The sequence below is a fragment of the Mixophyes fleayi genome, chromosome 7 (assembly GCF_038048845.1).
Source record: "Mixophyes fleayi isolate aMixFle1 chromosome 7, aMixFle1.hap1, whole genome shotgun sequence".
In the NCBI taxonomy this organism is placed as follows: domain Eukaryota; kingdom Metazoa; phylum Chordata; class Amphibia; order Anura; family Limnodynastidae; genus Mixophyes; species Mixophyes fleayi.
Window position 1 is genome coordinate 93,588,320 of NC_134408.1, and position 232,294 is coordinate 93,820,613.

The 232,294-nt window shown below is 40.0% G+C and overlaps 4 protein-coding genes across 6 annotated transcripts; 1 reads left to right on the forward strand and 3 right to left on the reverse strand.

The window, feature by feature from the left end:
* Nucleotides 1-839: 839 nt before the first annotated feature.
* FLACC1 (flagellum associated containing coiled-coil domains 1) lies at nt 840-73,597 on the reverse strand. Of its 2 annotated transcripts, none has more exons than XM_075178593.1 (16): nt 73,449-73,597; nt 59,750-59,875; nt 33,086-33,163; nt 32,831-32,888; nt 31,132-31,265; nt 25,309-25,365; nt 22,550-22,643; nt 16,790-16,851; nt 16,211-16,308; nt 15,527-15,579; nt 14,343-14,442; nt 12,968-13,071; nt 6,180-6,242; nt 5,667-5,756; nt 3,240-3,349; nt 840-1,150 (listed from the first exon to the last, which is right to left on the reverse strand). In XM_075178593.1, the coding sequence occupies exons 2-16, from the start codon at nt 59,851-59,853 to the stop codon at nt 1,060-1,062; spliced, it is 1,296 nt and encodes a 431-aa protein (XP_075034694.1). In that variant the 5' UTR covers nt 59,854-59,875; nt 73,449-73,597; the 3' UTR covers nt 840-1,059. The 2 variants fall into 2 exon arrangements, with proteins under 2 accessions (XP_075034694.1, XP_075034693.1); XM_075178592.1 differs by lacking the exon at nt 73,449-73,597 and adding an exon at nt 66,355-66,445.
* A 22,401-nt stretch (nt 73,598-95,998) lies between these two features.
* Nucleotides 95,999-137,459, reverse strand: TRAK2 (trafficking kinesin protein 2). Its single transcript, XM_075180128.1, has 17 exons — nt 137,400-137,459; nt 123,684-123,955; nt 121,903-122,097; nt 117,232-117,294; nt 116,503-116,579; nt 115,975-116,091; nt 113,202-113,411; nt 108,151-108,229; nt 107,353-107,483; nt 106,276-106,350; nt 105,142-105,279; nt 104,974-105,053; nt 104,015-104,221; nt 102,863-103,152; nt 102,245-102,541; nt 101,823-101,922; nt 95,999-100,977 (listed from the first exon to the last, which is right to left on the reverse strand). The coding sequence occupies exons 2-17, from the start codon at nt 123,718-123,720 to the stop codon at nt 100,314-100,316; spliced, it is 2,760 nt and encodes a 919-aa protein (XP_075036229.1). The 5' UTR covers nt 123,721-123,955; nt 137,400-137,459; the 3' UTR covers nt 95,999-100,313.
* Nucleotides 137,460-137,816: 357 nt separating this feature from the next.
* STRADB (STE20 related adaptor beta) lies at nt 137,817-173,914 on the forward strand. 2 transcript variants are annotated; one of them, XM_075180129.1, is made up of 12 exons: nt 137,817-137,920; nt 138,601-138,660; nt 139,391-139,471; nt 141,385-141,487; nt 142,073-142,194; nt 142,783-142,891; nt 143,741-143,864; nt 143,940-144,108; nt 152,733-152,837; nt 162,282-162,526; nt 172,771-172,813; nt 173,044-173,914. In XM_075180129.1, the coding sequence occupies exons 2-12, from the start codon at nt 138,649-138,651 to the stop codon at nt 173,179-173,181; spliced, it is 1,251 nt and encodes a 416-aa protein (XP_075036230.1). In that variant the 5' UTR covers nt 137,817-137,920; nt 138,601-138,648; the 3' UTR covers nt 173,182-173,914. The 2 variants fall into 2 exon arrangements, with proteins under 2 accessions (XP_075036230.1, XP_075036231.1); XM_075180130.1 differs by lacking the exon at nt 137,817-137,920 and adding an exon at nt 137,969-138,040.
* A 16,040-nt stretch (nt 173,915-189,954) lies between these two features.
* On the reverse strand, nt 189,955-229,412 carry TMEM237 (transmembrane protein 237). The gene is made up of 13 exons (XM_075180135.1): nt 229,274-229,412; nt 219,683-219,714; nt 219,397-219,407; nt 219,196-219,252; nt 217,863-217,955; nt 215,636-215,756; nt 214,713-214,873; nt 204,968-205,091; nt 204,681-204,872; nt 204,520-204,593; nt 204,174-204,267; nt 202,291-202,412; nt 189,955-190,690 (listed from the first exon to the last, which is right to left on the reverse strand). The coding sequence occupies exons 1-13, from the start codon at nt 229,286-229,288 to the stop codon at nt 190,623-190,625; spliced, it is 1,164 nt and encodes a 387-aa protein (XP_075036236.1). The 5' UTR covers nt 229,289-229,412; the 3' UTR covers nt 189,955-190,622.
* Between the last annotated feature and the right edge of the window lie 2,882 nt (nt 229,413-232,294).

Genomic DNA, 232,294 nt, shown 5'->3' on the forward strand with positions numbered 1-232,294 from the left:
TGAATGTGTGAACTTGGTAATATTGCAGTACCAATGGGCTTATACTGCAGGATTGGTTGTGCAAATTTTGTTGTAATTAAAAAAAAATTTAATAAGTTTTTTGTATTTTTTTTAAATAACTTTTTTTTATTTTTTTAAACACTTGGGAATATAGGGGAAATAACTATGCCCTTAGAAGAACAGAGCACAGGACACAGCACCACTGGACTGAACAGGACACAGCACAGGACCCAGCAGCACCACTGACCTCAGAAGGACAGAGCACAGGACACAGCACCACTGGACTGAGCACAGCACAGCACAGAACTGAACAGCACAGCACAGCACGAGATATAGCAGGACAGAGGACCACCTAACACACCCTCCCTCTACCCTGATCAATGCCCGAGTGAAGATGGCGGCGACTAGCGGGGAATTTATAGGATCCGAGTATCGCGAGATCCGACAATGGGATTATGAGTCAGAGCCTCAGTTTCAGATTTGAATTTGGCGCCAATACCCGGATCTGTCTCGGATCCGACTCGGATCGGCAACGTTCAGGTGGGCTCGGATTTCATAAATCCGAATGCGCTCATCTCTAGTAACTAGTCCAACCTCTACAGTAATACAAGTGATGTGCTTAGATGCTCTATAAAATGTTGGCAGCTATGCATGTCACCTCGATGACAGTAGACCGGCCATCTACACTGATGATTAAGTGTGACTTGGAGAATGATACTCCTTATATTATGTAGCTTTCCTTTCAACAGTCTCTCTTTCAGTTTAAATATGATACAATAAATGAAAAAAACAAACAAAATACAGAATATTAATTATTTTATTTTATATAATAAGGTACATCAGACAATCTTTTTTTATTTGTTTTTTGGAGAAATATAGGGTCCATGATTAATCCAATGCCCTCAAAAGCCAAACTGATTTCTTTTTCCATTTGTCTGAAATACAAACACTACAATCAAGCTGTGGTTTGTATTTACAAGTTCTACACATTTACAAACTTTACTGAGCCACCTAGAAGTATAGTAGATGATGTGATGCATTCTGTGATACTACAGTTCTTTAGTATACACCATGTGCTTCCTCTGTAGTGCCAGGACTGTCTTTGTTTCTTTCACTGAAAAGCTGTTCACTTTTAGCAATAAGTTTTCTCCTATTCAAACAAGAAATATCATATGGAACAAAACAACATTAACAGGAATATATTATTTTAATAAGTATTTGTTTCAAGTACTACAAGGCTCACTTATAACTATTACTGACTTAATGAACATTGCGGAGCTCAGCTCCTAGCTTTAAAAAGCACATAGCTCCCTCGACCAGGTCCTCAAGTCTTAGATTATGTAATTAATAGACTAGAACAATCAAAACTGTCTTACTTCATCAGTACCACAGTATGCCATGCTATAATACTGTATCGTATTATGTTTCATTATAGAGAAAGTAACCGTGACATCACACATGAGTCCCTCCTCCCCCCCGCCCCGAGCCCCTTCCTAAATGTGGCACTAGCATACATCCAAACACTTTAAAAACATCTTGGCAGTTAGACAAATGCAAATTATCACATATACAGCTTTTATTACATATATGATAACAACACCATAGTAAAAGAAGCAATAATGGGGTGTGATATGTAATTTGTAAAATATTTTTATGAGGAAATTGACCTTTTTGAGCTTGTCTAGCTGTTTTCCATGCAGATCAATACGTCAGTGCTAAAATACTAGAAAATATATGGATTAGAAAAAGAATGTCTCTCTACTAGAATATTTTATAAATTGACATTACATTCAGAGAGCCATATATTTTATTCCCACTGAAATAAATAAAATAATTGTAACATTTAAAAGGGATCTACCGGTATATTATGTTCATTTTATTTAGCAGAAGTATATGGGTAAATTTCTGATATGAAAGGAACAGGGTGACTTTGTAAACAGTAACCTATTAGATCTGAATTTAAGTGGGTTTCTAGGAAAATTTTGCACAAAAAGTGCTAGGTTGCCATTTTTGCATGTCATATACAGTATATACTTTGTGCTGGTAAGGAACACCAGGGGTCTGTTTCTGTGAGCTGAGAGACAAAACTGTACTCTGCAAATCTAAGACCTATGTGCCACAATGGTATCAAGTTTACTGCAATTAACATGAATGCTGATAATTATTTTTTGATGTAGAAATCCCACAAGAGGAGTTTATGTGTCATCATTATATACTTAGCGACTGACTTTCTTTTTTTTCTCCAGTAGATAGTTTGTCTATGTGAAAAGGAATAAATAACATGTACATTGTGGAGATCTTTTATCTGCAAGCTCCTATTCGTGATTTTTAGTTATGCTAAGTGCCATGCAACCAGCATGGCAACCACAGTCGCATGACAAATTATGTAGTGAGCAGAGAGGCTTTGGAATGCTTTTCTTGTCATTTATAGCACAATCCAAACCTCCTACATCATATACATTCAGGGAGAGCTCTAACTTAAAGGTCAGGAGACCCTCACCTCAGGAATAAGCTTGAGTGCTGAAATGCATATGTGTTCCATCTGACAGACATAACTCTCCCACTCAGATAAAGTTTGTCAAGGGAAGACATTAAAAATCAGATTCATGTTAACCAGGTATAAAATTGCTGTTTAGCAAAAACAAGTAGGTGAGATTGCAGCTTTAATTATAGCTACTAGCGCAAGATAAAAATCCACTCATATATACCTCTATAATTAAAAAAAAATTGTGTGTAATTTTCAAACATATCTACTAAAAAAAAATCATACTTTGAAAAAAAGCCATTAGTAAAATAACGGAATTACAGTCAGCTAGCTGTTAAAGCAACATTTCTACTAATTGTACATTTTCAAATGATATTACACTATTTTGGGTGCACGTTGCCTGTTTATTTTGTTTCATGACTATATGTCCATTGACGTTGAGCTGTTGCTGCTGATGTTGTAATTCGAGACCTTACATATTGCCAGTTATCCTTGCTTTTTCATGTTGGCTTATTTTTTGTTAAATAAATAATTACAAAGTATATATATATATATATATATATATATATATATATATATATATATATATATGTATATATTATGCTTTTTGTCACACTACTGTATATATACACACTTATATATACACACATATAGTATATATTCATACTGTACATATACTCTATAGGGCAAAAAACAGGTAAGAAGAAAATGGATATGGTGATGCTATAGTTGAGTGCTTTTATTTATTTTTTACCTTAAATCTACATTCTCGATCATCAGAGACTGTATTCTGTTCTTGTATTTTGACTCCACTTTGCTGACGCTTTGGTCAAAACTTTTTTCTATTTTGTCAATTTGATTTTTCTTAAAATTAAACAAAGGCATATAAATTATCAATTTCAACTTTTAAACTAAAAGAAATCTGCTATTATACTATAATGATTTGCTGAAGATTTCATATGCTTTAAAGTTAGGACACGTTTTGGATCATGCATTTATATAGTGAAAGACACATGGGGCTAAATGTATCAAGCTGCAAGTTTTCGGCAAGTTGGAGATATTGCCTATAGCAACCAATCATTTTCTAGTTATCATTTATTTAATACATTATACAAAATGACAGCTAGAATCTGATTGGTTGCTATAGGCAACATCTCCACTTTTCAAACCCTGCAGAAACTTGCAGCTTGATACATTTACACCCTGGTGCCTACACCAGTGTATCCCAAACTTTTTCAGTTCAAGGCACCCTTAGGGTTTCCATAATTTTTTCAAATTCAAGGCACACCTAAGTCAAAATAATTACCAAGTAGTCCCCCGCCTTGCTTACCACTGGCCCTGGCCGAGGCACCCCTGTGAGATCGCCAAGACACACCAGGGAGCCTAGGCACACAGTTTGGGAACCACTGGCCTACACTCTCCATAATATATAACCATGTGACTTTCTACATGCAATATAATAAAAAATATTGAAATGAAATGCATTTTCTTTCATTATACAAGATTACCAGAAATGAAATAGCACATATATCACATGACTAGGATATGTGCATTTTAGGCTTATTGTATATCATATTGGGATATAATAGAGATTCCCGTGGCGCCAAAGTAACAAATAATATAGTATAGGTGCAGCAAAACCACTTTATTAGTACAAGTGGGTTAGAAGGTCCAGTATCACAAATAGCAAACAGTAGTACAAATGTAGAAGCAATCGGATACTGCTATTCAGCTGGATGGTGGCAGTAATCCTATAACAATGATATGTCAGATAGGTACATATGTGAACTCTGATAATAAAGAGTTCAATCGCCACAAATAATTTCCCTGAAGTCAAAATGTACAATGATGGATGCAGATATGCGTGTGGATTCTCAGTGACAAAATAACAGACTGTAGTTCAGTATGCAAAGTTAACAGGGTGCAAATATATACCTGTTGACTGGCACAGATCAGACATCAATGCTGGTGCCGATTGAAATTGATCAATATGTGGTCTCTAATAGTAAAGAGTTCAATCGTCACATATGATACAAATATACAGTATATTGGGCATCAATCTGTATAATAATAGAGATATGAGGTCCCAATTAGAAGGAGATCGGTGTTCACAGTCTATTAAACCGATATGCATTCTTCCATATGGGCCTCGTAAGTGTGCACGATGCAGTCCCTGGTAAGTTCAGATATCGCTGTAACCGACGAGCCTTTCCAAACTGTAGTTGGATGTAAAGTATGAATAATCATATGTTGTAGTACTGCACAAACAGTAGTGTCAGTGTGATAGTGAAGCAATCTTGCATCTGTTTGAAAAATCACTGAGTGTGATAACTGTGGGTATATCTTGCGTAGACTGACCCAAATGGTAGTAGCAAGGACATAGTGTGCTGCAGTGATGAAGTTATCGATAGACTCCAAATGGAGTAGTCTTTCACTTCTAATGGATGCCGGATGAGAGGGGACTTACCCGATCCCTGGTGAAGTGATAGACTCTCTCCTATCTTGAATGTCTCGTAGTGATGGGATACTCCCGGTGAGGCGATAGTGTGTCGGCGTAAGTGATGTCAAGCCGCGGCCGCAGCTGGGTGAACTTTCGATGTCGATCCGCGCATGCGGCTAAATGGAGAGAGTGTAATCTCCGCTCTGATGTGACAGCATGTGAAGTCAAAGGTATGACTGTGCTGGTATTCTACGCGTTTCGCCAATGATGGCTTCCTCAGGAATAGTTGTATATCATGTATAGATGTTTTTCTATTTTTTTAAAAAGCTGTGGCCTAGATTTTAGATTTAGTGAGTGTAACAACCTCTTCATAGGCAATAACCAGCATATACATGTACATTGGGACTTTCTTATATAAAAAAAAACAACCATATCAAGTTTTTTTCAATAAAATTTGAATACTACATTTTATTTTAACTTTTAGTTTTCTTGTTAGTTTAGCTGCTAGTAAGACTACTACAAAAATAAACATTTTAAAAATAGTTATAAATGAAGCTCTATTAATAATGGATAGAAGAGATGATTGGACTGAATAACAAATGTAATACAATTATTGTACTATCAATTATCAATTTATTTCAACTTAATTAAATGAAGACATTTTTGCCATGTATTGGTTGTTTATGCACAGTATTTCTGTATGTATTTCAGTACAATGCATTGTCCTTTCTTGTCACTCACCAACTTTCGAATCTCCAAATTTGCTTGTTGTACCTCCGTGTTAAGTGTAAGGATAGCTTCATTTTTGTCAGCAATCTCTGCCTGCAGATGCTGCAAGGAAATAATCAATGGTTTATTAATTAAACTTACCAATTTAAATGCAACATGTAACAATTTGTTTATTAAAAGCTAAAAGAAAATGATTATGTATCATTAAAGTACTATTTATAAACAGAATGCATATTGTGCATTAGGGTTTGGATATTTTTCCTAAAGGCTTTGCTACAAAGGGTGAATTAGTTTACGCTACAAAGCTTACTTGATTTCCTATATAGGTTTGTAACTTCTCTTTGTTTAAAAACCTGAGAAATCATTGTGAAATCATAAATAAAAAAAACCAGCAAAACAATATTTTCTTTAAAAAACTGAGCCGGTAATTAAACTTACGCTATGATTTAACTTTGGTGGATGGACTTGATAATGCAGACAATTTCCTGTTAGTATTAATGCTATAAGGAATATAAATGTAATTACCATCTTTAACATGTTCACCATCTTTGTTTCCTGTGTAGCTTCTTTGTATTTCTTCCAGGCTTCCTAAAATAAAGAAAAACATTGCAATGTGGTTTTACAAATTTAAATGAATTATTTAAGTGTTACATTGTAAAACTGTTGTGTAAAAATACGTTTTAGTATGTTGCAATAAGCACAATAATCAACAATAAATCAACATCTATAAATAATACTATTAATGAGACAAGAGGCCAACAATTCATATTTTATTCTCTTTTTTATTTTCTCTTTATTTCACCCTTTCACCCTTAGTATCACAAATCACAGCTTGTTTTTACAATTTTTTGCCTAAAATACTAAGTGGATACGATTATTTATGCATATCAATAAAGATTTTCATTTTTTTTAATACAGCTCTTGAGTGCCCTCTATGGGAATATACTTTTTCTTTTTTTGGTTGTACAGTGATGACACGACATTCAGAGGAGCACCGCCTATTGAATATAGTAGGAATTAGTGATTTATAACATAACAGTTATTACGGAAGGCTGTATTTATGGATGGATAAGTCTGGTGCTGATCCAAACATTGCAGAGAGCCTATTTCAAACACGGTGGGCAGGCGTTGATGCTCTGCATTGATAAACTTCCCATTAAAGCAAATGGCATGCTCAAAGTATGGGCATGAGCAGGGTGAGGAATCTGAATTAAGAAGAGGGATAAGCACGGCCTGAGACAGCTGAACTCTACAACTTTGACGTCATCCAAGGTTTGCATGGCTTTGTTTTCTATATTAACTGCTTCATTTCCATCCAAAAACAATTTTTTTCCATTTGGGGTGGACTCAAACTGAAAGCGGAGTTGCAAGAAAGATCTAAAAGGTTTGATCACACCAAACAATGAGCAAAAAGACAAAGTGCATGGGTAGGACAAAGAAGCAATGTATCTATCTTGTCAAAAGGGCCTTGTGTTTGGCCCATATTGTTGAATTTGATGGGAATCCTATACCTCCTAATAAAGATGACACATTTATTTCATACTAGCTTCAGCTTCTGAGCAAGCATACATTTCTTCTATGTGTTACTTGTTGTCTTTTTAGCTTTTAGTTTTAGGTGTAATTATCCTTCAAAATAAATAAAAAGTAAATATATTATTCAAAACTAAATCAGGGGCTGTGGAGCTGAGTACCAGACTAAATTAGAACCTATGTAATACATCATCCTTTCAATATTACCATAACCTTGGACATACTGACGGGGACAATTGCAAGTGACAATAAGTTCTATGTGAAGTCTCGGTCTCCTGCTCTAGTAACTACACTGAGAGTCCTACCAACTGCCTTTTCCTGGTTGTTTGAGGTCCTGCCTGGCTATGCCTCCACCTCCCCTAGTTCCTTCCTACCCTGGAGTTACTCACAGACCCGTAACGAGGACGGTGTGGGCGGTGTGACCGCCCAGGATGCAAAGCTAAGGGGGCGCAAGGGACGCCCGCAATTTACCCCAAGTCTGAAGTATTTTCCTAAAGATGATAAACCAAACATGCAGACAGCAACTGTACGGGTCCCATAAGTCAGCCGCAACCATAGAGGCTAGCGGCGCCAGATCCCTGCAGCTGATGTGGTCACGTGACCTAATCATGTCATGCTGCTTTCACTGCAGAAGAGCCGACATGTGCCATCATGGAGAGGTGAAGAGACACTATGGTAACCGTAAATAAACTACTGGGGGGAATGGAGAAGTAGGGAAGAGGCTGGGAAAAGTTAACAATTTATTGTTCCAAGGCAGGGGTGTGGAAAGTACACCTATAAAAATGAAAGAGTAGTAGCTAAGTGATAATCCGTCATTAAGTAAGAAAGTGTAATTTTAGTCAGTGATTTAGTAGTTAAACATTTGGCTGTCTTGGCATACGTATAGGATGGAATTTATGACTAGCATTATACGAAACACGGCGAAATCTTTTAACAGGGTCTGGGATCCCTGGATGTCTTACTTCCAATACCGCTCCCCCTTTAACTAATCATACCCCCTACCCAGGGCCGGTGCTAGGGTCCACGGCGCCCTAGGCATTTTTAAAAAAGCGCAAAAATCGCCGCCCTCCTCCCTCCTCTCCTTACCTTGTCTCACCACCGCCGCCTCTCTGCTCCGTCTCCTCCCCTCCACTCACTGACACTAGTAAGTGGAGGGGAGGAGACGGAGCAGAGAGGCGGCAGTGGTGACAAAATAGCCTCTTCCCCCCTCCCCGTGAATCTGATGCTGTGCGGCGGCCGTGACAGGTATGGTCAGCGGTTGCCGCACAGTTTTAAAGTATTTTATTATTCTGTAGCGCCCTCCAGAGCCCGGCGCCCTAGGCAAGTGCCTAACCTTGCCTAATGGGAGCGCCGGGCCTGCCCCTACCCTTATGTAACCCCTTCCCCTCCCAACTCATTGCCTCTGATTCAAGAGTGATCCCTCACGCACCTCCCCTTCTCCCCCTCCACCTATCATTTTCTCTTCCTCTTTTTCTTCCTTCTTCTTTTCTTTCCTTTCTTCTCTTTTAAATATAAAAATATACCGCAGCAGATAGATTAAAACGTGGCGCTCAAACACAGAATATGTGAGTAGAAATTAATAAATATCCAATATAGGAAAACACTTTCTTCATAAGATAAGGCAGCTTCCCTCCCAGATTACGGATGATACTCCGATAATAAATAAATCAATATATACACAGATAGGAGGATGAAATGGCGCCAATATAGGTAGTGTTAGCTGGTAACAATCACCCAGACAGTCAATAATTACTGATATGCAGAGTATGAATCTTAGCAAGCTGGTACAGTCATTATTCAACAGCTTCCAGATACTCCAACTATATACCGAAATGCAGACAGAGAAAAGCAAAAGATGTAGTTGCAAAGGCACCCGTGATGTACAGTAAATAATAGGTGGCAGCGTACCAAGTAGATATAAATAAACAGCTTATCTGTGTCAGAATAATCTGAACGTAGTCTCCAAACAGCCAAATGAGTCAGGAACCGATGTGTAAACTGCTTGTGAAGATATATTATATCTGGATCATCAACCACAGCAAATTTACTGCTTGCAAACTCCACTCAGCCAGGTACACAGCTGTTGCAGGTAAACAGGAGGTATGGAGAGATCCCAAGCAGCCAGTGCAGGGAAATGCAGAGGTAAATACCAGGTTCACAGATGATGCAGGTAAGCAGAATGTATGGAGAGATCCTAAGCAGCATAAACCCAGAAGCACAGCAGAAGGAAGTAACAACATCGCCCCCGATCAAATGCGGTACCAGAGAATAGGGTAAGCGCAGTTAGTTAGGTTTGAGGGCAAGACCTTTCTGAACGAATTCCAGTGAAACTTCAGAAATTTCGGCAGAAGGCTATAAACATTGTATTGTTCACTTGCACTATCCCATCCTATGTTTGATTAGTATTTACATGCCCATATTGCATCCATCTATTTTGCGCTCCTTCTCTTTTTTCAGTAGATAAATGTTAGTTTATCTCTTTATAGTCAAAGAGTTGCAAGATCAAAGGTACAGGGTGGGTGTAGGATGGTCAAACTAGCCGAGGTTTGAAACACACAGCATCACAGTAGTAACAGAATGCAGGAGCAAGGATAAATCCTATATTCTGGCACTGAGAAATGCTCAGAATTCTCTTTAAATAGAAGCATCAGCTTAAATATGGTGGACAGATAACATCAGTGGTCACCTGACCGCAAATTCTGGACATTGGTAAATAAATGGGAGGGACATGTGCCTATGCTGCCGAATCCTAATCTGGACCTTCTCTTCCTCTGACATGTGTCCACTCTGACTGAAAGTAAGTGAATTGTGCTTGAGAGTAAGCATAAGAGATTCATTAAAGTCTGAAAAGGTGATGAGATATCAATCTTCAGATCGTTGCATTTTGAGGTGAAAAATCTAAAACTTCCCTGGAATACTTATAACTAGAGAAAGGCAGACAGAATTCTTTCAGTAAAGTGCTGCTGGCCACACCCCCACATTAGGTTGGCCACACCCACTCAGCAAATGTCACTCCCACTTAGATGGGGGGCGCCGGTGCCCTGTCTCGCCCAGGGCACTAAAATATCTAGTTACAGCTCTGGTTACTCTTTTCCCCAATCTCTGGCCACTTCTGGACTGGCTTCTTGCAGGAATCCTGCTGCTCACTATCTCCTACAGGGACTATTGAGAATAAAAGTACGCAGTCATCAATGTCCTGCTTTCTAGTCTGCCTACCCTTGTCCTGTATCTGACTGTCACTGATGCAGCCCTGCCCTAATGTCGTTTTTGCAGTCTGCACAGTTGTCTATGCAGCAGTCTACATCCCTCGCAAAACCTAACCACATGAACTACTGCCTGAGCCTGACTTGTGTTTGGTACTCCCTTCTGTATGGGTCTGAGCTATGAACCAATCCCAATATTCTGGTGATACTACCACCCTGTACTTATGGTTCAGACTAGATACCATATACAGTAACCCATCTAACCAGTAACCCATCTAACCAAGCACATTTCTTTACCACCCCTGTTTAATATGTCATATATGATAGTGGCCACATCCCTCCTAGATCTGGATCTAGCAACTGGGCTTCTTGGAGTCTAAGCTTATCCTCCTCCCCAGAACTATCCCTCCCCCCAGGATGGTCTTGGCTAATCACCCTCAGAGGCTTGGAGATGGAAAAGATGGGCTGCTGAAACCCGGTTGCCATTGGCATGTAGGGGTGGATGTTCTTCCTCTGCCTGGGGCTCTCCTTTCCACTGGCATCTTTCCCAACAAAATAACTCCTGATGTCTTGCCCTAAATAATTTCTTAAAATCACCTCATTGAACATTCTCCCCCATAAGTCAAACTTCCACCAGATCGCTACAATGGCCCCAATGCAACTGGACTATTGGAATTTCTACCCATCACTAATTCTAACTTTAAAGTACTTGTGGGGGATAAATCTTCTGGCCTCCACAAACTCGGGCCGTACCAGGGTGATGGCTACCCCAGAGTCTCTGAGTCCTCTGGCTTTTCTGCCATCCATCCATACAGGTTGCAAGTGCTGGTAAAGGCATCCTCTTGTTGCTTACCTCATGCCAGCCACAACTTTGCAAGTGGTGCATACCCCCCTCGCCTCTGATGCATCAAGGAGGTAGTGTTTGTTTTTACAGAGGTTGCCCCTGCCAACAGCCCCCGTGGGTGGTGAATGATCTGATTGACCACCCTTTCTGGGACACTCCTAATGGAGATGCCCATCGTTGTCCACATCAATGGCACTGCTTATCCGGTCCTCGGTCGCCTTGAGCATTCACTCTGCTTCTTTTCTGTTTTTTCCTGGGACTGTTGCTTCCAATTGGCCACCAAATCCTTAAGGCTAGGTAAAATTTCACTCAGCCCTGTTTTTACCAACCCAAGCCCTTTTCTCTGGATCCACCAACCAAGGACTTGCTACAGCTCTTGGCGAAGCTGACCTTAGCTTTCACTACACACTGCTGTCTGGCCTGGGGTGAGGGTGGTCTGTATGGTAATTGTGATCTCAGGAAGCCTTACTGGCTGCTCTTGAAAGAGAAAGGCAAGGTCTGAGGGTTCCAGTAGCGTCTGCTCTTTGGGCAGTGAGGTGGTATAGTATCTTACCCTGGTATTCTTGGACCATTCCCCCACTACATCTGGGAAATTCTCCTGACTTTCCTTAAAAAAGTCCATCTCAGACTACTTTGCAAATGCCATGCTACTATCACTCCAGTCCAGTGGGATCCTCGTTTCATCACAGTTGTTATAGAGTCCTGCTCTCTCTAACCTGTTCTTGCAGTTTTAACTACCTGCTGCTGTTGTTGTAAGCTCAGTTGCTGCTTGCCACCTCCTGGAGATCACGTGGTGCTGACTGCACTACACTCTGTCTTGTTGGTTATACCTTTTGATGTTAATAAAGGTGTTCAGCGGTGTTAATGTGGATGTTAAGCCACAATGCTTTTGTTTCTAAAACAGGTTGCTGTTTATTAAAATTGATAACAATAGATGAATTCAGTTGCTTGTAGTACAGCAGGCAATCAACAGTTTATGCAATAACAGATGCAGGCTTGTTTGGTATTATGAAGTTATAGACTTATATATATAGACTGCAGGCACTTTCTATATGCTGCACGTCCATGCAGTATTTGTGGGCTGACAGACTCCTCTTCTATATTGCTATAGGAGCCTCCGGTCAACTACTCGATATGTTTGGAAACTTTATATTATGTGGGCACACAGCTCTCTATAGCTGTGACTGTTCTGTGCAATATACTGATGGAAGTGACAGCTTGAAAGCCGAACTTAGAGTTTTGTGGTTTTGGAGCATGCGCAGTAGCGCAAATCGGACATAGGTGTCCTGCCCCACTTCCGGTTTCCTCCTAGACCACCGGGTAATCAGGTAACCATAGCAACGGACAGGGAGACGGAGCAATGCACTCCTATATGTGAACAACTTTTTCTCCTCTGTTCTACACCTCCTCTTCCTCCTCCTCATATTATATTATGCGGAAGTGGCTGCACTGATCACATGATGCTGAGCTTCATCCGAGGCCCCAGCTCCGACTTATTTAATAGCAGTCAGAGCAGGGGTATAAATATCAAAGTAGCTAGGGAGCTTTAGTATGTCAAACTATTATTTTGGGTATGATCATGATCATTTTTTGACCTTTGGGTTCATGCCTCTGACCAATAACCTCAATGATCTATATTACTGTAGAGACTAAGGGTGTTTTTGCCTATGGCGGGGCTTTGCCTTATCCATCAAGGGATCACAACTAGTGGTGATCCCTTAATCAATATATCTTACTTCAGCTTGTGCCTTGTGACTCTGCTGGATCACGTCCTGTTCTTTCAAAGCTCTCCTCTGTATATCTTTTTTCTCCACCTCAAACATATCAAGCAGTGAATGTCCTATGAAGTAAAGTACTGTTATCTTTTATTTTCACTGTGAACATTGTAGTTAAATGGCTAAATGCTTATTTTTCAATTACAAGAATCTAAACATGTGCAACAAACTAAAACTGCTATATAAAATGAAAACATGTATATATATTTTTTTAATTTGTACTAAACCCAGAAACTTGGAGCATCCTTAAAAATGGCAGAAAGTTCGGATATCAAATTCCACACTCATTTGGTCATAAGATTGGCTAATGTGTGTACTGTATTATAAGCAATATGGCTGCTATAGCAATTCTTCATCAAATGTGCCTTAATTAGTGTGTGTTCTCGTTGCTACTTTAAATATGTAGTAACAGAAAGAAGCACCTGTTTCCGGAACAGAAATAGTAATAGAGATAAACCAGCAAAAGTGACCAGGTATTTGCCTGGTGTAAACCTATATTTAAAAATAAATAAAAGATTGTAAAATAGCAAACACGTGATTAGTATTTGTGGTAATGGGGTGTAGGTGGAAGAAAGTGTCAAAGTTACCACCATTTTACTTCATATGGACAAATATGGCAGAAAAATAAGTTTATCTAGCAGTTTACAGGCTTGGTAAAATATGAATAATGAATATCTAATGGTGGTGTGGGACAGTTTATATTCCTAATTACTATCCATTACTGTTTTGCTATACTTTTAGTTGATGACATGCAGTAACCCAGGCCGATACCCAGTGGTTAAAGTGAAATTTTAGGCACGTCAATATGTAAAATGTATTGAATGGAATTTGATAGTTTTACAATGAAGACAGAAGGAGAAGTGTGGTCTGGCATACCACCATATACCAGCCCACTTCCACCAATGTCGATACCCATAAACATGGTTACAATTTCACAATAAAGGAGACTGTGTTGTTATGCATCCACATTGTTCCAATTTTGTTTAACTTACACTTACATTAATACATCAAGGGGAAATAAATCTCTTTATAATATATATATCACTTCAAGTGTATAAAAACCATTAATTACAAATCATTTCAGAATTTTATTTTAGAAAATGACCGATTTTTATTTTTCGTCTGGATAATTGGTTGAAACCTGAAATTTTCAATGGTTAAGGCGAATAGTATATCAAACTGATTCATGAGGTTTGCTCATCTCTAATTGTATGCATTTCAGTAGGGGGGAAACATAGATATATAATAATTGTACAATTTGGAGACATGCACACACACTGTAAATAAATGATATTCAGTGCTAAGATATGGAAAGTATTGTTTAGCCAGATTTTACTTTGCTTTGACATTTCCATCAACTTCTGCTCTTCAAACGATTCCTTCCACCTGGCCTCTTTCTGCAGCCAAACTTCATTCATCTCTTCTAACAGGCCCTCCTACAGTAAAACATCAGCTTACTTTTTCTTTAAATTACTATGAATGTTAATAAAACACCAAGATACAGAAATCCTTATTTCACTGTATACTTATAAGTGATAGTTATTGACCTGATCAGAAGCTCCAGTGCTACCTCCATGCTGATGACACCCAAATCTTCCTCTCTTCTCCTGTCCTCTCCCCTTCCATCTTCAATAAGGTGTCCTGCTGCCTCTCTGCCATTTCCTCTTGGATGTCCCAACATTTCCTCAAACTCAATATGGCCAAATCTGAATTTATAATCCCCCCCTCTAGAAACTCCTCCCCTCCCACACTCTTCATCACTATTGGCTCTACCATCATCTCCCCTTCACCTGAAGTTCGATGCATGGGGGTCACCCTTAACTCCTCCCTCTCCTTCACCCCTCCCATACAATCCCTTGCCCAATCCTGCCGCTTCCGTGTCTGCAATATAGCCAGATCAGAAATGTTCTGTGTAACTATTTCAGTAAGTTAGAGTACTTACTAGCGCCTAAACATTTTTGTGTGTGCTTGTTTCAAAAAGTCTCCATTTTTTACATGTCGGGATTATAAAATTCTGCATTTTAATGTCACTGTAATTCTTGTCAGCATTTTTGTAGTCGCATTTTTGTACCCCATCCATATGAACGGCACTGCTGACCCTTTGTATATAATAATAATAATAATAATAATAATACTTTATAGTTGACCCAAATAAAAGGAAATATCTATCTATATCTAGATCCAAGAAGAACAGTAACCAACAGATTATCGGAATGAGAATGAACATGTATATGCCTACATGAATCAATATCTTCTGAGCAAAGTATCTCTCAGATATAAGGGCATTCTTTATTATTCAGCAAAAAGAGATCTTTAGAAAAATTATTTTAAAATAAGTAATGTTTCTTATGGGTGTGTTAGATGGGCATTTTGCAACACACTACATTCAATCCAGAACATAGCAGCATTCTGAAGCTCTTGTAGTGAGATAAGGATTTCAGTATCTAGGTGTTTTATTACCATTCATAGAAATTTAATTTGGATCAGCAGTTTTGAGATGAAATCAATAAGTAGATTTACCTGGTAGGTCTTAAAGGAACCTTTCAGAAAATCCAATTTCTTTTGCAGTTCCTCTGTATACACAAGGTGCGAAAGAAATGATTTTACAGTCAGAAACTGGCAATAGCCATTGTATTATAGCAATAGAGAAGTAAACTCATAATTCGATACAATATAAAATTGTGGGTGAGAACAATCTTACACATCTCTTACAAAGAACAGACAAATAGCCTATTAATATGCCTAAGTGATTTAAAAGAACCAATGAACAATAAATTAACCGTCATGAAACTGCTTCCCTAAGGTTTTCCAATGGTTTGCAGTCACGTCATAAAAACAGCACATTGATTACATTATTTAAAAGCAACTGTTGTTCTTACATTTAAACAGTAGTAACATGTAAAAAAAAAAGGTATAATAAATAGGAGCCTTAACAAGTCCTTAAGTTTCCTTTTGTACTGCACAGATATGTACCGTATGTTGCTGTTTTACTGTTAAAGATACATACACTTGTAGGTTCAGCCAAGTAGTCAAGCAAGAAATACAGTTATCAAACATATTATTTAAAATGAAGCTATAGTAACATTAAGATTTATTTCTAATTAACCCCCAACACAAAGTTGGTCCAAATGCCTTTCTGTAACTACCGTCATTCATTAAACCTTACAGTATTCTACTATGACATATACTTTTTGATAAGATTACCATATTTCTTCTCGGCCTCTTTATTCTCTTGTACAAGTTTAGCACTTTCCTCATGTTGAAGTACAAGGAGCTCAGCAGCATGTTTCTCCTGCAGAATCCTGGATAGACCACAATACTATTTACACAGATAGTAGTACATTGACTAGAATGTATACAACCGATATAGTGTAGTGATCATCTACACACGCTGCAGGCAGACATTTTATATTCTTACTCAATTTTAAGGAGAATGCAGTTTATCAATTCACTAGGATACTTCTGCAAAGTGATATTATTAAACGTGATAGGTTTAATAATAGTTTATCCCACAAAATGTCTGCTTCCAGTCTGTAAGTGATGGGTACATTTTAAAACGTTTCTGAAGCACTAGTAGAAAAATGAATGCTAGAAATTGGTTGGTCAGTAGTGACATCATCTTTTTCCAGTGGAATACTTTTCATAAATATTCTCTATTGAATCTACAGTTCTCACTACCCCACCTCCCCATTCCCATAGCATATTTAGAATAATATGTGAAAAAATGAGCATGAACTATATACACAATTCAAACATCACATATATAATACATAGAGCTTCTACCTGAGTTCTTCCTCCTTTTTTATTTGTAGTTCTTTAACTTTTTCCTCCAACTCATTGGTCATCTAAAAGAAAATATATATTTCTAAATAAATACTTAGTAGTTGAAACAAACCAAATACCACATCTCAGCTTGCAACTTCTAGTGAGCAAAAAGACAGTCAGCTCTATGAGAGTTGTACTTAATTTCAATTAAAGGTATACCTTTCTTTGCAGGTAACAGAACACATATGTTCCAACAGCATCAATGTCCTCTTATTTTCCTGAGCTGTGTAATACTGCAATTACCACATTGCACATACTACACTGAAATCACATGAGCAATTAAGAACACTAATTTGGAAAAAGGGGGGCTGAATAAAGAATAAGGGCAGGCAATGCTAACGTACTCTGCTGTTAGAGAGTGTGGGCAGAGCACTGATAGAGTTTCACACGAGTCCAATATCATCTCAGATGGCATTAAACATAAAATGTATGTCCTATGTAGGCATGCAACTATATATGCACACAGCACAGACATAAGTGCAAAGTACACATTTTGGGTATGGTGCTTATCATTTGGAAATGATCCAAAGCATTTCCTGTAAGCGTCTCACTCTGAACATTGTTAGCCATGAAATGGACATTTCTGCACCAGACTGTAGAAAATAAACTTTTAATTGTAATTTAATATAAATCTCATGGCTTAACCAATTACCATTTAGGTTTGTAGTGTACAGTACGTCAGGAAGATAATGTGTGAACTGAAAGACAGCATAAGGGCTATTACAGGCGGACAGTCGCTGCATCTGAATTGTTTTTTTAACACAAATACAAAGCATGCTACCATTTTATGTGTCCATACCCATTTAGGTTGCAGCATGGCTTTGGACATTGAAATATGTTACCACAATTAAAAAAGCCCATTGATTTTTATGGGAGAACATTATGCACATACCCACTTGGAGATCATTTAGCCAGCATTGTGCTGTACTTTTTACATCCATGTCAGTATCCCATTAATATCAAAGGAATTGTGCACTACAGCTTGAGTCATTAGGGATAGTAAAGCATAATAAAGGAGTAACTTTGCATCTGGACAAAACCATGTTGCATTGGAGGGGAGGAAAATTTAATATGTGGGGACCGATTTATAGTTGGGATAGGGCATGTCCTAGATCAACTTTCAATTTCAGTGTAATAATAAAACTATCAAGTATTTGTGTGCTACATGAGAAAACAGCCACTTAACTTATGTGCAATATAATAAACTAATTTTCACCTCTTGCATTGTAAGATGCTTTGTCCAGAAACAAGCTTTATTTTTATTTATTTTTTTGCTTTTCTCTCCTTAATGACTCAGGCCCTACATGTATAACCTCCATGGAAATGGATGAGCCATTGACACCGATTGAGCTCCTCAGCATTGCTAATTTTCTTTTTTCCACATATCAGAAGATTCAATTAATCTCTATTGATTTGTGACCAAAGCTGGGCATGCCCAGGAGTCCCCTTACTGCCACAAATTGTGAGGATTCACAACACTAATCCAGATAACATGTGTCCGAAAACAATTCTGTGAGGATTCACACAACTAGCTCCAGATGAAAGCGGTCAGAATCACGCTGACAGCAAAAAAAAAACCCTTCTCTCAATTCCTGTAATCAACATTCTGCTAAGAACAGTAATCTAGCTAGTCATCTCACCCGGACTACTACACAGCTTTCTTTGCTTTGCAATCAGCTCTTCAGTGAAATGGTCAAGTCAAGCAGAACAATTCATATCATCTGTTTGTGGCCCTTATAAAGTCAATCAGGTTTTCTAAACTTTTGCAGGAGCAAAGCTTCATTTTGGATTTCTTTGCTTGTGCTTTAAAGAAGACTTATTTTCTTTGACTATACAGCATAATTCTACCTTCTCCAATACTTCAACCCCCACTATTCTACCTTTTCCAAACCCTTGACTTTGGCTTTGTCCATCAATATTCTACCTTCTGCAATCCTTTCACTTCAGCTTGTACCTCTCGATTAGTCCTCTAAGGACTAAGACATTTGACCGGATAGGGTGTGTCTCTGATAGCTACCCCAACCAAGTGTTTATTCTTGGGCGCTACTAGCAGTAGTTGATTACAGGAATTGAGAGAAGGTGTTTGTAGCTTTCATTGTAAATAGATTCTGATAGCTGCCATCTGGACCTAGTATTTTGAGTCCTTACACAAATCACATTGCGGCTAGCATGGGTAACCATATGTGATTTGCTGAGTAACTAAGGGCAGTCTTAGTTGATTCCATTCACAATATTTTCATGGCAGTGTTTGTTTGATTTTTATTTCCCATGGATTACCAGAAGAAACCTTTCCTGTGGATTACAAGAAGAAGAGTTGCCAATTTAATAGGTTTACAATCAAAGCAGTAGGAAAAAAGGCAGTATGACATACCAACATATACCAGCCCACTACAACCCCTGAACCAGGGAATAGAAGTTAAAAATAAACTGTGTGGTACACTGCTGTCTGCTAGTAAAAAGCTGCTTTCTATATGTGTAAATAAAATACAGAGGCCTCAGTTATATACATTTGCAAATATATGATAAGCAACCCGTCACTTAATATTGCTTCTGCTAGTGGGTAGTCCTAACAATGAAAGTCCCTATATTGAGTCACATAACCGTGTGCTTTAAACTGAGAGCTAACTTACCAAGAGCTACCACCCCTCTCCCCAAAAAAAGTCTCCAAAATGGCATAGAAGAACCAACCTTCCTCAACTGCTACAGATCTCATACACACCTCACAGACAGTGATACACAAGATCTAAGCTGTTCAATCAATTAACAAGCAACGGCAGGAGCTAAAAAAGGGGGCTATCTAGAAATAAATCATACATTAACCCCCCCGGCACACTGCTGTCTAACCTGTGGACATGGAATCCCACTTTTTTTCTCTTTTTTTACACAATAATGCAATAAATATAAATTACAGAAAAAAGCATGTCACTAAGCTGACACGTCCTATTTAAGTCTATACAAATGTACTTTAGTGAACCTCTTTGCTAATAGATTGCTCTAAAGTACCTCAATTTCTTTAAAATTAGTGACATTTTAAATATATACTGTATGTGTGAATGTTATTCACAGTTCTTTTATAGAAGACTACTCGCATTGCAGGAGACTCGTGCTTTAAGAAAGATTGTGAAGCAGGAATAACATTATGACCTTGAGGTGAAAGAAGGATGGGTAAACTAAATTGGCCATTTCATCTTTATAGGCCATTAAACTTCATGTCACAAACAAATTACACCAAGGAGGAGAACATGAGAATTCTGAAGTATGGTACATATGCAAAATATAACTTTATTGCCATAATAAAATGACCATTAAATCCACATCCCTACATGACAAATTGCACAACTCATACAGTAACATATTTCTAGGAGACCAATAATTATGTACATTTACACTAACTGTGCAGTTATTGATGATTAAATTTAAGGCAGGGTACAGAGCATTTGCCCTTGTCATAAGTATTTACTCATATGATATTTTATTTATATTTTATTATCAAACAGGTATTGTTATAAGCTCCTTGCTTTTAATATTTAATGTATGACAAGTGAGGCTTTTAGGATGAACGCACTTAAAGTAGGGATGTGCACCGGCCACTTTTCGTGTTTTGGGTTTTGGGTTCTGATTACCTTCAGGTTTTGGGTTCTAATAGGTTTTGCCAAAACCCCCCCCCCCCTCAAGGTGTTGGGTTTTGGGTTTTGATTTTTTTTAAAAAGCATAAAAACTGCTAAAATCCAGATTTTTTGTTTTTTTTCACTCCTACGCTATTATTAACCTGAATAACATTAATTTCCACTCATTTCCAGTCTATTCTGAACACCTCACACCTTCCTCCTAATGCTTCAGCATTAGGAGGAAGAGGTTCTTGATCTTTCCCTACTTTATCCTCCAAATTTTTGTTCTCCATTATATGCAGCACAAGAGAGCGTACCCCTAAACCACACACACTCGGCAAAGGCTTTAAAAATTATATGCGGCACAGGAGAGTACCACTGGACTGGAGTTATATAGCAGTACCACTCGACTTATACGGCAGGATCAGTGGACTTAAACAGCAGTACCACTCGACTTATACGGCAGGATCAGTGGACTTATACAGCAGCACAGCACAGGACAGCACCACTGGATTTAAATGGCTGTACCACTGGACTGGACACAGGACAGCACCACTGGAATTATGGCAGCACCACCACTGGACTGAGCAGGACAAGGCACAGGACAGCACCACTGGACTGAGCAGGACAGAGCACAGGACACCACCACTGGACTGAGCAGGACAGAGCACAGGACACCACCACTGGACTGAGCAGGACAGAGCACAGGACAGCACCACTGGACTGAGCAGGACAGCACCACTGGACTGAGCAGGACAGAGCACAGGACACCACCACTGGACTGAGCAGGACAGAGCACAGGACAGCACCACTAATGAGCAGGACAGAGGACACCACTAACACACCCTCCCTCTTCCCTCTCCAATGCCCGAGTGAAGATGGCGGCGGCAAGCGGGGGAATAATATGAATCCGGATCTCGTGAGATCCGATGGCGGAATGATGAGGTTTTGTCTCGTTCTGAGTTTTGCGATCGGCGGGAATACCCGAACAGTGTTCGGATCGGCACTGTTCGGGGGTGTTCTGATTTGCCAAATCCGGAACCGCTCATCTCTAACTTAAAGGGCGACAGGGTTTGTAGTAAGCTGAACTCTTACCTGAAGGGGTTAACATAGGGTTGGGACCGACCAATGGTTGCTCCTGTGGGAGGGACCTTGATTGAATATAGCAGGATGTACTTCCTGGTCTGCTTCACTTTGCAGCACGAGATCCCACCCACCCACTCCTCATTTGGAGTTCTTATGTGTTAACGTTTGCGGTAGGAAGGCACTGCGTTCAGCGGCTGATTAGTGGGCGCACAGGTAGTTGGTCGCAGTTCACTGTCCTCTTAGAGGCACCAGTAACTCCTTTTGGTCCTTCGGTGAGGAGGGTCCCTGTCCGGCTCGGTGAGGGAGGGCAGCGTGAGTTTGAAAGGTGCAGTCACTCTGATGCCAACTCAGCACTAGTGGTGTATGGGATTTGTTTCCTTTGGTTTGTGGACTTACGGCGGTTTGCGCCAGTCCCCATGTGATAGTGTATCAGCTTGAGAGCTGCTTCGCAGTGCCCTTTCTCCGCCACCATAGTTTAGTTTAATACAAGACCATTATAAAAGTTCTGGCAATTTTTAATAACTTATACATGTCTCCGTGTGTTTATTTGCATGCAAAGGTTTAGAGTTTAAGGTTGATGTGAAGTTTATGGTAACATACACGGTGAGCCCTTTATTTTTCCTCCCTGATGTGTTTGTGATATAACAGAGTTTTGATGGCCTATAAAAATTGTGTTCCCTTTCTCTCCTGACTGTTTGTTACTCATGCAACAAAGAAAACATTAAAACAATTGTGATCAAACTACCACTTATACAATACCTGCAGCAAATCCACTATCATCATACAGTACATATATATATATGAGACATGGGAAGATAATTATCAACACCACCTAAACCGTAACTCTTACAAACATCTGACTGACCTCATTTTGATAGTGTGCAGAATCAAAAGCAAATACATTCAGGAAATTACAATATTTTATTTCAACTCTTTATCTGGCCTGTTAAGAGCTATAAATTATGTCTATATTAGGCCATTATGTAAGAAGGCGAGAAAGTAAGAGGCAATGCAGTTCACTCACTCTTCTCTGTGTTTCCTGGTGTTCTGATGCCTCTTGCTTTAGCAGTGCAGTTAGTTTAGCAATTTGTTCATGCAAATCTTCCACAATATATTCTCTGCAAGAAGTAAAATTATTCATGAAATCAGGAAAGTCTGAATGATCGTGTTATTACTTGTTTTGTGACACACCTATGATAAAATATTTTAGTAAATAAAAATTGCAATCACATTTAACAATCAATGCCACTCTTGGTTATTCAACAGCACGGATAGTGTAAGTATTGCATGTTATCTTTATTATTTTGGCTACAACTATTTTGGCGGGTCAGTTTTAGTGTTATCGCTGTTAATTAGAATGAGTAAGCTCGTTACAAGACATCAAGGTAAGTATTTACAAATGTGTACGTCAATGCCTTAGTAACAAATTTCTGGAGAATTATACTTATCTTAATGAGCAGAAAGAATCCTATAAAATATCAAAAGTGGCACAACACGTGGTTATTGGCCTTGTACTTTGAAAGAAAACAATTTGGCTTCCAAATGATAACAACCTTTTAATTATTAACTATATTAATAAATTATCAGTAAATTCTACTGTTGCATACAACTGATGGTAAAAAAAAAAGTCACAATATTATCTCCTGAGCCACAATTGCTTCTGCCTTATAAATCTAGATAAATCTAGATAGCATTGGTAATCTTATAAAAGTACTGCAACTTTTGTGTTTAACAGAAGAAGCATTTAAAAAAGCATCACTAAAATGTATAAATTAAAGTCATACTTTGCCAACTCTCCCGAAATGTCAGGGAGAGTCCCTGAAATAGGGGTGATCTCCCTCACTCCCTGAAGAGTCTGGCATTCTCCCTGATGCTGAGCCAGTACAAGACGTGGTTGGCTTCGCCATCTGTGGCATGATGACACAGTTCAGAAATTGTGTCCTATGTCCATGTATTGATGCCTATGAAGGTGGCCATTTTCATGGAGACCAATATTTAATCAAAGACAGACAGGTAAGACAACATGACTTCAGTAATGGAGACAGAAATGTAAAAGACACTTCAGTCTCTAGAGATTCATTAGCTGCTTTTCTTTAACGCATAGTTGCCTACTCTCCTGGAATGTCCAGGAAACTCCCGCATTTCTGGGAGACCTCCCAGGCTCCCGGGAGAGCAGGGCAACCTCCCGGTTCTTGCCCCCGCAATAGATAAGTGGCGGGGGAGGGGGACTGAATGACGCAAATATTGCGTCATCTTTGCCAATCGCATCAATGATCATCATCATTTATTTATATAGCGCCAACATATTCCATAGCGCTTTACAATTGGGGACAAACATAATAAACGAATAAACAAACTGGGTAAAACAGACAAATAGGTGAGAAGGCCCTGCTCGCAAGCTTACAATCTATTGGACAATGCGACTGGTCAAGCCCCTTTTCCGCACACCTATCTGCCCTGTGATCTCCCTGAAACCAACAAGGAACAGTTGGCAAGTATGATTAAAGTGTTTTTACAAAATATAACAAATGAGCAGTAAGTTGTTTGTCCATTCTAAAAAAAATGTATTGTGGTAGTTGCATGCTAGGTGGCATCATTTTGCAACCTGTTCATGCCCTGGAATTTAGAATCCACTCTAATAGGGTTGAAATGGTGAATGAACAAACCTAGCAACAGTTCAGTAGAGGTCCCAGTGTGAAGCCATTGTGTGTCCTTTAAGAGCTAACAGAGGAACAGTTGGAAACAAACAAGAGTTCTGTCCCAAGAGAACTGCATTTTGTCAGACAGAAGCTCAGGAGAGTCCTATATTGCAGAGAGTAGTTGCAAACCTGGGACAAGTTGAAAACAGACTGGTGGTCTGTTCACCGATAGTAGTGTGTTCCAGACAGGAACTCAAGCAGTCTAGTTAAGGCTAATTTATCTTTAAGGCTAATTTATCTTTAATTTATGCAAGTGATAAATCTAATTTACAACAACTAATACCTTGGATGTTCTGGCCTTTAAGTGTAGTAACAGGAATATGCAGACAAAACCAAGGAGTGGTACGCAACAATACTACCAATTATTGTTTAATAAATGCTGTTTTGTAAACGTAAAAGCAAAAATGAAGCAAATGTTTTAAAACTGATGAAAGAAAAATCTGTATAAATATTTTGTGAACTGTGTTATCTTAATGTTGTGGTGCAGAAATGCTCAAAAGGTGTTCAATCACAGCTGAAATGGACTTTTTAAAAATGTAGTAGAAGCAGCATACTGAAGAGTTGTGTGTGGTGCAGAAACATTTGCAAAGGAAAAGTGATTTTGTAAATAACCATAATTTTGTAGCGCCACTCCTGCTGGAAACAGTAAAGCTGTTTTCTTTGTTGAGAATTCTTATGAAGATAAAGTTAAGCTACAGATAAAGCAATAAAAAAAATGCCTGTGCATACTGTGTTCAGTCCAATGTAAAGTTTGTGCTACAATAAGAATGTTGAACTTTACACTTGTTCAGTTGGAGATAGGCCATAAAGTGAGGTAATGCCCTGATTGGTTTTTAGGTGTATTCTGTTATTTTGTTGAGCATTTGCTGACAATTAAGCTAATTTAGGATCAACCTCTTCATTACCCGGTGAAGACCCATGTTATGCATCTAAACACTAGCCACTGACCAAAAGGCTGCTTGTTACCATGGCTACCTGAGTTTATTCTTGTCACCGTATGTACAGTCAACTATCTCAATATTCATTTCTGACTTCATCTTCAATTTTTTTTTCTTAATTTCATCATATACTGTTCTTTTCCTACCTTATCAGTGATTTTTCATTCATCTTTTGCTTCTGTAAACTTTCTTGTTTAACATGCCTGTAAGAGTCATAAGGAGAGTTTGGAATACTTGTGTGTTTTTCACCCATGTGTTTCTCTGCATGTTGATCATGTTAGAAATCAGAGACAAAGTACCAGTATGCATTTTTTGAGGTGCATTCAAATTATGCAAATAAAAGTGGTGCTTAATTAAAGTCACACAATACTGATTCTTAAATGGACAGTTAAAGGCAAGCAAAGAATTATCATTTGAAAACCATCACCTGGTTACCAAACTAGATTAAAACATACAATTAAAAGCATACATTCTTGAAAACAAGACATTCTTTGTTGCTAAAATCTGAACAATTAAATATGCAATCAATTAAAATCATGATATAGAAAAATTGACAATAACAGATGTTTTAAATGACAATACACTATTCAAACAATATGGGCCTGAGTCATTAAGGAGAGTAAGGCAAACAAAGGAGTAAATGTTCTCCTGGACAAACCATGTCACAATGCAAGGGGTGCAAATTAGTTTATTATTTTGCACATAAGTTAAATACTGGCTGTTTATTCATCTAACACACAAATACTTGATAGCTTTATTTTTACACTGAAATTTAAAGTTGATTTAGGACATGTCCTATCCCAACGGTAATTCTGTCTTCACATTTTAAATTTACCTCCCCCTCCAATCCAACATGGTTTAGCCCAGGTGCAAAGTTACTCCTTTTTTATGCTTTTCTCGCCTTAATGACTCAAGTACATAGTGTGTCTTTAAAATAGACAATAATGCCATAGGGGTCTATTTATTAAAGGGAGAAAAACTCTTCGCATTATACATCAATGGGGTGTTTACCTGAGTGAAACCTGATTGTTTGAAAGCAAGCCAGCTGATGGAATAAATAGTGCTTCTTGGGCTCAACACACATTTCCAAACTGTAAATTTAGGATAATGAAGAACCAAGAAGATTGGGAGCAATAAAATATAGTTAACTGGCTTAACTTGGGTACTTTCGGATTTATTTTGTTACAATATATGTGTGTCTTTTGCATCTGTTTATTATTGTTTGGGTGTTCTTTTTATACGAGAAGTAGAGATTTAGGAAGATTCTACCTCTAGTGATCAATGCATTATATCACATAAGCACACTCACATATATTTACTGATACACCGTTACCTTTATTTTAACAAATATACTTTTTATACCACACTATGTAAGGCACTCCTGTTATCCTTTGTGACTTTTTCTAGAAACTGCACTTAAAAACAGGTGCAATTATATGTATTTACATATATTTGTATTGTATATTCACAGTTGGGATTGTTCAGAAAGAAGTGCCACAAGCCTTGTCCCTCCCTATATATATAGCTTTACAAAAGGCATAGAGACCAAATGAAATCTCTTTTTCCAATTGTGAGCAAAACCTGCACATTTGAAATGCACATTTGTGTGCCTGATCCATATTAGGCACATCCTCTTCAGCTCAACTCCTCTCATTTGCAAACTTTTTCACCTACGCAGAAGCCACTTTGGCCAGCATATCCATACAGATTTTTGGAACACTGTGCAAAATAGTCCAAAAGTGGGCTCTGTTAGGTGTTCATCTGTTGCACATTATGCAGGTCAGATGTGTCTCCCTCTGAGTGCTGATTGTAGGGCCACACTTTATAAGTTCTCACCTGTCCTGCAGTCATTGCCAGTGATAGCGTTACACGTTAGCCTTCTGGGTCCTGAATCTGTGTTCTTTGTGCTTCTGACCCTGTATCAGTAGTTTCTGACTCTATATTCAATTGTTTCCTGGTTTCTGATATCTGGAATTGCATCTTATAGTCTGCTGGTTCCTGGCTCTGTGTTCACTTGTCTACTGGATGCTGATATCTGGCTTTGAATCTGCACTTGACTTTATTCATATAGCTCTACACAGTATCCACATGCACGGACTGCAGTAATTATCATTTGATCACTCTGTGGGGCTTCGCATTGATAACACTGATCACTGGACTCTGTTATAGTCCTGCATTAACTTATAGAGTGTGACAATCTGCACCAGCATTACCTCAGAGACTACATGTAATATTCTTGCATTGCCTTATAGATTGTGAGAATCTGCACCAACATTGCTTCTGAGACCCCTTGTTATATTACTGTATTGCCTCAGGGACCATGTTATATTCTTGCATTACTTCAGAGACTGTGTTATATTTCCTACACTACATTAAAAACTGTGAGATCTGCACCAGCATTGCTTTAGAGATGGTATTATATTCCAGCATTGTCTTTTGAATCTGGCTCTTTCCTGCATTACCTCAGAACAGGGGCGGATTGGCCATGGAACGTAGCGGTAAAAACCCCGGGAGGCCGACAGCCTCAGGAGGCCGATTAGTGTCTTTTTAGGGGTTTATTAAAAAAAAAAAAAAAAATTATGTGTAGCGCGCCCGAACGGCGGGGGAGGGGGAAAGGCAGTGTTGTACTAGGTAGCTGGCCCCTCCTCCGGGACCAGCCACCTACCTTAATGTGGCCGAGGAAAATGGTCTCTCCCCTCTCCCCCCTCTGTGGCTGCTGCAGTCTCCTACACAGGTCACATGGGACGTGTCACATGACAGCTGCCGTCCCATGTGTGCAGTGAGGGGGAGTCTTCAGAAGGAGCCAGGTAAGTGTATATGTCTGCTAAAGTGTATGTGTGTGTGTGTGTGTCTCTCTGCTATAAAGTGTGTGTGTGTGTGTGTGTGTGTGTGTGTGTGTGTGTGTCTCTGCTAAAGTGTATGTGTCTCTCTCTCTGCTATAAAGTGTGTGTCTCTCTCTCTGCTATAAAGTGTATGTGTGTGAGGGGGGCTACTAAAGAGTATGTAGGAGAGGAGAGAGGCTGCTAAAGGGTGTTTAGGATAGGAGTGGGGGCTACTAAAGAGTATGTAGGAGAGGAGAGGGGCTGCTAAAGGGTGTTTAGGATAGGAGTGGGGGCTGCTACAGGGTATGTAGGATAGGAGGGGGGCTGCTAAAGGGTGTTTAGGATAGGAGTGGAGGTTGCTACAGGGTATGTAGGAGAGGAGGGGGGCTACTAAAGGATGTATAGGATAGGAGTGGAGGCTGCTACAGGGTATGTAGGAGAGGAGGGGGGCTACTAAAGGATATATAGGATAGGAGTGGAGGCTTCTACAGGGTATGTAGGAGAGGAGGGGGGCTACTAAAGGATGTATAGGATAGGAGTGGAGGCTGCTACACGGTATGTAGGATAGGAGGGGGCTACTAAAGGGTATGTAGGATAGGAGTGGGGGCTGCTAAAGGTTGGATTGGGAGGGTCTTAATATATTGTGTGATAAGAGGGAAGGGAGGGGGCTGCCTTAATAGTTCATGGGTGGGAGATAGGGTATTAATTTAATGGTGGAGTTTATGTTGGGGCTAATTATTTAATGGGTGCTAATATTTGTGGGTTGATGGTGGGGCAATTAAATTTATTGGTGGGATAATTTCATTTAATGCTGGGCCTATTAAATTAATATGGAGTGAAGGGACCTTTAATTTAATGCTGGGATGGTTTGGGGCTATTAATTGAATGTGGGGCTGAGTTTGGGAAGGAGAGATATTTATTATTTAAATGTGAATATTAATTATGTAATGCCGTGATGTTTTTGGAAAATGGTTATATTAAATGTAAATGCTATTAATTTATTGCTGGGGCTGTTTGGAGGGAGGGAAATAGGCCTAATTATTAAATGTGGGTGCTATTAATTAAATGCCAGGGATGGTTGGAGTTTTCTAAATTTCATGTACCCATTTTTTTTTCCATGTAGGGCCGCCAACATTCCAGGATCCAGACAAGCAGCAACTGATCCAACAGCCACAGGTGGTGACAGTGACAAGAACAGGTAGGAGAGAGGAGGACAGTCTGCCAACTGTCCTGAATCTGGTGAGACAGTCCAGAATGTCGGTGACCGTCTCGCTTAGGATTTGGTCCTACTGAAAGGACAGTTGGGAGGTATGCCCCGCTTCACACTGTACTACTTGTGAAGGCAGAGCTGCGTGTACCTAACAGTAGTGCACACAGTTTTGCCTGTTTATTTGTCATATATGATAACCCCCCTGTCTTAAGTACCCCGGGGCCCCCGGAGCCTTATTCCAGCTCTAGCGATACTTTAGTGGTTCTCGCCTTGATTCCATTGCCTCCTTCTACCTTGCATTGGTCCCATTCTCAGATCACTTTGCTTAACATATGGCCAGCCCCCATTGCACTGACAATATCATTAATCCTGCCTCCTTTAAACTTACTATATCACCAGCAAACCCTTGGAATAGCTCTCCCCTTCACTTATGCCATTGTCTGCCAACCCTCCCTGCACTGTTATTAAATCAAACCACCACCAATCACTGAGCACATTTAGGGCTCATACATAATTGTTACCAAAGAAGTGTTTTCTTGCAGATGCTTGAAGTATTTTACTTTTCTGGTGATCACACTTGATAGCCGTTTATTATAAGGATTATTTTTGATGCATTGTTTGAAACACACAGTACACATTTTTAAATATTAAAGAGAGATTTGACTGGTAGTTACAGCTCATGATGTCAGGGAAAGATGCAACAGTGCGGTGAGGTGCTCATATGCTGCAGACTGATCAAATAGGATTCTGCCAACATGTTTCATAATAGTTAAACTTATTAAACAAAGTCAGATATGTTTCTATGAAGGGAATTTTGGAAGGATGTGTTAGTAGGCAACTAAAAGAAGTTTGAGCACAGAGGTATAAATCAGTCTCAGATAATGTAAAAGATTTCATGTATTTTTATAGCACAGGACTAGCAGCTTTTTCCCTGCTTTGCTTTAGAAATGACCTACTGTGTCTTAAGTCATCACATCTAGGTTTTCCTAAATGTTACTACAACCGAATTCCAGTAGTTTTAAATCCCGCCTACTTTTGTGTTGGCCCCACCCACAGTTGATTTGGACCCGCCCACATGAGGCCACTTCAAGAATTTTTTCCAGGGCCACTTTAAGTTCCCAATCCGCCCCTGCCTCAGAACCTTTGTTATTGCCTATATACTTCTTGATTACTGCCAAATCCAGTTTTCTAGAGCTTTGTCCATCACTCTATCCAGTTTACTGCAATAAACTCCTTATTGTTTTTACTATAGCATCACCTCTGATTTCCTAACAGGCACGATCATAGATAAATCTTAAAATGTTTATGGGTTTATAATAAATGGATCCTTGTCAATGCTAGGTATACCAGCTTTACCATACATTGCACCCATTTTGCAACTATTTAACTGTAAGACCTACTGTGAATAACCCGAAACATTGTTCAAGTCTAAGGGAACTTACATAGAATTTACCTACATATGCAAGCTGAAATATACATATGCTGATTTCATTTACCTACATCTTTGTTTCAGATTCAGCTATACATAGGTGACTATTTTGGCAAGAAGCTAGGGCATTAGCAAAGCCATAGAAACCTGTGTATTTGGTAGGGGCCCAGCAGCATAAAGGAACCGGAGGAGAACTTGTGAATTAATATATAAATTTTTTGGGTCGCAAATGGGATTGGCAAATTCTGAACAAAATGTATATGCACTTCAGAAAACCCCCCTCTGCTTGGAAATAATGTATTAGTGTAACTATGTTTGAGCTGGATCATATGTCATATCTGGGTGTATTTAGCAAATAGGAAAGTGGAAACTTGGAGGGTTGAGGCACACTTTCCAACATTATGGGGCACTGTTATTTTTAGTTACCTCTATGACCTGAATGGTTTGGCATCTCAAGTTTCTGCAAAGCTTATTATACTGAAGATGTTTCCCCATTCTTTCACATTACCTTGGTGTATGAGGCAGCTTTGCACCTTCCGATGGCTTAACACTGTCAAAACCTTGCTCCTCCAGTCGGACTTCAATACAGTCTTTGGATCGCTTTATACTGTAACCAGGTGATATGACCAGGAACTTCTCCATCTAGAAAAATGGATCAGAAATGTGTAAATTACAGGACAACCCTTAAATAAAAACTTTTATTAGAAATAAAATTAGAAATAAAATTAAATATAGTAAATTTTACTATTACGTAATATTTGCAGAAATGCTCAGTAGTCCATATTTTACAATTGAAAACATGATATAGAACAGGCCTGGCCAACTGTGGCCCTGCAGGTGTTGTGAAACTACAAGCCATAGCATACCTTACCAGCTATCATCTGGCTATCTACTGGCAAAGCATGCTGGGACTTGTAGTTTGGAGAGTCACATGTTATCCAGGCCTGATAAAGAGAGATCATTGTTTCAATGTATATTTGTATTACTTTTTTTTTTTTTTTTTTAAATGAATAGAAATGTATGTATAGTTTGGTGTATCAGGATGATTCAAGATCCAAAGATGTACATTTTTGGTGCCAACTTCACCAATGCTTCCATTGGTTGAATTATAATGAAAAGGTCATCAGTAGCATAGCAAAGGTAGCAACAAGGCCCAAATCCTGCTGGAACCACTTTAATTTTATAGATTCAGGGCTAGAATATCTGTGGATAAGATTTTTGTTGTGACCATTTCTGCTTTTCTCCATTTATACAAATAAATTGCAGTCTATATTAACAAAAAAGAGTTTGAATAGAAACCATCAATGTCTTAAATTACCTTTAAGGTGTTCTGTGAAAATATATTTTATGTTAAACATTTCTGCACAGTATTATTTCAGTTAAAAAGACTTATGCTGGCAACATATACTGCGATAATATTGGTCATCTGGTCCAATATCATAGTGTGTGGCCTCAAAATAACCTTGAATAGATTGGATTATTTTCGGGTATGCTGGTAAATCCAGTTGCTGACAGTTTTCTGCCTGTGTGATCCTATCACTTAGACCAAGTGGCTGGATTGGCCTATGTATGGCCAGTTTTAGCTATTTTCACTAAATGTATTACAATACTTCCAGTGAAGCAGGTCTGGACTAAAAGGATATCATGTAAAATAGTATATTTTTGCCAGTGCAGGATGTTATAGCTACTCAAAAAGTAAGTAGGGGAGTAGAGAGTAGGGAAAGTTCTCCAAACTGCTGCAGGCTACAAATGTGAATTAATCAATTGTTGCTTGTATTGAGAAATGCTGGCAGGATTTATATGACCAATCAAAGGGCCAGGATTTTAAATCTGGGTCTTTAATAATATATTGCAAAGAGCAACAGTAAACCATATCTACCAGATAACAGGTTTTAGCAGTCTAGTGTAGCCAGACAGGTTAAGCAGTTATCCTTTTGGTTACTGTGGATTAAAGTATGTGGTTGCTGTTTGTACAATTTTATTATTGAGCTCCTTGTGTTGGCTACAAGAAATGTTAGACATTCAAGACATTCAAAAACCATTAATACTGTAATGAATCCATCATATAAAGAATATTAAGGATAGAATAGTATAGATAAATCTATCATTACATTAAATGCCTCCATAAGAGAACTTGTGAGTATTACAGATAGAGCTATATGACCGTTCTGCTAGTGCTGAGTAGGTGTAATCACAATCACACTAACTTCGGTGGATCCTCTGCTTGTTGTTCTTGATTCAGAAAGTCTTTGAGATGTCCACCTTCTACACAAAGAAACAATGATAGTATAAGTTTACAAGATGAAAAACAAACAGGAAAAATAAACATAGTGGATGTAGTAATTAAATAAAAGGAAACATAATTATAAATGTTAACTGTTTACCACCAAATGTAATCCTCTTATCAAATGAAGTAGAAACAGAACAGGTAATAAATGGAAGTGGTAAACCAGGTGACATACTTGGCACAGGAAGATGGTGTGGCAGACAATAGATCTCTTTCCTTTACTGCTTTAAGAGACCCAGGAAATGGAGATGTCCTTAAAAAACAAAAAGATAGGTTTCAGACGATGAGAATTAAAAAATTGGACTCAAATACTGGAGGGGCCAGCTTTTAAATACACTGCATAACAAGTATGATATATTCATACATGGGCTAGTGTAGGAAAATGTGAATATTAACATTTTCAACTTAGTCAAACATTTTGACAAGCAAGATTTTAGAGAGACAATATTCCTTTTTAAAGACATGATAAAAGTGGGTTGCCCCTCAGAAATATTGCTTATCATAATGTCTCCAGAAATAAAATTACAAAATAAGTTTGCACATCATAAGGCTGTGCTGCATTAATTCTAACCATTATATATAGCCCTAACACTAGCCCTGTTTCAAAAATTATCTCAAGCTTTAACCATAAGCCTGACATTGGCCCTAAATCAGGACTAAAACCTTCCTGTAAATCTAACTCAAACTCTAACACTAACAGTCCTAACAGAGCCCTGATCTTGCATTTCCAAACTCAAATTCTGTATTAAACTCTCACAAGGGATATTTTATTCAAGTAGAATCAAAATAACGCTTTTCTTTTTTTTCTGTGTGCTGCTTTATTGAGAAAACTTGACAACAATTTGGGCACACTAATGTGATCTTCAGATGGGGCTATCTAATGTCATACAGTTGCCTCAATCTTGGTAGTCATTTGTTACCTCCATTTATAATTATTTATTTTATTTTTATTTTTTTTACATAGATTTTTTCTTTGGGGGGCTTACAATATGTATTGGTATCAATGATGTATGATGTTCTAAAAGTGACACTCCTCTTTGCCTTTAAGTTTGGACTTTGTCACTAACTGAGAGTCTTCTTGGCATTTCTTAACAGTGTAATGGGTATGATTCAGAGGAATCTTACACATAATAACCACACATGTCATGCCCACCACAGGCGCACCACAGGCGCACAGATCGTTGCAGATAGAAGTGCAAAATGAAATAACATATAATATATAGTACTTCCAAACATTAGATTCTGAATGAAAAGATTGGACAGTAGTTCACAATCTTTTCATAATAGATAGTCTATAAGAGTCATTCATAATAATTCCCACTTCTGTGGAACTTTCAAAAGTTTGTGATCTTTCAATAATTGGTAACTCCTGAAATCCAGTAATGGTTAATGAAGTAAAAAGATCACTCTCACGGTTAAAGCCAAATCTTTTAGTCTCTCAGCCACAAGGTAATTTCATAACATACAAAACAAACAGAGAAGATGGATATGGATATTACATGCTGAGTTCTACATGAAGCTCTGGTAGGAGTGCATTTTCTCTCTTAATGAGGATTTTTTGTTTATTGATATGAAGGAGAGTAGATGGTTCCTATATAGGGAACTATTTTATGATGTTTTAATAAAGTGTTGGAGTTTAATCTGCTAAAGTAATACACCTACACACAAGTTCATATAAAAGAGTTTAGATTTGAAAGTAAGAATTTGGATGAAAAAACATCATCTCTGAATAATTCTCTAGCTTTCCTAAACATGCAAATTACAATATATTAGTTTGTTTTTATAATGTATATCATTGACGTAAAAAAAAAGAAAATTAAATGCGTTGCTTACTATTCCAAAATTGATACATAGAGTACATACAACCTCCACACAGGTAAAGGGTATATGAGTCAGGAATCAAACTCATGACTCCATTCGTGGGAGGTGGATTAACTAATCACTAAGGTAACATTCAGTTGGAAATATAAATACATTCTATATACTACAGCGCGAAACTCAACAATACAGCATGTGTGCAACAGATGTAAGAGCTACACAATAGTACTCTTCCTTATTACCCACAAATACAAATATATGCCAGTTAAGATCGGCACGGGTACCTTAGTGGTAGCTCTTCTGGCTCACAGCACTGGCGTCAGGACTTCGAATACCAAGCATGGCCGTAGCATCTGTGTGCAGCTTGTGGCCCTTATTTATTAATGAAAGGAACATGAGGAACTTTGACTAAAACAGCCTATGTTTTGCTTTTGCAAGGGCTAGTATTAGGATAGTATTTACCTAATAAGAAAAGTAATGGTTTGCTTTCATGTAACACACACTTGTTAGCTTGATTTTTACTCTGTCATTCAAACGTGATCTGCTACTCGCTCAACCACAATGATAATCTGTCCTCAGATTTTAGATGTATCTCCCCCTCCAATGCCACTTTCTTAGGCCAAGGTGCATTTTTTATTTATTACTATGTTTTACTTTCCAAAAGGATGATGCCCCACAGGTCACATTCACATTATTATGTGCATGCTGACATCTATGACTATGAATGGCGGTAGACTCAGAGGGGGTTGGCTTGATTTTGAGGGGACTTTCTTAGACTAAACTGTAACATTGTCTTGAAACCTTGTTTTTTCTCCATGTACGGCTTGTATGTGTTATGTTATGTGCTCAGCTTTACCAAAACTCTATGCAGACCACAGTCGAGCTGCATGGTGGTTTAGTCGCTTGCACTACTGCATTACAGTACGGAGTCATGAGTTCAATTCCCAACCATTCCCTTATATGTGTGGACTTTGTATGTTCTCTTCCATGTTTGTGTGGGTTTACTCTGATATTCTAAGTTGATGTACGCAATGCTCTTTTTCTAATTTTAATTGGGCTAAAGTATTAATTTGGTTGGCTATTTGGCATATATCTTCCTTAATGATTCACGCCCCCAGAGCACCTTATATGTATGATATTACTACGAATGACCTACCTTTTGAAGGTTGAGTGTTGTGAAATGCAATTAGCATCTGCCAACCATAATTGTTTTCTTCATCTCCTGCTTGTATGCCTTATCTGTGTGTGTTCTCCCCATGTTAGTGTGGATTTCCTTGCAAATTCCAAAGACATACTAGTAGCGTCATTTGCTGCTAACAAATTGTTCCCAGTCTGTCTGTGTTACGGCTTTTACATTGTAAGGTGTTTTGGGACAGATTACCTTCTCTGTTCAGTGAGGCAGAATTAGTGGTGCTATATACATGTGGAAATGATAATGTAGTATTAGCAAAACTATATACCTTAAATGTTGTTCGTTTTTAATTTAAATCTCCATTCTTCATTGTCTTAATCCCCACATGTTGTGCAATTGTAATATCTTAATAAAGACACACACCAATTAATCTCTTTGATTATAATATATTATTTTGAACATGTTGGGGGAAAAAAATCTAGAATTGTAAAAAAAAACAAAAACGGATTTTTCTCTCATATTTGCAGATTTTGCGCCCGTGTCTGGCTGTTATTTCGGCCAAAGAAGGGGATTCGCGAGGCCAGATTGACCTGGATTCTGGAGCTGTAAAAATAAATAAAAAAAAAAGGTCTACCGATTTTTCAAAACACACAGGAGTTAGCAGACACGTGTACTGTAACTTTACTTTCACATTACACCAATGTGTAATGGGATGCAAAATACATTTCGAGCCCTCCCTCTTGGACTTTGTCATAGGAGGACCTTCCCCTCTCCCCTCCCCCGCCCCCCTAGCTGTGCTTTGAGCTCACTGAGTTACTGTGCTTATTGTTTACTGTACTGTGCTGTCTCACCTCGTATTGTAATTTTGTTTGTCCCTGTACGGCGATACGGACACCTAGTGGCGCCCTATAAATAAAAATTAATAATAATAAAAGAGGGCGAAGGCTTTTTGGTTGCAAAATCTGTAGTGGCCAGGGAAGGGGGAGGGGGGAAAGAGTTTTGTTTTTTTTCAAAACAACTTAGTAGGGCCATCATGATGGAAACCTGTGACATTTATAAGTATGTATAATTTAATTGGCCATGTGTGAAATCAGGGATTTAGTACCACTACAATGAGCGGATAAATGGGTGAAAATGATGTAAAGATTTTAATGTCAATACTTACCATCAACCAATGCCTCCACTATCTCCTCCTCCTCCTTCTCAGGCTGTTGGTCCGCTGCTTCCTCCTCCTCCTCCGGCTGCTGGGCCGCTGCCTGCTCCTCTGGCTGTTGGGCCGCTGCCTCCTCCTCCTCATCAGGCTGACAGGAGTTGAACATATAGCCCATACTGTCAGAAGAGGCGACAGATTCACAAAACTTTGTTTTTGTGAATCAACTTGGATTTTTAATTTATCTACTCTCAGCCCTATGGGTTTGAATGAGGCACTAGATCACCATTGTCTTAACTGATTTATGCTGATTGAAATGTAGCATTTTAATTATATTATCTGTAATATGTCAGCTGTCATTATATAGACCAGATAGTCCCCCTCTTTTCTTCGCCTCTCCCTTCTCTCTTGTGTTTCTAGCTTTTAGTATGGGAATAATGTTAACCATATAAATATATGATGTTATTACTCAATAATTCAAGAGTTTTGAATTAAATTTATCTCTCTATATATTTACATAATTTCTTCACCTATTTTCTCAATTTTTACATTTTTATAATATTATTTTTTATTGTAACAATTATTCTATATATGTATATATGTTTAATTTAAATTTAATTTAAATTTTTTGTGGGTTTACATTTATTCTATATGTGATTGTTTTTGTTATTATTCAATGTATTATTGATTTATACTATTGTTTTTGTGCGATACTTGTTAATTACCTATATTGGATTGATTGATACCAACACCTGTGTCTGCTAAGTCGGGCATGTTGAAATAGAGGCTCTACTGGGACTGACCATTAAGCTTTGAGAAAGTGTTGAGACCAACACGAAACACGTCAGCGGTCAGTTACGGAACATAGCATGAGATGCTTTTTAGTTGCTGTTTTATCTGTATACTCCTAAGGGGACCCTTTTAGAAGGAACGCTTGTTACTATTTACTCTGCTGCCAAAGAGACAACCTTTGAAGGCGCACACCTCCTGCGAGTGCAGGATAATTAATTCAGTGTTGTAGCATGCTCGGGTCTGTTGCCAGAATTTAGCTTCAGTGGCTCCACTCCCTCCGGAGGGTTCTAAATCTCCATTCTGGTACCGTTAAGATTTGTACTCTGCACATTATCTGGGAATAGCAAGTGAACGAAATTTCACACTTGCAAACATGACGGAGCTTTAACCATTTGAATTCGGAATCTGCTGCCAGGCTGTTTATATCTACTATCTGAGCTTATAAAACAACTGAACTTTGCAATGTTTTGTCGCATTTATGATATAATTACCTGAAATACCCTCTGATTAGTGGAGTCAAGTGCTATTCAATATATGATTGGTCACGATTAATCTATGGAGCTGGACTAATATACAAGGAGATTATTCTGATTTAGCAGCTTATTGAATATTTGTCTAGATGCACAAATTGCTTTTTATGTTTGTAATTAAAAGTACAGTCTTTATTTGTAATCATCTTTTGCAATATCTATATGGGTGTTATTTTAATTAAGGCAATATCAATTTTAATCCATCCGCCTGAATCGCGTCATTTTGGCCCCCGCCCCCACAAGAAAAATGATGTTTTGTCGCGGGGGCGGGGCCAAAATGACGCAATTCACCAAGAATTGCCTCATTTTGCCAAGGGATTTGAGGGATGCGGGAGAAATGCCATCTCTCCCAGGAGTCCGGGAGACGGACCCGAATTTCAGGAGTCTCCCAGACTTTCCGGGAGAGTTGGCAAGTATGTTTTAATCACTTTTCACAGTGCAGTCTCCCTTTTGAGTACCTGTGTGTAAAATGTCTGCCTATCATTCAACCTATCTTCTAGCAAGGTGGGTATAGATGGAGCGATGATACGAGTACTCCGTGCTTAGCAATTAGGAGGAGACATGTACTCGCAATACAATGTGTATTTAGTAGCAGCTGTGCTCTCCAGCTCTTTTTGAATGTTTTTGGGCAGACACATTTGTTTGTTGTACACTTGGAAGACATTAGTGCAGTACTATTTGATATGTCTTAAGAGATATTATGTAGCTGGTTGGTAATAGGAAACTAAATGCTTATACATCAAGCAATGTAAGTGTAATTTGTCACTTTACATGAGTCATGTATTCCTGGATATGCTGGTGAAAAGTGTCACATTTAGAGCTACATTCTGCTAATGGGTTTTACACACAAAACCCAGGAGTAAGCACACTACAGCATTGTTGGCTTGAATCTTTGAAATGTCTTTAATGAATATCGTTTGACCCCCCCCCCCCCCCCCAAAAAAAAAAATGATATCCACAGTAATATCAATAATCCTTATGACTCTCCTTTGCACTCTCTTTAGTTTCTTTGCCCTTTTATTTGAAATATTATATTTGGATTTTTGGTGCTCCGGCCCAGGATTTGGATATTGGTGAGTACTCTGTGCCATAAACAATGCAGACGAAGTAGCAATAGGAATGGAATCCGTGCACTTTTCTTTAAATTTATCAGGTCCTCAGAAGGGGATTGAGGGCCGTTACTGATGGATGAGAATTGAATAGCACTATTTGCAATTACATATACCTGTATGGATAATGTTTGAATACTTTTTTGCTTGAATTTTGTACTCATGCTGTTTATGTTATTCTCTCCTTTCCTATTTGGTGATGTTGCATTTGCCAATATATAAGTTTTGATTTTTCAAACTATCTGGGGGTGGATTATAATGTAAGGTAGTTCAAAATGGTTTTTTTGTACTGCTTGTAAAAAGGTAAATCTCTGACTTTTGAAAATCCACTTTTGGACACATTACAGGTCTATAATTCAAATGCATAAGCATTTATATACTAATGTTCATGTACTTGCAAACTATGTAGGAGCCTGAGGAATGCATTGTTTTTCCTAAGCATGCAATAAATTAGATTTAGGTGGGGGGAGATTAAGCAATGTAAATGTTTGACATTTGTTGTTGTTTTATAATTGTTTCAAATCTCTTTATATTATAGTAAAAATGTCTGATGCTGGCCAAAGCACTCAAGGGATAAGAACCAGGCGGCAATATAATCTTAGCGGGCGTGAATTAAAAATCTTTGTGTCAATGACCATTGATAAATTTCATTCGCACACCAGGCGTATGTCGACCTTAGAAACAAGCCGCCATTGGGAAGAAATCACTCAACAAGTGTATACCTACCCTATATAGTCTACTGTTTGTACTGTGTACGGCGCTGCGAAAATCTTGTGGCGCCTAACAAATAAATGATAATAATAATAATAATAACAAGTGAACGCCATCGCTCCTTGTCTGCGGATGCCCAATGAAGTAAAGAAGCAGTAAAATTAATAGGTTATCAAAAACCCCCAAAAAATTTAAACTACTCTAAACATAGTACAAAACTGACGACTGTTACCTTGACACATATTTTACCAGTGTAAATAATTTGTATTTGAATGCCAGATTTGTACCTAGGAAATGTGCATTGTAGTGTCAAAGAATAGTTGTACAAATTTACATATTACTTTCAGACAATTATCCACCCAGGACAAGGAACACACATTTAGCAGTGTGTGTGGGTGTGTTTTTTGTGTGTAAATTGCAACATAACAATGTTAAGTTCCCTGGTTTTTAATAAAAATGTATTTAAAGTAATATATTTATGTCTTTTGTACAGCTGGGCTGACTATAAACAATATTTTTTTAAAAAAAAGAATAGAGGCAAGGAGGCACGCTGAGGAACGGGTGGTGGCAAGGAGTGAGCAAGCATCGCCATTTTAGAGGAGTCTCTGGTCGAGTTGATACTTGCAGCGACCCACCCTTAACACGGCTGTTATCTCCTCTAGGTACATTTGGACTATATACTATTGATGTCTGTTAATGTTTGTGTTTTGTTTAGGAACACGTTGCACCTCTATCAATATGCACATCATACTGACTCTAATTTCATTAATGATTCTCAAATGTGTTAATCTTTTGTTACAATATAACCCTAAACCTAAAATCAGAATCATCTTAATGGATGCATCACTATTGACATTAATTGAATGTTTTTATTTTTCAATTTAAACCTAAACATTTTCTTTTAAATTTTTTTACTGAGCTGGTGGAGGAGCACGAAAGTCAGGCTGCAAACCCAGACGTACACCAAGTGGAGGCGGCTGCCCATTATGTTGAGTCTCCTCGGAGGGAGCATACAAAACTCTTGAGGCAGCTGACACTTTCGCACATAAGCCAACACTTTGAAGCTGCCACTCAGTCCACGTTTGTAATATGTCCAATACCCTCACCCGTCTAGAGAACAAATTTGACAAACACATGACCACTTTAATTCAACCCTCACCTTCTTGTCTCAAATCGTCATCATTCAGGAAACTTCACAACGTCCTCCACTAAATGTCATTCCTTCACCGACTCCTCAGCTCACTAATCCTGATAATTCACCACTTTCTATTTCTCTGCCTCCTTCCCCTTCTCATCCTTCCGCACAGCCCTCGGAACACCCCGCAGACAGAGCCGTAACTAGGGTGGTGCGGGCAGTGCCGTCGCCCCGGGCGCAAGCCCAAGAGGGCGCAGCAGCCGCCCGCTACCTTCCCCTCCCCGCCGGCATAGTAAAAAAAAAATAATGTGCGGCAGTGTTAATAAAGAAAAAAAAAAAAAAAAAAGAAAAAAAAAGGGTCACCTGATCTCGCGGCGGCTCCCTTTCTTTAGTACTTTAAAATCTGTAATCCCCATTGCTGACTGATGTCCCTTACCCAGTGGCATGACTTGGCAGACACATACACTATTAACAGTCACCCGTCTGCCTTAACGGCCATCATCTGACACAGTACTTTGTCAGAAGAAATGATAATAAAATATTGGTGTGGCATCAGAACAGCTGATTTAATTCCTCCTCACAACAGGACTTGTATGTTATCTGTGCCGAGTGCTGCATACCTCAGATTCCTCCGGCACAGCTCTTATCTATCAGACAGTAGCTGAGAGCAAGGGGGAGCTCGGGAGCAAGTAACGAGGAAGGCAGCGGAGTGTCTGACCTCCTAAAGGTAGGGACCTTTCACCTTAGAGCTTACTTCCCATGTCCAGATGCTGGTATCTTTCTGCATTGCGTCCTAGTCTCTTTTTAATGCATTATATCATTTGACACATTATAGTTTTGAAGTGGAACAAAGTCTAAAATATAATATTGATTTGTTAGAATAATTGCCAATTGTATTGTCTTGCATTCTTTGTATCTTAGAATAGCAGTTTAAACTGCCAGTAAAATGTATTATGTTTGCCTTATTGCCTTACTTTTGTTCATATTTTAGTTTGTCTTTTACAAATAGTCCAGGCTAGCATTTCCATTATCTTATACATTTCTGCACAATCAGTGTTTTTACATGTATGAATACATGCCTCTAACTTGGGGGTTAATTGCTCTATCACACACATCAGCAAATTTCCAACACCAAGGTGAGAGTAGCAATAACAAGTACTGACAAATATACACATGTAAGGTTGAACGCAAGAGTTGTCAAACCTTGTATACAACTTCTCCAGACCTCTATATATGTGTCCAAATATTCTATAACCCATAGCAACCAGTGTTTTCCTTTCACTTTGTGAACTTTCCTAGACAGTTATATAATCTGATTTATATGGATTACAGCCCATATACTTAATTTTCTTTAATAATGCCTGATTGCAAATACATACGAGACTGTCATAACCACTGCCTGTAGTTGGAGCAAGAGATACGGCAGAAAAACAAGTAATTTTGAGATGCACAGAGCTTGATTTAGACGTGGATGGGTGCACTTGAGTTTTACACCCCTTCCCCACCCCTTCTACAGGCTTTTACTTACCCGCAGTGGAACGTATCTTCCACTGACAGGAAGTTTGGCATTTGGAACGCAAACTTGCGTTCCAAATGCCGAACTTCCTGTTGGTGAAACGCACATGCGTTCCACTGCGGGTAAGTGAATGAAAGATCTCTCTCTCTCTCTCTCTCTCTCTCTCTCTCTCTTTATCTCTCTCTCTCTCTCTCTTTTTTTTCTTTAAGGTACCTTAAATGCCACATGCTGCAACCCCTAAAAGAAACTGTCTATTAAGTCACTCAGGCAACAACAGTTACAAAGTACTTTTGTTGTACTACATAAATGCCGGGCATTACAAAGAGTGAACACATAAAAAAAAAAAGTGGATGCGTTACCCATAGCAACAAGATTATAGCTATTTTCTAACACGTACTAAATAAATGATAGTTATAATCTGAGGGGAGGTGTTTCTCTCTCTCTCTCGTAAATTAATGACACTTAATGGAACAAACACCTTCTTTAGGAATATTTAATAAATGCTAGTTATTTAAATTAGATTTTATTGTTCTCTATTGCCCAAAGCACCTTTTTACATATCGCAGTGTTTTGAGGGGCAAGGAAGACAAACGGTTGTTAAGTTATTTGAATCTCACCACTGTATGTGTGTGTGTGTGTGTGTATATATATATATATATATATATATATATATACACACATCATGCATTTGCAAATATGTGTAACAGAATTATTTCAGTAAAGTGTTAGCCACACCCCCCACTTTAAGTTGGCCACACCCACGTGGCAAATGCCACTCCCACTTAGATGGGGGGCGCCGGTGCCCTGTCTCGCCCAGGGCACTAAAATGTCTAGTTACGGCACTGCCCGCAGATTCCCCTGCCTACCCCCCTGCCCCTTCGTCACGCTGTCGGTCACAGCCTGCTGACCAAGACAGTTGTGATGGTTCCTCAGAGCCCTCAACATCACGAGTGACTAGAAGTCAAACTCATGTTTCCGCATCAAAAACGGGAAAGAAAAACGTAAAAAAAGGGATTTTTTTTATTTTTATTTTAGGTTTTTGGTTTATTTTTTAAATTTTAAAAATTGATATTGTCTAATGTGAATAAAATTAGATGTTGATTTGAAAATGTATGTTTGTAGTTTATCTATAAATTATTCAGCCATGAAAAAAGGTAAGATATTGTTGTTTGTGAGTACACTGTAAAATCTGTACAGTGACTCAACATAACTTAAAACATTAATATCCAAACCTCAACATTACTGTTTACTATACAAATGGCCCAGCCATGTGTTTCCAAAGTCAAAATCAAATTATGATTGTTGTCAAATTGTTGGTGAGTGTAAACAAACACATACACAAGCATCTCCCCCCCAAAAAAAATAATAAACAAAAGAAATCCAAGTTACATTCTAAATGCAAATCACTAATTAAGTGGTTTCAAATTGAGGCACAGGGACAAGTGTGCAATGTAAGAGTACACTTGAACTGTGAAAAGTGATAAGCATGGATGCGTAATTGTTGCATTTCTTACAAAATAAAGATACATTTAGAGCTGTATGTTCTTTATTGCGGGGTCCATAAATATGTGTGTACCCAGGGCCGGTGCTAGGGTCCACGGCATTTTTAAAAAAGCGGCGCTCCCCCCCCCCCTCCCGCGCAAAAATCGCCGCCTCTCTGCTCTGTCTCCTCCCCTCCACTCACTGACACTAGTAAGTGGAGGTGCGGAGATGGAGTAGAGAGACGGCGGTGGTGACAAAATAGCCTCTTCCCCCCTCCCCGTGCATCTGAATGCTGTGCGGCGGCCGTGACAGGTATGGTCAGCGGTCGCCGCACAGTTTTAAAGTCTTTTAGTATTCTGTGGTGCCCTCCAGAGCCCGGCGCCCTAGGCAAGTGCCTAACCTTGCCTAATGGGAGCGCCGGGCCTGTGTGTACCTCACAATGTAAAACAAGGTTTTATTGACCTGGGGTCTGTGTTGTATGTACAGGATTTTTTTTTGTTGTGTCCTTATGTGGTTAATTAAAGAAAGAAATGATTGATTATGCAGTTTCGGCAAAACATGTTGCATTGGAGAGCACTTTAAATTTACTATGTGATGTGCAAATACTTTAAACATGTCATGCATCGTGAAAAAAAAGCATACTGTAATTTATAAACAAAAGAGAGTATGCATTTGCTCCACTTGCAGTGCAGCATGGTTTGATTTTTGAATTTACTTGGAGTAGTTTAGTTTTTATTTAAAAAAGTTAGTTAATCCAGGGAAGATTTTGAGTAGGGTTAGGGCTTGTCCTAGTATAACTTAACCTATCATAGTTAGGTGCTTTGGGTGGCCTATGTGTTTTTGCTTTTTTTAATATTTAATTTTTAAATAACTTTTTGTATTCACCCTTGCTTTGTGACATGGTTATTCAAAGTTTCACATTGTCAGCTTGCTAGTGCTTTCCTCTCCTTTACAACTCAGTCCCTCTAGGTCACAGCATGGCCATGCAGCCAGGTCATATTCCTGACCTATTAGTACTAGTACTACTTAGGTAAAACCTGGCCATACTTGGTCCTACACTGCACCAGTGTGAAGTTTCATTATTTCATTATTTTTCCACACACACACACTGCTTAGTGAAGGAAGATATGGTAAAATGCACATGGTTGTAAAGCCCTATGTGTAGGTGAGGTGGAGGTTTCCAATCTCCATAGGGAATGTATTGCAGTGGGGAGTACTCAGGGCTTGTTTGCCATTCTGGAGGGTGGACACTATGCTGGGTGAGGACACTTAAATTGTTGTATGATAGTGTAATAATGTATAAACAATTTGTAAGTTGCTTCCAAACTAAAATTTGAAACATTGAAGGTGGGTTTGGTATTCCAATGGTAATATGTGGGCCAAAACGACTATGTACAAACAAAGTTTCAGCTGGTGCTTGCAGATATTACCATCCAGATTCTGCATTGGGTGTAATGCAATGATATTTAACTGGTCAATCTATATGTTAAATTCTAATAAGATCCATTTACACTACTGTCAAAATTATGCTATATAAAGCTGTGTTTATTTTCATTCAGCATGTCCTAATAAACTGGTCTTGTAATCCAGTTTAAACGGTAACACTGTATATTCTGGCTGGTAAAATCCTTTCCACTCTTAAATACAAATTAATCAAAGACATACAAGGTACACCCAATACAAGCAGACCAGACAATAATGGCCATTAACCACGTGGATAATTATATATAATAAGAATTAAATATGTGTAAGTGCAGTTTGGTTGTGCTATCATGTGGTTTACCGTGACAATATTCACCAAAATGCTAAGGATACCTGTAACACAGACTTTTTTACACCAAAATACAGTTAAACATATGACTGCAAGTGGTGACAGATAACGATGTGTCTCCCGCCACCATTTAGTATGTTTTGAATTGTGTATATATGTGTGGCATGAATGGAACATTGTCTGAGCGTGCACATAATTGCAGATGTTGAGAATTAGCAAATAATTTTATGAAGCAGGTGAACTTCCAAAATGGTGGATAGTGTCAGCGCTTTACTGGTGGGGTCAACTGGACTGGGAGCAGATCTGGGTGTGAGGAATAAAGCAGAGGGCGGTCTTGCATATGACACCAAGATTTGGAACTTGATTGTGTAGTTTGTGTTTTAGGTTGGCCTGTGCACAAATTTGTTAGCAAAGTGCTGATTGTAACAGGACTTTCAATATTTAAATGTGGTTTTAACATTTCCTGACCTAGGGAGCGTTCTACTATTTAATGATCCTACTTTGTCCACATTTACAGAGGTCAGGTGAAGATAGATAGATTTGACTAATATCAGCTGAAATGTGGGAGAAGAGACAAATCCACCTAACGCATGGCTCAAGAGAAGAGGGGTTAAATACTAACATCAAAAATATACCTACTACAAGTTAAATTTGGACCACTAAATATAGTGTGAGTTAAGAGGTGTATGTTGGTCAGGGCAAACCAATAAAAGATGTGTAAGAGAGATAGTAAGTCTAAATGTGTCCTAAAGGACAATGGAGTTAATGGTGTGTATGAGAATAGGATGTACAGCAGTGTACTAAGCATCAGAGAGATAATTATGAATGATTACTGAGACTACTGCCTCCAATTTTTATTGTATATGATACATTAGTAAACAATTAAATCACAATACATAGAAACTAAGACAGTCCTATTTGATCTTTCAGTCCTTGGGTGATGACCAAACAATAATGGCTAATTGAAGAAAAACATATCAGGGTTGTTTGATTTTCAAGGTAGTTCTACGTATGATAATCCAGGATTCTAAACTGTCTTACATCTTTTGCTGTTGGGAATAAAAAAAAAAATGAGTGCAGAGATTACTTAAAGTCATGTATTTTCTTTACCCATTTGTGCAGAAGAAGGTGCCCAGTGTAAAATAACATGTAAAGTCTGGGGTTATGCTCTACACAGTAGTATTCAGAATAGTGGCTGGTGGCTTCCATGTGTTTTTTTTATTTTTTTGTGTTGACCGTGGTGGATTTTCAAAAAAATTTAAATTTGCGTCATCATGTTTTAAACCCGTGGATTGCCTAATGTTGGCTAGGTGGAGAGACCAATCAACGTCTGAATCCTACAGATTTAGAAAACGCCACTTGAATGCTGAACCTACACCTTTAAATATGATTAAATCTTAAATGTAAACAAACAATAGATACTTACATTCTTAAAATGGTTCCTACTCCATAGCCACCTCAGACTCCAAGTGTCAGTGCTCCGGGCCCTTCTCCCTGCCAGCACCTTCCTGGTGGTGCATACGGGTCATAGCTAGTTCTTTGACTAATGTTGCATGGTTCTCATTTACATCAAAACACTCTCAATATGTTTAAAATTTGGCATTTCTAACACTGTCATCATTATGTTTGGTAAAAAGTGATAAATAACTTGTCAAACATGCCATTACCATTGCCTGACAATAAAAATCGGAGATTTAATCAATTGATATTATTAACCCAGCATATGGGTCATGAAAGAAGATTTGCAAGCTAGGCCTGAGCTTTTAAACATCAGGCCGTTCTTTGGTAAACATTCAACATTAGTGACATCATAGCTTGAAAAAAACTGTAAGTTATTTGGTTTGTTTTTGGGCCAAAGTGCTTGTAATAAATAACTAAACTAAGGAGAGACTGCCAAACAAATATACACTCCGGATAGCAATATTGTGAAACACCACACACAGAGCTATGATATCGCATACTTTACTCGGCCCATACATCAGTGCACCACCAGACCAGTCCAGGTATCTGAAATGTGCTTTTAGTAGGCCAACGGCCAGTTCAATGACCAATCTGGTGGCTGTATGAGCCGAGTTGTATGCTACCTCACGCTCTGTGTGTGGGCTCAACATCAGAGTGAGGAGCCAAAGGCGTAAGGGATAAGCGTTATCTCCTATGTAGGGTGAGAAGAAAGAGAGAAGAACCACAGGTTAATACACTCTTAGACTAACAAATGACCACCCTCCAAATGCTAGCATAGAAATATGTAACAAGTACATTATAATAAAGGCACATTGGCAAGCAAGTCTGGAATATTTGCAACAAGCAATAATACATTATTGTTTACTAAACACATTGGCCAACCCACAAACCATAGGTTGCAAAAGGCTTTTTACAATGTGCTTTCTACGTGATATTGGAGAGATGTCATGGGCAAGATGTAACTTACATGTAAAGAATACTTAAAAAATAACCCCCTCTTTAACAATGTAACCTACAAACATATTATATAACAATTTGCAAAGACACTAATTTATTCAAAACTGGACTTAGTCATATAGTCTTCTAGAGTTTGATAAATTTACATTGAGGTTCCAAATTGTCATTTACAGTCCAACATGTAACCTTAGATGTGATTTATCTGTTTACTAAATCATGCTACATTAACCGGAGATTTTACAAAACATGTTGAAACAAACCAACCAAATGTTTTGTAAAATTTGACAATGATGGAACATGCACTATATGACCCAATGTTGAAACATAACATCCGAGGACAAATATCACATTCAGAGTGCAGTCACTTTGAAATTAATGATTGTGAAATTTAAAATAGCAATACATTTAGTAAATACATTAAACTAATTACCAAGAAGCCACGCGTCTCCCTGTGGCCTTGCACCCCCTTGCCTCTCTTGCAATCTGTGCCACATCCCTGATTGAATAAATGCAAAGGACTTATGGTTACTACCACCTCATTTGGCAACCAGGTCTCGAATCTGGCTGGACGGGTCACACATGTGTCCCATCTATTGCCCCTATGACGCGCAGGAAGCCGGCGGCTTAATGGGCACAAAGAACTTCTCATCGATATATAAACGGAGAGATCCGTGACAGAAATGCCGGGAGTACAACCTTCAGCACATGACTGAAGGTGGAATCCCGCGACCCCCACTGTGGTCTGGAATGACCCAGTCGCACAGAAATGCAGTACCGCCAACAGTTTGGTCAAAGGCAAAACTGCTGTCGGGATGTGGCGCTTTGGCTCCAGGTCACTTTGCACAATGCGCAGGGTGTCCAAGATAACATGAGGAGTAAGCCAATAGCGATGGACAACCTCAGCATCTGACATCCCAAAGAGGCTGACACATAGCCTGAAGATACACTCCCTAGGATGGCGATGTTGTACCAGTTGCTCGTTAGGACGGTGTGGAGGATGATGCTCCTCGAGAAACAGATTCTCATCCAACTCCAGAATCTCCTGTATGTGTTACAAAATGATGAATTTAAAATCAAACAAAATAATTAGCTGAGGCCTTTACAGTTTGGTATTTCCTATATGGACAAAATCACGCATCATATTGAGGCTTCTTTTATTAAAGAACAGTCAGAAATAAGAGGGGAAAACTTAAAAAAAACTAAAAAAAAACTTGAGTCAATACTCAGACAGCAGTCAAAGTGCCAAACCACCACATCAGAAACATCACCATAAAAATACAGAAAGGAGAAACACAACAGACAGAAAAGTAGGTGGGAGTGGATACTTACCACATAGGAAATCCAAAAGTGGAGCCTTGAAAATGAAAACCAAATAATTCCACTGCGGGTGTCAATACAAAAATAAAATCTGCAAATCTGGTTGGGGGTCCAGGTTAGAAATAGAGACAAGAAAAGGGACTAAAAAAACCTACAGTAAATACTTAGACCGCAGTCAAAGTGACAAGACACAGTGAAAGAAGACTGTCAATCCCAAATAATTTACAATACTTTACTCCCACGACCCAAAACATACAAAAAGTTCTAAATCTAAACACATTACATTGATAAGTAGAGATGAGTATTGTTCTAATCGTCCCAATAATGGTTAGAAAATCATTTAACAGTTTGTTAACGATATTGGCACAAATACCTCTAGCCGATCACACTATAGTACGCCTAAACTCCCAACCAACAACAAGTGCAGCAAATGGTGTTTTAAACTGATGCATAATTAAAGAAGAGTCTGCAGGTGTACACATTGCCGCGGATCAAATGACAACAGATGCAGTTCCCTTGTATGTTTGAAAAGTACCAAACTGATAGCTTTTATTCAGATTACTAAGAATGAAGTTGTAGTAAGTGTCTGTGTTCATTTGTGTTGTATTTATGGTAACAATAATTAGGTGTTCCTTGGGGCATATTCAATTGTTGGTGAAAACGCCCAAAATTTTGCGGCACGCACTATTACCATCATTACGGTAATAGAGCGCATAAATACCGTTATTACGGTAGTTTTTTGCTGGATTTCAGCTCGCGACTCAGGGAGCTGCAAGCCAAAATCTGAGTAAAATTACCGTAATAACCTCTGCGGAAAAAGTAAACAATTGAATATGTCCACTTATGTGAAATGTTGTCTCACTTGCAGACATGTTTTTTTTTTGTCTCGGTATAGTCTATATAGTGTATGTAAATTTAAATCTGGCTGTTGCCATAGTGGTTAGGCATTAAACCTGTCAACATTAGGGTACTGAGTTTGAATACAGAGTCATGCCTGTATCTGTGTGGACGTTGTATATCCCCATGTTTCAGTGAGTTTACTTGAATGTGTCACTTAGAGAAGAGTGCGCTATGTTTTGGTGACAGCTATGTCTACAAAGTGTTGTACCGTGTATGTATATTTATGATTGAGAATTATTAGCCGTTGATTTCGCTAACACAATGTGTGTGCATTTTTTAATTGTTTATCCTTAAACCTTCATGTTGTCAATTAGTGCCTGTGTTGTGTAGTATGACTTTTCAGAGCAGTATTACCTTGCTTTATGGCTTTTGTACTCACATGTTATTATTTTACCTAATAGAACACGGCGGTTGTCATTCAAGGTTTTTGTGGATTCGAATGTATGTAATGCTTAATCTGCACTTTGGGTTAGTGGTTAGACAATGCACTTTTCATAAGTGGGTTCATGAGTTCGATTCCTGACCCATTTTGTGGAATGTGTGAAATTGCATGTTGAAATTTGTGTGCAGCTACAACACAGAAACTTGATTCCAAAGAAATCGCAAATATCCACAGAGAAAAGCAAAAATCACCTAAGTGGCCAATAAAAATAAAATTAGACAAAAATTGACTAACATTTTTAAGTCCAATTATAATTAATATTATTAATATTACTATATTATACATGATTGATTTTCCCTAGTAAATTATTTAAACTGTACATGTACCACGAATTTAGGGCTATAATATTTCATTGTATAATGAATAACAATAATAAATATAAATAAATAAAAGTAAAAATGTTTGTTATGAGAGAAGTTCATGCTCAGCTTTTCCTTCTAGCCTATAGAATGCACATATTGTTTCCACGTTGGCTTAGTGGTTAGACAATCCATATTTGCATATCCTCCCCATGTTTGTGTGGATTTCCTATGTGTTCCTTATGCATGAGTACGCTTGGTTTAAGCTCGCACAATTTATCCGAAACATGTTAACAAGTTAAGCCGCTATGCTTTCATATTATTAGCTGTTTTTTAACAAATATCAACAACTAACTGTTACATTGAAATTTAATACACTTGTGGTTGTAATAAAAAAAGAACTATACATTGTTCAATGTTTGATATAAATATAAAGTAAATATAAACTAAAAACATTCTTTGGGAGTGAAGTGTATTAAGATGTGCTTTACTTACTTAAAAATGACCTCGAGCTTCCATAAGTTTAATCAGGACGTTAAGATCAAACTCTGAGCATTTCTTCTTAACTATCCGATGGATCCGGAGGTAAACACCTACTCTTCTTAAGTCAGTACAAATAACGCCTACTCTTCTTAAGTCAGTACGTATCTTCGCCCATTCCCCTCCTATTCCCAACCCTTTTTTTCTTAGGTGTTTTGAGAACTTCTTAAGTGCAGTTAAGAAGGATTTTCATCTTAACTTAAGAAATTCTTAGCTTACGCAACAGATCTTCCTTCTTAAGTTTCTTTCTGGGCATGTGCAGAGAAGATTTTCGCAAGATTTGCAAAAAACAGCAGATAAGATCGCCAATGAATCAGGCCCTATGTTCTGATATCAGCAGTTGATGGGGAGTGCTGGTCCATTATTGCCATTTGGAGGCTATTGGGGTATGCTTTTGGTAAGTTAGCTCTCAATTTAAAAACACAAGAATGTATGACCCACTATATAGAAACGCTCATTGCTTAGAGTTAAGACCACCCTATTAGCATTTGTCAATGTGTGTAACTGAAAATTTTATGTACAAGTAGAAAAACAGTTCTTTTAATGACTCACAGCAGTCTTGCTGGGGGGGGTTTCTCTCTGTTATTTCCTTGCTGTATAATCCCCACCCTTTCAAGCACCTGCTGTGAACCTACAAAGTGATTGAGCACCTGCCATTTCTGTATTTGAAAACCCATTGAACTATGAAAGAGTGGGTCCATATTTCTGCATATTGTGAAATCCTGTTCCATACTGGTGTTAATATATTGACAGCCATTGTGGTATTCTTTGATTTGTCCTTCCTTCTTTAAGTCTGAATGCCTGAAAGGACTGTTTGGATGTAGTAGAAATATTCTGTCTGGTGCACTGTCTTCCTAGCCTATAACCTCCCACATCATTGAAGTGTTGACAAGACGAGGAAGAGTAGAGGTATTTTGGCCTTTAATTCTGTGGCAAGCGATTAGATTTACCCACAGATGACTTCTGTATTATAGTGTCTTATTTGTTAGCAAAGCCTTAAAATAGAAGATTAGTCAGACTATTTTTTTATTGAGCATCTGCTACCCAAGGGTGTAAGCAAAGAGCTCTCCTAGCCACTGCTACTGATGCCATCAACCTTGCTGAAATACCAATGGTGTCCAAAGGTGCTTCAGACAAAACTTTTATGCCTTAACACTTGTATTACTCTTTCTTGGACTTCTGTATAAAGTGTCTTCCTACAGTGTAAGCACCCTGGCTACTGAGGCCATGACTCAATGTGACCCCAGATGAAATGTGAAGATTTTTTAAACAACACTCCATCTTTCTATCCATGGGATCCCTTAGAGGATGATACTGAAATCCAAAGAATAGCAGAGGACCTAGGACTGAGCCTTGCGGTACTTCAACTGATAAAAGAAGCGGAGCAGAGTTGGATCCAGAGAAATTAACACTGAAAGAGCAATTAGATAGGTAGGTTGAGAACCAGGATAGGACAGGGCCTTCAAGACCTAGGGATTGTAGCGTTTCTATGAGGACAGTGTGGTCAACAGTGTCAAAATGCAGCAGAGAGATCTAGGAGAATTAGAAGAGAGCAATGGTTTTTATTTTTTGCTGTGATCAAATCATTGACAACTTTGGTCAGCGCAGTCTCTGTGGAGTGTTGAGAGCAAAACCCTGACTCAAGAGGATCCAATAGGTTGTCTGCTGTAAGAAAGTGTGTGAGGCGAGTGTAGGCAACTCTCTCGAGAAGATTGGAGGGGCACGGAAGCTGAGAGATAGGTCGGTAATTTGAGAGAGAGTTTGGGTCAGAATTTTGTTTTTTTAAAATGGGAGTAATCACTGCATGCTTGACTAGTGATGGAAAAATACCAGTAGAAAGAGATAGATTACAGATTTTAGTTAGAGGGGGAATGAGCACAGGAGACAGGGACCTACTAATTTGTGAGGGAATGGGATCAAGAGGACAGGAGGTAGAGTAGGAAGATGATAAAAGAGTAGAAACTTCTTCTTCATTTGTGGGATCAAATAAAGAGACAGTGTTAGAGGGTGCTACAAAGGAATTGAGCTGATTGCTTGTCGAGGGAAATGATACCATTTCAAGTCTGATCTTATCTATTTTGTCCTTGAAATAGGAAGCAAGATCCAGGGCATGAATGGTAGTTGGAGGATTTGGGGCGGGAGAATTCAGAAGAGATTTAAATGTGTTAAAAAGGCGTTTGGGGTTAGAAGCCTGAGCATAGATGAGAGATTGGAAGTATGTTTGTTTTGCAGTGTCCAGGGCAATTCTATAGGAGCGGTAGATACCAGTATATGTGATGAAATCATTAGAGGTGCAAGATTTACGCCAGTGACATTCTGCTTTACGCGAAAGTTTTTGTAGAGTTCGTGTTACTTTAGTGTACCACGGTTGGCAACGAAGTCTACGTGGAGTATGTAGTGTCGCTGGAGCCACGTGATCAAGGGCAGTTGCTAGGGTTTGGTGAAAATGGGGTACTGCCCAATCAGGGGAGGAGAATGTAGAAATTGGGGAGAGAAGGTGTTGGAGAGAGGTGGAAAACTGTTGAAGATCAATACCAATCTACTTTGGAAACAAGCTCATCTTCTGTGCTTCTGAACGGATACATGCATGTTAATCTCTTTCAGTTAGACTTTTCCACCTGTGCCGATTAATTATGAGTAAGTTCTTCTACAACTTGATGAACCAGGAAAAATTTACCCTTCTCACTGCGATCTTCAACAAGGTATTAATAAACCTCAATGGCAGTTGTTTATTCATCCATAACCATAGAAGTGTTTGAGCAAAATCTACACATTATCTAGATTAAACATCCTAGGTGTGTCTTTCATCTCCCCAGATTCATTACTAGAGGAATCTTCTAAATCTCCTGATGATCCCACTCTGACTGAAAACATCTATCTTCAAAATCCATACTTGTCTGAGACCTTACTATCTTTATATCTTTGTTTTGCACACAGATGCTCCTGTTGATAAAAAAAAAACTCCTTCATCAAAGCTATAAGTTCCTTAAACTGCTTATGGGGCTAATTTATTCCCTTGGTTTGAAAACTATGGTAGATATTGTACAAAAGACCCTTATAGATTCAGTCGTTAAAGGTCTATCACAGGCTCTACAAACTCTATGTTGCTGTATTCTGCTCTCCTCATTTCCGTGCACTCTACAAGATTACTAAAAGGATAGGATATTACTAAGCAATGAAACACTCCTTACTTAGGGGCTTATCTAGAGTGATTGCTCTTGAGCGGTTTTGTGTTAGATTCAGGCTACATCCTATTCCACACATCTGGCTGCTGTACAGTCACAGTGAAGGTAGTAATCCTCTTTCCTCCCTAAAAGCAGTTCCAAAACCTTATCCTTGCCTGGTCTTCCATTTTGGATCTATGAAGAGGCACTCCTGTGCAAACTGCCAACGTCAGCTAACTGGTGCATGATTTTAATTACACAGCGGATCTGCTCCCTGGTGTAGCAGAATGGTGTTCCCAGTCTAGTCGTCTCCTTACACCACTGATGGTGTGCCGCTGGGAACACAACGTAGGTAAGCCAGAGAACTACAGACAGGGCCGGATTAAGGAGGGGGCACAGGGTGCAAGTGCCCCGGGCCCCCCTCTCTCAGGGGGCCCCCCGGACCAGGTGTGGTTTGCTGCCCCCAAATGTCTGAATACAGGGGCAGCACAGGGTTCCGAGTTTAAGTGCTCTGTCGGCACTATCAGCACAGATATGCTTTTGCTTTTTTTTTTTGCATTCAGGGCTTCCGTACCTGCCGTGTAGATGACAGTGTGAGGAGGAGCAGAGAAGAGCTGCCCTGCCTGTCAGGCATAAGGTAAGGTAAGATCTGGGGGGGGGATTGAATGTGTTTGTGAGAATGAGTACAGTATATTGTGTGTGTGTGTAGGCAGTGTATATATATATATATATATATATATATATATATATATATATATATTCTGTGTGTGTGTGTGGGCAGTGTATATATATATATATATATTTATATATTCTGTGTGTGTGTGTGTGTGTGTGTGTGTGTGTGTGTGTGTAGGCCTATTTATATTTATATATTCTGTGTGTGTGTGTGTGTGTAGGCAGTGTATATTTATATATTCTGTGTGTGTGTGTGTGTAGGCAGTGTATATATATATATTTATATATTCTGTGTGTGTGTAGGCAGTGTATATATATATTTATATATTCTGTGTGTGTGTGTGTGTGTGTGTGTGTAGGCAGTGTATATATATATTTATATACTCTGTGTGTGTGTGTAGGCAGTGTATATATGTATTTATATATTCTGTGTGTGTAGGCAGTATATATATATATATTTATATATTGTCTGTGTGTGTGTGTAGGCAGTGGATATATATATATATATATATATATATATATATATATATATATACTTATATATTCTGTGTGTGTAGGTAGTGTGTGTGTGTGTGTATATATATATATATATATATATATATATATATATATATATTTTGTGTGTGTGTGTGTGTGTGTGTGGGCAGTGTATATATATTGTTTGTGTGTGGGCAGTGTATAAACTATAGTATGTGAGTGTGCGTTGGGGCAGTATGTTAATATATGTAAGGGAAGGGGGGGGTCTTAATATAATGTGGGAGGTAGGCTATTTAATGGTGGAGTGCAGGTGGGGGCTAATTATTTAATGAGTGCTATTTTATTTGTGGGGTGATGGTGGGGCAATTTAATTTAATATTGGGTCCTGTTAATTTAAGATGAGGTGGTTTGGGGCTATTAATTGAATATGGGACTGATTTTGGGGAGGAGGGCTATTATTTATTAATTGTAGTTGTAAATATGAATTATTTAATGCCGGTGATAGTTGTGGGAAATGGTTATATTAAACTTAAATGCTATTTAATTTATTGTCAGGCTGTTTGGTGGGGAGGGAAATCAGTTTATTTATTAAATGTGTGCACTATTAATTTAATGTCAGGGCTGCTTGGGGAAAATAGTTCTATTATTAAATTCGAATAGTATTAACTTTATTTAATCTTAAATTTGCGGCTAGTTGCAGGGAGGGAGGCCTAATTATTAAAGGGGGTGCTATTTATTTATTAACAGGTACCTTTTTACCTTTTTTTTTTCAAAATAGGGCCCTGACATCCCAGAATCTACACGAGCAGCAACTGAGCTTAAGACACCAGCAGCCGCAGGTGGTGAAAGTGAGAAGAGCAGGTAGGAGAGAGCAGGACCATCTTCCAACTGACCTCAATATGGTGGAACAGTCCAGAATGTGGGTGACTGTCTCACTTAGTCAGGATTTGGTCTGACTACAAGGACAGTTGGGAGGTATGTCCTACTTCACACTGTAATGCTGTGATAGCAGAGCTGCGTGCAACTAACAGTAGTGCACACAGCAGTGCCTGTTTATTTTTCTAAAATGAAGACCATATTACACAATAGGGGGCCCCCCTGTCTTAAGTGCCCCGGGCCCCCCAGAACCTTAATCCAGCTCTGACTACAGACACTACATACACTACCAGATCTGCCAAGCTAGAGGCAGTAAAAAATGCAGGGGAAGAGGACGAGTGCTATTCTATACTGTCTGGGGTGTCTTTAGTTAACCTGTCTCTACCTAAACTAGAAAGGAACTTAAACATTGTAATGACTGCCATGAAGGACTGAAGAAGAAAACAGATTTAAAGAAGAACTATCAATTTACATTTGTAATTTATTGAGTAAAATTAAATATAACAGAGGATTAAGTAGAAATATGTGCATAGTTTTGACTAATTTTAGCATTGTATTCGGATTTCTCTTTCTAGAGAGCTTCATGCAATTTGTGCACATCCTTTTATGCACAAACCACAAAAACCAAACAGGTCCTGTATTTATTTCATGCCTGCAGGAGGTAAGCTTTACTTTAAGAAGCAAAACGAAGAAATCACTTGCCCTACAGCCTTTGAAGTTACACAAAGCAAACATTTTAGACGTTGATCTTGGGGTGGAGGGTTAGGAATGTATTAATTCTAATGGCTAAAAAAGTTAAGCCATAAAAAATGATTGAAAATATTAAATGTGGATTTGGCATTTATCCTCTTTATTTGTGCTGTTCGTCATGAATCTTTGTGATATCAACACTGTGTAAAATTGGCAAAACCTCGGGACCTTCAGGTGCTAGTTGCCCTGCATATTCTCTTTTTCAAGGCATGCTTTGTTGACCATTCATGAAGCAAATTTTAAATGCTTAAAATGAAGACAGAGTTTGAGGTTTATGGTGATCTTCCTTATTCCTTTTGGTTTGATGATTCAAAGTTTGTTTGAATAACGAATCTTTGCATTTATTCACACTGCACATGCTGAGAAAGTGAACATACGCAACTGCGGCTGTTCAGAACTTTTTGCCACTTACGACTCCTTATGCCTGAAGAGATGTGATGGGGGAATGAAGAGATGCCCTAACGTAGGCAACAAGGGAGTGTTCGATCAATTGCATTTAGATCCAGATTGACAGTTAGTAGCAGATACATCCAGGGCCGGTGCTAGGGTCCATGGCGCCCTAGGCATTTTGAAAAAAATCGTCGCCGCCCCCCCCTCCCGGCGCCCTCCAGAGCCCGGCGCCCTAGGCAAGTGCCTATCCTTGCCTAATGGGAGCGCCGAGCCTGGATACATCAGAAAAAGAGGTTTTAATTACGTGTGGTATGGGGCAGAGGATGATGATGATGATGATGATGATGAAGAACACATGAATTAGTGAATTTCTTGTAATTACAGGTCTGCTAATGATTCGCAGACGCTTGTTGAGGCATGGCCATAGATTATGATTTGCCGAACATGTTGTAGAAAAGATTTTTTTTAATTTGTGCATATGTTCTGCTGTATTAGCTAGTTAATTAAGTTTAAATGATGCTTCATAGCAATTACGTTCATAACATACAAAATAAAAAGTTTTTTTACATGTTCGCAAATTAGATGTAAGTGTTTGAGAAGTGTGTCTGTTGTGCAGCTACTCATTCAGGATTGGATGCATGTTCAGCACAAATATATATTCACTTACTTGCAACATTTCATATGCAAGTCAGGCTTACAGTAGCTTTCCACTCTGAATCAGGCCTTTTATGTTTTGTTTCTTTATGTTGAGAAAACAAATTTGGCCAAGCATAATTACACTAGAAAGTCGATTTTCTTATAAGCAGGGTGTACTCACACCAAGGAACACCCCAATCCTCCTTTGAGGAGCAACATGTTGTATGCCTACAGTGGTTGCCATGTTCATGTGCTAAGCCATGTGCTATCTAAACAGGTACAATGGAGCAAAAAATAGGGACATGTTGTCACAAAGAAAATGCACTTCACATGTGAATGTTTAAAAACCACCCTTATTGTACCTTCATCTTGAAGTATTCCTTGCTTTTAAATTAGACAGAAGCCTTCAGGCTACAGGCTTCAGTGGCGCACACAGGGGGGGTTTCTGAGTCTCCAGAAACCACCCCCCTGCGCTAACTAAGTGGCCGCCATAGCGGCACTATCCTATACAGCACCGCCGCGGACGCTTCTTTGACAGCGCCGCGGCTGCTGTATAGGACAGCGCTTGGGGGGGTTGGGGGGGGTCAGCGAGGGGGGGGGGGGGGAACCCCCCCTGACAATCCTGCGTGCACCCCTGGGTTGTGTAATAAGTGTAGTAAGTTGTGTAATACCCAAATATAATCATTTTAGAACTACGGTCAATATTAAAAGCAAGGTGGCCCAAAGCAAAACACAGTACATTTTTGAAAATATTCATCATACTGTAAAAAATTGATTTTGTAGAATAAGCAAAAGTATGACATTTTTACCTTGGTCTGTTCTTGTTCCTGCAATGTATTTCCATTGGGTAGCTTCTATTCCGAGACCCCAAAGCTGCACAACAGGTGCAAGATAATCCTGTATAGCTGGCCATGAAAGAGTCCTATTGGCTTTACCTGCATCAGGAATCAGAAAAGGTGTGAACCCTCCTTGCACACTTGGAAGGAAATGTGTAAACTAAAAACCAGAGATTAGATGAGTAGTGCAATTTGCAAGAGTATTCCTAGGTTTTATATAAACATACCAATCATCTTTCCGACTTTTGTATAAAAAAAAACCTGTTTCTCTTAACTTAAAAATTGTATATATTTTGGGTCTTATGTATGTAAAAATCCTCCATTTATCCTAAATGTATTATATATATATATATATATATATATATATATATATATATATATATATTATACCAACATGCATATTCTGATGTTGCTATGCTCCTTGTTGCAGTGTTTAGTTAGTATTGGTATGCAAAACACTGCTACAGACAAATTACTGATGTGCCATTTGATATGGTGGAATGTATGAATATGTGTATGCATTTTGTTGAAAACAGCACAATAAACTCGAGAATACAATAATGCTATAAAGTGAAAAATGAATATGAAGTTTGTCATTTAAAAGGGTTCCTATTTCATAAGGTTAATAATCTACCTGCAGTGTGTTTAAACACAAGCAACATATCATCTGAAATAAACATTGCCATTTATTTATTATTTGCTATACACAGAAATACTCACCTGTGAAGTAGCTCTACACACATCTTATTTTGCAGTACGGAAGAATTGTGAAACTCTGGTTTGTTTGCCTGGTTGTTGGGATTTCAAAAATCACTTGAGCAAATCAGGTTTACACCGTGACCATGGAAATAATAAGGCCTCATCTCACTGGTCACATTGTTACACACAACAGAGATTGTTGTAGCCTGCATTTAACCTTTTCTCTGCCAGAGGGTGTGGCAGTGCCATTCTGGCATAATTGTGAACTAAACTTAAATTATCAACTCATTTTATATTATCATAGAAGATGAAAAGCTGTTTCACAGCTACTAGCTCATTTTGATCTGAAATTTACCATCTAAAATATTTTACTGTCTGGTATATGGATTCTAGGGTTGACAAGTTGTAAAAGTCCAGTTTTTGAAATAAAGGTAACAGATAAACAAGAACAGTAGCAATCAGGGGCTGGCTGGCAAATTTTACTCCAGGGAGCGAGAATCGATTCAGCAGCCAATTAGGAACTTTTTAAAGGAAAACAAATGCAGGTGGCCCAATGACCCAGCCAAAAGTAGTCCATTATAGGACTGACCCAGGGGCAGATGCTCCCCTGCCCCCCAGCCCAGCCAGCCACTGACAACAAACATTTTACGACATAAATATAAAAAGATTATTGGTTAAACATTAAAAAATGTTCAGCTAATGTACTGTATTTTGTATGCAGGGGCAGACTGGGCTGGGGGGCAAGAGGGCATATGCCCCTCAGGCCGGTCCCATAGTGTGCTAACTTAGGCTGGGTCACCTGCATTTTTTAAAATAGGCTGCTGAGTCAAGTCTAGCCTCCTGGGCTAAAATTTGCCAGCCCTCCCCTGTTTGTATGTGTGCTTTACCAGGATTGCATGCTTACATTGACAGACGAGTGCATGCATATAATAGAGATGGCAGTAGATATCATTGTCAGGATACTGGTTGTATTGCTGGCTCCTTTGCAATCTCACATACCAGCCGAACATATACCGCACAACTGTTACGATTTGTGGCCCACAAAAAGAGGTGGGGCTTAAAGGAAATATGGGTGGGATTTTAACTAAATATGTCCATTTGTGGGCGGAGTTTGGGCAGATTGGGATGGGGCTTATTTTGTACCGCTTTCGTTATTCTAACTGTTGGGAGATATGCAAACACAAAATCACTTAAGCAAGTATCTCGATAAAGGCAACACATACTTTTTTATTGTACACACATACACACAAAGCACTGAAAATCACTTTTGTGACAATGTACTGAGGGTTCTATATTATAAAGCCAGCAGGTCCTCACATTGCCCCATTAATACCGGCAATGTGACTGTCGCCATTTTAAGTGACAACAATCACAGAGCCGGTATTTTCTCCTGTCGCCACTTATAGCACACCTTTCGGATATGTTCTCTATCATTTTTTGGGTAAGTCTGTATTTCCTTAATCTCGGAATTGTATGTATCGGCCTGTTAGTGTCGCTCTAATTGTTGTTGTAATTTTCTTATTTGCAATTTAGTACCCCACCCCATTGTACATGGATCTATATACACACAGTGACATTATACAGGGGTCTATATCAGGGGAGTGCAAGACTCGACTCAGCAGCCTACTAGGAACATTTTAAAGGAAAAGAAATGCAGGTGGCCCAGTGACCCAACCCAAGGTAGCCCACTATGGGACCGGTCTGCGGGGCAGATACGCTCCTGCCCCCCAGCCCATGGTCTGTAAACACACAGTGACACTGTACAGAGGTCAGATAAAATTACGCTGTACAGGGATAGAATGAGAAACACATGTTAAGAATAAATTGTATACAGGACCTAATTTGTTCTGGAAACAGTAGCATAGTCCCAGCACTTCTTTTGACACCAGGGTCTTCAGTTAACACTCCATAGAGACTGCACAAGGTTGTCAATGATTTGATCACTACTAAATCTAAAGGTCATTACTCCCTTCTAATTCTCTGGATCTCTCACACTGTTGACCAATCTCTCCTCATACAAATGCTACAATCCCTAGGTCTTCAGGACACTGTCGTATTCTGGTTCTCATTCTATCTAATTGCCCTTTCAATGTTGGTTTCTCTGGATCCATTTATCAGTTGGCATACCACAGGACTCAGTCCTAGGTCCTCTGTTCTTCTATATTTATACCATTACTCTTGAAAAATTAATAAGCTCCTTTGGATTCAGTACCGTCTCTATGTGGATGATACCCAATTATATGTATCCTCTCCGGATGTCTCGCTATCTGTGTTAGCCTGCATTACTGACTGTTTTTCTGTCATTTCATCTTTGATGTCCTCTCGACAATTCAAACTTAATCTTTCAAAAACAGAGATAATAATATTCTTATAAACCAACAGAAGTTACCTACCTGACAATTCTATTTCTGTTGACCACACGACAATAAATTCTACCCCACAAGCTTCCTGTCTAGGTGTGATCCTTGACCCTAAACTATACTTTGTTTCCCACATCCAATCTATATCTACATCCTGTTACATACATCTAAAAAACATTTCCATAATACAAACATCGCCCACTAGATGCTAAAAAAAACTTTAATTCATGAACTCATCATATCCCACATTGACTATTGCAATGCCAACCTTACTGGTCTTCAGGCTCTCATCCCTACAATCTATTTTGCTTGTACAGGTTAGATTGATTTTCCTTGCAAATTGTTTTTCCAATGCTGATCTGCTCTGCCAGTCTCACCATTGGTTGCTGGTTTATTATCAAATGCAATTTAAATCTGCTCACATACAAAGCTATCAAAAAAACTGCAACAGCTTATGTCTCTTCACTAGTCTCAAAATATCTCTAAACTCGATGCCTCCTTCCTGCACAAGATCTGTGTCTCTACTCCAAATTCATTACCTGCTCCCTTTCACAAATACAGGACTTTTATCGGGCTGCACCCACTTTGTAGAATACCCTTCCTTGCACAATAAGACTTTCCAATAGTCTTCAAACCTTCAAGAGTTCTCTGAAAGCCCAGCCCCAGGCAGGCTTATAAAATTATACAACCACCCTGTTAACCTACCTAAGGTACTCTATAACCACCCTTTACACAGTTCACACAAAATAACAATACTCTTACTTCCTGATTAGCACTCACCAGTGTCAGGCTCATTTCCTCATTTGTGTATTTGTGTAGGGAGACAGGAGGGCTAGGCTTTGCTTGTCTACACTTTGCAGATCCAAGGCAGATGAAGGTTTGGCCCTCCTGAATCTTAGATTGTACTACTATGCGGCCCAGTTTACACACTTGATTAGTTTGGTGGCTTTGACCGTGTTCCTAGCTGAGGTGGCAGGGTCCTCTATGTCTGTGTCTCTGTCAACACTAGAGGTTTTGCTGGTGGGTAAATGTTCACAGCCAGATGCCCCAATTATTAGACAAACTGTTGAAATTTGACGTCTTGCGCATAATATACTTGGGGGTCAGGGGCATGATCCCTCAACGCCACTATGGTATAATCCTTCCTTCCCTGAACTCTGTAAATTACAAGGTTATAATATATGAAGAACATATGGGATTACTACTGTAGTGCTGTTGTACGATAATGGATGTTTAAATAGCTTTGCACACTTGGAAGGAATTGTGTAAGCAAGGGATCCCTACCTCTGCTTTTTATAGCTACCTCCATTTAGAGCATGCCCTTGACTCCCAGTTTCCCTCCTCTTCCCCTTTGCTCCAACACTCTCCACTAAAAAGCCTGTTGTCCACAGTGAATACTTGGCAAACTATTTCTGTTTTATACTCTAACCTCAACTTTTCAGTGGCCCCGCACAATTTAGATACACTTAGGTCTAGCTGGGAGTTGGACTTGGGGCCTTTTACTGATGAGGACTGTCTCCACATCCTTAAAAGTCTTCGTAGTACCATGTCCTGCTTCCGCTACCAACAAATTCACCTGATTAGTCTTCATAGGGACTACCACACCCCACTTGGTTTATTCCATATGGTTTGGGGGAGTAATTACTTTTGCCCGAAATGGAATTGTCCTGGAAGCAGTTTTTGGCATCTGCTGTGGGATTGCCTGGTAGTTCATAATTTCTGTTCAGAGGTCTGGGACTGTGTTTTTAATACTGTTAATACTACCCCTCTCTGGATGCTAAATAGTGTTTGCACAGTATCTCCATAGAGGACATTACTGACAAATTTACCTCTATCTATAGCTTTAATTTAATGACCGCGGCCAAGGTGGTAATTGCTCGGTCTTGGCTTGCTCTTGATGCACCAGAATTTCATAAGTGGAGGGCGCTGGTTAATGTCACTGTATAACATGAACGCTATATGTACACATGTGAAAGTGAAAACTTTATACCACAAAATCTTGTCCAGATGGTACCGTTCCAGGTACAGAGCATGTCTGGAGGATTTAGTGGCCTTTGACTAGAATCATTCTAATGTATTGGAGGATGGGTGGCTTCCTGGTTGGCTCGTTATTTGCACCCTATTGTTCTTTGTAGCTCCCTAGCTGTCACCTCTATGCAGCATATCGCTTATGCATTTTTTTATTGCTCCAATTAATGTTTTTACACATTGTTTATTTTTTTGTGGTGAGTTAATTTTCTTCTCTTTTGCTTAACATACTTATTCATAATGATACCATATTTGCTAGATTTTGCCTGTGTGTCAATTTAAATTTTGAGCCGTCGCATTCTGTTTTAGTAAGGGCTATTGCCATGGCTGTGGTGGTCTTCATGATATCGTTATGCTCTGTTTTTCCTGTTTTGTTTTTCTTTTCTTTTTGTTTTGAACAAAATCCCAATAAAAATTTTATCTGATTTGTAAAAAAAAGTGAATACTAGTACTACTTGGACATGCGACTAAAGCATCTCTGGAGAAAATGGAGAAAACCACCTGAGAGAAAGATTGAGCAGATCGAACTTGTAGCCCCGTTCCACACACCCTGACCCCAGACATCGGTGGTAGACTGAAACCACCGATCCCTGAACAAGAGAAGACGGGCTCCCACGACTGGCGACAGCGGAGGAGCAAAATGCTTCTCATGCGGACTGCATGTCTGCAGGTTTCTTTGTCAGACGTCGAGCAGGCCAGGCCTGGCGCCCACGCTGCAAACCACCCCTGGGGGTGGATGACTGGCCCCTAGAAGATTGGCCCGAGTAATATTGACCCCGAAATCTTCCTAAGGACCGAAAGGATCGGAATCTGGACATTCTTTGTTTGGGAGCATTAACAGGGAGAAAAGTGCTCTTTCCTTCTGTTGCTTGACTGATAATGGAGTCAAGCTGAGGTCCAAACAAAACACCCCCAGAAAAAGGTATGTCTCAAGAGAGGATGCAAGTCCCTTTACTCAGGATGGTTCTACAGACTCCGCTGGGGTAGAAACAGTCAAACCCTGACTTAGCGAACCAGAACCCATGTCAATCGCTACAGTGGAAGCGAAATTAGAAGATGGAGCGGCCACAGTCTGTGACCGCACTAACTGAGCAAGTTCAGCCACCGTATTGTAAAAAGACTAAGCCCAGGCAGGTTCTGCCGTATCTGAACTAGCAGCTGCTGTTTCACACAGTATGCTCTCTGAAGACTGACAGGCTGCGCACAGAGCCTGCGCGCCTGATTGTCCAGATGGTAAATTAATGTTACAGGCAGCACTGGTGAAATTCAACATAGATGTAACACCAGCTTTACCACGCATGGAATTTCCCTTAGCTAACATGTTAACAGATGGGACAAAATACCCACAAAACAGTGTAATAAACAGTGAACAAAACACAGTATAGAGGACAAGCAGCACACAAATCTGAACAGAAAGTGAGTCTACAATACAGCCAAATAGCCCCACAGAGTAAAAGACAAAACCCAGGAAAACAACCCCCAACCCTTTACCTTACAGGACTCAGCACAGAAAAGGGGGAGAAGCTGGAGCAATAATATGGCTGCTTATTTTGGTGTCTGCACACAAAGGAGTGAGAGACCACCAAGGAGGAAGTGCAATAGAGGAAACACCTCTCCCCAAGTGTCCAGCACTGGATTGGCAAGTGTCCAACAGGACAACCCCCTCAACCAATCCAGTGCCTAGCAGGGCTCATTATCTTAGTGACCCTAGCCTGACCCAGTCGCCTAAGCTAAAAATAGATTATTATTTTTTAAATGACTGCTCCTAGTAAGAAGCAGCCTGAATTAGGGGACATACTGTGTTTTACTACCTCCCCCTCCCTCTCCCAGCACTGTGCAGATGCAGTCTTGTAATACACTCTTAAACAGATATGATGTGATGCAGGATTAACACACTGCACTACTGTGCATGTACTTGTGGCAGTCTCCTCTAATATTTATTGTGGGCACAGTAGGGAGACTCTGGTCACTCTTTAGAGGGCTTTTGGGGTCTTTATATTATTGTGCCACGCAGCTAACTCTGCTGCGACTTGTCCCCTCACTATCTAAAAAGTAAGTGCGGTGCGAAAAGCCGAACTTCCGGTTTCAGAGGTCTGGGCATGTGCAGTAATGCAAATAAGGACATTGGAGTCCTGCCCCACTTCCTGTTTCCTCCTAGACCACTGGGTAAAGTAGGGTTTCTATGGAAACTAATAGGAGACGGAGCGAAAGCGCTCCTGCACACCAACAAAACTTACTCAACAGAATAGGTAGGATACACCCAGTCACCAGGTCCCACTCAAATATCACAGGAGAGGAACATAAGATCAAGGGAAAAATAACCACTGAGGTTATCTATTTGGCAGCTCCCATGAACTGGTTTTGGAGGGAATCTGAAATGGAGACTGTTTTCACCTGATTGGCTGAGAGAAATCATGTGACCGAATCCAAGATGGCCACACCCAAACTCCATACTTGCCAACTCTCCCGGAATATCCGTGAGACTCCCGAATTCCGGGTCGGTCTCCTGGACTCCCGGGAGAGCAGGCAATTCTCCCGATTCCTAGCCAGCTCTACAAGTTAAACAGAGGGGGCAGCCCTTAGTGGCGCCGTGTACACGTCATTGTGGCTCTGCCCTCTATTTTCATTTATTAAAAAGTGATGATGGCTTTGGGGGCGGGGCTAACAACGTGATTCTTCAAGCCCCGCCCCCACCCACCCACCTACCTCCCAGAACACAAGTTGCCAATGTTGGCAACTATGCCATACTCTGATTCTGGAGGGATCTCTGGAGTGGAGACAGACTGGACAGCATCTTGGAGAGAGGTCTCAAACCAGCAGAGTCTGAGGATCGCAAGCGAAGAGGTAAGTGACAGAACCTGAGAGCCTGGTGTGTGACAAAAATTACATTTCACTCTCCCATTGGGAATTCGCTATTACAGCTTTCTTATCAATACCACCAATATGTATTTATAACGATATTAACCCAAAATTAGGGTATATTGAAATGATCGGCATTTGTAATAATCAGAATGTGGGGGACATCGGTGTGAAAGAATCATCTCTTTAAATCAATAATTATGTTGCAATAATGACACCATACAAATATGCTGCATATTTAAGTTTTTTTTAATTAATATTAATATTTAATAATATTATTATCCAATCACTGAATATCATCAGGATCCCCATATCACCAGCCCCCTATGATTCACATTGACACACTATGAAAGCTAAATATACTGTTTTTTATCTTACCTTATCCCCCACTGGATTTATAAGTATATATGCTGAAAAACAACTGCCTATTGATTATTAACAAATTACTATACTGAACTATTGTTTTTCTCAATGTACTTATTCTCTCCTCTCCACCCTCTACCTGTCCTCTTGATCCCATCCCCTCCCACCTCCTTCGCTCTCTCTCTCCTACTGCCTGCTCTTACCTCGCTCACCTCTTCAACCTATCCTCAGGCGTTGTCCCATCCTCATTCAAACACGCTCTTATCTCCCCTATCCTCAAGAAACCCAATCTTGACCCCACCTCTCTTGCTAACTACCGCCCTATCTCTCTTCTCCCTTATGCCTCCAAATTACTTGAGCGGATTGTCTGCAGCCGCCCCACCAGACACCTCTCTGACAACTCCCTCCTTGACCCTCTCCAATCCGGCTACCGCCCCCTCCACTCCACCGAAACAGCCCTGGCTAAAGTTACTAATGATCTCCTATCAGCCAAATCCAAGGGTCACTACTCCATACTCATCCTCCTCGACCTCTCCGCAGCCTTCGACACCGTGGACCACCCCCTCCTGCTGCATACTCTTCTCTCTCTCGGCCTCTCTGGCCCTGTTCATGCCTGGTTCACCTCATACCTTGCTAACCGCTCCTTCTCTGTATCCACGTCTGGTTCTTCCTCTACCCCCTCCCCTCTCCCTGTTGGAGTCCCTCAGGGCTCTGTTCTTGGCCCTTTACTCTTTTCGCTCTATACTTCCTCCCTTGGAGCTCTCATCTCTTCGTTCAGTCTTCAGTATCACCTATATGCTGATGATATTCAACTCTACATGTCTTCTCCTGATCTTTCCTCCTCCCTCCTCTCTCGTGTAACTGACTGCCTCTCAGCCATCTCCTCCTGGATGTCTTCACGCTTTCTTAAAATTAACATCTCCAAAACTGAACTCATTGTCTTTCCCCCACCCAGACTCCCTTTCCACCATGACCTCTCTATAATTGTTAACAACTCCACTATCTCCTCTGTCACCCAACTCCGCTGCCTAGGAGTCACTCTTGACTCCTCTCTCTCTTTTGCCCCCCACATTCAATCCCTTGCCCAAGCCTGTCGCTTCCAACTCCGTAACATTGCCCGCATCCATCCTTTCCACTCTCAAGATGCCACCAAAACTGTCATCCATACTCTCATCATCTCCCGCCTCGACTACTGCAACCTCCTCCTTACTGGCCTCCCCTGCTTCCACCTCGCCCCCCTCCGCTCTATACTCAATGCGGCTGCGAGACTCATCTTCCTCTCACGCCGCTCCTCCTCTGCCTCCCCTCTCTGTCTTGCCCTACACTGGCTCCCCTTCCCCTACAGAATCCTTTTCAAACTCCTTACCACCACTTACAAGGCTCTCTCCCAGTCTACTGCCCCTTATATCTCTAACCGCCTCTCCATTCACACTCCTGCCCGCTCCCTGCGCTCAGCCTCTCCTCCACTCTGATTACCTCTTCCCACTCTAGAGTACAAGACTTCTCCCGAGCTGCCCCCCTTCACTGGAACGACCTCCCTCGCTCCATCCATCTCTCACCCAATCTGTGCTCCTTCAAGCGGGCTCTTAAAACTCACCTGTTCCTTAAGGCCTAACAACCATCCACTTAACCTCTCACCCTTCTGTTTCTCCCCTGGCTCCTTTTTACTCTCCCCTTTGCTTCACTGGCTCCCTCTTGTGCCTGATTTTGTCTACCCTCCCTTAGGATGTAAGCTCGTATGAGCATGGCCCCTCTCCCCTCCTGTCTCCACACCTGTTCTTCCGCTCCGTCTTTACAGTATTTGCCTGTATGGAGTTTCTGAAGTTCTGGTACTTTGTGTTTATTGTTCTGTATTGTTCTACCCTGTATAGTCTACTGTTTGTACCATGTACGGGCTACGGATACCTTGTGGCGCCTAACAAATAAACGATAATAATAATAATAATAATACTAGAATTAGCTGTTTTAATAATATTATTAATACCCACTAAGTGGAAATTAGGAATCTGATATGCCTCTTCATTATACTAACTAAAACCTGTCTCCACCTACTAGCCAATCAAGTTCAGTTGCAATTGTTACCTACACTATATATGCTGATAAGGATGGTCAGCATGTATACACTTATCCCTGAGGAAGCCCTCATTACCTTTATGGATGAAACGTGTTAGTCTAAAGGACTATACCATCCAAATTACCCACCATTTACTATTTGTTATGACCACCACAGCATGAGAAACTTGGGTGAACGATCTAAACACCAGCTCCGCTTGACAGAGTAAAGGAACATTATAGGCAGTAGATTGCAGCCAGAAAGGAACTAAATCAGTCAATGCACCAGCTAGCAAGTACTCCCAAGCACCTCATCACTCCACTCCAGCACAACAGTGAACGCTGCCCTCTGCATCTTAGGGGAGGCAAGAAAGCAGTACAAAAAACGTGTAAACAACAGGAGAAGAACACTGTTGCTCTAGGACAGTGTTGGCTAACCTGTGACACTCCAGGTGTTGTGAAGCTACAAGTATCAGCATACCATTCCAGCAATATGCTGCTATATATTGGCAAAGCATTGTTGTTTTTTACAACATCTAGAGCAGTGCCGTAATTAGAAATTTTGGTGCCCTTGGCGAGACAGGGCACCGGCGACCCCCATCTAAGGAAGGAGGGAGGGAGGGAGGGAGAGAGTTTTTTTCACTAACAAGACTGACATTTGCACATACGTTCCACTGCGGGACTTAAGGGTTGAACCTTCAAAGTCTTGTAAGTGAATGTCTCTCTCTCTCTTGGAGGCAGGTATGGAGGTAGGTAGCGGGCGGCTGTTGCGCCCCCTTGGCCTTGCGCCCTGGGCGACGGCACCGTCCACACCACCCTCGTTACGGCACTGATCTGGAGTGTCACAGGTTAGCAAACACTGCTCTAGGAGAACTGCACTGTTACTCAAACATGAGTTTAACACCCTCTGACTTTTTAAAAGTAAACTGGGAACTATTTTATTGAAATGTAGTGTAAATACCTTTCCCTACTATTAAGGATTGAAACCAAACAGTGACATTATTTCTTCCATCGGATTTATATACTACTGGACTGAACACTATATGCATCGGTGTTATCAGGATAATCTATAATAGACTATTTGATGTCACTATTGTTTAGGACTATCTTTTTATGAGATTTTGAACTATTTATACCATATTACCATTCCCTGAGATATTCTGTTCATGATGATTTTTATGAGAACTCTATCATCAATATATGCTACAGCTCTGAATCCCCTAGTCTTCAAACTTTCAAGCGTTCTCTGAAAACGCACCTCTTCAGACAAGCTTATAATATTCCTCTACTAACCTCTTAATCTCCCTAGGTCACCCTATTACCACCCTCTACACACCTAACACAAGACAACAAGCCTCTGACCAACATAGTTGTGTGACTGAGCATACAGCCCACTAAATACTTTGTAACCTTTGCATTCTAGCTGGACAAATATTCAATATAATGTAGCACTTACCCTTGTGTATCAAACCATTGCCCCATAGATTGTAACCTTGCGAGCAAGGCCCTCTTACCTATCTTGATGTATGTATTACCCAGTATTGTTTTATTACTGTTTGTTCACAATTGTAAATCGCTACTGAATCTGCTGGCGCTATTTAATATGCAATGATGATTATGTCTACGCAGCATCATGGTTTATGTTCATATTGATGTTTATATGCATAAGATGTTTATGCATTCATGTTCTGGCTGGAACTACTGATTGTGTATATATTTATTTGAAAATTGCCTTTTGATTATTAAAATGTACTTTATTTTACAACTTAAGGGGGAATCCAATCGGCCGCGTTACTGCCGGAAATAACGTGGCCTGCCCACTATTACCGTTAATATGGTAATAGTGTAGATTCTTACCATTAGTACGGTTATGTTTAACGCTGATTTGTGCTCATGGCTCAGGGTGCCTCGAGCAGAAATCCGGGTTAAAATTGCTGTATTAAAAGTAAGGGTGTGCACCGGGCACTTTTGGGGTTTTGGGTTTTGGGTTCTGATTAGCTTGAGGTTTTGAGTTCTGATTTGTTTTGCCAAAACACCCCACGAAAGGTTTTGGTTCTGATTTTGGGTTCCGATTTATTTTTAAAAAAGCATAAAAAGTGCTAAAATCCAGTTTTTGGTTTTTTTTCACTCCTACGCTATTATTAACCTCAATAACATTCCATAGCAATCATTTCCACTAATTTCCAGTCTATTCAGAACACCTCACACCTCACAATATTGTTTTTAGTCCAAAACGTTGCACCGAGGTAGCTGGATGTCTAAGCTAAGCGACACAAGTGGGCAGCACTAACACGTGGCCCATCGTAGGTGGCTGTGTAGGCTTGAATGGCCTTTTTCTGCTCCTCCATCCTCTGCAGCATATAGAGGGTGGAGTTCTAGCGCGTCACTACCTCTTGTTTTTGTTGATGACAGGGCATTTTCATTCTTTTTTTATTTGGCAGGAACAGTGAACGTAGTTTAATATCTGATACAAAGCTTTCTGGACTGCGTAGTGGAGTTGCCCCGGTACCCAATTTGGTACCGGGGCCACAATAACTCCTTCAAATTGTCTGAATTCCACTGCACAGATGGCGGACACCGGATGCACTCTAACACCAACATAGCTGTTAAGGCCGCAGTTATCCGCTTTGCCATAGGATGACTACTGTCGTACTTCGTGCTCATGGCAAACGACTGTTGGACGGTCACATAATGCCAAAAAAAGAGTTGCAAAATGGAATTGTCCTTGGGCCCTCCCACCCACCCTTATGTTGTTGAAATAGGACATGCGCACTTTAACAAACCAATCATTTCAGCGAAAGGGCCTACCAAACTGTGGCTGAAATGATTGGTTTGTTTGGACCCCCACAAAACGAGCTGGCAAAGAAAAAAAAAGGTGCAAGATGGACATGTCTATTTGGATGGTGTCAGCAAAATAATCCTCCACCATTTTTTTTCCACCAATTTCCTTTTTGTGGTAATTTTAGTGAACTTTGGGTTTTTGGATTTTACATGCCCTCTACTAGGAGATTGGGCATCAGCCTTGGCAGACGACGTTGCTGGCATTTCATCGTCTATGTCATGAATAGTGGCGGCAGCTTCAGCATTAGGAGGAAGTAGGTCTTGATCTTTCCCTACTTTATCCTCCAAATTTTTGTACTCCATTATATGCAGCACAAGAGAGCGTACCCCTAAACCACACACACTTTGGGACTGCAGAAACAGTGAACGTAGTAATATACCGTATTTCCCCAAGTATAAGACGCACCTTTTTCCCCCAAATTTTGGGTCTAAAAAAAAGGTGCGTCTTATACACTGCAAGCGCTACTAACCTTAATGAAGAAGTCGGCACCTGGTGTGAGAGAGGAGTCCCCGCTAATAGGAACAGCGTGTCCCCGCTGGTTGCTTCACACAGCTTGTCAGCATGTCCGTGCTGCCTGTTTTACACAGCGTGCCCCCGCTGGCTGCCTCACACAGCTTGTCAGCATGTCCGTGCTGCCTGTTTTACACAGCGTGCCCCCGCTGGCTGCTTCACACAGCTTGCCAGCATGTCCGTGCTGCCTGTTTTACACAGCGTGCCCCCGCTGGCTGCCTCACACAGCTTGTCAGCATGTCCGTGCTGCCTGTTTTACACAGCGTGCCCCCGCTGGCTGCCTCACACAGCTTGTCAGCATGTCCGTGCTGCCTGTTTTACACAGCGTGTCCCCGCTGGTTGCTTCACACAGCTTGTCAGCATGTCCGTGCTGCCTGTTTTACACAGCTTGTCCCCGCTGGCTGCTTCACACAGCTTGTCAGCATGTCCGTGCTGCCTGTTTTACACAGCGTGCCCCCGCTGGCTGCCTCACACAGCTTGTCAGCATGTCCGTGCTGCCTGTTTTACACAGCGTGCTCCCGCTGGCTGCCTCACACAGCTTGTCAGCATGTCCGTGCTGCCTGTTTTACACAGCGTGCCCCCGCTGGCTGCCTCACACAGCTTGTCAGCATGTCCGTGCTGCCTGTTTTACACAGCGTGCTCCCGCTGGCTGCCTCACACAGCTTGTCAGCATGTCCGTGCTGCCTGTTTTACACAGCGTGCCCCCGTGTGAGAGAGAAGTCCCCGCTAATAGGAACAGCGTGTCCCCGCTGGTTGCTTCACACAGCTTTTCAGCATGTCCGTGCTGCCTGTTTTACACAGCGTGCCCCCGCTGGCTGCCTCACACAGCTTGTCAGCATGTCCGTGCTGCCTGTTTTACACAGCGTGCCCCCGCTGGTTGCTTCACACAGCTTGTCAGCATGTCCGTGCTGCCTGTTTTACACAGCGCGCCCCCGCTGGCTGCCTCACACAGCTTCTCAGCATGTCCGTGCTGCCTGTTTTACACAGCGTGCCCCCGCTGGCTGCCTCACACAGCTTGTCAGCATGTCCGTGCTGCCTGTTTTACACAGCGTGCCCCCGCTGGCTGCCTCACACAGCTTGTCAGCATGTCCGTGCTGCCTGTTTTACACAGCGTGCCCCCGCTGGCTGCCTCACACAGCTTGTCAGCATGTCCGTGCTGCCTGTTTTACACAGCGTGCCCCCGTGTGAGAGAGAAGTCCCCGCTAATAGGAACAGCGTGCCCCCGCTGGCTGCCTCACACAGCTTGTCAGCATGTCCGTGCTGCCTGTTTTACACAGCTTGTCCCCGCTGGCTGCTTCACACAGCTTGTCAGCATGTCCGTGCTGCCTGTTTTACACAGCGTGCCCCCGTGTGAGAGAGAAGTCCCCGCTAATAGGAACAGCGTGTCCCCGCTGGTTGCTTCACACAGCTTTTCAGCATGTCCGTGCTGCCTGTTTTACACAGCGTGCCCCCGCTGGCTGCCTCACACAGCTTGTCAGCATGTCCGTGCTGCCTGTTTTACACAGCGTGCCCCCGCTGGCTGCTTCACACAGCTTGTCAGCATGTCCGTGCTGCCTGTTTTACACAGCGTGCCCCCGTGTGAGAGAGAAGTCCCCGCTAATAGGAACAGCGTGCCCCCGCTGGCTGCCTCACACAGCTTGTCAGCATGTCCGTGCTGCCTGTTTTACACAGCGTGCCCCCGCTGGCTGCTTCACACAGCTTGTCAGCATGTCCGTGCTGCCTGTTTTACACAGCTTGTCCCCGCTGGCTGCTTCACACAGCTTGTCAGCATGTCCGTGCTGCCTGTTTTACACAGCGTGCCCCCGTGTGAGAGAGAAGTCCCCGCTAATAGGAACAGCGTGTCCCCGCTGGTTGCTTCACACAGCTTTTCAGCATGTCCGTGCTGCCTGTTTTACACAGCGTGCCCCCGCTGGCTGCCTCACACAGCTTGTCAGCATGTCCGTGCTGCCTGTTTTACACAGCGTGCCCCCGCTGGCTGCCTCACACAGCTTGTCCCCGCTGGCTGCTTCACACAGCTTGTCCCCGCTGATTGGCAAAAGGACCTTAAGGTCCTTCAGGTGCCTCCCACAGTCTCGGAGCTGTCAGTCTTTATGTACCGTAATACATCTTTTTTTTTCATTTTGGGCCCCAAAATTAAGGTGCGTCTTATACAGGGGTGCGTCTTATACTTGTGGAAATACGGTAGATTGCAGTTCCTATTTTTTCGGACTGCAGAAACAGTGAACGTAGTAATCTAGATTGCAGTACCTATTTTTTGGGACTGCAATAATATATTGCTCTATAATATTTTTTATAATTTTTAAATTATTTTTTTATATTTTTTTAAAATTATTTATTTAATTTTTTTATTTTATTTAATTTTTTTAAGATTTTGGGATAATTATCAAATTACTATGGACTTAGCAGAAAAAAATACAGCACAAAAGCACCACTGGACTCAGCAGGACAGAGCACTGGCCAAAGTACTACTGGTCTCAGCAGGACAGAGCACCACTTGACTAAACTAATCAGCAGGACAGAGCACTGGCCAACGTACTACTGGACTCAGCAGGACAAAGCACCACTTTACTAAAATAATCAGCAGGACAGAGCACACTTTACTAAAATAATCAGCAGGACAGAGCACACTTTACTAAAATAATCAGCAGGACAGAGCACACGTTACTAAAATAATCAGCAGGACAGAGCACACTGTACTAAAATAATTAGCAGGACAGAGCACACTGTACTAAAATAATCAGCAGGACAGAGCACACTGTACTAAAATAATCAGCAGGACAGAGCACACTATACTAAAATAATCAGCAGGACAAAGCACACTTTACTAAAATAATCAGCAGGACAGAGCACACCGTACTAAAATAATCAGCAGGACAGAGCACACCGTACTAAAATAATCAGCAGGACAGAGCACACCGTACTAAAATAATCAGCAGGACAGAGCACACCGTACTAAAATAATCAGCAGGACAGAGCACATCGTACTAAAATAATCAGCAGGACAGAGCACACCGTACTAAAATAATCAGCAGGACAGAGCACACTGTACTAAAATAATCACCAGGACAGAGCACACTTTACTAAAATAATCAGCAGGACAGAGCACAGTATCACTATCTCTCACCAACCTCCCTCTACACTACCCACAGGGAGAATGAAGATGGCGGCCGCGAGCGGGGCATTTATGACATCCGAGTCTCGCGAGATCCGATGCGAGACTTGGATTTCATAGCCTCGGTTTGGATTAGTTTGGCGCCCGGAAGTTCCCGAACAGTGCTCGGATCCCGTCGGATCCGCACTGTTCGGGTAGGCTCGGATTTGCGGAATCCGAGCCTGCTCATCCTTAATTAAAAGTAATGGTGCATCTGCTGTCTTACCTTTGACAGTAACGCGGCCAATTGAATTCCCCCCTTAGAGTTTACATAAGAGGAATCTATACCCACATTATATATTTTGCTTTTTAATTATTTTAATATATACTAATAAAGTTTATTTTTGTGTGTGTTTATTTTCTCAGATCTATAACTGAGGGCAAAGTGATTAATTTAAGGGAAAGCTTCTTCTGTAGTCATTTACCCTATGTAGTCAATATTATAAGCCATATGTATAAGGTGTGCCTTCTATATATAATATTTTTTTCTCTTTTCTATTCATACTAAATTATAATACTACTGGAAGCAGCACTCTTATCTGGCAATAATAAGTATTGATACTGTATTGTGGATTAAGACATTGATATTATATTTGAATTTGGGTACAATTGTAATCTAAATTTAAAACAAAGGTTATATCAGAAATTTTCTAGTGTGGAGGTGTGAAGATACCGGGATTTCTGGCCCAATTCTACCCACTTCACTCTGGCTGGCCACCCAGGGGAGCCTTACTATGCCAGGGAAGCCTACCCCAGTACCTTCTAGGATACGTATAGTCACTGAGACAAATGCAGTTAGAAAGTAAAACAATACATTTATCGCAATAAAAACAATCACTAGAATAGTATATACACAATAAATAAATGCCAGGCAGGTTCACCACATTATCTGTCCCTTACACCACTAGCTTAAGGGGTTACAGTCACCTGGCTGTCCTGAATTGCAGAAAGCAAAGCCCATGGATCTCTCTCAGCTGCATATGTAGTCTCTAGTAACTAACGGCAACTCAATGCCAGGCCTTGCAACTTCCAGGAGTCAAATCACAGAATGACTATCATCTCCTCCACTGGAGTGGCTCCTTATATCTGTGCTCAAATTTCCAGTGTTTTCCCCTCCCTGGGCAAACCCCTGTCTCTCTCCTTATTTAAACATTCCTGGGTGCTGGAACAAGGGGTTGGAGATGAGCTGTTACTCCACAGAAGCTCCCCTGCGGTTTTGCAGACAGAATGTCTAAGGAAGTCCTGTGGAGGACAATTGGTACTAATTGGCCTTCCCCACCTCCAAATATCAGATAACAGTTAACCCCTCCTGAAATTAACCCCCTACTTTGTGATGTCACAGGGTCCCCAGCTGCTCCTTGCTTCCTTTAGAGAAAGAAGTGGAAGAATGAATGTAGCTACAGCCCCCCTCACCTGTATCCTGGAATCTCATCCTTACCCATAACTCACCTGGTTTCACTGCAATATCAACAATATACAATAAACTATATACATATTTACAATGGGCTACAATGTCCCCTTATCCCCATGTATTCAGACACTGTAGTTGTACTCTTTTGAGCTGGAAAACAAAAGCAAGGGCTATAAAAAGTACATGCTATAATCCATATTTTTTGGGAAATGAGGGATAGGCTGGTTAAGGTGTATCAAACCTATTTTGTCACAGGAGGGTAAAACAATTTCTTACAATCTTGCACTTCCTCTCCTGACATCTACATATTAAATGACAATGAAATGCAGTAAAAATAAAAAAACACAATGATTTGCCTTCTCAGCTAAGAAGGGTAAAAAAAATGACAAAAAAGTTGTTTATACAACATTGAATGAGTTGCCTAAGTTGTTGGGAGATGGTCACCTTCTCCAGCGCTTTTTGTACCTGTCTTTAGATCTGTGGGTGGTCCTGGATTGGTTTGTTGGTGTTCCTCTTAAGGGAAGTGATTTATCGGGTTCTCTGTTTTTGCTCTGTGGATAATTCCTAGAGGTAACTGTATCAAGCTGCGAGTTTCCGGTAGGTTTGAAAAGTGGAGATGCTGCCAATAGCAACCAATCAGATTCCAGCTATTAATTTATTGAATGTACTAAATAATAGCTAGAATCCAATTGGTTGTTATAGGCAACATCTCCATACTTCAAACTCACCGGAAACTCGCAGCTTGATACATTTACTCTACAGTGATTTTTCTTGTCGAAGAATCAGTTGTGAGAGGTGTTACAGAAAGCATTTGGTGTTTTGGATTCCCAATATGGTAGAAGTGGTGGTGTTTAAGTTATGTTCTCGTTTTAAATGTTTGCAGCTCTTATGGTTCTATAGCTCTTTTTCGTTTCGTTTGTAGCGCTTTTGACAACGTAAGCTCTTATGTTTTATTTAGCACTTGTTACCTTTAGTACAAAATTGTGTAAATATAGAAGATGTTTTAGACTTCAGGATAATCCGTTCCACCTGATTGGAGATAAAAGAACAATTTATGTCCAGGGGGATGTGTGGTGTGAATTAAATTATTAATATAAGCTACCTTACTAGTGGTGGTGGTCAGTTATGGGGTACAATCTATCCCGGTAAGGAGTATTAAAGTAATTTTATAGTTTTCAAATAAGCATTGCCCAATCAATTGTATGTGTTTCCAAAGCACAAAGTGATTTATTTTAGCAGATGTAAATAGTCAAAAAATCAATACATTATTATATTATGATACAGTACAGTACAGCCAATACCAAAAGATAAATACATACCGATGCTATCGCATGCGCACGCTGCGCACCCACGGGACCCGGTGGACAGTATATCTGTTAGAATACTGTGTCAGAGTTGACTGAGGGTCAGTGGTAGTGCAGCTATGATTATATACAGTACAGTGTTACACAGTGAACAATAAAGATGACGTAGATTGTTTCTATAGGTCCAGACGTTGGGTGGGTCCAGGTTAAACAGGTCATAGGCTGATTCAATCTAAGGAATCCAAAGGTGGGGGTCGTCTCTCCAGGGGGTCTGCTCCTTTCATAGCCAGCATCATACAAAGGATTATTCCCTAATATCAATAACTAAAGTATGCAATGTGCGATCTCTTCGCCGACTGCACCGGACAGCTGCTGATGAATAGGGGATCAATATGATATCAGGCATGACACCTTTCCTATAACCTAAACCTTTAATAACACTAAAATGTACATATAATCATATTATATAAACTAATAATAAACCAGATGCTATTTGCTCATAAATTACAGTGTTGTAATGCGAGTGTGTGTGTATTTTACCGTGCGATCGCACCACGCCACGTGTTACGTGGTGTACGGATCGCAATCGCACAGCTAAACAATATTAAACCAATATACTTTCGTTCATCCAATTATACAACTTCAACAGTCCACCCTTTGATAGTATAATAAACGATCACCTTAAAGATGTTATATGAAGGATCTCAGTACCACGTTTCATTGTTATGTAATACAAGTCCCCCTTGGTGTATGACGACGCTGTGTGTAGATCTAAACAAGTTATCATAAGAGAGATTCTTAATCCTCTAAACGACTTCTACTTTTACTATAGACCGTACATTTCTGGAGCTTGGAGATAACCTTTTGTATGTCCTTCAAGGGTGCAATAAAACACGTAATACATTATTTGGAAAGGTACAAGGTACAATAGAACATGTATCAGCTATACAGAATACTCTACTACAGTTCTTCAAGTTTAACAGGTTCATCTGTCCAACGCATGTCTTTAAGCTCAGAATACATTTAAACACTTCATGTTAATCAATAGCATCATCCTATGTCTATCAATAATGTCATATACAATCGCCTTTAGCTTGCGTTAATATACACTCTTCTAATAATGTCATCAGTTCTTTTCATCAACACTTGTGGGCGGGCTATTGTCTGTTCATTCTTCCCAGTCTCCCAATACTCAGATTTAACAGTGATCGGCTTGCAACGCATTGGGAGACTTCAGACTAGGGGACGTAGGTGTCGTACTTTTTCCCCTAGTGACCTCCCACCTATAGTTCGGGTACCTCAAGAATATTTAGTGGAAAGAGAACTAATCCTACTTGATATAATCACTGAGGCACGTGTGAGCACGCCCAGCACTTTGTTTGGTCTAAAACCTTACCCTCCCAAGAATGATAATCATTCTCAAGGATGCCTGCTCAAGTCCGAATATTACTGGACTGGCATCGCTGGGTGTACCTCTTTTTAACCATGGGGTCACCGTACTTATGGACGTAATGCTACTCAGACAATAGCCCCTCGCACTTCCTCCAAGCTTTCCAAATTTTCCTTTACCCCTGAATTGAATAGAGTAATTGGCTGGACCGATTATGCTACCAACTTCTCCTTCCTCCCCAATACTTCCTTATCATTACCTGAACCAGTCTCTGTCACCTGTCAATAATCAAAAGAATTAACCGTACTGAGAAGAGAAGGAAATGAGAGAACACAAAACAGGAAAAACTACAACTTCATGCTGGACAACAGTCTTAGCCTTTGGCTCAGGTGCTACTAACTGCATTCGAGGCCTTCCAGAACAGATTCATGAGTGCCCTTGGACCCTTCTCTGAGTGTTGGCTCCTCTGCAGTGGGTGAAATGGGCACCAGTGTGTCTCTGCTACCCTTGAAGTCGTGATGCTGGTAGCCTACACCTGGTACCTGTCTGTCAAATGACCTGAGCCTAAGAAATTACTGTTCCACAACTTACTCTCCCGATCCAACATCCTGACAGTTAGTGTGACTTTTCAGGAAACAGTGTTTTGGACGTTCTCGGTTGCTGTCTCACTATTTACCTTCTCTCAAGGTCTAACCTAGCCTCCCAGTTACAATCTCATCTCACGAGGGGTCAAGAACATTTCAAAAACTGACAGGTTAGGAGTCTGCCCAGGAGTGATCTTTTGGTAGCGGGAAAGGACTAGTGGCCGAAGCTTTCAGTCACTTCAATCAAGTTCCAACTCTTATTCTATTCAATTCGTTCTACCCAGTACCATTACTTTATGTTCACACTGGTTTATGGCTAATTGAAAGTATGTGATTTGTTACCACTACTCATACATTACACCTCTATTATCAATAACATGAAAACCCCTATCATCTATTATAACTCTAGGACTATCACATTGAATAACAAAAGCTTTGAGTATGACACAGTAATACATTAGACACATTTCAATATACCTTTACCCAGACATATTTCATTGGTACACCAGTGTATACCTGAGGATCCTGCATGGTTGTAATTGTTTTACCTGGAGGAAAACCCATCAGCAAGAGGGATATGGGATGGCTCTATTAGTCTACCTTGTCCATCTTTCCAGAGTCCGCCAGACTCCTCACCACATCTCTTCACCTTCCAGACAGTTTATTCCTCAGGTAACACAAATCTATATATATATTAACCAATATGTGTATGTGTGCCTGTTTGTGTGTGTGTTCACATTTTAAAACTAAAACAATACAACTAAAAACAAAACATAGATTTGTTAACTGTCACATAAAACCCTGCTGTCGATTTGACAGCTATGTTCGCCCTGGTGTGACAGCCATGTATGGTCGTGTGTGTAAGTGTGGACTTTACTAGCAGCTACTTCAGTTGGTAACTGTGTCACTGTATAAAGTCCTCTATGTAGTGTCCTAATCATGTGCTGGTTTTGCTATAAAACAATTTTTCAGTTAACTTCGCCCCCTAGACTAGAAAAATGCTGAAGACCAATGTATATCAATCGATTTTCCCTCTGCCAACTCACATGCCATTCTCAGTACTTCACATTCAGTTACTTGACTAAGTGTGAAAGGCAAAGGGGTCTATATCTATAACACTTTCTTCAAATATAACAGTATCCAGTACATGTCTGTCTAACAGTGAAAAATATAAAACACGAAAATTCTACATTTTCTAGGGTTTCACATTATGTCGTATCTTGTGGTAAAAATCCTACCCCAATGTTCTATACAGAGATGCATATCTGTATGCCTAACCTCCAGCAATCTCCTATCCACCCTTTGTGCATCCATATAAAGGCACATTTTTGTACAAGAGGCACGAATCACAAAAACAACAACAAAACAGATATGCAATCTATAAAACATGAATCGTATTTCCACAACAGAACCTTTCTGCTTAAAATCAGCAGTTTCTATACACATGAAAACAAAACCCCTGACTGTTTCTGTAACTCATGTCAATCTAGTGTGTGCATCTCTGAATTTGTCTTATGTAAAAAAATAAAAATATGTCTTAGCCCCATTGATGAGACTGTGTCTGATTTTATCTCTACCAGAGCAGAAAGAGAGAGAGAAAGCGAGAGAGAAAAAGAGAGAGAGATAGAAAAAGAAAGATAGAGATAGAGAGAGAAAAAGAAAGATAGAGGGGTACAAGCATTTGTGTAAAGAATGAGAAATAAGAAAGCAATGAATAATGGGAAAACAAAGATTTGAATACAAACATACATCTAGAAAGGGAGAGTTTACAGCAAAAATGACAGCTGGATTGGACTCTATGGGGAAATGGCTGAATTCATTCCACTGCTCCCCTTAGCTATTTGCTAACTATGACCCCTCCCCATACTTGACTAGGGGGTCTTAACCGTGCAATCCAGTGTCGTCCGTTATTTGTTCATTAAGAACTCTGTATCACATTGACTACATACCTTTTCAACGGACTTTCCTAACTTATGATAGAGAAATGTAAAATTTAACTGTTGATGACTCATCTGAGATACATAAAACGATATTTTGGAGCAAAGTGTGTACATACTTCATTGTTGGATAATGATTCTCAGCCAAACAAATTATCATGAGACACTGCAGCTTAAAACAAAGAGTGTTCCATTTGTCTATTGTTAATTAGTCTTTCAAGAGTAATTCTTCTATTTCTCTATCTCACCCCTTTTAAACACTAAGGGGTAAATGTATCATACCCCGGTTTTTTCAACTCGCCGGGAAACGGCGAGTTGACAGCTAAAATTTAAAGCGGCGCTGGCTTGTAAAGGCAGCGCTTGCCTTTACAAGCCAGCCCCGCTTTAAACTTTAGCTGTCAACTCGCCGTTTCCCGGCGAGTTGAAAAAACCGGGGTATGATACATATACCCCTAAGTCTATATATTTTTTGTGTACCCTTTATCTGTAAGAGGGAAACAAGATAGTTATCTCAAAACAGCAAACAAAACAAACATTTCCATTCTTTACCATCAGCCAGCGATTTAGGAAAACAAACATGTGACAACATAAAGCAAACAAACAAAATCAACAAAGATTACCTTTTAAATAAGTTTCTTTCTACATTTTGCACATTAATACTTACCACAGATTAACTATAGAGTCGGCTATATTTCTCCCCCAGAATATTAGTTGTTACAGAGTGTGCAATCAATTGTAGGGGAACCTCTCAGAGAAGTGTACGCCTCCTTTGTGAATGTCTATGTGATCTCCAACCCAGGTATCCATTCTTCTCTCTACACAGTTCCTACTCATGTGTCCCTTCTTACGGCAGTAGAAGCACGTCCCTGTCATGTCTGCACAATGTTTTGCTAGGTGTCCTATTTTATTGCATTGAAAACACTTCCTCAACTCATGTTGTTTCTCTTCCTTTTTACAATCTCTCCTAATGTGTCGTCCTTCTCTGCAATTGTAACTTCTCACTATTCTGGGTTTCCTGTTATGTGGGTTGTATGCTGGTGGTCGTATTTGCAGTCCCTCTAGTGCTGGGATACTTACCATCATTACCCTATCACTTAGTGTCTCTTTCTGTTTATTTATACTTTTATCATGTCCTATAACTGACTCCCTGAGAGCATTTACAGTGATTCCTTTCCAGTTTGGTAATGAAGTTTGCACCCTTCTTTTCAAGTTTTCCCTGAGGCCATCCATTAGAACTTTAACAGCAACCTCTCTGTAGGGTACACTATCTTTTATGTCTGATACCCCAGTATATTTGGCCATCGCTATTAGAGCCCTGCAAAAATAGTCTGTTGCATTTTCACTATCTTTTTGCTTGATAGTAAAAATTTTACTCCAGTCAACTATCACTGGAAAATATATGGCCAACCGTGTGATTATTTGTCTAATATTGTGCTGATTATCATCCTCGGTTAAGGATTCATCCTCCTCCAACATACAGTCATTAATGAACTTTTGTATATCAGTATTGAGGGGAAGACAGGTCTTTAATAATACTCGCCAATCGTTATTAGTTGGCTCGTACACATTACCATAATATCTAATAAACTTCTGACATTTGGTCAAATCTTTCCTAGGATCAGGGAAATCAGACAAAATTGAAAATGTTTCAGACCTAGTGCATGTATCATGCTTTGCTACATGTTTTAAAGGGAACATCACCATCTCTGTCCACTTTCCCATTGGGAACTGCTGTTGTGCAGACAGGATGTAAGTCTACCAAATCACTATAACTAGTTGCTGAAATTGCTGCTGCAGTACAATGGATGTCTCCCCCTGTGTTAACCTTTACATTATTCTCACTACTTTCAGCCGCTGCCCCTGCTGGTGGGATTGTTCCTTTTCTTTGTCCTGAAACATTACTTTTAACATTACTTAAAACAACATACAAGTTACTAGTTACAGTTTTTACATTTTTGGTATTGGCTGTACTATCCGCCCCGACTGAATTTGTCGGGGGCGTGTTTGCGCTCAGTTCGCCACGCTTTGCAATGCACACTTCCGGAATACTTGTTTCCGGTACGCTTACTTCCGCTGACCACGCGCTCCCGTGCCACGTGTACCCTTCTTGTTGCCACAATTTTAAACAGTCATCATGTTCAATTCTTGTTTTTGTTGATTTAATCAACCGCACTTTATCTCTAACATTATTTAACACCTCTGAGTCAAGACTACCTATGTTTGGGAAAGGTTTCACACACTCCCGGGTCATCTTGACCCATTTGTCGCAGTATGCCGTAGCATACGCACCGTATTTATTATACATAACATACTTTGCCGAACCAACCGGCCATTCATTAGGCAGCACAACATGAACTATCTCTAGCGTTTGCTTCGCATCCATTGTGAAAACAACCTATTTCTCAACGCTACACAAAAAGACTTTTACCTGTTCTCCTTTCAAACAGAACCTACTAGAGATTTTTTTAATTCGTGGACGTTTTCAACAGGCACGTCCCCTTAAAAATATCAATGCCTTTCCTAGTTTGAGTACTTTACCACTGTTAGCAACCGATATCAATCAAGAATATCAGTGGTTGCAGCGTATTTCCTCCCACATCTCCCAAGTCGCAATCACGGCTGCACTAAATCAACCATGCGGTCCGATCGCACCACTTACGGATACTAACTATCAGTAAGCTTTGCAATTAATATTTGGGAATGTCGCGAAAACCTGTTATTTTAGCTTCGAGTATGCCATGCATACTCTGTGGTGTCTCTTTATCACCTGCTCTTATTAGAACAGAACACCACTCACACAAAGGTTTCTTTATATCCTGCTCTGTTTCCAGAACAGAACCTTTATTGTCAGGTCACCTTTTTTACCATGCCCCGTCAGACACACCTGAACCAAAGCGCTATCAATTTTAAATAGTTCCACACTCCCCTCCCAATACTTAATCAAGGCCCTGCCACGCGGTCCAACCGCACTGCTCAGAGATACTAGTTATCTGTGAACATCGTGATTAGTATTAGGCACACGTGTAAAAACCTATAGTTGCCTATAGTTACCAGTATATTTTTGCCTTTATGTACTCATTCACATACACACACATAACCTTTGTTTTCTGTACAGAAAATAAATTTCCCAAACAATGGCACTATCTTTTCAGAATTTTACCAAGTGATTACACTATGCATAGATAACAGACTATGATCATGACTGTTTACACACGTGGCAACAATACCGGAAGTTCATACACGCTAAACAGGAAGCACACATATACTAGGCAATGCAGTATCCTTTAAAACGCAAAACGACAATAAAAAGAAACATTTTTCTTTCTTGTCCCTAGATTCAAATTAGCGTTCCTTCAGTCTATGCAACAACGGACATTCGGTTTCGCAACACAAAGTGAACCACAGGTCTTAAACACATTGCGTTCTTTCCTGTTATGCGACGCGTCCGTCAATCCACCCTTTGTTGAGGAACCGAATACCGTGAGCGTTGCATACCTGCCGATAACGTAACTCCTAAACTCATGAGCCCCCAAATTATTAAAGTAATTTTATCATTTTCAAATAAGCATTGCCCAATCAATTGTATGTGTTTCCAAAGCACAAAGTGATTTATTTTAGCAGATGTAAATAATCAACAATTCAATACATTATTATATTATGATACAGTACAGTACAGCCAATACCAAAAGATAAATACATACCGATGCTATCGCATGCTGCGCACCTACGGGACCCGGTGGACAGTATATCTGTTAGAATACTGTGTCAGAGTTGACTAAGGGTCAGTGGGAGTGCAGCTATGATTATATAAAGTACAGAGTTACACAGTGAACAATAGAGATGACGTAGATTGTTTCTATAGGTCCAGACGTTGGGTGGGTCCAGGTTAAACAGGTCATAGGCTGATTCAATCTAAGGAATCCAAAGGTGGGGGTCGTCTCTCCAGGGGGTCTGCTCCTTTCATAGCCAGCATCATACAAAGGATTATTCCCTAATATCAATAACTAAAGTATGCAATGTGCGATCTCTTCGCCGACTGCACCGGACAGCTGCTGATGAATAGGGGATCAATATGATATCAGGCATGACACCTTTCCTATAACCTAAACCTTTAATAACACTAAAATGTACATATAATCATATTATATAAACTAATAATAAACCAGATGCTATCTGCTCATAAATTACAGTGTAACGGAACCAATATCAATATGAATTATATAAATAACTAAAATGTTGTAATGCGAGTGTGTGCGTATTTTACCATGCGATCGCACCACGCCACGTGTTACGTGGCGTACGGATCGCAATCGCACGGCTAAACAATATTAAACCAATATACTTTCGTTCATCCAATTATACAACTTCGACAGGAGTGAGCAATATCTGTGGAAAACGCATGAATGTTTTTTTGTGGAAACTGGGTAGGGAATCTGTTGCCACGCATGTATGATCAGTTGGCCTCCGGCGAATGTGCCGAGGTCTAGAGTTGGGCAATGCAGTTGTTTTCATACAATATACCCATCTTAATTTGCTGGCTAGATAGCAACTAAGGCACAGACCTCAAAACATGTGTGTGTGGAAACACATGATAAGAATTCCCCAAACTATGTGGCTGTAGAATATACTTCCCAGCACAGGTGGTTAAATAGTAGAGAATCATTGTACTTAAAAATAAATATTTATTTTTAAAAAAGTAACTATACACTTTATATGCTTTCTGGTCTCTTGCCTTATAAGCAAAGGCTCACCCATTTCTCAGAGATGATTAAGTTATGTAATTTCTTAGTTTCAACAGGTGTTATTTACTAAAGTATAAATATGCAGTAACCTCCCCGAGAACAAATAGAAATTAATTTTGATTGATTTAGCACAGTGTGGACGACTTGACAAATTTAGAGCCAGATTATTTTTTTATCCATTTTATTATTATTTTATTATTTTTTATGGACAAATCTTACTGCGGTAGGGAAGTATCAGTGCACCATGAATAACATGGCATACTATAGGAATGAGTACATTCCTTATGCACACTCTTGGCACTTACGATGGTAAAACAATATGGTCAATCAACACAGATGAGATAAATATTATAGTTAACTCAAAATAAGAAACAAACCCCAAAAAACAAATTGGGACAGAGAGAGGAAAATCAAAGCACAGAAGACTATAGGAAAGAAACAGAAGAAAACTAAAATAGGACAACAATCATAAACGAGTCCAGCTGCCCAAACACTACCCTAAATAGCGTACATGAGATTAACACATTACTGTTCTAAAAGAAGAAAAAATAAAAGTTTGTTACATTGCAACAAACTGGGAAATTCCTAAATAAGAAAAAGTGAAACGGAGGAGATTACCTTGAAGTGTTGCCATGGTCCTCAAGCCTTTAATGATAAAAGATGATTTTTGGACTGTAAGATTAATTTTTCTGAATCCATTTGGGGGACACTGCTTACCATAGGGTATAGAGAGCGCTGTGCAGCGAGTAAGGGAGTTAAATAACAAAAAGCTTGTCTGGTCAGCTCCCTCCCCTCTATGCCCACTGTACGGAGACCCTTCAGTTTTTAACCAACAAAGCCCCAAGGATAGGACTAGAGTAACGATCAAACAAGACCCATACAATAGAAGTGTTACCCCCTGTCCCTCCTCGCCCTCCCCCCTTTCCCCACAAATGGATTTAGATAAATGGATTTTATGATGGGTACAAAAATCCTCTTTTCTCATTCATGCCATTTGGGGGATAATGCTAATCATGGGGACGCTCCAAAGCTGCCCCTAGGGGTGGGTACTCTCAGACACTGCTGTGTGCAAAACCATTTGGGCCAAACTGGTACCTTCAGAAACAAAGATGTGGAACCTGTAAAATCTGGTGAAATTATGGATGGAAGACTAGGTTGCTGCCCAACATAATTGTTCCACTGAGTCTCTTTTCAGCACACAGGAGGCGCTCACTGACCTCGCAGATTTGTAATGTCGTTAGGAACTGGAGATCACTCAGAGAAGTAAGCCTGAATGATAGTAGCCTAAATCCACTGTGCTACTTTGTTTCATTGCTGGCCATACTCTTTTGTATGCATCTTATAGGACAAGCAGACTATTAGTTTTACACAAGGAGCCTGAGTGGTCCACATAGACCCGTAAGGCCCTAACCACATCCTGTCAGAATAAAAGACAATAAAAGTTGATCTGTAAGATAGGGCAGCCAATTCAGACACTCCTCTTGTAGAAGATATGGCGAGCAAAAAGGATAACTTGCAGGTAAGATATTTGAAATCACTGATGATCTGATCATTCGGAAACCTCTCCACCCCCAATTAGATTGTAGATCCTCAGATCCAGGCTGTCATGATGAACCTTCTTGAAGGAGTGGAAGTGGCCTTCAATCAGGAACTCTCAAAAGCCGTTAATGACTTTAAGTCTGAAATTGCCTCCCTGGGCACATGCACCGATGCTCTTGAAACAAAAATGGATTATCTTTTTCGCTCACGAGTGACCCTCGACAAAGAGTTACATACAGAAGTTGACACCCTGAAGGAAAACAGGAAGACTTCGAATATCGCTCTTGACGCAATAACATTCCTATTTGGAATGTCCTGGAAGATGTTTCACCATCTGAGATTCAGTCCTTTCTTAAAAGGATTCTTCACTCAAGTGCTCCCGGGCCATTCAGACTCGGAATGCCTCCTGGACTGGGCCCACCAGGCCTTGAAGGCTAAACCTGTGGTAAATCAGTCGCCACCTGACTTAATTGTTCAATTCCACTATTACCGCACCGAGGAATGTTTCGTCAATATCAAATAAGAACATGGACATACAAGATCATTTCAAGATCTTGCCCCCTCTACTATCCAAAAAATGCAGAGCTCTCCAACCTGTCACAAGGATCCTACATCAGCACAGTAAATGCCACCGCTGGGGAATCCCTTTTCAACTCCAAATCTTCGCAGCCAACACCACTCACTATATTAACACTCTCACCAAGGTCAAGTGGTCTTGATCAAACTAGACATTCTTCCTGATTCTGCCCAATCCCATGATGGCTCTCCGAGGCCTGGACACACTGCTTCCCCAGCTTCTCACTGGTCCAGGACTTCCCGACGCCGAACCCAAGATACATCTCCCCCCTGAGATGCCTGCTGGTCTCACTCACCTTCTATCTTAATTTCACACAAATAGGTGTTCCAGCCGCAACTTCTATGTTGACGCCAGGGTGATGCCCCTGGCTTCCGGCTACAAGCCATTGTTGTCTTCAGACTTAAATAATTTTGCATTTTATAAATTTTCTTGTTATCCCACCTCATTTTCATAGCCGCTACATTGATGTTTATATATTTTACTTCATTGCAAAATAACCCCCTGCTCCTTATCCTCCCACACCCCGTCCCTCCTCGCCCTCTCCCACATTCCCCTGATTCCCTTGTCACCCCCTCCATGTTCTCTCCTCCTTCCATTCCAAATTTCGATGGCGTTTGAATGACTCCCTTCTGCTAAACACCACAACCCTCTCTGGTATCAAATTGACGATAACTGATTATTTTCAGAACAATGCTTCGCAGTAGGTAGCACCAGGTGCCAAATGGGAGGCCCACAAAACAACCATCCATGGTCAGTTAATTAGAGCAGCCTCACAAGCCAAACGGACGGCTGCCCTCAAAGTCTCCACCTTTGAGCAAACCATCTCCGGTCTTCTGGCCCAGCATAAGCAGTCCACCTACCCCACTCTACTATCGCAAATTGACTCCTTGAAGGGCCAATTTAACACATTATTGTCTCGGAGAGCGGCCTCCCTCCTCTAAAAACTTCAATAATGCTTTTATGAAGGCAGACAAGGAGGACTCTTCTCTCCCAAAAAGCTCAGAAAAAAGCGTGCCCAGGGTTTTATAGATAAGCTGTACAAAAGATCCTCCAACTCAATTACCTATGATCCCCTAGCTTAATGAATATCAGGGATTTTTATGCCTCTTTGTATAACCTTCCTGAGTCCCGGCCTCGGGGGGACCTCATGTCAGACACTTTGAAGTTGTACTTACCAAACACCCCACCCCCCAAACTCAATCAATCCCAACTCTCTTGACTAAATGAGATCATCGCCTTGGACAAAATACTGGTGGCTATGAAATCCCTGAAGACCTCCTCAGCCCACAATGTGCATGTACAATGTACATGGCCGCATACTTGCATTATCCCATTAACAGCAGCGGTAACAGATGTCATCAAGTCGCGGAGGCTTCTTAAATCATCGTGATTGCTTCCAGTCGGTTGCCATCGAGCCTCGTCGAGAAGGAGCCCTTAGGTGTGAAGATGTCGGGGTACGTGTTGTCGGAATAATCAGCATCATTATTCTTTGATCAATAAAATACAACAAGGAGCATTGGGCAAGACAATTTGACCAAATAATTCTTTGATCTTCCAATACAAAAAATAGCAATGAAAATATATTCTATATTACTTCCTATCTCTTTTGTTCTCCAAAACGGGATAATATAATTTATTATCCCGTTTTGGAGAACAAAAGAGATAGGAATATAGAATATATTTTCATTCCTATTTTTTTGTATTGGAAGATCAAAGAATTATTTGGTCATATTGTCTTGCCCAATGCGCCTTGTTGTATTTTATTGATCAAATTTATTTTTTATGTAGTGGCATTTATTATATACTTAGGCTGCAAACGGGAGGGAGCGCTGATTTTGGGATAACATTATTTAAAAAGCATCATTATTCTTACCCCACCTGGCCCAATATAGGGACTCTGTTTAGAGTTAGGACCACCTTATTAGCAGAAGCGCCGTGGAGTGGCGGGTAGCTTTCCATACATTTGCAAATGTGTGCAACTGAGACTTCTGCATTTTATGTACAAGTAGAAATGGCAGCTCTTTTGCTGGCTATAGCAGTTGTACATAAAGAAACGCCTGAAGGTCTGAACCGCAGGTAAAACAGCCAGTCTTCTTTGGAAGGAGATAGACAAACCTGAATTTCGAGGGAGGCCAATCTCACCCCCCTGTATAAGCAATCTTGTAAGAAGGATCAGAAGTGAGCCAGTCTAAAAGAAAATGTGGGAGCACTTTGCCTTTCAGACCAGCCTACTGTTAGACTGCTAGTGGTCAGATAACGAACCTGCAGAACGGACTGGCGGAGGTCTTCCCCTATAGCAGCCGCCTTTCCCGTAGAGCTAGACGCGCTCACAGGTACTCGGATGCCCCCAGGACTTAACTCCAATGTAGTGTAGGTTCGATATACTAACTGCAGTGCAGGCCTGGAGACAGTACAGATGGTAAGGGATGGTCAGACAAAAGCCAAGGCCAGGGTCACTTGCAGAGTAGAATAGTCAGAAAGCACGCCAAAGGGTCAGGGTCATGAGCAGATCAGCAGAATCCAAGGTAGAGGCCAAAAGGTCAGGGTCACAGGCAAGAAGGCAAAATCCAGTAAGCAGGCAAAAAGGTCACAACAGAAATCCAGCAGAAAATGAGAGCAGGTCAGCACAAGTACACAACTCAGACGCTATAACCGGCAGGGAGACTAAGCCCTCCCTGCTTTAACTACAAGGGACAGCCAATCAGCGCCTGATCTGGAGCACTCACCGCCACTGGTAATTACCCTACAGAATATACTTTAATTAGCCCACAGGCTAGTGTATGTGTTGCGCGCGCGCCCGGCTTCCTGCCTTGCCGGGACGCGGCACTGAAATGATTCCAGCGTCTGACCATTGCCTTGGCAGCGGTCGGGTCTTACCTGGAAATGATGTCCCGGTCGTCAAGGTGACGGTTGGGACGGTGGAGGAGCCTGGAAGCGAGTTGAGGCGGTTGTGAGTACCTCCGCGGCTCGTAACACCTACATACAACTTTCAGACTCTGGCCTCAAATGCAAGGCCAGCAATAAATGCTAAATAAAATCCGTACTCAACCAGATACAAATTCAGAGAGTACCGAGACACAATCTAAGCAAAGGAGTTCAGCATATTTTACATGTATAAAATAGGAGTACAGTGACACAGGTATGAAATAATCCAGTACTCAAAACAATAAGAATAAGAGTACAGTGACAACAATAAGAGCACAGTCTCCACCACACAATCAACCCTCACTTGAAAACTTTTCCTACATGCAGAGGAGTGACCAGGCACTGCAGAGGCAAGGGACACGTGAAAGAATGTCAGACTCCTCTGTACAGAAAAATCTTCAAGGGGGAGGTGCTACCTCCTGGGGCAGCAAGCAACTCCTCCTCCATTTCCAGCCACAAAATGGAGGCTCATTTCACTGTTAATAGTCCTGGTGGGGGCTATTACTACCATAGACCTACCAGCCAGGCTATTTCCCCTCCCCAGCTACCAGGGTTCCAACACTGTCTGCTCCTCTGACTTGCTTACAGTATCCGCTGTCTCTGTGGAGGGAGACTGCAGCCAGCGTCGTCGCAGCACCCTGGGGCTGCATGTCGCATTGTGATCCAATGCTACTCTGGTGCAGATCCTGGGTCCCTGATTGCTGTAACGCAGCTGACCAAGAGACCCTTCTCCAGGAGCCCATTGGTGCCATTCCTGCTCTCATCCGGCAGTGTTCTCCAAGGGAACTCCGGGGATGAGAGTGTAAGTACACATGATAAAAGAAAAAAGAAAAGAAAAAGTGCTCTCTACCATGGGCACTAAATAAACAAATGAAGGGTCCATACAGGGAGCATGGAGGGGAGGGAGCAGGCCAGACAAGCTGTTTTATAGTGCCTTACTTCCAGCACAGCACACATGCGCCATGGTAAACAATGTCCCCAAAATGGCATACCGGTAAATGAAAAATTGTGTTTATCAGAGGGCAGAAGAGTACCTTCTTCCATTCAGAATTTAAATCAGTTTTATTGTTTTGAAGATGACAAAAATCATAGGTTGTAGTCCTGATGTGACTAGAACAATAAGCAGACAATGCCAATATAAGTACAAGTATAAGGAAACCCAATGTAAAATTGGTTTAAATAAAAAAAGTAAGTCATAAGTAATAAATATGAACATAAAAAAACATGGAACTGAACATGTTTGACGGTTAGAACAACTTCCTGCTCTTTGTCCCATCAATCTGATCCTTGGACTGGGCCAAATGTAGGAAACTTGTGGCCCTCCAGCTGTTGAGACACTTTGGGATTCAATATTTAGGTCTTTAAAAAATGTATTGAAGTTATAAAAACTAGATAATAAAAAATGTAATTTAAGGCTCCTTGTTTAGCACACATACATTGTCATCCACTCTGTATCAAGAAAGCCCTAACCCAATCCCCTCCCCTCTACATCTCCAATCTCAACTCCATTGAGCCAACTTCGCTCTGCCAATGACAGCCACCTTTTCTCCAAACTCATTACCTCCTCACACTTTCACCTACAAGACCTCTCCTGTGCTACTTCCCTCTGCTGGAACTCAGTCCCTTTCCCCCAATCCAAGCAGGCTCTTATAAAACACATTTCTTCATCAAAACCAAATCAGTATTCCTCCCAACTCATCATCATCATTTTATATAGCGCCGCTGATTCCGCAGCGCTGTACAGAGAACTCATTCACATCAGTCCCTGCCCCATTGGAGCTTACAGTCTAAATTCCCTAACATACACACACACACACACACACACACACACACACACACACACACACACAGACACTAGGGTCAATTTTTTTTTTATTTTTTATTAATAGCAGCCAATTAACCTACCAGTATGTTTTTGGGGTGTGGGAGGAAACTCAGTCTACTCCCCTTGTCTCACCCATTTGTCTGCCCCTCCCACAAGCAGGGCCCTCTTCCATCGTGTCCTCCTTTCTCCACTATGGTTACCACCAGCATTGCAAGTGCCTTCCCTATTTTTCTCAATCAACGACTTCGATCCGGCTTGTTGCGTCAACTTTTTTGATTACAGGTTTTGCAAATGCAGTTTTACTCACTTTTATTTACCCCTCTTCTCATCTTTTAGGGAGAGGTTATCCCCTCCTACCTCCTCAGTGCTGGTGAAACTAATACTTGCCAAACTATTCTATTTTGTAGTGCTTTGCCTGCATTGTTATTTTCCTGTTTTTCTATGTTATGTCTTACTGTATACTCTCTGTACAGCGCTGCAGACCCCTTGTGGTGCCTTAAAAAAACAATAATAGTAATAATATCTAATCCAGACAAACAGATTTCATAATGACATCACTTAACATATCAGTCGTGGGTTTTTAGACAATACTGAATGGGATTTATTATTGTTCTTCTTATTACGTTAGGAGATTGCGCATACCAAAAAGTGACAAAGATAATATACTTCAAATTTGTACACAGTCTTTAAACAAACCCCACACCCCAGCCCCTTCCCGTATTCTGTTGCAGAATGTTTTCACAGGACACCAAAGTGTGATAGACTGACATATAGAATGGAAATAAAATGTTGACATCATGGTAATTGAAATCCTAAATGTTTACAAATGTAGTTATATAATTACTACCCATGTTAAAAGAATAAAAACATTCTCTACTGTAAATTAGAAGTACAATATAATGGAGTCACAATTATTCTATGACCTGTATAAAATCATTCAACCTGTGTTCTCTAGCTTTCATATGGTTAGATAACTCTGAATTCAGATATCCTTTGATTCCCTAATAAGGGGTGCACTACCATATAATATTAATAAATTAATTTAGTTAATAAACTAAAAGCCATTTGCTATGGTGTTGTAAAGACATGTTTGCTGTTTGTTTTAATAATCAACTCCACATCAGTTAAAAAGTACAAAGATCAAAAATGTTTATTGGTGAGAACAAAAAAAAACAAAACAAGGTAAACAATATATATATGCATACATACATATATGTACATGGGATTAAACACATTTTTAAAAACAAAATCAGTTCATCTGAATGATTCAAATGAATTGAAACAGGACTTGTGTGGGGTTGTTTTTTTTAAATAGATTTTCTGCAATGCTAGAACCTCTGACTGTTAGTTATTTTACAGATATACTGTGTGTATATATATATATATATATATTGAGAAGCAAAGGAATAAAGATGTTTACAAACTACAAAATCTACTGCGATAAAAATCTTAAAAACATCAGTAGGGTAATAATAGTTTTAAATCAACCGATGCATACCTGTAGCAAATACAGGTACATTGTTACAATGAAATGAAAGCTGCAAATTTTACAATACATGAAAGGACATAGCTGTCAAAATTAATTAAGTTAAAAAAAAAAAAAAAGCAGAAAAAAAAAAAAGCTTATAAATATATGTGCAGACGAGCCATGTCCTTAAAGAGAAAAGGGAAAAGGTAAATAAAGCCAGAGTATGGCTGAGTAAATCTAAGACATTTTAGTCTAATGTCACAACAAGGGCTTATTTACTTACATTGCATTTATGTGCAACATTTGTACAAAGCTACAGCAGCTAAGCAGTTCAGTGCTTCAATTGTCTATATCAGTGAGGGGCAACATGAAAGAGGTGGAGGGCCGCAAAAGGGCCACACAAGGGAAGGCGATAGACCACAGTACAGTCCATCCCCCCCTGGGTATGTCGTGTGACCTCTCTACAGGTGCCGGTAAAGTAATCTGCCCCTGTTCTGATGAGATCAAGAGCAGTCCGTTGGGGGTACCAGGTGAAGGCTCAGTGGGCTGCTAGCCACCTATTGCCCATCGCTGGTCTAACTTGCAAAAGAGAGATAAAAACAAATTTATTGTTGTGGCTCAGTGTAACTATTGCACCTAGAGGCATTGTTAGCAAATAATCCCTACAATGGTTTCTAGTGAATGTATAGGATGCATTCTCATGAACCAGCCCACAATATCTTCAAAGAACACTTTAATGATAGTGGCTTCAGCAGTATCATTGAGAAAATGAATTCAAAAGGGGGGTAATTGGAGTCAGTCCTAAAGAGAAGCAGTACCATTTTAGGTAATACTTGTTTTACATTGTGCCTAGATTATTAGGCAAGTGTACAAAAAAAATAATTAGCTTTTATATGTTCCCGCTGATCAGGAGAGGGGATAAAGAAAAGCGAGCCCATTATGCAAATATAATGTTAGCCCATATTCTGCATTATTATTTTATTCTGAGCTCACAAGGTGCAAGTGCAAAACACTGTTCTAGCTAATAGATAGTCTCCAAATATTCATAAAGAACTTTCTAACTTTCTTTTTTCTATGCTCTAGTCAAATCAGAGGGACCAATATTTTCTATACACTTACACTAGGAACAGCTATTGCCTAAATGTGACAGGTTCTCTTAAAAGAAGTACAAAAAATAAGGTAAACAAGTGGAACCATGGAGAGTTCAACCCAACCTACTCCATGGCCTTAACAAATAGACGAGAGGGACAAATCTTAAGGCCAAAGTTCTACACGAGCAGCTTAGACATATTATATTTATAAAGTAGGAGATCAATACTTCACAGTACATAGGGTGGTTTTATAGACTTTGGAGAAGGTTTCTTGAATGCGAGTCAAAGTACATGCCGACAAGTCAGTTATAATGTGCCACTGAAGCCCAAGGCTGGGCACACGCTGCAATACTTCAACCGTAATGGCCTCAAAATTTATGGGATCAGAAGACAATTGCTATCGGTCAGTGTGTGGTCATCTCCCACCCAAACATGCTCCAGCCACTCGGCTTTACGTCTGTAGCCAAATTGGACATTGATCAGTGGCCTGATGCTTTTATTTTTAGCCACAGTAACATCCCATTGGTGCAAGTATTGACTGAAAGGATAAAAAGCATGATCACATGCCACAAATATCCCAGGACTTGAACCTCCATGCAACCTGGTTAGAATACTCAAACAGTATTAGCCATTTGATTTTTACTCCTGCAAAAATATGTCTGAACAGCTCTGCACTGGCCATAACATTGGATGTAAATTTGGTGCTGTAACCTACCCCCCACAAATAAAAAAGACCATACTAAGCTGCTAAAAATATAAAAACATAATTTCATAACACTCACAATAAACATTAGTGCAAAATGCTTAGTTTGCAAAATAAAAGTTGGCACACAGGGTTTTGGCATTCCTTCCTAGACCCCAAAACAAATGGTGGTCGAAAACAAACAAACAAAAAAAACTGCACACATACAAGCGTAAAGTAAAGTAAACACATACTGAACCTTGGTCAGATAGCAAGAATGAAAAGATAGAGATAGGTAAGGAATTATTGCACAGGAATCTCTGAAATCAAATTCAACTATTTTTCAGGAGCCATTGAAAGTCTCTTAGAAGTTTAAGAGTTATTTGACAATTCCATAAGGACATATACCAGGGTAACCTGTTGCTAATGTAGTGGGTTTCTATTATACCCAATGATTAGTGATGATTCCCCACAATAAAAAGCATTTTATGATTATCTTGGACACCTATTAAAGAAAATATGGAAAACTATATCCACACAAAAGAAATCACTTGAGTATCCCCATCCTATATATAAAGTCATCTAGTGGTTATAAAGACAAAACAGGCTGGGCTGCACAGAACAAAACACACAAACAGAAACTAAAAATATATTGCATGAGTCTAATGCTGGGTTCGTTTAAACACAATACTGCGACAATTAATAATTTGCTAGTACATGAATAGTACAGTAAATTATTAGTTGTAGATTATCCATAAGCACGGCACTAAATAATGTTAATCGACTTGTTAATATTTACACTAATTGACACATTTGGAGTTTTGATATATTGCACAAAACTACTGATGCACTAGATTACAAATAGCACACCCTACTCTAAGGATAATTATACAAGGGAAGTAGTATTATATTGGAATATGGCCTTTTCATCAACAACAAAAAATCTTCCACTCCAGTTGCATTGCCTTATAGAGCAATGTCTTGCATTCAGAGAAATATTCATTTTGTTATCCTTCATCATCTATAAAACTTCAATCATACTTTCAAAGTTTGTGCTTTTTAGTTTTAAAAAGAAAAACAACCCCCCACCGCCCTCTTGCTCAGCAATAGATACAAAGAAGCTTAAATTATACTGCCCATCTTACACCTTCCTCAGTGCTAGAAGTGCTAATTTCTCCCCTTGTCTTCCATCTCTATTAGTGGTTTGATTAGAAGTCAGTGCTGTTGTTGATTAGTTATCGAGCTGGAGTATTTTGATGCTTTCAAGTTAAATTAAACAACGTTGGCCTAGTCACCCCACTGATAAAGATGTAAGAAACACTGATTTTCTTATCACCAAATATGCCCATTAAACCTTGTATGGTCAAGGTATATGATTTATATATTAAATTAAAAAGAAGTTGAAACTCCTCAAAACAACAAACGCATGCAGATCTCATTGTTTTCAAAAGTAAAATTACTGTATGTAAATTAAAGAAATGCCCACATTTTCATGATAACGAGTAGTAGGCCGGATGTTATGGACAGGTTTTTGATGCTAGTCTCTATTTTGTTAATATTTTTCTCTTTTTTCCTAATATAGCTTACATATCTTATTAAACTGGCGTAAAATGTCTTTCATTCATATAATACCGAATGCTATCTACTGTTCCACTTTTTGATCCTCAAAATGTCTAACACTTTATGTAACATTTTTAGCTTTTGGTTAAATGATCTCATGTGCCAATCTTCTAGACACATCTGTCTTGTGTGTGTCGACTTCTTAATAAAACACTAAAATTAGCTAAAAAAAAAAAAAAGCCATGGTAGTAAAACGGAGTCTATTTGAGGATCATTTTGCTTTCCAAGTTAACCCACAAATGACTTAACCATGACAAATATTCTTAGTGTGAGTGTGGTTTTATAAAGAAACCCCACTGAAGTCAAAAGTATTTCCCACTAACATTTCACATGTCTACATCTGGACATCCTTTTCTTTAGACTTTTAATAAAACTTTCAAAATCCTTTAACTGACTAGACTTCCTTTATTTATAGCTGTACCTTATTTATTTCATAACTTTCCATTTAGAAACCATTTCTTCTTCATCTCCTTCACAACCTGCTCAAACCATCAATAAACTTTCATGTACACAATATACTACAATTCCTTTAACGCACAAAGAACATTTAACCAAAGAAATTCATTTTTTTCTCTTGCTCAGTCTTCTTTTAAGCTACCCATTTTTGGAGAAGACGTGCAAGCTGGAGGTGCAAGTCCACCAATAATTGCAGGAAGACTCTGGTTCCTTCTTAGTCCACCCAAGAGACTGCTGTTTGTTGCCACAAACATAGACTCTTGTCGCCTTAACCCACTGCTTAGTGCTGGTTCATGCATTTGGTCCCTTGTGCCTGGTTGGTTGACAACTCTTGCGATTCCTAACCTCTTTAATCGATCCACCAAGTTCATCTTCAGTTGCCCTACATCAGTTTGGTTCCGTGCAGACTTTAAACCATACATTTCCTGAAGAAAGCTCTCAGCTGGCCTGGAAACTGCCAGGAAGTTTTCAGAGGAATTAGCTCTTGGTTCAAAGGTCAGAGGAGATGAACATGGAGAATGGGAAGGAGAATTGGGTGGAGTGGAAGGAAGAAGCAAGTTTTGTGGACGTGGTGGCTTCTTGAGAACAGGCTGGCTGTTGATCTTGGCAGAAATCCCTTGCTCCTGGAGGAGCTTGGCTAAGTTACTGGTGCTGTTCAAGTTAGACTCTGCTTCTTTTCCAAAATATTCTCCAACACTCAGCCGACAAGACATAGCAGGAGAACTCACCAATGTGCTGGTTGAACAAGTACTGCCACTTCCAAAGGATGATGGGGTGTACATTGAACTAGTGTTAAAAGAGACACAATAAATCATTAAATATATTGTCAACAAGCAAACAGAACAGACTACACACACTTAAATGGGAATGATAGATCCAGTTTAAAGATTAGTGGGTAGCACTTCTGCCTCACAGCACTGGGGTCATGGGTCCAATTCCTGCCTATGGCCTTATCTGTGTGGAGGTTGTATGTTCTCCCCATGTTTGCGTGGGTTTCCTCTGGGTTCTCCGCTTTCCTACCACACTCCAAAAACATACTAGTAGGTTAATAGGCTGCTATCGAATTGACGTGTGTGTGTGTGTTAGGGAATTTAGACTGTAAGCTCAATGCAGCAGGGACCAATGTGAATTAATTTTCTGTACAACGCAGCGAAATTAGTGGCTCTATATAAATAACTGGTGATGATGATGAAAGAATATCCTTTTACTCCATCAGAAGTTGAAGCTGGTAACAGTAGGTAGTGGTAACAGGAGGCCCCATATGTGTTTTATCCAGCCACAGAGGCTCTTAGAACTTCATAACGGGTAACTCACCACATCATCATATAGGAGATATTTATACATATGTATGAATGGACATGTCCTTCCCTTTTAAGTGCTAGGAAACTTTGTGTCCATTTCTTGGAAAATGTGTAAAATAAGCTCTATGGTAGAGGAGTCTTATTTTATGTTTCTGAATGTTCAAAGCAATGAATGAAATTGGACTTCAGTCTGCATAAAAACTCCAGCAGTAAATACTTTTTATGCTAACGTGGTTTTACTGTATTCCTAAATGGATCAACTGTATTTGATATATACATTGAGCTGGCAGCTAGAACGACAAAAATATCCTTAAACAGTTATAGCCGCACCTGGGGGTAACCTGAGTGATGTCAGAGGGATGTAGTATCCGGCAAGTGGTGAAGGTGAATGTTGAGCTTGTGCAGCAGAGGCACTTTCCTGGGTTTGTGGCTGCAATGCAAATCATCATATCATCATCTATACAGTATATAGTACAAATAAAATACATATTTAACAATGAAAGACAGATATTGTTAAACAAAAACGCCCTAACCAAAGAGAAAGGCAATCATTTTATAACAGATTTTCAACGCATGAAAGTTTATGGGTCTATGAAGGAAATGTGCTAGAGGTTAAGCCTACAGAAAAACAGGGAGAGGTAACACAGACCTAGTAACAACATTAACATGACATGGAGAAAGAATTTGAAAACAGCTCATAAACAAAAAAAAAATATCAAATAAAAATAGAGCAGATTGTTTCTTACACTAACCAGAGGTTGAGGCTGCTGACACAGTAACTGGTGGCAGGAATATACTTAAGGCTGCTTTTGGCACTTCCTCTTCATCTCTTTCCTGTACTTTAAATGTTATCCCTTCCTCATCATCATCATCATAATAATCTTCATCATCTTCATTTTCCTTTTCATCCTCTTCTAGATCACACAAGTGGTATTCAGCATCCTCAGGGAGAGGCTTAAAGCCTTTGGTCATCACGCCAGGACGGGGATCCAAAATGGTACCCAGGTTAGGTTGTGCTAGCTGCTGCCAGTGGTGAAGAGTCTGAGAACCTGAAAAGTTTATATAAGAGATTTACATATAATATGCAAGTCAATCATGCAAGGCCACTCATGTGTCATTATATGTATTAATAATTATTGATATTTCTCTCTTGCCTCCCTGCCAAACCCCACACTGGCTCTCTATTCCCTATAGAATGCAATTCAATCTCCTCAGCAGGAAAGCCCTCAACACACTGCACTGCATATTTTTGTGGCACCTTATAAATAATGATAATGTTTTACCACTACACACTCTAAATTTGAGTATAGTCCAAACAAAAAACAATTATTACACTATATACTGTACAACCAATGATCAGAAACACCCACCTTCTAGGGGCTTGACGATCTGCAGTTTCTCTGGTAAGAGACTGCGCAGGGAACTGGAGGTAGCAGAACAGTCTGTGAAATCTGAGATATGAGTTGCCATGGAGGTGACATTTCCCGTTGGAGTGTTGCAGCCACTGTGGTCTCCCTCATCCTCCAGCAGTTTCAGCTTCCTCTCACTCTCTTCCCTGAAAAATTGCTTCTCACTTAGGTAGTTCTGGTGCCGGAGATGCAGTCTGTGCAGTGCAGTCTCCAGATTATTGTCTCCTGGGATTTTTGACTTTAATTGGTCCCTGAATAAATAGTACATTTTTTAATGTCCATACTTTGCAAATGGAGCAATGAAGATGATTACAATTTGGCCTGGTTGTGCTCACTGCACTCAAATGTACTAAGGACAAGTTTAGGATCGTCTAGTCTATTTGTGCAACCACAAAGAAAATGTGGGATATACAAAAAAATCCCACTGAAAACTGTGGTAACAACTGCTCTAGCACTCGAGAAAGTAAAAGTAACCAAGTGGCAGCCCATGTGACGTATGTGGCTCCTGAAGTACTGTCACCTGTGGTCCTATGCCACAGGTCCTGTGGGGGAGTGATGGCACAAAATGAATAGCTCCGGCAACGTGGGTATATAGGGTACCACTGCTGTTATGTCAGCTGACAGCCCTGGCAATCTTCCATGTGTTTATGTTATACAGCATTTGTAACTTCACACGCTACAAGCGATCCCTATTGCTGATGATGCGTCTTTGGGAATGTGGCCTAAATGTATTCCACAGCCCTTTGGAGGGGCCAGCGGCCATATGTCAGCCCCACAAAGTCTGTCAGGTTGGCCTGCTACGTCCAATTTACATTTACTAAGATCAATTTTATGGATTTCAGTACTGTGGTTTTTGTTTACTTCTACTTATTTTTACTATTGGATCCACTGCACTACATAGAGCTCTGTGGGTGTGCAGCACTTTAGATTTTTAGGACCATTTAGGCCAATATTAGACCTAAATGGAGGTAAATCAAAGCATGTATAAATCCAAAAACACAGTCAATCCTTATTAGCATTTGTCAATCAAGCTGCCAAGTCTGTAGACTGCTAGACTTACTACCTTAATGTAGAAAAGGAGCAAGGCAGTTACTGACACTCTTTGAAACTTACTTAGAATCTTTTTTCCTCAAGCCTCCTTCAATGGACCAAACATCAGAATTCTTCTGCTCCGTCTTCTTAACAGATTGAAAAGGCAGTGCCGTCATCACCACTCCAGAGCGGTTAGAGCCAGGTATAGGCAGAGGAAGTGGAAAGGAAGATCTGGAGCAAAGTTCATTTGCCACCTTCACTGTATCAAACACCCGGTTTGGATGCCTCCTATATGGAAGATAAAAGAACAGATCATCATCATTTCCAAATCACCAACCAAACTTAATAAACAGTGGGGAAGAACACATTAAAGTCTCAAGTAAAACAGTTTCAAATACTCCAAACTCATTTATCCTATGCACACCAAGTACCCAAAACAGCGCTTAGTGGCACTGCAGTCAAATTACTGATAGCTTTCAAAGAGGGAAGAGAACATGCCATAGAAAAAGTAGCCTCATATGGGATCTGTTACATATATAACTGTCAATGTATTTTTGTATTGGATGGACTTATATGTTATATGTAGTAGCACTGTAAAGGTCCCACAATTTGTAGTTGGAACAAATGCATAGTTAGTTATAACTTCTGCTGCATGTCAGTCATGCATAATATATAAAGAAGCCCAAGTGGGTCTGCCAATACTTCAAGTGTTGCTATTCTGAAGCATCATCATAGAACTGTCCTAAGACTGGAGGGGAGGAGTTAAAGGGTAAAGAAATTATTATACACAAGAAGCCCAGGTTATCAACAGGAAATATAGGCAGAGAAAATTTTAATTTTGAGGACAATAAAACTCATCTCACAGATGTAAGTAACGGTAAAATGAATGTGTACTGCTGTACAGACCCAGGTGTAACCATATCATAATCACATTAGCTAGAACTAAAAATCGTATGAGATATTTACAGTAGAAAGTTGGCTTTTTGTGCCCGTCTGACTGAGGACTATTTCAGACACAGGTTAATTACAGAAGCTCTTACTTTCTTTCCACATTGCTTGAATCATCTTCTAAACTGATCTGTCTCCGCATGGTACCCTCAATCTCTGCTGCCAAGGAATCCTACATGAAAACAAACATGTATATTTTTCTCTGTTATTTTTCCTATCAATTTATTAATCTATTTCACATTTTTTCTTCTCTTTCTTACCACAGGGAACACACTGCATGACTGGGGCCTTCTAAGAAGTGCAGAAGGGCTTGCTTTACAACGCATCATTTTCAATTCATCCCGAGCCTCCTGCAGCATTCCCTGGCACTCTGCATTGCGATCTTGTAATTCATGCAGCTACACAAAAATTCATAAAATGTCTAAATAATTACTGCACATTAAATCACTGTTGCAAAGTACAGAATCAAAAAACTCTCAAACATAAAAATTAATTTTCTAATATATTGTTCTCAAATCTGCGAAGATGCAGTGAAGTTTCACAAAAATTAAATTTCATAGTATAAAAAAAACAGTTCTGGTGACAATCTATGCATTTCATTTAACCATTTCCATTCATTTTGCCAAATGGGGAATGGATTAGTGGAATATTCGCTCATCTTTACTCAAAATTAACACATATTTACCTCACAAAAAAAATCATTACAATTTATGGTTAAATAAAACAATATTTCAAAATATTTAATTTTTTTGCTTCAAATGTTTAATCGAAACATATGGACAAATGTTACTCAGAATACAGAAACTTAGTTGCCGCACATTTACTCTCGGCAGCATATCTGCTTCTGTGACACAGCAAAATCATAGGACACCCATTGTCTACACACACATTGGAGGCAGCAATTTTGTGGTATGAGCCAATAATAATAATAATATTATTATTATTATTAATAAGTCATATGTTTATTATTATTATTATTATTATTAAGAACTTGTGACATCATGGAGGCACTTCCTATTTCTATTGCATTGATAGGCTGAAAAATGGTTCAGCCCATAAGATGGCTGCTTCCACAGAATGTTGGCGACGGGTACACTTTACATATCCAATGGAACAGCGATACCAGCTTTACAAAATATATATATATATATATATATATATATATATATATATATATTATTTTCAATATAAAATGTAAAGTTATTGTAGACAATTCATTTACAGAATGCCATTCATTATTATAAAGTGAACATACACAAACAACACATATTTTCCCCACATACAGGGCTATGAGTGCTAAAGATGCATAAAATAACTAAGTAAATACTACATTTCTTGAATGGGACATAAAATTAAACACAAACCATACACAAAGCTGCTAAATGCCATCTTACCTCATTAGTCAGCTGTCTCTGAGCTTCCTTGGATGCCTGTAAATGAATTCTCAGCTCCTCCTTTTCTATTGCACTCTGTTCATAACAAGATATTTAGGAAATTAAATTTTTGTAGAATTTAAAAAATTAAATCAAATGTCGGACTGGTAGCTATGAGTTACATAAACTTTTTCCTGTGCATGTTTTCATAAATCTCCCCGATTTTGTTTAGTGCTCCTCACCTATTAATAACAAATTACACTTATTGAGATTCCCCTGTCCCAAAACATACACTCGCCAGTGACAACTTATACAGCTGACAGTGTGTAAAACCCACCCTCCTCCTTTTTAACCTAGATGAGTCATTGGTGGGGTAAGATTGAATCTGAAGGAAACTTTTTATGTGGTTTGCAGCAGAAAATTATATTATATATATTATACCACTGAATGACCACATCAGAGGAGTCATGCAGCCTCAGAGTTCCTCTATTCTCATTTAGAAACTGGAAGGGGGCAGGGATAGCACAAATACAGCAGACTTCAGCCAAAAATAGGAGGCAACACCAAGTAGTGAGGTGGGTATTTTGAAACAGAGGTTCATTAAATAAGGTTCATTAAATAAATAAAATAATGTAAGTTATTAAAGTTCCCTTGGAAGCTGGGTTACAGACAGGGGTAGGTTAAGCTGGGGGGCAACTGTCCCCTGGGCCGGTCCCATACTGTGCTACCTTGGGCTGGGTCACCATTATTTTTTTTTTCCATTAAATTAGGCTGCTGAGTCGAGTCTTGGCCCCCAGGCTAAAATTTGCCAGCCCTCCCCTGGTTACAGAGTACAAGAAGGAACAGGGCAGCGCATATTCCAGACTACATCAGAATTTTATAGTTCATCTATTTGGAATGTTACTAGTGAATAACCTTGTCCATTACCAACAACAAATCATATTCCACCTGATTATGACAATTTTCAAGTCAAAGCTATAAAACTTATTTTTTTACCTATTTTATTAAATATTTTAATCTAAACGGCTTATTGTATGTCCTCCTTCAACCTTTCTGAAAGCCACTCTGAGGAAAACACACAACAGTGCAGATACATACCTCCCTCAGTTTGTGTTGAAGGTCAACAATCTGTGTAAGGACAGTGGATATCTCCTCCTGATATCGTACAATCTCTTCAGACTTATTGGACAAGTCCTCTGTCAGTTTGCCGATCTGGACATTGGATTCCCCTGAGAGAAGATTTGATTCAATATTTAACATTGAATGTTTTAACCATGCACATAGGTTGCAGGCTGTCCCCACACAGTCATAACAGTGTGATTAACCAATGCTTAAATAATGAGGGAAAGAAGGCTACATCTCATGTTAAATTGTGGATATTTTATGTATATGGTTTTGTGTATTTGTCTTTAAATTGTGTGGATCATAGTGATGTCAATTTACTTGAATAGGACACCTGTGCTTTCCCTATTTATATGGTTTAAATGGGGATGGAGATATTATACGTTCCCTGAGTGGCCTGAGAAAAGAGCAACTCAAAACGCATAGAAGGGAACTTCAAGCATTATCCCATTTCACAGCTATAAAGTAATGTAGGGCCTTTTAAAGTAATGGACTTCTCATCCGAGCAGCTTGAATATTAGTGCTGGAGATATCCAGGCTCTTTGTGTTTTGTAGTGCTACATGTGCCATAGAAAATGCAGGAAGTGTGCATCACTAAGTAAAACAAAAACTTTACCAAATCTCCTTTTCCACAACTAGTTATCCACTAACCCCCCACCCATCATTGTGCAGAGCTCCATTGAAAAGGTTTAGCTAGGTGTCGCATTAAAAGGGCAGAGCAGAGCTCGAAATGGATAAGAACAAAAAGTAAGTGATTTTGTTTGCAAAACTTACGAATTTCCTTCACACAGTCGATGACAAGTTGTTGCTCTTTTTCTTCATAAGTTATTGTTTCTGTTTTCAAATGGGTGGCCTTAAGAAGAAAATAAATGTGAAATTATATAGATGCATAAGGTAAGTAAACAAGTGAAAAAAGGTTTAAAGCAAGGAAATCTAAACAAACAAAATGTTGTAAAAGTTAAGGTTGGCTCACTAGATTTCGCCTACAAGTACATTATTTTCTCATTAAAAGTAGATGTTTGCCCACAAATTAAATTTCACGCCACAAACCCTTCCCCCCGACTAGCAGATCTCTGTTCTTTGAAAAGCAAACACCACAGGTAATCAGAAGTTAAAGCACTGGCGGTAGTGGAGAGAATATAGTGTAATTGGGCCATGGGTAGCAAACTCCTGACGGTTAAATCATTTAAATGACTCCATAGGACCTAGTCCTAATCCCTACATACACCTTTAAAAAGTGTAGCTACAAATAGGGGCTATAAATTAAACAGTTAGCCTTATTCTTGCCTATATTGTATATATTGCCTCTTTCATCCTGAATTCACTTCCCCAGGTAGGTCATAGCCCCAGCTCAAAGACCTAATTATTGCAATGCAGTACAATGAATGGATGGGAATACCAACACTAGGACGATGAGGCTCTGAAGTCACTGTGAAGCAGGTAGGATTTAAACAAAAAAGAAAAAAAGAATGTACACTGAACTCAGGTGTCACACCGTGCTGTATTCTTTCCGTATAAAAGAGATTTATTGAGTGGACATTTTGTACTCCAACTCTGCAAGTATCTTACAAAACTGCTCCCATAAAATAAATATAAAACACATATTATGCCTTTTGTTTGTCTTTCCTGTGGAAGACAAACAACTCTTAGTACCTGTGAGCTAAAGGTGAAAATTCAAAATAAAGCCAGAGTGATATTCAGAACATAAAGTATAGTTCTTTTCACAGTTGAAACTTACACAAAGACATGTTTCACCTGCATACACTATGATAAGGAACACTGCTCATAAGGACAATATATCTATCTATGATAGTTCTATACACAATAGTAAGTTGCTGTTGGGATGAACAATTTTTTTTATCGGTTTTATGGGCTTTCCTATCACTCGTGTTTTATTTGCTGAAACATTTCTTTCTGTTGGTTGCGTACTTGAAGGCCTCAGATACTCCTATAATCAGGCACAGGCACTTCATACACACACTGCCGTTAATTACATAAGACCTAGAGGCTTGGAACATCACTAGACCGTATGAATTTAATGTTCAAGCTTGGCTTAATCGCACCTCTGTTTAAATGTAAAATGTAACGGTGCATGTAAAAGAATGTATCTCACCCATTGCACTATTTTGTAACAGAATAGTGCTAGCCGAGTTTAGGGAGGTTATTGGTTTTAAATACAATTTAACTCACAAACGACAACTCAAAGTCATCTTACAAAATGTTCAACAAATGACTTTTGAATATCTAGCTCCCAGCACACAAATACAAATCACCTTTCCATTCGTCAAAACCCGCTCACCTATAACAACTGCATGTGTTAATACAATAGTTCAAAAGACTGATACAGGATCTTAAATTACGATCATACAATTTGAATAAGATAAAAGTATATACCAGATTAAGGAGTCTATTTATTATACCATGCGGTGACAATCAATATGCATAAATGCAACGATGCATAATGAAACACTGATGTAATTTATCATGCTGGGTCTGCTCTGGGAGCACCGGCGTTGGCTCACTACTTGATAAATATTCTCCCTTACAGACTCTTGCCAACATTGTAATGTGGGAGGTCACCTAATGCCATGTGTTTATATAAATTAGGCACATATCAATGGGTAGATTTAGATGTACAGGTGGTATACAGTTGAATGGACCCGAGACTGGAATGATGTAACATTCTACATCAAAAGAAATATATTATTCCAAAACATATTTGCTATTACTGCAAAAGTATCACTTTTCTCTGGAGTGCTGCAATCAAAGTTTTTAGTTGACAAGTGACACAAAATCAGTGCATCAGGACCTACATAAAGTCTGTTGATTACTAAGTAATACAGGAGGTGGGGAAAAGTCTTGTACAAACGTGCAGGAAAGAAAGGAGGAAAAATTAGCATCTTTTTACAAAAAACTTTTCTCCCCTTCATAAAAAGCTGTGAAAGCTACAGCTTACAGACTATTCTTAGAAATCTGCTGAGCTAGGTCAAAAAGTTCAAATAGGAAAGCTCTGCTTTTACTTATTTTCAGCTATTCATTTTTAAAAATAAGAGTCCACAAAAAACATTATACTAAAACCCTTCCAGCTTCAAGTACTAGCAAAGTGATGGTCAGATGCCCTGTACCCTTGTCGTTTGGGAGACAATTAACCCCCAGTGCCTCTCTGATGGCAAATACCTATGTTTTCGACGGCATGAGAATTTAGAAAAATCAGTGCTTAGCTAATGAAGCTATGGGCCTTTAAATCATAGGCCTGTAATGTGCTAAAAACACAATTTTGAAACTCAGAATTTAGGGTTGGAGAGTTGCTGGGATTACAGTGTTGCATCCCTGCTGTCCTGATACTTTGGGAAGGTGAGTTTATTAATATGTTTGGGTGGACATCTCCTACAAGGCCCTCTGCTTATTCCAGTTTTTTGACTCCAGCAAACTGTATCTCTATTATCTAGGTTTCTGTGCACTGTTCCTCTATTATTTTCCCAGTTTCGGAGTCATTCAAGCTATGCTCACCTAAGCAGCTTTACATAAGCAGCTTTTCAAATACTTATCTCTCAGCAAATGATGGGACAGACTGTCAGTTGTATTGAATCAGTTAAGTTAGGGTATATTACTTTATTTCAATTATCAGTGGCATGATTATCACCATAGCAGTCTGTACAGCTGCAATAGAGCCAGTAAACTCAATGACTAGGGCCAAAGTTCTTAACTTGTGATACGTTTATCCCAAGCTGAACTCTATATAGATTTAAAGGACAAATTATTCTGTTAAATGTAAAACAGAAAATAAAATTAAATCTAATACTAAAGAATAAAAACTACACAAAATTAATCATAAGATGTCAGTTTAAAATATCAAAACTGCCTCATTTAGAGTTAGGAGTACATCTAGCTAAAAGGTGCATTTTTATACCTTCATAAAACCATGTTGCACTGCAAATTCATAAATGTTAAAAACAGATTTAGAGTGGAGAGGTGTGCGAGTCCAAACACAACTTTAAAACGCAGTGCAAAAATTAAGCCACCCAGTATTTGTGTGCTACATGGAAAAGCAGCCAGTATCTTCCCTGCGTGCAAATTCGCCCCCCTCCCCCCCAAAAAATTAGCATTTGCCCCTCTCGCATTGTAACATTGTTTGTCCAGGTCAAAACAGACAAAAGATTTCCCTGTAAACATGGAATCCACCTTTCAGCTGGATTCACTATTTACTCTAAATGATGTCCTAAGTCAGTGTTGGCTAACCTGTGACACTCCAAGGTGTTGTGAAACTACAAGTCCCAGTATACCCTTCCAGCAATAAGCTGCTATATATTGGCAAAGCATCCTGGGACTTGTAGTTTCACAAACACCTGGAGTGTCACAAGTTAGCCAACACTGTCCTAAGTCATCAGGAATGTCTTGGTATAAATGTATTTAAATTATATAAGGAGGTAGGGTGTATGAATTTACATATGTCACACACTTTACAGGTTTCCAGGTGAACATTTCCCATCACATGGGGTTGCACGAAAAAAAAAATGTACTGGATGAGTGAAACGTGGACTGGTGATGCTCGGGGAAAGATGGTGGTGCTGTTCTCAATTAAACTGTGTATATCCCAAGGTTGTATGATTTCATACGGATCTTCTGAGGGTGATGGGTCAAAGCAATATCTCTTAATTGTTCAATATTATATGCTATACAGTGTTCTCCCCAGAAAATGTTGCCAGTCAAGTGGCATCAAGAAGCAGCCGGGTGGGGGCAGTTGTAATACTTTGCAATAATAATGAAAAATGTTGGAAGTTATTGACAACAACTGCCAGGACTGGTGGTCAGTGGTCTAACACACACGACTGGCTGTAGTGTTCACATAGTTCCTGTTCTAATCGGAGAAACAATGGTTTATTCTATTATAATCGGACTCTGTTGGGCTGCAAGAGTCGGGTGGCAATTAAAACCATCCAGATGGAGCACCGGGAAATAGGTGTTGGGGAGACCACTGCTATATTGCCGATATTAAATAATACTGAACAATTAAGAGATATTGTCTTGACTCAGTTGATGTTTTACTCATCGAGACGATTCCATCAATCATTGTGGATTTTTTTCTTCAAAAGACATATATATGAGGCAATCCATCTGGAACTAATCTACATATTGTTTCAGGACTTTTTAAAAACATCATCAAGTATATTTATCTTCAGGTGTTATGATACCTATTACTTTGAATCTGTGATTAACTATACGGTTCATTAAATCTTTGATTATATTCACATCTGCATCCTCCAATGCCCATTAGATTTACATAAATATGTGATTACTCACTGGAGACTATCAGATTATTATTTACAGAATTTTGCAGTTGGTTAAATAATTGATAACATTGATTCTAGTAGTACGTTGCAGATATTCATTAGCATCATTGCTTCCTTTTATATGGTCAACACTTATATTACACCATTAGCTATATATTAACCTTTTTTCCTCGCTTCTGGGTTACCTGGTATGAGCGCAGTTAATTGGTTTTCTATATAAGCTTGTACTCAAGGAGGATACCTTGAGAATTCTGCAGCTTTACCAGTTAGATTAAATCTGGTTTTTTTTAGTGCAATGTTATTCAATATTTCTCTAAATGCCATAAGATGCCTGCTACCTAAGGTGCTTGCATATACATTGTCTTTATGACCAAATACTTTTCAGTCTTACAAATGTTTCTGCTACGGAGTTTAAACATATCCGGTTCAAAATGTACAAAAAAAAAAAAAAAAAAAAAAAAAGAAGAAGGGGGGGGGGGTAACCCTATAAAGACCTTCTCAGGCTGTATTTGACAGACTATGAAAGAGCTGTACCTTAGAGCGTAGGGCAATATTCTCCTCCTCCAGCTCCCGCAGTTTCCCATGTAAGTTATCCAGCTGAAGCAGCCCATGTGTGAGGGTGAACGAGTCGTTGGAGCGCAGAGGGGTAGAACAGCTGGAGTCTGTCTCGCTCTCCTCTGATGCAATGGAAACCACCCGGAGCAGGTCGTCTTTCTTGGAGAGCTCATGCTGGAGCTGGTTGACCTGTGAAAAATAATAGATGAAATAATGAACAAAATAATTAGTATTAAAACAGAGAGTGAGGAAAAGTTATTTTACTGTATATTATTGTGAACTTAACCACAACGATTCATATTTTAGTATTCAAAATAAAATATCAGATATGTAATGGTAGCTGTAGCAGATATGATGCTTACCCATCACTTATAGAAGTCCTCGCATTACATGTTATGCTGGAAGCAACTCCCTAATGCCAGTAGCGTTATATTTACAAGTGATGTTGGAAACAAATTATATATTTAAAAACATTTATATAGCACCAAACACTAAACAACCATGCTAGAGTCAGTATAATAAATATATAATATATATATATATATATATATATATATATATATATATATATATATATATATATATATATATATATATATATAATCAACAATATACTGTGTCTGTGATTGTGTGTAAACACAATTCATTAGCAATAACGAAAACTTAGTAAAAGACGCTATCCGAAAGTGAATATAAAAATTTAGAAATAATGTATATATCTTTTCTGTAAGAAATGATCCTCCCAGTTGAATAGATGATGTGATACAACCAGATAATTTGAAGATCTCAAATGAGGATAGACTTTTTCAAATCTATCTCTATGCTTAACAATCACTGTATCCCATCACCCTCACAGTATTTATACTGTGAGTACTTGAATACAGCCTTTGCTTTTGATATCATTGATCAGGTTTCAAATTCCCTTTTTGTAAGATTTTCATATACCTAAACCTAAAAACTGATAGTTCTTCTGGTTAACATCACTCACAGGAACCACTGCAAGATCTAGGAACAGTCCTCATGGATTCTCAGCACAGCGAGAGGGTCTGTCGCTGGATGGACACAGGTGGGAAAACTGAATGTCAGCACAGAACTGGGTGCAAATATAGTTTGCTTAAGTGTTCTTTCCTTGTAAACAAATTTTTGTCTGTTGACAGTTCTGATATTACTTTGCCGAGACAATGAAAGATTCTGTACAAGATAAGCTCTGAATGTATGAGACAGATCGTTATACTAGACTTTCAAGACCTCAGTCTGATCATGACCTTTAGTTTGCTAGATTAGCATCAGAAAGCTGATTGTTGATCATAGAGATAAATTTGAACTTTGATTCTAGAACGATATATAGCAAGAGATATCTGGCTGTGTAACATCATCTATTCAACTAAGAAGTTTCTTGCAGAAGACATAGGTCTAGACAGTAATCTACTATATAAATGCCTAGTGGCGTGTGTGTAACAAATGAGGTGATAGAGAAAAATGATGAGGTGGTGACATGTGGACAAAACCACGTTAAAAAAGGGCGCTTGCGTCGGGAAGTAATGCTCTTCCCCTGAGGAGGCCTGGGCTAGGCCCAAATGCATGACAAGAACCTTTTTAACACCTTAAGTAGCTTGATTTGACTAGAATGCATGAGTATCATGCACGGGTTAACTTATATATATATATATTTTTATAGTCATTTTGGGATAATGGTAATCGTATGGAATAATTGTTTATTTACAAGGAGCTATAAATTTTTGCTGCGCAGATCCTACATAAAAACAGAGAGAAGAAAGGAAATACAAGGTTAATCAAGAAGGTGCAGACACGTAACAGAGGGTATAGAGTGCCCTGCTCATGACATTTATAATAGTTCAGGTTACGAGGGTGGTACAGGAATATGATAAGCTTTCCTAAAGAGGTGAGAGATTAAGCAGGCATTCTAATAGATTAATAAAAAAAAATTGCCATATGTCTTGTTTAACATAGGTGAAAGACATTTTTTTTTAAAAGTAATTAGAAAGCTTTATTTTTACTTTTAACACATTACCAAGCAGACAAAGCAGTAAATCGAACCTGTCAAAAGAAAGGGCAAGGGGGGATTTTTTATAGAGTCATGCACACTGTGTATCAGAAAGGAAAATAAAGTGTCTTTTGTGCCTCCACGTGACCGGGAGCGAACCCAATCTCACTGTGCTATGCTCTCACAGGTGCTGGCTTCGAGCACACAAGCTCAGTTGCCTCACTACATATTATGAAAACAGTGAAAGATTGCCTTGGGCGGAGCCAGAAATCATACGACGGCATTTACTGTATGTGATAAGAAATATGATAACTTTTATAATAAAGCCATAAAGTGTATTCAATAATTCGTGATAAAAGGGTGAATGGCACAAAGATTACTAAAATAATAAGGCAAAAGAATGTAAAGTACACAATATTAGATCTTTATTTTGAGGAAGGAAAGAGCCTACAAATTCCATTTTTGTTTTTGCTTTTTTAAAGAACAGCAGACTGTAAAATATATCAATTTAAGAAGAGGTTCTAGTTGATAATTCATAAAAACAAGTGACGCTAAATAAGATCTGCTCTGGCAACAAAAGGGTAATTCAGGAAATAAAAGCGATTTTGTATATAAACCCCAAGCATTACATCTCAATACAAAGTGCATATTTTCATTAATATACAATTGAGAAATATTGCAGTCTAAACAGAGATCACTGGGTTCTTATTGTGTTTTGTTTTTTACATGCATTGAAAAAGAACTTACATGATCGAGCGCTTGTGTCAACTGCTCTTCCAAAGATTCATTCTGCTCTGTCAAGATGTGATTCCTTTTCAGAAGGGCCTGCCCAATGCGAGCAGCCAGCTCCAGATCCCTGTCCCTCTGTTCACAAAACAGCAGAATTAATTAGTTTTCATATTTAAATCAACAGAAACCAGGACTCTGGACTGGTGAAACCAGTATGGCACTGAGCAATTTAAATCTGCTTACTCATGTGTGCTCTCACTGTGCCACCTTATAAGATGACCTATAAAACACACACTGATACAGACAGAGGATAATCAGGACATGTTCTCATACAGAAACTTCATAACCTAGCTCAAGCATACATTAAACATTACCTAAAGCAATGACAACGTGTGTTTTGCAAATAGTATAAAAGGATGTATTGCATTTGTTATTAAAAAGCTGAATATTTACAGAACATATCTAGGGTTGGAAAAACTAAATCATTTCATGTTGCAGAATATTATTAAAATAATATTTTAATAGCAATAACAAAAACAAACTCACCTCTGTCAGGAGGTGGCTGAGCATGTCCGTGTCATTGTAACTTCGTGACATTTGATCTATTTTCTCTGAACCCAGAACTGGAAGAGTAAGTAACACATAGAACATTAGGTTTCTTCAGATATATGGAATGCAGAAACATTCTTGCTAAAAGACTTTTGGGGTTGAGAGCATGCATAGTCCTAAAGAAATGTATAATCCTCCTGCACAAAGCATGTACACTGCAGACAGCACAGGGAGTGTATCAGACGGGTCTCTCCTATCATTTGATACGTTAAGTAGGTTCCTAAAATGGAGAATGAATCCCCTCCAAGATGCCATCGTCATCATAGCTCATATCGTGGTTTTGTTACAGTTACACCTCACGTCTGTCAGAAGTCTCACTTATGTCATTTGTAAAGCTGGTGATGGCAATCACATAATTTCCTAACGGTCACTATATTAATCCCACAATTAATTTTTTATCCAATACAACCTGTAACTGCAGGTAGTAATGGATAATATTGTGCGTTAAAAAAGGAAACATTAAAGGAATACATTTAGTGGCTAGCAGAGGACATTGTACACTTTTCCTGACAGAGGCCCCAGTGTATGAGAAGCTTGAAAACATCTGAATCATTTCTATTACTTTTGCCATTTCCCACCACACAGAGATCCTCTGCCACATATTCTCTCCTGGCTGACATTAAGCACTTTCTTACTTTTTGTATTAAATGACAGGAATAAGTTTACCTTGTGACCCCTGTATTGATTTATAAGGCCCATCAAACGACGTGGAGGGAAGTTCAACAAAAGCTTAGAAAAGACAGCCAAAAGGAAAGAAGAAAAAGAAACAAGAAGGATGAGGACAGCTAGAGAAATAGGAATTTCCTGTACAGTAATGAACTACATGGTACCTTGTACAACTAAGAAGTACATTTGACAGACACAGAGGGGCATATTCAATTAGGGTTCCGGTCCGCGTTACTGCGGAAAGTGCGCATCATTGCCGGTATTACGGTACCGCAATAACGCAGATTTTCGTACCCAACCCTATGGGCTGTGAATGAAAATCCACGTTATTGAGGTAATGTGGATTGAGTTTGCGGCCCTGTTCCGGTACGATCCCGCGGACCGCAATTGTAATTGAATATGCCCCAGAGTGTTTTAAATATAAATATCTATGTAGATGTAAAATCTGAGAAAAATAATGTACCTTATTCCTATGCATGCCTAAGCCGAGAATTCTAAAACACAAGTTGATTCAATCTGAAAAATCTTGTAATACCCACATACATATGTAAAAGTTACCAAATCATGGCATTAGCCAAGAATCTTAATAGCTATGACACATGGCAAGCTAATTAGTCCTGCTATCAACCATGGTAGGCACCTATGGCAGGTTCTTTCAATCCTCCGTTTCTTTCACATTCAGTCTCATCAGAAACATATTTACTTCTGAAATACCTGTAAAACTTACAAACACACTTGCGGATGCTATATCATTTGCACTTTATGTGAAGTTCCTTACGAAAAATATTTAACTGGATGGATCAAAGCTAATTGCTGATTGTTTTGTATGGGTCCCTGTACATTTCCTCTTTGCCTTTATATGAGCCCTATTAACAGCTCACAAAGTGTCATCATTCAAATAAGAAGACACACTGGTTGCAATGTCCCTCTTGCTATGTTTGGAATAATCCTTAATCTCGGAGAACAACTTGTGAGTTGGGTTCCAGAATCTGATTTTGGGGTCTCTTGGTTGTCAGATGTGCAATACATTTTATACAAGACTGCCTCTTTTAGGACACCAAAATTTACACAGGATAATGTTGTACACATCTGGAGTAGTAAAACAATGGCCACAGTATAAATTGCATCTTCAGTACTAGAGATTATCATTACAGATTTCACCTGTACCATCAAAAATGGGGATATAATTGAAGGAAAAAGTGCAAGCTTACCTTGCAGACTAATAGCATTAAGTACATCCTCATTCTGGTTAAAATCCAAATCCTGGGTATCCATTGCTCTCATACTATCTTAGAGTGCACAGTGATTTGTGTTGATGATTTCTCTCTAGTGTGTCATTGTCACTCCTGGCTCCCACACTGTGAGCAGTGAGGCGTTGGGTGAGATCTATATACAAAGCTGTGTACACTTTCCCTCAGGTATTCCAAGGTCATAAAAAAAGAGCCCAACCCAGTTCATAGGGAAAACATCAATACAACAACCTGTGTGTACTTTTATTATCAGCCACCAATCGCTATTCAGCAAGAAGTGCACAGAATATTATAATATATATACATATATATACATACACACACACACACACACACACACACCTAGAAGATATCAAAATGGCGCTTAACCCAATATTTGGTAGAACAGAAGTCTATTTAGCAGTCTATCTTGAGAACACCTCCCCATGCACGTGTGGCAGCCAACCTTCAATGACCAGATGGTTAATCCAGAGAAAATATCTGGAAAGAAGAAGGAATACGGCGCCTTCTAGTGTAGTATTTAAGAAGTAATTCAGATAAAAGTATGGTACTAGATATGCGTGCTAAGAGAGTAAGTTTGATGACTATGTAGGGATCCCCGGCTATATAGCTTCAGTATTACAGAGCTCCGAACATATATTAGAGGAAAGAGAAGAACTAGAGAAGGTGTGTAGTTCTTTATGGTGACACCACTGACCAACAAGTGTGTATACATATATACGCGTACCAGATTTGCTGATTCTACAATACAGAAATGGATGAGACCTAGGAAAACTGGTAGCATGGAGCAGCCCATAGGAAGGCCAGGGACAGGAAGGAGCAGGCAAGTAAAATGTAGCAGTATGGCAGAGTTTAATCAGGTGAAACAACGAAAATAAGTATTGCAGTACAGGATTATATAAACACCATATATTTGCTGGACATATCTAGAAAAATAGAAATTTTATTTATAACTATAGTGCAATTGTTAATAGTTTTAAAAACACGCACAAGTTCAAAATGCCAAAAATTATTAACATTTGTTGTATAGTTGTAACAAAGCCAAATTTTGCACTTTGTTCATTTTAGTCTTACATGTTATCCCTGTTGTAGCTTGCTTACAGGGAAAAAATTCCAAAACTACATTCCTTTAAATTACTGCACAATATCATATGTGCCAGCTGTCTACATATGCTATCCACAAGCGATTCCTCTGATCCTATTAATGGTTTTCTACCCATGCACATTTTAGATGGGCATTTATTCTCACAAGCCTAAATCAAGCTGCTGATGCTTATAGTAACTGAGGGGGAAAAGAACATGTTGGAACGCATATAATCAAATGTTGGATTACACAATAACTTCCCTATAACTAATCTAAAGAGCAGTATGACACATGATATGCAATTTTATGCAGCAGTTAATGCTATTATACAGTATGAATGTGAGAGCAATTTATCCTAACAATTCAGTTTTATGTGTAAAATGTTACAATTACTGAAAGTTGCATTAAAAGCAATGTATTAAAAATGGAACGTTGAATATGTGGGCGTACAGAACACTGAATATTTCCTTGCTGGCTACTGACGCACCATATGTGCAAATGGATATCAGTAATCCGTCACCTCATATGTGAGAAAGTAAAATTATGCAGAAATTATGCATAAAAAGAGTGCAAACAGATTTCAGTTGTTTTTCTTTTAATCAGACTCAAGTTAGTTGTTTTTAATCCATGTCTAACAGTTAGAATCTATAGAAGATTATATGGTTTACTGGCATATGTAGATAAGCAAGGCTTGCGAAAACTTATAGTTCATTAGGTTTAGATAAAAGGTGCATCATTAACATTAGGCTAGAACCACATGGACATTTAATTTGCTTTTTGCTGCATGCTCCATCCCAATACACTTTGCTGCTAGCTTCTAATATCTTTATAATTTACAGCAGAGGATACAATCATATATCTCATTACACATAAACATTGCATTTTTGAGTACATAAGAAAGTGAATGCACTACATTCTGCTTTTAACAATAATTTCTAATTTTATTGTTTGAGACAATTTCCTCGGGCTGCATCCACTTTCTGGAATTCCCTCCCTTGCACAATAAGACTTTCCTTTAGTCTTCAAAGTTCAAGTATTCTCTGAAAACCCACGTCTTCAGGAAAGTTTATAATATTCCCCAACCACTCTCTTAATTTCCCTAGGTTATACCCTATTACCACCCTCTAACACAAGACAACAACCCTGTGACCAACATTGCTATGTGAGTGGATCATTTAGCCCACTAAGTACTTATTTACCTTTGCAATCTGACAGGACCAATATGTAGCACTTACAACCTATGGGAGTTTCATACACGAGGGTAAGCTTGTGAGTAGGGCCCTCTTATCCATCTGTCTGTATTACCCAGTATTTTTGTTCCGAATATACATACATATACACACACACACACACTGACCACATACATACATACATACATACATACATACATACATACATACATGCACAGGGTCGAAGTGGAGTGGCGGAATGGAAAAGGTAGGTGAATGGAATAGTTTAAGTTTCTCTATGAAAGTAGCATTCCCATGATAATTTAAAGTGCATACGTTACGAGTCATTTGTAAAAGAATGAGCTTATTTGCCTGTGTTGTTGGTTAGATACACTCAATAACATTGTATCTAATGGCGTCTTCTGCCCTCCGTTTACACTTAATTCCTGTGTAAACCATCTGACTGGCAGGAACATGGTTCTATCTGACCTGCCCCAAGCCATGACATTTCCATGGTATTGTTACAGATTTAAACACTAATGGTAGAAAGCTATTAGAGGTGAGAATTTAAAAACCAACTGACATCAAGAAAATGATGAGTCAGGGAAGGCTGTTTGTATATGGCAGTCCCTTGCACCTAACATAGCTTCTCAGGGAAACCAAAATAAACAGAGAAGAATAATTTTATGTAAAGCACTTACTATTACCCCTTAAGGGTCGCACGATTCTGTAGTAACCTCGTTGCTATGTTTATGTGTGCATTACGGTAATGAAATCTCATTTTTTAGCTTGCACCTCTATGTGGTAACACACCTTGTGATGCTACTGCAGCACTTTTCCACTAACTGAATTTGCCTCATAGTCCAAAGTTTTCTGCTGTACATGTTTAATTTTATGATATGAAGACAAAATGTAACTAATTGTTTATTAAATAAAATGTGGCTATGTAGGAGGCATGGAATGTCAAATGTATGCACTTTATATATTACATGTTTATTTATTATATTAAGAATGTGCTGCATCTTTTCACTTATATTATCACCTATAAAAAAATATTGATTGCAGAAGTTGTTTGTGGCTTACATTAAGTTGAAACATTACCCACCACCAGAAAGATCACAGGCTTATCAGAGTAGAGAAAGTATTTTGTTTAAAGTGTGACTCTTACTCATGTAACGGAAAGTCTCTTCAGCCAGGACAGGAGAGAGGCTGCTGAGGCCATTGCTTTGCTGCGTTGGGGACTGGATCCAGTCTTGGTGGTCATAAAGAAACAGGGAATCCACTCGTAACTTGTATTGGGGGAGTTGGTCTTCTAGCATGTTGACCAGTTCCACTTCAGGGACATCTTGACTGTGATAGATGTCTTGAAGAAACAAGGGTAATTAAAGCTTTAAAGGCTACTCACAATTGCAAATATATTCCTTTTTTGGAAAATAAAAAACTAGCAAAAGACAACTATACTCTAAATAATAATACTCTTTACGTGGCTGAACAGACAGTACAATGATCTTACGTTATTATAGAATTGCAATAAAGCATATACATGACTATATGTCCAAGTATCAGTGCCTTATTTAAAGTGTAACAAAGGGGGAAATTCCTCTAATACCCAATGAACATATTCATGACTGACAATGATTGATTGGGAATCTACTATAATGACCTCTTTTATGGGACATTACAAGATGAGAGCAAATAAATCTCCAAGATCAATTAAGTGTTCTGCTATTGAAAGAGTATGTCCATATAAGTTAATTGACAACAAATTCATATAATCTAATTCAAGGCTGGACAAACAAAAAAGCATCCTGACAACCAGAGCTTGGCTGATGCTCATAGCCACTGCTGTCACTTAAGGAAAACTAATCAGCAAACCAGAGAGGAACATGGAAAAAGTTGTTCACTGTTCAACAAGTGGATGTCACCATTCAACCTGCCTGTGCCATTAAGTGTATGCAGTGGCTATGTGAAAGATGTTGTTCATGCACCAGTAACACACGTAGAATGCATCAGCGCATGGAGGACCATGTGTGGCGGCACACTAGATACTATACTGTGTAAGAGGAGACAGGGGGAACACTAGCTGCAATACAGTGGGGGGCACTGTGGGAGCAACAGTGCTAGTCTATTGTGTGTGCGCAGTAGCTGGCTACCTGTGTATAATCTGTAGGTCATGTGGGCTGTATAACTTATTTTCTCAATAAACATATGCACTTGGTATGCACCATACATGGCAGATTTTCCCTTGGTTCCTAATCTTGGCTCTGGGTCTGAGCGGAATAATGTTCAACTACAATATCTGAATTCCTTCCTGTTGTTGCCATACAGATACATCTTCTGTAACTTTTGTCAGGCAGTAGATGGTTTCCACTACAGACCAGGGGAATGCCATCATCAGCCACAGAGCGCAGAGATCAGATCACCCCAATGGCATCATGTCGCTGACATCAGGTTTGAATGTTTCAGATGTAACAAGAAGTCATGGCATTTGTTACAGTCTTTGCAATGCAGGGAGAAGCAAAGATTTCCTGGAGGAAATAATGCACTTCAGGGTATAAATTAAATATTGTCTAAAACATTTTATGAAGTGGACATCCGACTACACAGCTCAGGAGGTGTATCCATTATGGAGTAAATAATTGGCATAAGTAAAACAAAAAAGGAAAAGTAGAATTATTAACCAACATTCCAGAAAAATAGAATTCATTCATACTAGCCTTGTAATAACATGATACCAATAACAAAGTTCTCAACCTGAAATCATAGTTAGATCAGGAGATTATTAATATACTGCAGTTATAAAACCTAAGTTCAACAATAGGCCACAGCATGCAAAGAGAGGGCTGATTGGTTTTTCTCTGATGAGTTATGTAAAAGCTTATTTATACAGAGGTCACCAAGGTAGTCTATCTTTATAATATGCAAACACTTCTTATTTCCTAGCTTTACCATGGCTGGTAGTGGAGTCTGCACAGTGGACACTCATGAGTTTATCTTCAGACTCCAGGAGGTTGGTATCAGCATATACTCCAATATCTGAGAGGCATTGGTTGCAGACTATAGTTTTTTTTAAATAAGCAGAAAATACAGATTCTCTGATTCAGCAGTCATCTGTTTGGTTAAGTATATTTCCGCTAGAGACAAATTCGATGGTTCAGGACATCTCTGGATCATGATGAGACGCTCTTCACTTTACCTTCCTTTAACAGTATCCATATTACCTAAGAGAGAAAGCAGAGTACATTGTATCAATAAGTGCCTTTTATAATTTCAATAGCCAGCAAAAGGTATGCAATATGAATTCATTTAATAGGAACAAAGGCATTTACTGGGCAATTCAATTGTGTTGTTGCTCCAAATGCAAATGCTGTACAAAGGCCATAAAGGTGGTTAAGTTTTAAATGGGTTTGGCACTTTTGTTTTTAATCTAATAGAATATTATGCAAGAGCTTTGCAAATAGTGCTGTAACTTTATGGCAGATTCCCTGCTATAAGGTTCTACATTTGCTTTTTATTTGTTTATTACATAGTGTGCACTATAAAAAATGTAAAAAAAAAACAAAAAACATAAAAATATGGGTTTGTCAGTGACCCCTGGCCTGGCTTCTTCAATACTTTATGAAAGCAGACCTGTTAAGGTATTGAGGAAGCCACATGGGAGAGAACCATCTGCTGACAATGCAATTTGCCTTTGTTTAAAAATACAAAAAAAAACCCAAAAACAACATTTTAAAAAAAATGACGAGGGTCTTGCATTGCAAAACTATGGTAGCCAAGACAAACAGGGAAATGTGGAAGGCACATTCATCTCAAACAGAACTTGAAAAAAATAAAAACACTATTTCAACAAAACAGGTATCATACTTCATGTGTCCCTTCATCATAATTTTCAAAACCTACTAGAGATTAGAACAGAGGTTTAAAACTTATGACCCTCCAGCTGTCAAACCACAATTTTTCACACACACCAAGATGTGACAATCGTTAGCAGTTAATAAGATGGAGATATCAAGGATAGTGTAGTATTTTGTATGTTATCTTATCTTAAGAAACTCTACTCAAAACTTTAAAGTTTGAGTTCGGAGTTATCATTTAAGCTAATCACCCACATAAATATATTATTAAACTATTAACAAAATATGACTATTACTGAACAAAAATTCGAATTAGTAAAACAATCCGATCTTTTATGGCTTAAGGCACACATATGATGGTCACATTTTGCAACATCTTCATAGACGATATAGTTCGTTTAAAAACAATTGCCCAGTACAGCAGGCTACTTTTTAACTTCCAGCTTTGTTTACAATGATTTTTTTTTTTAAAATTTATTTAATTTTTAAAACATAAAAGAAACAACGCTGATTAAAATCATAAATTACAGAGCCCTACATTTTGATTAACTATGTCTTTATTTTCCCTTTATATGTTCTATACTTCCAGTTACCATCTGTAGAGTTATCCTCTGTGCTAATATTTGCAGTCTTTTGTATATTTAATGAAACTCATTGCCAGTATCTGTGCACTGTGTAGGATTATCCATGTTCACAATATGTAAGGTGAACAAAATATGCACTGCATGTGGTCAAAATATTAAAGCAATGCTTTCTAAAGATGACACTTCTAGAGTTTTGGAGAGAGGAAGATTCGTGAATACAAAAAGGTACAACAACATTTAATTCAAGCCTTGGCTTAAAGTCCCAATAAGATTTCTAAGAAAATCAACAGTACAAATCTGGTGAGGTTACCCCACTTCTAGACCCAATTGCATTCGGAAAGTCCATATACTTTCCAAGACTGATCCTGAGCACCAGGGGTATTTTATGAATACAGTGACTAGTTGCTTTGCTGCCCCTCCCTACCAAAAAAAGTATCCAAGAAAGTGAAAGGTAGGTCACAACACTGGTGATTTAAACCTGCTCTTGTCCACTCTCCATGATCCAGTGAGTGGAGGTGGAGCAGACAGCACAGAGTGGAAGCCACATGCAGAAATACATCTATTACTAGCAAGTGGGGCAGCCACAGCAAAGCCATACCAAAAGGGATTTTAGAACTCCAGGCTGCCCCACTTGCTAAAAAAAAAAAAAAATATGCATCCATACCATCCACTTGTAAAGGGGACGGTATGGGAGGCCGTTAACTTATGGGCACTTGTGCACTGCAAACCCTGTACCCGTTGCAAGTATGCTACTGTTTGGCGCACATTGATTTTCATCCATTTCACATATTCGAATTGTGACCTCTTGTCATGTAGAGTATTTTGTATTTATCACATTAATGCCACTTTGGGTTTTTCTTCAGAAGAGTACATTGGTTTGTGCTTTTTCAAGACCTACATAGAAATACATTCCCTTTTTATAGAGTATGTTATTAACTTGAGACAAATTACCAAACATAAAGTAGTCAACCACCATGTAAATAGAGGAAGTTTATGACATTATCCTGGACAATACATTGCCCTGAATGATGGGTTTATATCATTTTAAATCAGGTGATCTCTTATCTTACAAAGATTTGCAATCTAAGCTGCTAAAAACATAAACAGTGGTTAAATATTAAGTCTGTTAAGCTATATTTGTTATATAAAAATTCCTGAATTTAAAGGGATATAGGCCTAGGGCAAAACAAAACGCATACTGTATCCAGAACCGGACCAAGGCATGGGAAGGGGTGACAGCTTTGATAAGTAGGGGGAACACCACATAGTGCCCCAACATCCACCCTCACCACCTGCTGACATTGTGGACTAGGAACTGCCTCCTCTTCTATCTAAACCTGCTTTCCACTAGGAGCACTTAAAAAGGACACCACAAAGCAAGTTAGGGTAGCAGGAGAAGACCACTCCATAGGTCAGCGCTCCAAGTGGGCTTAAAATGCATTTACAGGCATAGTGACAAAGTCGGTGATGGCTTATGGCGCAACTGTACCTTCATGAGAAGCAGGACGGGAAATCCATCTGGTCTCGCTTTCTATATCGCTTTTTTTCTTGTCTCCCCAACTTTGAATCACTTTCAATTTATCTTTCCTTATCTCTTTCAACTGTGTCTCTCTATTACGAAATGATTATTTCTGTATCTTTCTCATGCTTTATTTTTCTCTTTTCCTCTATATTCTAAATGTTCTTTTCCTCCCTTTCTTCTTTTTTACTATTCTCATGTCTTTTGATTTTTATTATGACATGTCATAGACACAAGGCTGCATTTTGGCCTAAGATGCCAAAACACAGTTTGCTGCCATCGACTATATATCTCAAGCTAGGTTGCAAGTTAACTCACAATAACAGTATGTCACCAGATGAGTAACAAAGAAAAATTAGATTGCCATTTTTAACATTTCTTTATTGGAACACAAATACATTTCTCAAGAAGTGACTGGTTTTGTCATCAACACTCATGTAGAAAATCAAATTCAATCATAATCAAAATGTAAATGGACTGTGCTAATTATGTTAAAATCAATCAACTGGTTTATTAAGTCATTAACATTAAACACTTTATACTGCAAAAAAATGTAAAAAAAAAAACCCCATTATAGATCTCTACATTAAATATCAGAGATCATTTGTCATCGTGGTGAGGGCAGTCCTATGGAGTATAGAGGGTGTATGCTGGATTGTAAAGGCCGATGCTAGCATGTTGGGCGCCCCCCTGCAAAAAATAAATTTGCGCCCTCCTCTTTTAAAAATTGTCTGTTCATTCAATAATGCTTTTTCTTTTAATAAAAATCATATAATACACTTTAATAAAGAGAGTAATAGAAATAAATACATTAAACAGCAAACATGGACTGCTATACAAATAATATAAATGAATAATATGTATTTAGTAGTAAGATTTAAAATTTTTGGCAAAATAGTTTGGTCGTGCCCCCTCCATCACGCGCTGCCCCCCTCTCCTCCACCACACTGCTGCCCGCCCCCTGCTCCTCAACCACACTGCTGCTCGCCCCCCGCTCCTCAACCACACTGCTGCCCGCCCCCCCGCTCCTCAACCACACTGCTGCCCGCCCCCCCCGCTCCTCAACCACACTGCTGCCCGCCCCCCCCGCTCCTCAACCACACTGCTGCCCCCCTCTCCTCATCCACATTGCTGCCCCCTCCATTATTTACTTACCAATCTATGACCTTCTTTCCTTTTGTTCTTCTGTCATCTTCACTTCAATCTTTTCTTCTTCTCTTCTTGCTGCCTTGGTGTGCAGCTCCTCTCTAACAGTGTCGGGACGTGATGATGTCACGCCCAACACCATCAGTGAGAAGGAAGCAGAAGGGAAGGGGGAGAGGGGGGGGAGAAGGGACGTCGGCAGATTTTTGTCCATTTTGTAGTTTTTGCCCTGGTGGACAAGCGGGGATGGCAGGCGGTGGGAAGCGCCTCTCAATCTTGGCACCCCTCCCCCTTGCTTACCCTGCTTACTGCGTTCTTCAACCCCTGTGTAAAGGGTCAAGGAGTGAACAGTGGGAAAGTGTGTTAAGCAATTGGAAACTAGCCGTTCGAGAAGTTTGGAAAGGAACAGGAATAAGGATATGGTATGGTAGCTGGAGAAAGAGGTAGGGATGACTGATGGAACAGAGAGCAGGGTCAAGGGGAAAGGTTGGGGAGTTCAATAATAGTGAGTAATCATGGCTTAAGATGTTGCTTGGCCTGTGTGATGACAGAGTGCTGTCAACCTATTTGACAAAATGCCTCTTGTGATTATTATTAAGAGGAGAACAGAGACCTAGACACAATTATGGTGAAGTGAATATTTAAACTAGTGTCTGTAGTATCAGTGTGGAAGCATTTGTTATGTTGTTCCACTAAGTAATGAAAGGACACATACATGTCCTGCCCAGCATAGCAACATAGAATATTACACACAACAGTGCCCAACACATTTTATTATACTCATTATGTCCAGCGTACAGTACTCAACATTGGGCATCTTCCTTCCTAGTATATGACACATCCGATAAACCATTATATAATAAAGAGCCAAATCAGATAATTATTACATGGCTAATGCTGGTTGCCAGGTAATCTATATACCAAGCTGGTCCTATTGTGGTGTCTAGTGTCTCTTTCTGGAAGCTTTAATACAAAATATACCAGTTTCTGTTGGAAAGAATAAAAATTAGACCCCTTTACCAGTTATGGTATACAGTTAGGAACCCGTTCTGGTGAATACCTAACTAAATCCCATTCTTGTGTCTAGTATACATCAAAGTGAAAAACGTTTTCTTATGGCTCGTATACAATGATAATAACTTTCTGGTAGCCAGTGTATATAATAGGTCCCTTTATAATGGCTACTATACAAAATGTTTCTCACATACAGGGCCTAATTCATTAAAGAACACAAATCCCTTTACGTTCCGTATTTGGCATAAAATTGCTCTGCACATGCTCAGAAACAGACTATACGCCAGTAAACACAAGCGCATGAAATTCATCTTTCAACACAAAGGACACTTCCCACTTCCTATAATTTCAATGGCAGAATGGGGGAGGGAAGGGGCGTACGCATGTAAGCAATGTACAGTAAGGGAATGCCAAGGTTGAGTGCACGCATATTCAAGCTATGGGCATCTCTCAAGTACATGACTTTTAGCTGCATCACTTGCACCAGCTACAGGTCAGGTGTAAGTGCTGAGTGATAGTGATGACGGTTGCGTATGCATGCTAGAACATGTGTTTGCAATCAGGAGCAACTGTAAAAATGACTTATGTACAGGAGGCTTTAATAACCTCCTGATATATGTCTCATGTAAAAAAAAAAAATTTTTCACTGCATTCTGATAGGACTTTATATTGCATATATGCATTGTGCGTATCCTGCTGTGTGTTGCGTCTGACTGTATACGGCAACTGCCATATAGGCAGAGTATACTTATGCCCGTATTCAATCAACTGGAAATGTTTCTTCTAATACAAAGGGGCATATTCAATTAGCTTTCCGGTTCACGGTAACGCGCGTTACCGCGAAACATGCGCAGTATTGCCGGTAATACGGTACCGCAATAACACGGATTTTCATACGCAACCCTATGGGCTGCGAACGAAAATCCACGTTATTGCGGTACCGTGGATTGACTTCGCGATTGACTTCGCGGGCCGTTCCGGCGCCATCCCGCGAACCGGAAAGCTAATTGAATATGCCCCAAAGACTCTAAGGGGCATATTCAATTCTCGGCGGAAACGCCGAAAATCTCGCGGTCCACGCACGATCATTATTATGGTAATCGTGCGCAGAAAAACAGTTAATACGGTAATTTACTCGCTGGATTTCAGCTCGCAGCTCCCTGAGCCGCGAGCTGAAATCCAGCTACATATTACCGTGTTAACTGTACTAGTTTTTCCGCGGCACGGAAAACTAACAATTGAATATGCCCCTAATGTTTTGACTATTAACTGTGCATTGCGTGTTGTACGTCTGCCTCCCAGCTGCAATCAGAAGACCAAACGCACAGATACTGCTGCTACCAAGGTGAGAGAGCAAGGCAGATCAACAAAAACCAAAGGATCCCTTCTGTTCTCAGCTCACCACCACCACAAGAATTAGTGAAGGGCAAGTTAAGCAACACTGGAGTATAAATGTTTTTTTAGACTAGAGCTGGGAGAATATGATGTAGCTGTTCCTTTTTAAGTTGTGCACATAATGAAATAAATCAATCTACCCCTCAATACAGCCTTATTGTGACATATATAAAGTAGAAGCACGAATAGGACTGAAGATCAAAATAGCATTTAATAATTTGTTAGGTGACACCGTTAGTTTCCTGTAATAAATATGTAATTTCCAGTTATTCCATGTATTCGTTTCCCAGATAATTGGAATATGACCATGTTCTGACCAGTAAATCTTGATTATTTTGAACTACATATTATTATGTTGGCTTAATGGTTAGCACCTCTGCCTCACAGCACTGGGGTCAGGAGTTTGATTTCTGACTATGGCCTTATCTGTGTGGATTTTGTATGTTCTCCTCGCTTTTGTTTGGGTTTCCTCCGATTGCTCCGGTTTCCTCCCCACACACCATAAACATAGTAGGTTAACTGGCTGCTATCAAATTGACGTGTGTGTTAGGGAATTTAGACTGAAAGCTCCAATAGGGCAGGCACTGATGTGAGTGACAAAAACCATCTGTACAGCGCTGCAGAATTAGTAGTGCTAGATAAAGATGATGATAATTATGGTGCCAGAGCCAATTTTGCACCAGAGTGCTGCCTCCCATCAGGTACCCAGGTCCCCTCCCCCCTCCTCCCCTCCCCTCCTGTACTGCATCCTCCTATACACCAGTCCTATACTTACATTGGGTGTGTGGGGGCTCATTGCTTGTTATTGTAGAATATACTGTGTATTTCAATATTTGTTATGAACCTATCGCTATACAGTGTAGCATTGCTCAGGGTCTCCTGGCTACCAGGATTGTCACTTCTGATTTTAAAAAGAACAATATGGCCATTGTTTATATTTTAGCGGTAGCATTTTCAGGAGGTGGTAAATTTAGCCATAAATAACAAATGAACAACAACTCTCCAGTGTTTTGTAGATTTACACATAAAAGCAACATTAATTAGTACTAGGGGTTTATTAGAAGTATCATAACAATACCTGGAATGAATGGTTGGATTGTGTTCACATTACAATAGTGCTATTTTTAGATCCTAACACGTGCTGAATGTTGTAACTGGTAAATTGAAAGTTTAAAAAGCTTCCAGAACTACTGTTTAAGGCTGTGCAAAGGATAAAGGCTAAGCTTATTTTCATAGGTTCACTTCTCGTTGTGTCAACTTATGTTGGAACACTGAGAAATAAATGTCTGATACCAGAACCAGTATATGTAAACATCTAGACATGAATGAGTCATTTTGAAATATGTAAAAGAGAAAATTGGACATGCAAAAGAAAAGGAAAAAAAAAAAAAAAAAAAAAAAAAAGATTTAGATTTAGCCAAATCAAATCAGGAACGATGCTTAGTGTGTGGCTTATTTCAAGTAGACACAGGTTACTTCATCCCTGAATATGATCAAATATAAGTTTTCACCAAATATCTGATACAGCCAACAGGATGCTAGAATCACTTCAGTGTTCAGAAGACGACAAACATTTCACTGACAAAAACTTCAATGGACAGTCATCAATTATAGCAACCATGCAAATTTATAGTGGATTTACAGCCAGTACAACTAAGGAAGCAGACCTTAAGTATCTTTGTATATAGAATTAAAGCATGGGCTATTATTAATCACATGATGTATTAATGCGGTTGTGTTCTCTCCAGGCATCTGGTCCCTTGGCAGTGTCCTTACAGCAGCTGCAGCTGCCATTAGAGTGGAGACCAGCAGAATCAGAGCACTAACAGAACAAATGAATCTTACTGCAGTCACGCAGATCTCGCTCATTAAATTAAATTAGCTCACCATAACCTTGTATTAGTTTACTGCTAGGTTTTATCATTGAAAGAGAACTAGAGCATGAAATATACCACTATTTACATAACGACATGTAATTTTTACTTCATATAATTAGCATTGGAAGCTTGGCAATGATAGTAAGGTTAGATGTCATACCAGCAAAATGTTAACTCAGAACCTGCAAGACAAAGCTGGAACCACATAGTGTAACAACATGTAAGCAAACACTATTACCTCATCATATCTTCCTTGCTGTAAAAGCCCATCGTTACCATTATCCACAGCACAATTTCTTCAAGCAGAGACATGTTGCGGTATTAGATCTATTACTCCAAGGGCATGAAAAGGTTCACACTGAGTTTGTAATCTCAGAATCTGCCTTGAAAACAAGCAACATATGTTGTACCGCGCTCTTCTCACCACTTCCTGTGCTGCTTCCACATCCCTACACAATGCAGCCGAAAATAAAACCTCGCCACGTGACAGCTTGAATTAAGCAGTGACAGCTCTACAGACAACCATGCATCTCCTTTGCTGAAGTAGTGTGTGTAGGCCAAAGCACTAGACACAAAGGCGTGACAATAAACATGATTGAAAGTCTATCACACAGTGACATCTTATTTCCTAAATGAATCATGCTGCCAAGGGTACCAAGCAGGGGTTCTAAAAAGCTTTTGACCAGCAGCATGCCAGTCTCCTTTCTGTGCCGCTTCTGGCTCAGCAAGTAGTTTGGTGGATTATCCCTTTTCAAGTCCATTTAATTACTTTAATCTTGTGACAAGCTTCTTACAGAACTAAAGATTTTAAAGTCTCTAAAATACATAAGCATGTAGCCAATAAGCTTGTAAAATTGTTCTTTTAGCATGATAAAAGAGAATGAGTCTATACAAATATGTAGTTCTCACTTATAAAAAGAATGCTTATGGTACACCCTACATGCTCGGTATAAGATATGGGGGCACATTTATCAATATTCACATAAAGTGAAAAGTAGTTTTCAATCCTTATCGCAATGATAAGGATTGAACTACTTCTCACATTTATGTACAGCCCTGCACAGAAACAGCAGTTCCGAAAAACTGCTGTTTCAGTGATAAAAAAAATCATACTTACCCCCCTCTTCGGAAGCTCTGTCTTCGGGTCTTCTCTTCACTCTTCAATTGCGCATGTCCAGTTCCAAGAACTGGACATGCGCACACAGATCCCCTCTCTGTCTCTGCAACGATAGTTGCAGAGAGAGAGCTGTGAGTGACAGGGAGGGATCATGTGATCCCTCCACACATGCGCTGTCCAGCTCTGCTCTCCGGAGCAGAGCTGACAGCATTAGATTTCCTCAATTCGGATGATGTACGCCAGCTTCAGCTGGCGTACATTAACATGACAAGTTCCCGAAAAAAATGTTTTTTCGGGACTTGTTAGATTGCGGCCAGGAGCAGTCACCATTCTGTTGACTGGTGACTGCTCCCAAAAACGAAGAGGAATGCAAAGCAGCAGATATCCATGATATCTGCTGCGATGCCCCCTTAATAAATTTGCGGAGGACACTGTGGGACCTTAATTACCCGTTAAAAGCACTATTGTGCTTTATTAAATATGCCCCATGGACACAAGTTATTTTGCACAGATACTCCAAATTCTCATAATCTACATGTATTGAGCAGACGTTGCCAGTTGTTTGCTAAGGGAGAAAAAAACCCAATACATTTTGCTCACTCATGAAGGAAGTAGCTGTTTTGTGGACCCAATTAATTATTCATGAGAATTCACCAGCTCTTCATAACTATATTAAAGCGGCAATCCCATGAAACGGTGTGTTTTATCATAAATCACTGTGGCAAGCTATGGAAAAAGGTTGGAAATTACCATTTTCGTTGGTTTGTTTCTTCAGGCTACTATCATGGATTTATAGTTCTGTACAGTGACATTTGACTACCTTGGTAACCAGATACATAATGTAGTGAGCAGAGAGGCTTTGGTTTGCCCCCTCTGAGCTCTGTCTGTAAAATCCTTCCCCTCCTTCTGACATGAGAGGGGGGAGAGTCAGCCATACTTGTCTACCTTCCAGAGAGACGTTGAAAAGGAGATAAATATTTTTTCGGAGGGCAGCAAAAAAATCACAAACCTATTTAAAAAGGTTCTTCTTACTATTTAAAGGGGGAAAAAAAACGATGTGGGATTGCTGCTTTAATCATTCATTGCCCCAATGATGTCCCTGCTCCTAGTGAATTGATAGGCTGTGTTCTCATGAACAGGGCCTTGCTGGGCTCATCAGCGCCGTGAAGAATTTGTGCATGTGCGGAAAACCTATGTCCTGTGCCTGGGCCGAAAACACTAAACCATGCATTGAATCCCATATACCCTGTGCATGTGCCAAAACCCCTATACCCTGCACTTGTTCAATATCCGCTGTAATTAGATTGGGGACTCGGAACAAGAGAACACAGCACAGACGAGGTACCCTCCTACTGCGCTGACCAGGCTTACCATTATCCATCAGCCCTGCTCATGAATATTGGTCCAGCCCAGAATATGTCAGCCACTAATGCATATAAGGAACAAGAGCTCATCCAGAGACAACAGAGTAGAGTCAGTCAATGACAGAACAGCACGAGTTACTAATAAACAAAAAATGAATGTACATGTAAATGTCTCGTATGGAAAAAAAGCTGATTGTATAAATCACAAGTATGATAGTTTCTAAGGGTTTACGAATAACATGATGATCCTTTAAAACATCCAATACCTACCAATACTCCTTTTTACCAGAATGTTTCAATGTATTTTACCATTCTGAAAACATATTAACAAAAAGCAAATGAAACAAAATCACACACACACACATTATAATATATAAAAAAATTTTTTTTAAAGTTTAAACACTAAGCATATTTACAATAATGTGGCACCGATAGCCTTTTAAATGTCATATACCCGAATAGTACTGAAGGAATATAAAGAAAATCAGATGTGATTTACATGACTAATAATTATGTTTCTACAAATGTAACAAAAACAAAAGCTGTCATATAACCCTGCAGGCTACATGATGAACAAACGGGTTAACTTCTGATGTTTGGTCATATAGACAAGTCAATGACCCCATATTTTAAATACAGACAGTCTCCTCTAATTCTGTATCTATGGAAAACTGGCCTGTACTACTTCTCTTATTCTATAATCTGGTTATACACTGCAAAATATGTTCTTTATAAGTAGATATCTGTACAGTATAGTAGCTTCATTTTTTCTGTATGCAATTGTAATCAGTATTCGTCCTCAGTTAGCAATACTTCATTTTACATTTTCATTGTAAGCTTTTAGTGACCAATTTTTGCATTTCAATTTCAAACTTGCTCCAGTAACAGTTGAAAGCTCACAAGCAAGATAAAAATAACTGTGAATGTCTCATTCATATTTTTTACAACATACCCCAATGTGACTGTGCTGAAACAGTAGTGATTTAAAAAGTGAGCGAGGAGATAATAGTCATCACATGACAATCAAGAGACGGCATTCTGGCCATTTTCTGAAATTCTTTGTAACAACATTTATGTTATGTTTTCATTTTTGTATTTTTCATTAGTATTAAATACCCATTTGTGTACTTGTTACTTTATTTCAAATTGAATTCGGATAAGGAAGTCTCTACAGTTTTCATTTTTATTTTCTATATGGATAGGTATAAGAAGATAACGTGGTAACATGATTAAACAAGAGGCTATGACCATAGCAATTCTGTCACCTAAGTAATCTTTACACAAATCTGACCCTGCATTTTTAAAGCTCTATGAAGAGAATGCAAATACCTTAAAAAAGGGGTTTTAGTCAGAGGTTGTACCTATAGAAAACAAAGTAATTGCTATAGCAAATTATTTTATTTTCAGTTTCAAAATAAAATAATGTAAAATGATCCATCAAATTAATTAAGGCCAGCTAAACTAGCATTGTATAACTGACAATAGTACAGGAGGTGATCTCTCTGCATGTGACAATGACATCACTGAATGACTTATGTGAAGGGCACAAAGGATGGATTCAATTTTAACCTCCAAAATGCCTCACTTACTTCTGAGCCAATATACTTCTTAATGCTTCCATATAGCAAAAATTGCTTCCTGTAATGGGGATCCTAAGCGAGTGACCATTGCATCTGCTACATAGGGAGGGGGGGTTATAATGAAAGGGGTTTGTCCACATTCACCTCGGTGATAAATGACATTCAGTGATGTTGGACAGGTTTTTCTCAAATGTATAATTGTAGGAGTATCCATTTTCATAAGCAATTTACATATTACATATCAGACTAACTTATGAAATAGCTATAGTAACAATGTAATGAACCTCATAATGGACAGCTAAGTTTCTCATGAACATTGTTACTTCTATAAATTCAGCTGCATATCTCATAATGATGCATTTAGGAGTGTTCTAATGGGGAGGAGTAAAACTAGCTATACACATGGCATTATGCATGTTGCAAGGCTTACATTTTACACATAACTCATGAAACAGACAGGACTACAAACACAAAATGTGCTGGAATATGAATGTTTGCATTACAAACTCCCAATTATTGGAGAAAAAGAAAGAGAAGATAAATGAATTATTACACCTATTGGCAAAACTGACATCAACACATAAAGAAGGTACTATGCATTTTTTCATAACTCTTCCATTACTAATACATTGGAGATATTGAAATGCAATATAGTAAAAAAAAAGCGTAGTTTAGAATTGTCACGCTATGCATAGAAAGCACTATTTTTAGCTCTCAGATGAACAAAACATTTGTGTATAAATGGGCACATAAAATAAAAAGTGGAACATTAACAAAGCCGTTCTATATCCTATATAAACATTAAATGCAGAAATTACTGGATTTAATATTTCTCATAAAGGCCATTAATATGATCTTCTCTTACTAAAAGTCAAGATGGAAATATCAACATCAATTTATTTAGTACAACACACACAGTGACATCCTGTCCTGTACAAAGAATGTGACAGACTACCACAGATTGATTGGTAATACTAAAATACATGTTACAGTCGCCAAAAAGGATGTAGATTACAACTACTTCAACTATGTGATTTGACAGATATCTGAAGGAAAAGACCGATACGGTTAGATCACAGGTTGTTAAGAGAGACCTGAAATTTTTTATATATATATATATATATATATATATATATATATATATATGCTAACAGACTCCAACCATCCTCCACCGGTCCTATAGCCCACAACCACCACTGACCTCTATTGGTATCTTACCGGCTACTCCTGATCTCCGGTTTCCTCTTTGCTGCTCCAGAGGGCGGATCTTCCTCCAGCTCACCAAGGCAACAGAACTCATGATGTCAACTTAGGTTTATCCAATGGTAACGTTCCGCTCTGAGCTGTTAATCAATTCACCATAGAGAAAAGAAGCTAGAGCGACGTCAGTTCAAAAAAAAAAAAAAAAAAGGAGAGGCTTGGTCGAGACTGCGGCCATATTTATCATGGGCAAAACAACCATATATAATCTGTTGCGTAAAAGAAATCGGGGTAGTCATGTACACATACTCATTAAATTAAGGTAATAAGTATATAAACATTATGAAGACGTTTAATGTACACATGTTTATAATATTTTCTTTTAAAGTATTGGCAGACAAGGGACGTTCCAGAAAACAACATGGACTCTTGGCTCAATTAGATGACGTGAAATGGGGATCAGCTGGGCTCTACAGCAGATATCGTACTCTATGGGCTGGATAGTGTCTCCCTGGGCTATATAGAGAGGTTTAGAGCAGGTCAGCAACGCAGGAAGTTGTAATTATAAGGGATTACCTTACAATACAAAGCGAGACGAGCAGCAATACAAATATATCGGCGATACACCACGCTCTTCTCCCCCAAAACGGCTACATAAGGCGAGTTAGTAGTATTAAATTTAGAGATTAACAGGGACTCTTATCGCCGTAACTTTTAAGACGCTCCTTTTACAGAGGGACACGATTAAAGTGCACGCATATTATTCCCATCTAGTTGTAAATGTGCACAGAGAAGATCTAACATTTCTTATAGTGAAGATAATAATAGTGAACAACAATCTAAGTAAATTGCACAATTGAGGATATATGTACATAATCTGTGTTTGGTAGACACACTAGGATTCTATAAAGGAAATCTATCTTGGCCAACATAGTCACATAAATATAGGATGAAGTAACCCTGTGTTTTAATCACAGTGTTATGAATTCTACTCTCCTTACTTGTGCTTATTACACAAGTATTGTACATATATCTATCTATAAAAAAAAATTCAATATAAGACCTATATATTAATAGCGGTGTAAAGCAGTAACATTTGTGCAAATGGCTAAATGTAATATCTTTGATCATAGAATTAGTTTTCACTTTTTATAGAATAATGTTTACTCCTTGTACTTTAAACAAGCGGAACTACTTATTAAACCTCCTTTGCATCTAGGAACCTGGGTGGACCCATGAAAAATCCACCACTTCATAATTTAATTCAATGTCTTGTCTGGTAAGTTTAATTAGAATGATGTGTGTATATAAATTGTTAAGCGACTTTGATGCCAAAACAGGCCTTGGTTGAAAATGTGTATTGAATCTACTGCCTCTTTTGGGATCTCTTTAATGTGCCACAGTAAGTGGAAGATTTGTGAGTGAGGAATATTCTGTGTATTAATAAGGTGTATGCACAGTTAGTCAGAGCTGCAAAAAAAAAAAAAATAATCAGAAAATTAGCTGCTTCAGAACCAACCAGGAGTTGTTACAACTGGAGCTTCAGGAAGATGAAAACGGTGCGCCAGTTATGTGCATTCCAGCAAGGAAGTGGGAGACCACTTTCAGAAAACTTCCTTTCCATTTTTGTAAAGCACTACTTGAAATGCCATCTCTTATTTAATCTAATGCTGTTCCTCCATATTACTAAGACACTAGTTTTTTAAAAATATTATTTTATCTTCCTGGGAATTTACAGCAACAATTATTAGAACGGTAGTATTCTCACATCTATATGTGCATAGGTTAATTCCCCATCCCTTACAAAAAATAAAATAAGACTAGATCCACCCCTGTCTGCACTTCACTCTTAAGACTGGTCGCTGATTGGACCAAGGGCTGCATTGGTGAATGGAAAGTGATAACCAGATATCAATGTATCAGTACAGCCTTGCTTTTGAACCTGTCATTTATTGAAAAACCTTAGTGTAAACATGAAGCAAACTGAAAGTGCAATGTTGTCACTACAGGACTGTTCCTGCCTGAGACGGACTCCTGTGAAATCAATAAGCCAAAGTAAGGAGTCTACTGCCAGCATCTATCCACACTGGGTGAGAAACAATCTTAAGTGTTATCTTCAGAAGTTCATTAAAGGGGAATTTTGACCTGGAGATAAAATTAAAACCTTTTAGATTTCAGTAACACATCTCAGTATCCAATGATTAATAATTGTGCAACATTGCATTAAACACTGTGTTTTATAAATGTGACCGGTCTGAATATTTTCTTTCTGTGTCTAAGCCAGTGCTAAGCTTCACAAGAGATTTTGTTCTGGAATATGTATCATGTGACAACAGCTCAAAACAAAAAACACTCTGTTTTTACTTTGCATATGGTGTTCTATCCCCACAGTGAATCAATATTCGCATGCTACTATGACGCGTATTTACTTGCTGGGGGCTGATGCCACTAAGGCTGGCTACACACTACAAGTTTTTCAGCCAACTATTGGGTCAATCGAGCGATAAACATCCTTATGGGCCAATATCGCATTAGTGTGTATACTTACACTATGAACGATAGTCGTTCCAAAGTACCGATTGTCATTTTATTTGATTGTTCAGCAGAATTATAAATCTTTTCCAATGTTGCTCCAATCCTGCAGTGTGTATGCACTCACGATCAGGATCTCCATAGAGTTTAGAGTCATGATCTTTTCAGCCGATGGTTATAACAATTGATGGTTATGATACTCCTCTGAGGTTAAATCTTTTAAAACACATGTAGTGTGTACCCATAAATCTGCATGCTGATCGGGACGTCTTTTTTGTTTTTTGTAAGTCGTAGTGTGTACCCAGCCTAATCTAGAATACATAAATTGATACTCACACAAGAGTTTTCTCTTCTCTGTACTATTTGTTTATTAAGTACCTTTTATTAATAACAGTTTATCTTGAACAATGTTACAAAAATTCTTGAAAGGTATATCAGCGAGATAGTGTACACACACACATATTATTTATATATATATATATATATTGTATATATATATATATAATGTATATGTGTGTAACAGAACATGTAGTTATATAACAGAATATACAACACTCTCACAGTGCCTTTTAGGTACAAATTTAACTCCGTGCTAACCTAGTACCATGAAGATGTTGTTTTTATTTTTGAACTATATAAACAAAGAAGAAGAAAAGAGAGGGGGATAGGAAAGGGAGAAGGAGTTCACACTTTTAGCAAGAAAAAGTAGTCTGATCTGATAGTTCCAGTCAAGAATTGGTCTCTGTTAGAATTGGAGCAGGGGTTGATTGTGGTATGAAGCCCATGGAGACCAGACCTTAAGAAAAGACACGGAGGAGCCCCTCAGCACACTGGTGATGTACTGCATCAGGTAGGTATGCCAAACCTGACCACAGACTATCCTCTGTGCTATTTTGTTGTTGTCCACATCAATATTCAGATGGTCACCTAACCTTCATCAGGACGTCATAAACCTAAGAAAAAATGTTACAGAACTGCACATAAATCACAGTTGTACAACACCCCAGCTATGGTTTTGTCTGTGCATAAAAGGTGTTTTTAAATTAAATAGCTTTGTATGGGGGGGGGGGCTTTAAAGATGGCAATGGTACAGATAAATGAAAATAGTGCTGGGTCACATACCCTATTACTGTGTTTGTATACAAAGAAAGCATATCCAAAGTAACTGTTCTAAATAGTTGTAGGTTTTGAAATTGATGTAAAAATGTGTCCCAAAACTTAGACAATACTTTCAGACATAACTATTGTTGTCTCAAGTTAGACTAGGGGGTTTAAAAAAATAACATTACTGATAAGTTACATAGCAATCTTTTTTTTTTATGTAGGTATTCAATTATTTCAGATTCTTTTTAATGTATTTTTATTTTTATTATTATTGTAATACTTGGACTATGTGTATTGTTATATTGCTTGTTTATATATGTGGTGTATACATGAAATTGTACTAACCTTTTCTCTTTATTATTGGCAGGCAGGTGAGCTGCCTCAGTGCTGGATTTCTCCTGTCCCAGGAGGGAATGAAATGCCAGTACGATCCCATGTAGCCTCCAGCTATGAGCTCCAAGAGGAACTTGGTATGTTGTTTTCTTACTTTATACTCTGCCATATGTCAGATCACCGTTTTGCACAACAACCTTTAGTTTAAAATAAAAGCAATATTTTATGTTGTGTAAACACCTATATAAGAGTGTGCACTCGCACCCAGACACTGACTAGGTTTCCAGCATTTCACGCTACTAATCAGCAGAGAAAGGCACAAAGAAGCGGCTCAGTCAGCAAGCTTCTCGTGTTTTGTCACCTTCCTTAAAAACTGCCAAGCAGGCAACAGTGTAGATTTTAACTGGCACCTTAGAAATGAGTGCTCATCATTTCACTTCACTTATAAGTCGCAAATTAATTTGAGAACATTTTCATGATTGTAAATTTGTTTGGCATGTTTCTATTCAAGTTTCTACACAGTCATATTATGAATAAAAATTCTATTTAAAGATGCATTAGTTAACTACTATGATCTACTGCACACACTATACAAATAATTTGCACTTAAACAGATTTTGTTAAGAGCTGAAAAATGTGGTGGTTGAGCAGATGAGACTTTTGTTTAATAGACAAGTTATAACCATTCTTTCCACTAGTTAATTGCATTCTCATTATCACAGGGAAAGGCTTCAACAATTTAACTACAATCTACCTCGCTCGACATACTCCCACAGGAACCCTAGTAACAGTACGAGTGACAGATCTGGATGACTGTTCTGATGAACACATCAAATTCTTACAGGTGGCACACGGAAACATGTTGTATTTTTGCTATGCTGCACCCACAACACCTTTTTAAAGTGTACCTATGATGTAGTTTTGAAAGATTTAACATTACTAGTACAGCATTTTATAAATGTATATTGCACCAAATCACACATAACAAGCTAAAACAAATTGTTGTGAACAAAATGGCTATAAAGTCATGTTTATCCCTCTATTATAAACACCTAGGCATTATTTAAAATAGCTGCAGGTGTAGGCAAAAATTTCTGTGACACCGATCTCATGTGAAGACTCAGAGCCAATGTATTGAAAGCTGGCTCCTGATGTCACTGGTTGTTTTACAGGAGCACAGTGAGCATGCTCTTGCCAGTATGTGGGATGTTCATACTCTCATTATTGCCCATGACTACACCTAGCTGCTCTGAGGACTGCTAACTTCATGCTGGCATGTAGAAGGTGAAAATAGAAGAATCTATACAGCTGTAACACACTGTAAATATAAATATGTCTAGCTATGTGCAGTCTGCTCAGATACTTGTTTACTGTGGGGTGGTGTGTAGGTGATCATTGATGCACTTACAATATACTTCTAATTGTATTGCAGAATGAAGTGGTTATGTCACCATTTTTCCGGCATCCTAACATTATGTTCTCTTGGAAGATGTTTACTGTTGGGACCTGGCTTTGGGTTATTAGTCCTTTCATGGCATACGGTGAGTACATTACTTTTTTACATTACAGTCGAAATTCCACACTCTTAGTAGACCTCTTTGGTGTTTAGCTGAATGTAAATTTAACACTTGTAAAAAAAGCCACATTGCTCAGTGAGACACATCAAGGGCTTGCTCACATCTTTTCATTTTTATTCTTTCTTTCATGCAACTCATAAAAATATAAACTATATTCTTTAGATACTTATCATGCAGTCACACATTAGAGCCATATGCAAAAATATAGCAGAGGTTAATTGTCCTACGCACAAAAGAATCAAAGTAAGAATTAGTTTCCATGTGCGTGCAATACAGTTATCCACACGTGAATGTGATTAACCCCTTAAAGGGTCTGTCTTTTACATTGTAGTTCTCCCCCACCCGCACTCATTGCCATCTAATAGTTAGGAGAATAACTGAGCCATGGGTAATTGGAGGTGTAAGGGAACTTTGTGGTAAAGGTGACACTTGAATGGTTGCAGAAAACCCAGTGACAAAATTAAGGTGATAATTTGGGAGGGACCCCCACATGACTTTTTGGGGCATATTCAATTAGCCGCGGAGTGCCTCTGTAATGGTCACACCGCTGCAATGGCACATCGGGGATTTCTCTTCGCCTCCTATAGGTGAGCGAGGAAAAATCCTCGATGTTGGGGTACTGGAGTACCTGAAAATATGTTTGACAGAACATCACGGCTAATTGAATACTCAACTTTATTACATGGTTTTCTCTTTTAATTTTATTTAGTGTTGTTTCTGATTGGATCAGCATAGTGCGAGCATGGATTACACTGCATTGTCTATTGAAGGTGTGAAAGATTGATGTGCAGTGCAGAATTCTTAATTCCATAGGTTCTGCTAACAGCCTCTTGAAGACCTATTACCCTGAAGGCATGAGTGAAGTTTTAATAGGAAACATTTTATATGGAACATTAAAAGGACTAAACTATCTGCATCAAAATGGATATATTCACAGGTAGGATGGACAGCAAACAATTGGTTTATATTTATACAATTACACTTTTTTTATATTTCTTGTGCTCTGTTCTAGGAGTGTGAAAGGGAGTCACATCCTGATCTCAGATGAAGGTCTTGTTTCACTATCTGCACTTGGCCATCTCTACAGCATGATTAGGAGTAAAAGAGCTAAGGTGGCATATGATTTTCCTAATTTTAGCACTGCAATGCTTCCGTGGTTGAGTCCTGAATTACTGAGACAGGTCAGTACATGTACTGTATCTACATTACTCCACTTTGAATGCAGTACTAGAAATTTACATTGTGATTAAATGACTACGACTAGTTTACCAAAGACTATCTGATGAATGTACAGGGGCGGGCTGGGCCGGACAGAAAGAAAATTAATGTGAATCCCAGTAGATTGTTATAGCCCTAACTTGTACTCAACCATTTTCAATTTATGATGCTGCATGCCAGGTTTATTAAAATCCAGCCCCTGAATTCCGGTTACAGTTCCCGTTAAATGAGCAATAGACGATAAAATTAATTGGTCCATTCATATTTTTTAAAGTTGGTTGTTGGAAATTTGTCCCAAATGTCATTCTCCTCATGTCTGCAATGAGATGGAAGCCAATTCGGCCCAGGAGTGTAAGTATTGTGATTGCAGAAGCCAGTAGTTCACACATGTTATTTGTTGTATTATGTTTTTAAGTTACTTCTAATGAAAAGAAAAAATGCTCTTGAATGATTGTTAAGTACACACCCCATGTGTTCTTTCCAAAGTGCAAGAATACTGTCAAGATTAGTACCTTACATTTCAAGCTGAATAATGTGAAAAATAGCACTGAGAGGGTAACTCCACTCAAAATGTAAAATTTAATTCTTGCGTGGTGTTCATTAAGATATGATAAACCACAGAGCTCTACTTACCTTTTGGTGCAATGATTCTCTGATAAAGCAGGTTCCCCTGAAGGCAGCAATAGTGCAGTGATCCTCTGATCCAGCAGGTGGTCCAGTGATGAACTTCTCTCCCCCTAAGAACAGCTTCTTTTAAAAACACAGTAGTGTTGTTGCCACACTTCTGTGGACTTCCCATTCGCATGAATAATATTGTATTGAACCTATAACCAGGGGCGGATTGGGAACTTGAAGTGGCCCTGGAAAAATTATGGGCAGGACCAAATCAAATGTAGGTGGGATCAACACAAATGTAGGTGGGATTTAGAACTACTGAAATTTGGTTGTAGTAACATTTAGGAAAACCTAGATGTGATAACTTAATACACAGTGGGTCATAAAGATACATAAATCCTTTTGCCTGATCTGCGACTGGTTTATACCTCTGTGCTCAAACTTGTTTAGTTGCCTACTAACATATCCTTCCAATATTCCCTTCATAAAAACATATCTGACTTTGTTTAATAAGTTTACCTATTATGAAACATGTTGGCACAATCGTATCTGATCAGTCTGCAGGGCAGCATATGAGCTCCTCACTGCATTGTTAAATCTTTCCCTGACATCATGAGCTGTAAACTACCAGTCAAATATCTTTTTAATATATAAAAATATGTACTGTGTGTTTAAAAAAATGCATTAAAAATAATCCTTACAATAAATGGCTATCCAGTGCGATCACCACAAAGGTGTTAAAGGTGCTTCAAGCATCTGCAAGAAAACTCTTCTTTTGTAAAAATTGTGTTTAACCCCTAAATGTGAGCTGTGTTTGGGGGTGTTTCAATTAATAACAGTGCAAGGAGGGTTGGCAGACAACGGCATAAGTAAAAGGGAGAGCTATTTCAAGGGTTTGCTGGTAATATACTAAGTGGAAAGGAGGAAGGATTAATAATATTGTCAGTGCAATAGGGGCTGGCCATATGTTCAACAAAGTTATCTGAGAATGGGACCAATTCAAGGTAGAATGCAGGCAATGGAATCAATACAAGAACCACTTTAGTATCACCAGAACTGGAATAAGGCTCTGGGGGAACTGTGACACTTAAGAGAGGGGGGTTATCATTTTAGTTACGTTTTAGACAAATACACAGGCAAAACTGTGTGCACTGTTAGGTGTACGCAGCTCTGCATTCACCAGCAGTACTGTGTGAAGTGGGACATACCTCCCAACTGTCCTTGCTGTATGATCAAATCCTGACTAAGCGAGTCAGTCATCCAAATTCAAAGCTGTCTCATCAGATTTAGGATAGTTGCCACACTGTCCTGCTCTCTCCTACCTGTTCTTGTCACTTTCACATTTCGTGTGTGGCTGCTGGTTTCTTTACATCAGTTGCTGTTTGTCTGGGTCCTGGAATGTTGGAGGCCCTATTTTGGGATAAAAAAAATGGGTACATGTAATGTAGAAAACTCCAACATCCCCGGAATTAAATCTATAGCACCCACTTTTAATAATTAGGTCCCCTTATAATAATAGCACACACATTGGATTAATAGATTTATTTATGTTCCTCCAACCAGCCATGAAAATTAAATTAATAGTATTCCCATTTAATAAATAAACCCATTTTCCTCCCTCCAAACAGCCCCAGCAATAAATTAATAGTATTTATGTGTAATATAACCATTTCCCACGACCATCCTCGGCAATAAAAAATTAATATTCACATTTAATAGCCTTACATTCAATTATTAGCCCCAAACCACCCCAGCATTAAATTTAAGGTCCCGTCAGCCCTTAAATTAATAGGCCACAGTATTACGTTAAATAGCTCCAATAAATTAAATTGCCCCACCATCACCCCGCAAATAAAATAGCACCCATTAAATAATTAGCCCCTTGCTAAACTCCACCATTAAATTAATAGCCTACCTCCCACCCAGACAATCCCTTCCCTCATATTACACAATATATTAAGACCTCCCCATTCCCTCACACATAATAGCAGCCCCCCTCCATACATTACTCCTGGTGCTGCAGACTCCTGTCACTGAACACATAGGACAGCAGCTGTCATGTGACACATCCCATGTGACCTCTGTACAGAGGCTGCAGCAAGCAACAGAGGTAGGGAGAGGAATCATTAGATCCCTAGCCAGATTAAGGAAGGTGGCTGGTCCCTGAGGAGGGGCCAGCCACCTATTAACACGCTGCCCCCCCCCCCCCCCCTCCCTCTTGCTGGCATCCGGTCCGGGGGAGGGGTGCTACAAGTAAGTGATTTTGTTATTTCTATTTATTTATGTATTTATTTATTTTGAAAGCTAAAAAACTACATTCAGCGGCCTACTGGGAAAAGTCCCGGTTGGTTCAATGGCCAGTCCGGCCCTGCCTATAACAATTTCCCAAACACTGCAATAAAACACACATTCTGTACTCCTTACACAGTTTACTAAACTTGTAATGATTCCCCTACACTTAAACTGATTAACAAATCATTGAATATACCTTCCATTTTCTCCTGTTAGTCCCATTTCCCTGCTTATTACCAGGTAGAAATGCTGGGAAGCAGTTTTCCACTAAAATCATTGGAGCCTTTGGGGTGGACCCAGAGAATCCCCACACTGTAGAGTAAGTTGAATTCTGTAGTTTGATATATTGGTGATCTAAATTTTAAATTATGGATCAAATTCCTCTAGCAATAATTTTATTTTGTATGACCCTGTCTGTCATCTACTGCAAAATTAGAGTATGGTGATGGGAAATTTCCAGCAAAGTCCTTCACTGTGTCATATTTTACTATCAGATGTGAAGACATGTAACATTTAGTATTACTAGAATTATGTACAGTGGCAACATGACCAGTTTCTCTCTCCTACCACTGGGGGACACTGCAAGACATTGGGGTATAGTAGTGGGATTGGGAGTTTGCGCACTAAAACTATGATTTTTCCTCCCCTCCTCTGCTATGCCCCTCCTCTCCAGTAGATACCTCAGGGTTTTTTTTAGTGCCTTAGGAGTTAGGCCAGTTTGGTATAGGCTCCTGCCTATACTTTAGTGATAGTTTGTCACGTTTTTATTTTATTTTTTCTCAGTGGTGCTTCGCGGGGATCGATCCTAAGTCCCAGAGAGAGTGAATGGTCCTGGGCTTTCTTCACCCTGATCCCCGCGCAAGGTAAGAAGTGGCTGATGCCCGGGTCTTCCTTTCACCTGTCTTGCCGGCAGTTCATCCCCTAGAAACGAGCTATTAGCTGTTGCTAACGCCATTAGGACTTTAGGTGCCCACGGAGGTAGTCCTCTTTTAGCGGGCCACGGAGATAGGTCGCGCGGGGGAGATCAAGGATCCATCTCTCCCCGCCGACGGACTAGCCGGCAAGCCCCCTCCTCCATACCCCCACCTCCCCTGACAACGAGCAGCGGGGGTCCGTTACCGCTCCCTCTATTATTGAGAGCGGCGCTGCATGAGGAGGGCAGAGATCACACGCGCTAGCCTGGGCACTGTAACATAGCGTGTTGTTGAGCAGTTACCGACAGCCATAATATAGATGAGCTGTTTGGTAGCTTAGAGAGGAGCAGACATTTTTTTGATGAGGGCGGACCTGGAGGAGGACCCTCGTTTCCCGCACTTCTCAGGATCCAGCACAGCGGAGCCGCCATTTTAAGCTCATATCGAGTAGCTGCATGTCGCTTCTCTCCTCTCATTTACCTCTACTGTGACTGGTATCGTTAAATCCTGTGTTTGTGTACAAAAACATTTTAAACATTCATGGTTGATTGTTCTGCCTAGCGGGAGAGGTTAAAAGTTACTTTGGGGCTAATTTGTACCCGGGTATATAGATCTGGCTACAAATTGTGTATTGCTGTATTCTGACATTAACTGTTTAGACAATAATCATTTATCTGTCTAGTTATAATCAGTTTATACTGTATTTAACCAGTGATGTCTAACAAGAAGTCCTCTGACAGGGGATCCTCTGGAGGGTCTGCATTGTATTTTACTTGTGCCATGTGTAAAGTAAAACTCTCTAAAGGACAGCATGACAAAGGTGCCCTTTTGCGCTGCTTGTGAGGCCGGATCTCAGGAGCGTCCCGCCCCAGTTCAGACACCGGTAGCCATGGAAGAGCTGCCTTGGTTTAAGTCCTTTGCTGCAACCATGGAAAAGTTTACTACGGTGATGTTACAGGCTGCAGAGGTACGTCAAAATGCTGTTGCAGACTCTCAGGTATCTCTCTCTGCAGGGCAGAGCTCCACACATGTTGTAGTTGGGGGGAGGGGGGTGATCAGTTGGAAAGTGCAGGCACATCCTCACAGAGTTCTCTGAGAGTGATGATCGCCTACTTGCGGTCTCCCACAGAGCAAGAAGGGCTTCACTGGATGTAAACCAGGGTCGTAGCCCAGGCTCAGATATCCCTTCAGATGAGGATGGGGATTTAGACTTGGATACTCAGGAGGAAGATTCTCTGAGTATTATGACCACCTCGGTGGGTAATATTGAAAGTCTGGTGTTGGGTATTAGGCATAGCCTTGGTTTTGCTGACCCTACACCCTCGGCTCCCTCAGGTTTCTCCATTTTTAAAAGGACTAAATCTCAGGTTATGTCTTTTCCACCGTCATCAGAGATGGTGCAGATTGTGACGGACGATTGGTTAAATCCAGGAAAACAGTTCGTTATGCCGGGATTTAAGAGGTTTTTACCCTCTTTCAGCAGAGGATTGTATTAAATAGGAGGTGTCTCCTAAGGTGGACAGACCGATTATCAGGTTGTCCTCTTCCTCTGCCATTCCTACCCAGGAGAGAGTATCTCTCAAAGACTCTACCGACAAAAAGTGTGACAATGCTCTCCGGTCCGCATATGTTGCTTCCGGTAGCTTGTTTAGACCCACTATGGCAATTGCATGGGCAAATAAGGCGGTGCAGATATGGGCGGAGCAGTTGATCTCGGCCATTCAGAGTAAGGCTCCGCTACCTGATCTCCTTGTTCTCGCTGACCACATTCAGGAGATGGCGGATTATATGGGACAGGCATCCATGGACGCAGTAGCAGTCAATGCCAGAATTGGCGGCTTTATTATGGCGTCATGACGTTCCCTATGGTTACGTTCGTGGACGACGGATGCTGAATCAAAGAGGTCCTTGGAAATCCTGCCTTTTGCAAGTCTCTCAGGTTGGGGAGGAGTCACAGGACCGTTAAGGTTTCAGGGACTCTGGTCTCCCTAGGAGTCAGCTCTTCCCATAAACGTATTGGAGCTGAGAGCAGTTCACAAGACTCTGTTAAAAGCTCAGGCGTTTCTGAAAGGAAAACACCTTCAGATAGTCAGACAATGCCACGGCCGTGGCTTACTTAAATCATCAAGGAGGAACTCGCAGCAAGGCAGCCATGCAAGAGGCTGCCAATATTCTAATCTGGGCAGAACATCATGTACCCCAGATTTCGGCTGTATATATCCTGGGAGTGGACAACTGGGAAGCCGATTTCCTCAGCAGGGAGAAAGTTCATCCGGGGGAGTGGTCCCTGTGCAAAGAGGTCTTCGCTCTTCTTGTTCAGGGATGGGGTCTACCAGAAATAGACCTCATGGCTTCCAGACTGAATTGTCAGGTCCCTCGGTATTGTGCAAAGTCCCGGGACCCTCTAGCATACGCAGCAGACGCCATGGCGATTTCGTGGCAATTCAGGCTGGTGTATCTGTTCCCACCATTTCTCGCGTTCTGAAAAAGCTGAAAAGAGAACACGTTCAAGCGATCTTAGTAGCTCCTTATTGGCCTCGCAGGGCGTGGTTCTCAGACATCCTAGGAATGTCAGCAGATCAGCCGTTTCGTCTGCCCATGCTCGTTCAGAGCCCCCTTCACCACCACAAATTAGATCAGCTGGCTTTGACGGCGTGGCTACTGAATCCTTAGTTCTCAAGGCTAAGGGTTTTTCGTCACGGGTTATTGCCACCATGATTAGGGCAAGAAAGTCATCTTCGGCTATTTATCACAGGGTCTGGAAGACTTATATACTCTGGTCTGAATCCAAAGGTTTCCATACTTCCAGGTTTAGCCTGTCTAGGCTGTTGGCTTTTTTGCAGGAGGGCCTGGATAAGGGACTCAGACTGGGTTCCCTTAAAGTTCAGGTGTTTTGCGCTGTCAATTTATTTTCAGCGAAGACTGGCGCCTCTGAGTGACGTTCAGACCTTTTTACAAGGGGACCTTCATATTCAGCCCCCATTTTCTCATCCGGTAGTACCTTGGGACTTAAATTTAGTGCTGAGGGCTCTTTGTCTTCCTCCATTCGAACCCCTTCAGACTGCGGAATTGCACCATCTTTCTTGGAAGACGGTTTTACTTCTAGCTATATCCTCAGCTAGGAGAGTGTCAGAATTGGCAGCGCTCTGTTGTAGCTCTCCATTTCTGGTGTTTCATGAAGATAGAGCGCTGTTACGTACTAAACCTTCCTTTGTTCCAAAGGTAGTGTCTGGGTTCCATCTTAACCAGGAGATTGTGGTTCCGGCATTTTGTCCGGATTTGTCTTCTTCAACTGACTCTGTCGATTACGATCTTCATCTGCTGGATGTGGTTAGGGCTCTCCGGTGCTATGTGGACCGCACAGCCTCAATTCGCAAAACAAAAGATCTGTTTGTTTTATACAATGTTAAGAAGCGTGGTTGACCGGCATCAAAACAGACTTGCTCGGGGGATCACTTCCACTATTAGTCTGGCTTTTGTCCGAGCATCTCGGCCAGGGCCTAAGCTCATTCGCTTAGGGCTCACTCGACCAGGGCTGTTGGTGCGTCCTGGGCGGCGCGCCATGGTGCTTCAGCTGAACAACTGTGCAAAGCGGCCACTTGGACGTCTGTTCATACTTTTGTAAAGTTTTACAGATTGCAGGCTTTCGCATCTTCTGATGCGAGCTTTGGCAGGAAAGTATTGTGTGCACCCGCTCCAGAGCATTCCCTCCCATAGAGGCTGCTTTGGTATGTCCCCAATGTCTGGCAGTGTCCCCCAGTGGTAGGAGAGAGAAAAGAGGATTTTTACTTACCGTAAAATCTATTTCTCTTTCTCCACTGGGGGACACTGCGCTCCCTCCCTTGCTCTGTAGACGATCTGATTATGAATGTTTTTGATTTACATTCTTCTGCCCTGTGGGCAGCTCCTTATAGTACACTTGGTTAGTCAAAACTGAGGTATCTAGGAGAGGAGGGGCATAGCAGAGGAGGGGAGTAAAAATCAAAGAGTTTTTAGTGCCTAAACTCCCAATCCCACTACTATACCCCCAATGTCTGGCAGTGTCCCCCAGTGGTAGGAGAGAGAAAAGAGGATTTTTACTTACCGTAAAATCTATTTCTCTTTCTCCACTGGGGGACACTGCGCTCCCTCCCTTGCTCTGTAGACGATCTGATTATGAATGTTTTTGATTTAAATTCTTTTGCCCTTTGGGCAGCTCCTTATAGTACACTTGGTTAGTCAAAACTGAGGTATCTAGGAGAGGAGGGGCATAGCAGAGGAGGGGAGTAAAAATCATAGAGTTTTTAGTGCCTAAACTCACAATCCCACTACTATACCCCAATGTCTGGCAGTGTCCCCCAATGGAGAAAGAGAAATAGATTTTACGGTAAGTAAAAATCCTCTTTTTACACAATTCACACTACATGTACACCTACATTTTAAACACCTGCCTTTAGACGAAAGTGAAGTGTTACAGAACACCCAAGATCTCAACTATTCTCCAGACATTCGCATGGACTGCATATTATGATTTGTGTATGTACGTCCATACAGACGTAAGTAGAATTAGCAAGAGGTCTAAACTAGATCACTGGGAATGCTGGCTAGCGCATTGTGTATTTTTAGTTTCTTAAAATAGATTTCAGCCCGCTTGCAAGTGATCAGTTGACATGATCTTATATATCGCGCACATTTTGGCATAAGTGTGAAAATACATTGTTGTTACTCAATAACTGCTCTAGTGTATCTGGATGTATTACAAATAATATATTGTTTTTATTAATAAGGACCTCTATGGGTACAATGTGAAATCAGACATCTACAGCCTTGGAATCACTGCCTGTGAATTAGCTACTGGGCGTGTGCCATTCATGGACATGCACCGCACTCAGGTGAGTGATTTCCGTTTCCATTAGGGTCCATGTTACTTTGATGTCATGTGCTCTCCTGCATGTTGTCGGGAGCAAATTCTTTTCTCAGACACCCATTGTGGGACACCGGGTAGATTGTGGTGTAGTGTAGGATCCAGGCACTTTAAATCATCTTAACAGTTGTTCATTGCTCCTCCCCCTCTATACTCCTCTCCTGTAAGGTCCAGTTTAGCTTATTGCAGGCTCGCTCTTTATCTGATTGTGTGCTGCTTCTGTCCTGTATTATTTTATTTCTTCCATCTGTGTCTCATGTCAGGGGGAGATCCTCGAGGGCTAAGACCTGGTTAACTTTTATGACAAGGTTTACCTGTGCCGGATGCAACTCAAAATTGCTTTCTGGACAACTAGGTGCGGACTCTTGGTGCGCAGCCTGCCAGTTTAAGGATTGGGTGCCGTGTGCACCTGGAGGCTCTGGTTCTGACTTAATGAACCTGCCTGGGCTAGGTCTCTAGCCAATTCTATTGCTGAGCTTGCTCCGCCTGCCCATTCCCTGGAGGGAGATCTTTCACAGGTTCCCTCTGGTTCCACTGGGAGTTTGACAGATTCAGTGTTTGAGGCACCAGGCCAGAGTCCCGTGGCAGCATTTTAGAGGAACAGACATGGGGCAGAAGTCTGGCGACTTTCCCTCCCTCCAAACAGCCCCAACAATAAATTAAATAGCATTTACGTTAAATGTAATAATTTCCCACAACCATCCACGGCATTAAATAATTCATATTCACATTTAAAAAATAGCCCTCCTCCCCAAAATCAGCCCCACATTTAATTAATATCCTCAAACCACCCCAGCCATTAAATTAAAGGTCCCGTCACCTAACCTTAAATTAATAGGTCCCACTATAAAATTAAATAGCCCCACAAATAAAATAGCATCCAATAAATAATTATCCCCCACATGCACTCCACCATTAAATAGCCTACCTACCACACTATATTAAGACCCCCCTGATTCTTCCCTCATACACTATATTAACATAGTGGCCCCCACTCACGCACACACTGTATAACATACATAGTGACCCCCACTCGCGTGCACACACACACTGTATTACATGCATAGTGGCCCACACATGCACATTGTATTACATGCATAGTAGCCCACACACACACACTGTATTACATACATAGTGGCCCACACACACACACACTGTATTACATACATAGTGGCCCACACACGCACACTGTATTACATACATAGTGGCCCACACACACGCTGTATTACATACATAGTGGCCCACACACACGCTGTATTACATACATAGTGGCCCACACACACACGCTGTATTACATACATAGTGGCCCACACACGCACAATGTATTACATACATAGTGGCCCACACACCTACACACTGTATTACATACATAGTGGCCCACACACACACACACACTGTATTACATACATAGTGGCCCACACACACACACACTGTATTACATACATAGTGGCCCACACACACACACACTGTATTACATACATAGTGGCCCACACACACTGTATTACATACATAGTGGCCCACACACACTGTATTACATACATAGTGGCCCACACACACACACACACTGTTACATACATAGTGGCCCACACACACACACTGTATTACATACATAGTGGCCCCCACTCACACACACACTGTATTACATACATAGTGGCCCCCACTCACACACACACTGTATTACATACATAGTGGCCCACACTCACACACACACTGTATTACATACATAGTGGCCCACACTCTTACACACACTGTATTACATACATAGTGGCACCCATTTACACACACACACACACACACTGTATTACATACATAGTGGCCCCCACTCACACACACACTGTATTATATACATAGTGGCCCACACTTGCGCGCGCACACACACACTGTATTACATACATAGTGTCACACACACACACTGTATTACATACATAGTGCCCCCCCCCCCCCACACACACACACTGTATTACATGCATAGTGGCACACACACACTGTATTACATGCATAGTGGCACACACACACTGTAATACATAAATAGTGGCCCACACACACACTGTATTACATACATAGTGGCCCACACACACACTGTATTACATACATAGTGGCACACACACACACTGTATTACATACATAGTGGCCCACACACACACTGTATTACATACATAGTGGCCCACACACACACTGTATTACATACATAGTGGCACACACACACACACACACACACACACTGTATTTCATGCATAGTGGCACACACACACACACACTGTATTACATGCATAGTGGCACACACACACACTGTAATACATACATAGTGGCCCACACACACACTGTATTACATACATAGTGGCCCACACACACACACACACTGTATTACATACATAGTGGCCCACACACACACACACACACTGTATTATATACATAGTGGCCCACACACACACGCTGTATTACATACATAGTGGCCCACACACGCACAATGTATTACATACATAGTGGCCCACACACCTACACACTGTATTACATACATAGTGGCCCACACACACACACACTGTATTACATACATAGTGGCCCACACACACACACACTGTATTACATACATAGTGGCCCACACACACACACTGTATTACATACATAGTGGCCCACACACACACACACTGTATTACATACATAGTGGCCCACACACACTGTATTACATACATAGTGGCCCACACACACACTGTTACATACATAGTGGCCCACACACACACACTGTATTACATACATAGTGGCCCACACACACACACTGTATTACATACATAGTGGCCCCCACTCACACACACACTGTATTACATACATAGTGGCCCACACTCTTACACACACTGTATTACATACATAGTGGCACCCATTTACACACACACACACACACTGTATTACATACATAGTGGCCCCCACTCACACACACACTGTATTATATACATAGTGGCCCACACTTGCGCGCGCACACACACACTGTATTACATACATAGTGTCACACACACACACTGTATTACATACATAGTGCCCCCCCCCACACACACACACACACACTGTATTACATGCATAGTGGCACACACACACTGTATTACATGCATAGTGGCACACACACACTGTAATACATAAATAGTGGCCCACACACACACTGTATTACATACATAGTGGCCCACACACACACTGTATTACATACATAGTGGCCCACACACACACTGTATTACATACATAGTGGCACACACACACACTGTATTACATACATAGTGGCCCACACACACACTGTATTACATACATAGTGGCCCACACACACACTGTATTACATACATAGTGGCACACACACACACACACACACACACACACTGTATTTCATGCATAGTGGCACACACACACACACACTGTATTACATGCATAGTGGCACACACACACACTGTAATACATACATAGTGGCCCACACACACACTTTATTACATACATAGTGGCCCACACACACACACACACTGTATTACATACATAGTGGCCCACACACACACACACACACACTGTATTATATACATAGTGGCCCACACACACACACTGTATTACATACATAGTGGCCCACACGCACACACACTGTATTACATACATAGTGGCCCACACACACACACACACACTGTATTACATACATAGTGGCCCACACACACACGCTGTATTACATACATAGTGGCCCACACACACGCACTGTATTACATACATAGTGGCCCACACACGCACAATGTATTACATACATAGTGACCCCCACTCGCGTGCACTCGCACACACACACTGTATTACATGCATAGTGGCCCACACATGCACATTGTATTACATGCATAGTAGCCCACACACACACACTGTATTACATACATAGTGGCCCACACACACACACAGTGTATTACATACATAGTGGCCCACACACACACACTGTATTACATACATAGTGGCCCCCACTCACACACACACACACACACACACACACACACACACACACACTGTATTACATGCATAGTGGCCTCCACTCTCACACACACACACACACACACACACACACACACACACTGTATTACATACATAGTGGCCCCCACACACACACACACTGTATTACATGCATAGTGTCCCCCACTCTCACACACACACACACACACACTGTATTACATGCATAGTGGCCTCCACTCGCACACACACACACACACTGTATTACATACATAGTGGCCCCCACACACACACACACACTGTATTACATGCATAGTGTCCCCCACTCTCACACACACACACACACTGTATTACATGCAAAGTGTCCCCCACTCTCACACACACACACTCTGTATTACATACAGAGTGGCCCCCACTTGCAGGGCCATCTTTTCCATTGGGCACGATGGGCAGCTGCCCGGGGGCCCCACGGACAAGGTGGCCCCATAGGCAGGGCTTTTAATGAGAATAAATAATCCTGCAAAAGAAAAAAACCTACAAAAAAAAAAAAACCTTCAAGGGTCACTGAGCAAGTACATATATCTATCTCTATCTCTATATATCTATATCTGTATCTATATACATCTATATCTATATCTAGGGGCCCCGGTGCACTGCTTTGCCCAGGGGCCCATAATGTTGTTAAGATGGCCCTGCCCTCTTGCGCGCGCACACACACACTGTATTACATACATAGTGGCCCACACACACACACTGTATTACATACATAGTGGCCCACACACACGCTGTATTACATACATAGTGGCCCACACACACACGCTGTATTACATACATAGTGGCCCACACACACACGCTGTATTACATACATAGTGGCCCACACACACGCACTGTATTACATACATAGTGGCCCACACACGCACAATGTATTACATACATAGTGGCCCACACACCTACACACTGTATTACATACATAGTGGCCCACACACACACTGTATTACATACATAGTGGCCCACACACACACACTGTATTACATACATAGTGGCCCACACACACACACACTGTATTACATACATAGTGGCCCACACACACACACTGTATTACATACATAGTGGCCCACACACACACACACTGTATTACATACATAGTGGCCCACACACACTGTATTACATACATAGTGGCCCACACACACACACACTGTTACATACATAGTGGCCCACACACACACACTGTATTACATACATAGTGGCCCACACTCTTACACACACTGTATTACATACATAGTGGCACCCATTTACACACACACACACACACACACACACACTGTATTACATACATAGTGGCCCCCACTCACACACACACTGTATTATATACATAGTGGCCCACACTTGCGCGCGCACACACACACTGTATTACATACATAGTGTCACACACACACACACACACTGTATTACATACATAGTGCCCCCCCCCCACACACACACACACACATTGTATTACATGCATAGTGGCACACACACACTGTAATACATAAATAGTGGCCCACACACACACTGTATTACATACATAGTGGCCCACACACACACTGTATTACATACATAGTGGCCCACACACACACTGTATTACATACATAGTGGCCCACACACACACTGTATTACATACATAGTGGCCCACACACACACTGTATTACATACATAGTGGCCCACACACACACTGTATTACATACATAGTGGCACACACACACACACACACTGTATTTCATGCATAGTGGCACACACACACACACACTGTATTACATGCATAGTGGCACACACACACTGTAATACATACATAGTGGCCCACACACACACTTTATTACATACATAGTGGCCCACACACACACACTGTATTACATACATAGTGGCCCACACACACACTGTATTATATACATAGTGGCCCACACACACACACTGTATTACATACATAGTGGCCCACACGCACACACACTGTATTACATACATAGTGGCCCACACACACACACTGTATTACATACATAGTGGCCCACACACTGTATTACATACATAGTGGACCATACACACACACACACACACTGTATTACATACATACATACATACATACATACATACACACACATACACACACACACACTATTGCATACATAGTGGCCCACACACACTGTATTGCATACATAGTGGCCCACACACACTGTATTGCATACATAGTGGCCCACACACACTGTATTGCATACATAGTGGCCCACACACACTGTATTGCATAGATAGTGGCCCACACACACTGTATTGCATACATAGTGGCCCACACACACTGTATTGCATACATAGTGGCCCACACACACTGTATTGCATACATAGTGGCCCACACACACTGTATTGCATACATAGTGGCCCACACACACTGTATTGCATACATAGTGGCCCACACACACTGTATTGCAGACATAGTGGCCCACACACACTGTATTGCAGACATAGTGCCCACACACACTGTATTGCAGACATAGTGTCCCACATACACTGTATTGCAGACATAGTAGCCCCCACTCTAACAGCACAGTGTATTAACAATAGCACACACACACAATTAACAAAGCAGCACACACACTCAATTAACAAAGCAGCACACACACTCAATTAACAAAGCAGCACACACACACAATTAACAAAGCAGCACACACACTGTAGTAATAGTTACAAAACCCACTGTATACTAACATAGAGAGACACACATAAACTTGCCTTATTCCCTCCACGTGCACTCTCTGCTGCTGCTCACACATGGGACGGTACTTGTCACGTGGTACGTGTCCCATGTGACACTGGGCTCTCACACATAGGGGAGGGGTAGACGGATCAGGAGGATCTGTGGCCAATAAGAAAGGTGGCTGGTACCAGAGGAGGGGCCAGCTACCAAGTAATAGACTCTTTGAGTCCGGCCCTGTACCCAACCTAGGAATGATGTTCTGACTGTGCCTCCCAGGAAGATGGTAAATTGCTTGTTGGGTATGATCTTTGGGAGGAGGTCCCTGCTCTAGGTCAGGCAGTGGATGAGCTGATATGGGCTGCCATCCCGGACATGGCAGTCGCTAAGTTTGCAGGCCATACCCTGTTTAAGCAGTTAGCGAAAAGAACACTTTCTTTTCTATCTCTCAGCTAGATGATTTGTTGGGAAAGGCTACAGAACTATTATGCCCTACTTTCTGAGGATATTGGTAAATGGGAAATGCCAAGTCAAAAGTTTCCAGGCTTCTGCCCCCAGGGTTTGTTTGCATCTAGGGAGGCAGACTTAGGCAGCTAGACGTGCAGCAGCCAAGTCTTCCGATAAGCAAATGGCATGACAAACATTCTGGTAACCCAGCCCATCAACGAGGTTTTGGGGTTTTACTCCAACATGTTCTTGGTTCAGAAAAAACTGACTGTTCTTTCAAACCAATTCTCAATCTGAAATATTTAAACACCGTTTTGGGAGCCCAGATTTAAAATGGAGTTTCAGGGGAGTGACAATCCCTTCCTATTTGGACATTTCCTATTTGGACAATCTTCTCATCAAAACAGTGTCGCCGTCAGTGTTTCTGTCTGATGTACAGATGACCGCACAAACTCTGGAATCCAACAGTTGGGTTCCGAATTTTGAGACGTCCAAATTGATTCACAGTGGATGATCTTTGTGGGTGAGTTTATCGACACCCAGAAACAGTGTGTTCTTGTTGCCGGACAAGGTTCTGGCCTTGCAAAAGATTAGGTCTCTGTTGGCTGTCGGAGAGTCTTTAGTACACTTGTAGGTTCTGGGCTAGATGGTGTTGCTTTTCGAAGCTCTCCAATTTGCTCAGTATCATGTGAGAGAGTTTCAGGTGAAACAGATCTCAAGTTTGTCTTTCCAGTCAAATGATACGTCGGTCACTCCTTTGGTGGCAGCGGAGGGAGGATTTCTGCAGTAATTGCCCATTCTCAATGGATTGGTGGTACTGTAGCATGGAAACCCTGCTGCAATGCCAAACCAGCCCCAGGCTGGTCAGCACGTGGCTGGTTTCCCTAGGGAGATCAGGTCTGCAAAACAGAGGTTGTTTATGATCCAGTTGGATGCCGGTATCTGCCTTAGTTCTCTTAAGATTTCAAAGAAGACTGGCACTGTTAGAGGATGTTAAGACGTTTTTGCAGGGTATACTTTGTTTACAACCTCCATATCTTTCTCCGTTTGCCCTGTGTGATCTCAACTTAGTCTAAACTGCACCAGCTCTGAGTGTTGTTTGAAGCGTATCCTCAGCAGAAAGAGATCTTAAAGTTATGTCCTATCAGTCCCGAGATGACAGGGTTTCTTCTGATTTTTTGTTTTGTTTTAAACAATTGGTTAAATGCAGAGGACAAAGTGGAGAGGAGAGGTCAGTCTTGGAAATTATCATTAAGGATGGTAATGAATGAAGTCTGAAGAGAAACCTGTCAGATCAAATTCTAGCTGTAGGGCCACTGTGAAAGGCAGATATAGCAGAAATAAATTTGGACCGAAGACCTGTAATAGAACCTACATGCATTTAGGTTTGGTCGGATCAATGCTGATTTTTTTCTTGCGCCCCAGAGAAGTGCAAGCAACACTCAGCGTTACTTTTTATAGTAGTGACGGTAAAAAAAAAACAAAACGCCTGCAATGTTCTTAGGAACATCGTGGACAATTGAATCTTCCCCTATATGTATGTGTACTTCTGCTGCTGGGAGATTATGTGGTTGTTGAGGAAACAAATGTCACAGCAGTAATTTATCTTAAATATTATTTTATAGAAATAGGGTGTGGTTTTGGTTGGGACAGTGGCTGTCTGTAGCAATGGATGAAACACAGTAAAAGAGGGCTCACAATTTAAATTCAGGTGTGTTTATAACGCCACTCTGTGCTTGTCTATGATGAATTTTTAAAGTACCACTAAACACCAAATTTTTCATATCTGAACCATGGAGGAAAAATAAATGTTCCAATATATCCTAACGTTTCACTACAGTTCTATAAAAGTAAAGTCTTATCTCCTCACTCCATTGCGCACAGCTCAAGCCCCTCCCACATTGTTAGCACAGTGTTCTATTGGGATCTGGTATAAATGAATGTGAGAATGCAGATGTTTGCATTACTGTGACAGCACTGGTTCTGCACCTGTTTGAGACTGATCACCAATCTACACCATACCTTACATTTCTACAAAACCTACCAAGTTATTCTGCTAGAGAAGTACCTCTCGTCTAACATTGCAACTTGCTACAGAGGAGTGTAAGGGCTTGTATATATGAATAAATTTAGTTTTAAACCATTATTTTGTGTATATTTTTCAGCTCCGTAATACACTACCTTTAATTTATTTATTAATGTCAAATTTTGGCTGCAACTTTCTTTTTAAACAACTGATGTTAGCAATACTGTTTTGGGAATATTCAATATAATAATTTTTTAAAACTTTGTGTATACTATCAGATGCTGCTACAAAAGCTGAAAGGTCCACCGCAGAATCCTCTGTATGGAAACAACTTTCCCTGTGAAGAATCCCCCATGAAGATCTCCCGCTCTGGTGTGGATTCAGGTATTGGGGAGAGTGTAGTTGCTGCAAGTATGACTCATACCATGACTAGTGACAGACTGAGAACACCTTCCCCAAGAACATTCTCATCTGCCCTGCAGAACCTGGTGGAAATCTGTCTACAGCAGGATCCAGAAAAAAGGTATTACATTTCAGATTCTTTGTTTAAATCTGCATTTGATCTTATTCCTTTATTTTTATTATTGTACTCTAATTTGTTTTTTTGTCTAACTCAAAGCTGTATATGAATTTTAAATATGCTGAGGATTTTTTTTTTATACTATTAAAACAAACTTGATGGATTAAACTGGCAACAGACACTTTGTTCTGTAATTAGCTTTTGCCTGTAAATAAGAAGTTGGTTTGAGTCAGAGTTGAAGACATCTAATAACTTTTACAGAAGCAGCACTGAGATGGGTTTGCTCCACTGTTTCCACTTGCTGATTTTATTCCCAGTTTTCTGGAAATTTGACCCTTATCAAAAAGTTTTTGTGAAAACCTGATAATTCTAACTTTAACTTTAATTTTTGTCAGTGCATGGACAGAGGAGATTTTCCGAAATGTAATGAGAATGACATAAAGAGTAGTGGTATTGTGCAGAGTCCATATGTACAGCAGAAGGATGGCATAAAGTAAAAACCTCATTAAGAGAAGTGGTGATGTGTGTATGTGTATAAATATGTGTGTGTGTGTATATATATATATATATATATATATATATATATATATATATATATATATATATATATATATATATATATATATATATATTTCTCTTTCCTGCCATTGGGGGACACTGCGGGACATTGGGGTTATAGTAGGTGGGCTAGGAGTTTTGGCACTTATAAACTTGTTGGTTTTCCACACTCCTCCCCTACTATGCCCTTCCTCTCCAGCTCAGACCTCAGTTTTTTCTAAGTGCCTAGGAGATAGGTCACTTCGGTATAGGCTCCTGTCTATACTTAGTTTTAGTTTCCATGTTTTTATTTTATTCCCTTCTTTTTCAGGTGCAATGCAGGGACCCCGAAAGACCCAGGAGAGTGAATAGCCTGTCGGCTTTCTTCACTCTGGGTCCCTGCGGACGGGGAGCAGCAGCCTTTCAGCTCACTTTCCCCTTGCACAGATGCCGGCATTCTGCTCCTAGACAGAACGAGCTGAGGAGTCAAAATTTTTGTTTTATTTTTAACGGCCACATGGCCAGGACGCGATTACAGGACGGGCAGGAGTGAAGCAGTTAAGAGCCTCTCCGTCCGCCCTGACTTAATTACCGGCATCCCCCCTTTAGGCAACAAGCAGGGGGCACAGGTCACGATCACACTTCGCCGGAGGTGACCGCAGAACCGGACATTCAGCTACAGGTCTGGGCATGTAAAATGATACCTGTAGCATGTAGCGCCGATAGACAGCCATACTATGGATAGGCTAATCGACGGCGCATGGAGCTGGCCATTAGAGGAAGTCTGGGGGCGGAACTTCCCCCTTCAGCTACAGGTTTGCGGGCTTCAGCAGTTGACAGCCATTTTGGAACCTGGTGCAGTTATACACAGCGCGCTGCACGTTTCCCGAGCCTCCCTCTCCAAAAAGGTACCTCTGTATCGTGTGTTCTACTTTAGTGGTTAAGAGAGGGGTTCCTCCTGAATGGTTCTGTTCCTTAAATGGACAGAATAACTTTCAGGGAATGAATGGTCAATCAGGATTTACTTAGTAGATAGTCTAGGTATAAATCCTAGGACACAGGCTACACATGTATATGCATATGTATAGTATGTCTATGTAGTCTGAGATATGTGTATATATGTGTGTGTGTGTGTGTATATATATATATATATATATATATATATATATATATATATATATATATATATATATTAGAGCCTATAATGGGCTTCAGCCTCGTACTGCATTATATAGGTGACAGAACGACAGGCTACATATTTATTCTGTGACAATCTTTCCTAGCAGGCCAGATTGTCTGACAATGGAACTAATAAGAAAGGTGTATTTTGGATATTGTGATTCCTGTTCCATGTACAAACCAAAATATGTTCAAAAGAGGAAACGGCCTGAAACAGGGGATCCTCAACTACATCTGTGCGGTCGTGCACATATAACAAATGCACTTCTAATTTATCTTTTGTTCAGCTTTCCTACTACGCAGTATGTCTAAATAGAGGACTCCCACGGGTAAGAGACCCGCTGGTATGTCTGCACTGCGTTGTATATGTACCGCATTGATAATATACGTATGTACAAAAACGATAACATAAATATTATTCTGTAACACCTTTCCTAGCATTGCATTATGTCTACACAGGACACCCTCAGGGGTAGGATACCTGCTAACTCATCTGTACTGCATTATAGGTGTACCAAGATTAGGTACACATTTATTATGTGAAGCTTGGCCTAGCCGGACCTGCTGGTGCGTCTGGCCTGCAATGTATATGTGCAAAATAGATTTTTATTTTGTTATTTGTTTATATACTTTCGTTTGAACAGCTTAGCCCGGATGCTGCTGGGCAGATGGCGAGGTTAAAGTATACTACCCAGGTGCTCCCACTTTGGTGTCAGCAGACCCGGACAAGCCAGTCTAAGATAGATTACTGGCATCATAAATGACCGAACTCAGTAAGGTGAGGTTATGGTCTGAAAGGTATGTGAATTCCCATTTGTCCTTGCAAATTCCCATTGGTCCTACACACACTCAGCCCACGCAGATCAGATCTGTCGCAGGCACATATTCCCATTTAAAAGCGGCCATGTCTCTGGCCCGGTCTAAGACCACACAGCCACAGCTTAACACCACCTCTCAGGGTTAAGCATAATTTTACTTTTCAAGCTTGTCCACAGTCAAGATCAGAGAATGCTCCATGCCTCAGTAGAGGAGGTCTAGTTGGATCTTGAATTACTTTCCCACATTCTTTTTACAAAGGATTGTCTCAGTTTAATCACCAGACACACCTTTACCCTGGCGGACCTTGAGTCTGCGGGCCCATAAACTCTTCCCCAGAGCCTGGGCGGGGTGTCTGACCTTGGATACTAAGCCAAATAAGCAATTATTAAACGGGGCAGATTCTCATCTCTTTACCCTCTCCGGGCAGAGAAAATAGTTATATGGGAGAGGTACCCGTGGGTTCACTACCCTGTAACCTCGCAATTCACTTATTCTGCTATCCATACCCAGGGCAGACACCCACAGAAGGTTTCTTCTTTCTTCGCTAACAGAGAGTGTAATCAGACCTTCACTTAGCTTAAGTGAAGACTGTCACTAGGTTTACACCCAACAGGGTCATAGTGGGGGTTTGAAAGGGGCCCATTCAGACAAGGTGTGAACAGTTAACCAGAGGTATGCTGCAGTACGTTCCAAGATCAGAGCTTCTCATATTGGCACAGTTAGTGTTGTATCCAGGGTCTTCTGCGGGTAAGAGTACATCTCTTCCCGTCAGCTCCTCTAGGCCTAGTCAGGGGCTGACTTTATCCAGATGTCTCCCTTTCATTTATTTGTTATGGTTTTTCAACAAGGGGCAAAGTAGCCCATAGCGTATTCGCTTCTTGGCTCCAACAACAACATATCGTACCGGCTCAGGTGCAGTTAAATAACAAACCTATATACCGGGGCGTATCCCGAGAGGCGGTATGTTATGCCAGCCTCTTCCTGGCACTCAGATGGATCCTTTCATTCCATTTAAGTTCGTAGTTCCCCAGCAGGCGGACCTGCCCTCTCCTGTTCCGGATATAGTCACTGCGCACAGTCATTTGCAGGCAGGGAACAGAGATAGGAGAATTCTGACCAGTCTCCGGTCTGGCTGGTTTTATTCTGCACATTGCACTTTGTGGGTTTCCGAGCTTATGCATGTCGGGGCAGTGCTATTTCACACTAGACGAGTTCGACAGTACCCAATCCGGACGTCCTCCTGCCGAGGGCAGCTGTCATAGTTTTCTCTCACAGGCATATCTCCTTTCGGTGCCTGTAAGCGCGTGTTTGGGAGCAGAGACTAGATAGGTCCTCACGCTATCTACCACAACAGATACGTTTTCCTCCCAGAAGGATAGGCCCTTCCAGTTCAGCGCAGGAAAAGCACAATAATAATTAAGGCCCTAGCGCAGAAAGAGATTCTCTCTCCTGAGTTGCTCGAGGCTTCTGAAAGACATTCCCCCGATGTTCGAGGCAATAATGTTCCAGTCTCCCCTTTTGACATCTCCAAAGATATTCCCTGGGCTATTGGGCTTGCATATCATCTCGCTGTCCAAGACCACACGCCTATCTCACTGTCGTTAGCCAGACAGTCTGGAGTTAGGGGGGGTCTCTCCACAGATCCGGAACTCCGGACCGTACTATATAAAGTCTGTCGAATATAGGCTAATTTAGAGAATTCTTACGATTCCTAGTCTTTCTTTTTTTTTTTTTTTGAGTCAACCCAAGAAAGACACTATTTTCAGGTCAGGTGCTCAGAATGCTCAAGATGGGACCTCTGGCCCAGCAGGACCTAACCAAGATACCTTCAGACAATCTGTCAGATAATGACATTCCGGTTTCATTTCTTTACCATCACAAGGGAACACGTGGCCCGACAGCAGGGTAGAGGGCGTCCAGGTTATGACCTGATCAGCGCCTCATATCTCCATACATTTGACCATTATCCCGACAGGAATAAGCTGAAGGACGAGAGTCTTAGCCACAGGCTATTGACCAGGAATATAGTCTCCTCACATGGGCATTCGTTACCCTCCTGGCAGAGTTTTTGGGGGTGCACTGGACTTAGTTCCCAGGGCAGGACATCTATACATAATTCTCGGGTCCCCCCCATGACCGCTCATAATCTAAAGACCCTTAGGTAGTATTTCACCAAGCCTAGTGTACCTGTCGCTTCCACACCTGTTCTCTCGGGTAAAGAGTTTGCTAAAAGCGTGGTTCCCGTCTATCCTGAGGCCCTTCAGTTACCTGGCAGAGCACAGTTCTCGGACATTGGCGGCGGGTGGCGACACCACCCTTCTGACTGCCTCTGAGATCAGACCTGGACATCTGAAGGTCTTTCTCTGCCACTCTTTATATCATCTAGCTTGACACCGGGGGCATTGCAGGCCCTATCCTTAAGGCCTCCTTAGGCGGTAATAGTACTGCGCTTGGTATGACTCTCAGCGTTTTCACATGCCCCAGTGTCGGCTCCGAGATTAGACCCCTGCAGGTTGCAGCTACCAAGGCTCCATATCAATTTCGGTGCTGGGTTTATATGATCACGGTATCTTCAGTCTGGCATCCAAGGGGTCCCTTCCGCTTCAGCCCCCTCTTTGGGGGGAAGGGGAAGTCATGACACTTAGCTGGGAAATAAGAGTGCTTGCTTTAGCCGCTTTTATCTCGTAAGCCCTGGTAGGGTTACTTAATTCCATGATTAGCTCCACTGTACACAGGAACTCGCTGGCGGTAGTGTGGATTTCACTCCCACATTTTTACCCTTCCAGGAGGATAAAGAGGTGCGTCTCACCGGTCTCTATTGTCCCAGAGGATAGTACCTATATTACACTTAATTCAGGAGCTTGTGGCCAGAAAGTCGGTCGTTTCCCCTTTTCGGGAGACACTTTTCCCTTGGCTGGATGTAGGCCATGACCTTCGGGGCCAGAGCAACCACAGGTTCTCTACCAGGGGGACTTGGTTCTTTACAATGCTTAGTAGCGGAGCGGGTCAGTTCCTAAACGGTCTCATGACCGCGACACCCCGTCCACCATTCGGTGGGATGTTGGCCTGGTGGACCTTATAGCTCAAACCTAAGGCCGGTTGATGGCTCGTTTGGGGTACTTCGTTAATCAGTTGTACAATGCCCACATCTACAGCAGAGTTACGAGGCTTCGCATCAGCTGATGCGAACTTTGGGCGCAGGATTCTGCGTGTAGCAGTTCCAGAGCAATCCCTCCCTTGAGGAAGCTTTGGTATATCCCCAATGTCTTGCAGTGTCCCCCAATGGCAGGAAAGAGAAAATAAGATTTTTCTCACCATAAAATCCATTTCTCTGACACCATTGGGGGACACTGCGCACCCTCCCTTGCTCTGAAAGTAGTGCTATTTCGGTGCTATTTTCTATATTGCTTCTCCTTTCTTCCTGGCTTGGTTATACAAAACGGAGGTCTGAGCTGGAGAGGAGGGGCATAGTAGGGGAGGAGTGTGGAAAACCAACAAGTTTATAAGTGCCAAAACTCCTAGCCCACCTACTATACCCCCAATGTCTCGCAGTGTCCCCCAATGGAGTCAGAGAAATGGATTTTACGGTGAGTAAAAAACCATATATATATATATATATATATATATATATATATATATATATATATATATATATATATATATATATATATATATATATATATATAGTGTGTGTGTATAAATATATGTGTGTGTGTGTGTGTATAAATGTGTGTGTGTATAAATGTGTGTGTGTGTGTATAAATGTGTGTGTGTATGTGTGTGTGTGTGTGTGTGTATAAATATGTGTGTATAAATGTGTGTATAAATATGTATGTGTGTATAAATGTGTGTATAAATGTGTGTGTGTATAAATGTGTGGGTGTGTGTATAAATGTGTGTGTGTGTATAAATGTGTGTGTATAAATATGTGTGTGTGTGTATAAATATGTGTGTGTGTGTGTGTGTATAAATATGTGTGTGTGTGTGTGTATAAATATGTGTGTGTGTGTGTATAAATATGTGTGTGTGTGTGTGTGTATAAATGTGTGTGTGTATAAATATGTGTGTGTGTGTATAAATATGTGTGTGTGTGTGTGTATAAATATGTGTGTGTGTGTGTGTGTATAAATATGTGTGTGTGTGTGTGTGTGTATAAATGTGTGTGTGTGTATAAATATGTGTGTGTGTGTGTATAAATATGTGTGTGTGTGTGTATAAATATGTGTGTGTATGTGTGTGTGTATAAATATGTGTGTGTGTGTGTGTATAAATATGTGTGTGTGTGTGTGTGTATAAATGTGTGTGTGTGTATAAATATGTGTGTGTGTGTGTGTATAAATGTGTGTGTGTGTATTAATATGTGTGTATGTATAAATGTGTGTGTGTATAAATGTGTGTGTGTCTGTATATATGTGTGTGTGTATAAATGTGTGTGTGTGTGTATAAATGTGTGTGTGTATAAATATGTGTGTGTATGTGTGTGTGTATATAAATGTGTGTGTGTGTATATAAATGTGTGTGTATATAAATGTGTGTGTATATAAATGTGTGTGTGTGTATAAATGTGTGTGTGTGTATAAATGTGTGTGTGTATAAATGTGTGTGTGTGTATATGTATATGTATATATATATATATATATATATATATATATATATATATATATATATATATATATATATAGCGAGAGAGGGCGCTCATGGTGTAGTAATTAATGCACAATCAATGAAATTATTGAATTATTAATTATTAATTTTTATTTATAAGGCGCCACTAGGTATCCGTACAGGGACAGACAGAAACACGATACAGGGAGAGACAGCACGGAACAGTTAACAAAAAGCACAGTAACTCGGAAGCTCAATGTACAGCTAGATGAGAGGTGAGAGCCCCCCGCGGTGTAGCTAGAGGGGCAGAAGGGCAGGAGGACCTCACGGAGGAGACAAGGAGCTGGAGAGCAGAGTTAAGGTGGTGGAGAACAGGAGGAGAGGAGGCCCTGCTCGAAGGAGCGTACAATCTAAGGGGAGGGTAGGACGGACAGAGACACAAGGGTAGGAGGAGGAAAGGGGGAGAACGCAGAGGGGGTAGAGGAGAATGACCAGGAGGAGGGCAGGAAAGGGAGGGCGGTAGGTGGGAGGCTGGAAGGAGGTCGGTTAGGTGGGGGACTGGAAGGCTTTGAGGAAGAGGTGGGTTTTTAAGGCCCGTTTGAAGCTGGACAAGTTGGGGGATGTTCTGATGGTGCAGGGGAGCTGGTTCCAGTGAAGGGGGGCAGCGCGGGAGAAGTCTTGGATGCGAGCATGGGAGGAGGTAACCAGGGGGGAGGAGAGGCGATGATCATAGGCCAAACTCAGAGGGCGGGATGGAGCGTGGATGGAAATGAGGTTGGAGATGTAGGGAGCAGTGGAGTTGGAGAGGGCCTTGAAAGTAAGTGTGAGGAGCTTGAACACTATTCTGTAGGGGAAGGGGAGCCAGTGAAGGGATTGGTATAGGGGGGAGACAGAAGAGGAGCGGCGAGAAAGGAAAATGAGCCGAGCGGCTGCATTGAGTACAGAGCGAAGGGGAGCGAGATGAGTGCGGGGGAGGCCGGTAAGGAGGAGGTTGCAGTAGTCCAAGCAGGAGATGATAAGAGCGTGGACAAGAGCCTTAGTGGCATCTTGGGAGAGGAAGGGCCGAATGTGTGCGATATTCCGCAGCTGGAAGCGGCAGGATTTGGCCAGAGAGAGAATGTGAGGAGCAAAGGAGAGAGAGGAGTCAAGGATGACACCGAGGCAGTGAAGTTGAGGAACAGGGGAAATAGAGGAGTTGAGAACAGTGATAGAAAGGTCGGAAGGGGAGGGGGAATGAGCGGGAGGAAAAACAATAAGTTCGGTTTTAGCGAGATTAAGTTTGAGGAATCTAGAGGACATCCAGAAGGAGATGGCAGTGAGGCAGGCGGACACCCTGGAGAGGAGGGAGGAAGAGAGATCGGGAGAGGAAAGGTAGAGTTGGGTGTCATCGGCATAAAGATGGTACTGGAGACCAAAAGAGCTGATGAGTTTCCCCAGGAAAGAGGTGTAAAGAGAGAAAAGTAGGGGTCCGAGAACAGAGCCTTGCGGGACCTCTACTGGAAGGGAAGAGGGTGGGGAGAGAGATCCAGAGGTGGAGCCCGAGAAGGAACGGTCAGCAAGGTAGGAGGTGAACCATGACAGGACCGGGCCGGAGAGGCCAAAGGATTGAAGGGTGAGGAGCAGGGTCAACGGTGTCGAAGGCCGCTGAGAGATCCAAGAGAATGAGAAGGGAGAAGTGGCCCCTGGCTTTCGCAGAGAGGAGATCATTAGTGACTGTGGCCAGGGCAGTTTCAGTGGAGTGGAGGGGGCGGAAGCCAGATTGGAGAGGGTCAAGGAGGGAGTGGTCAGAGAGGTAGGTGGAGAGGCGACTGCAGACGAGCCTCTCAAGTAATTTGGAGGCAAAGGGGAGAAGAGAGATGGGGCGATAGTTAGAGAGAGTGGTGGGGTCAAGGTTAGGTTTCTTAAGAATGGGGGATACAAGGGCGTGTTTGAAGGAGGAGGGGAAGATGCCGGCGGATAGGGAGAGATTAAAGAGGTGGGAGCAGGTGGCTCCCACCTCGCCCACGCTGAATGAATGATCTGTTGAATACTCAGATGTACTACTGTTAGGCATAACAGTAATGCAGTACATCTATTAAGCATTCAACAGATAAGCTTTATTTATATTTGAAAAATGTATGCTGCGTTCAGTCAATAGTTTCATTGATTGTACATTAATTCCTACACCATGAGCGCCCTTTCTCCCTATGTTTTTGACTGCTTTGAATAAATCTGAACATCTAACCAAACTAATATTACACTACAAAACTAATATTAATCTTCTGTCTGACCCGATTAAAATAAAAACTATTAAAATTAGTGTTATAGTTACTTACCAGGTTCTGCACATCATACTGCAGATGATAACCAGTCATTTATTTTCACACAAACACTATAGCAATATACTCAAAACTGTGAAAATACTACACTAGTCGCAAAATGATGGTGGCCTTTTTGTTAAGGCCAGTGTTAAAGAAAACATATGCAGATGCTCATGGAACTGTTTCCTAGGGTGCAGACAATATGTTATAGTTCATTTAATATACTTACTAACTGGGAGGTTCCATGATTAGAGAAAGGGGTGTTTCTGGATAAATGGAACACCCCCTAAGTGTGCCCCTGAGCTCAGCCCCCTCTCTCAATGAAGTCTGGTTGAGTTATCTTTAAATCTCCAAGCTCTGGTGCCCCCAACAAGCCGAATATGGCTTGAAGAGGATAGTACCCAGATCTTGGAGCAGCAGTCCTAATAAGGTCGCAGCCAGCCGCAAGAAATAGGAAGCGTGGGCACCAAGTTGGTACGGGAGCTGCCAGATGCCCCCCAATCCCTTTTGGACCACCAGGATGAGTTTTGATTAAATATATTTTTATTTTTAAACTTTTAATTGCACTGCATCAGTTCATTTCTTCATTAACTGTTAAGGCTCCGTTGCGCTGAACATTTAGAAAAAACATAAAGAGAAGGGATAGGGAGGCCCAGACTATATACTTAAATTACACTACCTATATATATACTTCAGATTGAGAAGATGGCAAACGCAAACATTCTTTAAAATGTGACATCTGTAAATTGACAAAACCTGTATATACATTATCTATAATCATCTGACTCTTCCATTTCTATTATTTAGGCCATCAGCTGGCACTTTGCTGTCTCATCCATTCTTCAAGCAGGTAACATTGTTATAGTTAAATATTTAGCACAAATTTATTTTAACACTATGTGTTTTCTTCATACTGTGCATTTTTTTGTAATGTGTCTAGTTTGTTTAAGTAGTTTGTTTTCATGGAGGTAAAAATATGCTTGCAATTTAATTTGTAAAAAAATAAAATTCTTTAGCAAGGCTACCAAGAAGGGCTTGTGTGTAGAGTATTTTATATATAAATGTATGGTTATCTTGCAGGTACGAGATCAGACACATGGCTCCATACTCTCGCTGCTGCCCTCTTTGGCACAAAAGCGCAAGCACAGCTTAGCTGGGTCATCTCCGATGAATTGGAACAATTGCAGTAAAACAGATGAAGTAAAATGGACATTTTAATACTGTTTACTACAAACCCTGGAGTATCCTTTCTGTTTTTACCTTTCATATCAAACTGGTGAACAGTCCAAGGGCTTTTGTTTATATAATTTTTTTTTAATATATATATATTTTTTTTGGTTTTGTGTTATGCTCAGAGAGCATAATGTGAATACACAAAAGTTGCACTTAAAAACTGCAGACAGGAATTAACACTACTTGCCATTTAAGGTTTTTCTATTATAAATGTATGAATGTGATAATTTTGTGAAAATGGTTTTTCTTACCATTATTTTATAATTGAGTTAATTGCTCAATCAGTATTATTTTTAATAGTGTGAATATTTAGCTATTTTTGTATTGCAAACATTGATTTTTTTGTTTGTTTGTTTTTAGCACTGCATATTATCGATTTAATCTGAGATGCCAAAAGTAAAATGTCTGGTATTTTAATTAATGAAATGTAGATCATGACACTTGCATTTGAGTAATATTGACGGGAAAACATTTGTCAGCTTTAAATCTATCCATGCATAGCATATTAACGTGCTAACTGATGAGAAGCCAAACTTCAGTAGGCATTGTTTAGGCCGTGTGTTAGAACAAAGGTGTTAGATGTTAGAAAAGTGAACTCTACTGTTCCATATGCACATGGAGGTAAAGCTACAGTATTCGTAACTGACCCTTTTTTTAAGTCCAAGGTGAAGTTAAGGAGGAATTTAAATCTTCATTTGTCCACAATGTGTATCTGTCACCTACACTATCTGTCATCTGCAGCAACAACGTATTAATACATTAAATGTATTAGTTGCTGTAGTTTTGACCTGTTTATTATATTCCCTGATAAATGGTTTGCATGTTGATAGACGGGCCTGAGAATACGCCTATGCAGTTGTTTGACTTGGCACAGTTAGATATAGTAAGATTGTATCATGTATGCAATGAACTCAAACAAGTGCCCTTATCATGGAAGACAACAAATACACCCTCCAGGGGAGTCTCCAGTCTGAAATGTTACCTCTGCACAAATCTGTTATGATGTAACAAGAAAACCATTGAATGTGGTTTTGCCGTTGTACCAGTAAACCCACCAATGTGAACTTGGTCCATAAGTTGTAAGGTATTCTTTTAAATGTATCTTTATCTAAAAAGTAGGTAGGGGACAGTAACAGCTGCCTATTAAATTTGATGTTGATATTATTGAGTTCATTTAGCATCTCTTAAACACAACCTTTACTGTCTTCTCTCAATTAACTTGGAATGAACTTTCACTTCAGATGTGACATAACTACTCGACTACCTGTATTTGAGCTAAACTGCAAATGAGGCAAAGGAACACATGGAATCCTACATGCCATGTTTTCATTGTGCTGTTCGATATTAATTAGGAGGAATTTTTGCCATAGGGATCGGTTATCTGTACAACTTCTCTCTACAGCCTGTGGGAAAGAGAGACAAGTCCACCTATGTGATTTTCTGAGGACAGGGCTGCATGTGAACTGGGCAGTGTCATATGAGGAGGGCAGTGGAGGTAAGCAGGACACCACAGACTGAGTTTTATAGTGGAAGAAACAAGATCCCCAATGGCACAGGGTAGTGATACGAGACACCAAATTCTTGCATCTAGATTGTTAAAGATTATTCACATGTATCCAAAGTCAGTCAGCTCAGGGTCATTTGTATAACATGTTCTGCCCAAATCACAGTTCTTCACAGTAAGGACACATACTGCATTGTCCAACATACCCACATGCCCCTCTTTTTATAAAGAATGATGTAACACCAGTTAAACAGTAAAGGACAAAATAAAATAGGTGTGAAAAAAATGTTTTACTTTAATTTCCCTGTGTCTTTTATGATAAATCTAGCACTGCTGTCATTACAGAAGATTAACGTTCAAGTCCTGTCTCAGTGTGTTATTTGCTATTTCTTTTTGGTATTTCACTTCTGTTGATCACTGAAACTCTGGAAATGTTTAAATGTTTTTCAGGTTGCTTAGACAAGGCTCAGCTTGCTGCTCTCCTTCCAGGGAAATTTGCTTTGTAGGGAATGCACAAGGAATAAAGTCAAACTGATATGAAGCGCAATACAGGGCCATGCAATGTTTGTTGCCTTTTGCATGTTATTTTCATGCTTTGCCCTTTTACTAATTTAAAACATGATAAATAGGTTGTGCCACATTCTAAAGTTTTAAATGCAGTGTTAAAATGTTACAGTTCAAGGTTGGGAATGACACAACCTGTTTTTAATGTGCTTTTTATGTGCTTATTAACAGGTGCAAAAAGAGCAGATAGGTGTAAATGAGCCCTTAACTTCCTCCAGTAAAAAATCTAACCGTAGCTAATGCTGTATTTAGGTAAAGAAAATTGTATTCTGGAAGTCTAAATATAATAATCCAAAATAATTTAAAACATTGTATGTGCTAAGACAAATAATACTGGGGGGGGGAGGGAGTGCTTATTTGCTTTACTACTGAATAAAACCTTGAACTGTCTTAATTTGTTATGTGCAAAATATTTCAATTTCAACTGACTAAATGTTGGGGGAAGAACACTTCACCAGGAAATGTTTCTGCAGCCAAACTGTATAGGCAGACTATTGTACATAGTAAGGTGTGGTTATATCAGTAATTCTAAATGACAAAATCATTTGTATATTTTTTTTTTTCTCTTACCTAAGCATAGACACCTTTTCAAGCCTTTCTTTTACATATCATAATTGCAGCCTCATTTAGATATGAATGAACTATGTCCGTTCCACTAAAGAGGGTTAAAGGCCAGACATCACATTACTAATTTATACAGGGAGCTTGGCAAAATATCCACTGCTGGTGAATTTTCTTTTGTCAGTCCTCTTTTAAAAATTTCAGTGAGTTCACATCTTTTGCTCCTTAATACAAGCAACTGGCTCCTTAGATCAGAGGTGGATACAATTATATTGAATTAACACCATTATTGTGTAAGCAAACTGTAATCCAAGAGAGGACTTCATACATAGGGGTCTGTTTATGGGCCTCATGGAGGTTTATCCCAGTAAATCCTCCGGAAACGGTAGTTTTTGGAGGATTACCAAATTTTAAAGTAAGTATTTATTAGATGATTAGCATATTCGCTCACAAAAAATACCCTATTTATCAAGCTCCGAAATTCGGAACTTGAATCCAACCAAGAACATCATCTGAAGATGGCATTAGCTGTTCTATCCTATGGGGAGAGGATCACAGGAGAATGATATTCAGATCCCTCACTGACAGACTGCCCTTTCTTCCTATCACAAAGTCTAAAAAAAAAATAATAGCCCATTAGAACTGTAGGTAGTGAGTTATTACGATCGGTTTACTATACGACGAGCTACTAACGGAGCCACTGTCCCAGCTGAAGAATTTTAATAGACACATTAAATCATTTGTTATCATTGCAATAAGAAATTATATTTAATCTTAAGAAAATATGATTGGTAATAGACCTCATAGGGGGGATGTAAATAGCCACGATTTTCCCAGGAACATCGCGGCTGCACAGTTTTACCGTTCTTACAGTAAAAATACACTCTGTTTTCTTCGCATCTCTACGAGCGTATAGTTCTGTAAAAATGTACACTGCACAAAATGTCTCTGGATTGTCTGCAAGGAATTTCACCCATGATGTCACTATCCTCAACATATTGATTTTTTATTTTCATTTTGTCTTCACTGTGAAAAACAGGAGTAAATCTACAATAGTATTCCTTAAAACCTCTTCATTATATAAATATCTCTGGAATATCACTGTTTATTGTATGTTTGCCCCCAGTTGTATAAAAACACTACAGAATTTGCTGGAGCTATATAAATAAATGTTAATGATGTATCAGGATGTCTGGTATATTACATTGAATTTTAAAAAGGAATACTTCCCATCTATATAACTTTATAGACCCAGATGTTTTTATTCAATTGTGAGGTAAATATACCTTTTTCTGTTTTAGGTTGGTGTCACATCTTTGTTTTAGAAGCGCTGTGTCTCTGCTGCATACATATTTTCTGAGAATTCTCCTTGGCAGTTTTTATTTCTGGTGGGGAAAACACTGCTCTGCTACTTTCCATTCATTTCAAATGGTCATTTTGTGCCTGCCAGGTGAAAACATTATACATTGCCTTCATGAGCATTAGAAGTTTGGGAACCACTAGTGTGTCTGCAAAGAGCAAACCACAATAGGCATTATGATGTGAATTTATAGCAGATATGTGCTGCTTTTTTTCTTTTACTGACTCCTATATTACTGCTTCTAAAACACAGGTGTGACACCACTGCTGGTTCTTTTGAAATTTGATTTACATACAGTTCAACAGGTCTGAGAAACAGAACATTAATAATTCATATTACCAATAGGACAAAGTGAATGTGAAGTCCGATGCCGAAGGAAAACAGATTTGATTTCTTTTTATGATTTGACGAGAAACCACGAATTCTTTTGTGCCTTAATGTACATACAAGCTTTTTTTAAGTACCAAAGTGTCATTCATTTGCTTTTGAAATATAGTTCAATTTGTAATGTGATTTTTTTTTTTGGGGGGTTTGTTTTATATTGAATTGTAAAGAATCACTATATAAAATATTTTATTTGCTTGCATTTGTGTTTTTATTTTTAACGGAAAGTGATATTGAAGGTAGATTGTTATTTGTAAACCTAATATACAGAGAATATATTTACTTGCTACAATGTCCCCTAACCTTGAAGGTACTCAGTATTACTATTGCTTAACATATGCAGCCCTAGAAAAAAAAAATCTAACTTGAGAAAAATAAACTATAAGGGTACGACTCCTTATATTAAGGTTGCATCTAATAAACGGAATGTTAAATCTGAGAGAGGGGGTGGCACGGTGTTTGAGGGGCTACATTTTAAAAGGTATTAAAGCTATTAAGCTGAAATTTGGCATGCGAATGGAGAATCGTCAGCATGCTAAATTTCAGAAAAAAAAGAATAAAAAATGACAAATTAGGAATAATCTAAAGTTCAAAATGTTGCTGTTTTTTTTTCACTTCCTGTTTTGCAAAATCACCGTTGTTCTGGTTTTTTTGGGAGAGCGTAATTCGGTGTACAGGAGGTTTTAAGACTTGGGGGTGTATTTTGTTAGAAAGCTATTAGGGCTGAGGAGTGCCTTTGGGGGTTTAAAATTTTGAGAAAGTTGCTGGTTTTTTTTACAATTTAGGAAAATATGCCCCATTTTATGGATAAGGGATTTCAGAGAATTTCATAACGTTGCGCATGTCAAATAGAGGCTTGTGCTGGGTGTACTCAGACTGGCTTCACATGAAGTACAAACATGACTGGCTCTCTTGCTAAGAAATTTTCTCCTGTAAGCAGGAGAAATTAGCCATGTTTGCTGGGCAAATGAAAGGTGGTTAGTGTTTTTTGGCTGCGGTGGACACACTAACATTTTTTAGCTCTGGCACCGCTCTCCTTATAAATTTTAATAGGTCCATGCGGTGCCAGAGGGGCGGTTGTTACAAAGCCCATTTTAAACCTCGCGCCTCTCAGTGACATCTGTTAATTTATTCACTGCACTGAGCTGGGGCGGGAGATTTAAAAGTACTTTGTGTTGCACTGATCAAAGGGAGCCTGCTTTAAAGCTTATTTACAGCTGGTACACACTTATATACAGCCCTGGTCTAATCTCTTACAACAGGAGGTGATACTTATAGCAGCCCCTGAATCCATGCCAGATCAGGACGTTGGTAACCCCAGCGCAATATCCCTGACAGCAGCACTGGATGTGTATGATAAATTGTGATGTGCAGTGTCTGCTGGGGATGTATGACATATCAGTTGAGTGCTTTAACTAGAGTGGAGCGGTACTCATAATGTCCCTCTAGTCAGATGGGAAACACTTTCACTGAAAGTAGCACAGAGAACTTCACTTACCATATATGGACAATGAAATCACCGTGGGGCGGCCCAATGATTTGTAAGTAGCAGCTGCAGAGAGAACTCCCAGTAGTCATTGCGGCCTCTGAGGAGCACAGCATCGGGAAGTTGGGTAATCACCACTGCAGAATTCTATTCCCCGTGTGTTCTAGAGGCAGCAGCATCGTCAGTAAGCAGCAGCTGCTTCTTCCCAGCCGCAATCGTCTCCCAGTCAGTCCCCTACTGTGTGATCACAGCTCTCTGCCCAGCAGCCTGGCCCCGCCCCTGCCTCCCACACGGCTGGCATTGGTGTAATGCAGGAGAAGGTAAGAGTGTGTGACAGTTTATATGTATGTGTGTTTTACTCTGTGTGTATGTGTGAGTCTTTGCTTGTCTGTGTATGTGACAGTTTACACTGGTGGCGTGGTGTGGAAACTCCCCTACTCAAATTCAGTGTTTGCCCCTGCTTCCCCTGTTACAACCAGTAGTCACATGACAAGCAGGCAGAGTAACATGGCATACTAACCCTGCTCCAGGACACCCAGATATGAAGAGCAATCTGAGCAGCGGAGGGTAGATGTATCAAGTGAAAGATGATACATGCAATCAGATTTCCGTTTTCCATGGTCTCTCTTCCGCCTCCACTAAGAATACTGCCTCCAGCTAATGACAGGCACTTGCCGGAGAGATTGAAGTAGCAGCATTCAGGACTGAGGAACTTAACAGCGGAGTTGCAGCTTCAACTCTGAAACCTGCTCTGGAGATGAAAGCTGCTTGCTTTCTTGTAGGAGCAACCCAGAAACAAGGTGAGTAAATATATCTGGGGAAAAGAGCTGGTCAGCATATAGGGTGTCATGTCAGAGAAAAACTGTTGGGATACATACATACATACTGCACCAAACCACTGCCTGCCACAACCTACATACATACAGGGCTGCCAAGAGAAATTCAGGGCCCGGTACAACAACTTCATGGGGCCCCCTTATAGGTGCGCATGTTGAAAAATTTTGCTGTAAGTGGGTGTGGTCATACAATTGGGGGCATGGCTATGCATCATTTGGGCATGCTGCTGGTGGGAGAAATCGCCAGAGCGTGACATATGTCCAAGCACTCCTGACTTTCAAGACATCTAGCACCACAGTGTAGTACAGAAAGAATGCAGTGTGTACACAGAGAGTTCACAGTCTTGGCCTGTACCTTACATTGGGCAGAACACTCACCAAAAATTTACATTGTCCCACTAGAATCACAACATTTCACACACTCTCCTGCTCTCTCCTACCTGTACTTCTCACTTTCACCGCATATGGCCGCAAGTTTCTTTAGTTGCGGCTTGTCTGGGTCCTGGAATGTTGGGGGACCCTATTTGGAAAAAAATGGCTACATTTAGAAAATTACAACCATCCCCACTGTTAAATCAATAGCACCCATGATTAATAATTAGGTCTTCCTCCAGCGCCAACATTAAAATAGTATTCCCATTACCATGCAAACAAAACAGCAACCATTAATTAGCCACCATCTACCTCACACACACTACATTGCCAAAAGCTCCCTGTGCCATCTCACACACATTACTGTACCCCTTCATCATCACCATGCTATGCCCCCTTATGATCGCACTGCGCCCTCCATGCTGCCTTTGCCCCTTTCTTCATCCCCCTGTGCCATGCTGCCTTTGTCCCTCTTTTCATCATCCCCCTGTGCCATGCTGCCTTTGCTCCCTCCTTTCTTTAACCCCCTGTGCCATGCTGCTTTTGTCCCTCTTTTCTTTATCCCCCTGTGCCATGCTGCTTTTGTCCCTCCTTTCTTTAGCCCCCTGTGCCATGCTGCTTTTGTTACTCTTTTCTTTAACCCCCTGTGCTATGCTGCTTTTGTCCCTTCTTTCTTTAACCCCCTGCCACAACATACATACATACTGCACCAAACCACCACCTGCCACTACATACATACATACTGCACCAAACCACCACCTGCCACTACATACATACATACATACATACATACATCACCAAACCACTGCCTGCCACAACATGCATACATACATACTGCACCAAACCACTGCCTGCCACAACATGCATGCATACATACATACATACATACATACTGCACCAAACCACTGCCTGTCACAACATGCATGCATATATACTGCACCAAACCACTGCCTGCCACAACATGCATACATACTGTACCCCAACACTGCCTGCCACAACATGTATACATACATACATACTGTATCCCAACACTGCCTGCCACAATATACATACATACTGCAGGCCACCAAATAAATACATACTGCAGGCAGGCCACCACCGCCTGCCACAACATACATACTATTAAAGTAATTCTATTGTTTTCAAATAAGCATTGCCCAAGCGAATGTATGTGTTTCTAACACACAAAGTTATTTATTTTAGCAGATGCAAAGTTTAACAGTTCAATACATGATTATATTATGATACAGTACAGTACAGCCAATACCAAAAGATACATACATACCGCTGCGCTACCACGGGCCCCAGTGAACAGTATATCTGTTTAGAATACTGTGGCCAGAGTAGACTGAGGCTAGTGGGGATGCCGCTATGATTATATATACAGTCAGCGTTACAGAGTGAACAATAGAGATGACGTGGCTTGCTTGTATAGGTCCAGACTTCACATGGGTCCAGGGTAAATGGGTCATAGGTTGGTTCAATCTAAGGAATCCAAAGGTGGGGGTCATCTCTCCAGGGGATGAGCTCTGTTCTTCCCACCTAAATCTCCAGTTACAATTAGTCTATTAGCATTTTATGGTCAGTATCATATTAAAGGTTTATTCCCTAACATCAATAACTAGAGTATGCAATGTGCCATCTCTTCGTCGAATGCACCGGACAGCTGCTGATGAATAGGGGTTTAATATGATACTAGACATGCCACATTTCCTTTAATCTGAACCTTAAATAACACTGAAGTGTACATATAATCATATTATTATATAAACTAATAATAAACTAAATACTATCTGCTCATAAATTACTGTGTAACGGAACCAATATGAATTATATAAATAACTAAATGTTGTAATGCGAGTGTGTACGTGCGTATTTTTCCTTGCGATCGCCGTATGCCACGTGTAGCGTGGCATACTGAGTGCAATCGACCAATAAAACAATACTAGCCAATATACTTTCGTTCATCCAATTATATGACTTCGACAATACATACTGCAGGCCACCACCGCCTGCCACAACATACATACATACTGCAGGCCACCACCGCCTGCCACAACACACATACTGCACCCTGTCACTGTCTGCCAGAACATACATACTGCACCCTGTCACTATAGATAGTGAGGGTAGCGAACATTTGTCTAAGTAGGTAATAATAGCTTGAGGAGAAGCTCTCTGGGAGGTTTGGTCCTTGTGAAGGTTATACAGATTTTCATAATAGCTATGAAAAGTTTAATTTATGATCCTAGGATAAGTCCCCTTTTTTATTTCTAATCGAATTGATTATTTGGGAGCCCCGTTTGGCTCTCATTCTTCTGGCCAGGAGTGTGTCGGCCTTGTTGCCTTTCTCAAAGAAAGTTTGATTAAGCCATCTAAGCTGGCGTTCTGTTCTTTCTGCTAGAATCAACTGAATTTCACCTCTAGTCTTTTGTATCTCTTGCATTACTGAATGGGAACTAGACTCCTTATGTAATGTTTCCAAATTCTTAAGTTGGAGTGAATGTTTATTGAGAGTCTCGTCTGAATGATGTCTTCCCGTATAACCGCCTTGTGGGCTTCCCAGGTAGTGGGAATCTGGACCTCTGACTTTGAATTAATTTCAAAATATTTTTGTGATAGAGTCAGATATAAGATCCTTAAACCCAGGCAGTTTAAGAAGAGTCTCTTTCAATTTCCATGAAGTTCTGCTCCGAGGATTCTGAAAAAGGTCAACCGTGAGTGATAATATGGAGTAGCCTGACCACGTATTAGATACAATATCGGCCTTTTTTATATGTTGGAAGATATTTGTACACCCTATGAACATATCAATCCGGCAGTAAGTTTGATGGGGAAAAGAATAAAACGTATAATCCCTAGATGTGGGATACAGCGCTCGCCATACATCAAATAGGCCGGCCTCAACCACTTGTTTTTGCAAGTGTTTTGTATGTTAAGATGGAGGGGAGGAATGTGTAGGAGCAGATCTGTCTAGAAGAGGGGACATAACAGTATTAAAGTCTCCCCCTAATAAAAGCAAACCCTTACGGAATTGATGTAATTCTGGGGAAAAATGTGTAAAAAAGGCTGTCTGACCTGTATTTGGAGCTGTTACAAGCCGCAGCGGTGCCCAGTCGCTGCGACTCTCTCACAGGCGTCCCAGCCATCGCTATGACGACCAGGGACGTCACTTCCGGGGCTCATCCTGGCCGTTGCCTAGGCAACGGTCGGGACGCTGAAAGAGACAGTGCCGCATCCCGGCAAAGGAGAACTGCTGGGCGCGTACGCAATTAAGTAACTAGGCTGTGGGCTAATTTTGTATGATTTATCCATTTGGCATAAGCTGGGGGCAGTTTCAGAGCTAGGCTCTGATTGGTCACACTGTGTATTTAAGGCAGGGAGGGCTTAGCCTCCCTGCCGGTTATAGCTTCCAGTTCTTTGTGTTGCTGCCTGCTGCTGTACTCCTGGTGTTAAGCCTTTGGATCTCTGTTTGCCGTGTATGACCCCTACCTGTCCTCTGGATTTGTCTTTTGCCTGTGCCCTTGACCTTTTGGCTTATATCTTCGTTTCTGCTGATTTGCTCGTGACCTCGACCCCTGGCGTGTTTTCTGACTATTCTTCCTAGCAAGTGACCCCTGACCTCGGCTTGTTCTTTGGATTTGCTGTCTTCCATTACCCTCTGATCCTGGGTTCCCCACAGCTGGTACACATCACATGACCCTCTGTAGTCTGCGGCCAAGTCTGTCCCCACAACTAGGGGCTCCAGTGAAAACCAGACTGTTAGAGCAGACTCCGGGTGTTGTTGTACTAGCTGGAGGGGTTCCTGACAGGAGCATAGATGTTGGCAATGGTTATGTCAAGATGACCAATCTTTCCTGAAGGAAGAGAAACCGGCCTTCGGGGTCGTCCTTTATTGCTGACATGACAAACGGAACTGAGTTACGAAGAAGAATAGCACCTCCATTTTCTTTGTAGAGTGAGAGGAGTAGTAGGCATTGGAGTATCTTCTTGAGGACAAGGAGGGATGGCCACCAGCCCTGAAATGAGTCTCCTGCAAAAAAAATTATATCAAGTTTGTGTAGTGTGTGGAATAACAGAGTGCTTTTGGGGAGTATTTAGCCCTTTAACATTAAGGGAGAGTGATGTAAAGGCCATGATCAGTATTCTGAGGAGGGACACCCAAAATAGAGATGTAATCTCCTGGATTGTAGTACAGAGGGGGTAAGAAGGTGTGGGGTGGGGGGTAGAATTAGGAGGGAAAGAAAGGAGAGCAAAGGAAAAAAAAAGTTATGAGTATAAAGAGATAAAAGGCAAGGGAGTATGTTCGAACCTCAGAGGCAGAGGAGAGACCTACTGGGACAGTGCCTGAAAACCTAAATAAACTTAATATCTAGGCAAAATATGTCTACCCAAATATCTATATCAAGGCACAGGGTTCGGGAATGAGTATAATATTTAAACCTCAAGATAAACTTTTAAGTAAATCCCAATGTAAACGGGTGCGTGGCTAAGAGGACAGGAAGTGTCCCCCGCCCGTCTGTGTATAAAATAGTAAAATCAAACAACAGCTATACCAGTAAACAGTAACATTTACACCTAAGGTGTTTAAAAAACCAACATGACAAAATCAACATTTGTTAGAAGAATGAAATAAAATATATACGTTTGGAGAGAATAACAAGAGAAGAAATGAGAACATATTATTACTTCAAGTATCCCCTATTTAGAGAGACAAATTTACAAATCAAGGGGGTTGTTGCGAAGAGCTCTGGGGATCTCCTCCTACGATCCTGTTCAAATGGGAAAGATGAAGCCTATGAAGCAAGTCTTTCCCTTCATTTGGTGTACGGATCGACTCTTGACTTCGATTATTGGGCAGAAAGGAAAACCCCAGTGATATTTGTAGCCATTTTCTCTAAGAATGCGGGTTACCTCCCTGAGATCCCGCCTTTTGGCTATCGTTGAAGGAGCAAGGTCTTGAAATACTTGAATCCGGGACCCTTTGTAAAGAGTATTAGAAGAATTCCTTACTGCGTTAGATCTAAGTTCCTTGGTCTTGAAAGATAGTATTCTCAATATCACATCTCGAGGAGGTTCGGTATCCTTCGGGCGAGGTCTCAGGGCCCTATGTACCCGTTCGATCTGTATCAGGTGGTTGGATAATGCAGAGTCCAGTGAGGAGAAGAAACTGCTCACATAATCTTCCAGATTTTTAGGTTCGACTGATTCGGGGATGTTGCGCAGTCTAAGATTATTACGACGATCCCTGTTCTCCACGTCCTCCAGCTTATCTCTCAGGAAGTAATTTTCCTTCAGCAGGAAATCCAAATCCTTTGAGGCTTCATTTTGAAACGTGAGTGACGATTCCATCTTATTTTCCAGAACCGATGTTCTTTTGGAAACTGCAATCATTTCTGCTTTAAGATCTCCTATAGCCTTCTGAAGGTCGACGGAAAAAGCGTTAGTACGCTCCACAATTAAGTTCCATAATTCAGCAAAGTCCGCCATGGTTGAGGGGTGATGGTGGTTGGAGGGTCTTGTTCGCTGTGAGCCCCCAGAGGCGAATGAGGAGGGGACGAAGCGAGTGCTTTGTCTTGTCGGGAGAAATGCTGAGTAATCTCTCCTGTCGCGCCCCTGCGACCTCTACCTGCAGGCTTACTCATGTTGGGTGCAGACTCACTGGGGAGCCGTTCGCTGGTGTTTGGTTATGAAGCAGACGGATGGGGGACAGACCCACCTGGTCTAGGTAGACATAATTTATAAAGGTAACGTTAAATAGAAAGGCAAAAGAAGGCAATAATTACTCTTTGGCAGCCAGCAACTGGTTTCTTCTCAGAGGGATCTTATGACTCCTTTATATTTCCAGGTACTTGTATATGTGATTGTATATGAGAATAACGCGTTTACCGTTCTGAAGCTTATACAATGGAAGCTGGTCAGGAGGCTAAATCAGAGCATCAAGGATGTTTAAGAGGCAAATACCAGAGCTAGGCCTTTGGAGAGCAGTCCAGGCCCGTTGAGCATCTAGATGGTAGGTTAGATGCCCCAGGCCAGTTGGTATGGGTATGCTCTTTAATTACTCCCCTGCAGTATCTGGTTTCTGGGGGTGATGATTTTGCAGACCCCAATCCCTGCTTCAGCACAGACCTGAGTCTTTAAGGTCCTGGGTAGGCGAATACTGTGTGGAAGTTAACTCAGACCTCCGCTATTACAGAGATTCCGGTCTCAAAGGTATCAAAACAGACACTACTACCACAGGTGTAAGTGGTGACGGAGACCGAACACTGCTGCTACCCGGACCAAGGTGACGCAGGTACCGCGGCACTCCAGACCGTCTTGTGGGGCTTCTGTTTATGGCAACTAGCAGGGCCGAGGAGTGGTAAGTATGGGTTCGGCCACTCTGCCAAATCGTTGCCTGGAGTCCCGTTTTGGCCTTGTGGTTTCCTGTTCACCTCCCACAGCCAGGATTAGTCCCGCAGGTCCTGAGGGTCTGTTAATCGTTTTCCGCCCAGCAGAGGGTCTGAATGTGTCACCGGGTCTTCCCCTATCCCAGGTGTCCGTGGGATAAATTGGCTGAGACGATCTAATCGAGGTAGGCCCTTGTGGGTAGTTTTAAAAGTGCGGCGGAAGTCTCCGGTCCTGGTGTTATAGGGGAGGCCAAGCAGTCGGCTTGCCACGAGGGATTAGGCCCCACTCCGCTGGCCCGAGCGTGCGGCCAAACTGTGTGTCGGGATTTAATTCCTTCTGGAACCGGGGGTTCTCTCTGTGCCACAAGCCCAAATAGAAGTAAAATTTAGACTGAATTGCTCTTGCTAACCGAGACTTTGGCGGTATAGCCGGGGAGCTCCAGTGAAACACGCCTGACCAGCGTGGAGTCCAAGCCACCCCCCCCCCCCTCCTATTGTTTTACAGCCTTCCTCCTATCCCCATCCACAATTTTTACAGCACCCTTACAGCAATATAATCAAATTAGGGCTCCTAAGCTTCTCTTGTCTCTGCATCCTGCTTCTTCTTGTTCTGCCTTCTCCTTGCTCGGTCTGCTCTTTGCTCTGCTGTCGTCTTCCTGCTGCTTTTCTTTGTGCAGGCTCCTCTATGCAGCGTTCAGACATCACGTATACGTCAGGTACTCAGCAGGGAGCCAGCACCCTGTCACTGAAACCTTACAGCCCTGCTTCTGGGGTGTCACCAGGGATTTTCCTGGTGGGCCAGTCCGACCCTGTGTGTAATACAATTTCAATACTATATAGATCATCTATAGTGTCATTGATTAATACTGTTTCATACCCCTTACTGTGTCAGTCCCAGGGGTTGTGGCCTCGCCCCAGAGAGCTGCCCATTAGATATCCAACCCCCCCCCCCCCTTTCCCCGCCGTCATTCCTACCCGAGGGACAAAGCTCTAAAATTGGGACAGTTGGGAGGCTTACTGTATTATATACAGTATGCATTGTATGAGGAAATCAGTGTATATCTATTTTATGGAATTACATACTCTATGCTCTGAATGGAGTGGACTATCTGTTGTTAAATGCTACCTGCATGGGCTGGACACAAATGTTTCAAAATCAGCATTTGAAAACCCCCCTTTAGAAATTGTCCTTGGACCGGTCATGAGTTTGTTAGACCAATGTTGTTTTTCTAAATGATTACTGCTTGTAAAATCTCTCCAGATGCACCAATCAAAGTTTAGACTACTGTAATTTGTCTATGTGGAGGAGTAGTTGTAATTTAGTTACGAGCAAGTAATACTCTTTTAGAAGAGAGCTACTGACCCTGCTGTAGATGTCTTTAGTTAGACCACATAAAGTGAAATATGTGATTTTCTGGTTGTTTTAGAGGACATCAGAATGTCGATGTGTAATGCTCTGAAATAGTAAAGTATTTTGAGCAGTAAAGTTTTTTTTCTGCTTGTATTTGAACCATACAAAACACACCATCTTGATGCCATCTATAATGTGCTATAATAAGTTTTTAATATAGAGACTTGAAAATGTTCTTGTAAACCAGTGGTTCTTTACTTTTATCCTGCTGTAGCACACCTTTATTAAAATATTTTAAATAAGCCTTGAATTGTATTTAATACGGGAAACCAATATAAATCATTTTACATTTTTCTTGACCTAAATTTGATGTACTAAAGGTTTCTCTAGCCCAGGGGTAGGCAACATGCGGCTCACCAGGTGTTGTAAAACTACAAATCCCAGCATGCCTTGCTACCTATCTGCTGGTTATCTACTGGCAAAGAATGGTGGGACTTGTAGTTTCACAACACCTGGAGAGCCGCAGGTTGCCTACCCCTGCTCTAACCAATGGAAAGATATGCAGAGGCACGCATTGTTTTGAAAAAAATTAAGATTACACACCCATTATGGAAGTACTTGCTTTGGTGTTATTATCATTGTTTATTTATAACGAACCACTTAATTCCGCAGCACGGTAGAATTGGGAAGGAACATGTGTGACAAATTACATAACTCAACTTTGATCAGTAGATATTTAGTCTCATAAGACCCTAAAACTAAAGTTGGGGACACACTATTGCATTTTACTTCAGATGCGATTTCTGTAAAGATTTTACCAACGACTGAAAGTCCTGATGATCATTCAGATTCATGTGTACACACCTACACAATTTACCTCTAGATCTGTGACCTTCATCTGCTGAAAAGATCGTGACTCTGTACACTCTACAGCTATCTGCCTATACTGATGGTTGTGAGTGCATACACACTTCCACATTTGTCCAATATCATTCCATCATTGATTGTGATTTTTAGGAAGTTTATAAAACCAAATCAACAGATGTGATGGATTTTGGCAAGAAAAAAAAATGATTGTGGGAGCGTACACACTCTTGCAATATCTGACCAAATGGTTGTTTATAGTCGCGGCTCCCAGGGGTGCAGCGGCACTGTCACAGGGATGGCAAAAATAAAAAATAAAAAATAAAAATTTACCTAGCCGGCGGCGGCTAGGACCCAGCATCCTCCTCCCTCATCACTGAATGTCGGGCATGACATCATCACGCCCGACATTCAGTGACAAGCGACAGAAGAGAGGATGCTGGGTCCCAGGCACCGCTGAATTGGTAAGACAGAAGAAATAGAAGAAAGAAGGTCAAGTATGGCAAATAAAGAAAGGGGAGGGGAAATGGTGATAGGAAACAGCAATGGAGGGGCAAAACAATGAAGGAGGGGGCATAGTGAGGATGCAGAGGGGGCAGAGTGTGAGTTAGCTGTAAATTATTCTTTGACAGAAATATAATTGAAAAATATATAAAAATATTCTTTTCCCTTGGATTTATGTGTATTATTTTTGCGGGACTGCTTGGTCATTATTTTGGAGAGGTGCCTTGAAAAAAATTATGGAGACTCTAAGGGTGCCACAAACTGAAAAAGTTTGGGAACCACTGGGTTATAGTGTGATCTGCCCGATAATTGCATCACTGTGTTTCCAGCTTTATTGATTGTGATACAGCATGCAGACAATCCCAAGGCATGTGGCTGTTTTTTTTAAATATTTTTTAAAGGTTGAGACACAAAAAAATGGAAAAACCCCAGGGTGGATAATCAGGTATGTTTATTAAAATGTTTGTAAAGACTAAAGTCTTGGACAAAAAAACCAAAAACAAAACAAAAAAAACAGGCTTAAAAACCCATATCCATATTTGTAAACAAAAGCAGACATATAAAAATTGTAACACATTGCTCTTGCTATAGAATAGAATGTAAAGTTAATATAAAAAGAAACAGTGCCCTCTTCAGCCAAATAACCTATTATTTACACAGTATAAAAGTGCAAACCTTTAGCAACCAATCACACATTTGATTTGTTTCACTTGCACTAGCTTGACGAACCCAATTGTTAGGTATGGATGAATGCACACTTGCATTTAGCTGCAACCAATCACATATATAATTTAATTGTTTTACTTGATAAAACTTAATTTTCAATTTGGTTGTATGGATTGCACTCTGATTTTGTTGCAGACACTTATGAGGTTGCCTATTAACAAACCTATTATCATGAAACTGCATTATACTCTAAGATTCACATGCCAAATTAGTTTTACAACTCACTAGTATGTCATTAAATACTATGCCCCCTGAATTATAATATCTACACGATTCTTAGTGTCACCCTACAGTTCTAAATATATATATACATATTCTAAATATTGGCAAACAAGGACTTATATAATGCTGATTTACAACAAAGATGTGAATACTGTATTGCACTTGTATTAGTGAAACACGTTTACAAACAACTGTATACGATTATCAAAAATATATATTTATTTAAATACAAAACGTACATAAAATGTGTATAAAAAAAAAGTATAAAATATCAAAGGCATCATTTACATGTATAAAACAGATTCATGCTTGAATTTTTATTCTTTTCTCCATATCTGGGTAATCTTCATCTTCGGAGATAAACATAGATTCTAAGAAAGTAAATAAAATGTGCACCATTAGTCTAACAAAAAAAATAACAGTACATTTGACATTCTTGAAAAGGTAAGAGTCACGTTTTCAGAAGTCTCTCTCTACGTTGCAAAATAACGGCATTAAAAGAAAACCCCTATACTTTCCGATCATCCTATTGGGTTTCCGAACACAACTGATTTCAAGAGCTTAATTCGTTACAATTGTGGTAAACTCTGCTATTAAAGTACCGTATACTTTTGTTTTGAAATATTGGGGAAACGTTGACCCCTTTCTCACACTACAGTGTGTCCAAATTCTCTAATGTGGGGTGGGGAGCGACAATTTTTCTTGACCCGCACAGTGGTAGGTCAAATAATAACATTGTGAAACATGCACATCATGATTAAGACTGCCAAGATACAGAATGAAGTAGCACAATTTCCTTGTTAGGTGCAACTCTTTCCATCGAATACTTACATACAACTAATGTATCCTTGATATCACATGCAGTTGTATTATAAATTCTCAATATCTTCTCACTAATATGGATGCTGAGAAATACGTCAAGCTTACAAAGCAAGATAATATACTCTGCATTGGTCCAAACAGACAGAAGAAAGATACTGAGAATTACCCCAAGTCAGCAAACCAACATAAATGGTATGGTTTAGTTACCCCTGACCAGCACACAGATAATAAAGATACAGGCACAACTGGCCACACGTATAGAACAACAGATGCAGCGTATATCACAAAAGTGGGGCTGTGCAGTTTTTAATACATAAAAAACAAGACCAATTACATCCATAATAAAGAATAAGACATATATACAGTAGATCAGCTGTTCATACATACAATACTGCCAATTATATCCAGGATATTTAATAAATAAATAGTGGTACTGAGAAAATATACATGCATCCAGAATAAAGCAAGATATAGTGCATTAAATCCAGCATAAAGAACATGAGATGTGGCACTATATATTATAATATTAACTATTAGTCAATCAACAAGCCTAAGAAAAGATGTTGAGATGCATCAAACAAACATTTCCTCAACTGAAACTGGAGGGAAGTAGGTTCAGAGGAAATTTGAGGAAAAATTACTTCACATAAAGGGTAGTGGATAAGTGGAATAGCCTCCCATCACAGGTCGTAGATATCAATACAGTAGAGCAACTTATACATGTAAATGCTAAACATAAGGATATCCTTACAAAGAACTAAGGATCAAATAGGAATTGAGGTTACTATAGGTTAAAAAATGGGTATACTAGATAAGCCAAGCGGTTCTTATCTGCCATCAAATTTTATTTTTCTAACCGGGAAAGGAACCTTCTGAATTCTGGTATTAAAATATATGCCAAATAGCAAATAGGCTTAGCCTGGTTCTCCCGACCCTGCTCCACCTGGACCAGGTGGGATTCCTAAGGGGGCGCCAGGGCTTGGAGAATAAAAGACGGGTCATAAACATTATTGAGCAGGGTTTGGAGGCCCATTCAGAACTCCTTGTCCTCTCTCTCAACGCAGTGAAGGTGTTCGATAGGCACCATTGGGGTTACATGGAGCGGTTCCTTCTCCAGTTTGGGTTTCAGGCCCGGCTCTAGTGTCATTTCTGCTTTATATGCTAACACTTCGGCCAGGGTGTTTAGCAATGGCTTCTTGTCCAATAGGTTCCCAATATCAAATGGCACTAGACAGGGATGCCCCGTCGCCATATTACATTAATTCTGGCAATGGAACCCTTGGTGACAACTGTTAGCTTATGTAAAGTATTATTTAGGATAATACCTGGGAATGAGTGTGAATACCTATGTCTATTTGCTGATGACATTCTTTTTGTTACCGACCCAGAGACTTTTCTGCCGACTCTACATACAATTCTAGATTCTTATAGCTGTGCTGCTTACTACAAGCTAAACACCTCTAAATCAGAAGCTCTACCTTATTAACATTTCCCCAGCAATGGTGAAAAGCCTTAGTGCAATTATTTGCTATTCTTGGAAAGAGACTGCATTACCATATTTAGGTGTGAATATCACCCCAAATTTAAACAGTACCCTCGATTTAAATTTTTCGGCTTTAGTGCTAAAACTCTAACAAAGTCTTAGGTTTGCTGTGTGGTCTCCTGCTTGGGAAGGCTTGCGGCCTTTAAAATGATATTGCTTGCAAAATTTATGTATTTGTTTGTACAATACCTCTTGCAATACCTAAACCTATTTTTGCTAAACTACATTCTCTTATGACTGCTTATATCTGGAAAAACAAAACTTCCCCGCATACCTAGCTCCTAGATGAGCCTAGCCAAACAGAGTGGACTTAAATAAATATCATGATGCATGTCTGCTTTGCCAACTTAGAGACTAGACCCTTTCCCCATACCAAAAGCCTTGGGTAGATCTTGAAAAAGCCCTCAATCTGCATTTCCTCCTAGCGGACCTGCTCTGGGTCCCCAAACCCTCTAGTGCCCTGATGCTACGGACAACTAGAGATTCCATGATGGTGTGGGATAGAGTATTGCCGGCTAACCCGGACATCAGTGTCCCCACTAGAAATATGTTGATACTAGAGATGGTCACTGACCCCCGTGTTTTGGATTCGGTTTTGGATCTGGATTACCGTCGTGTTTTGGTTTTGGTTTTGCAAAACCGCCATTGCGTGTTTTGGTTTTGGTTTTGTTTTGCTATTTTTTTGGAAAATCCATGTTTTTGGGCCTAAATTACCCCAATTTAGTGCTCCAACTGTTTTAGAGACAAGTAATCTAATTGTTGAGGTAATAAATCATCCAAAAAAACAGTTTAATTCTTCGTTGGTAGGCCTATTCTACACACAAAACAGATTGTCTTCCTCTCAATCTATGCATATTGGCAATGCAGCCATCGTCTTTGAATGTATATTACACCCTACACTTATAGTTAAATATGTAAAGAAATGGAGAAAGCCAGTTTGGTTTCTGTCTCTCAAGGCCCCCCTCCACTTGTATAAAATACCAAAAAATTCAGCCATTATAGACTGTACAATATTAATAGACATGGAGAAAGCCAGTTTGGTTTCTGTCTCTCTAGGCCCCCCTCCACTTGTATAAAATACTAAAAAATTCAGCCATTATAGACTGTACAATATTAATTGACATGGAGAAAGACAGTTTGGTTTCTGTCTCTCTAGGCCCCCCTCCACTTGTATAAAATACCAAAAAATTCAGCCATTATAGACTGTACAATATTAATTGACATGGAAAAAGCCAGTTTGGTTTCTGTCTCTCTAGGCCCCCCTCCACTTGTATAAAATACCCAAAAATTCAGCCATTATAGACACGCCCACTTCACGTAACGTCAATCTGACAGGCACCACGAGGGATTCCCTACAGAACTATGCCCTGCACAGCTCTAACTCGCAGGAACTAAGAGCGATCATACCACCTTGCCGCGCGGCCGCTGTGAGGAATCATAACAGCAAGTACTTAAACTCGAGCATCACTATTTTTATTTTTATTTTTTTATTTTTATGCATATACTTTTTAATTTTTATTTTTTCAATGGGAGAATAATTGTACCTCCTATCAGTCGGTGTCATGGCAACACCATATACATCTGCACCATAATTAGGATGGCTATAACTCTACACCAGTCTCCTATATCTGCTATTTTATTCGGATCAAATACTAATCCACTACATGTACAATTGGCTGGAGGCCATCAATTCTAAATGTACCATCCTTATGGTTTGACTGTTCACCACGTATATGGCTATTAATGATTGGTATTTAAACATGTTGATTTACCATTGTATTTTTTATTGATTGTATATAGTGTTATACAGGCGATTTTTAACCTAATTTGTAATAATTGGTATGTATTAAATTGTATCTATTTGCCATTTTTTGCACTCAGGTTTTTACTAAAAACTGTATTACCAACAAATTATTATTTATTATTGATTAACTGGTTCTATATCAGTGAGGCACATATAGACAATGAGCGCCTAGTTAATTCTGTCATTAAATTTTGTTTATTGAGGGAGGGATACCCTCAACTGGAGCAGCTCTTGCAGTACATTTCTAGAGAGCGCGATCCTTCCAAACTAGCCATTATAGACTGTACAATATTATGAAAAATGGACAAAGCCAGTTTAGGGTCACTCTGTCTATGACACCCTACCCTTAAGGATAAATTGCCCTAACAGCAGCCTTTCAAGATGGTATGTGATATGGAAATGCCACAAGTCCCTTTCCTCTTTGGGGGTAGATTGCACCCTACACTTACATAGAAAGTTTTAAAAAGATGTTATCGGCATCATCTTCAGCTTAATCCTCACTCTCATCAGTGTGTACGTCATCATCACAGACTATCAATTCATCGCCGCTTGAATCCGCCATTAGAGAACAGTCAGTGCTTGGATGTCTTGGATGGTGAAGGCGTTCCTCGTGGAAGATGTAGTTCATTTTTATAAACATCATTTTCTCCACATTTTTGGGAAGTAACCTTCTACGGCGATCACTGACTAAGTTCCCTGCTGTGCTGAACACTCGTTCAGAGTACACACTGGAGGGTGGGCAGCTTAGGTATTGCAAAGCAAGTTTGTACATGGGTTTCCAAATGGCCTGCTTTTCTTCCCAGTAAGGAAAGGGACTGTCTGACATTTCCATATCAACTACCTCTTGAAAGTAATCCTCCACCATCCTTTGCATGTTTATACTCATATTGGATGGAGTTATGGGCAAAGTGACACATTTTTTTGAAAAATCCTTCAAACCAGCCCAGATGTTAAATTGTTCTGGTCTGCCCCCTGTGTCTTCCCTGCTTCTTTTTTGGAAATTTAATTTTTTACGAGCAACAGCTTGAGAAAGTGAAGGAGGACACGTCGTCAAGCCAAGGCCCAGTTCAGCGGCCAACTTGCTGAGCAATAGCTCCTTGCAAAAGTTCACATCTCGCTCATTTACAAGTAAAGACTTAATGTAGGTTTTAAACCTTGGATCAAGCACAGTGGCCAAAACGTACTGATCCGAGTTCAAGATCTTAATAACTCGAGGATCATTGTGAAGCGAATTAAGTACTTGATCGACAAGGCCAACATACTTTGCTGAATTGCTTGCTTTCAGCTCCTCCTTCATTTTCTCAAGCTGCTTTTCCAATAGTCTAATTAAAGGAATGACTTGGCTCAAACTAGCAGAGTCTGCACTGACCTCACATGTCACAACTTCAAATGGTTTCAGCACCTTGCACAGCACTGAAAGGATTCCCCACTGTGCAAGAGTGAAATACATCCCCCCTCCTTTCCCAATGTCATGACTTGTGCAATATGCTTGGATGGCTTTGCGCTGTTCCTCCATCCTCTGAAGCATGTACAGGGTGGAATTCCACCGAGTTACCACCTCTTGCTTAAGTTGGTGGCAGGGCAAGTTAAACTGCTCTTGGAGCTGCTGCAATCTCCTACATGCTGTGGCTGAATGCCTGAAATGGCCTGAAATTTTACGGGCCACCGAAAGCATCTCCTGCACCTCACGGTTATTTCGTAGGAAGCTCTGCACCACCAAGTTGATGGTGTGAGCAAAACAGGGAATATGTTGGAAATCACCCAGCTGTAATGCTTGCACTATATTGTTGGCGTTATCTGAAATGACATACCCTGGGGAGAGTCCGAGTGGTATAAGCCATGCATCAATCACATCTCTCAGTTTGCGTAACAAATTGTCAGCCGTATGCCTGTTAGTGAAGCCGGTGATACAAAGAGTGGCCTGCCTGTGACAAATGTTACGTAGTGGTGTACATGCTGCTGCTGTTCCTGCTGGTGAAGGTGAATGACCAACCCAGTGGGCTGTCACAGTCATATAGTCTTTGGTTTGGCCACTTCCACTTGTCCACATATCTGTGGTTAAGTGAACAGTGGGCAGAATGGCATTTTTCAGCGCAATCTCTACATTTTTACACACTTTTTGGTATAGTTGTGGAATAGCTTTACGGGAGAAATGGTGTCGCGATGGAATTCTGTAACGCGGACACAAAACCTCAATTAACTGTGAAAAACCAGCTGCGTTTATTGTGGAGATTGGACGCAGATCTAACACTAACATTGCAGCCATGGCGTCTGTGATTTGCTTGGCGACTGGGTGACTGCTGTCATATTTGCTTCCCCTCGCAAATGATTGTTTCACAGTTAATTGCTGAAATGTAGGACTGCTCATTTTATTAACCTGCCTCTGGGATGACGATTCACCCCCAGCAGCAGCAACAGCAGCAGCAGGACTAACGCTTTCTTCAGAGGAATCAAAAATAGTGCCGGAGTCATCCAGCCTTAAGTGGGATGCCGGGCTAACTCCGAGCGCTACTGAGGATATTGATGAGGATGGTGTGGTGGGTGTATTTTGTAGCCGTCGGTATGTCGGTGAGCGGAGGGTCTTAGCTGATGAGGGAGTGCTTGTATTCTTTTGGGAAGAACTTTCAGCTTTTCCCAACACTTTGCCATGAACTCTCGTTAAATGGCGTAACATAGACGAGGTTCCAAGATGGTTAAGGTCCCTCCCTCGACTGACTGTGGCTTCACATACACTACAAATGGCTATACAATTGTTGTCTGGATTTGGGTAGAAATAATTCCACACATAAGAAGTGGATTTTTTTGTTTTATGCCCAGGCATGACAATGGCCTTTTTCTTGTCACGTGCCAGAACTGCTGCCACTGGTGCAGGACTTACACAAACAACCTCATCCTCATCAACATCCTCATTAGCGCCCTCGTCGCCTACACAAATCTCCCCCTCATCCTCTTCTAATTCCAAAGTGGCATCCTCAATTTGGGTATCACCGGCTACACTCGGGCTATTAAGGCACACATCAGCAGAATGCTCACGATTAGACATCCCACTGTTGGATGGACTCTCCACAGGGATTGTTGTCATTTGTGAATCAGAGCAAATATTCTCCTGTAATGCCTCACTGTTATCTTGCAGCTCGGCTTTGACGCGTAACAGTAGTTGTGCACCAATTGTAGGCTGGGTAACTTTTTGGGATCTGCCACTAATAGCCAAAGGTGAAGGCCTCATTCTCTCTTTGCCACTGCGTGTGTAGAATGGCATGCTTGCAATTTTTTTTTTATCGTCACTTAACTTTTGCTCAGTTACACTTCTTTTTCGCTTCAATACAGTAAATTTTTTTTTGGTTTTTGTTTTTTGCACTAATTTGAAAACACTCTGTTGTTTGACATCGCCTTGGCCAGATGACGTTCTGGGAACACTAACATCAGGACTGGTGACAGAACCTGGTTGCTCATTCAGATCATATGTGGACTGCTTTGAATCCATTCTGAGCGCAAACCACTGGGGAGTGCTAAAAATTATTTAGTAGACACTGCTGACAGTTATGACTTTTGACAGCCAGAAATATTAATGCACAAATAGGGAGGACACCCCAAAAGCACTGAGGAGTGCTAAAAATTATTTGGTAGATACTGCTGACAGATATGACTTTTGACAGCCAGAAATATTAATGCACAATTAGGGAGGACACCCCAAAAGCACTGAGGAGTGCTAAAAATTATTTAGTAGATACTGCTGACAGATATGACTTTTGACAGCCAGAAATATTAATGCACAATTAGGGAGGACACCCCAAAAGCACTGAGGAGTGCTAAAAATTATTTAGTAGATACTGCTGACAGATATGACTTTTGACAGCCAGAAATATTAATGCACAATTAGGGAGGACACCCCAAAAGCACGGAGGAGTGCTAAAAATTATTTAGTAGATACTGCTGACAGATATGACTTTTTACAGCCAGAAATATTAATGCACAATTAGGGAGGACACCCCAAAAGCACTGAGGAGTGCTAAAAATTATTTAGTAGATACTGCTGACAGATATGACTTTTGACAGCCAGAAATATTAATGCACAATTAGGGAGGACACCCCAAAAGCACTGAGGAGTGCTAAAAATTATTTAGTAGATACTGCTGACAGATATGACTTTTGACAGCCAGAAATATTAATGCACAATTAGGGAGGACACCCCAAAAGCACTGAGGAGTGCTAAAAATTATTTAGTAGATACTGCTGACAGATATGACTTTTGACAGCCAGAAATATTAATGCACAATTAGGGAGGACACCCCAAAAGCACTGAGGAGTGCTAAAAATTATTTAGTAGATACTGCTGACAGATATGACTTTTGACAGCCAGAAATATTAATGCACAATTAGGGAGGACACCCCAAAAGCACTGAGGTGTGCTAAAAATTATTTAGTAGATACTGCTGACAGAAATGACTTTTGACAGCCAGAAATATTAATGCACAATTAGGGAGGACACCCCAAAAGCACTGAGGAGTGCTAAAAATTATTTGGTAGATACTGCTGACAGATATGACTTTTGACAGCCAGAAATATTAATGCACAATTAGGGAGGACACCCCAAAAGCACTGAGGAGTGCTAAAAATTATTTAGTAGATACTGCTGACAGATATGACTTTTGACAGCCAGAAATATTAATGCACAATTATGGGGGACACCCCAAAAGCGCTGGGGAGTGCCAAATATGAAGAAAAAATAATAAACCTCTATCCTCCTCTCTGCACTAGCGATTTTGGTTAGAGCAATTGCAAGAACAATATTGTATTCTCTGTCCCTGCTCTAATTAGCCTATGACTACACCCTGCTCTCTCCCTCTGTCAAATGGCGATGGATTGCTGTGGAGGCGTGTATTTATAAAGTTGAAGTATCGCGAGAACCAAGCCCCGAGATCCGACGAAGTCACAATGACGTTCGGCCTCGATTTGGATTCGGAATGGGCGGGAGAGTACCGAGCTGCTCAGCTCGGTACTCGGATACCCAAAGTTCGGGTGGGTTCGGTTCTCGGAGAACCGGACCCGCCCATCTCTAGTTGATACCAACTTTGGCCAAATTAATCCCAGATCTTAATCTTTGGAGAACAAACAGTAAAGCCTCAGTTACCGAATTTTTTGAAGGGCAAGGACTGCTTTCCTTCTTACAAATTCAGGAAAGGTTCCATCAGCCTGCCTGAGAATTTTATAATTACCTTCAGGTAAGACACTGGTTTACTTCCCTCCTCAGACAGGGCCTAAATATTATGCCACGTCCGGCCCTTCTGTACACGAAATTGACGAAAGGGGATAACCAAGCCGGTATAATGTCTTCTTTCCCCCTACACAAGAGCATAACACTAGGGCACAGTTGCAATGGGAAGTAGATCTGCATCTCAACTTCTCTAGTGATCAATGGGAAGCTATTTTCTTCAACTCCTACCGAATGTCCAAATGCGTCAATCATACAGAAATGTTGATAAAATTAATTAACAGACTATACCTCACTCTGGCTAGACTCCACCAGGATGTGACCCACCCAGTCGAAGTTCTGTTGGCGTCAGTGTAATATAGTAGGTGACTTGGTAAATATTTTTTCAAGCTGCCCCCAATTCAACTGATACTGCCCAAACACTCTCCCCTGCACCTGAAGTAGCTCTTTTGCACCACTACCCCCCACAATTCCTATTACATGCTAAATATGTCTTTAGTTATATACTGTTTGCCAAACGCGCCACTATAGCCCAATCTTGGAAGTTACCTCTCCCACCCCCTCTACAAAAAGCAGTGGCTAGGGTTCAATATAGCATTGAAATGGAGACGTAGGAATCCCATACTCCACCTTGCCTTCATCTCCGTTAATGAAATGGTTCAGCTGGCATGTTTATGTTACTAAGGGAGAGGAGGCTCCACCGCTCGTAGGAACCCCATCTTACAGCTCAAAATATAGAGTCTCCCCCAACGACTCAGTCAGGAATCCCTGGAAGTGACTGAACATGGTGATCTCCCCCAGGTTGAGGCATGGCTTGGTCTTTATCTATGGTGAATTATTGAAAATATATTGCCGTGTTCCTCCCCACTATGTACCCCTTACCCTCCTCCATTCTGTCCTTCCCTTATTACACCCCCTCGCTTTTCTGCTTTCTATACCCAATAATTTTTGAAAAAATAAATAAAATAAAACCATTGAAGATAAAATTATATGTTTCTACACAGCACAAGAGAGATGGTAATGTGCAGTTACCCATGAATAAGAATGTATAAATCTCGTAAGAACTGATTAATAGCCAGTGGACACCTTTTACGATGAGAACCCACTGACATTTTAAAATACCCCTTCCATAAAATAGTTATCTCCCTTTAAATGGCGGTTTTCTTATGTTTAGTGTTCTATGGTTACATTGGGAGAGAATGTGACAATGGAGTATAGGAGCTGTTTCAGCAGTTAGGTACGTAATTTGAATTCTGCACAAATTCTAGAATCTCTATCTGCAACCATGGGGACTTTCCAAAATTGACCCTACAAAAGAGTATGTCCTGAAATTGCACTTCCAAAGCTGACCTCCTTGGGTGCAAAAACATTAAAACAATAATATTTTGTGGAAGTATGAACAGACCAGGTTGCATCCCGGCACAACTAGTTGGCCAAGGCACTAAGTTGCGCAGCCCAGGAGGCACTCATGGATCAGAACGAGCATTAATATTTTCCTGAACAAATATATGCTTGACAGACAACTGATGTATTCCATCTGGCAATTGCGTGTTTAGTAACTGAACAACTACTAATCTACCAGTACTCCCTAGCTAACAGGGTGTGCTAGTCCTTTTTCCATTCGGAGGTACCTGGGGTACCTCTGGATAAGTTAGCTCTCAATTTAAAAACACATAAATGTGTGAGCCAATATACGAAGTCTCATGGTATAGAAGTTACATTCACTCCATTAGGAGCAACGCCTTGACGTTGCTAGTGGTTGATCATATATTTGCAAATGAGGCTTTTGTATTTTATGTACAAATAGAATAGTGGCTCTTTTATTGGTTCACCGCAGTGACCTGGGGTATTTTGACTGTGTTTATCTCTTTTCTAGATAAGCCCTCCCCCTTCTAGCATCTGCTGTGAACTTAAAAATTGACTGAGCATCTTCCATTTCTGTATTGTTGTTTGTGGGGCCTTTAGGGGTAGCCTGAAGAGTTGTGTGCACAAGTGATGAACGGATTTGTTTCACTTCATTTGCTGGGCTGAAACAAAGTTTGACTTCTGAGAAATGTATAATCCACCTGTGTGACTCCAGTACCTGGACAGTCACATGTAAGTGGGTCTGAAGGAGGAATGAAGATAGTCCAGTTAGGGGATTAATTGTCACCGCCCTGGATTTTAATAGAGGACCCTTACCACCTTGGCTGTTGTGAAAAGTCTGTAGGCAGGCCAAAAGATAGGGCACATAATTGGCAATAGTGATACCAGATTAAAAATCCTAGGAAGCATTGATGGCCCTCCTAATTTGATGGAAGCCAAAAACTTATCTGCTCCATACAATTGATAACAGCTCCATCTTGAACCTGTCCAAAGCAGGGCAGGGAGTTTAGAGATTTCAGATTCAAGAAGAGTTAAAAGGACATTTATGTTTTTTATATAATACACGCACACACACATATTTATAACATTTTGTGGCTGAAGTCCAGCAGTTTTGGCCTCTTTAAAAGTAAAGGTGCCTCCTTAAATATAATTAATGTTATCCATTCTTATCTGTCTAACTATCAACTACTTAGTTACTGTTCTTGAAATATGAAAGAAATAGTACCTTCACTGTGATCTAGGTCTGGGCGGAAAGATAGAAATAACCAAGCAAGGCCAACTAGAAGAGTTACAACCAAATTGACCACTATCCATGGCTGAAGAATCTGAAGTTCTGTACCTTCTTGCCTGATGATATAATAAAAACATGCAGTTAGACCAGTTTATTGACAGAGCTAAAAATAAAAAAATATTTGCATATTCAATGTGACAAAGAGGAAACAGAATAAACAACTTTAATTATTAAAGCATCACTACAATTCTATTGAGTAACTCTATGAACTATCTGTAGCAACTTTAAGGAAAATAGTGTTGATTCGAAAATCACTAATTTTAATGGAATGTTTTTAGTAGTAACTTAATTTGATTTTTAATATATACTCATGAAAAATAATTAATGAAAAGCAATACATAATTATACTTTTGCATTTAAGGTGTTATAAATAGGATTTATACTAGATAGCCACCCTTTCCAATACTTGAGTAATTTGGTGGGAATCCTTACGAATGGTTAGACAGTTTATATAAATTATGGCTTAAAGCAGTGGTTCCTAAAGTGTGCGCCGTGGCTCCCAGGGGTGCTGCGGCGCTGTCACAGGGGTGCTGTGGCCAGGAAGAAAATAATAAAAAAAACAACTTGCCATTCCGGCGGCACCTGGGACCCAGCATCCTCCTCCCTCCTCGTTGAATGTCGGGCGTGACGCCATCACGTCCGACATATTCAGTGAGCAGCGGCGGGAGAGAGGAGGATGCTGGGTCCCGGGCGCCGCCGGATTGGTAAGAAGACAGAAGTGAAGACAGAAGAAATAGAAGAAAGAAGGCCAAGTATGGTAAAGAAAGGGGAGGGGAAAAGGTGGTAGGAAACAGCAATGGAGGGGCAATAGAATGAATGAGGGCACAGAGTGTGAGGATGAAGGAGGGCACAGAGTGTGAGGATGAAGGAGGGCACAGAGTGTGAGGATGAAGGAGGGCACAGTGTGATGATTTTTGTTCATGTTTTATTTTGTTTGATCTTATTCCTCTTAGTATTAGCAATAAATTACTCTTTGACAGAAATATAATTGAATAAAAAAAAATATAAAAATATTCTTTTCCCTTGGATTTATGTGTATTATTTTTGCAAACAACTTACTAAGTATTTCTGTTCTCACCTAAATACTTATTACATTATTTTGACCCAACTACTTATAAAACGGTACTGCTTGGTAATTATTTTGAAGGGGTGCCTTGAAAAAGTTATGGAGACTCTAAGGGTGCCACAAACTGAAAAAGTTTGGGAACCACTGGGTTATAGTGAAACACTGCCCCTAGTGGCCAAATAAAACAAGTATCAGACCTAGAACTTATATTGTTTTTCCAATACAACGGATTTACAGAACACATTTTTATAATCTGTAATTGTTTAGTATAGTGTTCCAGGGATCATGGTAAATGATGTATGTACATATGCCAATATAAAAAAACATAAAATTAAATAAGATCATCTTTAGAATAATTATTTTATTTAATGGGAAAAGAAAAAATTATGTATGATTGGCAACACTAATTGTGTAGTTAAGTGTTAATAATGAGCAATTATCAATATACAAGCTACAAGCTACATTTACAAGGCAATATAGGAAATTATCTGGAGGTGTTAAATAAATAAGTGCATTCTCAGAGGGAAAGATGCATTGAGGGTTATTTAATAACTGTGCTCAACAGTCCATATCTGTACTAAAACCGTATCAACCAATCAGCTTCAATTTTCCTATTGCAAGTTCCTCATTAAAAGCAAATGTTTGGTTGCTTTAGCCTTAGTGTAAATTTGCAGCTTTGAGCAATGTTAGCAAATAACCTTGATTGTCTGTCTGTTATCAAAATGAATAGTGTACAAATATTAAAGCTTACCACAAGCTGCCATTCTGTGTTGGAGGTGTGTAGAAGTTTATCCTGTCACTTGTCATTTGCTGACTCAGTGCAAGAAAAAGAGCAACAAAGTACACTAAAAATAGAGAAATTTGTGTTTAGATATCAAATCACGAGATACATTCAGCATAATTTAAAATGAGATAGTCGGGGACAAAGTACTTTGAGAAAATGCCATATGTTGCTTTACCCCTACTATATATTATAAAGGATATAATTAGTCACCAGTGGAAGGGGTTGGGTAAGTACTTAAAAACTATGCTAGTTTACTTGGCTTTATTAAATCACTTAGATTTACAGCATCATATACACTTGTGTTTGCACTTACAGAATGAGGCCACAGCAGATGGATCCAATATAACAAGACCACGAAATGCATTTGACACAATGGCCAGGTCAATCCTAGTAGCAAGGAGGAGAAAAAAAATAGTCTGGTATACAAGCAAGAAAAAGCAAGAGAAACCAGAAGTGTTCCCTTCAGTCAACTACCTGTCAAATGCAGAAACTGTGCTGAGAGCCAACAAGAAATACAGAAAGCACTGGGATGGGTATGCCAAATCTTTGTAAATCTCCAATAGCTTAGAAAGAGTAGTCAGCTGGTTACCAGCAAGCATGTAAATCACCACAATATTCCACACTGTGTACCCAGCTAGGAATCCGCTGCAGAACAGCCCAACCATCCTACAATGAGAAGAGAGTATTAGAAATGCAGGTTTTGTGCAGCCAGAGAATCACGATTGTGTACAGCAATATTTAACACAGATTTGTGGATGTACCTAAAGGCACGATGCACAGTGATAGATACATCCATGCTGCTCCATGTTGGCTTAATATCCATAAAATCTTCCACATGTTCTGCAGTTTTAATGATTCCAGTGCGATCAGCAGCTTGAAATTTCCCTTAAGTATAGAACAAACAGGTGGTAACAACAAGCCTGCATTCAATGCGTCCTATATATTCTGCATATAGACATGTAGAAAATTATATAGAAAATGGACTTTAAATCTTTTTAATTTAAGGGAAGGTTTAAAAAAAAAAAAAAAAAAAAGCACTACTGGGATCGTGGCTAGGAGCTCTATGTTAGCATTTTCATTGAGCTCCAGCTGTTGCACTTAATATCATGCACTTAAATCACCCAAACTTTATTAATTGAGAATCCCTAGTCCCTGAATGAAAAATACCAAACAGTTGCACAAAAGTCAGAAAAGTTTGTGAGGTCTGAGATCCAAGACAGCTCTGGCTTTACATGGTAACAGCCTACCACATCAATTTCTTGATCTGCAATGTGAACTAATAGGGGGACCTCAAGTCTAACTTGCAATGTATCCTAGGACAAGTTACTGGCCAAATAAAGTTTGCCATAACTGCTTGAAACACCATGCTGAAGGCAAAGATTGAGAAATACACTGGACGTTGGACCAACAGGAGGATCGCTACATCAAAATGTATGCTAACATCATAGAGCTACAGAGTAAAGTATCCCCTGGCAAAAGAAAAGAAGTTAAATAAAGATAAATGCACTCTTGTTATCCTTCTGGATTATTAGGTTTGTACCACATTAAACCTCACATATCAGCAATAAATGAATACACTACATAAACAAATGATCAACAAACCAAAATGTGAGATAGGAACACAAACAATCAGATACAGAGTCACTTTTAGGCACATCATTCTCCATCACGAGGTTGATGACCAATTTGACTGTGATTATGACAACATAGCTAGGCTACCCTTTGAAAGAGGTTGGCTAGATCTATATTGTCCAAAACAGAACAAGGCCCACACACCACAAATACAACATATCTTAATTCCCAACACAGTGAATCCACCAATCACTGACACACCAACCAAAAACACAAAAGATCAAATCACAAATGATTCACGATGGGGACAAGATTTTTTAGAATAAGAGAGAGGATAAGGTACTGTCATAAACCAAAAACAAATCCACCAATAAACCAGAACAAAAGGAAATTAAGAGAACTAGAAGAGGAAAAAAAAAACGCAACCAAACCACAACCATAACTGCTACTGTTTTTGCATTTTTATTCTCTGTCAACTTGGACCAACATAAGCACACATGACACTACTCAACAAAGGTCTCAAATTTGCTTCAATTTGTAAGCTTAATAAGTGTGAAGTATTTATAGGCCTTCAGAAATTTATTAGGAAATTAACTCTACAAAAACATTTCCTAGAAAATCCATTGACCAATGATTAAGACCACAATCCCATTTATACCGTAGTCATCTTAAAGGTAGCCATATAAACACATTTGAAAGAATGGTCCTGGACGATATAGAAGGAATTAATACAAAACATTCAAAAACAGCAGTTAATCTTACAAAGGCCAAAAAATACTTTACAAGAGTTAAGGTATAATAAGAACATAGGAATAAAACTAGCTATCCCTCTGTCTTTGTCAATGGACAAAATGAATTACGTAGAAGAAAGTCTGAACATTCTGGGAGACACAAACACATACTAAAAACTGTCAGACCTAACTATAAATGTAATGAACAGTTGAAGGCTCTGCTAAAGAGAGTCTAATCAAGGGCATCCTCAATAAATAAAAAATAAAATAATAAAGAAAAAAAAAAAAGCAAGACTACCTCACAAACACACCCAGTAATAACAATATTTTACCATCTCCCCAAAATCCACAAAAACATACAAAACTCACCTGGCAGGCCTATCATGTCTGGAATCAATTCCATAGCCTCCAATTTTCCTCAATACATTGATCACCATCTACAATACATCAGTGAACAAAAATCCTACTTTAGAGATACCACTCAAATGCTAAAATACAGTGACCAGCTTGAGTGGAGCCCAGATCCCTGGCTGGTATAAAGCTAGGTCACTTCGCTGGTTACTGTTATTAATCATCAACAGGAACTTAACAGCATCAAGTACTTTCTGGCTAGAGACATTAGACATTATTCTGTGCTAAAGCTATTCACACAGAACAGACAGAAGTTATCTTACAAGGAATCCAGTTCATTCTTACACATAACTATGTAAGGTTCAATAACACTTTCTACCTCTAAACTAGAGAAACTGCCATGGGGACAAGGGTTTGCTCCTAATTATGCTAATCTATTTATGAGTCAATGGGGAAAGATAAACATATGGATTGACCATAACTATGGAGCGAAGAGGTCCCTATGGAAAATATATTTATTAGGACATATTCTTTGTACAGCAAGGGGCAGAACAGTCATTACTCAAATTCATACAACATATGAACAACAGTAACTGTAATTTAAAATTTGCCACCCAATATATTAAACTGAAAATCAAATTTCTAGATTTAGAATCCTCCACAATCTATCCACTATTCTACCAACTGACCCACAGGTAGTTTACAAAAAAAGGTACAGATTTAAAAACTAGCTTAGTGAAGAACCACATTAAGCCACGATAGGCGTTACAAACTCGGCCAGATAGCTCAACAGAAGAAGGCGGACCCCACTATTGCGGTCGCTGCTGTAACTGTACCAATCTAACATCAGAGAAGTACCAACCCCACACGGACATCCATCCAAACAGTGCAAATTTAAAGAATCAAAGAACACCTCACATGCAATAGTCTGCAGGTAATTTACCTACTAGAATGCTGTGGCATGCAATATGTAGGGAGGACAGCAAGGGCACTTGAAACAAGAATCAGAGAACACATAAGAAATATTAAAATAGGCTACAACATTTCCACACACTTTAAAGAACAGCATGATTGTAATCCCACTGGTCTCACGTACATGGCAATAAAGAAAGTGGAAAGGAATTGGAGAGGGGATGAGTTCATAACAAAAAATAAAAAAAAAAAAAAAAATCATCAACAGAGGAATTAAAGTGGATCTTTTACTTAAAGACTCAAACCCTCAAATGGTCTGAACATAGATATGGAACTACAATCCATATGGATATAAAATCACTAATTCACCAACCAGATATATCAGGCGAATCCACAGAGCCAACAAATCATGAATAAATTAGGCAGGACAAACTTCCATACAAGTGCAGACTTACAGGAACATATTAATCCATTATGCTGTCATACTAACATTGTATGAATGTAGCAACAATTCTAGAGACAATGAATAATGGAGAGTCAAATAAACACTGTGAACAATAGAAGAATAGTGGAGTCAGCAAATCAGATTGTCAGTAGAGCCTCATTAGTCACCTTATCAAATTATTACTAGAGCAGAAATAGGACATTGTCCACCTACCAAGATTAATTTATGGTATACCATCTCTTCACGCTAAGCACAATCAATTTTCACAATATACATCAGCAATCCTGAGCAATCAGATTCTATCACATCTCAACCTCTAATCATCCACACATATCACCATGACTTCTCCTCAATGGTGATATGTCAAAAAATTCACACTTCATCCATCAAGTAGGGAAGCAAAGAGCTACACCAACCCTCGTAACCTCTGTGATACGTAATCAAGGCTAGGACATGTAAGAAATAGTAATTACAGATGGGTCAATCATACCATAGTAGTAATAACCACAGTACAAATCTACTACCACTGTATTGTGTTATTTTAACCCAATCTACAGGCTTCCAGCATTCCATCTAATTGAATGGGATGCTTAAAGAATGAATAATTACATTTCTAAAAATCGAACCTATGAGATCGCAAGGACTATATCAAAAACATGATAGACATGTATTTAGTATAGGTCATCTAAAGCAATATGGACTAACAACCCTTAGTAACGTGTCTGCCTGCCGATACCCTTCCACATGTGTCAGCATGATCAACATCCAACACCAAGTAGCGACTTAACCACCAGTGACCACACCAAAGCCCCATAGATTGTAAGGAAGCGAGCAGGGTTCTCTTACCTCTCTGTCTGTATGTATTACTCAGTATTGTCTTGTTAATGTTTGTTCCCAATTGTAAAGTGCTACGGAATTTGCTTGCGCTACATAAATAAATGTTGATGATGAATGAAACAGACTGCAAAACACAATCACAACAGCTAGCACACACCAGATATTGGATCTGACACAAGGTAATGTCAGTATTAATTATGTGTCCAATTTTAGCACAAATACCTGCTGAGACGGTTTTCCCATGCCAGCAAAGGTGGCTAAACATACAGCAACATGTCTGCATGTGATCGTAAGCTCAAAACATTATCTATGGGCTGAACATCTGCCCGCACAGACACTAGTCTGATAGTATACATACCAATAAGCATTAAGTAAAATCAACACAAAATACATACTATTACAAACCCCCAGCATACATCAGTTCATAGAAGGAAGAAATTACTTTTTAAAAGAAGACAGACAAACTGATTACCTTAATAGCATCTACCAAAAGGATCAAGGTGGGAGGAGCTACCTCCCTATATCAAGCCTGCGGACAAGCACATTTATTCTGCACAATATCCCTGAGGAAGGCTTTTAACTGAGAATCTGAAACGCGTTGGATATCGATACAAGCAATCACTAATCTCACCATCTTCAATAGACTGCGCATAACTGTTGCAGCTAGACTGCGCCTATTGTTCTGCAGGAGCGTAAGATACTTGGTCACTTTTATAGACTATACCAAAACTTTTTACTTTACAATACTGTGCTAGAAAGCAGTGATGAGATCTGCAAATCAGAAAACCACAGCAATATAATGTTGATTACCATGAATTGTCATGGTAACCGATTGACATATAAACTGGAACTTTATTATACATTCTGGTATCGAATCATTCCTACTTAGTGTCAAAGTCAAATTATTGGATGAAAGAAAGTATATTGATTAATATTGTTTTACTGTGCGATTGCGATCAGTACGCCACGTGTTATGACGCAATCGCACAATAAATAACGCACGCATAGACTTACACTTACGCATTCACTTGTACATAGCTAATTTTTTGATAGTTCCAACCCACAGTTGTTTATAAACAAATGTTATTGAATTTATAGTTATATATGATAAGGGTAAGAAGCACTTTATTGAGATCTAAGGTTCAGGTTACAGGAAACATATCATGTTTGGTGTCATTCTAATCCCCTATTTATTCTTAGTGATCCGGTTCCATCAGCAATAAGATCGCACCTCGTGTAAGCTAGTTATGGAATATAGGGAATTAGTGATTGGAATGGTATTGTGTGTATAATGTAAATAGACCAGTTTGAACTAGCTTTCGGCTGGAAAATTAGTATGCATCTGATTGGAGAGCTGACCCCCACCCTTGGAGAGCTGAATTGACCTTTGAACTACACTATACTGGACTGTCCTGGAGCCTGAACCTATGGAAACATGCCAAGTTATCTGTATAGTATTTACTGTAACACCAAATATATATATTGCTCTTTGGAATAAACTTACAGTCTCCTTGACCACAGACTTCAGGATTGAATGACTGTAAGCTGGATCCAACACAGCGCAGCGTATGTATCGGCTGTACTTATTTACTTAATTGTTATTCTTTTGCTTTGCTAATAAATCGCTTTGTGAGTTGGAACCACACAAATCGCATAGACAATGATTATTGGTAAAAGATAAAATAACTTTAATATTACATACATGGAAACAGTGAGACCTACAGGGAGGAGAAGCAACCCACCACAATCGATCCAGTATGAGTATAATATTTTCCTTGCATACAAAACATCATACTGGGTTATATTATCCTAATTGGACAAATATATTTTTGATTTCTTTCGAGGTATATACTATTGAACAGATGTGCATATGCAACTTTACAAACTCCCATAATCACTATGGATACGTTCCTGTGTTCGAAATTTTCTTTGTTGCTGAAATATATTCTAACACTAGGAATCACCATCAACTTTGTACTTCCTCTTTCCATTGGTAACATCAGGATGACCAGATAAATCTTATGGACATTAGGAACTCTACAGCCCATCAACCATAGACTTTATTGGGACAACACATTCTTTCCAGTACAGTTTCACATATTCCCACCAGACAATTGGCTTCATTGTAATAACCAGTGCATTATTGGGATGCTAGAGCATGTTAAGGGACAAAAGACCACCAGTCTTTCAACATGACTGAAGGTCAACTTTAGTAAATCTGAGTTTTTACACAGCCTTAGAGGGCGAGACAGTGCACAGAGTGCCAACTAGGCCTCCCCCACCAGGAGCACCTTCCTGACCACGCTTCGTTCATACAGCAAATTGCAAAGAAAGGGACAAAGTGCTCTGACAGCCCAAAGTAGGGAAGATACAATCTGAAAATGATGTTCTATTTTTCCTGATTTTTCAGCAGAATTGCCATATTGAGAGAACCTTAGTGAGATAAATACCAAGTGCCTGGCACCAGAAAAGGAATTATGACAATTAATACCCAAAGCTACATGAACTAAAAGCTTCTAGACTCCTACAAATATAGTCAATACATTTATGCCAGTCATTGATATGCAATCAGAGGTCTATTGACACACGTCTTTTTAACTGATATCTAGCAAACTATTTCATTTTAACTCCTTTTGTTACTCAAGGGCTCACTCATCTTACTCCTATTTTAGTGTAGGTGAAACCTATATATCAATACTTACCTTCTACTAGTGTTGGAAGGCTAGTGTTGCCTGTTACCTAAAAGTTTACAATCAAAGCAGTGCCATGTATGTGATTTGGCATGGTCAGAGATGGGTGTTGCAGAGCTGATCAAGTTTGGGTAAATAGGTTTATAGTAGATATAAACCGATTGACATTAATGAGAATGTCAATTAACATGATACCTGGTAAGTCCTAAGATAAACTAGTATATAGTGGATATTGGTTAATAACAACCTTACATTTATGATTTAATAAACTAAAAATGATTCCCTGGCATATCTTTAACAAAAAGTTACCTATCATTGATACTCTGTGTATAAAAGACAAACCTGATTCCTTCAAAGATGGAGGTATGACATACAATCCTAAACCCACTATACTTGAGACAATTAATGGCTAAAATGAGTTGGGTGAATATTTGGAGTTACCCAAATCCAACCATAGTAATATAATGCAGTCATACTAGACGGGACTACATATTTATATCTACATCATTTATACTCTGTCTCCCTGATAGCATGCCTTCCATGGGGGTTGTAGTTTCACTCAGATCACTTATGCTGACACACCACCTGATGGAAATGTAATAATTCTTAGATTACATTATTATAGACCTATGAGGAGCTTAAATTATATCTCGGAGGCTACTTTCGATCCTCCATCATCATCATCTATTTATTTATATAGCGCCACTAATTCTGCAGTGCTATACAGAGAACTCATTCACATCAGTCCCTGCCCATTTGGAGCTTACAATCTAAATCCCCTAACATACACACACACAGACCGAAAGAGACTAAGGGCAATTTGATAGCAGCCAATTAACCTACCAGTATGTTTTTGGAGTGTGGGAGGAACCTGGAGCACCTGGAGGAAACCCACGCAAACACAGGGAGAGTTGTGTTGTGAGGGTGGTTGCGGATGGCACTCACTTTGATTCTCCACACGGTGCAGTCTCTTGCCTGGACCGCAATATCCATCGTTGAATTTGATCTGGACTGCCTCATACTCATTATACACCAGACAATCCTTACTACTCTGGTCGGACAGTCTGGATATTGTATTATATGTGCATGCTTCTTATTTTTGATAGGATATCTCTCTCATAGTGAAACCTACTCTGTGTTCACGGTTTACTGTTGCCGTTATATTGAAATTAGTCACCTATGATAAATGGTCAGTGCTCACATGACTTGAATTGACAAATGAATAATAGCTTTAATGTTTAAAAGGGTACTTTTTATTCCCTATTACTTTTCCACAATGGTGAGGACAAGAGACCTGTCTGAGAGCATTCACCAAACACAAGACCTCTAAAGCATACAAGGCCATCTCCAAAGGCCTTGGCATCTCAGTTTCAACAGTGCACAATGTTATTAAGAAGTTTGCTACTCATTTTGCTGCAAAGAAACTCCCTGAACGAGGGGGAAAGAAGACAAAAAAAATTGATGAGAGAAGTTGGTATGAACTGAAAACATGCAAAGAGATGAAGGATGATCTTTTCAACCTGTACCATATGCCGCACACTAAACCAAGAAGGGCTTTATGAGCGAAGGCCAAGGAGGAACCCCACTGCTGAAAAAACAAACAAAGAAACAAACAAAAAAAAAAGACATAAAAAGGAATGGCTGATCTTTGCCATATTGTACCTAGACAAATCACAATCCTTCTGGGCAAATGAAATGTTCTGTGGACATACAACACCAAAATAGCTTATAGGGGACAAAATGAAGCTTTTAAGAACACCCTACCTACTGTACATTTGAACATGGTGGAGGATCCATAATGTTGTGGGGCCGCTTTGCTGCCTCTAGTACTGGAGACCGTGACAGTATTCAAGGAATCATGATATTAGAGGATTACCAAGGCATTTTGGAGAGCAATGTGCTACACCGTGCTAGAAAACTAGGTTTGGGTCCAAGAACATGGGTCTTCCAGCATGATAAAGACCCAAAACACACATCCAAAAGCACAAACGAATGGTTGAAAAGGAAAAAAAATTTCCGAATGAGCTAATTGCGACAACAGTAAATGCGACATGAAGATTGCGAATGGTGTAATTATGACATTGAAGAAATACAGACCTGATGATAAAGTGACAGCCAAGATTTCTGCCACACAATGCAAGGACCCGGCAGATGTCTAATGTCCAACCCTTTCTAAAAAACATTAGACATCCGCTGGGTCCTTGCATTGTGCCCATAATAGCAGTAATGTAACTGTCGCCATTTGAATTGACGTCAATGTCAGTGCCGGGATGTTGTGTGGCCGGAATTGACTGTCACTTTATCATCGGGTCTGTATTTCTTCCATGTCGTAATTACACCATTCGCATTTACTGTTGTCGCAATTAGCTCACTTGGACACTCGTCCCCCACCCGTTTTAAACTGACCAGCAATGAGTCCTGATCTCAATCCAAATTAACATATTTGGAGAGAGCTAAAATCTGCCATTGGGAAAATGAATTCTGTAAACATTTAAGAAATTGCAATGGAAGAGTGGAACAAACTACCAGAAGACAGGTGCAAGAAGCTTATAGCTGGCTACAAGAAACATATGGATGCAGTCATTGTTGTCAAAGAGTGTGCAACCAAATATTAAGGAAAGGTACCTTTTATACTAGCCAGGTCTTATTTTATATTTTGTCTTTGATATTACTACATGTAATTTGAATATAAATGTTTTATGACTTAATAAGTTTGGACATCCTATTAAAATATTCTGATTATACGAAGTTGGTACGTTTCCGTTTATTTCTGAAGATATTGTACAGGTTGTTATACAAAAAAATCAATGGTACCAATAATGTTGACCAAACCTGTATGTGTTGCTTTATGCAGCATCTACCAGTTCCTCAAAAGTGTATGTTTTCTTGCATCACATACATATTCATGTCCCTCATTTAAAGGAGCATGTTTACTACAAATAATTTTTAATTAGATTGCATTACTTACTATTCTTCTCCACAAACAGTTTGCCCACGGGTTGGCTTGTTAGGGAGGGCACAATGAAAGTAGGATGCTGTTCTGGGCTTCTAATTTGTTCATCAGGAATTATATCTTCCTCCTCTACACCCAGGTCATTAGGGAATCCATGCTCTACAGGCCGCATTTTCCTAGAATAGAGGACAGATACATGAACATGTGTTTGAATGGCACTAGGTGACTTCTGAAACATATAATATACCTGCCTGCAAAAGTTTCTGCAAGAATGTTTCTAATTCAAAATGTAACTGAAATCCTCCCTGTTCCACAATAGGCTTAACCCCTTTGTGATCAAGCTATTTTCCACCATAATGACCAGATCAATTTTTCTATTTTTAGGATGAGATGATTTTATTGGGAATAACTTTTTTATTTCTAGATCTAACTATGCAGATTTTACATTAGTTTTTTTCTAGAAGAGATTTGGTAGCATATTGAATATGTATATCCTATTTTGGTCACCTGACCTCCCAGAAGTTTAAACAGTGGGTAAGTATGATATCCTAACACCTCCACCTATACTCCCCCACACAATATTACCTTCCTTGTGTCCGCCACTCCCCTCTAGAATGTAAGCTCTTAGAAGCAGAGCCCCTTTCCTAGTGTTTTCTTAAGTATTCATGTAAATAATACAGATAATAGAATCATGTAAATAATGCAGACTAATATATATATATATATATATATATATATATATATATATATATACACACACATATACACACACACACACACACACACACACATATTTCTGTCTTACCATAAATATCTACCTAAAATATCTGCACCTATGTCTGTTACTATTAGGGGCTCTTTTATCAGTCAATTTGTATATTAGGCTTAACAGTCTTTTAGGTACATAAACTAGATAAATGTTTTACTGCAGCACTCACTTTGTTCTCCTGCGAGGTTTGCGGGCAATTCCCTCCTCAAAGTGCTGGTAGTCTGGGTGGTTGCCATTTTGCACTACTGATAAACTATTAAGGTTTTGGTTCATGAAAGAGGTTTCAGCATCTAAGACAGAGAGCACAAAAATCCAGACAACTTTGGATGACTGAGATTGAACAAACAGAGACATAATACATTTATCAAGACTACATAGAGCAGTCAAAGGCAACATGATGCGGCCCTCTAACCTTCAAAAGGGCCGCACATTACCCTTAACCTCTGTAATAAGTGAGACAATACATTTACTCAAACGAAGAGACACTTATTTGTAATAACATATTAACAGGCATTTTAAACAAGTGTTACAAGCTATAACAAAGCTAACAAACTAGTAAGGAGCTGGGGGCTGCAGGTGAAGGCTTGGAGGGCCCACATGTGGTCCTAGGGCCGCCTGTTACCCATCACTGACATAGAGAAACATACAAATGAGTCACAAAGTCAACCCAGTAAAAAACATATCACAGAAACACATTAACACACAAATATCACGGGGCATATTCAATTGTTTAGTTTCCCTGCGGCGTTAAAACTATTACCGGTATTACAGTAATAGTAAGCTGGATTTCAGCTCGCGGCTCAGGGAGCTGCGAGCTGAAATCCAGCAAGACAATTACCGTAATAGCGGTATTTACGCGCACCATTACCGTAATGACGGTAATAGTGCATGCGCCGCAAGATTTTTGGCTATAACGCCAACAATTGAATATGCCCCCATAAGTCTGGAATTAAATTGGTTACAAATATGTTGTACAGACCCACCCACCTCAAGGGGGTGTTTACACCAAAGATCATGCAAAGAAAGAATCATATAGGCTGCACTACTTAAGTCTCCAGTTCCATGATCTCACCACCAAAACAAGTGAAGAATAGGCCCCTTCTGTATATAGAAGACTTGATACAATATTTATGGGATTCAGACTCTTCAATACTCTCACTGGACAAGTGTGCAAAGTCTACTGGCCAACAATGCAGCACTCACCACCAGGCAATGATATTGAGAAAACTGCAAACACTGGAATTGTGAAGAGCATTGGATCCACCTCCAAAATACCGCCTGATGCCTCATTATACTAATCATTTTCATCATTCCATGAAAACAGTGGTCATCCACCAAACTGTTTTCGCTTATAACTTGGGGCATTTTATTAAAATACATTTTTAATGAAACACTGTGCAAAAGTACAATACTTATGATATACATCACAATCTTACACGTGATCATTACATATGGAAGATACTCACAAATTTTAAAATAACAAAGGACAAAGTTTCAAAAAAGCGAGCTATGTTATGTTATGTCAAATTATCAAGCAAAGAATCAATTACCAATATGATCAGAAATGAACTGCATAAGTCAATATTAAGCATCAAAAATATTCTCTGAAATTACTAGTTGATAGCCAGGGGTCAGCTATACCCGTGTTTACTTAGACACATCGTATCGTGTTGAGGCAAACTACTTTGGATGAGTGGTGAAGATGACCGCACGGGAGAATCTCCGACACAAACCCGGAAGGAGGTGGTGATAGTTATCATTATGATGACCACAATGCCAACAAGACTTATAGCAACTCTAAAATCCCGATCGCTACAATTCTGACATGTAGCAGATACAGACTTACCTAAAAAGGGACAGTGAACATTTACGACAGCCCCACAAAAGTAAATGCCGGCAGTATGATTGTCATCACTTAAAATGGCTACAGTCACATTGCCGGTATTACTGGGGCAATGCAAGCACCCGGTGGCTGTATCATGTATAACCCTTATATAAAAAATAAAAATGCAATTCGTGGGGGTGCTTGCTACAGAAGGTATTAACCTTGCCAACGCTAGTGTTAATAGTGTTTATAGTTTATTTTTTATTTTTATTTTAATAAGGGTTGCACATTATACAGCTACTGTGTCCTTGCATTGCCCCCTTAATACAGGCAATGTGACTGTTGACATTTTAAGTGACGGCAATCACACTACTGGCATTTTCTTCTGTCTGCGTTTACAGCAGGGCTGTGGGAAATGTTCACTGTCACTTTTTTGGCAAGTCTGCATTTGCTATATGTTGGAATTGTAGCGATCTTGATTTTAATGTCACTATAAGTCTTGCCAAAATTGTACTCATTATCATTTCGTACCCCACCCGAAGTCACACAATCTTTGTTAATACGATCTTACCCATCGGCTTCTTTTTTTTCTTCTTTCGCCTTTCAGGTGTAAAACATTCTTTGTTTTCAGAAGTCCTTAAAGCTGTGTCCTGTACACCATCCTCTGCAAAAATGGCAGATCATCAGAATGTATTATTGTTTTCCTTCCATCTGTTCAAGCTTTTTTTCAAACTGCTTGTAGCACTGTCAATGTCCCTTCCCTGTGAGCTTCCTATTCATCTGAATGGACTGTTAAAAGCACTGTGCGTTCTATCAGATTGGAGGATCATGGAAGTGCAGGTAAGGAAAAAATTCTTCTTTTGTTTATATCACATAATTTCACCCAAAACTATTTCTGTTTTGTGTGGAATTATTTTGTAATTCCCAGCGATATCACTTAAGCCTTGAGATGTCAGTGACATTTAAATACTAAAAGTATTTAGGATATGGCTTTATATTCTTAAAATATTGATTAATAAAGGACTGTCAACAGAAAGAAAAGTTATAATGGGAAAAAAAATGTATGTTTAATATATCTGGATATGTGCAGGAAATTCCATGCCAGCCAAAAGATGCACTATGTTCTAAGGACCAGTGCCCTTATTTCTTAAAAATCCATGGGAGAGATTTACAGCACAGATCCAGGCATATTTATCTATATGCCAACCTGCTTAATTGAAGTTAAGTAAAAGTATTTTTTCTCCATCATAACCTTTGTGTCTGCAGTCATTTCTACTGTATACCAATATTTCCTGATCGCAAAACCGTAACATAAACAATAAGTCTCTGGGACTGGGACTGTTTCCTAATTTATATAGACAGCATAACATAGCACACAATTTTACTTGCTGCATTTGAGAATTAGCCATCTACATGCTCTTTCTAATATGCCAATACGATATCAATACTGTGCAACAGATAGACATCCAATACATAAAACATTAATAAACGTATATAAGATTTTTCAAGCCTACACATATATCTATGCAAATGGAAATGTTACTGTCAATACACTTTATTACAACAACATGTGGACTAAAATGAAGTGCTCTAATTGTTGTGCACATTATTATACTGATTTCCTAGTTTACTTTCTATTATCATTTGACCCAAACACTGTTTATGGTGCCATATTAACTATGGTGTGCTGTTATCTCAATTTTCCATCTCAGCACTTCTTAAAAGAAGGAAACCATAATAAATCGAAATGTAGGCATGTAGGAGTCTTTTTGTCATATAATTAAGTTTGTTTATGGATTCAAACAATTTTCAAAACACAATAATGTTATGAATAGTTCATTTTTCTGAACTATAAGTAAATATACAATTAAGATGAATAGATACAATATATGTAACGGTCATACCCAATGTGCTGTTTGCCTTTGACTTCTTCTTCTTTGGGCGACTGATAGGAATTTCATCTGCAAGAGATCATTTTTGTTGTTTATTTACACTTTTTTCTATCTAAGCTTTTAGGTTGTGTTGTTTTTCAACACCTATATCTATGAGCCTTAAAGAAAATGCACATATCTATGATTGAATGAGAATAAAGGAATATTACTTACCCTGAGATGTGCTGTAGCACCAAAAAGATATCCATTAAATTACATGTAAAAAAGAACAAACAAAAAGTCAAATCAACTGCAAGAAGATTAAACAAATCTAGAAAAAGCAAAAACATCTTGAAGCAAATTCAGCATACAAAAAACAACAAAATCTAGAGGCAAGCCTAAAAATATAAAAGACAGATAATACTGCGCAAAACTGGGTTGGACTGTTATCTAGAGACAAAAAACTCAGGATTGGTGCATGTAATGTAGTAAATATTCATAATGTTGTTACTGACTGTACCTTGGCATTGGTGGGAGGGCACGTGGTGGCGCCTGGAATGAAAATTCATTATTAAAATATTATTAATTGACAAAAAACAAAAAGGTTCTATTTGCAGGCTATAGTAAACAGATATTAATGTCATATATAGGAGGCGTCCCCACATATTACATGAAATGACTTGTTTCTGCCCTTGGCAGATTTACAAGGAGTTAATCAAAGAGGATTATTAAATGCGAGATATTTTTTAACACTGTGTTAAGTCATTTTAACACTGTTTTTATCATTTTTGAGCGGGTTAACTTTACCCGCTATTCAATTCCACTTTTAACGGTCTGTTGTTTTTTTTTTAACATGAAACGTCCTCTCGCGCTCCAGTAGAAGGTCTATTGAAAATATAGGGTGTTCGAGAGGCAGCTGCGTTAAAAGCTATTCAATTGTTTTTTAACGCTAATATGCTGTTTTATCTCGCACTTCTTTAGGGTGTGCTAAAAATCAAAAACCTAAGAAAACTATTTGAAATCATGTAGTAATGGCAAAAAAAAAAAGATAAACTATGTTTATCAGTAATGCCTAATATGTAAAAGTTGATTTTTTTGGGAAAAAATAATGGAAAAATATAAAAAATAATAAAAAATCAACTAATTAAATATATTTATGTATGTTTTTGGTACAAATATGTATGTACTAATGTGTTTTGACATGGTATAGATTATTCTATAGTAAAAAATAGTTAAATAAAAAAATATGCTAAAGAAAGTACTGTAATGTAGATATTATCAAATAGAATGGTTGTGTAATACAATCTAATGTATGAAAATGTATGTCAATCCTTTTTTTGTGTTATACATGACTGCGTTAAAACTCCCCTTCACTCCCCTAAAAACTCGCAAACACAATGATTAACGCGCAGGGGCAGCGTTCCCTCTTTTTCAATTGGATTGCATGAGTTTTTACGCTGCGTTAAACGGTCGCTATAGCAGTTAATAACCCGCGCGTGATTTTTTATTACTTTTTTTAACGCTGCGGGGAAAAAACAAAACAACTGAATTCCCCCCATAGTGTAGTTAAAGATTAAATGGATGAGTAGGCATACGTGGGCACAAACAGATGCCCTAATATCACCACTGTAAGATGACCATGCTCATCTGGTATTTGATTAAAATGCATCAATTGTCATGAACTGCATCTAGTATGCATACTGCACTATTACAAATATTGATAACTATAGTAACAAAACTATGTGATAATGCTTCCATATATTAGATATTACTAATGTAATACATATTTCAAAAATAAAAAAAAAACACAAGTCTGATAATATGAAATGCATTGTAAATGCTCACATTGTTAGTAGAACCAATATTTTAGATAAAGTACATATATTCCTTCTGGTCTCTATGACTTCTATAGATTAACCCACCACTTATTTTATGGTACTTGAATGCTGTACACAATATCTCCCCTGCTGTAATGTTCCATTAATTAATCAAATATTCATTCAAATACTTACCACTTGCCTTTTTCCCATAATCAAAAGTGAGTTCTCATGTAGGATGCAAGACAGTTCCTTTACACAACACAGCTAAGGCAGATCTCCTTAATTCCCTCCCAGCAGTACCCTACCAGATAAACTCCCGGATTATAAAGGTTAGAACCTTCTGTCCTTCATGATAAGGTCACAGCTTTGATACAACCAGGAGACTAAACCATCAGAACAACAATGATTGTCTGTTGCTAGCTACTACTATACAATCATAGGTTCTGATTACAGTGAACAAAGGTAATCCACTATATGATAGGAAAGGCTTTATTGCCTCAGCAGATGTTTAATTACTGGGGGTATTTTAAGGTTTTGCTTTGTTTCGGTTAAACCAATAATGCAACTTTTTTCACAATAGTGATTATACAAAATTGTGAAAACAGCAACACATGAATGGAGATTATACAATGACAATAGGTTACAGATGTATTACCTTCTTATACATGGTGAGTATAACACAAGTAAATATATTAAATAACAAAAGCCGGTAAGAAGCCAATCTGCAGTACACATTACTATAAGCCAGAAATGGAAGTTGTAGGATAAGAAGAGGAAAAAGGAACAGGATTAGGAAAAAAAAAATTGAAAACAACAGATCCACCAGATTTTGTTAATTATCTTAATCATAGCAGGTATATTGCTTTTAGCAATGCAACATGACAAAATCAACTTTACTAGTGCCTAAAGGTTTTTGGTTATGCTAAGCCAAGAATCTGGGAATGAGTTGGTGACTTGATCTATAAATAAAGGGCATTTTTCCAACGGGTCTGTATTTATCAGCTCATACATCACAAAAACAAAGGGGGATATTTTATGTATGTGACTTACTTTCAGAGCTGCTAGGCCTGATTAAGAAAATATAATAGGCAAGGGCTTCAGTACAGAGAGTGAAATGAAGAGGGATTAAGAGGCAACCCTTGTTGGTTGCCATTGCAAATAGTAAAAGGAGGGATCTGTAGAATGGACACATGTAGTCGAGTTCTTATATGGGATTATATATTCAACAAGTTAACCCGTGCATGATACTCATGCATTCTAGTCAAATCAAGATACTTAAGGTCTTAAAAAGGTTCTTGTCATGCATTTGGGCCTAGCACAGGCCTCCTCAGGGGAAGAGCGTTACTTCCCGACGCAAGCGCCCTTTTTAATGTGTGTTCATGAGGTAAAATTACCTCACGAAAATGAGTTTAACCCCTCAACTCGTAAATTTAGCCTTTACTACCCCTCCCATGGGGGGAAGGGGGGATGATGGAAGTTAACTGACTTGACTATTCTAATTTTTTTGTCAAATAATGTCAGTATACCAAATTTCAGGTCAATTGGATGAGCCCTTTCTGAGAAAATAGTGTTTTACACACACACATCATCATCATCATCATCATTTATTTATATAGCGCCACTAATTCCGCAGCGCTGTACAGAGAACTCATTCACATCAGTCCCTGCCCCATTGGAGCTTACAGTCTAAATTCCCTAATATATACACACACTCACACAAAGACAGACAGAGAGGGAGACAGACAGAGACTAGGGTCAATTTTGATTGCAGCCAATTAACCTACCAGTATGTTTTTGGAGTGTGGGAGGAAACCGGAGCACCCGGAGGAAACCCACGCAAACACAGGGAGAACATACAAACTCCACACAGATAAGGCCATGGTCGGGAATCGAACTCATGACCCCAGTGCTGTGAGGCAGACGTGCTAACCACTAGGCCACTGTGCTGCACACACACACACACACACACACACACACACACACACACACACACACACACACACCTCTACACATGTGTGTTCATGAGGTAAAATTACCTCACGAAAATGAGTTTGAGCCCTACCAAATTTCAGCCCTTTTTGAATTTTTTTTCCGTCACACACTAAGAATTTAGTAGGTCGGTGTATAACTCTGCCCAGCAGGTGGCGCTGCAACTTGGTTTTATTTTTCCACACACAGACGCCACTAAGCATTTATATATTAGATAATGGCCCATTTTAATATACAGAATTCAGATAGATTCATAGAAAGCTCACTCCAGAATACCCAGGAGATTTCTAGGGTTATAAATCAATCTCTGATTCAGTGTAACAATGGCTCCTGTACACCTCTGTATTTTGCACAATACTCCAGGTATCATTCACAACACTCATAATAGAACATGCTAGCAGTGGAAGTCTGAAATTTTACATGGTTTGGCCTGGACGGATGGTAAGAATATAGTATATTTTTCACAATTTGTTTTATTTACTTTATACATTTATATTGTGTTTACTGTTTATACATAGGAGACTATCTTTGATCTCCCCAATTACAAACACTGAGATTTTGAATAACCTACACTCTGAACACTGCAGAAGATGACTGAGTGGTCAGTAGCTGAAAGAAACAGTCCCAGTTACAGCTGTCAATGAAGGGAGCACTTGAATACGATACTGAGACAATCTTTATAAACTATGACTCATCATCATTTATATACAGCCAGCAAATTCCGTAGCGCTTTACAATTGGGAACAAACACAGTAATAAAACAATACTGGGTAATACAGACAGAGAGGTAAGAGTGCTCTGCTCACAAGCTTACAATCTATGGGAAAATGGTAGTCTGATACATGAGGTCAAGTTCCACACATTGCATACTGGTCGAGCCAGAATGCCTAGTACAGAGTGCCTAGTATGCTACATGATTCAGTCTCACAGCAATGTTGATCAGGGGGTCAGAGGGTTGTAGTCTTTTGTGAACTCTGTAAAGGGTGGTAATAGGGTAACCTAAGGGAGTTAAGAGGGTGGTTAAGGATTATTATAAGCTTGCCTGTCACAGGTGGTTTTCTAGAACGCTTGAAGGTTTGACGAAGAACAAATCCCTCAGCTACAGTATATGTATCAGTTGAAACAGTTTAAGTTATTGCTTATTAATGCCAATAACCATTTGAATATATTAAAATGTGTTACACTGCAGTGTGAGCACCTACTGTAATTGGATTTGAGTCCAGAGATATTCATATAGACAAAGCTGAGATGTGCAAAAGATGTGTTGCACATAACACCATTCAATTTAAGCAAAATGGTGTTTTGATTTTGTTCTTTTTTTTTGGTGAAGCAAAGCTTGTACATCCAAACTTGGTCACTTGATGGCATTGCTCGCTACCGGATTAATGTACGGCTAAAGAACAAAGATGACATTTTCATAAATGAATTATAAATATAAAATACATAGTTCAGTCTTACCAAGACATTCCATTGAAAGCTGTGTGATTGAGGGGGCAGAAAATTCACAATTAATCTGAACTTTTTAAAGTCACCCCCGTTAATCTTAGACAGTGTACAAATGGGATTTAATATCAAATGATAAAGTGTAGCATATCAGCTATGCTGCTTAGAGCATCACTAACTTTACCCCTGTTTATCAAACCACCAATGTCTAGTTTCTGCAGTTCTGCCCAGCAAAAAGTAAGAACTAGATGAGAGACCGTATGGGCAGGGCTATGTTACTCCAACTTGGGACGGTTTTGACAAGATAGGACTCAGGTCAAAGATGAGATATGGAGCACACATACTATAAACACTGGACATACAACCTTAATTCACTAAATTCAACTAAAGCAGAAACAATGTGCAGTTGTCCACATAAACAGAATAAGGGCAAAACACTCTCACACACTAAACACAATTGAGCTTTAACTGTGGTGCAGCAGGCTGTGTCCATCACACACCTGTTATCATAGAGATCATTGGAGAAAGGGCCAGGTTTAGGAAGAAAAATATTAGGGGGGGGGGGGGATATTGTAATTAACAAACATTTAGACCAACTGGATTTATGTGGCATGACACTCACACAAACTGCACAAATGTCACACACAAGCATGAAGCAGTCAAGGTGTGATTGAGAGAGGGTGATTAGAGAAGGAAGGAAGGAACGTTGTGGATTTTATTTTTACATTTTTTTGGTTTTCAGAATTTTTTTTATTTATTTTTTATACTTTGGAGTGACCAAATATTGAGGGGAGTCACTAATGGATATCCATTGCATACTAACACTATAGGATCCAGTGTTATTTGGATCTAATAGTAGTTTATCTGTAAATAGTTAATAGATCTGTTACTTTTAGGGGCAGGGAAATCTGGGCCAGATCTCCCCTACACAGATTTTGGTAGGCCTAGATGCGGAGTTGGTTGTAATTTACGTAAAAAGAACCACCTGCCAAAATAGTATTAGTATATATTGCCCATATGCACTACACCTGTAGCATATGTGGTAGGCATACACATAACCAGGTCATAATCACAAGGCAAGAAAAATTTGTTAACATTTGTTTTGCTAAAGAAAACACAGATATAATATTCCTTCTTACATATGAATTAAAGTAGCACAGTGTTCTCCCCAGAAAATATTGCCAGCCGGGTGGCATTAAGAAGCAGCCGGGTGGGGGCAGTTGTAATAATATTGAAAATTGTTGGAGGTTATTGCCCACATCTGCCAGGACTGGTCAGAGTGGTGTTCAGTGGTATTGTCACGCCTGAGGATCTGTCTGTACCTAGACTGGGTTGTGCCTCTGGATATGTACTGGGGACTAGAAGGCGAAAGCTGGGGGGCCTGATAATGCTCCTCTGCATGTAGAGAATAGACTGGTACAGATGGTGATTACAGAGGAGAGCAAACAGAAACTGGACTGTTTTACCAGACTGGAACCGGAATCAGACTGCAGTCAGAATGCAGACAGCGCTAGATTAATAGCAAGACTGCAAACTGCCGGGAACCAGGTTGGCATCTAAAATACAACATTGCACTGGCAACAGGTAAGGGCAACAAGAAGTCATTTTATAGTTGTTGTTGATTCCAGAAACTGCAATCAGCTGGGCAGAAGCAGCACTCTGAGTTGCTGAGATGGATCAGGTGACTATATCCAAGATGGCAGCTCCCATGGACTGGTTTTGGAGGGAATCTGAAATGGAGGCTGTTATCACCTGATTGGCATCACATTGCTGAATCCAAGATGGCCACACCCATACTGGATGGATCTCTAGAATGGAGACAAACTGGACAGCATCTTTCAGGGAGCCTGAGGACTGCAGGAGAACTTGGAAAGGCAGCGAAGAGGTAAGTGACAGGTCTAGCAAACACTGTTGGTTGTAGTGCTCACATAGTGCCTGGTATAATAGGACTCTGTTGTGCTCCAAGAGCTGGGTGGCAAGTAAAACAGCCGGGTAGAGCAACCAGGAAAAAGGAGCTGCGGAGAACACTGTAGCAAAAAAAATGTTTTTTTAAAATACACCCACAAATCCCATTATATATGCATCATCAATGAAGAAAGCACTTATCAGCTTCAGAGGTGAATTTGCAATCAGCAAGCTTTGGAGGGGTGTTCCTGTGGCACAATACTCATGTGGATGTCTGTGCTGTTTAGTTCTCTCACCTGTGCCTAGACTAGAATCTGAAGCGGCTAACTAGTGCTGGCAATCATCATTATCATAATCATGTATTTTTACCTGCCCACTAGCAGCTGCAAAACATACAGCTCCTGAAAGTCTCTGTGCTAGTCTGCCTCAGCCGCATTTGTCTGAGCACGTTAGACTTCCCCTACCCATTGCGCCTCCTTACGAGTTGAGAGGTGGAAGTGTCAGATGCGTTGAACGCCTTAAGTGTACAATGGTAAGTCGGAAACTAGTTAATGTGACATCCTCCCACAACTCAAAAAAAAAAAAAGAGACTTGCATCCTGTCATGGGTGGAAGACTGCTACTCCAAGTCATCAAAGATCACCATAGGGTTTCCATCCAAGCAGTTAACCCCACATTTATCCTCTTTTCCAAAGACAAATCTGATATGTGAGCTGGGTGTCTAAAGAGGCATACTGGCACTATGGAACAAAGTATACAGGCACTGGAGGGCAGAGGCACACTGTATTAAGGAATTGACATAAATAAAGGAGAGTGGCCTCAAAAACTGCAGTATTGCTTGCTGCAAACTGTTCTGTTTTATTTTGTTCAGAAATATGGTAACCATAAACATAACTTTTCTGGGGCAACTTAAAACACTGACAGGACAGACCAACCTGTATACAGTATTGGGTGAGCAACTGACAGGGCATGCAGATACACCGACAGCACTAGGGGACACACTGGCAGAACATAATCAATGATACACTATCAGTACTAGCAGAGGCACTAACAGGAAAGACTAACAGTGCTGGGGGGGACACAATTACAGGATAGACAGTCTCACTAACAGTATTGAGGACACACAGGTACTCTAAGAGCTTGTAAACACTGGTGTTTTTCATGCAGCCACGGTATGTCAGAGCTGAGTTGCAATCACCACAAGGCACGTTAAACAGGGTTAATTAAACTCATTGAAGAAAATGAGCATTCAGAGTGACCGTTGAATGAATCTTGATTGCCTTGTGTCCCTGATCCATCCATGGTGGCACATTCGTCTTAGGGTTTAATAAAAACTATTTGAATTGCCAGTAAAGAGGTGTGAACAGCTGAGGTGGGGTGTTTCATGGGCACCATCAGAAGCTCATGTGTGTACATGCTATCAGTACTATGGCACACACCGACAGAACTAAAGAATACATTGGCAGGATAGACATTCAATTTGAAAGAATGGGAGACACATTGACATTAACAACTCTGGCTTGCAGTATACTGCCAGCTCACCCTTATCCATTCTTTTCCCCATATCCAATATGTGTAGCTCCCAATTAGACGTGGACAGTCCTAACTTGAGGGCTCTGTTCTGCCTAAATGGCAGAGCAGTGGTTAACGAGTGCAGTGCGCAAAGGTTTTGAGAGAGGGGTGGTGAATGGGCAACCTAGAGCTTCAAAAGTATTAGACAGGACCATGTCCCAAGGAAGCCTACCCAAATTATTATCAAAGATTTGTAAGGCGCCACAGAGCTTGACAGCGCCGTACAGTAGGGAACACAGGACATACATAAAACAAGGACTTACAAGGTAGATGTGAAAACAAAGGGTATGGAGGACCCAACTCGTTAGAAAGCTTACATTCTAAGTGGAAGAGGGCACAGCTAAAACAAGAGGAGTGATTGTGGATTAGAGTGGAGATTGGGACAATTGTGAGGGTCTATTAGTGTGAATGTATCATCGGGGATAAAGTAATATTTTTTTTAAAAAAGGAAAAGGGTTTTTACAGATTGTCTAAAGATTTGAAGGTTGTGGAAAACCCTGATTGCAGGTGGTAAGGCATTCCATAAGTGGGGAGCAACACAGAAGAAGTCTTGTAGGCCCGATGAGACAAGGCACAGGTCAGAGGTAGATCTAAGAGGGCAGGAGGGAGAGTATTTTTATATGAGATGTATGAATGGGTGTTGTTGTTGAGGGCTTTGTAGGTGAGGTTGAGTAATTTGAATTAGATTCTGGAGGACACAAGGAGCCAGTGTAGGGATTTTGTTGGGAGGTATTTGTCATGTAGCTTCCGTCAGCATATAAATGTATTTTGTGTGGAAAGCACAGCCTGCTTTCCAACTATTTCAATCAGGGTTTCTTAACTCAGTCCTCACAACACCCCCACCCCAAAGCACATGTTTTCAAAATTTTATTTGATCATATACAAGTCATTTTATCTACTTGACTGTGTCAGTAATTATCTAACTGTTGGGGGTGCATGAGGGCTAGAGTTAGTAAACACTGCATTTCAATAATTAATAACAGGAGGGAACATAATGCATAAAGCACAGCATTAAGACCCTGTCTCCAGCTTTGCTTACATTCTGTACACCACTGCCCCGTACTGGTGATGCCAAAATAAAGTCTGTCTATCCTGAAAAAAACTCCATACATTTGCCCAGGAAGAATAAAAAGAAGTTTTGTACTGTATATCTTAGATGCCGTATGTTTGGCATACAAGGCCTTACCTCGCAAACCCTATGTGATACCCCGTGGGTGTACGTACTGAGATCTTTAGAGCGACCTTTGTAATACACTTTTGGGCAGGTTTACACTGTAGGGCGGCAGGGGACAGCATGCATGTAGACATCATGTTCATAGTGTAATATTTACAAATGACGTATCATACACATTCCCTGGTAAGTGGACTATATAAATCGCTCACCCGGATACCTTCCATTACGGAAATCTGTGTCCTCCTTTTACAAGGCTAGACACGGTCACTTCTACAGGGAGGTAATCGCATCAAGCCGTCTCCAACTGAGGAGCTACGGTGCGGTTGTCATGAGAACAGGGGCACGGTATATGTTTCCGGGGTAACTGACGTCTCGTGCTTCGATTGGCTGATGGGAGCCATAACCTGGTTGGTCGACAGTGACTGGCTCCACCTCACATATTAATTAGGTACTGTAATATCAGAACTCAGGGCAAGAGATACAAGCTGGTTTTGCAAATGCTAGTGGACTTGACGTGTGTATGTCTGTGTCTAGTATCTTGTTATCCACACCTGTGTCAACTTTCGAAGTTGGATCTGAAAAGATCCATTTGCAAGTTAACATTGTAATGCGAGACCAGATTTAGTCACTTCTTCCTTCCCATGTGGCAAAGACTACATGATACCTTTGCTAATCAAGGCAAGACGTGCAGTGCACATGTATTTTATATTAAGGAAAGTAATGCTAAAAAATGAGTAACTTTGAACCTTGGCAAAACCATGTTGCAGTGCGAGGGGTGCAAATAATTTTATTTTGCACATAAGGAAAATACTGGCTGTTTTTTCATGTAGGGTGCAAATACTTCATAGCTTTATTTTTACACTGACATTAAAAGTTGAACTAGAACATGCTCTACCCAAATTGTAAATCTTTCCACACATTTTTAAATTTACCCCCCCCCCCCCCCCCCCCTCTAATGTAACATGGTTTTGCCAAGGTTCAAAGTTACTCATTTATTTTGTTTTCCTTTCCTTAATGAATCTGGCTCATAATCTCCATACATACATACACTTTGATGGAAACAATCATGTTGCCCTGTTCTGGTACAAATAGCAACTCTTCATAATACAGGCCAACTTGCATTTCTAAACCATGCATTACACAAGCACCTGGTGAGGGAGCTCCATCAAACGATGACCTCCAATACTCAGGAAAAAAGTTTGCTACAGTTGCTCCAAACTGGAACAGACAGGCACATGCTAAGACAGAGGTGGATAACATAAAATGCAACTCAGGAACCAGTAAGTCAATTATAAGAGCCAGCAGCAACTGTTAAGTTATGGAAAATTAAATGAATAGAAATTACTAAAAAATGTTGATGCCAGCAGTAATTTTCTGGGCACATTGACCACCTGGCTCCTGGGAATTCTTGAACCCTGTACTTATTATTTATTTTTGTTAGGTATGCCATAAGTACTGTATATTGTTTGTGCTCTTAGATAATCCTCTGGCAAAACAAGTGAATATTTGGTTTACCAAATCTAGGGTGACATGTTGTCAAATTAGAGACAATTCTGGACGTTTGGTGATTATGCCAAGCATCCTTATGTTTACCCATTAGGTCATCTAAATGCTAAGAAAAAAACAACAACTTGGAAGGTCAATTTACATTTAGAAAAAATAGAACATACACATAGTATAAAACAAGTTGGATGTGTGAATTTCCTTTCATATAGAGCATATTTGCCTACTTTGCTTACCTCGCTTAAAGGAGATGTAGTCAGGGTACTAAAAGAGGGGAGCTAATTACATCACCACACTGTGTGTGTGTGGGCTTGCTTCCATTTGTTGTTTTTTTCCTGAGGTGCTCTGCTCAGTGGGAAGTCTGCTTACAAGTCTCCCCTCCAGCTCTTACAGTGCTGCAGTGTCCAGTGGATGAAAAACCTGCAGAACTCACAATGTTGCTCCAGGATGTGAGTGGTGTGGTCAGAGTGCTGGTGGTCTTTCTCACATGGAGCAGCAGCAATAGAAGCTTCTGAAGATTACCAGAGCCCGCATCCACTAGACCCTGCAGCGGGGTAACCTGTGTTACATATACTCCCCCCATTATTCTCTTTTCACATATTACCCCCACCTTTTCTCCAGTTGCCATATATGAAAGGTGACAGTGGGAGGAAGGGTGGAGGTCATGTGACTAGAGGTTAGAAGGGTTGAAAGCATGAGTGACAAAAGGTGGTGGGTCCCAGGACCAGAGAGACCTGTGTGCTACAGGACCACACCAGTCTTGAGTACATGTTAATTGGACATTATGTTACATGCCACTTACCCTGCATAATGTTTGTTTGAACATGTACTCAATACTCACATGTGGTTGGGACCTGACAACGTTGGTGCAGCCTGGAGTCCAAGATCACCTTAATCCTGCTTTTTTCACTACTTAACTCATTCTTTCCAATTGTCCCGTTTCAGGCCCTTCCCATCTCAGCAAATAGGGGCATTTCAATGCAAGGGCAAAGACACAGTCACCACACCCGTCCATTCCCAACCTGCCATCCGGAGGGGAGGTGTGAAATGTAGCCAAGCATGTTTTAGGTGAGGGAGCAGCCTAGCGCTAGATTAGGGGTTGGCAACGCGTGCCAAACTCGGCACGTAGACCACTTTTGTCTGGCACGCCGAAGCTCCACTAAAGCGGCCGAAACGGAGCTTCTGCGCATGCTGTTTCATCCATCACTGGCTGCTTTAGTGAAGCAGCTCCCAGGTTTTGCTGTGGAATGGAAGATGGTAAGTGGGAGGACAACTATGTAGCATTCTATGTATTGGGGGCACTACTGTGTGGCATACTATGTATTGGGGTCACTACTGTGTCATAATGTAAACTGGGGCACCACTGTGTGGCATAACATGACTGTTTATTTGCTGATCCCATTATTATTAACATTATGATATTGGCATCATAACATAAGACAATTAAAAGTATAAAAAAAATAAATACAAACACACATATGTAACTAGCACACCTGGGCTTGACTATATTTTAGCTGGCACAGTGATAGAAAAAGGTTGCCAACCCCTGCGGCTAGATATGTCCCAAAGGGCGTGGCTACATTCATTGTGATGTGTGCATGCCCCCGTGTCCCAATTTAGGACAGGTATGCAGAAGTCATAACTCCCAACTGTCCCGTTTTCAGCAGGGCAGACCCAATTTTAGGCCTCTGTCCCGCCCAGGGGCATGGTTGTCCTGCGGGTGAGAA

Bases quoted from the DNA above. Each gene is read 5' to 3' on its own strand.
- FLACC1 (XM_075178593.1), bottom strand. From the start codon at position 59,853: ATGGCCAGCTATACAGGATTATCTTGCACCTGTTGTGCAGCTTTGGGG. The intron at 32,889-33,085 runs GTATGTCACCTG...TTCTTTGTGTAG, and splicing joins ACACCATCTTCCTGTGCCAA to AAGGTGGACATCTCAAAGAC. The intron at 14,443-15,526 runs GTAAATCTACTT...GTTTTACTGTAG, and splicing joins GTTCCTTTAAGACCTACCAG to GAGGGCCTGTTAGAAGAGAT.
- TRAK2 (XM_075180128.1), bottom strand. From the start codon at position 123,720: ATGAGTGTCCACTGTGCAGACTCCACTACCAGCCATG. The intron at 105,280-106,275 runs GTAAGATGGCAT...ATTTTTGTGTAG, and splicing joins AGAGACAGCTGACTAATGAG to CTGCATGAATTACAAGATCG. The intron at 100,978-101,822 runs GTGCGGCTATAA...TTTTAACACTAG, and splicing joins ATCACTCAGGTTACCCCCAG to TTCAATGTACACCCCATCAT.
- STRADB (XM_075180129.1), top strand. The intron at 143,865-143,939 runs GTAGGATGGACA...GCTCTGTTCTAG, and splicing joins CAAAATGGATATATTCACAG to GAGTGTGAAAGGGAGTCACA. The intron at 144,109-152,732 runs GTCAGTACATGT...TTTATTAATAAG, and splicing joins GTCCTGAATTACTGAGACAG to GACCTCTATGGGTACAATGT.
- TMEM237 (XM_075180135.1), bottom strand. The intron at 215,757-217,862 runs GTAAGATCGTAT...TCTCTGTCTTAG, and splicing joins GAAAAAAAAGAAGCCGATGG to ATGCTGAAACCTCTTTCATG. The intron at 205,092-214,712 runs GTAAGTAATGCA...TCTATACTTAAG, and splicing joins ACTGTTTGTGGAGAAGAATA to GGAAATTTCAAGCTGCTGAT.